The sequence below is a fragment of the Artibeus jamaicensis genome, unplaced genomic scaffold (genome assembly GCF_021234435.1).
Source record: "Artibeus jamaicensis isolate MK-2021 breed Jamaican fruit bat unplaced genomic scaffold, CSHL_Jam_final scaffold_1019, whole genome shotgun sequence".
Classification (NCBI taxonomy): Eukaryota; Metazoa; Chordata; class Mammalia; order Chiroptera; family Phyllostomidae; genus Artibeus; species Artibeus jamaicensis.
Genome location: NW_026522025.1, coordinates 24,308,171 through 24,560,561, shown reverse-complemented (window position 1 = coordinate 24,560,561; position 252,391 = coordinate 24,308,171). Strand labels below are relative to the sequence as shown.

The 252,391-nt window shown below is 36.9% G+C and overlaps 4 protein-coding genes, 1 long non-coding RNA gene and 3 pseudogenes across 35 annotated transcripts; 3 read left to right on the top strand and 5 right to left on the bottom strand.

Moving 5' to 3' along the window:
* Window positions 1-24,300: 24,300 nt before the first annotated feature.
* Window positions 24,301-48,720, bottom strand: DNAJB4 (DnaJ heat shock protein family (Hsp40) member B4). 2 transcript variants are annotated; one of them, XM_053655588.1, is made up of 3 exons: window positions 48,685-48,720; window positions 27,194-27,762; window positions 24,301-25,603 (listed from the first exon to the last, which is right to left on the bottom strand). In XM_053655588.1, the coding sequence occupies exons 2-3, from the start codon at window positions 27,626-27,628 to the stop codon at window positions 25,370-25,372; spliced, it is 669 nt and encodes a 222-aa protein (XP_053511563.1). In that variant the 5' UTR covers window positions 27,629-27,762; window positions 48,685-48,720; the 3' UTR covers window positions 24,301-25,369. The 2 variants fall into 2 exon arrangements, with proteins under 2 accessions (XP_053511563.1, XP_037004031.1); XM_037148136.2 differs by lacking the exon at window positions 48,685-48,720 and adding an exon at window positions 35,075-35,542.
* LOC128625876 (uncharacterized) lies at window positions 35,561-63,729 on the top strand. Its single transcript, XR_008389738.1, has 6 exons — window positions 35,561-35,618; window positions 52,119-52,188; window positions 55,960-56,059; window positions 62,688-62,784; window positions 63,362-63,526; window positions 63,658-63,729. It is a non-coding gene; the product is annotated as an uncharacterized LOC128625876 (long non-coding RNA).
* Window positions 63,730-77,704: 13,975 nt separating this feature from the next.
* FUBP1 (far upstream element binding protein 1) lies at window positions 77,705-114,429 on the top strand. 20 transcript variants are annotated; one of them, XR_005082913.2, is made up of 24 exons: window positions 77,705-77,906; window positions 85,009-85,099; window positions 85,961-86,023; window positions 86,792-86,830; window positions 87,384-87,423; window positions 88,157-88,209; window positions 88,293-88,364; window positions 88,494-88,551; window positions 90,632-90,794; window positions 90,892-90,990; window positions 91,129-91,230; window positions 91,488-91,590; window positions 91,682-91,782; window positions 92,145-92,286; window positions 93,198-93,358; window positions 95,801-95,952; window positions 96,040-96,119; window positions 99,557-99,694; window positions 101,651-101,725; window positions 109,014-109,073; window positions 109,153-109,298; window positions 109,679-111,020; window positions 111,892-111,938; window positions 112,865-114,429. XR_005082913.2 is itself a non-coding variant. In XM_053655584.1 (22 exons), the coding sequence occupies exons 1-22, from the start codon at window positions 77,793-77,795 to the stop codon at window positions 112,893-112,895; spliced, it is 2,058 nt and encodes a 685-aa protein (XP_053511559.1). In that variant the 5' UTR covers window positions 77,705-77,792; the 3' UTR covers window positions 112,896-114,429. The 20 variants fall into 20 exon arrangements, 15 of the variants coding, with proteins under 15 accessions (XP_053511559.1, XP_037004000.2, XP_037004002.2 ...); XR_005082910.2 differs by having other exon boundaries at window positions 111,892-114,429; XR_005082914.2 differs by having other exon boundaries at window positions 109,679-111,938; window positions 114,210-114,429.
* Window positions 114,430-114,488: 59 nt separating this feature from the next.
* On the bottom strand, window positions 114,489-157,307 carry NEXN (nexilin F-actin binding protein). 9 transcript variants are annotated; one of them, XM_037148157.2, is made up of 14 exons: window positions 157,084-157,307; window positions 137,389-137,467; window positions 135,778-135,969; window positions 135,504-135,582; window positions 135,271-135,419; window positions 131,137-131,178; window positions 129,791-129,985; window positions 129,519-129,695; window positions 125,589-125,777; window positions 121,711-121,923; window positions 119,886-120,107; window positions 116,507-116,692; window positions 115,481-115,838; window positions 114,489-115,395 (listed from the first exon to the last, which is right to left on the bottom strand). In XM_037148157.2, the coding sequence occupies exons 2-14, from the start codon at window positions 137,413-137,415 to the stop codon at window positions 115,382-115,384; spliced, it is 2,043 nt and encodes a 680-aa protein (XP_037004052.2). In that variant the 5' UTR covers window positions 137,416-137,467; window positions 157,084-157,307; the 3' UTR covers window positions 114,489-115,381. The 9 variants fall into 9 exon arrangements, with proteins under 9 accessions (XP_037004052.2, XP_037004053.2, XP_053511560.1 ...); XM_037148158.2 differs by having other exon boundaries at window positions 121,711-121,908; window positions 157,084-157,306; XM_053655585.1 differs by lacking the exon at window positions 157,084-157,307 and adding an exon at window positions 156,686-156,974.
* Window positions 157,308-161,924: 4,617 nt separating this feature from the next.
* On the top strand, window positions 161,925-162,429 carry LOC128625872 (60S ribosomal protein L12-like; annotated as a pseudogene).
* Window positions 162,430-163,109: 680 nt separating this feature from the next.
* MIGA1 (mitoguardin 1) lies at window positions 163,110-238,947 on the bottom strand. 3 transcript variants are annotated; one of them, XM_037148125.2, is made up of 17 exons: window positions 238,853-238,947; window positions 234,774-234,887; window positions 230,798-230,818; window positions 226,068-226,245; window positions 223,540-223,676; window positions 220,158-220,284; window positions 216,959-217,092; window positions 216,107-216,230; window positions 197,341-197,441; window positions 178,743-178,861; window positions 178,409-178,481; window positions 177,630-177,716; window positions 174,410-174,508; window positions 172,351-172,485; window positions 171,004-171,057; window positions 169,230-169,346; window positions 163,110-167,136 (listed from the first exon to the last, which is right to left on the bottom strand). In XM_037148125.2, exons 2-17 carry the CDS (start codon window positions 234,870-234,872, stop codon window positions 166,918-166,920), a joined length of 1,824 nt encoding a protein of 607 aa, XP_037004020.1. In that variant the 5' UTR covers window positions 234,873-234,887; window positions 238,853-238,947; the 3' UTR covers window positions 163,110-166,917. The 3 variants fall into 3 exon arrangements, with proteins under 3 accessions (XP_037004020.1, XP_053511492.1, XP_037004021.2); XM_053655517.1 differs by lacking the exon at window positions 238,853-238,947 and adding an exon at window positions 235,793-237,458; XM_037148126.2 differs by lacking the exons at window positions 230,798-230,818; window positions 238,853-238,947 and adding an exon at window positions 235,793-237,457.
* Window positions 189,398-191,260, bottom strand: LOC119051407 (40S ribosomal protein S11-like; annotated as a pseudogene).
* A 5,348-nt stretch (window positions 238,948-244,295) lies between the features above and the next one.
* Window positions 244,296-247,077, bottom strand: LOC119051408 (nascent polypeptide-associated complex subunit alpha-like; annotated as a pseudogene).
* Window positions 247,078-252,391: the final 5,314 nt, after the last annotated feature.

The window sequence follows — 252,391 nt, the reverse complement described above, 5'->3', positions numbered from 1 at the left end:
ATTTCAGTAAATAGAGTCCCATAACTAGTGGCCCAGACCAAAAAATCTTTGAGTCATCATAATTTTCCCTTTTCACTCACCTCTCACATCAATTCAGTTCCGAAAATTCATGTTTCTCAAATTCAGGTTAGCAGATGTGCTGAGAGAAGGGAGGGGAGCCTATTTTATTTAGAGTAACTTGAAAATGCTTGTGTTTTATGTTTCTGTGACTTAAAAAAATAATATAAATATATTCTGGTTCATACTCACTGAAAACAGAATATTGCTACAGAATCTCAGGGCCTGAATTTGCCTTCGTGTTTAGGATTGCTACAGCACTAAATAGTCTTATCATAATTATCTCAAGCTAATGAGAAGCCTGGAGAAAACCTTAGTAAGTGATGCATTTCCATCAAGTGAGAGCCAAGTAACTTCACAATGTAGTATATGGATAAAAAGTTTACTGAAGCTTCATTAAAGAAAAGTAGGAAAAGAAGTGCGTTACCATAGGGTATGTGGCAGGTCCATTGTCAACACTTAAACAATATGACAGAACACAAGGGGGTGTGCAATTAGGAATAACGTCAGAAAGAAGAATGCCTATAAGCTGTGTCAAATAAAACATCAAATAAATATTTGAAATATGTGAAATGCTAAATCCTATAGCATTTCAATCCCCTTTAATTTCTTTTTTTATTTTCCCTTTAACTTCTAAATCCTATTTTTCTTTGCCTAGAAAGTTAAACTTTCCCTCAAGGCTTACATCAAGTTCACAATTACTGTAAATCTCATATAAGGAAATGAGAGCTTGTATATCATCTGTAATTACACAAGGAAATTGATGGTACACTCGAGAATATTTGGTGACTATTTAATTAAGGGATTGGCAGGTGGTGGTCAAGGCATATTCATAACATAAGCTGACCCAACATTAGATACGAGCATCAGGCAGGCCTGCTTCAGCTCTACAAGGCATACGAAACCCTACAAGGTACAGAGTCCACAGGCTCAAGGGGCATGGCCACCCAGAACTCATGCCCTTCCTTCTAGACTATGTTCTGGATACCTAGGATCCTGGATTTCCCCATCCAAATGGCCCCAAGTCTGCTTCCAGAAACTGCATGGGCTTTCCCAGGGTCCAGGCAACCAGCACCACTGGTGTGCCCCCCTGTGCCTAGGGGGCAGCCAAGGAGCTGCTCTTTGCCAGAGTGAAAAGGGAGAGTTGTAACTGCCAAACCAGGGCCCATCCATGTATCACCTTGATACATGCCCCGACAATTAGTGTGGAAGGAAACAGGTTTTTCTTTACAGAATTCCAGCCTTGGGGATGCTGAGAGCACTCTTGCTCAGAGCCCTGTTCTCCCATAAGACCCAGCACTTCCATTACTCCCCACCAGGCTATAATCCAAGAATATGACCAAAAGTTCCCCATATTCTTACCCGTTCTTAAGCCAGCTGCACAGACAGTTCTCCATCCCCTCTGGAAGGTACATTTGTGGGTTTCAGAATCTTCACCCTCTTGCAGCAACTCTCTTCTTCAGGACCTGGGGAACATTGTCCTCAGCCTCCATGTAGTAGTTCAGGAAACATGTGCTGTGCACACTGGGTCGTGGTAGAGTCCAGGGAGGCACACATCCCAAGGGAGTAACTTCTCTGTATGTGCTTAGAGAAACAGAAGTCTACATTTCTGGTCACAGTTCAGTTCCAAAGCATCCTTCGCAAATCCGTGCTTGGTTAGGCAGGTTCCCGCACAGCTCCGTTGGTTTTGCCACATCCCTGCACGGTTCCATTAGCTGGCTCCTTCACCAGTTCCTCAGCCCCCATGGCTGCCTTCCTCACTACCCCAGACCAGAGGACGCATGGAGGAATCCTGCCTCCCAGCCACCATGGCTTCTCCTTTACACACCAGTCCTCATGGCAGTCCGCTTCACTACAAACTGCGAGCTGCTTGCTGCTTCCTCTCTCAGACCTCATGGCCAAATCCCCCTTCTTCATGGCTTCTTCCTCAAAGCTGCCTCCCTACTCTTTCAGCTCTCATGGTGGAATTCCCTTCTTTTTCAGTCCAACCTTATTTGAAATGCTTGGCCTGGGACTTCCTACATGTCCTCATATCCAGCCCCTCCTGCTGTGGACTAGTTTTGCCAGTTCCCCTGTATTTTTTACCTTCTTTTGGCTGCCATCTTTAGTCAGGGCAAGAGTTCTCAGTGATACATGGAAATCCACCTCCCTGCCTCTTGCACAGGTGCTGTATAAGCTTTCCTGGTTATGTCATGAGTCACAATACATTTTGAAAGTCAGCACACCTTTTGCTCTGAGCAGCAGCACATTTATTAACTTGCCTTTTGTTATGTAAAGTTTCTTAAGCAGTATCAACTGCTCCCCTTTCCCCAACTGAGGGCTGTCGGGAATTTCTCCTATATTTTGGGGACCCCCATTTTGTACCCCATTACAGAGTGGCAGAACAGAACTGCGTAAGAAAAGAATGGGGTAAGCTGTAGGCAGAAACCATTTATCCCCATGTCTGCATTCCAGTAGGGAAATCTGGTGAACTGTAAATTTGAACTTGGCCTTTCAGATCATTATGAAAATAAATTGGGCAAAATAGGAGAATAGAGTTTATTCTTTGACAGTTTGTTTTTAAGCAGTTAGTTTTCAATAGTTAGGATATGGTATCTTGGCCTCCATTTGTACTCTTGACCCAGGTCCCATAAATGACAATGACCTCATTCTCCTCCCTTCCTCACCTACCCAAACTCAGTGTCAAGCTTAATCAGATGTTGGGGTCAGGGGGAGTCTCTGTGGGTATGGTCCAGGCTGCAGATGCCTCCTGAAAACACCAAATTCCTCCAGCCTACCAAATTCCTCATTTTCCTAAGTTCTTAATACACATATATTATACTAGAAACAGTTCTTTGCAACAGAGTTTTGTATTTGCAAGTATGCTAACTTTTTCACATATAGTAGATCGTCTACCTAACAACACAGTTCTTTCATAGTATGGGAAGCAGAAAGTTTCCTCTGCCCTCAGGTTTCTTCTTACTGGTCTAATAATCAAATAGACTTGAGACAGATTAACAAGAGAAAATAAGCAAATTTAATACATAGGTACACATGGGAACCCCCCACACATCACAGGTTCAAAGACAAAGGGAAAATGAGGTATATGTGACATTCTGAGCTAAGAATCACCTTGGAGCTTCATAGGGGAGGAAGGAAGAGGATAAGAGCAGATGTTCAGCAATTGAGAGATTTGCTATATACACTATAGATGGGTCAAAAATAGCTATCTCTGATAATCTCTTATTATGGGCAAGGTCCCTAATTCAAATTCTTCTAGGTAGTTAAGGGGGCTGGAGGGAGCTGCTTTTGAGCCTGCAGGGTCTTGGTTTCTTTAGCTCAAAAGCACATCTTGAGAGTGACTCATTCTGAATCCCCACAGTAGAAATCATGTTTCATATTTCTCTTGACTATCCTCTCCAGATTCCCATATAGTATTATTCATGTACTAGGTATCAGTAAATAAATATGATTGGATAAAATAAAGTGACCTTTGTTACTACCTAAGATAAATAAATTAACTATGATTAATCAAAAAATACTTTCTTCGCTTTATATCAGCTGTACAGTTCAACCCAGATTATTGATCCACAGTTGCATTTGGTGTTTCTAACAGCCTAAAAAAGCAACTACAAAATCATATATGCATGAGTGTAAAAAATACTAGGATTAAATTAATATTACCTTATATGTCTGCCAAAAGCAATAATACTACCTTGTTTATAAGAAAACATGTAGCCATCAAATGAATCATACGATAAATTACTGACTGGTTTTTCTCAGCAAACGTAGCTTCTAATTATGAGATGTAACATTAGTGCTAAAGAAACGCACACTGCCCATAGCCCTCAGCACCCTTCCCGTCCTCCACCCCAGCATGCATGTATCCAGTAAGCAAATAGTGGGGGCGGGGCGGGACAGGATTTGTTCAATTGTCTGTAGTTTTTTTTGGAACTCGAGACAACATGTTTTATAGTTGCATGGCAACAATAAACAACTGAAGATGACAAGCAGACAAGGAAGTAACCCTTAAATAGCTGAAATTTAAAGACTTTTTAAGGAATAATTTGAACTAGAGAGCTGGAAAATGGGAAGAAGAGTTGGAGGTGAAGTGATATAGTGGTAAGTATAAAGTTAATAATCAGTAAATAAGTAGGTGTTTATTGAGAACCTACTGTGTGTCTGGCTTAATGTTCAATATTTCACATGCCTTATTATCCATGGATACTTGGAGGAAACTGTTTGGCAAGGAATCCAAATTATTCTGCATCTCCAATGTTATGGTAAGTAAAACAGTAAAGAAGCAAGAAAAGAAAGCTAATTTAATGTGAGTGCTTCTATAGTAACATAAATATGGAAGGGCTGCATGGGTTTAGAAAGCAGCCTCATTCAACAGTCACATATTTTAATCATTCAAGAACTGTATATAAAACTGAAAATAGAAATTAGTTGGCATAAGCCTTTGATAGTTCTTTCAGGCTTGGGCAAATAATTTACTCTATACGGTGCCCAAATGGTACATAGAGTAAAACAAATATTTTCATGAAAACAATAACCTAGATACCTCTTTGAAGATAATCATAGTGCTTTTTAAGGTCAAGATATACAAAGACAAAAAGAAATCTAGTATCTCTAAAAAAATATTCACACCAGAGTAGAAATGCTAAAGTACTTATATTATATATCAAAAATATGAAATCTTGGGTCATTCAATTATCCATCTGCTAGAGGAAAGAACAAAGATTGTCAGGACCTGAGAATCATTAACTGGTGATGAGATTATTGCCTCCAACTATTCCATTTTAAACTTGAAATACTTGCAAAAGATGGGCTCTCAAACATGCCAAATATTTTTCATTTTATTCCTTCGTGTTATTGGAAATATTATACTAATAAATGTCATCTTAAATATTTTGCCACATTTGGTAACTAAAATTAGAACATTGAATTTACCCAGAAAGTTTTTAAAATTAAGATTTTAATCTGAAAACTGATCCTTATAATATAATCTTAGTAATTTAAGATAAAGTAATTCATGTTTTGCTGTAATTTTAGCAGAGAAAAGTCTGAAGTTTGTATCTTTAAAACAGAATACAGAAAATGCTGATTTGCATAACATAGATATAACCTGAAGATCCAAATGGAATTTTTAAGTGGGCATCTGCTTTTCACTTTCCTTTCAAGTCAAGAAAGCAACTAGGAATGGTGAATACATACATATATATAGGTATGATTTTATATATATAAAATCAGCCTTAAGGGAATCATATACAGAGATTATATCATTTCCTATACTTTCCATAACTGTTATAAATCAGGGAAGCTGTTATTTCAGTAAGTAGTTCAATATTGATTAAAAGTCTGCATTTTGTATTAAGAGTCCTGATTCTTGATCTTATATAATAGTAGCTGACTACAATTTTAGGTAAATCTTTTAATCCTTCTTGGCTAATTTTTCATACTTAAAGATAGTAACTTAAGGTTAAAATGAAGGTTACATGAAATAACATTTGTAGATCAAGTGGTGTAGTACCTAGTACATAGTAAATAATTAAGAATATTAGTTACTGTACAATAGATGTTCATGATGAGAATTAATGACATACTGTAAAATCATATAGTAGTTTCCGAATCAAATGTGTTCTTTGATAATAGTTTTCCTGTGTCATATTTCATTATATTCTTAAACTTTGAAAATAGGCTATCTACATATGGTATATATTTAATTATTCCAAATAATGACCCAGAACATTTTATTCCAAACATTTTGAATCAAAAATAAGTTGGTTTAAACAATGAATATCTTATCAGAGGAATATTAGAAACACTTGCAATCCAATTATTTTAAAGTATAATAGAAATTTTCAACACCTAATTATGCTAATTACCCCATTTTTATCTGCTCATTAAATCAAATCTTGAAGTACATTTACTTAGCAAATAAGTATTCAAAGTTTTAAACTAAACTGAAGAGGATTCGGAAGATGGCAGCTGAGTAGGTGGAAGCTGAGCCCACTCGCTTGTGCACCCAGCACAGATTTTTGGCTGATCTTCCAACAAATGATCTGAACAATCAACGGAATCTCAGCTGATAGGAATTTTTAAAGCTAAGGAATACAGAGGATGCTTTGCACCATCTGGTGAGAGATTTTATAAGCTGAGAGGGAATTGCCCTATGTGAGATGTCTGCAGCAGAGGAGAGATCAGACAAAAAAAAATGCAGCCCCCTCTGGGAGCGAGGCCCTGGTCCCACAAAGGGAAACCACCAACCCTAATCAGGAGAGATTTGGAAGGATATACAAAGTCTCAGAGACTTAGCCTACACACACACAGTGAGCAGCGCCGCCGTAGCTGTAGCGCCATCTAAGAGAGTTCCAGACAGAAACTATGTCCTAAAATTGTCAGAGGCACTTGGCAGCCCCAACCAAGAGAGACTTTGTATTTTTCAGGGAGGTGGAGCATGCAGAGAACTAGTCCAAGAGTTGGTGCTGCAGTAAAAGGGCCACATAGAGACTTTTAAAAGGGGAGCTGAAGTCAGACTGGACAGGGACCTTGTGCTTGCGCACACTCACACAGCGGTTCCGCCAATGAAGAAACTCGAGTGAAAGCGCAGTTGTGTCCCAATGAGTCCAGCTGCACAGGAAGAACAGAAAGTGGCGCAGTGAAGGGATTGTGGGACTTGACCCATCATGGCTGACGAGCAGTGGGCTGTAAAGAGTGGAGAGTTCAGGCCTTGAGACTCCAGCAAGAGTGGCAGGCTGGGCACTAGAAAGAATCTTTGAGGCCAGGCAGGTCCTCTCACAGGCAGGCATGCCCAACCCCCACCTGTGGGAACGCAGGTGCTGCAAATCAGTGAGGCCACGCTCAGGAGCCCCCTCCTGGGCACATACCTGCAGGAGAAAGAAGGAGAAGCTATCTCTAAAATGGCCCTTTCTGAAGTTCTATCAGACACTATGAGCTATGCTGGCTCCCCAACCCCCACCCCCTGCACCCGGCCCTGATGCACTGAAAGCAGCAAAGCAGAAAGATTCGAAACTGTTACATCAAGAGGTATTCAGGGCCTCGCCCAGCCTCAGCTCCTATACAAAGCTGCCATCAGCACCAAGCAGGAAAAAGCTGCCCTTTTTACATGAATTGGTCCCTCCCAGGAAACAGACAGCTAAGTCATCAGAAACTACATATTACTGGAAATAATCGGACAGACCAAGACATGTGGTGGGAGGTGGGGAAACACCCCCACCCTCCTGCCTGAAGACTGAACAGGGGTGTCTTGCCTTCCAAGGATGACCCAGGGATTCCATCTTGCAGATTGCACCAGAGCCCTCCTCTAGAGGCCAGTGGAGGTGGTACTGGCAGTGCTATTGGACATTAGATGAACCACTCCTGGGCCTTGTGCTGATGGAAAGCCAGCAGGGCAAAATAGTGGAGACCAGCCAAGTCTGAAGGAGACAGGCATAAACTGAATTGCTTGTAGCCTTGAACAGGCTGCCTAAAGCTAGACTGGGACACTATCTGATGTTACCAGAGGCAGATCCAGAAAGAGAAAACAGTGGCAAACACTAGACTTTGCTGAGACAAATTCTATCATGGTCTTCTTCATTATTTCAGTTATTTTTTTCTCCTGCATAGCTTTTTAACATTTTTTTCTTTTTCTTAAAGTTTGTTCCTATTATTTCCCTATTTTTTAAATTTTAGTCTACTTCATATCTTATGTTTTACTCCCTTCTCTTACTCTACTTTACCTTCTCCTTCATCTTTTTGTTGTTTTAAATTTAATTTCTTCCCTTTCTGTGCCTTGTTTCCATTCCACACTCTTATTATTTCCCCTCCCTCCAGCGTCTCAAAACCGTTTTCCTTGCCATTTGTCACCCCACATTCTTTTTCCCTTTCTTATAATATCCTTATTCCCTCTCCAACTTTATTCTTTACTTGTTGCATTGTTGATATGGTGATTGGTGTTGCATTTCTTCTATTTTATTTCTGTAGGTTCACTATTTTATATTTCAAATCTCAGATTTTACTGTTCCCCTCTCATACTCAATTTTGCCTTCCTCCTATTCTTTCTTTTTTGGTTTTAAATGTTATTTTTCCCCTCTCTTAGCCAGGTTTTCATTCCTCACTGTTTTATTTCTTATTATTTCTCTTGCCTCTACCCTCTCAAAATCATTTTCTTTTCCATTAGTCATCTCATATATGTTTTTCTTTTCTTATAATAGTTTTAATCTCTTTCCACCTTTATTTGCTCATTTTTTTGTTAATAGTGTGGTTGTTCTTGGGGGTTATTTTTGCAGGTGTGGGTTTTGTTTCCAGGCTTATTTTGTTTTGTTCAGGCAGCAACTGTAACAGCATACAAAACATGGTTGATAGTGTGACTTTCAGTCAGCCAACCAGAGCGAAGAATCCACCAAAAAATGACCCAACAACAACCAAAACCCAATTACAAGAGAGCCCACATAATAGCATAAAGTTTATACCAAGAGCATCCAGCTCAGGACATCAAGGAGATGGCACCACTGAGTCCCACAAGTCTCCTATCACAGAAGGCCACCTATAAAGACAAGGAGTCAAAGAAGATCAATCTAATATGCAGAAACAAACAAAAAGAGTCACCTAAAATGGGGAGACAAAGAAACTACCCCCACTGAAAGGAAAAGAGGAATACCCAGACAAAGTACTAAATGAAATTGAGGCGAGCAACTTATTAGACATACAGTTCAAAATAATGGTTATAAGGATGCTCAAGGAGCTCAGTGAGAACTACAAGGAACTCTATGAGAGCCACAAGAAACTTACTGGGAACTATATCAGCATGGAAAAGGACACAGAAACTATCAGTCAGAGCCAGGAGGAAATGAAGAATACAATATCAGGAACGAAGAATACACTAGAAGAAATTAAAAGCAGGCTACATGAAGCAGAGGATTGAATCAGCAAGTTGAAGGACAAAGTAGAAGAAAATACCCAAACATAGCAGGAAAACAAAAGAAGACTCAAAAAGAATGAAGATAGTTTAAGGGAGGTACAGGACAACAAGAAACATAATAATACTTACATCATAGGGATACCAGAAGGAGAAGAAAAGGAGCAAAGGATGGAAAATCTGCTTGAAAAAGTAATGACAGAAAATGATAGCGAGATATATATCTATTGGTTCTATTTCTGTGGAGAATCCTGGCACTATATACAGTAATTTACCTAATAAGGCTAATATCTTCCAAATACATTTAGTCAACTAGCACTCTGATTTTTTTTCCTGGAAAAAAAGGAGAAACTTTAGATTTTCTGAAAATATTTTACATGATTTTGGAAATTATACACACACGCACCATTTAATGCCAATTAATTTTCTAATAATTTCTAATTTTTATAAGAATGGTTATTAGACAATTTCCTTGCTGGTGCCTTAGAGACATGTGTATGTGGCCCATTTAACTATATCTCAGAAGCTCATCTTGGACTGATATAACAGTAATAAAGAGGATACTTTTTTAAACTTTTAAATTTTTTGAGATAACCCCATACTGCTTTCCACAGTGGCTATACCAGTCTGCATTCCCACCAACAGTGCAGAAGTGTTCCCCTTTATCCACATTCTCACCAGCATTTATTTGTTGATTTATTGATTGTAGCCATTCTGACAGGTGTGCGGAGGATCCCATTGTGGTTTTCACTTGCAATTCTCTGATGGCTAGAGAGGTTGAACATCTTTGCACATATCTATGGGTCATCTCTATGTCCTCCTTAGAGAAGTGTCTATTCAGATCTTTTGCCCATTTTTAATTGGATTGTTGGGGCAGGGTTTGGTGTTGTGTTTTATAAATTCTTTATAAATTTTGGCTATTAACCCCTTTTCATATGTACTGGTGAATGTGTTCTCCCATTCAGTGTGTCATCTTTTTATTTTGTTCATGGTTTCCTTTGCTGTGTGAAAACTTTTTAGTGGAACTACGAGGATTTCCAGCCAAGATGGAGGTGTAGGCACATTGTGCCTCCTCATACAACCAAAATAAGGACAACAAAAGTTTAGAAACAACAACAAAAAAAACAACCAGTACTGATGAAAAATTGAACTGTGCAGAAGTCCAACAACCAAGGAATGAAAATAGATGTATTCATCCAGACTGGTAGGAGGAGTGGAGTCCAGTGCGGGATGGAGAGGGGACTCAGCAAAAAAAAAGTGGTGGCTGGCAGACCCCAGGCATGCAAGGCAACAGCTGACGGACCCTGGGTGTGCAGACAGTGGCTGGCAGACCCAGCAAGGCAGCGATTGTGAAGTGGGGCACAGAGCGCAAGATGTCTGGCAGACTGGATGGCCCCACATTCACACACAGATAAACCAGGTGAAAATGGGGAGACAGACCTTGCAACCTAGGGTTCCAGTGAGGGGAAATAAAGCCTCAAAACCCCCTGTGGGGGTTGAGGTGCCATGAGAGACTCCCAACCTCACAAGAGAATTTGTTGGAGAGACCCACAGGGTCCTAGAATGTACACAAGCCCACCCACATGGAAACCAGCACCAGAAGGGCCCAGTTTGCTTGGGGGAAGCAATGGAAGGGACTGAAACCCAATGGATAGCACAGCAAGTGCCATTGTTCCCTCTCTGACTCCTGCCCCACATACAGTGTCACAACCCGACCACTGGGTTGACCTGCCCTGGTGAACACCTAAGGCTCTGCCCCTCATACATAGCAGGTACATTAAGACCAAAAAAAAAAAGCCCAAATGACAGAACACATCAAAGGTCCAGAACAAATACAACTAAGCGACAAAGAGATAGCCAACCTATCAGATGCACAGTTCAAAGCATTAGTGATCAGGATGGTCACAGAATTGGTTGAATTTGGTCACAACTTAGATGAAAAAATGAAGGCTATGCTAAGTGAAATAAAGAAAAATGTACAGGGAACCAATAGTGATTGAAGGAAACTGGGACTCAAATCAACAGTTTAGACCACAAGGAAGAAATAAACACCCAACCAGAACAGGATTAAGAAACAAGAATTCAAAAATATGAGGAGAGGCTTAGGAACCTCCAAAACATCTATAAATATTCCAATATCTGAATCATAGGGGTGCCAGAAGGATAAGAGAAAGAACAAGAAATTGAAAACTTATCTAAAAAATTAATGAAGGAGAACTTCCCTAATCTAGCAAAGGAAATAGACTTCCAAGGAGTCCAGGAAGCTCAGAGAGTCCCAAAGAAGTTGGGCCCAAGGAGGAACACACCAAGGCACATTATAATCACATTACCCAAGATTAAAATGAAGGAGAGAATCCTAGAAGCAGCAAGAGAAAAGTAGAGAGTTACCTACAAAGGAGTTCCCATCAGACTATCAGCTGATTTCTCAAAAGAAATCTTACAGGCAGTAAGGAGCTGAAAAGAAGTCTTCAAAGTCATGAAAGGCAAGGACCTCCATCCAAGATTGCTCTATCCAGCAAAGCTTTAATTTAGAATGAAAGGACAGAAAAACTGCTTCCCAGATAAGCTCAAGCTAAAGGAGTTCATCATCACCCACTATTATATGAAATATTAAAGGAATTTATCTAAGGAAAAGAAGTTGATCAAAAACTATGAACAGTAAAATGACAACAAACTTACAACTATGTTGGGAACCGCTCTGCCTGGTTTCAGGAATTGTAACTACACCCCATGGCTAAGGATGAGTGAACGACCTCTGGAATGCAAGCCACAGGAGACAAAAGCTTGTCTCTGGTAGCAAATGCTGCCTCAGCTTCCTCCGCCTGACCCCAAAGCATGGTCGATGTTGATGATGGGTACGACTCCTCACAGCACAGGGCAACCTAAGCCAGACATGATCACTTGGGAGCCCATTATGGAAGGACTTGTGGGGCTGCAACAAAGAGAGAGCAATAGACCCTTGCCCCCCTGCTATGTGACATAGCTCGAGTCCCCATGTCCTCTGGGAGAAGCACTTCCTGGCTCTAATCCAGTTAAGCCTGAAAACCTGATGGGGATGGGGTGCAGCTCCTTGCCTTGCTAGAGTGGTATTCGGGGAGAAATCTGGCATAAGAAAGAATTCCTAAAAATCTTGTGAAACCTGATTTGCTAGGAGTGTTTTCAATCATATGTTAAGGGTCCAAGCAGGAAATGAGTATGTCTCCCAAAGTTTGTGCAAACCCCCTTTCCTGACAGACACTGATTCAGACTAAGCCCTCAGATTTCTTTGAAATGTTATCCACTGTTTGATCCTTGCTGCCTGTGTTCCTGTGTATTACAACCCAGTAAAAGCCCCTGGAGGAAGGGGCTCCAGGCCTTTTTCCTCTGAGAAACTGGCTACCTCTCCTCCCCAAGCAGATCATGTCTTGGCAGTGTTTACTTTCATCCGTGGTGGACGGGGGGACTTGAGGGCAAAGCCGCCCCCACACAACTATCAACAATCAAACCTAAAAAACAAAAAACTAAGAAAACAACTAGAACAAGTATCCATCTTGTTCTTGTTGGTAAAATGGACATAGTATACAATGGAATAGTATGCAGTGAAAATGAACTCTGGGTCCAGGCCAAATATGGATAAATCTCATAGACATGTTAAGTGATAGTAAGACACATAAGAAAATATAAATGTAATCACATAATACTAAAAAACAAGCATACAAATATATTGTTTAGGAATGCAAAAGGCAGTATGTAAAAAGTCAGAAAAGGATTATTGCAAAATCAAATCAGTGATTACCTTTAAGGGAGAAAGGGAAGAGGTTAATATTGGGAAGGACACACAGGTGCTTCTAGACTCTAGTAGTGTGCTAATTTCTGTCTTGGGAATAAAAAGAAGCCTGAATTTTAAGTGCCTTAGTAGGTAATACACTGCTCACATTCCCTAGGTGAAACTTACCCATGCGTACAGCCCTAACTGCAAAGGAAGCTGAGAAGTGTACGCCAGCTGTCTGTGTCCACTGTGCAGTACAGCACCTGGCATCTGAGTAGGTACCAGGCAAGTCTGTTGAATGAATACTTGCTGTGTGACTTTGGATGAGCAAATTAACTTCTGAAGACATTGGTCCCCTCTCTTACTCAATGCAATGTGACTTTAAAGAGGGGTCATTATAAAAATAAATTTATGGCTATAAATGCAGCATATACTTTTTGGAGAAAAAATTTTAAATAATGGGAAATAAGTATAAAAGTGAAAGCAACAGTCATCCTTAATCCCACCACCTCAAGATCATCACAGTTAAATATTTTTATTTGTTCTCCTTCAGTCTTTTTTTATTAGATAGCACTTCATCCTAATTTAAAATTTTTTGCTTCCTTTAAAGTAAAAAAATAAGAAAATCTAAAATTCATCATTATATAATACTCCTTGTTAGGAATACAACATTTAAAACTACCTAGTACACACAGGTCATCTTACTAAACTTTTTATTTTACCAGTGAGGTTAAAAAAACATGCCCAAGGTTATAGATGTTGTTATTTTTAAAACTTAATGCCTAATAGTATACTTTCCACCATCATTTTGCCTTGCTTCTTAATGATTCATATTTTAAATAGACCATCCTTTAGTATTATATTATTATATGCTTTAATTATTTTATTTTATAGTATTTCAGAAGTGAGCAAAACTATTGTTCATTAAAAAGAATAAAGATATATTAATCATCTTTCTCCAAAGATACATGTTAAAACACTTTATTACTAGGATAAGCATTTTAATAATTGCATAAATATGACAACTAAAAATATTGCACATGACTTATCCTTTCAAGAAGCAATTTTTATATCTGTTAACATGTAAACTTTATGAAGCTCAGGTATAAGACAGCAGAAGAAGCTCTGCACATTCACTCTCCAGTGAAACTGGTGAAAATAGTTTTTCAAAACAACTATTTAAGGTCTCTGAGAATGGCTCCAAGGGAATATACCAAAGGAAGAAATATTTATTTGGGAAAAACAATTAAAATTTGGTAAGAATAGTGAGAGTCCGTGGTATTTGCAACCAAGACCCACTCTATCCCTCTCACTTTTGGCTCAGTGGAAAATCCCTTCTAGACTATCCCAGCCAAGAACATACTTGTTCCTCCAATTGGAGGAACTATAATTTAGTCAGAGGTTTATCTTTCTGGGAAGGACAGAACTTTGCCATTTTTCATCCTGGCCCAGCTAGTTGTTACTGAGCTAAGTTCTGGGTAAGAATGAGAGAGACTTTGGGGATCCCTTCTTCCAGCCCTCTCTCTTGGAATAGAGGACCTATGTTCCTTTGGTGCATCTCTGTTGAAAATATTAGAGCCTTCAGTGACCTTATACTGGTTTTGGGGGCAGGAATTCCACGCTGGGAGAGACAAGCTGAGATGACCTGGGGCTATTCTCGAATTGCTTTCCACAACAAGCAGTCAGCTCCTAAAGAAGGAATATCCCTCAGAAAGAGTAACAAGATTGCTCCTACTGTCAAGCACTGGTTTGACAGAGGGAGATGTGAGGAGGAGCCCTCTTGGAGTCAGAACAAATTTCAGAAAAAAATTCAGAACTATCCTGTCCAATCTGATTTGATCAGTTTTTGGAGAATTTTCTGGCCCAAGGACATTGTTAAAAACAAGTAGAATATCAGTCAAAAAATAGTGTGGCTTAACATCTGAACATGACTAGAGAAAGAGACATTCAAAGAGAAGCTTGACGAAACTACTGTCATCCCAGGTGACTGCAAGTATACCCAAGGCTGCATCCTCTAATGACCGGCTTCACATTATAAGGGAACAAAGACTTCACCAAAATGATTCAGCTAGTTGCTAAAGAGGTAAATATCAACAAGTCCTAAAAGAGGATGCGACCACTACCCAGAATTCTTATATTACCTAAATGCCTAATATTAGCACCCCCCCAAAAAAATTTCAAAGCATGCAAAGAAACAAAAAGTATGATCTATAAAAACGAAGGCAAAAGAAACTGCCTGTGAAGCAAGTAGATGTTGAATTTGACATAAAAACTTCAAAGTGGCCATTATAAATTTGTTTTAAAAAGCAAAAGACTTAGATGATAATCTAAGTCAGGGAAGATAATATATAATGTTTCATCCAATAAAAAATTACTTTTTAAATACCAAATGCATATTCTAAACCTGAAAGGACAATAACAACAATGGTAAATTTACTTAAAGGGGCTCAACAATAGGTTTGAACTGGCAGAAAAAAAGAATTAGCAAACTTAAGATACATTTGTAATGATTATGCAATTCAAAGAATAGATGGAAAAAAATGAAGAAAAATGAACAGAGCTCCAGAGAAATATGGGTCACTAATAGGCACACCACATGCAAAAATGGAGTACAAGAAGGACAGAAGAGTCTCAGAAAGACAGGAAAGAAGTAGAAAAAATATTTGAAGATATAAACGCTGGAAACTTACCAAATATATTCAAAAACATTAATCTATATATTCACAAAGCTCAACAAGCTTTGCATAAGATGGGCACAGAGATCCAGACATCATAGTAAAAATGCTGAAAACCAAACACAGGGATAAAGTCTTGAAGCAGAAAGCGAGTAATTTTTCATCACTTCCAAAGGAACCCAAATAATATCAGCTGACTTATAACCAGAAATAATGGAGGCCAAAGACAGTGGAACAATGTATTCAAATAGCTCAAAGAAAAAAAATCTGGCAACCAAGATTCTTATATCCAGCCAAGCTATCTTTAAAAAATGAAGGCAAAATACATTCTCAGATAAAGCAGAAACTGAAATTTGTTGATAGCAGAACCACCTTATAAGTTGTTCTTTGGGCTGAAAACAAGTGGCCCTAGACATTAATTCAAATTCACATAAACGAAGAACACTGGTAAAGGTAATTATGTAATTACAAAAGATGGTGTAAATGCATAGTCTCCTTTTTTCTCTTAACTAATTAAAAAACCAATTGTATAAAACTATGTATATTTGTTGTGACTATAACATATAGGAATGTAGTATATTTGCCAATAATAGCACAAAGGAGGTGAGAGTAATGCCGTAGTGGAGAAATTAGAATTATTAAGCCAGCTTTGTACACCTAGTATAAATCCCACTTGGTCATCAGTGTTACACTTTTCAAACTTATGAAAGTAAACCTATAGAATCCATTAATTTTAAATACAATTAAGGCTCCATCATCAGCTCAGTGTTCCAATTTTAACTTCTGAGTCATTTCCTCCAAACATTATGCATCAAATATTCTGGGGAAAAAAGGTATAAAATGTGTAACTATTCCTGTTGTGTAATTAGTACTCTGAAGTTGGATGTGTAATTATCAATGTTGCTTTTACAAGAGTGTGATTTACAAAAGCCAGAGTAAAATTTAACTTTTCTATCTGAGAAGTTGGTTTTTGAAAGCATTGTGTAGAAAAATGATTGCCTGAGTAATTTAAGTTGTTGTGGAGAAAAAAGTTTTAGACAGAATACTAAAAAGTCAGTTTTTAAGGTTCATTTAAAATGAAGATTAGTCAAATAAAGAGACTGATTGTCCATATATTTAATAAGTAATAAATACTATATGATTTACCATTCCTCTACCATATGAGCACTAGAAACTTTTCAGGAACTCTAATTCACAGCTAATTTTTAACTCTAAAATACGAAAATTTATTTTTGCTTTGTTAGACTCACAATATGTATATTGAGGCAATTAAGAAAAATTTTAGTCTAACTTCATTCCAAATATCCCATACTTTTCAGATCTTATGATTCACAATTAACCCCATTTCTTCAACCCCTCCATTCCCAATTCTAGAGATGCAAAATGTATACTTGCCATTAAAAATATTGTGCAACTAATACAACCATAATGAGATGTCACCTCACACCTGTCAGAATGGCTATCATTAATAAATTAACAAATAGCAACTGCTGGTGAGGATGTGGAGAAAAGGGACCCTAATGCACTGTTGGTAGGAATGCAGATTGGACCACTGTAGAAAGCAGTATGGAGTTTACCCCCCAAATTAAAATGGAACTGCCTTTTGACCCAGCAATCCCACTTCTGGAAATACATCCCTAGAAAGCTGAAACATTAACTTGAAAAAGTATATGCATCCTGATGTTCACTGCAGCATTTTTTTGCAATAGCCAAGACCTGGAAACAGACCAATTCCCATCAGTAGATGAGAGGATTAAAAAGCTGTGGTACATTCACACAATGGAGTACTACTGGCCAACAAAAAAAGGAAGGAAGAAAAGAAAAAAGAAAAAGAAAGGAAAGAAAAAAGGAAAGGAAAGAGAGAGAAATCTCACCTTTTGCAACAGCATGAATGCATCTGGAGATTATTATGCTAAGAGAAGTAAGCCAGTCAAAGAAAGACAAATACCCTACAATCTCACTTACATGCAGAATCTAATAACAAAAATAAACTGATTACAAAATAGAAACAGAGGCATGGACACAGGGAACAGACTGACAACTGTCAAAGGGGAGGGGAATGTGGAATTGGATGAAAGAATGCGAAGGGATTAAGAAAAAAAAAACATTTATATAAAACGCAAAGTCGAAAAGTGGTGATAGCCAGAAGGGAAATGGGTAGGGGCAGGTGGAAGTGGGCAAAAGCAGGGATATGGGGATGGAAAGAGACTTTGCTTGGGGAGATGGGCACATGATGCAGTGTGCACACGGCATTTTATTGAGTTGTCCACTAAAACCTATATGGTTTTGTGAAACAATGTGACCCCAATAAATTTAATTTTAAACATATTGTGCAACTTTTAACCTATTAAACATACCTAATTATTTCTCAAGCTCTTGTTTATTTTCTTTAAGATTCTATGTATGTATTTATTTATTTTTAATTTTTATAAGATTTTATTTATTTATTTATAGACAGAGGGGAAAGGAGGGAGGAAGAGAGGGAGAGAAACATCAGTGTGTGGTTGCCTCTCATGTGGCCCCACTGGGGATCTGGCCTGCAACCCAGGCATGTGTCCTGACTGGGAATCAGACCGTGCTCCATCCACTGAGCTATACCGGCCAGGGCTATTTATTTATTTTTAGAGAGAGCAGAAGGGAGGGAGAAAGAGAAGGAGAGAAACATCAATGTGCAAGAAACACATCAATCTGTTGCTTCTCACAATCCCCCAACTGGGGACCTGGCCCAAAACCCAGGCATGCGCCCTGACTGGGAATAGAACTGGTGACCTTCTGGTTTGCAAGCTGGCACTCAAGCCACACCAGCCAGGGCTTAAGCTCTTCTTTAATACAGACTTCCTATTATAACTTAATGTCACAATAGTACTTTCTGTCCAGATTTCTAAATATTAATCTCAGTGCCACCCCTTTAACAGAAACAGGAGTGAAATTCTTTGCCTCTGGTTTTATTCCTCATGTTTATGGCTACATCCAAAATTCATTCTCCTCTGCCCTTCACTCCTTTTTATATTTCAAACTCCAGTCTTCTTTTTTTAAAAAATATTTTATTTATTTATTTTTAGTGAGAAGGGAAGGGAGGCAGAAAGCAGAGAAACATCAATATGTGGTTGCCTCTCATCTGGCCCACATTAGGGACCTGGCCCACAACCCAGGCATGTGCCCGGACTGGGAATCAAACCTGTGACCCTTTGCTTCGCAGGTCCATGCACAGTCCACACCAGCCAGGGCCAGTTTTCTCTTTTTAAAATTATCTCTATAAGAATGGCTCAAGAGCTACATTCCCATACCGAAATTCTAAAAGCTACAAAGATGTACCAATCAATATTTAGTTTACTATATTTCTAAATTATTGTAGCACTCCTCTGTTATTCCACGTGACAAATTTTTCTTCAATAAAATCTGCAGGATTTTCTTCCTGTCTTTCTTCTCTCCCTTCCTTCATATCACTCTCTCTTCTTTTCTTTGTACTGTATATCATTTCACATATTTTGGATAGTAACATTTTTACTTGAAAAAATACTAATTTGTAGTTTACCTAAAAGCTCAGATGTGTCAATATTTGAAAATAACACTGGAGGACTTTTTTTTTAAGTCAGTGATGATACATTTTAATGTTAGGCCATACCTCATTTTAAAAAAATAACCAGTTTTTCCCTTTATTTTTATACTGAAACTATTACAGATGTCCCCACCACTCCCTTGCCTGCCTTCCACCCATTCCCTGTCCATTCTGGTTGTCATAACACTATTGTCTAATGAGTTTATGCATACATGTTCTTTAACTAATCCCTTCACGTTCTCTCATCCAGTTCTCCTGTCCCCACCTCCTCTGACAGCTGTCAGTCTGTTCCATGTGTCTATGCCTGCTCTGTTTTGTTCATCAGTTTTCTTTGTCATTAGATTCCACATATAAATGAGATCATATGGTATGTCTTTCTTTGACTAGCTTATCACACTTACCATAGTAATCTCAAGGTCCATCCATGCTGTCACAAAAGGTAAGAATTCCTTCCTTTTATGGCCATGTAGTATTCCACTGTGTAAATGTACCACAGCTTTTTTACCCACTTATCTACTGATGGGCATTTGGGCTGTTTCCAGCCAGTTTTTATTCAAATATTTCAAAAGTTTTCCAGTTAACACTATTAAATATAAGTTTATATTCCACGTGTTAATAAATGACTCAAAATATTTTAAATATGTTAAATTACACAGACTACACAAAGTAATAGGCAAATACACTTTGACAGAATTTGACCTTGCCTTGGAAATTTAGCAACAGGGTACATCATGGCACACAGGTGCAAAATGGTACTGCAAATGAGAGATAAGAAGTCTAAAAAGTCTCAGAATTCCCTTATAAGCTTGCTCTTTAACCACAGGCAAATAAGTCACTTAGGCTCTCTGGGTTTACTTCCTTATCTAGAAAATGTGATCTCTAAAATTATTTCCAGCTCCACATATATATGAATTTTACTAACTAAAACTATCATGGAAAAAAATTTTAAGGTTAAAATATTTAATATATAAAACACCTATTCAGATAAATATGGATTAAGCTATTATTTAAAAAGTGACAAGTCACATTTACTCTGTATAATTTTTCAGAGTGATATATATATGTACCTGTGTATATATATACCTGTATATGTATATATACCTGTGTGTGTGTGTGTGTATATATATATAAATCCAGATACATAGGCAGTACACTACTGGATAAACATTGTGTTATTAGATTAAGGATAATGTTTAACCTTAATTCTGTGAGGTTAACTGAATAGTCCATAGATGAATTTTGAGAATATCATGCAAAGCTAGACAGAAAAAGTCAAGAATCATGATTTCACCTATATGTGGCATGTAAAACTGAACACAACAAATGAACAAACAAGGAAAATAAACAAACAAAAGACATAAACAACAGTATGTTGGTGTTCCCTACCAGAGGGAAGGGGGTTAGGCAGTAAAAGGGTGAAGAGTCAAATATATAGTAACGACAGAAGATTTGACTTTGGGTGGTGAGCACATAATGCAATATACAGATGATGTATCAGAGAACTGTACACTTGAAACCTATATAATTTTATTAACTAGTGTCAACTCAATAAATTTTTAAAAACTATCCTCTATATATAAGGATAGAGTATCACTTCTATGCCATTTACTGAGTTCAATCACAGACATTTATTTTATGCATCATAACTAGTTAAATAATAGTTTCTTAAAAATAAAAAAGCAGTTTTGGCTGGTGTGGCTCAGTGGATTGAGCACCACCCTGCAAACCAAAGGGTCACTGGTTTGATTCCTAGTCAGGGCACATGCCGGGGTTGCAGGCCAGGTCCCCAGGAGGGGGTGCGCAAGAAGCAACCACACACTGATGTTTCTCTCCCTCTCTCTCTCTAAAAATTAATAAATAAAATCTTTTTAAAAGGTAAAGCAAAAACATTTTCAACTCCACGCCCCCCCCAAGAAAAGCTAATAATAATAGGCAGAAATAATAACATAAAAAGCAAAATAGGGGTCATAAACTCAGATGCTTTCAGAGGCAGTGAGAAAATGAACTAAATGTGTGAAGTAGCTTTATATAACACAAGAGTGATAGGTTGGTGACAAAAGAGTAGGGTACGCCTTGCCTAAAAACATCCTAATTAAATAACACAAGCAACTTGTGGTTTTTCTTATAGGATAGATAGATAACCCTGACCGATGTGGCTCACTGGGTTGAGTGCCACCCTGGCCAAGTGAAAGGTCACAGGTGATTCCCAGGCAGGGCACATGCCTGGGTTGTGGGCAAGTCCCCAGATAGGGTGTGTGAAAGGCAACCAAAGTTTCTCTCTTACACTAATATTTTTCTTTCTCCCTCCCTTCTCCTCTCTCTAAAAAAAAAATAACAAAAAAGAAAGATAAACATTTTTATCAATTAGCTTACTGTGAACTACAGTTCTTCAAAACTATTCCAAGTAACCAAGAACCTGGCTGAATTTAAAGAAAACATTTTAAAGGCAAAAGTACTTTCTTAATTTAAATAAATAAGAAAAATCTAGAGAGATTTCCGCCAAGTTGAAGGCATAGGTGGAAGCACTATACCTTCTCCCACAACTAAGTTTAAAAAAAAAAAGTTTTAGCAACAAAAACGCAGCCAAACCACAGAAAATTGAACTACACGAAACTCCGACAACAACGAACCCTTCAGCCAAACTGGTAAGAGGGGCAGAGCCAGCAGCAGAGCAGGTTGGGCAGGAAAGATCCACCGGACTGACCGGGGTGCACTACCCAGGTGTGCCAGCAGCCGTGGTCAGATCCCAGGTGTGGAGAAGCGGGCGGACCCACTGAGGGCGCAAGGCATTGGACCCACTGAAGGCGCAAGGCGGTGGACCAACTGAGGGCTGATCGAGGTCACACATTCACACACAGATAAACTGGTGAAGGAGCAGAGTGAGATGATAGGCCAGTAGAAGAAGGGAGAGGGAATGCATTGTCCCTCTCTGTCCAAGCCCCCACTAAGCTGAGTGCCCGTCATCTAAGGCTCTGCTCCTCATACATAACAGGCATGAACAGATCAAAACATGGCTCAAGAACTCAGAGCCCCAGAGCCAATGAATCTAAGTGATGAAGAAATAGCCAAATTTTCAGATGCACAGTTCAAAACACTGGTGATCAGGATGCTCACAGAACTGGTTGATTTTAGCCACAAATTAGAGGAATATATGAAGGCTAAACTAATTGAAATGAATGGAAATGCACAGGAAACCAATAGTAATGGAAAGGAAACTGGGACTCAAATCAAAGGAGTGGACCAAAAGGAGAAAAAAAATGACCAAATAGAAAAGGATGAAGAAACAAGAATTCAAAAAAATGACAAGAGGCTTAGGAACCTCCAGGACATCTTTAAACGTTCCAACATCCAAATTATAGGGGCACCAGAAGGGGAAGAGGAACACCCATGAGTGGAACACTTATTTGAACAAATAATAAAGGAGAATTTCCCCAATCTGGCAAAGGAAATAGACTTCCAGGAAATCCAGGAAGCTCAGAGTCCCAAAGAAGTTGGATCCAAGAAGGAACATACCAAGGCATATCATCATTACAATTAGCCAAGATTAAAATGAAGGAGAGAATTCTAGAAGCAGCAATAGATAAGGGGACAGTCACCTACAAAGGAGTTCCCATCAGACTGTCAGCTGATTTCTCAAAAGAGACCTTACAGGCAAGAAGGGGCTAGAAAGAGGTATTTCAAGTCATGAAATCCAAAGACCTACATCCAAGATTGATCTATCCAGCAAAGCTTTCATTTAGAATGGAAGGGCAGATAAACTGCTTCTCAGATAAGACCAAGTTCAAGAAGTTCATCATCGCCAAGCCCTTATTATATGAAATGTTAAAGGGACTTACTAAGAAAAAGAAGATAAAAAAGATGAACAGTGAAAGGACAGCAAACTCACAGTTATTAACAACCACACCTAAAACAAAAGCAAACTAAGAGGACAGCTAGATCAGGAGCAGAACCATAGAAATGAAAATCACATGGAGGGTTAGCAACAGGGGAGTGGGAGGAGGAGAAGGGGGGAGAAGGTACAGAAAATAAGTAGCATAGATGGTAGGTAGAAAATAGGGAGGAAGGCAAGAACAGTATGGGAGATATAGAATCTAAAGAACTTGAGACACGTGGTCATAAACTAAAGAGGGGGATGGTGGGGGAGGGGGTATGCAGGGTGGAGGGAAATGAAGGGGGGAAATAGAACAAATGTAATGGCATAATTAATAAAATATATTTAAAAAATAAAAAAAGAAAAATCTAAATCTTTTATATTAATTCAACATTCATGGGCACCTCATGCAAAGGCATTATCAATACCCTTAAATATGTTGCTACACTATTTTTATATACCAATGCAAATTAATTTTTACTACTACAATAATCCTATACTTTAAAAAATACTTTTTAATCCAAAAATTACTTATTTATATAATCTGTAAATCCTTTAATTTATGAGAAAATGCTTAATTAACAATTTTTTATGCCAGTGGATTTAAAATAGAAACCACACCCAGCACACTGACTTGCTTTTCAGCTCTCTCTTCAGACCTGTGAGATTATTTCCATGATGTTCATACTTCCCTAAAAAGTTTTTCAGAGAAAGTTATAAAAAAATCACTTATAAATACGATGGAATACTAAATATGATTACCTGAATTCTCTGGCATTTTTTAGCATTTTCCATTCAATTAAAATATATGGTTATCCCCAGCAATTCTATTTTAGATATATACCCAACACACTGAAAAGTTATGTACACAAAAACTTGCACAAGAACACTCATAGCAGCATTATTAATAATAGCCAAAAAAGCAGAAATAACCCCATGCTTAGAAACTAATGAATGGTTAAACAAATTATGATACCCATATAATGGAATATTATATGCCATAAAAAAGAAATGAAATACTGATATATAATGCGACATGGATGTATCTTGACATTATGCTAAGTGACAAAAGCCAAACAGAAAAAGCCACATATCATTTGCTCCCATTTATATGAAATATCCAGAATAGACAAATTCAGAGAGACAGAGATAGACTAGTATTTGTCAGGGGCTGGAGGAACAGGGAGTGCTAATGGAGACAGGATTCCTTCCTTGGGGTGATTAAAATGTCCTGGTATTAGAGAATGGTTGCATAACTCTGTGAATTTCCTAAAACCACTGAATTGTACACTTAAAAGAGTAAATATAAAACATAAAATCAAAGGGTAAGCATTATGGCATGTGAATTATATCTCAATCAAGCTTAAAAATGGATGGTGACTGAAACCTATTTATTGAATTTTTAAAAGATTTCATATTCTGCTAAAGAGTGATAGGATCCAGTATATCTTGTGTGTACGCGTACATACTGAAAATTATTTGAGGCAAACATTGTTTCAAAACATCATTTTTACTATCATTATAAAACAGAAAACAATTTTTAGATGTAAATATATTTAAAAATTAAAACACCTAAGAAATGCAATCTATGCATATGAAAAAGTAAAATATTTATATGCATAACAAGTAGTAGTGACATCATTCATAAGCAGCAGTTAGTGTTTATTTTCCCCATATTTTGGTTTAATACCATAGTGGTAGTTTATTCTTTTTAGGGAAATTGCATAAGGTACACATAGCATATTATGAGTAAGTTACAGAAGACTGTGTAATTGGAAAATTAATTCCAAATAACAACATTTCCTCTAAAAACATGTTTATTATTAAACTAGTTTAAAGTAGTGGACAATAAAATGTGCCTATAATTTATTAAGTCCAAGATATATAGTCAACTTGCATAAAATTACATATGGTATTTTAAAAACAGCCTATTTCTAAAATATCAGTAACTCAGGCAATTGGGATTTCCACAGGAGATAAATTGCCATTAATTTCCTTTTTATGGAGAAAAGGCCCACCTCAAGAACATTACAACTGTGTGATTAACAAATACTACAGCACAGTTTAACAAACAAAATGGTAAAACATGTGCATGAGGATATTCTTTTAAGGGTACCAGCCCTATAGCAGCACTTTAGATAGTGACTGAAATCTAATCATATTTCCAAATGACTTGGGTTTTAAGAATTTAAATTTCCATATAAATGAGAACCTACCAAACTGATAATGTAAAGATGTAAGAAATAAAATACTTGGATAGTCTACTATTTTATTAGAAATATATCTACTAACTCCACAAAAACAAATTTTACACGTAAGCGAAATACTTAAATTTCTGACTTTGGAGAGTGAAATAAAATAGAATGAATGGTTTCTCCTCATCTTTATCTGTAAAAATCCCTTTTGCCTATTTATTTGACCCGTCTCTATTCATGCAATTTAATGAACCCTCAAAATAATTTACATGTTTTTATACAGAATTCACATCTGCATCAGTAAACTGCCAGTCCTTTTATATTTTCAGTGCCTTATCAAAATATGGGTAACAAAGTTTTTCATTCTATGAGGCAGGAAGATGTTTCCTAAGTACTTCTTTGGATGATGAGGATATAGAATCGGGGAAGGACACCTCAAATTCTATTAGAAGGTCACCACGTTGGTCAGGATTTTTTGGAAATGGCAGCCCATATCCAATAATTCTTCTCCTCATTCCAGGTTTCACAATATCATTTATTGACATAGGTATGGTTCTTCCATCCATTGTTGGCACATTAATTGAGCAGCCACACAATGCCTGAAATGCGCAAAATAAAATTAACAAACTTCAAAACTTAAAAGTCTAAATAAAAATATTACCAGATGTAAAGAATGGTACCACTACAGCATAATTTCAACATCCAAAAGAATATCAATAATTATAAGACTTTCCCCACTAGAAAATTCCTTTAGGACATGCAGAGTCAGACATGTTACAAAGAAAGAAAAGGAGAAGAAAAAGAAAAAGGAAAAAAGATGTAAAAAATGTCTTTCACATTGCTCTGGATTGAAATGGATAATTTGAGGCTGTTATTACAACATTCAGGATGCAGGGATGGAATGGCAGGAGGGAGAAATTCAGGTCTGGAAAGAACAGGTGAGGAGCAACAACCTACTTCTCTGAAGGGAAAATGTTAAGACAAGAAATATGTTTATCGTTTTAATCAACAAATGTTTACTGAATACCTACTATATGCCACACATTCCTGCCGGATGCTGAGCATATATAGGGCCCATGAACACAGATCCCACCTCAAGGAATACACAAAGAACAAAGAAGCAAACTAGTCATAATGCAGTATAATGCTGGCACAGGGGTATGTGCAGAACTCTTTGTGAAAGGGGGCACATAGCTTACCCCTTAGCTTCTGGGAGTACAGGATGCTTAACCTAAACATTAGACTAGTGATTGGTATTAGGGCAGAGTGAGAAACTATAGTGCTCCACAGAGTAGAACTCAGATAATGACAGAGATATATACAAGATAATAATGGAACAAACTACGGGAAATGCATATACATCTATTGGTAGAAATAAGATTTAAAACGACCTTTTATACCCTGGTTGGTGTGGCTCAGTGGATTGAGTGCCAGCCTGGGAACCAAAGGGTCATTGGTTCGATTCCCAGTCAGGGCACATGCCTGGGTTGTGTGCCAGATCCCCAATGGCAGGGGCGCACACCAGAGGCAACCACACACTGATGTTTCTCTCCCTCTCTTTCTCTGTCCCTTCCCTGCTCTCTAAAAATAAATAAATAAAATCTTTTAAAAAACAATACTAAAATAAAATAAGATGACCTTTTATGTTAATCTAAAGAGTTGGACTTGATGATAGCTGCTATATGGAGTCATTTAAAAATTTTAAGCAGAGAAATGACATGGCCATGTTTGCAGAATTATAATCTAATTTGAGAAATAGTACCTAAAAATAGAATAAGAACTCATGTATTAAAGCAGTACCTTTATAAATTATTTTCTCTTTTAATACACTTTTGTTATATAACTCCAAATTAACAATTTTGGAAAAAATCTTATGCATGGAGAAAGGTGAGGAGGTATGGCAGATCTCAAAAACCATACTTGTAAAAACAGAGTAGAGTTAGCCCATTATTAGGCCTCACAGTACATAATCCAGTTAGCACTTAAAATGTGCATTTAAATTGTTAGGATAGATAACTAATCTTAGAATATATAATTTTATCCATAAAATTTAGTTCTACCTCAGTGGGTTCTATGAGAATTTTTCTTAAAATGTCTAGTAAGCATTACATATGTTAGCTGTTACTTAAATTTCCTAGAATCAGATATATAATTGTTTGGTTTCAGAAACTTAAATTTTACTAACTTACCTCTCGTAAACTAATTTTAGCAGTATAAATTATATTTGATCCATCCCTTTTAAATTTGGGGTGATCTTTATCTTTAATAATAAAAACAATGTCTGCTGGAATACTAGTTGGTGTTTCATCTCCTTCCCTTGGAAAAGTAATTTTGGTGCCTTCTTTCCACCCTTTTTTAATCTCAATAGTGAGAATTTTGTCCTCAGATCTATAACTTCTTCCATCAGGATTTAACCTTTTTCGAGAAATCTTCATCCGTTTAGTACAACCATTATATATTTCTTCAAGTGATACTCTAAGTTCATGAATAACTGGAGGATCTTGTTTGAGACGGGATGGCCCCACAGAATTCCTGTCTCTTGGGTATCCATTCATGCTGAATCCAAAGGAACTAAAAGGATCTCCATCTACTTCCATTTCTTCAGAATCTCTACCACCACCCATCCGTCTTCCAAAGAAAATTTCAAAGGGGTTGGAACCTCCGAAAAATGCTGCAAATGTGGCATGAGGATCTCCATGAAATGTGTACCGGAAGGTCCCTCCTTGTCCATCAGTACCTCCTGCTCCTCCTTTCAACCCTAAATGAAGAGATAAGCATGAAATAATGTATAATTCTTGAATGTTAAGCTTTCAAAAACTGTATTGATCTTTCAAAAATTGTATTACTAGTAAACTTTGGCCAACTTAGGTTGTAATTTATTCATACTGCCCAGAAATACCATTATTAACTAAATACATAACAGCTACATAACTCCTGATTGTTCCATCCAAAGTTAAAATTTTAGCTTCAAAGTCTTCCTCCAAATACCCATCTTTAATAGTAACTTATTCCTGAATCTCTATTCCACAGATAAATAAGAAAATAAAAAATCAGAACCCCTTATCTCATAAGCTACTGGTTTGACAATCTGAAGTGTATAAACTTAAGTTTTTGAAAGATGTCAATTAAAAGGTCATCAGTAATCAATACAAAATGTATACCCTAAATCTTTAAGCACCATTATCATCAATGAGCACAACAATCAACAATACAATATAACATACTCATACTAACAAGTTTGACTTTGGATCATCTTTTACTGTTTAAAAATTAAAACAAAACTCTTTCTGTGGCTGAAAAGTTCTAATAAATATGAAAAATTGTTTTAGACACTAATATTGTTGTCACTATCCCAGATAACAAAGTTGTTCATCAAGGTATACCATGCAATAGTGTTAATTTCAACAGCATTTTAAAAATCAAGAATTTTAAACACTCGACATATATAAGGCCTTTGGACTGGTTACTTCTATCTATTGTAGACAACCCACTTCAGACAACAAGTTAGTGACCCTCTGACTGTTTTCTAAGGCTCAACTAAGTAATATGTAGCTTACAAGAGATTACACATTTGAATCATCATGTCCACTACATACTGAAGAAAGAGTCTACTAAAACCCACAAAACAATAATATACTGATCTTTCCAGGGACCAATATGGACAGGATTTATATCATTACAGTATGGACAAGCTTTCTGAATGAGCCATATGGGTATTCCTGACCAAAGAAACAAGCAGGAACAGAATCCAAAAATTATAACTAAAAAATTTAGAGATTAAACTAACAGATCCCAATATACTCAAATAGTAATTAGGCAGGAAATATTTTATTCATTTCTGCCTTGCTCTTGCATACAGGGCTGAAAATGACAGGTACACATGTTTATTGAATAAAGGGAATGATCTATTCTTAAAGTCTCCTAAATAGAACCTTTAAAAGGTATCTTGAGTGTCAGAATAGAGAAGAGAGAGAAGCAAAGCAATATAAAGTATATTCATATATACACATGTATGAGATTTAATAATAAAAATTCTATGGGACTCAGAAATTAGTTTTGCATGTTTTATTCTATTTGAGTTTTTCCATTAAAAGGTATACATGTACTCTACTTCATCCAACAGTCTTAGTTGGTCTTTAAATTTTTAATTTTGTCCATGAATAGAAATCTAGAGAATATAAGAAAAATCTAATAACCTGAAAATTGTCAAAATATATATTGAATGATATATCCAAATAGCAGTCAGGAATATTCCTTATAGGAACAGAATGGTTAAGTATAAACAAGACAAGAACTTTTAACATGCAACTAGTCAAAAACTTTTTAGTTAAATTTTAGTGGTGAAGTTATAACTCCAAATGTTAAAAAAGAAAAAGAAAAGCCAGTGACAGATTTTTGTAAATTATATAGGTATATAATTCAAAGTCATAACTAATGTGACTAATGCATTAAATTATTTCAATCATTTCATCTTTCATTCACAAATATAACATGGTATAACAATTTAATAATTAATAAAGTAAATTTAGCCCTGGTTGGTGTGGCTCAGTGGATTGAGTGCGGGCTGCGAAAAGAAGTGTCACAGGTTCGATTCCCAGTCAGGGCACATGCCTGGGTTGTGGGCCAGGTCCCTAGTGGCGGCCACGTGAGAGGCAACCACACATTGATGTTTCTCCCTCCCTTCCCTCTCTCTAAAAATAAAAATGAATAAAAATATTTTTTAAAAAGTAAATTAGCTGGTAATCTAACCCTCTACAAGACAAAATCTAAGTGTTTGAACCCATAATGAACTTATAAAAATAACATTTTAAGTTCTTATATCATGAATTTGGCTTTTCCCTAAAATTCCTCCTCTTCTTCCAAAAACAGTAACTCAGTCAGGATTACAGAATCCCTGAGAAGATTCACATACTGTGTAAAATGACATGTATCAAAGCTGATGAAAGCCTCCAATGAAGCTTTGAAGTTTTCCTTCACTAGTCAACTACACTGCTCAGAGAAACGATAAGGCCACTATACTGACTGAAAAAACCAACCAAAATTCACATTGCTGCAATATAACATGAATTATTATGCAAGTATCACTTACACTGCTGAGCACTTGAATTGTACCAGGTATGTCATCAAATATATAGTTGACTCTTTTATTTTGTACATTTCAACAGCTCGGGGAAAATTTTAAAATTCCTCCGGATTCCCTCTGCTATCCAAAATGTCTCAAACACAAGCATCATTGTATGATTAAGGAATGCACTCGACAATCAAAATTTGCCTATGCTTTACAAAGACTGCTATTATTTAAAAAACAACCAACCAACCAATGTACAATCCAGAAATAAATACATGTTTGGGATACTATACATAACAAAGAATTCCAACAGTTAGTTGACTAAAAGTTTATCAAAAGAAGATGCATTGGAGAAGAATTGGGACTTCAAAAAAATTGTAAGACTTTAATAACTCTTACATTGAGGAAACTTAATATGTAAAAATCCAGTTTCTAGTAAGAATTAGAGTTACTAATATGAGATCCTTTTAACAGTTTTAATTTATAAAAATCCAATGTACTTACTTTCAGAAATACATACCAAATAAAAAGATCCAGTTGATAAAAACAAATAAATAACTGGAAAAGCAAGCTAGTATAGAGATTAATGTACCAAATTAAAGTCTGATCATATAAATACTACCTTTAAGTATTTAAAGTTACTGTTGAAACCATAAACAATAAATGAAAAGAGGCATACAGAAATGTTAAAAAACTGGGGTACTATAAGTATGTGTCATTAAAAATTTTTTTTAGTCTTTTAATACAAACTTGTGTTGACATCCACCAAACAATCCAAAACTATACCTAAAACTTTTGGGGAGAGGCTGGTTCAAAATCCAATTTCAAATTTCTGTAGTTCTGTGTTTTTTGTTTTGAATGGTTTTACTATGTAGAAAATTTATTTTTTAAATAATGTTTATTATATAGCATAAAATTAACCCATTGAAAATACACAATTTGATGATTTTGGGAAAGTTGTAGAGCTGTGCGACCATCACCACTATACAGTCACAGAACATTTCCATCAACCCAAAGAAGTTCTCTAGTTTCCATTTGTAGCTAATCTCTGTTCCTACCTCTAGCCCTTAGGAAACCACTGATCTGCTTTCTTTCTTTATAAATTTGCCTTTTCCATGTATTTCATATACATGGAATCACAGACTATATAGTCTTTTATACCTGACTTCTTTTATGTAGCATAGTTTTTGAATTTCATCCATGATATATGTAGCAGGCTTCATTAAATCAGTCCTTTTAATTGCTAAATAGTATTCCATTGTGTGTGTGTGTGTGTGTGTGTGTGTGTGTGTGTGTGTGTTAGGGAACACATACACAGTATATACCACATTTTGTTTACCCATTCACCAAATGACAGTACTTTGATATGCCTCCAGTTGGGGATTATTACAAATAATGCTGTTATGAATATTCACATACATGTCTTTATGGGGACCTATATCTTCATTTCTCTTTTATAGATTCCTAGGAAAGGAACTGCTGGGCCACATAGTATATTTAAAACATCTCTATTTTTATCCAACTTTTAAAAAATCTAGCATTTAAAATTGTGGATATTAGTTTTTCAAACCATGAATACACTGGATCCCTACTTCTCTTAGTTCCTTAATATGTAATTTAGTAAGTTCAATTAATATAATTCTCAGTTCATAGTTCCTTCCCACTGTATCAGGCCTTGACACAGTGTACTAACTGAAAAAAAGTACATGAGATAAATTAGTAGCAGCTGCAATCATAAAATTCAATGTATTGCTACTGCTAGAGAAACCCATTGGCCATGGAACCAGGCCTGCAGGAATGAATGGACTCATTCTGACAAAAAGAAAATGTTTTCCCACATGTTCACAGAATACCTAAAGGAAATTTTTTTAAAAGAATTTATGAGGCATTCTGAATAAAGGGTTAATATAATGCTTTTCTGTAAAAGAAAAAAATTTTTTTAAAGAATCAAATACAGTAACTTTGATTTTAACTGTATTTTCCAAGTAACATAATGAGAGAATATTTCTGAATAATACTTTAATATTATTTTAAAACTTATAAAACTTATTCTCCCCTCACTATTACCCCTATTGTTTATATAAATAATCTGAGTCAAGAACAAAAAACATTCAAGGTACAGAGATGATCTTGCTTTAGTTTTCTTTGTTTTTTGCTTTTCTTTTTTTAATTTATTCACTGATGATGATCAGTAAAAAATCAAACCAGAGAAATATCACTCAAGAAAAATACCATTAGAAGGAAATGTTAAATGAAGAAAATATATGGTGACTTGTTGAAAGAACCGCTCTGCCTGGTTTCAGGAGTTGTAACTGCCCCCCATGGATAAGATAAGTCTGAGTAAGGGACCTCCAGAATGGGAGTCACAAGGAGACAAAGCTTGTCTCTGCTTCCTCACCTGCCCCCAACTCTTGGTCGGCTTAGTCAGAGATGGGTAAGACCCCTGGGGGGGGGGCAACCTAAGCCAGACATGATCACTTGGGAGGCCATCATGGAAGGACTCAGGGGGCTGCAGCAAAGAGGGAGTGATGGACCCTTACCCTCCAGCTATTCTGACATAGCCTGAGTCCCAATGTCCTCTGGGAGAAGTGCTTCCTGGCTCTAATCCACTTACACCTGAAAACTTATGATGGGAAAGGTGGTGCAACCCCTTGCCAGCTACAGCGGGATCCAGGGTGATCAGGGATAAGAGTTCCTAAAAGTCCTGTCAAGCCTGCTTTGCTAAGAGTGCTTTCATTCATATGATAAGGGTCCGAGCAGGAAATGAGTATGTCTCCCTAAATTTCTGCAATCCCCTTACCTGACAGATACTGACTCAGACTAAGCCATCAGATTTCTTTGAAATGTTATCTACTGTTTGATCCTTGCCACCTGTATTCCTGTGTATTACAACCCAATAAAAGCCATTGAGGAAGGGGCTCTTGGCCTTTCTCCTCTGAGAGATTGGCCACCTCTCCTCCCCAAGCAGATCAAGTCTTAGTAGTATTACTTTTATCCATGGCGGATGGGGGAACTTGCTGGCAAAGTCGCCCCCACCATGACTTGAAAATTTTGAAGACAAATATCCTCAGTGAACACTAAATCCTATGAGTTAGTTATAGACAAAATTGAGCTATCAGTGAGATGTGAATTAAAGCAGTATGTATCTGCTTTTTCATGGGAATTTATATTTTGTGGATTTCTTTTTTTATTAAATTTATTGGGGTAAAATTAATTAATAAAATTATATAGGTTTCATGTACACAATTTTATAATACACCAAATATATATATATATATATATATTAAAGATTTTATTTATTTATCTTTAAAGGGGAAGGGAAGAAGAGAGGGAGAGAAATACCAGTGCATGGTTGCCTCTCCTGCATCCCCTGCTGGGAACTGGCCTGCAACCCACAATCCTTTGGTTCACAGGCCCACACTCAATCCACTGAGCTACACCAGCCAGGGCTACATCAACTATATATTATATTGCACATTTACCACCCCAAGTCAGTCTCCTTCCATCACCATTTATTCCCCCTATTTGTAGATTGCTTTACGAAGTTCCAAAATAAGTTATTTGTAAATAGTACACTATTAGTGGTATCTGATAATCCTGCTTAGCTTTTGAGATGAACCAAATCATAGTATTTTTAGTAGTATGGGCATAGAAGCAAGCAGGATTAAATTGCCAACTACTTGCTTTTTTCAATATTTACTTATAAGAACCTGACACTGCAGGTTCTCATCATGCCAACACTAACAGCAAAAAGTGCAACTTTTGGCAACTTAGATAAGAAAGAAAAATAAGAAAAAATCACTTCAACACATAAGCACCCTGCTTATTTAAATTTAATTTTTAACTCAAAATGAACAGTCTCTGTCTCACTGTATTTTAGGATATAATTCTAATTAGAAAAATTACATATTAAATGCAATAAAGGAAGCAAACAGGTAACAAAAATAGTTTTTATAACTACAATAATTTCAAGAGAACATTTGGGAAAAAATAATAAAATAACTTAGTCCCGACTGAAAAAAATGGAAAACCCCAGAAGCTGTAGGTATTAAAGTACTTTTGTTGTTTTTAATTGGCAATTTAAAATAGACTTACATTATAGCTGCATTTACATGGAGATGAAGGACAAGTTTAAATTAAAATCCAGAGTTATAAAAGAATCTTAAAATGCCCCATTTAACTGTATTCAACTAGTTTCTGATCTCACAATGCAAGAAACAAAAGTACAGCAGGGAAAAGGAAGTTGTCATGCTCTCCTCTACACTGAGATAGTAAAATTTCAAAAGAAATAATGTTACCTAAAAGTAAATCAATACTTGTGCTAAGTGGCCATTTTAGGTCAAAAATTGTATTTCTGAATTCTCATTTTCTTGGCACACAATTACTGTTTACAATTAAGCTAAAAACTTGTTCTGGTATTTTATGACATCAGGAAAATTCTTTCCTCTCCAGGCAGAATGCCAAAACAACTAGAGCTGAATGCCCAGGCCCTCTGTTTCTCAGAGAGACGGCTCTCTTGTTCAGGCTAAACTAGCTTTGCTATGGGAAAGGCAAAAAAATTTTATTTTTGTGAATAAAATATAAACTACTCAGAATTTGAACCGGCAATCTTAAGATTTTAAATGATTGAAGTATCTTCACTGGTTCTGGCAGAAATTCATTAAAAAATAAAACAGGTTGCATAAGACTTTTGACACAATTCATTAATGTGTAAGAGAATTTAAGGCTTCTTTTCAAATATACAATGTTAACATTATAAATCTAATGATAGTATGTGGATATTGCAAAATGCCAAAATCTAAAAAAGACAAACAAGTATATTTTATTCACAGCCATGTAATATTCATATGATCAGAGGTAAAATTTCGTTTTCATCCCTTATTTATCTTTCTACTTTTCATATGTCTAAGAATTCAATTTAATGATAACCAGAAGTCTGAAAGAGGAAGGAAAAGAAAGACACAGAGCTGGAGAGAAAGAAAAATATACACAGAATTCTTACCTTCCTCCCCAAACTGATCATATATTTCTCTCTTTTTAGGATCACTCAATACTTCATAAGCTTCTGCGACCTCTTTAAATTTTTCCTCTGCCTGGGGAGATTTGTTCTTGTCCGGATGAAATTTGAGGGCTTGTTTTCGGTAAGCTTTTTTAATATCTTCATCTGAAGCTCCTTTTTCAATTCCCAAAATGGAATAATAGTCTTTCCCCATTTCGAATGCCTTGAAATGAACTTAGATTTCCCTTTGTGAAAGAAAACGGCGTCCCCAGTCTTAGCAATACGATTCTAAGGAAAATAAGCCAAGCTGGGTATTTTCAAAGTTAAAGCAAATCAGCAATTCAGCTTCGCTGTTTTAAGGCAGCAAGCAGACAGCCTCTCCGTATTTAATTCCTTCCCCAACAGCTCACTTACAGATAAATATACACTACACAGGAGACAGCCTCCTTCTAGATCCTCCCATTTTCACTACGTGTCTCTGTACTTTCTAGAACAGCAAATGCTACAGGACGTCATTTCCCCAGCTGCCGCTAGTCGAAGTACTGAGGTAGGTTTTCTCCTCCTCCACGATTAACTATTCATTTTCCTTCTGGCTCTACCATTTTAATTTCCTTTTTAAGAGGCCAAGTAGATTAAGAGAACAATATTTCAGCATTGAATGTCATAAGTACACAACTTTTTTATTCCATTCTAGGTGAAAAGCTCCAAAAATAATTATAGCTCTTAAGCATCCTATGTTAAGTTAAAGTTATACAAATAAAAGTACCCATGAACTTATTTAGGTATTTTCATTTCAATTTCAAGTTATTCAAATGTAAGATATAGAATACTAAAATATGGTTTGTTTAAATTAAAATTTTCAAAAAATTTGTGATATTTTCAAAAATTGTGGGTTTATCAATCAAAAATCCCTGGAAGTCAGTATACCAATTTCACATTGTAAAAATGCTTTATCATAAACTTCAAAAGCAATACTTTAAAAGAGGTTAAAGGACTTTAATATAATTTTTAAATAAGATTTTAGCTACTAACTTTTAAATATTTTGTAGTATACAGAAGTTAATAGTTCCAGCAAAGTAATATTTATGAAATTTTCAAATCTGACTTTAGTTACTTCAGCTAAAACAGAATGAGACAGAACTTCTGTGCAGTAGATACGATAGGAGAAAAGTATCAGGTTACAGACAGTAAAAACTCACGTTTCTTACAAGACCTTGACTGGATCAGCTTAAAATCTGGAATGTTACTTACAGGGTAGTCATATGAGAAAAAATTTTTCTTTTTACAAACACATTACCCCTAATTATAAGTATCAATTATTGTTAAAGATTTTGGAAAACAGAAAAAAAAAAGATTAGAATTAAAATCTCCCTATCATACCACTTTAGATAATCCTTGCTAAATGTCAGTGTATTTCCTTCTAATCCTTTTTTTCCTATGAATATTTATGGTTATTGGTTGTAGTTTTGTACTTTTTACCAACAAATTTTATAGCATATCATTTATATACCATTTTGATGCCTGCTTTTTTATACATATATTTTGGATATTTAAGAGAAATATTTTCAATGTATGTAACTAATCTTTTCTCTATGGTTTCTTCATTTTTTCAAAAGTGTTCCCATTTCTTATATAATATTGGAAAATGCATTAATAAGAAAATGTCAAAGAATTGCATAGAAAAAAATTGCATAGAACCTTATACTTAAGTATCTTTAGTCTGGGAACTTAAAATAAAAAAGCACATTTATGAGGAAAGTAAATATACGGATATGTTTAGAGTATAATGAAAAGGTGATGATCACATATTAACCTCTAACTATATAGGAACACCTATTCTATATGCCAAACAGCTTTACAATTATGATTCAGCAATTCTTTCATTTGTTCATCTTTGTGCATTTTAATAGCTAGGATCTCCTATTTCTCAAAACTCTCTATTTTAAAAACACCTTGGTATTAAAAATTTATTAACATATATCTAGACTACTTACAGCCTATTCAGCAAATTTTTAGTCCCACCAAGGAATCCTCAACATCAAAAGATAAATTGTTCACATCAAAAACACACACACACAAAGAAAGAACACTAATATACAAAGTAATTTTAACTTTAAAAAAAAGCATATTCCATACTGGAGTCCCAGAGCAGGGAGCAACAACTCGAGTTTGATATAATATAATAAAAACCACCTATTCTAGGGTTAATTTCCAAGGGAGTTCCTTTACATATTCATTACCAAAGGAACATTGACATTACTATCTATGAAAAGCATAAATTATTCCGGTGAGTAATTCTGAGACAAAAACAAGTAGATTTTTTATCTGGTAAAATAATTTTCAGACAGCTAGAAATATTATAAGGACTTGCCATATTAAATGATTTTAGAAACCAAAGACTAGGTTGTTCATATTTCTGAGAAATGCATTATTTATTAACAAATGAAAGAAATCTGGTTCTCCATAAGTAGAGAAGGATGATAAAAGGGTTTTCAGAGTTCTTCAAATATCTTACACACATAAAAGAATAACAGTGGTAAAAGTGAGAAGCCAGAATGCACCTCAACTTGGAAATTTCAATTAATAAGGAAGCAATTATAATTTTAAGACTTTAAATAAGACAACTGACTAGCTTTTGATAAATTGAACAGATACTTGTACACCAACAGCTCTGTAAGTAATTCTTTCAAACATTTGTGAAGTTATTAAAAATTGTTTTAGAAGCCCAGTAAATAACATACTTAGAAATTTGTCCTTAGAAAATTATTCAAAGAATTATTAAATATACAAATATATTTAATATATGCTTCAGTCAGGATTAAGTAAAAATTCTAATGATACTATATTTTCTTTTCTATAACTTTAAAAAGCTTCCATATTTGGAGTATTATGCTTTAATAATAAATATAAACTAATTATTTTAATGAAAGTTGAGATTTTTTTGTTTTATAATCGTAGCTCAAATACTAAATATAAAAATAAAAAAGCAAATATTAAATATATCTAGATAATAAGAATGAAAGATAAAGATCATTTTAACTACAAAAAACTAAAAATACATAACTAGTCATTCAAATGATGCTATCTTAACTTTCTACTTTGGTTTTATTCATAAACAATTAAAAAATAAGTTTTCTTTCTCCAATTCACAAATCACTTCTCAGTTTAGTATAGAGAAAAGCGTCATGCCTTCAAAAGTCTCAGAGAAAAGTTACTATGAAAATTCAGATCATCATACTTAAATACTCAAAGACAAATGAATTCTAATATTTTACCTATACTCCTGTTAAAAACTCTTCTGTCCATATTTAATTCTTAAATGAGTATATTTAGTTCTGAAATTTCTCATTTAAATCATGACTGCCATTCCCTGCTACTTCTTAACCAAGACTAAGAAACTGAAGCTCTTTTATACCTTCCTTGTTAATAGTACTTTAGATAATTGAATATATAATCTCAAATACAAGTATTTAGCAGTGTTTGTAAAATTTGCTAAGGTGGCACCAAGGAATATTGACAATGCAGTTATTAAAAGCACAGATTGTGGGGCCAGACAATCTGGTTAGAATCCTGGCAACACCACTTGCTAGCCTTGGATTTAACCTCTCTGTGCCTCAGGTTTCTCATTTATCAAATGTGATTAACATTAATACAAGCCTGATAAGGTTGTTATGAGAATTAAATGAGAGAAAGGTGTGTTGTACTTAAATGTGATAAGCACAAGGTAAGGGCTATTGAAGTACTATTGTGATGACAATTATCTTGTCATATGAAGTAAAATAATTTTTTTAAAAAGTTATACCATATCTGTAACAAAATGTCCTCTCTGTAGGCATACACATCCATACACAAACACAAAAACAGTCCACCTAAGAATTAACGGGTTTCCAAATATCCCAGTTAATATTTGCTACTTACCCATCCAGGCTATTAAAATTTCAACATTAAAACTTCACATAGGTAGTTCACATTGGTACTGCATATTTCAAATTCATATGTTGTACTTCAAGTGCATTGAATTTCAAGTGCATTGTGTTTCAAATAGATTAATGAATACAGTGTGGTATCAGTGAAAGATTAGGCAAAAAGATCAGTGGATGAGAATAGGGAGCCTAGAAATAGACCCATAAATATGACAACTAATCTTTGACAAAGGAGCAAAGACTAAATAGTGCTGGAACAACTGGACATCCACTTGCAAAGAAATAAATCTAGACACAGAAAGACATGTCAATAGAATGAAAAGACAAGCCACAGACTAGGAGAAAATAATTCAGAAGACATCTGATAAAGGACTGTTATCCAAAACATAAGAATTCTTAAAACTCAAAAATAAGAAAACAACCCAACTAAAAAATGGGCCAAACACCTTCACAAACACCTCAGCAAAGAAGATATACAGATGGCAAAGAAGCATATAAAAAGATTTGTCATATCGCATGTCACCAGGAAAATGTATATTAAAATATACACCTATTAAAATGGCTAAAATCCAAATCAAATTCTGGCAAGAATGTGGAGCAATAGGAATTCTCGTTCATTGTTGGTGGGAATGCAAAATGGTATAGCCACTGTGGAAGACTGTTTGGTGCTTTCCTACAAAAACAAACATAGACTTATGACACCAACCAGCAATGGCAATCCTTGGTACTTATTCACCAAGGAGCTGAAAACATATGTCCACACAAAAACCTGCATATGAATGTTAAGAACAGCTTTATTCATAATTGCCAAAACTTAGAAGCAATCAAGATGGCTCTCAGTAGGTGAACAAACTGAAGTATATCCAGATAATGGAATATTGTTCAGCACTAAAAAAAAAAAATCAGCTTTCAAGCCATGAAAAGACACAAAGAAAACCTAGTTGCATATTGCTAAATAAGTCAAAGAAGCAGTCTGAAAAATATACATTTTAGAGATAATAAAATAGATCAGGGATTTTCAGTGGTTAGTGTGAAGGGAAGAATAAATAGGTGGAGACAGAGGATTTTTATGGCAATGAAACTACTTTATGTGATACTGAAATGGTAGGCATATGCCATCTTACATTTGTCCAAACCCAAGTGTGATCCCTAATGGAAATTATGAACTCTGAATGATGATGTATCAATATAGGTTCATCAATTGTAAACAATGTTTCATCTAGTGGGAGTTGTTTGTGGGGGATGGGACTAAGCATATGTGGGACTAAGCATAAGCATAGGTGGTATATGCTAAATCTCTATGCCTTCCACTCAATTTGCTATGAACCTGAAATTGCTCTAAAAAAATAAAGTCTACTTAAACATCTTAAATATTAAAAATTAATGAAAAATGACTTCTGGTCATGATGGTAAGTAGGTAAAAACTATACTCACCTCCTCCCAGACTACATCAAAATTTCCACTAAATAACAATAACCACCATTGAGAACCATTTAAAGTCTAGCCTGAAGTTTCTATAACAAAGGGTATACGGAAGAACGCACATTAAGACTGGTAGGAGGGGCAAAGACTAGGAATAGGCAGGGCGTGGCAATTAAAAGTCATGAAGGATATCTGTGCTACAGAGGTACCTCCTGAGGAATGAGGGGTTCCAGTCCCACAGCAGGCTCCCCAGCCCAGGGTTCCAGTGGCAGGAAGACAAGTCTCCATAACTTCTGGCTGTGAAAACCAGTGGAGATTGTGGCTGGTCATGGAGGCCTTGTGGAATACCAAGTGTTCCTCTTAAGGAGTCTATGACTTACTTACTGATTGACTCACTTGCTCTGAGCTCCAGAGCTCAGTCAGCAGCTCCAAAGGTGCCAGAAACATACAGGGAGAAAATAAATTGTCTGGCCTTAGGGCAAAGGCTAGAGGAACAACTTTCTCCCAAACAGAAGTGGTGGCAGAGGCCATCACTCCTTTGATGAGCTCACTCCCTGCAAGCACAGGCAGGCACCATATCTCAGTCCATATCAACCTGGCTAACACTGTCCACCCTGCCCTGATTTTCCATCAGATCCCACCACACCCGATTTTCAGGCCCACCCAAGTTGCTTTCAGTAGCTTTTCCATACAAATGACCTTTCTTGGCTTATGCTTCAGACTTTCCTAAGATATCTCAAAGGATCTCAAACCCCAAACAAGTAGCTTCTGGCCTTGGTGTGCCCCATACCTCTTGCTAGGCAGTCCCTAGCCCAGCACTAATGACAGTGGGCCTCAGTTCACAACTTAGCCTCTTCCAAGCCCAACCATCTGCTGATCATTTTTTAGCTCATAATCAGGGCAGGGCACAGGATGCAGCTGACCTTGGCTTGTACCTCCCAAAGAGCCCAAGAACCAAAACTGGTGGCAGCTTCAAGCCTCACCAGAGCACCATCCAGCTACCTCTGTAAACAACATACTCAAAGGGCAGACTCAGCAGGCATCAGAGCCCTGCTAAGTGAATCCTGCTCAATAGGGTCAATCCCTGCCAACAGTTCCTCCACTGTAGTCACAACCAGTCTTCAGAACCAATCAGCTTGAAGATCAATCCCTCACATTAATGTGTCAACAGCAATCAAGAATCAACTACAACAGGAGGGCACACAACCCACACAAGGGACCCACATGTATCACCTAGCTCAAGTGACAGGGAGACAGCTCCACTGGGTCCCTCTATAAGGCCATTCTACCAAGACTGGGAGACATAGCAGCTCTTCCTATTACACAGAAACAAACACAGGGAGGCTGCCAAATGAGGAAACAAAGAAACATGTCCCAAATTTGAAAAAAAAAAAGAACAAAAGTCCAGAAAAAGAGCTAAACAAAATGGAAACACACAACCTACCAGATGCAGAGTTCAAAACACTGATTATAAGAATACTCAACCAAAGGATACTAAGGATATCAAGAGTAGATAATTAGGGCTTCAACAAAGAGGTAGGAAACATAATAATGGAGGTAGAAAACATAAAAAACAACCAGTTAGAAATGAAGACTATAATAATTGAAATGAAGGACACAGGTAACTAACAGTAGAATAGATGAAGCAAAGAATCAAATCAGTGATTTGGACAATAAGAAGTCAGACAACACCCAATCACATCAGCAGAAAGAAAAAAGAATTGAAAAAAATGAGGATAATTTAAGGGACCTCTAGGACAACATGAAGTGTACCAACATTCACATCATGTGGATGCCAGAAAGAGAAGAGAGAGCATGGAATTGAAAACCTTTGGGGGAAAAAAATGACAGAAAACTTCTTTAACCTGGTAAAGGAAATAATACAAGTTCAGGAAATGCAGAGAATCCCATATAAGATGAACCCAAATAAGCCTACATTGAGACATATCACAATTAAAATGCCAAAGGTTGAAGACAAAGAGACTCTTAAAAGCAGCAAGAGAAAAGTTGTTAGCTACCTACAAGGGGGCTCCCATAAGACTGGCAGCTGATTTTTCAACAGAGACTTTGCAGGCCAGACAGTATAGGCACAAAAATATTCAAAGTAATGAAAATCGAGGACCTATAACTAAGATTATTCTACCCAGCGTTCAGAATCAAAGGACAGATAAAGAGATTTCCAGCCAAGAAAAAGCCAAAGGAGTTCATCAGCACCAAACCAGTGTGTTAAAGGGTCTTCAAGAATAAGATAAAAAACTGAGTAATAAAATGGCAATAAATACATATCTATCAACAATCACTTTAAATGCAAAAGGATTAAATGCTCCAATCAAAAGACATATGGTAGCTGAATGAATAACAAAACTAGATCTTTACATATGCTGTCTATAAGAGACTTGCTTCAGATCAAAAGGAACACACACTGAAAGTAAAAGGATGTTTAAAGATATGTTATGAAAATGGAAACAAATTTTTTTAAAAAGGCTGTAGTAGCAATACTTATACCAAGCAAAACAGACTTTTAAACAAAGGCAATCATAAGAGACAAGAAGGACCCAGCAATTCTACTTATGGAGAAATCAAAAACATTAACTCAAGAACACATATGAATCCATCCATTTGTTCATTGCAGCATTATTTACAATAGCCAAGTTATGGAAGCAACCTAGGTGTCCATCAATAGATGAATGGATAAAGAAGAAGCAGTACATATATAAAATGGAATATGACTCAGCCATCAAAAAAAGAATTAAATCTTGCTATCTGCAATTACATGGATGGACCTGGAAGGAACTGTGCCGAATGAAATAGACAAAGAAAAACAAACACCAGATTATTTCAGTTATATGTGGACTCTAAAAACAAAATAAAGAAACAAGCAGATCAGTAACAAACTCAGATACAGAGAATGTTTTGATGGTTGGCAAATGGGAGGGGTTTAGGAGAAATGGGTGAAAAAGGAAAAGTGATTAAGTACAAACTGGTAGTTGCAAAATAGTCACAGGGAGATACAGTACAGGTAGGGAACATAGTTGGTAATATTGTAGTAACTATGTATGGTGTCGGATACTAGATTTATCAGGGTGGTCACTTCATAAGTTATGTAAATGTCTGTTCACTATGCTGTATACCTGAAATTAATATAATATTATAAATGAAGAGTAATTATAAAAAATTACTTAAAAAACAAAAAAATGAAGAAGTATAATGTTTATATTTTAAAATATATACAAGTATGTCTTTGATTTTAGGGTAACAGATCTTTCTAGCATTAATTTCCATTGCTGCCTCATATACTTCAATCGTACTGAAGTATTAAAAGTTGCCTAGGGAAAACTACTGACTATCATTGAATATAAAATCCTGTTAGTGGACTAGCATAAAGGGGCTATGAATGTCGAAAAAATAAATAAAAACTTACAAATTAGAATGCTGGATTTCTCATCTCACCTCTGCTATTTAGTAGGTGAGTAACTTAGGCAAATCATTTAATTTTTCTAAAATCCTAACCTATAAAGGCTATAATGAGAATCAGATGAGATAATATACATGAAAGCAATAATATTCATGTAATAGGACTTCTGGCCAAAATGGAGGTGTAGGAAGACACACTGTGTCTCTTTGCACAACCAAAAGAAGGATAAGAAATTTAAAAACAAAAAACAACAAGAACTGCCAGAAAATTGAACTGTATGGAAGTCTGACAGCCAAGGAGTTAAAGAAGAAACATTCATCCAGACTAGAAGGAGGAGCGGAGATAGGCAGCAGGGCAGAGAGGACTTGCAGCAAGCTGGTGGACCTGGCAGGCAGCAGCTGGCAGACAGGGCAGTCCTACCTTTGTGTGTGGATAAACCAGGAGGAACAACTGGGGAGTGAGACAGACTGTGCAACCCAGGGGTTCCAGCACAGGGAAATAAAGCCTCAAAGCCTCTGACTGCAAATACCTGTGGGGGTTGATACAGCAGTGGGAGAAACTCGCAGGCTCACAGGAGAGTTCATTGGAGAGACCCACAGGTTCCTAGAATGTACACAAGTCCACCCATCTGGGAATCAGCACCAGAAGGGCCCAGTTTGATTGTGAGTAGCGGGGGAAGTGACTGAAATCCAGCAGAGAGCAGAGGAAGTGGCATTGTTCCCTCTTGGATCCCTCCCCCACATACTGCACCATAACACAGCGATGTGAGTTGCCCTGCCCTGGTAAACACCTAAGGCTCCACCCCTTACTATGTAACAGGGGTGCAAAGACAAAAAAATGGCCCAAATGAAAGAACAGATCAAAGCTCCAGAAAAAAATACAACTAAGCGATGACGAGATAGCCAACCTATCAGATGCACAGTTCAAAACACTGGTAATCAGGATGCTCGCAGAATTGGTTGAATATGGTTGCAAATTTAAGGAAAAAATGAAGGCTATGCTAAGTGAATTAAAGGAAAATGTACGAGGAAACAACAGTGACAGGAAGGAAACCGGGACTCAAATCAATGGTGTAGACCTGAAGGAAGAAATAAACATTCTATTAGAACAGAACAAAGAAACAAGAATTCAAAAAAAATGAGGAGTGGCTTAGGAACCTCCAGGACATCTGTAAATGCTCCAACATCTGAGTCATAGGGGTGCCAGAAAGAGAAGAGGAAGAGCCAGAGGTTGGAAACTTATTTGAAAACACAGTAAAGGAGAATTTCCCCAATCTGGCAAAGGAAATAGATTTCCAAGAAGTCCAAGAAGCTCAGAGAGTCCCAAAGAAGTTGGACCAAAGAAGGAACACACCAAGGCACATCATAATTACATTACCCAAGATTAAAATGAAGGAGAGAATCTTAAAAGCAGCAAGACAAAAGGGGAGAGTTCCCACAAAGGAGTTCCCACAAAACTGTCAGCTGATTTCTCAAAAAAAAAACCTTGCAGGCAAGAAAGGGCTGGAAAGAAGTATTCCAATTCATGAAAAGCAAGGACCTCCATCCAAGATTGCTCTATCCAGCAAAGCTATCATTTAGAATGGAAGGGCAGATAAAGTGCTTCCCAGATAAAGTCAAGTTAAAGGAGTTCATCATCATCAAGCCCTTATTATATGAAATGTTAAAGGGACTTATCTAAGAAAAAGAAGAACAAAACTATGAACACTAAAATGACAACAAACTTACACTTGTTAACAACTAAACCCAAAACAAAAACAAAATAAACTAAGCAAACAACTAGAACAGGAACAGAATTACAGAAATGGAGAGCACATGGAGGATTATCAGCAGGGGGAGAGAGGGGGGAAAAAGTACAAAGAATAAGTAGCATAAATGGTAGGTAGAAAATAAACAAAGGGAAGAATAGTATGGGAAATGTAGAAGCCAAAGAACTTATATGTAAGACCGATGGACATGAACTAAAAGGGGCTGGGGGGGAATGAGGGTGGGAGGGGGGTGCAGGGTGGAGGGGAATATAGGGGGTAAAATTGGACAACTGTAATAGCATAAGCAATAAAATATATTAAAAAATCGCCCTGGCTGGTGTAGCTCAGTGGACTGAGCGTGGGCCTGTGAACCAATGGGGATCTGTGAACCAATGGATCGCAGTTTGATTCCCAGTCAGGGTACATGCCTGGGTTGCAGGCCAGTTCCCAGCAGGGGACTCACGAGAGGCAACCATACATTGATATTTCTCTCCTCTCTCCTTCCCTTACCCTCTACAGATAAATAAATAAAATCTTTAAAAATATATATATTAAAAAATAAAATAAAATGAAAAGTATTCATGTAATAATAGACACATACAAGTTTTTATTATTTTAAACTATATAAGCATTTTTGCTACCACTTGGAGGTCTATTAAGAAATCATCTCCCTTTATTCAGGAAGTTTTACTTGGTATAAAACATTTTTTTAATTTTAATGATCTATTTTATTTAATCCAGTAGATCCAAAATATCATCTTTTCAATTTGTAATCAATAAAAACTGATTAATATTTACATTCTTTTTCTTAATTATATTTTATTATTTATGCTATTACAGTTGTCCCAGTATATACAACATTAACATAAATATAAGAATCAGGAGACTTCCACCAAGATGGAGGCATAGGTGGGAACATTTTTCATTCTCACACAACCAAATCTAAAAACAACAAAGTTTTAACAATAATAAACACAACCAAACCACACAGAAAATCAAATATGGAGTCCAGAAACAATGGACCACTCAGCTAAACTGGTGAGAGGGGCGAAACGAGCAGCGGAGCCAGTCGGGCAAAAAAGATCCGGGCAGTGTACAGGCAGCCGGAGGTGTGGATCTGATGTGCGGGCTAGCTACAGGCAGAACCCAGGGAAGAGGCGCTGCTGGCTGTCTGCAGTCGGTCACACATTTGCACGCAGATAAACCAGTGAAGAGGCGAGCATTGAGACAGATCTCGCAGGCCCCAGCGACTGGCGCAGGGTGGCAGACTTGCATATTTGCGCTCGGATAAGCAGGCAGAGGTGAGCAGTGAGGAGGACTGGGCAAGCGGAGAGGACCACCATTGCTCCCTCTCTGACCCCGCCCCCACATACAGTGTCACAAACCTGCGACCTGGGTGGCCCCGCCCCAGTAAACACCAAGGCGCCTCTCCTCGTACGTAACAGGCACGAACAAATCAAAACATGGCTTAAGAACAACTCAGAGCCCCAGAGCCGATAAATCTAAGCGATGAAGAAATAGCCAAACTTTCAGATGCACAGTTCAAAAACACTGGTGATCAGGATGCTTACAGAACTGGTTGATTATAGTAACAAATTAGAGGAATATATGAAGGCTAAACTAATTGAAATGAATGGAAATGCACAGGAAACCAATAGTAATGGAAAGGAAACTGGGACTCAAATCAAAGGAGTGGACCAGAAAGAGGAAAAAAATTACCAAACAGAAAAGGATGAAGAAACAAGAATTCAAAAAAATGAGGAGAGGCTTAGGAACGTTCAGGACATCTTTAAACGTTCCAACATCCGAATTATAGGGGTACCAGAAGGGGAAGAGGAACACCCACAAGTAGAACACTTATTTGAACAAATAATAAAGGAGAATTTCCCCAATCTGGCAAAGGAAATAGACTTCCAGAAAATCCAGGAAGCTCAGAGATTCCCAAAGAAGTTGGACCCAAGAAGGAACACACCAAGGCACATCATCATTACATTAGCCAAGATTAAAATGAAGGAGAGAATTCTAGAAGCAGCAATAGATAAGGGGACAGTCACCTACAAAGGAGTACCCATCAGACTGTCAGCAGATTTCTCAAAAGAGACATTACAGGCAAGAAGGGGCTGCAAAGAGGTATTCCAAGTCATGAAAACCAAAGACCTACAACCAAGATTGCTCTATCCAGCAAAGTTTTCATTTAGAATAGAAGGACAGATAAAGTGCTTCTCAGATAAGATCAAATTCAAGGAGTTCATCATCACCAAGCCCTTACTATATGAAATGTTAAAGGGACTTACCTAAGAAAAAGAAGATAAAAAAGATGAACAGTGAAAGGACAGCAAACTCAGTTATCAACAACCACACCTAAAACAAAAGCAAACTAAGAGGACAGCTAGATCAGGAGTGGAAACATAGAAATGAAGATCACATGGAGGGTTAGCAACAGGGGAGTGGGAGAAGGAGAAGAGGGGAGAAGGTACAGAAAATAAGTAGCATAGATGGTAGATAGAAAATAGAGGGGAGGGTAAGAATACTCAGGGAAATATAGAATCTAAAGAACTTGAGACACGTGGTCATGAACTAAAGGGGGGAGAATGGTGGGGAAGGGGTGTGCAGGGTGGAGGGGAACGAAGGAGGGGAAATAGAACAATGTAATGGCATAATCAATAAAAAAAGATTTTAAAAAAAGGAAAAAAAAAAGAATCAGCTCCCCAAAACTCAGGCATCCTCTAAGATCATGCCCCCTACATGTTCCCTTTAAGATCTTTATCTCTGAATTTTAGACTCTTAGATAGTGTTAAACTATTACTATTCTATGTCTTCCCCATAATAATATTTGTATAATATAGTTTATCAAATACTTCCATATGTTTTCTCACATGTAATTTATAAATATGCACACACATCTGATATTGAATTCAGTAAAAATACTTCAAAGAGCTTACCTATAATTAGCAATCTACTAGTGAACGATGATATTCTTACAATATTAACATACACTTAAGGAGTACTAGGCTGTATCTGTTCTAATATTTGGCCTACTTTTTAGATAATTAAGTAATTAAATATAATCAAACTATTGGCCATTTAATAATAAACTATATTTTACCTCTACATGTTCTAGTCAGTCATCCAGATCCATGGGTTCCACATGTGTAATTCAACTGTAGATCAAAAATATTTAGAAAAAAAATTATGTTGTTGCTGATGTGTACTATGTAATTAGGTTTACAATGGTGTAAACATGTACATACTTTTTTCTTGTCATCATTCCCCAAATAATACATGCAGTATAACAATTTACATAATGTTTACATTGTATTAGGTATTATGAGTAATCTAGATATGATTTAAAGTATACCAGAGGATGTGCATAGTTTAAATGGAAATACTTCGCCATTTTATGTTAGAGACTTGAGCATCCATGGATTTTAGTTTCCAGGGGTGTCATGGAACCAATCCCCCAGGGGATGACTGTACTTTCTTAAAATGCCTTCAAGCACTAAAAGGCATCATTAGCATAGGAAATTTCTTGATTGTAAGTTTGGAACTCAAACTTACATTCCTGTGAAAAGGTTTCAGACTTCGAGTATAAGTTATAATACCCAAAAATTTTGTCATGGTTATAAATGCAACTTTAGGGAAAATACATTAAAAAATTTTTGAAGAAATTCATTTCTTACACTGTCTAGGTTATAAGATAGAAGAGTAAACTTAAGGGAAGTGTATTTATAAGCTTAAATCCACATCATTAAAATTAAATTTTTCTAAAAATCATTTTTTTCTTAACTATAGATGTCCTTCTTTAAGTAATTATAGTAATTTGGACTTGTATTTGGAATTAGGTGGCTAACGGCATTTTACACATGCCCATTTTATAGTATTTGATGGGTATGACAAAAACTTGTTTTAAAAGATAAATGTCGCAGTGAACACTTTTCATAAATATAGTATTTTAATCATTCAGCAAATATTTACTGAGTGTTTGCTTTGTGCTATAAACTAGATAGACAACATCCTTGCTCTCAATCATTTCATATGCTAGTGGGAGAAGACAGAAAATAAACAATAAAGAAATGATATTTCAAATAGCTTAAAGTCCTTTAAAGAAAAATTTTAAGTGTTGCTAAGACAGAGACTGATGGAGAGGAGCTACTTTAGCCAACATGGTCAGGGAAGTCTTCTCTATTTAGATCTCTCTCTCTTTTTTTTTTTTAATCCTCACCTGAGGGCATTTTTAATTGTTTTGTTTTATTTAAAGAGAGACTGAAGGGAAGTGATAAAGGAAACGAGAGACGCATAGACTGGTTGCTTCCTCTATGTGTCCGGACCAGGGATCATAAGCATCAGGTTTCAGGGCCCCAGGTGCCCATGCTGAGACCAGAGATGAACCTGCAGCCTAGGTATTTGACCTGACTAGGAATCAAACCCACAACCTTTCTATTACCATATGATACTCCAACCAACTGAGCCACACCAGACAGGACTGTTCAGCTGTGCGTTAAAAATTTAACTAAACATTTGGCACTAAGATAGGTAATTATTTTGGCAGAGGAAAAGGATTGAGTGTCGCTATCATACTTTTTAAAAGGTGAATGTTTTCAGAAAAGTGAGCTGTTAAGATCTGATTGTTAATGACCTCTTTATCAAGAAATGTATTCAGCTCCCCCATTATTTCCTTTCCCTATGTACTGTACGTAGTCCTTCAAGTCTACAGCTAATAAGTTTAATATTAAGACAGTAAACATTTAATTAATAGCCAATTGGGTGTTATATAACTATAATGGGAGTTAAGGGGTCATCAAGGAGGAAAGAGTGTGAAAGTTGGAAGAGGAATTGGTTCCAATATTCTTAGCTTTGCTATTTAGTATCTACCTAGTTCTGGAAAAAATCAAATATTTCTCTCAGCTTCAATGCCCTCCTTCTACAAAATGGATATCATCTACCTTGTTAGAATGACATAAAGAAAGAAAATATGTGAAATGGCATTACAAAAATTAAAATATTATGTAAATGTTAATTAAATGCTAATATTGGGCTGGAGTGATGGGGGTAGGAAAGGTTTCAGAAAAGAGAAATATGAGCAGGGTCTTAAAAGACAGATAGAATTTAGAAAGAGAGAAAGCAACCTTGGTCTGCAATTTGGACGAAGAACACAAAGTCCACCAGCAAAAGAACCTAAAGGGTATTTGATACAGCAAAAGACTGGTCAGATTAAAGCACAGGATTTAGAAGACTCTCCTTAGGAAGCTAACAAGAAAAAGTTATGGTTCGATTTTTGAATGTCTTTTTTTTTTTTAACTTAATGGCTGCTTTTTCATGTTCTTCAAAAAGTGCTAGTACATTAGGTCTTTGAAACAAATTTTAAAAGCTAGCTCCATTCCTTACTTACATGTCAATTTGTCTTGAAGCTGGTGAAATTGCTTTTTTGTTTTCTCAGTAAGGTAAAAGATTCTTAACAAAGTTTTATTAACATTTGTAAGCTTCCAAAAGCACCAGTAAAAGATGTCAAACTAACTTAAAAAAGTTGATAGGAAGAAGGGCTTTATCAGGCATAATTGTCCTTGTACTAATTGTATTTATCTAGATTTTCCAGTACTTGATCACTACAGTTAAATTAGTAATTCCCAGTACTCAAGTTTTGATACTGTCATTGTTTGATTTTATAATACTATAGCACATAATAATTTATAGCGCTATAAAATTTATGTTTAATTTTATTTAATAATCTTAACAAAAATATTTAAAATAAAATTCAAAAAAAATTTTACTCCTGGTTGGTGTGGCTTGGTTGGTTCAACCATCATCCCTTAATTGAAAGATCATAAGTTCAATTACCTAGGAATAAGGCAGGGCATATTCCTAGGTTGTGTGTCTGATCCCCAGTCCCAGTGCATGTGGGAGGTCAATGTCTCTCTGTCTCTCCCTTTCTCTCTCCCTTCCTCTCTCTCTAAATGCAATGAAAAAAATCTTCTCAGGTGAGGATAAAAATAATTTTTAAGTACAAGCCTTTAAAAACTGATAAAATAGCACTCTCCCTCCCCGGAGCATGCCTATGCCTTTCTTTCCTCTCAGGCATGCATTTCCTGAAGTCTAAGGTTCCCCACAAGACCTGCAGCCAGGGGAGCAACTGGCATTGGCAGCTCATCCCACGCTAACCCCTGAACCTGTCTCGAAGGCCCCTTTTCTCTGATTTTCTAGAGAGCCAAAGTAGCCTCACATAGATTTACTTCTTTCCTATAACATTTCTAGAGAGCGAAAGGCTCTGAAGGGACCCTGCCTAGGCTCTCTCCTGTTGCTTCTTCTACCCTAAGTCCTTTCTTGTTTCATTGTCCCAGTTTTAATAAATATACTCTCAAAATAAAAAAAGATAAAATAAAATTGTTTTAACAAGTTTTATAAAAATTATTAGAGTTACCTGGAGATATCCAGGTATCAGTAATATTTTAGTCTTCAAAAAAATCATTTCCTTTTTGGGAGTATAGAATTGCTTTATTTTGTGATACGAAAATGTATTCTGCCCTCATTTGTGCCATCCTACAGACTGAAAGCTTGCTGGTTCAATTCCCTGTCAGGGCACATGCCTGAGATGTGGGCCAGATCTCTGCTTGGGGTAAGTGCAAGTGGCGGTCTATCAGTGTTTCTCTCCTTGTTTTTCTCCCCCTCTTCCTCTCTCTCTAAATATAAATAAATAAAATCTTTACAAATAAATAAATAAAATATATCCTAATAAAATATCACCAAACAACTTGCCCTTCTTTCTTACCCTATTTTACAAGTCACTGAAAAGCTTACTAGCAGACTAGTGAACGTGCAGTAAGCTAATCTCATACTTTCTTAGCATTTGGGGATCAACTAAAATAAAGTGGTATCTATAGTACTTTTCCATATTGAATAAGAAAGCCAAAAGAATCTAAAAAATTGCTAGGTCATTTAAAATGGTTCTTATATGTTAATATTTGATTATACACTTTGAGTATGTTGAAAGATCACATAATGTAGAGCAGCACTGTCCAACAAAAACACAAGCAAGCTACAAATGAAAGCCACATATATAAACATTTCCAGAATCCACATTTTAATAAAAAGCACAAAAAAATGTGAAATTACCCTGGCCAGTATATTTTATTGATTATGCTACAAAAGTTGTCCCATTTTTTTCCTTCTCTTTGTGCGCATCTGCCCAGTACCCCCATTCCCTCCAGCAATTCCCCCGTTTTGTTCATGTCCATGGGTCAGACATATGTTCTTTGGCTTCTCCATTTTCTATACTATTCTTAACCTCCCCCTGTCTATTTTGTACCTGTTAATTATGCTTCTTATTCCCTGAACCTTTTCCCCCATTTCCCCCCTTCCCCACTCCCTGCTGATAACCCTCCATGTTATCTCCATTTCTGTGATTCTGTTTCTGTTCTAGTTGTTTGCTTAGTTTTTTTTTAGGTTCAGTTGTTGATAGTTGTGAATTTGTTGTCATTTTACCATTCATAGTTTTGATCTTCTTTTTCTCACATGAGTCCCTTTAACATTTTATATAATAAGGGCTTGGTAATGAAGAACTCCTTTAACTTGACCTTGTCTGGGAAGCAATTTACATGGCCTTCCATCCTAAATGATAGCTTTGCTGGAAAGAGTAGTCTTGAATGTAGGTCTTTGCATTTCATGACTTGGAATACTTCTTTCCCGTTCCTTCTTGCCTGCAATCAGCTGATAGTTTTATGAGAACTCCTTTGTAGGTAACTGTCTCCTTTTCTCTTGATGCTTTCAAGATTCTCACCTTATCTTTAATCTTGGATAATATTAATTATGATGTGCCTTGATGTGTGCTTCCTTGGGCCCAACTTCTTTGGGACTCAGCTCCCTGGACTCCTTGGAAGTCTATTCCTTTTGCCAAATTAGGGAAGTTCTCCTTCACTATATTTTCAAGTAAGTTTTCAATTTCTTGTTCTTCCTCTTCTCCTTCTGGCACCCCCCTATGATTCAGATGTTGGAAAGTTTAAAGTTGTCCCAGAGGTTTCTACGCTTTTTTTTTTTTTTTGAATTCTTGTTTCTTCATTCTGTTCTAGTCAAATGTTTATTTCTTCGTTTTGTTCCAAATTATTGATTTGAGTCCCAGTTTCCTTCCCTTCAGTGTTGGTTCCCTATATATTTTTATTTCACTTTGTATAGCCTTCACTTCTTTTATTTTGTGACTGTATTCAACCATTTCTGTGAGCATCCTAATTATTAGTATTTTGAACTGTGCATCTAATACACAAGTGGCAAACACAAGGCCTGTGTGCCAAATTTGGCCCTCCACCTTGTTTTATCTGGCCCAGCACCTTGTTTATACCTGGTGGCAGTGCCAAGCTCTTGCTTAACTGTTAAGGAGCAGTTACATTTATACAGTCCTAAAATTACAGCCCTTTGAAGGCAACTGCAAGGCTGATGCGGCCTCTGGTGAAAATGACTTTGACACCCTTGATCTAATAGGTTGGCTATCCATCGCTTGGTTGTATTTTTTCTGGAGCTTTGATCTGTGGTATTTTTTTGTCTTGGCTCACCTGTTATGTAGTAAGAGGTAGAACTTTATGTACTCGCCAGGGTGGGGCAACAGTGATGTGGTGCTGTATGGGGGGAGGGGTCTGAGAGGGAACATTACTGATTGCTCAGCTCTCAGCCGGCTTTCAGTCACTTCCTATGCTACCCACAAGCAAATTGGGCCCTTCTGGTACTGATTCCTGGGTGGGTGGTTTTGTGTACATTCTAGGACACTGTGGGTCTCTCCAACAAACTCTCCCATGACTCTGGGGATTCCTCCTGTCACCACAACCCCCAAAGGATTTTTCAGTCAGAGGTTTTGAGGCTTTATTTCCCTGAGCTGGAACCCTGAGTTGCATGGTCTGTCTCACTCCCCAGTTGTTCCTCCCAGTTTATCCACGCACAAATGTAGGACCCAGTCCACCAGCCACCACCTTGCCTGCCTTGGTCCTCCTGGCCATGAATCCTCTCTGCCCCAGCTGCTCATCTCCGAACCTCCTACTGGTCTGGATGAATGTTTCTTCTTTAGCTCCTTGGTTGTCCAACTTCTATACAGTTCGATTTTCTGTTAGTTCTGGTTGTTTTTTATTTTTTAATTTATTGTTCTTCTTTTGGTTGTGTGAGGAGGTAAAGTATATCTACCTACACCTCCATCTTGGCCAGAAGTCTGTTAAATTAGCTTTTAAATAGTGAATAATTCAATGACATGAGTAATTACAAGGACCTAAAGTAAGATTACTATGATATAAAAAGATAAATGGCTAAATTTAAGTAATAAATTGGTAGCATATGTACAATTTGCCAACCAACTGTATATGGAGATTTTAAACATTTTAGATTGCTTTGATTTCTATATTGAAAAAGGTGTGCACAGTTGCGCTACTAATGATAGAGAATATAGGAAGAGTGCATTTGAAGAGAAAGGCAAGTTCCATTTAGAACACACCTAAAAAACCTATTAACCACCCATTCATCTATACTACTTCTATATTTGGAAAAAATAATTGCTTGAACTATATTCCTAATTACTACCTATGTTGTAATCACTTGTTTCTCTAATTCCCCTACTGTAATGTAAGACCATACAGGCAATGTTTATTTAATGTATGACTCCCAAAAACCTAGTACAACATTATTCAATTGAATTGAATGGATGACATTGTTTAGAAAAGAGTTGGATATTCTGAACTGAGACTTAGGGGAAAAATCTTAGCTGAGAAAAGTCAGTAACACAAGTGGCATTTGAAAGTGTAAAAAAAGGATAATTTTTGAAAGAATCAAAGATGAACTTTGAGACTATAAGCATTTAAGGGGCACATAAACCAATAAAAGACAATAAAAAAGAATGAGAAGGAACAATTAAAGATCTACCAGGTAAGAACAGAATGATAGACACTACTGATCATGATGAACCAAACAGTCTTTCCTTCATTCTTTTTGGCCCATGGATATCTAGTCATTTCTTTTAGAATAATGAACTAAAGGAAAGTATAAGTTTCCCTCAGTTCCTGGGGAATGACTCATGGTTAATTTCAGTCAATCATAATAATTACATGCCTTTTGCCAGTGATTGGTGTAGGGGCGTCCAATGAAAAGGGAAATTCTCTGGGGAACTCTGGGAAGGTTGTCCTTCCTATAAAGAGATACCTATCCAGGAGAAAGCCCAGCACTGCTTTTCTGCTTTTGGATAATGAAAATAGGATGCTTGCTATCTCACAACCCTGAAGATAAACATCTGTGAAAGAGCAAGAATGTTAGCATACAAACACAAGAGCCTAGGTCCTTAATAGTGTTGCTGCATCTCTGAATCAATCTTGGGGCCACCTATCACTGGATTTATTGTTAAAAATATTCTCTTAACTTGAAGCTGGAAGCATCTTGATACCACTGGTATCCCCAAACCCAAAGGACAGCGTTTCATGAAAGACACAGGGAAGTCAAGAAGAATGATAGAAAAGTACTCACAGGTAAGAATAATTTTGGTTTCAGTAGTTACAGTATATATGGTAATCACTCAAAAAACTATGTGCAAGCATTATTCTAAATTCTTAACACATACAACCTTATATAATCTCTCACAACAATCCTAGGAGGTAGAGGAGATTGTTGGCAATGAAAGCAACAGCCAGAAGCCAGTGAATTGAATGATAAGGGAAATGACAATGGAATAAATTTAAACATCTCAAAATAGTCACCTGAAGCAGAGTTGTGGCATACTTGTTCTCTCTCCAGAGAAAGCCTATACCTTTTCCCACCCCATTCTTTCCCCAGTGCACTATCTCTGGAACACACTCACACCTTTCCCTCTCTCCTACTCCCAAGTGTGTTCTCTTTGCTTTTCTTTTTCTTAAGTTCTAAGCGTCCTTCTTTTGCCTCTGTAACTTGTTCCCTGAGCTCATGCAGCCCAGGAGGCTCACTTCTTCCACAGCTCACTTCTGGTAACTGTGACTTTCTAAATAAACATATGCTTGTATTTGAGTCTTCACTAGTGAATTCTTTCTTGAAAAAAAAAAAAGAGAGTTGTAATAAGGGAAGGATTAAGGGGGGTTAAGGCGGTCAAGAGAGGAAGAAAACAATACAGAGAAAAATGAGATATATAAAAATACATAGAATATATAAGGGAAGAAATAACTACTTAAGGTCTCAGAAGACAGGAAGGTTTGGTACCAAGAGTACCAGTAGATGAAATTAGAACAAAATTAGAAGTGAGATAAGTAAAAAAAGAATAAACTTCTAAATCTGAAGGAAAGAGAACTATGAAGACTAAAAAGTTCAGAAGTGCTATCAAAAGTCTTTTTAAAAGGGCATCAACTACTAAAGAGATAAGCATAAAAGTAGGGATTTGGTAAGAGTGGTGATAGTTTGGCACAGCAATTATGAAAAATAGGAAGAAAAATAATCAGAAACAGGAATTTCTAAGTTTCACTGAGGACCCAGCTAGAAATTAGAAACCGTGCTGAATTGACATTCACTTTATTCATTTCTTCATATTTTATTAAAGACCTTCCATATGCCAAGACACCTTTTTAGGTACTGAGGATACAGTATGAACAAAAATCCATGCCTCATGTACTTTACATTCTAATTGGGGACATAAATTTTTAATTTTTTGAAATAATTAAAAACACTTTTAAATATTAATACTATATAGAATATTAGATGGTGATGGAAGAAAAATAAAGTGGGAAAGGGAATTAAGGAATTAATGGGGTAACCAGGAATGAAAAGTTGAGAAATGACATTTGTACTATCTGAAAGAGAAAAGAGGGAAAGCTATATATATGTGTGTGTATTGGGGTAGAAGGTACCAGGTAAAGGGAAATTTTTTAAATGCTAGGCATCTTTGAGTTGCTGCTGTGTCATAATGATGTAGTAGGGGAGGCAAAGGGGTTAGGAGGTAGTCTGAGAAATAATAGGCAGCTAAATAGTGTAGAACCTTGTAACTAATAAAGATTGACATATATGACAGAAGAGAAGCCACTGGAATTTTATGCAATGTCAAATAGCTTTGGCTTCTGAATTAACAGTAGAGTGGGGCCCTGGCTGGTGTAGCTCAGTGGACTGAGTGTGGGCCTGTGAACCAAAGGATCATGGTTCGATTCCCAGTCAGGGCACATGCCTGGGTTGCAGGCCAGTTCCCAGCAGGGGACGCATGAGAGGCAACCATACATTGATATTTCTCTCCCTCTCTCCTTCCCTTCCCCTCTAAAGATAAATAAAATCTTTAAAAAAAAAAAACAGAATAGAGTGGGGAAGAATGATAAAGACTACTAAGAATGTACTGGTTTACATGATGATGTAGCAGTGAAGGTGCTCTTTTATTTATTTTAAAGGTAAAGTCAATAGGATTTCCTGATGAATCATATGTGGAATATGAGAAAAATCAATGACTCTAAGGTTGTTTTTCAGCTTCAGTAAAGTGAAAGAACAAAATTGCTATTTACTACAATAGGACGGTAGAAGAGTTAGAGGGGGAAATTGAGTTTAACATTGGACATATTGCCGTGACTAGTGTAGCTCAGTTGGTTGAGAATAGTTCTGCAAAATGAAAGATCACCAGTTTAATTCCTGGTCAGGGGCACATTCCTGGGTTGTGCGTCATACGGGCCCTAGTCGGGGCATGTATGAGAGGCAACCAATTGATGTCTCTCTTACATCAATGTTTGTCTCCCTCCCGATCTCCCTAAAAATAAATCAAATCTTTAAAAAAATATATTAATCTATCAACTTTAAAATGCCTATTAAACCTAGAAATGGTAATGTCTAGTAGGCAACTGGACATATGAGTATGGTATTCAGAGAAGCAGAGGAAAGATTGAAAAAATTGGAAGCAGAGATGATCCTTAAAACCGTAAGTCTAAAGGTTATACTAGAGTGAATGTAGATTTATATTTTTTTAAAAAGGCCCTGACTGGTGTGACTCAGTGGATTGAGTTCCAGCCTATGAACCAAAGGCTCACCAGTTCAATTCTCAGTCAGGCAACATGCCCGAGTTACAGGCCAGGTCCCCAGTGCAGGGCACACAAGAAGCATCCACACATTGGTGTTTCTCTCCCTTTCTCCTTCCCTTCCCCTCTCTCAAAAGATAAATAAAATCTTTATTTTTTAAAAAAGGTCTAAAGACAGAATTTTAAGGGTCACAAATGTAAGGTGGGGCCTCTCCTTTTAGCCCCAGATGAATCTTAATTATTCAAAACCAAGTATGATACTTGCTAGAGTAAGCCTGTGTGATTCAGCTCTGAGTCCAAGTGGTATCCAGGGGAAGAGGTAGAAGAAAGAGAAGAAACTTTCTTTTGCCACTTACAATCATGATTGCATAATACTGGGAACTGTGGCAACCATTATGCAATCATTAGGGACACTAAACCATAGACTGAGGATAAAAAACACTATACGTCATATATTGTTGAGCTGCTAAATCAAGCATTCCTAGAGGCATGCTGTATCTGGATTTTCTGGTTGTTATTTAATAAGGATTTTCATTATGTACAGGCAGTTGTATCTGGTTACAATAACACTGTTTAATTTTCATTACAATGCTTAGGGTACCAAAGAACAAACATACTAAAAAAGTTAAACTTGGTGAAGCTAAATAACTTGCACTTACATAGCCAATGGTGAATTGAAGCTCATCTAACACCAGAGTATTTTAATTGATTAATAGTAGTGGATTTAAAGAGTGACCACAACTAAAAGACAAAGGAGAATGAGAGCTCAGAATTTTCTTTTTATTTTTTAAAATTATTTGTTTTTAGAGAGGGGGGAAGGGAGAGAACATCAATGTGAGAAATATCAATCAGTTGGCTGCTGTGTGCACCCCAACTAGGGATGAAATCCACAACTTAGTCATGTGTCCTGACCAGGAATTGAACCAGTGACCTTTTGCTCTGTGAGATGATGCTGAACTGAGCCACCACCAGTCAGGGCAGGAGCTGAGAATTACTTTTGAATTATATTTTATTGTTACTAAACTTGTCCTCATTTTTCCCCCTTTGCCCCCTTACATCCAGCATCCTCCATTCCCTCAGGCAATCCCCCAACCATTGTTCATGTCCATGGGTCATGTGTATAAGTTCTTTGGCTAATTCATTTCCTATACTGTACATCATCATGGCTATTCTGTAACTACCTATTTGTACTTATTAATCCCCTCACTTCTTCATTCATTTCCCCACAATCCCCTCCCATCTGACAACATTCAGAATACTCTCTGTATTCATGATTCTGTCTCCATTCTTCTATAGTTGCCTAGTTTGTTTTCTGATTCAACTGATAGGTATGTATTCTGCCACTTTATTGTCCATAGTTTTGATCATCTTCTTTTTCTTAAATAAGTCCCTTTAATATTTCATGTGATAATGGTTTGGTGATGAACACCTTTGGATTTCTCTTGTCTGGAAAGCTTTTTATCTGTTCTTTGATTCTAAATGATAGCTTCACTAGGTAAAGCAATCTTGGATGTAGTTCCCTGCTTTTCATGACTTTAAATATTTGTTGCCAATCCCTTCTAGCCTGCAAAGTTTCTTTTGAGAAATCAGCTAACAGTCTTAGGGGAACTCCCCTGTCTGAAACTAACTGCTTCTCTCTTGCTTTTAAGATTCTATCTTTATCCATAATGTTTTGCATTCTAATTATAATGAGTTGGAGTGGGCCTCTTTGCATCCATCTTGTTTGGGACTCTCTCTACTCCCTGGACACCTCCGTGTCTATTTCCTTCAGCAAATTAAGGACGTTCTTTCATTATCTTTCCAATTTCTTGCTCTTTCTCTTCTTCTTCCAGCAGTACTATGATGTGAATGTTGGACCTCTTGAAGTTGTCCTTGTCCCAGAGGCTATACTATGGTCATTTGGGGGGGGGGGGCGGATTCTTCTTTCTTCTTGTATGATTGGGTGTTTTTTGCTTCTGCATGCTCCAAATCATTGATTTGGTTCTCAGCTTCACCCATCCTGTTATTCCCATGTAAATTTTAAAATTTTAATTAGCATATCCTTTGTCTTTGACTGGATCTTCATTATGTTGTTGAGTTCCTCACTAAGTTCCTTAAGCACCCTTGTAACCAGTGTTTTGAACTCTGCATCTATTGGATCACTTATCTCCATTTCATTTAGCTTTTTCTGGAGTTTTGATCTGTTCTTTCATTTGGGCCATGTTTCTTTGTCACCTCATTTTGGCAGCCTCCCTTTGTTTCTATGTATTAGGTAGAGCTGCTTTGACTCTGTGTCCTGGTAGTGTGCTATACTGTAGCAGGTGTCCTGTAGAGTCCAGTGGCACAGCCTCCTCTATCACCCAACCTGGGTACTCAAGATGCACCCTTTGCATGGACTGAGTACACTCTCCTCTTGTAGTTGAACCTTGGTTACTGTTGGCAGATGAATGGCAGAGATTTTTTCCCAGGCCACTGAGGTGCAAGGATTGGCTGTGACCACTTACCACCAACCTTCACCATTCATGAAGGACCAGCTGTGCAGAGGCAGGGTGGTGGTATTCTGACGTGTTCTGTAGCTCTGCACTGGGTGTGCTTCTCCTGGCGTTTCCTGGGTGGTACAAGCTGAGGTCAAACCTCATCTGTGTTTTGCCCAGGGCTACCCTGCCTGAGCAATCAGATGACTGCTACTTGTGCCGGGCTTAGAGATTCCCAGGTGAAGTCAAGCTATGACTCTAGGCAGGCTCCTGTTAGTGCAAAACCAGGGAATTACTGAGGCCCACTACTGCTTGTTTAAGAAGAATCTAGGGAGTTGTACACCATAAGACAAGACCATCCATTCATATGGAAAACCAGCTTGGGTGGGACCATAAGTTGGGTGGGGCAGAGTATCTGGGGAACTCCTTGGAGGGTCAATGTTAGCCAGGTTGATGGAGTCTCAGATATGGCACCAGCTTGCTGTTTCTGCAGGAGGAAGGTTCAGAAAAAGGACAATGGCTTCTGCTCGTCTTGATGCCAGATGCTTCAATCCCTCCCTTTATGCCACTGGTGCCTTTTAAGCTGATACCCTGCTGCTGGAGCTCATAGGGTGTGAATCTGTGTGGGTTCTTTAAGAGGAACTGCTTGGGGTGCCAGCACTTTCTTCCACTTATTCAATGCCTACTGGTTTTGGAGGCAGAATTTGTGGGGACCTTCTTCCTGGCACTGGAACCCTGGGCTGTGGAGCCTTGTATGGGGCTGGGACTCCTCACTCCCAAGATATTGCTTCCAATTTTTTTTCCACAAGTAGGTAAGGATGTCAGCTCCTTCTGTGTCTCTGCCTTTCCTACCAGTCTTGATCAATGTGGTTTCTTTAGTTCTGTAGTTGTCAGACTTCTGTTCAACTCAATTTCTGATGATTCTATATGTTCGTTGTCCTGTATTTTAGTTGTAATTTTGATGTGGTTGTGGGAAGAGGTCAGCCATGTCTGCATATGCCATCATGTTGACCGGAAGTCCAAGAATTCTTGAAGTGACCAGCAAAGTAAGGCCAGGAAGTAACAGAAATAGAAAGAAAAGGGAGATGTCAAAAGACTAAAAGAACAGATGGAGTATATTAGTAAACAAGCTAAAGTGATAATACATCTTCTTGAGAGAATACTGGAGTTGAAGATTTTTATAATTTGAGTAGTATGAGTGAAGACTAGATGTAGGCTGTAGCCATTGGTAGGGAGGACATTGCATTTTGATTGGTCAAGGGCTGATTAATATTTACTAATATCTACCATGTGGCACGTTATTTTATATACTTGGTATACAGTGGTGACTAAAAGAGACAGGTGCCCTGTGAGCCCACACTCTGGTGTGAAGAACAGACAATAAACAAGTTACAATTAGATCTTTGATGGGTATGAAGTTTAGAGCCAGCACAGTCAAGAGACATTCAGAGATATCTGATTTCAGATACAGATCTCTGTTGGTGGCCTGGCTAGCAATTGAGGCCTTTACTCAAGGTTACAAACAGAAGAAAGAATTGAATGAAAATTGGGAACACAATATTTATGTAATTTCAAATAATTTTACATACTTACACTAGGAAATAAATGATTAATAAGTGAATGATCTAATTACTAAGCTTCTCCTATTACAACTCTTCATATTGCTTAATAAACTACAAATTATTCTTTTTTAGGCTAATGCAAGTAACTATGTGAAAACAATTACGGAGTTTTTGCAAAGTGATTCATGGTTTTATTCAACATTCACTCACTAGAATAAGCTCCATGAGGGTAAGGATAACATCTGTTTTGTTCACTGCTGTAGATCCAGCACCTAGAACAATGCCCAACATTATTACTGAATTGAATAGATTAATAAGCATCTACTGGATGCCAGATATTAAGTTAATCTCAAAGGTAAATAGTCCCTGACCTTAAGGATTTTAGCATTTAAAAACTCTTAACTAAAATCTGTCTATCTTCACTTATATCAAAGTACAGGGTGGGGCAAAAGTAGGTTTACAGTTGTGAGTAGGTTAAACAGTTTATCTTCATCATTATTTATAAATTATTGTATTATTTTCCACATAAACAACTATAAACCTACTTTTTCCCCCACCCTGTATGTAGTTAAGGAGCAAGGTTGTTAATGTAAAAGTAGTAACTGTCCTGGATAAAAAAAATTTATCTTAGATTTCATATTTTTAATTTAGAAAATAAACCACCATTCTATCTTGATAAATTAGTATTGGTATCATTAAGTACCACAACTGGATAACCAGTTATAAACAATCATTATAATAATTCATAGGAAAATAATAATTTCAAGTGCTATTTCTAAAACTTTTCACTCCTTTTCCTTCTCAAGTTCTTTCAGACACATTTAAAAAAATGAAATGAGAATATCCACTAATATGAAGCAACATGAATAAACAGAATCAGAAGGCAAATTCCAAACAGATCACTGCTATAAATAGAGACATGGAAATGTCAGAACAGAGAAGTTCCAAGAAAAAACAAAACTGTATGCCAAGTAAGTTTTACATCTCATAACCATCCATCATTTAAGATTTCATTTGCAAATAATCTAATTTATTTCAAAAAGTAAATATGAGAAAAGACAGATGCCTTGATTATAAAAATCAACCATTTTTGTTTCTGCAGACTTTTCTTCCCCTGGTACCTAAGCAGCAGAAAACCTCCATCTGAAATTTAACCCAATCACTGCTGCCTCACAGAGAAATTATTTCATGAAATAAAAAACATTGGATTAGGAATCTAGTCTTGGCTCTGCAATTAATCTTTTCACCCTTACATGAAACTCAAGCAATCTGGGTCACAATTTCTTCCACCACAAAATGAAGTGAACTACAAGATCTTCAAGGCCTTTCCAGTCTGATATTCTTCTAAATATTTTTAATTGCAGTTGACATTGTATTAGTTTCAGGTGTACAACGCAGCAATTAGACATTTATATACCTATGCAGTGGTCGCCCCAATTAAATGCATCTGAAACCATACATAGTTATCACAGTACTACTGACTATATTCCCTGACACCATAGTTATCTCAGTATTGATTATATTCCCCATGCTGTACTTTAAACCCCCATGACTATTTTGTAACTACCAATTTGTACTTCTTAATCCTTTCCCCTTTTTCACCCATCCCCCCCAAACTCCCTCCCATCTGGCAACCATCAAAATATTCTCTGTATCTATGTGTGCTTCTGATCAGCTTATGTAGTTTTTAGATTCCACATATAAGTAAAATCATATGGCATTTGTCTTTCTCTGACCTAATTTCACTCAGAACAATACTCTCTAAGTCCATACACATTGTTTTAGGGAGTAAGATGTCATTTTGCTTTTTTAATGGCTGAGTCATATTCCACTACATACATGAGGTCTGTCCAGAAAAAGCCTAGCCATTGTTAATATAACAAGAATAGTTTTTGTGACATCAATGTAACCTGACAGCCAAAGAGAGGGGACTGGAATGCATATGCCTGAACAATGACAAATTCACTGTACTAGTCAGATGCCATTGAGTGAGCAGGTATACTGTGTGGCCATCTTATTCAAAATGACTGAGCAGGCAGAGCAACAAATCCACATAAAATTTTGCATTAAGCTTGAACATTCCTCCATGGACACTATCCAGCTGATTCAGAAGGCCGCAGTTACGGGCAACTGGCATTGGCAGCTTCATCACAACACGCCCACTCATACATCACATTTTGTGCAGTTTTTTGGTGAAACATCCAAACACATAGGTGACTCAGCTCCACTACAGCCCTGATTTGGCACCTTGTGACTTGTCTTTTCCCAAAACTAAAATCACCTTTGAAGGGGAAGAGATTTCAGACCACTGATGAGGTTGGCAGCTGACAATTGGGAGAACTGTGTGATGTCCCGAGGTGCCTACTTTAAGGGGATGAAAGCATGTATCACATAGTTGCAATGTTTCTTGTATCTTGTTCAATAAATGTCTCTTTCACATTATATGGCTAGATATCTTCTGGACAGACTTCATATGCATCTCTTCTTACCACCATCTATTGATGGACACTTAGGTTGGTTTCATACTGTGCCTATTGTAAATAATGATACAATGAACATATGGATGCATATTCTTTTTTTTTTAAACAATGTGTGGTTGCCCCTCGTGTCCCCTACTGGGGACCTGGCCCGCAACCCAGGCATGTGCCCTGACTGGGAACTGAACCGGTGACCCTTTGCTTCACAGGCCCATACTCAATCCACTGAGCTACACCAGCCAGGGCGATGCATATTCTTTTTGATATACAGTGGAACCTCGATTTTCAAACTTAATTCATTCTGGAAGGCTGTTTGAGAAGTGATTTATTCAAAAACCAAATTGTGTCTAATAGGTGTGTGATTAATAATACAGGTATCATCAGCATGCAAGTGCTGTCAGGTCAAAAACCAGTTTTGTTTTACAATTTAGGCATTTTTTGCAAGAACTTGGTCAAGAACCAAACTGTTTGAGTTGGGAAACATTCAAGAACTGAGGTCTGACTATAGTGTAGGGCTAGAAATAGAATTGCTGGGTCCTTTATTGCCTTATTATAGCCTTAATTTAAAGTCTATTTTGTCTGATATAACTACTGTTACTCCAGCCTTTTTAAAAAATACATTTCCATTTTCATGACTTTTTTTTTTACACCCCTTTACTTTTAGTCTGTGTCTTTGAATCTGAAGCAAGCCTCTTGTACACTGCATATGTAAGGTCCTTGTTTTGTTTTTCATTCAGCCACATGTCTTTGATTGGGGCATTTAATCCTTTTGCATTTAAAGTGATTGTTGATAGATACGTATTTATCGCCATTTTATTACTGTTGTTGACCTTGAAGACCCTTTAACACACTGGTTTGGTGGTGATGAACTCCTTTGGCTTTTTCTTGGTGGGAATCTCTTTATCTGTCCTTCAATTCTGAATGCTGGGTAATCTCAGTTGTAGACCCTTGGTTTTCATCACTTTGAATATTTTTGTGCCAATGCTGTTTGGCCTGTAAAATCTCTGTTAAGAAATCAGCTGCGAGTCTTATGGGAGCTCCCTTGTACGTAACTAATAGCTTTTCTGTAGCTGTTTTTAAAAGTCTCTGTTTTTAACCTTTGGCATTTTAATTATGTTGTTTCAGTGAGGGCCTCTTTGGATTCATCTTTTCTTTGCATTTCCTGGATTGTACACCAGGTTAAAGTTCTCTTGTCATTACTTTCATGAATAGGATTTCAATTCCTTGCTCTTTCTTGTACCCTCTTGGTGCAAAAGTTGGTACATTTGATGTTGTCCCAGAGGTCCCTTAAATTATCCTTTTCTTCTTTCTGCTGATCTGATTGGGTGTCTCTGCTTCCTTATCTTCCAAATCACTGACCTGATTCTGTTATCTTCTAAATCACTGATTTGACTCTTCATCTACTCTATTGTTAATTACCTGTATCCTTCATTACAGTTATCATAGTCTTCACTTCTGACTTTTTTTTTCTATCTCATTATGTTTCCTACCTCTGTTGAAGTTCTCACTAAAACATCTACTCTTCCCCTAAGTTCTAAGCATCTTTATAATGAATGTTTTTCTTTTTTGAAAGTTTATTTAAAACATTATAGAGGTAGTAGAAGTGAGGTAGCCAGGCTCTACAGGCTCAGGAAACAAATTATAAAAGCAAAAGAAGGGCCCATGAAGCTTAGGAGAGGGAGAAGCAGAGACAAAGCACCTGGAGGGAAGAGAGGGATGTAAAAAGTGTGGACAAGCTCCCAAAAGGGAGAGCACTTATAGCCAGTGTTTTGAACTCTACATCTAATAGATTGTCTCCATTTTGTTTATTTCTTTTTCTAGAGTTGTGTTCTGTTGTTCCTCTTGAAACATATTTGTCTTCCCTTTTTGGCTGCCTGCCTGTGTGTTTCTATGTATTAGGTAGAGCTACTATGTCCCCCTGTCTTGGTAGAGTGGCCTTACATGGTAGATGTCCTGTACGGCCCATGGATGCAGCCTTAGTCACCCAAGCTGAGCTCCATGTAGGCTGTGTGCACTCTCCTGTTGCAGCTGAACCTTGATATGCTGTTGACACAAGAGAAATTTACCTACATGCCATCAATTTCAAAGACTGGCCAAAAACACAGCAGAGCCTCTTCTGTACAGGCACAGACCCCATGGAGCAGGAATCATATAAGGTTACTGGTGCCCCACAAGCCTGTCCCTTGAGTGTGCCACCCATGAAAGTGGTTTGGTGGTACTCTGGCTTACTCTGAAGCTATCTATCTGGTTTTTGGCTTTGGAGCCTCCAAGGAGGTACAGGCCAAGGTCAGCCATCACCTATGCACCTATGCAGTACCCTGGGTCACCAAGCATGAATTACAAAGCTATTTCAGATGGCTGCTACCTGTGCTGGACTTGGAGGTACCCAGGAGAGGCCAAGGCTGGCTACTTCAAGTGCCAAACCTCGTGCCACTTACCAAGATATAAGAGACACACCAAGGCCAGATGCTGCTTGTTTGGTGTTTGAGAACCTTTGAGAAATTTTTAGAAAGTCCACAGCATAAGCCAAGACAGGACACTTGTATTTAAAACCCACTGGAAGGGGATTGGGCAATCCCTCGATTTGGGTAGGGTGAGGATCAGGGTAGGACATAGTGTTAGCCAGGTTGACGGAGACAGATATACTACCCACCTTTGGGATTTGTGGGAGAAAAGCTCAGCACAGGTACAATGGCTTCTTACCTCACTTCTGTCTGGGAGAAAGCTACTCCTTCAGCGCTTGGTGGACTATAGTTTCTCCTCTTATGTTCCTGGTGCCTTTCAAGGTGGAGTTCAGAGTGAGTGAGTCCAAGTCAGTCAGTGAGCAGGCTCTCTGAGAGTCTCCAGAAGCCTTCCTTCTTACTCGGCCACAATCCACAATGGTTTTCACAACCAGAATTTATGGGGACTTCTCTTCCCAGCACTGGTACCTTAGGCTGGGGTACCTGATGTGGTTCTGAGACCCCTAGCTTCACAGATGGGTCCTCTGCAGCTAAGACATCTCTCCCCATGTGTAACTACCACAGGAGTGCGGGACCAGCCCATTCAGCATCTCCACCCCTCACACCAGTCTCACAGGTGGGTCCTCTGCAGCTAAGACATCTCTCCCCATGTGTAACTACCACAGGAGTGCGGGACCAGCCCATTCAGCATCTCCACCCCTCACACCAGTCTCACAGGTGGGTCTTCTGCAGCTAAGACATCTCTCCCCATGTGTAACTACCACAAGAGTGCGGGACCAGCCCATTCAGCATCTCCACCCCTCACACCAGTCTCCATATGGCTTCTTCTTTATATCCTTAGTTATAAGACCTGTTCAGCCAGATCTCAGGTGTTTCTGAATGATGGTGGTTCTGCAGCTTAAATGCAATTTTGATGTGGTTTGTGGAAGGATATGAATACATTGATTTATTCCACCATCTTGACCAGAAGCCTCCGAGTCTGATATTCTAAGGAAAGTTTAAGTGAGCTACTCTACAGTGCTATCCAGCCTCAAAGGCCCCCAGTGTTCATAATAACATACTCAATAATTTGTTGAGCTCTAGCTTTCAGGAAAGTTTAAGTATAATAACAAAGGATTGAATTTTATACTAGGCTTTTACCAATATAAAAGCATTAAGCCGTTCTCAGCATACCAAATAAGATCTAGTCCTTGACCAGCCCTCCCTTATATAGAAGGAAAAATGGAAAGGAAAGATCTCTATATCCAGAATACTTACTACAATGTAGCTTGTGAAGTAGCATGGCTACTGGCATAAAAAGACATATATATCAATGCAACAGAACAGAAATAAACCCATGCCTTTACAGTCAATTAATATTTGACAAAGGAGGCAAAAACATACGATGGGTAAACATAGTCTTTTCAATAAATGGTATTGGGAATATTGGACAGATATGTGCAAAAATAAATAAAACCAGCCCTGACTGGTGTGTCTCAGTAGTTTGGGCATTGTCCCGCAAAGCAAAAGGTTGCCAGTTAGATTGTTGGGGTACATATTTAGGTTTTGGTCCCCAGTTGGGTATGTACAAAAGGCAACTGATCAATATTTCTCTCCCTTTCTCCTGCCCTTCCCCTCTATAAATAAGCAAATAAAATATTAAAAGAAATACTGCCCTAGCCTAGATTAACAAAAAAATTGTGTTTAAAAATAGAAAATATTTCTAGAGTAAGGTCTTAAGACTATACGCCCCAAACAATTAGAGAATAAACTTCATGGCTTTATTAAAAGTAAGCAAAAGTCTGACAAAGCATACAGACTTTAGTTATATTTCAGTACTCAGCTGTGGAACAACCTAGGAAATTTTTACAGATACAGATGTTTATCAATTAAATTACTCTCTGGGAGTAGGGGTTGGGGCTCAACCTTTACATGTTCTAAAAAATGTGACCCTGAGGCCAATGCAGTTAACCACAGAATTAAGAGTTACAGGAGTCAGGCTCTTTAATGAAAAAAGATGATTTTTGATCTGGATCTTTAGTTGGCTAAAAATTTCATGAAAAAGTTAAAAGTAACAGAAATGAAAGACTGATGTATAAATACATGACCAAAGGAAAGAAAAAAAATAAACATTTTCTAACCATGAAGTGAAAGAATAAGAACAGTAAATATATTAATTTATTTTAGTCATTTTAGTTTTAAGGCAAAATGAAAAATGAGTTTTGGAGGTAGCTGCAGATAGATACTGGTTTGGAAACACATTTGGGGAAGAAGTACAGAGCCAATTTAAAGTCAACTATGAAACTATGTATGTATTATGCAGCTTCATTTTATATTATATTCTACTTTATTGTTATTTGAATGCATGCTATAGGATTAACTACAATCACTCAAAGTTGTGTAGTAGAAGCCAGTATTTCTTTTTCTTTCTTTTTTTTGAGACAAGTGCTTTCGGGAGTACCAAATTTTTAATGCAGCATTATCCCTAAAGTAATGGGAAGCTGGGTGTATTATGATTACCAGCAAGAGCAGGCAGCTCTAAACTTTTCTCACTAAATACTGACTTTCAATTTCTTATATATTCCATGAAGCTGCATTTCATCTCCATTGTACCTAGTCAAAGGACAGATCCTGTTTATAGACAAGACACCAACACACATGCGCAACTAGCTAAACAAGCATTCTCTATCCATTCAAAAAGGTTCTTTGTATGATACGGTGATGGGAATTATTTATTTTTTCATTAGATTTAAAAAACCCTGTAAAGTCAGGAATGGTATTTTGGCAAAACACTCCCTCCCACCTTCACTGAAGAGGTCCTCCTAAAGGGCAGACAAAACCTATCTTTTAACAAGGAAGTTTTGTCTCAAGAGTTAATTGTTCTAAAAAATTACATTATAAAGAATTTTACTCAGAATTCTCAGAAGAGTCCAATCTAAAAACTTTTAATATGTTTCTTTTGGCAGATGGGCTACTTTGTTAAGAAACCCAATATACAGAAAAACAGCACAAACGCTACATAGGAGCTGTGTGATAGTATACAAAAAAAAAGAAAATTAGTTAATCCTATCCTTGCCTTGAAGATGCTTACAATCTAGTCAGTGATGTGGGCTACAAACACATAAACCCCCTGAATAATGTATGTGAAAAATAACACTAATCATCATCAAATACATAAGTATACTTGTGTATATGTACACATACTATAGATGTATATACACACATCATAAAGTACTATATACTGTAGATTACTAATCCACCCAATGCAATTAATACAGAAAAACAGCTTCCATCATGTTGTACAACACATGGGTTCTTTAAATTTTGTAAGTAATGTATGTTTATTACCTTACATTAAAAGATGTCCTTTCATGAAGAATTTTGGCCTAAGTCTTGATAAAAAACTAATGCAAGAGTTTTTAAAAATCCAAGTAAGAAATAGTAGGTTGTGACCCACATCTTAGAAATTATAGAGAGCAACATTAATTATTTGACTTTTTACAGATTCTTCCATTCTTACAAGGCAGACTGCCTAGGTTCAATTCACAGTTCCAACACTTATTAACAGGTAACTTTGGGCAACTTAGTTAACTTATTTGTACACCAGCAAAATGGAAATTTTAATAGCACCTACCTCATAAAACCATTGTGAGAATAAGTTAAATACATGTAAAGCATTTAGAACAGTTCCAATATATAGTACTATTATTAACTATTGCTGTGTTTTAGAGTGTGCTATATAGTAAAGGCATAGAAAAAGATGTAGCCCTTACTGTAAAGGACCTTACAATCCAGTGGGAATTTCAAATAAACAATAAATGATCTTATGATATTATCTAATACTGTACATAAGAACAAATAGGAATATCTAAATTTGAGTTCTGAACAGGCTTTCTGGGGAAAGTAAGAGAAAAAAGTTAGCAGGCAACAGTAAAATGGAACAGGTAAGAAATGTTCCTGACAAAGAAAAAAATATGTACAAAGGCTCAAGGACTCTATAGTTATGAATAAGTAGATATGACAAAGATGATGAAAGGCTGGATTAAGGACAAATCAATGGTCATGAGCAATATCCTAGTATTCAACAGTCCTCTAACAGCCCTTTAATCAGTACACACCATCAAATCTACCACCCAAATCACAGAAGAAATTTCTAATTTAGCCTGAGTTGATCCTCTGAAAGGGAAAACAGAAATCACTGTAAATCATAACACATTTTTAAATAACCCTTTACTGTTGGCTACTTTTCAGAAAAGATTAAATTACCTCCTTTTTTGATATGCTGGTAAAAGTTAGTTGTGTGACTTATCAAAGGGCACATGGGTCAAGCTTAAATCTAGATCCTCTAGAAACAAGTCTAGAGTCCTCTATAGTATATGGAACTGCCTCCAGTTTCAGACACTAGTCAAATCATTATTTTCCACAATGTTCCAAAGTTATGTTTGTGTTAGGAACTTTGTCCTTTAAAATGCAAATATTTCCTGCTTCCATTCATATCTTACTCTGAAATATAATCCTAGAAGTCAGTCAGAAGGGATATAAAAGTCATTAAGTCCAATGACCAACCTAATGTTCAAATATCCTAACAATATCCTGGACCATGGATTTTAATTTGAAGTGGCCACTTTCCTCCTACTTTCCTCCTACCTATCCCACATTTGTGACTGTGCACTGAGAAAAAACAGGCCTGGTTTAAATGACACACTGAGTACAGCATGAATTTATCAGATCCTTTCTGCCTAAGTGTTAGGAGGTAGGTGATGAATGAGTATAAAGGTGAGGCAGTAAGCCTGTACAGTTTTGCTACTCTTAAAATGCCTGTTTAAAAAGCAATGTTGGATGCTTGTTCTCCAATAGCTACAATTAAGAATCTGTTAATACTACACACAGATATAACAAATCCAATAAAGAGAAGTTGTGCCAAGAAAGAAGATAAAATGAAAAACTTTGCCAATATATTTAATAGCCCAACTTTTATTATCTTTCCTAATATTTTCTTTGTTTTTGGCAATCTAAATGCTCCCTGCTACACTTCTGTAAGCTCCAAAACACTTGACTTTTGCTTCATCCTGAGGATGAAATATGGAATACCAAAATCTGTTATAAGGGTCTGACTATAATATATAATTCAGCTGACTATTTAGCCAACTCTTAAAGCACAATAAACTAATTTTAGGTCAGCTATGATACACCCACTATTAAGAGAATGTACATTGCAAAGGGGAATAAACTGAGTCAAGAAAGTCTGATTTCATCAGTTATCATGAAAGTACCTAGAAAAATAAGTTTTCTAGGCTTTGAGATTGAGCAAGCTCAGAACAAACTCACATGTAGCCTAACTGAAAGTCACTGGTTATAGTTTTTCCAAAACTAAGGCCTGAAGATAGCTATTTAATCCCAAAAATTTACAGAAGCAGAGTATCATGGATTATCCTTTCCTGATTATGACATACCAGGAGTCAAATTGTATATTTAATAATACCAATTTCCATCTGCATAACATTTTAGTTTCTGAATTGCTCAGAGATCTCTTTCCAGGACAGCAAGACAGGTCATGATTATTATGTAGATGAGATCTCAGACATAGTGACTAAGTCACTTGCCCAATGTCACAAAACCAACTAAAATGTAGAGGCAGATTTTTTCAATATTTATTCCTTCAACAATATCTAGAATGCTAAAGCTTTGTTTTAGAGCCTGGTCAATAGTAGAGATAGGCAAGGTCCTTGCCCTCCAGGAGTTTACATTCTAGTGGAAGAGAGACAATAAATAAATAGAACCTAAGATTTTAGATAAATTTTAAATAATGCTATAAAGAGAACATGGTAATGGGATACAGTGGTTGCAGATGGCAGAACCAGAGGTCAGAGATGATCTAAGGAGGTGACATCTGAACTGAGGCCTGACAAATCACCCATGAGGTCTATAAAGGCATTCTAGGCAGAGGAAAAAGCAAGCATAAAGTCACAGAGGCAGGAATGATCACGGACAACAAGGTAGCCAGACAGCTGAAGTGCAGTAAGAAGGAAGAGGGCAAAAGAGGGAAGAAGGTACAGAGAAAGTGGGCTGACTATATCAGACCCTTAAGCCACACACTCCAGGAGGTAGGATTTAAGATGAAACTGAAGATGTAAGTGGGATAATTTCATTTCCATTTTAAAGAAATCATTCAAGCTGCCATAAGAAACAACTGTCACACAACTAGCAGCATCCTTGAACTTCAAAAGTACTAGAAACAGTCTATTCCTAGAATATTCCTTGAGTGGATATATAGGTGCTTGCTACCTTTGAGACATTACATGTGTATTATATACTTTTCTATACAAAATTCCATAATTTTAAAAAGTAAATTGTACAGATGTTAAGGCTGGATGCAGACAAATCACCAGAACAATCCAGGAACAGGGTGATGGTAACTTGGGAGTAGTGGAGATGAAAAATTCATTAATTTGGAACATAGTTCAGAAGTATGGCAAACAGGTCTTCCTGATGGATGGAGGCTGGGGCAGGAATCAAGGCTAACCAGTGGTTCTCAATGTGGGATGATTCTGTCTCCCAAGGGACATTTGTAATGTTTGAAGACATTTTTGGTTGTCACAATTGATGGGGGGGTATGCTACTGGCCTTTAACGTTAGAGAGAAAGGATGCTAAACACACAATGCACAGTAGTACTTTAAAACAAAAAAATTATCTGGCTAAAAAGTGTTAATAGTGCTAAGGATGAGAAATCCTGATCTAGACTGATTCTAATTGGATCTCATCCTACAATATTTATACTTCCAAGAGAATCTAGAACACAAAAACAAAACAACAAAAAACCCCTAGAAATAGCGTCCATATTTTCAATATTTAAAAGCAACTAGAACGGAGGACTTCCACCAAGATAGAGGCGTAGGTGGAACCACCTTGCTTCCGTGCACAACCAAATCTAAGAACAACTATTTTTAACAACAATAAACACCACCAAACCACACAGAAAATCGACAATACAGAGTCAACGAAATGCTCAGCTAAACCGGTAAGAGGAGCGAAGCCAGCCGCAGAGGTTAGCAAAAAAAGATCCCCAAATGGGTGGTGCGCAAGCAGCTGAAGGCGGATCGCGGGCTAGCTACGGGAGCACACAGGGAAGAGGCACGGCTGGCTGTCTGCGGTAGGTCACGCATCTGCTTGCAGATAAACCAGTGAAGAGGCAAGCATTGAGACCCCATGGTGCAGGGCAGCAGGCTCGCACAATTCCCATCGGAAAAATAGGCCGGGCAAGTGGTAGGACGGGACGGACTGGGCTAGTGCGGAGAGGACCGCCATTGCTCCCTCTCTGACCCCGCCCCCACACACAGCGTCACAAACCAGCGACCTGGGTGGCCCGGCCCTGGTAAACAACTAAGGCTTCGCTCCACTTACTTAATGGCACAAACAGACCAAAAATGGCTCAAGAACAACTCAGAGCCCCAGAGCCAATAAATCTAAGCGATGAAGAAATAGCCCAACTTTCAGATGTACCGTTCAAAACACTGGTTATCAGGATCCTCACAGAACTGGTTGATTTTAGTCACAAATTAGAGAAACATATGGAAGCTAAACTAATTGAAATGAATGGTAATGCAAAGGAAACCAATAGTAATGGAAAGGAGATTGGGACTCAAATCAATGGAGTGGACCAGAAGGAAGAAAAAAATTATCAAATAGAAAAGAATGAAGAAACAAGAATTCAAAAAAATGAGAAGCTTAGGAACCTCCAGGACATCTTTAAACGTTCCAACATTCGAATTATAGGGGTACCAGAAGGGGAAGAGTCACGAGTGGAAACCTTATTTGAACAAATAATAAAAGGGAACTTCCCCATTCTGGCAGAGGAAATAGACTTCCAGGAAATCCAGGAAGCTCAGAGAGTCCCAAAGAAGTTGGACCCAAGAAGGAACACACCAAGGCACATCATCATTACACTAGCCAAGATTCAAATGAAGAAGAGAATCCTAGAAAGCAGCAAGAGATAAGGGGATAGTCACCTATCCCATCAGACTGTCAGCTGATTTCTCAAAAGAGACCTTACAGGCAAGAAGGGGCTGGAAAGAGGTATTCCAAGTCATGAAAACCAAAGACCTACAACCAAGATTGCTGTATCCGGCAAAGCTTTCATTTAGAATAGAAGGACAGATAAAGTGCTTCTCAGATAAGACCAAATTCAAGGAGTTCATCATCACCAAGCCCTTATTATATGAAATGTTAAAGGGACTTACCTAAGAAAAAGAAGATAAAAAAGATGAACAGTGAAAGGACAGCAAACTCAGTTATCAACAACCACACCTAAAACAAAAGCAAACTAAGAGGACAGCTAGATCAGGAGCAGAACCATAGAAATGAAGATCACATGGAGGGTTAGCAACAGGGGAGTGGGAGAAGGAGAAGGGGGGAGAAGGTACAGAAAATAAGTAGCATAGACAGTAGATAGAAAATAGGGGGAGGGTAAGAATAGTAGGGGAATACAGAATCTAAAGAATTTGAGACACGTCTTCATGAACTAAAGGGGGAAATGGTGGGGGAGGGGTATGCAGGATGGAGGGGAACGGAGGGGGGAATAGAACAAATGTAATGGCATAATCAATAAAAAAGTTTAAAATAAATAAATAAATAAAATAAAAGCAACTAAAATTGTATACATGAAATAAAGTTTATTTGTTTAGAGATAAATTATATCACTCTGTGTTTAGCTCTATGCTAATTAGGTCTTTATTCATAAGACAAAGTATGAAAAATCAATTACTGATTAGTAAAAGTCATTTGAACTCTTTCTCAAAATGCAACTAGAAAACTTCTATTTAGGAATACCACCCAACGCTGCTTTTTTCTTTTTACCAGCTTGTTTAATCTGTTGTCCAATACATTCACTACTTTTCAAAATAAAAATTCCTCCAAAATCTAAAGGGATGGCTATGAACACTGAAAAAATAAAATAATCAAAATTATATAAATGAATATGATGGTAGGAAAAGCTTGAAGAAAATGATAACCAACTTGTATGTATGTGCATGTAGCTGTTTAGTTATTTGTCTTATTTTAGGCCTTGAAGTGGCCTAAAACAAGGGGCCACCTTAGTTTTAGGTATCAGAAGACTGTAGCATGCATGTCCCTCAATTACTCCAACGCCAGCAATGAGTACTCTTTTACAGCTAAAAAACACAAAACGCCAAAGTTGGGAATGTTCATTTTACCTCATTCTTTGTTACCTAAAATGAAAGAATTTGGTAAAAGTCACTTTCGTCATCTCCTACAGCACCATCAAAGTCTGAAATTATTAAATGCAGTAAAGTACGTGGCACAATATACTCGGTAAGGTCTGAAGACCTGAAATTACTTGGTAACTTAAGTAGATAACAGAAAATACAGAAGTAATTATCTAATCCTAAGATGACAGTTCATGTCGTTACCTTCCATTTGAATTCTCACAAGGTGGTGCTGCGGTAAACTATTTCTAAGAAACTAGAGTCAATTTTGGTTAAGAAACGGACGCTCTTCTTAATTATAAGGACCTCAATAAAACTGGTCATGGACGTATGCAATACTAGGTTATTAAATCTGCTTAAAATTAAATTTTATAAACAATTACGTTTTTAAAAGGTAAACGGAGGAACGGTCATGTTCACAGCCTCGTTGACCTTATTTATCCAAAAATTTCAAAATCATCTCGAACTCTGACAAAGTATAAGTAAAAGATGGGGGGCACCTTACTACCCTGAAAGTCACGCCGAGTTCCCTCTAGACTTGGCGGACGTTTTTGGGAGCATCACCTCGAAGAGAGCGCGTTCCTCCCAGGCTCTCTCCCCGACGCAGCGCCCACAGGATAAGGAAGCGTCGTCGTTACGCTCCTGACGTCACCCTCCACCCCAGGGACACAAGGAATTACCCCCCTAGTAAAATTCACCTTAGGCAGTGACCGTTAGTAAACACTACTGCTTTTCTTCAGGCTTTCAGAAACTCAAGCCTACCGCGGTCTCCGCACCAACCTTACCCTCCCAAGGACAGCCACACAACCTCAACATTAAGAACGCGCGAATAGGAGGCGCCAAAATAAGCCACAGTCTCGCGAAATCGAAAACAACTCGCGACTTCTTCCTGGCTTTCCTTTTTAGCCCCGCCTTCTACAGAGCACCTCCCTTAAAAACATCGCGAGATTTCCTTCTTTCAATCTCCGCCCCTTTACGGCACGATGGTCGCACAAGAATGTGTTACAGTCTCCGCTGCCGCCATTTTCTTTCTTTCTTAGCAGTTGGCTGGAAGAAGGTCTCTGCGAAGAAACGGTAACAGGCAGAGTAGGTTAGACATGGCAGACTATTCAACAGTGCCTCCACCTTCCTCTGCCTCAGCCGGTGGTGGAGGCGGCGGCGGCGGTGGAGTTAACGATGCTTTCAAAGATGCGCTGCAGAGAGCCCGGCAGGTAAGTCTGGACCGCGCAAGGGGATCCCGACAGCTCACCGTAATTGGCCGCTGGCTGAGTAGGCCGCTACTTCTTCGCGCGTGAGGAAGAGGAAAAACGTGCTCTTCCGGGCTCTGAAATGTGCGGACACTCCTGTTTCCCCGCGTTACCAACGTTAGAGGTTAGAGGCTGGAGCTCGGTATTGTGTTCGTGCTGTCTGAGCCAGTAGGAATCCCAACGCGTGCTACGCGTAGATAGCTAGCTTGAGGTTTTACCCCGCTCCTGCGGCACTCGTGCTTCTTTCTCCAAAGAGTTAGCATTTCCTTTACCTCCCTTTGAACCTGCTCGCCGTGTGATAAAGCGTGCGTAGTTTTACTAATGATTTTAGGACAGAACTAGAATATGCCCCTATGAGCCTCTTTGTAAGGGAAGGTACAGGTCATTAGAGCAGTCTTCAGAGCTTGTGTAGTTCATTCGATTGCAATTATCGTTCTGTATCCTTTACTTTCACACTTAAGACCTTTAAATCCTGGGTTGGAATCCTTCCTCAGGGCGGGATTTACGTGTCAGTGTGTTACACCAGTCCTTCCCCCTTAATGTCTCAAAATGGCTTCAGGCCCATTTTACTCCAAGTTTCATTTTGAATCTGCCTCTCCGTTCAGAGTCGTAAACTGACCAGACCTCTTTGTATTACGTAGGTGCATACATTTGCCCTGAAGGCACCTTTTTCACAAACGAAAGCTGAAAAACACGTGTACTTAAGGAAATTTAAAGATGTCTTAATTCGAACTTCATGTTTATTAAGTAGTTTCTTATTATAATTACAACTTTAAAATGTATGTTGTCGGTCTGGACTTGTATATAAGCAAAAGTGAGACTCTTACCGTGTGACACTATGTATAATGGGAGCTAGACCTTTTGTAGACACCAGTGTTAATCGAATGGTAATCAGAAACTAATTTTGTGCTATGCTTTGATTGCATTAGGAGTTCACTTAGTAACTTCTTTTTTTACCCTCCAGTTAAAGGATTGAGTCAAAATCTGTAAAATCGGAAGTGATATAACGAATTGCTCGTTTTTTTAAGTTAGCACATAATAGATAATGTACCTGTGCTTGTTTATTATAAGAATATTCGGGGCGTCAATGAAAAGTCATCATTAATACAAGTTCTGCAGTTTTTTCACTTCATTTTTATCACTTCTGAACAAGTTTAGTGTAGGAACTGAAACATTTATATAATGACCGTTAGTGGAGTTTTATTAGATTGGGTTGGAAGACACCTGAATTTTTATTCAACCATCATATTGAACTAATATGTTCCGCACACTATACTTAGATACTGTAGAATTTTTTAATGTGTGAATTGGATTTCTGCCTTCTAGGAATCAGTGATACAGTTGAAGGAACCAAATGGATATGAATTGTGTCTGAATAATGTTTTCAGAGAGGAGTGGACAAAATATGTACGCTGTTAATCTCCTTGTCAGTAAAACATTTATAGAGTTGAGCACTGTGCACATCACCAGGGATCGAGGTGCTTAACTGCCCAAGTAAAGGACTGATTTTTTAAGCAAGGCGTTAAAGAATGAGTGAGAGTTTGCCCAATGGGGAAAAGAAGCAGCATGTGCAAAGGTATAGGGGTTTTGCAGTGACAAGAGCCCAAGAATAAAGTCATTGAAGGATAGCGTTGGACAGGGGAAGGAGGATGGAAAATGAAGTGAAAAAAGGTACAGATGAATACAACTTCCAGAAGACTGTGTTGTAATGCTTTAATAAAAAACTGCACTTGATAATTTGGTTGGGCTATAATTTCCTAATTAAGTTAGACTGCTATTTTAATATGGAAATTTTCCTCAAACTTTGGAATTTTTTGTACTCTCTATATGCCAATTAATAGGTCAGCTGCCCGAATGCTGTTGCCATAATGATTCTTTATAGTTGTATTTGCTATAATAATTTGTTTAACTGTGAGATTTCCACATTTATCTTTTGAGTGGAATTAGCCCTTATGATTGCCTTTGAGGATGCCTATTTGTCTAAGTGGAATGTAGGGAAGAGTACTTGGGCTGAAGGAACAAGTTAAGTTACTATTTGAACCATTTTTTCCTAAAAGATACCGAATTATATTTCCAAAATTTCTATCTAACCTTAAGTTTTATTTCTTTGACCAAAGTATTATGCCCTGTCCTTTGCAAGAAAGAGGTATAAGAACAGCATCTTGCTCTCAAAGAGCTGTATACCAGTGAGGATACTATTGGCGTTTTAACTGGACAGTTAATAGTTATGCAGGAAAACAGGATTACTGATTAGGATCCCTAGTTCCTACCTAGTAAATGGTAGCATTTACTCCAGCTGATTATTACCATCTGGTAATTTAGGCCAAGTTGCCAAATCTTTTTTTCTTGAAAATCCTAATTATTTTTTATGTGAAATTTAGAGATTCTTACAATACTCTGCAAGCTAAATCCAACACAAAGGCACTGTATTGTTTCTCTAGTTTATGATTTCCAACCTGTACACTTTAGAAATGAATATTTTTGTATTTGAGGTTGGTATTCTTATATCTTTGGTGATCACACTAGATAACAAATTCTGTCTCTGAAAATTGGAAAAATAAAATGTATCTATCTACTTTTTTTTTTTCACAAGGTTATATGAAGATAGAAGTGAATCAGACAAAGGGTGAGACTAGATGAGTAGCATAGTAGATCACAAGTTAGCCAGAATATCAAACTTCATCCATTCTCATCAGCTAGTATAGGAGTTATTAAGTACTCACTTATTTTTGAAATCTCTCCTTTGATGATTATAAAAGTGATTCAGACTATTATGTTGTTTGAATGCAGTAAAAATTTTATAAAATACAATTGTTGATTTTAATTATCATTAATCCCCTCTGTGAAAGTTAGCATTTGAGTATATATTTTTTAACACTTTGTGATAGAATAGCAAAGTTTGATTACGATAATAAGCTTAGGTTCCTGTGCTGTAGAGAGGGATAATGTTAATAAAATGGTGGTTTAGTAATATTTCTAATATGCTTCACACATCTTCACATTTCTTGTGCATGAGAACCATCGAGACCTGTCCCATAGTAGGTGCTCAATATTTATTGCATTGAATCAAAAAACATCTTTAATGAGTTAAAGTAGTAACGAAATTTTGTTCTGAAAATAATTGTTTTTGCAGAAATTCATTTCTCGAATGCCTGCAGTGTGGCTGTGTTAGATCTTAGTGAGGGCTGCAAAAAGAAATTGTATGCCTTACTCTCCTCCTGCAGGCGCAGTTTTCAATGAACAGAATATAACTGCATATATCCTCAGCAGGACACATTGTTAAAAGCAGGATCTACACGACTTCAAATATTTTAAAGTCAAGTATTTGAAGTCGTGTAGATCCTGCTTTATAATTGAGTTATTTTATGCTGAGTTGTTCATAACAACTAGCGGTTTATATACTATTTAGGCTTTGTGGCAAACTTATATTCATTTACAACCATCCTATAAAGTAAGTGTAGAAACTATTTCCTCCTTCATATAGATAAGGTGAACAAGGCACAGAATGAATAGGAAAATTTGGCGGGGACCCAAAGCAGTTGAACCAAAATCACAACCCACCCCAAGTCATAGTAGTGCTTTGAAGCCTAAGGAAGCACGCAGTAGACTGGAAATTAGGAGCTTGTCATCTTAGACATTTAAGTAGTTTACTTCTGAGAATCAGTGTTTAATTAAAAGAAAAAAATCTCAAGGGCAGTATGACTAAACTCTTCAATTTCCTTTCAACTCCAGAAGGTGGAAAATGCTAAAACAATAAAAAATGAAAAAATATTTACTAATTTCAGAAGTAGAACAAGATATAAATGGGAAGGCTAGAATTATTGTAAAATAAAACCAAAGAAATTTATTGCACTTAATTTTACTAATAAGAATTTTATATAATTGTAAATTGGATTTTAGTAACTACTGTTTCTCTTAAAGCCTCCTTGTAATGACTTTGGACAGCAATTTTTGACTGGAGTGCCATAAGAATTTTTAAAACATGCAATAACTGACTAGTTGGTCAAGAGACACTGACCTCTTCACCCTTAGATCATCAATTTTGAAAAAAATGACAACAGTCAACATGATTGCCATCTGGTGGGAATGAATAAAAATTATGCTTTTTCTCTTTGTCAGATTGGCAAAAAATATTTTTTTGTTGTGTCATGAAATTTTAGTAATTTATTTGTGCTGTGATATGAAAAAGTTTGAAAATTGCTGACTTTGGAAATGTATATTTTCTGTTATCTTGGAGAATTAATCAGATCTATGTTGATAGTGTTTTTACTAAAAGCTCTTCTGATGTCTTTCTATTCTGAATTTTTGAGATGGTGTTACTGGTTCTTTTGACTGAACAAAATACCAACTTTTATTTTTATTTGGATAGTTTTAGAATTATTCCATGAATAGGGAGGCATAAATAAGTGTTCTTTCTCTGTGCAGAAGTTCCTGTTCTGCAAATTCATGGAGCATTTATAAAAGCTAACTACAGAAGATACTCATAGCCTAAATAGGTATTACTATTTTCCCTGGCCTGGAATACTTTCCTTAACATTGGTGCTCACCTATATCTGGCAGTGTATTTAAGTTCATAGAGAACAGTGTTAAGTGGTTTAAAACTTAAGGGTGGACAAAACTGTCTGGCACAATTTGAGCTTGCTGTAGTGACAGTCTAACCTATTAAGGTGCTCTCTCCTTTTAACACAAGCTGTACAGACTCAGTGGAGGGGGAAAAAACTTACGGGTAGAAGAAGCCTTTGTTTTCAAGTGTGGAAATCTTTCAGAAAAGAAGTAGGATTTTAATGAGATACTCCAAGATGCAGACAGACTTTTGAGAAGTGAAAGATGATTAAAGAAGGTTAGATTGTTTTATCAAGCATTTTTATGCTTAATTCTAATTTACTTTGCTATAGGTGTCTGCATGTACAGATGAGGAAAGGGAAATCTAGGAACCTTAGGAACTATGGTTGACATTGGAACTGATATATGTATACATGAAACTTGATTGATACATACTGGATTTATGACTCAAGTCACCGAGTATACTCTTTCTGTAGTTTCTCAGTTATAATAAAGCTTGAGGTGTAGTTAATTTAGTTCAACATCAGGATATTTGGGGGGCATTTCAGTCACCAAGTTTGATTTTTCATTTAATTTTTGTCAGAAAATTTCAAACATACTCAAAATTGAAAGAAAATTGTATAATATTCACCAGGCTTTAGTGATAATCCGCATATAGTAATTAGCATGAAACTGGAAATTGAAACTGGAAATTTAACCATTGACTTAACTGTGTAACCTTAGTTAAACTAATGTATTCAGGTTTTTTTAACTGTAAAATGGATCTCTGTCTCATTCAAGGTAGAGAATATTCACTGCCTCATAGGGTTGTTATGATTATTCAGTGATGAAATGAATGTGAACATCTTATTGTGTGGAGTTTGGCCTGTTGCTGGCATTCAGCAATATTCCATTTCCTCTTTCATAGAGAAATGCAATAAATATCCACTGATTGTGCCCTACTTGTGACTTGAGGCTGGTATTTCTTACATGATGTTTGTTTAGTCAACTGCAGGCAATTTGTTTTTCTTACTCTAAAGTTAAATTTTTAAGCATAAAATGACTTGAGGCTCTATTTCTGAGACATCATGCCAGGCTCCCCCACCTGAATGTTTGGAGTAAGATTGTCCTATAGGAATATAATACAACTCATATTTTATGTAATCTGACATACCTAAAATACTACCATTTTCGATATGTGTTCAAAACTTAAAATTTTTGAGATCTTTTTTTTCTTCTTTGTGTATTTTTAAAGACTTTATTTTCAACCCAGGTGATCAACGGGGTGACAGATGTCACAGTCAGATTGCCCTCACATCCTGTTTGTTTATTTTCAGGGAGAGAAGGGAGAGAGAAAGTGAGAGAAACATCAATGTGCGGGAGAAACATCAATTGGTTGCTCTTGCTCTCCCCCAACTGGGGACCTGGCCCACAACCAAATGTGCCCTGACAGAAAACTGAACTGGTGACCTTTTGTTTTGCAAGACTGTGCTCAACCACTGAGCCACACCAGCCAGGGCTGCCATCTTTATATTAATTTCAAGTTTTCAATATCTGTATATTTTACACTTCAAAGTACATCTCCAATTTGGGTTATTTTAATTACTCAGTAACCACAGATGGTTAGTCTCTGCACTATTGGACAGCACAGCCTTAGAGCCTCACAAAGTGTTCACGTCCCTTAAGACCACAGACATCTTTTGAAGAGTGATGGGAGAGAGCTGTGGCAAAGGTAGAATTGGGACCCATATTTCCTTCAAAACTATGTTGGTCAGTGTCTTAAAAGTTCCTAATTGATTTCTAAAAGATGTATCATGAGATTAATTTCAGAAGATTATTTGTTAACTTTCTGGAGTTAGTGGTAGTAATAAACTGTAGTTTTAATTTGTCTTACCAAATTTTTAAAGGATTTTTCTAAATAGAATTCTATACTTACAGTTTTTGAGCGATTTCTGAGCCCTACATATCCAGTTAAGCCGAAAATCCAATTATTTTATATATATTTTAAAAGGTTTTATTTATTTATTTTTAGAGAGGGGAAGGGAGGGAGAAAGAGAGAGAGAGAAACATCAATGTGTGGTTGCCAGGTCTCCCACTGGGGTGGGGACCTGGCCCGCAACCCAGGCATATGCCCTGACTGGGAATTGAACCTGCAACCCTTTGGTTCACAGCCTGCACTCAGTCCACTGAGCTACACCAGCCAGGGCTTAAGGAGTTTGTTTGTTTAGAGAGAGGGGGAAAGAGAGGGAAAGAAACATCAGTGTATGGCTGCTCCTCACATGGCCCCCACTGGGCACCTGACCTGCAGCCTAGGCATGTGCCTTGACTGGGAATCAACTGGCAACCCTTTGGTTCACAGCCCACACTCAATCCACTGAGCTACACCAGCCAGGGCTCAAATTAGTTTTTATGTGATAGATATTTGGCATATATGTATTACGAAGTATATGAAAAATGGAGTACTGAATAGTATGTACTAGTTATGATGCCATTCTTAATGATAGTGTGTTTTTTGTTTTTTAAGATTGCAGCAAAAATTGGAGGTGATGCTGGTACAACACTGAATTCAAATGACTATGGTTATGGGGGACAAAAAAGGCCTTTGGAAGACGGAGGTAAGTTGTGGCCATAAGTATTTTAATTGTTTTACACAGTTTAGTTGAAGTGACTTTTTAATGGTTTTCTAACATTCTTTTACTGAAACATTAGTTTTATCATAAGGTTACTAAAATTGTAAGGTGTATAATGACCTCAAAAGGAAAGGGGGAAAAAGAGACCTAGACAAGGTAGGTAAAATGTGAGTCAACCAGCCAGTTTTGACTTATTAGAAAAAGATCGTTTTTCTTTTTTTAAGATTGTGCCAGACTGACAGTTTGCACAGACAACTCATTAATATACTGTAGGGGGTGGGGAGAATGAAAATATAAATAAAATACTTAGGAGGCATTTCACAAGTTTTTCTCATCATTCATGAATTAATCTTTATATGCTGTATATTCATTGTTTTACTACTTTAGATTTCACTTTAAAGGTTGACGTTGCTCTAGTTTGCTACTCTAGTGTGTTGCAAGTTATACCATCTTTTGTTACTTTTTTGTTTGTTTTAGTACCTTGTTTTGTGTTTCAGGTTTAACTCAATGTGACTTAAAGCAGTAGATTTACAGTGCCTTATATTAAAAAATGACAACCAAAAAACATAATTGTTGAAGCTCCTGAACTTAGCAGTCAGCACATATTTTTGTTTTAGATTTGATGTATGAAATTTGATACAATTTCTTTTGCCCTTTCATTTTTATTTTTTTTTAAGGAGGATTCTGAATGAGCCTATTGAATGTATTTGTAGCTTTTGACCAGGAGCGTTAGGTTTTATTAAGTGACTTTCACATATAGTGAGGTTTTAATATACAAAAAAAAAAAAATGAGCTAATGATGCTTCAGATGTTGTATGTAATGTATTCTTTTTATTTTATGTGTAGATGGCTCTTGGACAAGTCCGAGCAGTACAACACACTGGGAGGGAATGCCCTCTCCTTTTAAAGGCAGGAATTTTTATTTATTACCTGTGTTTAGTATGTAAACGTGAAATAAACCAGTGGATTCTTATATGGACACAATATTTCTTGGATTATGTGTCTTGAGTTTTTGCTGCACAACATTCTGATGTTTAATCATTTAAGTTTGAAGGGGGGAGGAAAATGTAGTACTTTGAGCTATCAGTTGTCTATTCTAAGGTATGCATTGTATTCATTTGTGTAAAGGAGTAGATGAAGGTAATCGTGTAGTTGCTTTGAGTTTCTGCTGAAGTTTATGCCTTGAAATGTTTGGTGAAGAACAATAGAACAGTTTAGATTGAGATTGCCTTGTAATGTCATTTTAAAATTTATTTTGCATAGCTTTGTGGTCACTGTCAAATAGACTCAACTTTGATATGTCAAATTTTCGCGTTTTGATAGGTTTTTTTTTTCTTCCAGTCTTCAATTTCTACAGTGAGAAGCATCATTAGCCTTTAGCATGTGATATTTTGCTAGTAACGGACCTAAATACTTTGTCTTGTAACATTCTAAAGTGCTTAACATACATTAAGGTCAGTGATTTGATACAATCCAAAAGAATGTTTTTAAAAATGTCTGTGCATTTTAAATGTGAAGAGCTTGGGCTGAGTTTTGGCACTTTTGGTTCAGATGACACCGTACCCTCAGCTATTTCAATAAATATTTATATTGATATTTATTCTTGCTTGGGCAGGGGGAACTGCGTCTTATATTTGTAATTACTGGCAAAAAATTAAAAGACTCTTAATTTTGCAGATCAACCTGATGCTAAGAAAGTTGCTCCTCAAAATGACTGTAAGTATTTATTATTTGAAGTTGGGTTAAAGAATAAAATAATTGGATGTTAGGGTTTTGTTACTATCTTTTTGGGGGTATCTTTGAAGTTGGTTTAATATTATTCATGATTATTTTAGAATGAATTTCTTTGTAAATAGGTACTTCCTGTCTTTGTGATATCCCACTTCAATTACGACATGTATATTAACAAGATGTGTCCACAAAATTATTTTACATATTTAATTTATAAATAATTCCATTATTAAAATAGTTTCATTATTTTATTACTCCATTTCTTAACCTGCGCTTGGACCACTTGAAAAAGGACAGTATTCTTCCACCCACCTATGCACCCTGGCCCCTACATCATTGCTAGTAATGTCTGCCCTATCACTAACTTTTTTGGCCATTGGCAGTGTTGATTTAAGTATTCCACATAAAATTCTACTTTCTTCAAGGTGTTGTCTGTGTGCATCAGGGAAAGAGTTCAGAATTGGTTGGTAAGGCTGTATTATTAAATATCTGTGAACTTAAATTTAAAATATTTATTTCTTATTTAATTTTTTGATAGCTTTTGCGACGCAGTTACCACCGATGCATCAGCAGCAAAGGTATAGTCAAATGATCTGCAAAGAGTACTTTGCAAGTGTTAGTTTGACTAAATATGTATGTAAAAATACAACCAAGTTAGTTTATGGTGAATGTGTCTGCCTTTTTTTTTTTTTCTTGTGTATGTAATTGATTTCCTTTGACTTAAGAAAGTAATACAGAATGAAGATTTTTCTTTTTGAGTGAGGTACATTTGCAGTTTGGAAGGATGGGTGTAATTAGCCACCTTTTTTGAAGAACTAAGGTGAATTAAAATACCAGTTAAGATGACATCCCCTGAACTCCACTCTACCCCTCTCCCTTTTTTTTTATAAGAGAGAAGGGAAAAGAGGAAGAGAAATATCAGTGCTGCGTGGTTGCCTCTTGGGTGCCTCCTGCTTAGGTACCTGGCCCATGACCCAGGCATGTACCCTGACTGGGAATCAAATTGGTAACCCTTTGGTTCGCAGGCCAGCACTCAAACCACTGATCCACGCCAGCCAGGGCTTTATTCCAGCTTCTTTGCAAGCCATCAGACTGTTTGATCCACCACACCCTCCTCACTTGTGTGTCACCTTAACTAAGATTCTGATTTTAACTACTCGAGACATATTTTGATTACAAACATGTTCCTGGAATCCTGGTTTGAGCCATTAGGAACCATCAGACTTCTGTTTTTTATCAGTAGAACACTTTTTGTATGTAAATAGATTATTTTCCTTTGAAGGAAAATACTAGTTTCTGTTCTTTTCTTAGCAGGTCTGTAATGACAGAAGAATACAAAGTTCCAGATGGAATGGTTGGATTTAGTAAGTAACCTAAATTTTAAAGCCTTGACAACATAATCAAAATGTACCTTACAATCTTGCAAAAAATATTTTTTTCTTACTAGTAATTGGCAGAGGAGGTGAACAGATATCACGCATACAGCAGGAATCTGGATGCAAAATACAGATTGCTCCTGGTAACATTATTCTCTTGCTATTTTCATACTGATTAGAAAACTGGCATATTTTTTAAGTGGCTACTGAAATTATGATACCTATTAATCTTTTCTTAACCTTAAACTTTTTGTTGTTGTTTTAAATTGTAGACAGTGGTGGCCTTCCAGAAAGGTCTTGTATGTTAACTGGAACACCTGAGTCTGTTCAGTAAGTATGAAAATCGTGTCTGAGGCCAGCCCCTTCTTCCTGCTGAAGGACATTGCTTTAGCAATAGAACCCACTTCTCCAGCACTATTAATTCCTCTCCTACCTTCTAAATAATTTCTAATGGCATACAGATATGCTTGAAAATCTCTTCGTCTTAATTAAAATGATCTCTGGACCCCACATTTCTATTTCTCTGCTCTCTTGTACAGCAGAACTCTAATGTATTTGCCATATCATCTGCCTGTTTTCATTTTCTCTTGAACTCATTATCAGTCAGGCTTTCATTCCCACTGTTCTGTTGAGTGATGATGGCTTCCTCATCATGCAGGCTGTCGGCACTGCTTGATACAGTGGACCACACTTGCCTCGAGATACCCATTTTTCTGTATCTCTTTCTCAGTCTGTCTTGGTTGTCCAGCCTTACGTTCCTGGGCTGTCAACATGAAAGTGCCACAAAAGTCAGTCCTTCTGTAGTATATATCTACACATACTCTTAAAATGAGTTAATTTACTCTATTAAACTTCATTTAATATATAGCTTTATATACCATAGACTTTATATTTCTCTAAATTTTTATCTTCAGTCTTGATCTCTTTTCCTGAATTCCAGACTCGTATCCAGCTGCTCAGTACCTCCAGTTGAGTATCTGTTAGGCATCTCAAACTTTACATTGCTAAAAAATGCAGTCTTCATTTTACACCCCATTCCCAGCCTGCTTTTTAAAAGAAACTTATTTATCTTTGATGTATATGGCAACTGTTTTAATACTTCATCTTTCTGTTATTCCTCACTTATCCATATGCAAATCTTGGTGAATTTTTCTTTGTAATTTTTTTGAAATCCAGCTTGGTATTTTTGTTTGTTTCTTTGTTTCTTTGCCACTTCCTATAATGTCACCTTATTTGTGATGCCATTTGCCTATTTAATTGCAGTATGTCTCCATTCTTTAGAGGCTTGTTCAACAATAGTCTATTCTTAAAATAGTATAGTGATAGTGATTCTTATAGAACGTGAGTCAGTTCATAGTACTACTTTGTTCCAAATCCTCTAATGCTTCCTCAATTAGAGTGAAAGTCAGTGTCCGTCATGGCCACCTTATCTGCTGTTTTTTACCATTCTTCTCCCAGTGCACTTTCTTCTGCCTCATGTAGTTTCTTTTCTATTCTTTCAGTACATCAAGCATGCTTCTCTCATTTCAGTCCTTTGCACTTCCTATCTCTTCTCTCTGGAACATTTTCCTCAGATAATTTCATATCTCTCCCTCTTCCTTCAGGTCTTGGCTCAAATGTCTCCTTATCAGTAAGGTCTCCCATATCTGTTTTTCCTGAAGTAGCATTCCTTCACGCATGTACACATTTTGTCAATTTCATTCTGCTCCGACTTTCTTTACAGCACTTGACAAATAACATGTAACTTATTTAACGTGTTATTTTTACTTATTCATTGCCAGCAGAAACTCTGTTTTGTTCATTGCTGTAACCCCATTATCTATAATAGTACCTGGCATTAGCTGACATTTCTTAAATATTTATTGAATGAACATCGGAATGACCCAAATGATTTAAAAGCATAAATATACGAACAAAATTAAAATAGAGGCATAAGTACATGGGACAGACTGACAGCTGTTGGAGGGGAGGTGGTAGTGGGGACTGGATGAAAGAGGTGAAGGGGGATTAGCTAAAGAACATATATGTAGGACCTATGGACAAAGACAGCAAGCTGTATAGGAGGAGTTGTGGGGGCTGCTAGGTGGAGGTGGGAAAAGTGGGGACACTGTAATCCATGAACAATAAAATATAATTAAGAATAAAGTGATATATTTAGTTTTTGGAGGAATCATCAGCTTAATGATAACTTTATAAGTTGAGTGCTACTTAGAAATTTTGGATTTTCAGAAATACTGAAAATGGTATACCTAGAAAATTAAATAGTTTTGATCTTTGACCTTGTAATTGTGAAAATTTAGATTTAAACTACAAACTGAATTAGAAGGAATAACTGATTATATTTTGTGTTTTGATCTTTGGATAAGCTTTTGGGTATGCTCAGCTCACTTGACTATTTGTTTGTTAACAGGTCAGCAAAACGGTTACTGGACCAAATTGTTGAAAAAGGAAGACCAGCCCCTGGCTTCCATCATGGTGATGGACCAGGAAATGCAGTTCAAGAAATAATGATTCCAGCTAGCAAGGCAGGATTAGTTATTGGAAAGGGTGGAGAGACTATTAAACAACTTCAGGTATTATTGTTTATAAAATGATTACTGTTGATCTGTTTTGAAGCCAGTTTCCTTCCATTCCTCTTTTGTTAATACATGTGATTTTTATTATCAACAGGAACGGGCTGGAGTTAAAATGGTTATGATTCAAGATGGACCTCAGAACACTGGTGCTGACAAACCTCTTAGAATTACAGGAGATCCATACAAAGTTCAAGTAAACTTAAGTTTATATTTTACAAAGAAGGGGTTTGGGGGTACAGAATGAGCAAAACATGTATGAATAAATTGTAGTGTTTTGAGATATTGAGATATGCTTTCTAAATTAGGTGATTTTTTTTTTTTTCAACTTCAGCAAGCAAAGGAAATGGTGTTAGAGTTAATTCGTGATCAAGGTGGTTTCAGAGAAGTTCGAAATGAGTATGGGTCAAGGATAGGAGGAAATGAAGGGATAGATGTAAGTAAAAATACTCATTCCTAAATGTTTATATGCTAACCCATGAGTATAATACTGTTTTTCCTGTTTTGTATGACATAGTCTTCTCTAACATTGCATGTTCTCTTTTTCTCCCATTTTTCACTTTAGAATACAATAGTATACTTTGTGTCTTGTCACCTTATTTATTTGATATAAATAGTTCTGTACATATATGATTTGGGGTAGCTTGATTTTTCTGGAAATTGCTCTTATAATACTTACTCTCTTTGCATAAGGTCCCCATTCCAAGATTTGCTGTTGGCATTGTAATAGGAAGAAATGGAGAGATGATTAAAAAAATACAAAATGATGCTGGTGTTCGAATTCAGTTTAAACCAGGTGAGTACATACATTTAATTTTCCGAGTATTGGTAACAACTACTTTAACACGTTTAAGCTAAATTAATCCATCTTGGGTTTCATTTTGAAGATGATGGAACAACACCTGACAGAATAGCACAAATAACAGGACCTCCAGATCGATGTCAGCATGCTGCAGAGATTATTACAGACCTCCTCCGAAGTGTTCAGGTGTGATAGAGCATTAGTACTTTCTTCATTTCGTTTTCATTAAATCTGAAAGTGCCCACCTTTATTTTATATCAGAATCTGTTTGATGATAGTTTATTAAACACTAGAAAGCTTAAATTGCTCTGTGGTAGACATACTTGGACCAGGAAAGCAGCTGCATAAGTGCACTACTTTATTCATTCCACTATGTAAAGAATAAATGGTGCTTACTGTTGACTGATTGTTTGGGCCAAGTTATCTCACAGCTTTTCTAAATTTATGATTTAGGAACATAAAAGTTGGGCAGAGTAGACATGTAACAGTTTAATTGTTGAAAGAAGAGCATATTTTTATGTTGACTGTATTGTTTCTCTCCTCTTTAGGCTGGTAATCCTGGTGGACCTGGACCTGGTGGTCGAGGAAGAGGTAGAGGTCAAGGCAACTGGAACATGGGACCACCTGGTGGACTACAGGAATTTAATTTCATTGTACCAACTGGGAAAACTGGATTAATAATAGGAAAAGGCAATGTATTTTAACTCTTAATTGTTTTAATGTATGGTTAAAAGTTTAACATTACTTAATTTTTTGGGTGCTATTTCTTGCAGTTCTAAACAAGTAGCAGTGATTTTTTTCCCTGCGCTCTATTGTAGTAGGAAAGTGTTATGTTGATGTGTAACAACTAAAACATAAATGAAGGACTATATATACTCAAATAAAAAGAATGGGATTTGACTCACATTAACCTCTAGGTGAGACCAACAGTTAAATTATTACTGTAAGAAACTTTTCTTTTGATCCCAAAAGTGGTTTGGATGTTTTTGTTTACTTTGCTATTTTCTGATTCACAGGTTTTAAGTTTTTGAATTTTTTATTAAGTGTGTTAGTTTATATTTACATTGCTTGTAAAAGCAATTTAATTGAAGCAAATATTTTTATATAATCCCTAACCAACTTGGGGAATAACCATTTTAAGGTTAGGTACAGATATACTAAGTTATCTCATTTAAAATGTGAACATAATTCTAGGAGAAGCATGAAATGCTTTATAACTTGACTTAAAGTGTAGAATAAATGGAGAATCATGGTATAATATCAGCAGATGGACTACTGGTCAAAACTTACTGGCCCGTTTAATTGCAACTTTTTTAAAGTTTATTGAGGTAACATTTGTTAATGACATAATGTAAATTTTAAGTCTGTAACATTATAATACGATACCTGTGTACTCTCTTGCATGCTTTATACCTGAAAGCTAGTTTCTTTCCACCATCATTTGACCCCTTATGCCCAATTTGCCTTTCCACTTGCCTGTCTGGTAATTATTCTGTTTGTATCTGTGAGTTTGTTTTTGATTGTTTATTAATTTTATTTCTTTTAAGTAGCTCTTCTTGTATTTTTTGACTCTTTAGAGAAATTACTGTATTTTATTTTAGGGGGTGAAACCATAAAAAGCATAAGCCAACAATCTGGTGCAAGAATAGAACTTCAACGAAATCCTCCACCTAATGCAGATCCTAATATGAAGTTATTTACAATTCGTGGCACTCCACAGCAAATAGACTATGCTCGTCAACTCATAGAAGAAAAGATTGGTGTGAGTATGCTTTAAACTTCAGTGTATAGCATAGATCCTATTCATTAAATAAGACAGTATTAATTCAAGTGCTCCTAAAAGTGCTATACAGGAAAATGTCAATTATTAGTTTTAAATTATAGGTCCCATCACATAATAAATAACATAAACATAGAAAAGATTTTCCAGTAATTAAAGTAATGTCACTAAATTCAGTTACAAGTGGTCAGGACCTTGTATTTGGGTGCGTATAGATAAGCGGTATAGCGTTACTTGCAGATACATTAGGGTTGTGGAACCTATTTGAAGGATATAGATAATGGGAATTCCGTATTTATTAATTGTTTATTATATGCAACCCTGGTGAGGTAAAGATAAATTAGATGCATCCCACTTTAAAGTAGAAATTTATAAATCCTAACTAATATACAATCATTTGGGGAGTTTTAAATACAGACTTCTTGGGTCCTTTCCACCTCTACACTTAACACATACAGTTGTCATTCACAATGTCTGAAATAGAGCCCAACATCTAATTTCAAAAGATGTTTCGGGTGATTTTGATGCAAGGACTTCCCAAACTTGAAAAGTGTTCCACTAGAAAAATTTGCTGGTGGTAATATAAAAATGGATGAAGAGCCTTGACTGGTTTTTTTTTTAAATTTGTATGTTTGTTTGGTAAATGAGGTAAATAATTCTTTTACTTTGTTCTTTTACTACAGAAGACTAGCATAATGGTGTGAATAAGCATTTTAAATTATTATTAATAATTAGAATTTCTTAGGAAAATTCTCCTTGATGTTTGTCATGTTGTGAATGGGGTGCAAAGGAAGTTTGATACTTTTCTCTGCGAAGCCAAAAATAGATGTACAAAAATACAAGAATATCATAAAAATAAATGGTTAATAAGTAATTGTACAGACATGAAGGAAATAATTAAGGGACCTAGTAATGGCATACATGCTAGAAAAATGAGTAGCACATCTTGATTTTGAAATGTACTATTCTTAGCGTGTATGGATCAGGATTTCCTCTGGATTGGTGGACAAATAAGATTGATTGTCCTAGAGAAGCAATTTAATGTAGTGGTTAAGAACATGGACCCAAGTTAGGCTATTTGGGTTCAAAATATTCTAAATCATTTAGTAACTGACCTTGTGGGACATTATATTCATCTTTGCCTCAGTTTTTCCTCTGAAAATGAGGATAACAGTACCTACTTTATAAGATTGCAGAGATTAAAATGATTAAGTCTGTGTGTACACTGTGCCTGGCACACATCCCTGTAAAAATGCTTTTCCAGTAATCCGATTTTAGGATTTGGGAAGGATAAGTTGTGAATGATGAAAGTGGAGGATAATGACAGAATTAGAGACTTAAGAGACAAGCTAATAAAAGGGATTTTGGGTGGGGAATTATAATCCTCCCAAGGCTTATCGATCTTAGAGAGAGGAGAGGTGGGCAGAGAGAGAAACATCAGCCAGTTACCTCTTGTACACACCATGGTTGAGGAACAAACCCAAACCTGCACCGTAGTCATGTGCTCTGACCAAGAGTCAAACCTGCACCCTTGTGATTTACAGGATAGTGCCCCAACCAAAATGAGCCACACAGGCCAGGACAGTAAAAGGGACTTTAAAAATCATGAAGTTTAACCCTGGTTGATGTGGCCCAGCCAAGAAGGTTGAGCACTGGTCTGCAAGTTGAAAGGTTCCCAGTCAGGGCACATGAACATTTTTGTCCAAAATGTCCCATGGTCAGTGCTAACTGAAATGAAAGGAGTGTACAGGATATTTAAATCTGATGGTCTTTACAAGTTGGGTTAACCAAAAAAGGCAACAGGTAAGAATTATTGATTACGATGTGGAATAATATGGGTATGAAATATCCTGATTTGTTAAATCAATTTTAAAGGCAATTTTCATGTATTTAAAAAGTTATGATAGAGGGTGAGGGACAAAATGAGTTTCAATTATTGATCTAAATAGGATTCAGTGGCAAAGTTTGTGAGGGGCACTTTAGTTTGTTGAGCAAGAACTAGTTGTTACATTATTGGTAAAATATTCAGTAAATAGTTCACAATATAAGACCTAAGCAACTTGGGGAATATATTGTCAAGATGGCTATAATTATTGTCAGGAGAGTATATGTAGATGCAAGAGAGAGAAGAGTAGAAATAGGATCTGATAGTTCATAAGCTTCCATGATTAAGATGGTAAAGATAAAGAAATACTAACAAAAGTAAGAATTGTGAAAGAGAATGGTGTGAAAAAGAGAAATAAAGAAACTTTCAATTTTTGCTAGTGCTGTTGATTTTAATGAATTTTACATGCCTCAGTAAGGTAGAATTGAGATAGTTTTTCTATTTCTGTGGCTATATTAGAGGGTAGAATTGGAAGATTATTTGAGTTGTTCAGTCATTACTGTTTTTCTGGTTTTTGTATGTCCTTTTGTTTTTTGCAGGGCCCAGTAAATCCTTTAGGGCCACCTGTACCCCATGGGCCTCATGGTGTCCCAGGCCCCCATGGGCCTCCTGGTCCTCCTGGGCCTGGAACTCCAATGGGACCTTACAACCCTGCACCTTATAATCCAGGACCACCTGGCCCTGCTCCTCAGTAAGTATTGGATTTGGTTCTCTGCCTCTCCCCAAAGATTCTAGCTTCTGATAAATTGTATTTTTATATTGATTTCCATTTTTTCAGTGGTCCTCCAGCTCCTTATGCTCCTCAGGGGTGGGGAAATGCATATCCACACTGGCAGCAACAGGCCCCTCCTGATCCAGGTAACAGATGCTTCATTATCCATCTGTAATTTGTATTGTGTGCCATTCCTGCTATATTAAATTTCCCAGTGCTGTTTTTGCATTGTGCGTTACTTTCTGCACTTTTAATTTCACTTTTTCAGCAGGAGTATTAGGTTCTGGTTCTCCTACAGTGTATAAGACTGGTGTGAATATGGTCTTTACCTGGATCCTCTTTCATTCTGCATTTGGCTTTCTTTACTTGCGAAGTTATACAGCAGAGTATTAAAAGCCAAAAGCTATAGGAAGAAGTACAATGTCCTAGGTTTTAGGTACCAGTACCGTTAGTATATTAAGAGTCTAAATGGAGTATTTAACCCTTGGGCATTAAATTCCTAAGTTCTCAAATAGGTCGTCTGTTTTAGTATCCCTGGTATGGTAATTTTACCTATTAGTAAAGATCAGGCCTGTATTAATAATATCTGTATGTTAGAACTTTAAAATATATTTTGTTACGCATTTTCTCTGCTCATATCTGGATTTTATATAATATATTATATCATATTATATTTATTATATTATGTTGTGTTATATTATATTATATTATATTATATTATATTATATTATATTATATTATATTATATTATATTATATTATATTATATTATATTATATTATATTATTCCATCTGCCACTATGTAGTTTTCTTTCCATCATGATCAAAGGGGCATTTAATCCTTTTTTCTTACCTACTACTTACCTTTTAGGCCTCTTTTACTGGAGTAGTTTTAATGAAGGTACTAAAGCAAGGATTTCTAACATATTAACACTAGTTAGTATTTGTATTTTTTTTAAGATTTATTTAATTTTAGAGAAGGGGAGGGAGAGAACCATCAGTGTGCAGTTGCCTCTCATGAGCCCCCTACTGGGGATCTGGCCTGCAACCTAGGCATGTGCCCTGGCTGGGAATTGAACCAGCGACCCTTTGGTTCAAAGGCCACACTCAGTCCCCTGAGCCACACCATCCAGGGCAGTATTGTATTTTTTTAAAACTAAAATCATTTAAATGAAACGTGGATGAAACATTGTGGTACTTAAGCGTGGGCCCCATATTTTGTAACATACTTTAATTTCATGGGAACTGGGTTCTTGGGAATGTGATGGCACCCAATAACCACAACATTCACTCACTTAAACAACTTGAGTATGCCAAAGCTATGTATGCAAAGAGTAGTCTACATTCTATACAGAAGAGTGGATTCCAAGTGCTAGCAATACTATGATAGAAAGACTTAATAGTCAAATATTTTTTACTGTGTAGTAGTCTAAAGTTAGTCTTTTGATAATGAAAGAACTTTCTTTTCCCTCTTGTAAGCTAATTGGGGTGGTGTGATAAGCAGAAGGATCACCATTTAATAGATTCAATAGGTTGGTCAAGTTAAGGGGTGGATTTGTATTTGGTAACTTGGATCTGCAGGATTGCATCTATGAGCAACACTGTTTGGGTAGGTAGCATGATTGAGGAAAATGGTGGGAATAGAGAAGTGGTTTCTCACAATCTCATTTTCCCACTTGGAGTAGTAGCGAAGTCAGCACTGTAAGAATTGGTTAATATGGTTTTCAGCATTGCCTTTAGGAAATAACTCATTTAGCTAAAAGATAGCCATAATTAAGTATTGCTTATATTAGACTTAATATTATGTAAAAAACAAATAATTTAAATGAAATTGTTACAGTGAATTTGATTAAGTATTCTGGTTTAATATTAACAGTAAAAGTCAGTGTTCTGAACTAAAATCTGTATAAAAATTCAGTGGGCTGTTAAGGATTTATGTAGTGGTCAAGAACTTTAAATTAAACATACCTAGATAAACCCTAATCTTAAACTTACTAATTGTGGTATATAACAAATTCTTGAACTCCTTTAAAATCTGTTTTCTTATATAAAAAATGGTGATACATGAATGAATGTTGTTACAATGAAGGAATATTGGCAGGTTCTCACTGTATCTTAGTTATATGTAAACACGAGGCTTGTTTTCTTATATAGCATTTTTTCTTTATTATTGCTTTAATGGACTTTAAGACTTTTTCTTATATATAACATTCACTCAGGAGTACAGTATCACTTCCTAAAGTTTTTTATCCCACTTTCTCTGTCCAGACTTGCTGTCAAGTGAAAATATTTTTATTAATTAGTATACAGGTAATGTAATTATTGAGACATAAATATCCAATATAGAAAAGCAATATATTTCTTACCTGAATGGTTAGGAGAGTGGTGTAATGTCTTAAGAATTGTATCACCTTAGATTTATATCACTCTAAAAATCCTTGCTCCTTTTTTTTTTCCCCCCTCAAACTTTATTCACTTTTATTAAGTAGTCGAGAATTGCAGCCCATTTGGGACAAAGGCTATAAACAGATTACATTATAGATGTTAACTCTGGCTAAGGAAATATATTCTTCTTGAGGATGTAAATTAATATAGACCTGTAATACAGTATGAAATTCCTAGTATGAAGGACAGAATCAATAAGAGGATTTCTGTCTCTGACTGAGAGGTCTCAAACGGTTAATGCCTTAGTTGATTTTTGTGAAGGTGAGTCAAGTACAGAGGAAGTATAACATGCTCAAAGGCCCAGATAGGAGCATGGTAACTTCTGAAAAGTACAAGCAGTTTATTGTGGCCAGAACATGTGTTAGAAAAATGACAAAGAGGGAAGATGAGGCTGGAATGGAAAGGATAATCCAGGTGGTCCAGTTCATTAAAGATATTGAATGATATGCTATGCTTAAGAGCTTTGACAATCCTGACAACTCCAGGGAATAAATGAAGAATTTCCAGTAGGGTAATGACATAAGGTTTATGTTTAGGATAATCATTATGAAATATGAGGTGAAATATGGCTAATCTCTTTTTTTTTCGAGGATTTTTAAGTTGTCTTTATTGAAGACAAGATAGGACAGAGTTCATAGTTCTATAATAACTGTTTCTTCCTTGTACAGGTTAAACCCTAGAAATCTTCTTCCTTTAGTCATTTGCCACATAGAACTATTGCTGTCCTTGAGGCAAAGCAGGTTAAGAAAAAACACACAAGATGTTTTGAGACAAAGCACTGGATTTGAGCCAAAAGATCTTTATTCTTATCCCATTTCTGCCACCAACTAGTTTTCTAGGACCTAGGAATGTCAGTTAATTCCGAACCTCAGTTTTCTATAAAAGCTAAGGTTAACAATGAAAATAGAATTTGAAAGTTTCTATTTATAATTTTTTATGTCTGGTTAATTTTGGGGTCTATATATTTACCAGAGAATGTGAGTGGGAGGAGGGGGATAGGATGGTTGGAAGGGTAATGGGTGGGTGGGTGGGTGGGTGGGTGGGTGGATGGATGGATAGATAGATAGATAGATAGATAGATAGATAGATAGATAGATAGAGGACCTCAGGTGCAAACTTTGAACTTTTGTTTATTCTAGCTAAGGCAGGAACTGATCCAAATTCAGCAGCTTGGGCTGCATATTATGCTCACTATTACCAACAGCAAGCACAGCCACCACCTGCAGCTCCTGCTGGTGCACCAACTACAACCCAAACCAATGGACAAGGTAACTATGGTAACTAAACAATTTATTTTTTATATATAAACATGAAATCCTGTGTTTGGAATGATATATAAACTGCATGTACAATACTTTAAAATTCCTAATACTCAGTTACAGCTTCAGTAAGAAGACTTTCTTTTAACAAAATAAGTTACTTTGAAATAATCTCAAACTTGCATAAAAGTTGTAAGATACATTAGAGAACAAGAGTAACCCAGATAATCTAGTTACTACTGTTTTATCTATGACTGACACCCCCATTTTCTGTATAACCCTCTCGATCATGTGAGCATGTCAGTTATCATTAGACTTCGTCAGAACCATATACCTTTCTGTATCACTTAAATACACCTTTCTATATTACTCTAAAAACCCATAATCATCATCAGCTCTCCACATCGGTTAATTAACACTGATAAGTTATTACCGTCTCAGTGCACAGTCCTTAATTTAGATTTCACCATTTGTCCCAACAGTTTTTATTCTGATCCAGGATCCTATCTGGTAACATTTTTATTAGTTGTCAGGTATATTTAGGCTTACCAATCAGGAATAATCTTTTCCCTGTTAGAAAGAGTGTAGACATTTTGTTTGGTGGGATGATAGTCAATCTAGGTCCCTTGAACCTTCTGTCGTGAAGATGAGGTCATCCTCACGAGATCCTATTTATGGTATGGCAAGAATACCTCAAAAATCATGGTGTGTGCTGCTTAGTGTGTTACATCGAGAATCATAGAATGTTGGCTTGTTTCATCCCTCGAGATGGTAACTGATAACTTGGTCATACTGGTATCTGCTAGGTTTCTATACCATGAAATCACCCTATTTCTTTTTGAAATTATTTTGTTCTTATTTGTTTATTGGAGAGTTATAGTGAGAGTAGACTACTATTCTGTATCTCATTGCACTTCTACCCATTGGGCTGACCTTCACTGAATAACACCTGCTTCATTCAGCTAGTTATGGTAATTTGTTTTCCTCATTTATTTTACATTACTACTTGATATTTTACTATGAGGAAGAGTTGTTTTTCTCTTCTTACTCCTATCAATATGAATTCTTACTCAGTGGATTGTATTTTATTTTATTTTTTACTTTATTTTTATTGTTTACACTATTACAGGTTTTTCCATCCTCCCTCCTTTCCTCTGGCCATCACCACACACTGTTGTCTGTGTATATGGTTTGTGCATATATGTTCTTTGGCTAATCCTTTCACCTTCAATAGATTGTATTTTAGACTATTGTTATTTTAATTATTAAATTGTCCTCGATTTGGCCAGTCAGGGCTACATTCAAGATGGCTCCTGTATCCTCTCGACATCCCTGTCATTCTTAAAGCACTTTCTTGCTTTCTTGCACAATAAGGTGCTCATTTTGTGCTCTCTGATCTCCAGCCCTAGAATCAGCCACTTTTCCAAAGGAGCCATGATTCTTTTTAGTAGATGATGATTGTATTTAGAAACCAATATCAGCATGTTCATTGTTAGGGAGGTGTCATTGCATCTAGCTCCTTTCAGCATACATAGCTATATAATTTACATACATGCATACCTACATAAACAACACAAATACCCATGTATGATACGTATTTTACACTGTACATTCATATCACCTGCAATTACATTCTTGCTCTTCAAGTTTATTTCTAGTTTTTCCCCTTTTCATGTTTATAAATGGCGAAGGACCTGGTGTCCTTGGTATGTTTTCTTATTTGACAAGTGAATCTACTTACATGCTCAGTGTAACGACTCTTCCAAGTACACAGGTCATATTCTCTGTCAACCAACTCTATACTTGGGTGTACACCAGCAGGGATACCTCGCAGCCCTTCCCCTTCCCCCCTCCCTCTCTATGGCAGGCCATTTCCAACTCTTTTACTCAAGGAACAAAAGGAAAAGGACACACTTGTCTTTTAAAATGTTGATCATCTTTCTCTCCTCCCTCCCCCCCCTTTCCTTGAACAAGGAGATCAACAGAACCCAGCTCCAGCTGGACCAGTTGATTATACCAAGGCTTGGGAAGAGTACTACAAAAAAATGGGTATGTTCTACATTTCTTTTTTTATACATTTAATTATACTGAAGCATTTAGTAAATACTATTCTGGAAGGCTAAATTTTTCTATAAAAGCATGTTTGTGTCATGTTTTTATTACTTTTTCTTTCATTGATTAATTTTTAAATCTTAAGAGAATAGTCCTGCCCTGGCTGGTGTGGCTCAGTGGATTGACTGCCAGCCTGGGAACCAAAAGGTCACTGGTGTGATTCCCAGTCAGAGTACATGTGTGGGTTTTAGGCCAGGTCCCCAGTTGGGGGCGTGTGAGAGGCAACCAGTCGATGTATCTCTCACACATTGATATTTCCCTCCCTCTTTTTCTCTTTTCCTTCCCCTCTCTCTAAAAATAAATAAATAAAAATCTTTTTAAAAAATATCTTAAAAAAATAGTTGAGCAAGAATTCATTCCAGAATCACTGAACTTTCAGACATTTCAAGGTCATTATGAATGGTAATTGTTAAATTTGTGTTTCATAACAAGGAAACATTTTTATTTCTAAATCCATTTGTTAATCCACTTAACTAACTGAAAGTCAGAATTTTCGTACTGGCACATACAATATTGAGTATTACCAATGTTTTTGTCAAAGATAATTATATATATGATAATAGCCAAATGGCATAGATTAAATTCTAGAGTTGTAGAGAAAATTGGTTGTGGTATTATAGTAGTATCCCCTTATCCACAGGGGATAACACTATATTCCAAGACCCTAAGTGGATGCCTGAAATCAGAGATAGTACTGAACCAAATATATACTGTTTATTCCTATACATACATACCTGTGATAAAATTAACTTATAAATTAGGCATCATAAGAGATTAGCAACAATAATCACAAAATAGAAAAATTATGACAATATAAGTAATATAGGGGTTACTTCAATACAGTCACTTACAATACTGTGACAATGATGTAGTAACCAAAACAACTATAAGTGACTTAAGGTGCAGGAAGCATAGACTGTGGATATGCTGGATAAAAGGGTATGATTCACATTCTGGGGAAGGGTGGGATGGCTCCAGATTTTATCATGCTACCTAGAACAGTGTGCAACTTAAAACATAAATTGTTTATTTCTGGAATTTTCCATTAAATTTTTTTGACCATGGTTGACTATAGAGGAACTACAGTCTTCATTGCTCCAAAATAAGCAGATTAGAAGTAACCTGCATGACAGGAAATTACTTAAATAACATTTTCAAATATGGAATAGGACAATCAGTCACCTAGAAAGGCCGTTTTCTTTCAGTAAATGTAGAGGACATAGTGATAGATGCTTAGAATGTGATTGCAGCAGCTAGGAACTCTGCTCTTCTGGTTATTATATTCTAATGGAGGGTATAGTTGTTCATAAAGTATATTGCAAATAGGTTAATGTAGACTGCTGTGAATAAAAAGAACTGTATCCTGACTGACACTTTACATGTACAGACTGAGAAACAGAGGTCACAACTAAGAGGTGGAACCAGACTTTGACCCCTAAGAGTATCTATGTCCCAAGTCTGTCTCCAAAATTTGCCTTTCTCGGGGATTATTTAGAACCTGATATTTTACTTCCAGACAAGTGGGGGTTTTTTGTTTTGTTTTTCAGATGCTTATGCTCTTAGTCATTTACAAATAACACAACTTACACCACAGCTAGTGCTCATAAATGAAAGCTAACAGACAAACTTGCCCATCCTTCATTGGCATAGAAAGAAAGTATACAGATAATAGAATTTTCTCTTAAGATACAGTCTATTTGTGATTCTCAATGTAAATTTTAATGTTTTCTTTATCAAAAAATATCATTTTCCACAGAAAAATATTTCCCAAAGGGTGATTAATCTTTGTATAAAAGTACATATACCTGGTGATAAGGATTTTTTACACAGCTCATTTTAAAGAAAGAAAAATAATTGTTAGAATGACTTTGGGAAAGTCATGCTGCGTATTATTCATTAATTTAATGTGTCTTTGAGCTAATTTCAGGCTGTTAATTTTATGAATAAAGTTGACTAATGGAGTTATTCTCTGTTATCTTAAAGGAGAAAATAATGTTAGGTTGCTGGGGTTTTAATGAGAGATACAAACTCCACTGATTTTTTTTCCTATTGAAGTTCTTTTTTTTGTAAGTGATTGGTTGCTTAATTACTCTAATAACAAGGTTCATTGCTTGTCCTTAAGATCTTTTTAGAGTAACCACAAATAAGAGTCCTTAAAGCATTAAATTAATAACAGTTTAGTCTTGGAGCTTTTTAAATGAGAAGAAAGAAAGGAGTAATAAAATATTAGGGAGACAAAGATATTTATCTTCAAATCTAATTCCTTTATTTGGAGAAGCTAAGTTTTACTCTTCCGGTGCCAGGGCTAGGATTTCCTAGGAAACCTGCGCCCTTTTCACCAAGTGAGGCAGGTGCTTCCAGCTATGAAGCCTAATTTCAGGTTTTCTTGTCAAGAATAGAAAATCCACACTAGCACTGTGAATTTGTCATTGTTTGCTTCTTAGTAAATAAACCTCTGTTGAAACATGCAGGTTAAGTTTTTAAATTAGTTTTGTTTTCTGAAACACTTTTTAAGAGTTAAGAGGATTAACTCTCAAGAGAATTCAGGGGAGAAATTCTTAATGAGGTTCTAGAGAGTTAAGGAAGAGAATTTTAAGTCCTCTTCCTTAAGCAGTGGCAGCATTTGAGGGATTGGGGTAGATATTTTTAAAGCTAGAATGAAGGAAACTATTTAAATAATAAATAACACTCTAAAGAGAACAAAGAAATTTTCAAAGTAGATAGTCAATTTCTATTTGGAAGATGGTAAGTGAAGGCATTTTGGGAAAAAGTTTGTCCTGAGAAAGGCCCTTATAATATTAATTATGGTGGACTTTAACCTTTAGTATGTGGTATTTTAAGCTTAAAAGTGGAGAGAAGGGTTGTGGGAATGTTGCTGGTCTATAGAGATAAGTGAGAATGAAAATCTATTCAAGCAAGGCTGGCTCTTGGGCCATAATAGAATGTTAGATGAGAACTATAGAGCAAGTCTTAGCTGTTAAAATGAAATTAAGTTAAAATAAAACTTTATATATTGTGGAGCTATATGTGAATGTTAAGTGATAAACTATAGTCCCTGGCATCAAAATATTTTTTGAACTGAGGAAAAGAAGGGGGAGGCAAGTTAAGGACATGTCCAAAAAAGGGCAGAGAGGTGCAAGAGGCTAGGGGACAGCCAAATCATAAGCAGATTAGAGGCCCTGGCTGGTGTAACTCAGTGGATTGAGTGCTGGCCTGCAAACCACAGGGTTGCCTGCTGATTCGGTTGCTTCTCAGGGCACAAGCCTGGGTTGCAGGTCAGGTCCCTAGTAGGGGGCATGTGAGAAGCAACCACACATAGATGTTTCTTTCACTCCCTCTTCTCTCCGTACCTTCCCCTCTGTCTAAAAATAAAACAAATCCTATCTTTAAACAAAAAATATGGTTAGATAGGAAGAGTTCTTTTCCTCCTTTCAGCAGGACAAAATGAATCACATGTACCCTTCAGATTGGAGGAATGCAAGGAGTTTTTCTTCAGATAACTTCGTTGGGATGTCAAATGTTTGATGACCTACCACGTGTTTATTTTTCACGTGGATGTTTGAGTTTGGAGGGATGGGGTTTTTTGTTTGTTTTAGAGAACATTCACATTTGATGTATTTTCTTGATATGCTTCCCAGTTTCTACCATCTTATATTGGTATTTTGCCTATAAAATGAGTATCTCTTAATAATGACATTTAGTTGCTTATATAAACCTGAAGTGGAAATTGTTGCTTCCTTAGCCAGGTTTGACTTCATCAGGTTTTCAAATGTGCATTTTGTAAGAGACCTTATGTGGTTTTATTAGTGTACGTACCAGCACATTGGGCAGTTGTGTAAATACTGAAAACCTGTTTCAAATTTGCCTGAATAGTGTTTTTTCTCATAAAAGCAAAATGTTAAAACTCAGATCCTTTCTGTAAAGAAATATGGAAAACAAAAATTGAGACTTTTGTTTATGTTTATATTATATGGGATTTCTGTGTGTTGTTGCCCATAGAAGGGGGTTTTTTTCACGCATTTTTAAAGATAATCATAAGTCTTTAATTTTTACACACTCAGTTGCTTTTATTTGACCAGTTTTAAGTTTTGTAATGGTAATAGACTTCTTAAAGCTACTGTCATGCATCACTTAAAAACGGGGATACTTGCTGAGAAATTTATCCTTAAGTGATTCCATTGTATGAACATCATAAGAGTGCGCTTACCCAGGTTGTACAGTATACTATCGTCACATGTGCTGTATGTTGTTGCCCCTGTGGTACATAACTGTTTAAGGTTGCTTCATTAGAAACATTCAGCAAACATAAAAGCAGCTTTCTTTATGTCTGTGCTTCAGTATTTTTTGTTTAGCTGCAACTTTATACAGCCATGTTTATTACAAACTAAATAAAATTCTCTTCAAATGCAAGAGCTAAATAGGAAAACATGTTTTCTTTCTCAACTTTTTCAAAATGTTTTATGCCTTTCAAAAATTGGAAAAATAGAATAGCAAATACTCATTTTCTACCAGATTCACCTTTTTTTTTTTTTTTTTTAAGTTTGCCATATGTATTTTGTGTGTATACATGTTTCTTGTTCCTAGTTCAAAGTAAGTTGCGGACTATTTGCTCTAAATAAATTACTTCAATAATAGCAACATACAGACCATATTTAAATTTTTCTTGTCAGAAAAATGTCTTTTGTAGCTATTAGTGTGTAGTTTTGTTTTAATCTGGAGCCTGTTTGAGGTTTGTGTATTACATTGGTTGTTACATCCTTCATTCTCTTAATTCAGAGAAGTTGCCCTGATTAGCAAAAAGACCTGCTCATGAAAACTCTTGAATTTTGTTTCTTTGATCTTGTTGCTTAGGACCTCTTTGGTAATTGTTCTTGATGTCCTTCATCAGGTTATTTTTGATAAAATTGTGTTGTAATTTGAACATACTGTAGTAAAAATTTAAAGACATTATTAAGGAGTATCTTTTTTCCTTTTTTAAAAAAATATATTTTATTGATTATGCCATTACAATTGTTCTTTTTCCCCCCGTTCATTCCCCTCCACCCTGCACAACCCCTCCCCCACCATTCCTCCCCCCTTTAGTTATGACCACGTGTCTCAAGTTCTTTGGATTCTATATTTCCCCTGCTATTCTTACCCTCCCCTCCATCTATTTTCTATCTACTGTCTATGCTACTTATTTTCTGTACCTTCTCCCCCCTTCTCCTCCTCCCACTCCCCTGTTGCTAACCCTCCATGTGATTTTCATTTCTATGGTTCTGCTCCTGATCTAGCTGTCCTCTTAGTTTGCTTTTGTTTTAGGTGTGGTTGTTAATAACTGTGAGTTTGCTGTCCTTTCACTGTTCATCATTTTTATCTTCTTTTTCTTAGGTAAGTCCCTTTAACATTTCATATAATAAGGGCTTAGTGATGATGAACTCCTTGAATTTGACCTTATCTGAGAAGCACTTTATCTGCCTTTCCATTCTAAATGAAAGCTTTGCTGGATAGAACAATCTTGGATGTAGGTCTTTGGATTTCATGACTTGGAATACTTCTTTCCAGCCTCTTCTTGCCTGTAAGGTCTCTTTTGAGAAATCTGCTGACAGTCTGATGGGAACTCCTTTGTAGGTGACTGTCCCCTTATCTCTTGCTGCTTCTAGGATTCTCTCCTTCATTTTAATCTTGGCTAATGTAATGATGATGTGCCTTGGTATGTTCCTTCTTGGGTCCAACTTCTTTGGGACTCTCTGAGCTTCCTGGATTTCCTGGAAGTCTATTTCCTTTGCCAGATTGGGGAAGTTCTCCTTTGCTCTTTCTCTTCTCCTTCTGGTACCCCTATAATTTGGATGTTGGAGCATTTAAAGATGTCCTGGAGGTTCCTAAGCCTTTCCTCATTTTTTTGAATTCTTGTTTCTTCATATTTTTCTGTTTGGTCATTTTTTTTCTTCCTTCTGGTCCACTCCCTTGATATGAGTCCCAGTTTCCTTTCCATTACTATTGGTTTCCTGTGCATTTCCCTTCATTTCAATTAGTTTAGCCTTCATATGTTCCTCTAATTTGTGACTAAAATCAACCAGTTCTGTGAGCATCCTGATCATCAGTGTTTTGAACTGTGCATCTGTTAGGTTGGCTATTTCATGGTTGCTTAGAGTTATTGGCTCTGGGGCTTTGAGTTCTTCTTGAGCCATATTTTGCTCTGTTTGGGCCTGTTAGCTATGAGGAGCGGAGCCCTAGGTGTTCACCAGGGCAGGGCCACCCAGGTCGCTGGTTTGTGATGCTGCATGTGGGGGCAGGATCAAAAAGGGGCAATGGTGGTTTCCTCCACTGCTTCCCGCTGCTGGGGCCTGCACAGTCTGTCTTACTGCTCCTTTGCTGGTTTATCTGTGTGTGAATGTGTGACCGTGGTCAGCCTGCTTCCTTGCACCCTCACTGGGTCCACCAGTTGCTACCCCACTTCCAGGATCTGCCCATGGCTGCCTGCAGGCCTGGGTTGGGGGATCTTTCCTGCCGACCCTGCTCTGCTACTGGCTCCGCCCCTCTTACCTGTCTGGCTGAAGAGTTCATTGTTGTCAGACTTCCTTATAGTTCATTTTTCTGTGTTTTGGCTGCATTTTTTGTTACTAAAACTTTGTTGTCTTTAAACTTGGTTGTGGGAGAAGGTATAGTGTTTTCACCTACGCCTCCATCTTGGCGGGAGTTATTATTAAGGAGTGTTTTAAAGGTTTGTTTTTATATATGTAGTTAATAGGTTACTAATCAGGATACAAGTCTTGGCCAGATGTCAAAATCATAGTCTTTAAATAATAACTTTTAAGTGGACTTTTTGGTGTCTCAAAAACTTGTTTTTTGCTATTGAGGATTTGCATTTTATATAAAACCTGTAATGTAGCATGTCCAAATGTATAAGAGACCCTCCCCCCCAAAAAAATAGTGTACCTCAGTCCACCAATCACTACCTGGGAACCATATATGTATGGACTGCTTACCTGAAGTGCTTTCAAACTCAAATTTAGAACATCGATAGAACTACATTTTTACCTTTTTTAGTGAAAACGATGTGGACAATTTTGTGTTTTTAATAGTGATAAGGCAAAAAGAATTCTAAATTTTTTTTTAATTACGTAATTTTCTGACATAGGTGAATACTTACAACAAAAGCCATTCTGCTCCTCTGCTTTTGTCTTTGTAAGCTGTACTTACAGTGGATATAATTTTGTATTAAAATTAAAGGGGTTTTTTTTAGGTCAACAAGGGCAGACACAGGATTATTCAAAGGCTTGGGAGGAATATTACAAGAAGCAAGGTATTGTCTTTATTAGAAATGAGATTCTTTGGGGCTTTTAATTATGGTTACAGCAACAAAGTATTATGTTTTCTCAAAGGTCAAGCAGTTCCTGCTCCTACTGGTGCTCCACCAGGCGGTCAGCCAGATTATAGTGCAGCCTGGGCTGAGTACTATAGACAGCAAGCAGCCTACTATGCCCAGACGAGTCCCCAGGGAATGCCACAGCATCCTCCAGCACCTCAGGTATAATAAATTTGCTGATATGTTAAAAACTCCAGTCATGTTTTCTGCATGTTTGTTTTGTCTGTTTGGGATTATGTTTGCCTTTTTAATTTTTATGTGGCAAAGTATAACTAAATGAAAGACTGTTGTGTACTGTTTGGGTTTTTGTTTTGTTTTTTTTTTTAATAATGCTATCTGGCATCTGAGTGCTGAATATTTCTATAATGTCTTTCATTTTAAAAATGAATTTTTTTCCCCCAGGGATTTGCAAATCATGCAAGAAGCCACCACCATTTATATTAACCAGTTTTTCTTTCTTAAAGGATTCACTCCTGAGTTAGCTCCATTTAAAGGATTTTCTTTAACTTTTTGTGTATTTCTTATGTATCTCTTCTGCACAGGGCCAATAATAAGAAGTGGACAATACAGTATTTGCTTCATTGTGTGGGGGAAAAATACCTTTGTTAAATATATGGATGCAGACGACTTGATGAAGATCTTAATTTTGTTTTTGGTTTAAAATAGTGGTTTTTTTTCTTTTTTTTTTTTTTTTTTTTGAAAATGTACAAAAATATCTATCACTACTGATAGGAGGTTAATATTTCTGTGTAGAAATGAAAATTGGTTTGTTTTTAGTATTTAGTGTAGATGTACACATTCCAGCAAATGTATTTGCAACTATTATGTGGTCAATGCTTTGTGATATAAATGTACTTTTTCAATGTATACTTTCACTTTTAAAATGCCTGTTTTGTGCTTTACAATAAATGATATGAAACCTCCTGTGTCGGTAAGTTGGATATGTGGGTATTTAAAGGATTCATAATTTCTTAGCAATGATAAGATACATATACACAAATATATAAGCTTTCCCCATGAACTATTAATTGAATTTTTAAACACTGGCATGTTTTTTTCCCCCTTGCAGTATAGAAATAGATTGGAGACTCTTTTCCATTTATTATATTTGGCTGTTTCAGCACAAGTAATCCTGATATCTTCATTTTTTTCCTTGTGTTTGATTAAAAGCTGCATGTGTGTACGATGATCTTTTGGCATACTTCCATTGCATTAACAGTGAAATTTCCTTTTATACATGACCACTGTTTCAGACCTGTACAGCTGCTATAACAGTTAACCTTTCTGTTCTTAATTTGATAATTACTTGACTTCCAAGACTGTTTCAGCATAACTAATTTTAAACAGTTTTCAGATAGTGAATATGAGTAGTTTAATAAGAATAGTTTTTTCATGTAAAGCAACTCTTTCAATGTATTACGATATTAGTGTGTTTCTTCCTAAATTTAGGGTAGAAAAGTGAACAGTATACAAAAATTATAATAGCTACAATGCATCTGCCATCAAAGTATTATTGGCGTACGGAAATGTTTGAGCTTTTTTCTTTTCTTTATTTTTCTTTTTGCAGTATAGATAAGCTTTGTTTTGTAAATGCACAAGTCCAGTCATTGAATCAACTTAATTTTTTTATGTATTTGAAATCATTTTATTACTCTAACACTCATGCTGAAGTTCTGATATTTTGTTGAAATCCATTGTTTTACTCTGCATATTTGTTGGCTCTTTGCATATTAATATATTAGACTACATGCAAATACAGTCTGTCTTGCCATTGTCTGTTGAAGTGCAGGTTTGATCCAGCCAGTATAGAACTAGCTCTGTAGGGGTGAGGAGGACTGTGCTGTGTATCATCCTTGATTGTGTTCCTTCAAGGAGCATTGCACTGTAAGTACATCAGAATGACAAATTGATGAACTGCAACAGTATCTTTTTGTCAATGTTCCACATAATGTAAATGCCATACTTTGTGTGAATATTATGTTGGAATACAGTGCTGATATCTTGGAAAACCATAATGCTTCTTAATTTAACAAAGAATAATACATAGGTCTGTATTTTTTTTTTAAAGTGAGCTTAATGGGTAAGTATTTTTATATGCTTTAGCTATAGCTAAAGAAAATTGATTTTAAAAAAGTTGAATAATATTACTCATTGGTGCTCCTTAAATATATTGTTTTTCAGTGTAAGATGCATATTTTATATATTAATAATGAAAGTTGAAATGTATCAGACAGAAGTGGTTTTCAGTTTGCAATTATATAAAGCAATGTAGCAGTTATAACACCATTTCATAAATATATATTAGTTCTTTCATTGGTGGGGAGCACCGTTTGTTGTTTTGAATATACTATAAAGGAAGATGTGCAAGATTAATGCTGAGATTACCTAGAGTAGAAAATTAGCAGTACAGTTCATTGTGGATATTTTGAAATGTTTTTGATTGTTTTATAGAACTTAGAGTGACTTCCCTTACCCTTATGTAGATATGGATATGTAGTTCTAGTTTGAAGCTTAATAGTTAAGGAGTTATCTGTTATTTGTAAGAGTAGGGTATTGACATGAATGATTTCAGTATTTTGCATGATACTGTTATAGATGACCTTTTAGGAAAGTGGTACGTTTATTAATTAAACTGAAGAAATAGTTCAGTTGGATTCAGTATCATAACTCACAAATTGGAGGCTGTTGATTTTGATTCATTTAAGGTTTAAAATCTTTATTAATTGCAAACAGTGCAATTATTTATGCTTCACAGTGCCTTCCCAGACCTTCCACCTTAGGTTCTGCTGCAAAAAGCAACAGGTAAGCACAACCTAAGGACATATATAAATAAATATTTCAGTACATTAATGTTGTCCCTGTGAGGTTTTTGTGGTTGTGTATTCAAAGGCAATCTGCTACTGCTTCCCCAAAATGTATTTTGTTATTCATGCTACTATTTCAGTGGAAAGTCTGTAAGTTGTTCAAACAACTGTTTACATTTCTGGGTAATGTTTTTTTTATTATTTTAATCTTTTTATTAAAATGAAAGGAATGATGAGTAGATTGCTGCTGTAATTGAATTACATCCAAACTTTTTGTAATCTTTTTTCAAATATAGTAGAATTGTTAAAATTGAGAAAGGACAATTACATAGATGTTAAGATTTAGGAAGTCACTTGGTCAGAAACTTCAACAGCCTTCACAGTCTAAGATTGACAAGACATTTTCTTCTCCCTCCAAAGCCAATGGAGTCTGTTTTTTTCTTACTCTTGAACTATAGCAGTTCATTCAGTAAGGACATTATGGGTGAGAGTTTTATTGTGACTCCTTTTTAGACAATTTGGGTTTTATAACTTTTATATACACTGAAAAGAAAAATTATAAAGAATACTGGCAGTATGTTTTGATAAAAGGCATGTGCATCAGTGAAATGTTAACTGTATAGCAAATAACCTTTCATAATCTGTATAGCAACCAATATTTTTCTGATTTATAATACTTTAATAACTGACGCTGAATTAATTTTTTTTATTTTTATTTTTTGCCAGTTTAAAATGTTTGTGTGTTCTTATAGATGATTTTAACTGGTACATATTTTGAGTTAAGATGAATGTTTTAATTTTAAAGCAGCATCATATCAGTTTTGTTTACTCAGTTTCTAAAATGTGCTGATCCTTTTAAAACTCCTGCTTATCTCTACAACAAAGAAAAATATTCAAAAATACTGCCTTCATTTTCACACACAGTGCTGAAGATGCTGCAAGCACCAAATCATAGCTCATAAAATCAGGTCCTGAGATAGTTACCCATAAAGAGGAGAATCCTTTGAGTGTATGCCATTGGTGAGCCGATGAGCATGGACCATAGAAGGGCTCAATGTAGAAGGTAAAATTGGCGAATCATAATTGAGAAATATGAAATGTATTCCCATACATAATATGATATAGGGTGTGATGTACCTGCTTTTGATCACTTCATTTTAAAGTGCTATTCACTTGCTCTTAAATGTTCCATGAACTGTTAAATTTCATAAGTTATGTAGTTATTGCACCACATTTGTGTGTGTGTTTTGATAGTCAATGATAGGTATGTTAAGATTGATAATATAGAGGAGCTCTTTGAACTTTTAAGAGCTTGTCAAGTTGGGGTTAGCTGTAGTTTGCATTTTTACAAAAGAATAGAATATATAGATGAATGCTAATAGATATTGGGGCATTGTTTCTGTCTTACAAGAATCTTTTATCATTACCATAAGCCTTCACTGATAATGCAAGCATTTTTTTTAATGGCGCTAATCTTAACCTTAAAATAAATGGAAAGCAGAAAAGGTGAGCTGGTTGGTTTGAATGCAGTGGATGTTAGGAGTGGTAGAAACAATGTTTAGAATGGAATTGAACTGATTTATTTTATTTAGCACTTAAAAACTTGACAATTTTTTATTTTTGTTTAAGATACCTTAGTGTGGTGGTGCTTAGAATTCTTATGTTTTGATGTTGCTTTTAGAAATGAGAAGTGTGCTTTTAGTTTTAATTAATGAAAATGTTTTTAATACTAAAACTAGTTATTTAATATTAGTTGTTTATAAACATTGTAAAATACATCCTTAGACAAATACCTTGGTAGTTAATTCATGTGGATGGGTTTGGATAGGAGTAGCAGAGTTCCTTAAGAGGGAAATAGGAATATAGGTATACGGATGACATTTCATTTGTGTGAATATTCTGCCAGAAGAATCAGTTCTATCTGCAAAATTAGCTATATCTAGAATAGGGGTATAGAAATTGCTAATCAGTGAGGATGTATTTTTAATTTCTGAAAATTCTGCCTCATTTCAAAATGTTTTTTAACAATACGTACTTAATTTTGACTCTGAAAATAATCTTATTTTTTGTTTAGACATTTGAGTTTTATTGCCACAGTATAAACTTCTGAGGATTTTTTAATTGGTGCTTCTAGGAAGCAAATAAATCCCAGGGTTTTATTTTCTTCATTGATGCCCCTATAGAAACTCTTAAATGTATTTGCGCATATATATTTTTTTTCTTATGCATGCTCAATGCATTTTCGTCCTGAGAAAAGTGTTCTCTACAGAAACTACCCGTGTGTAAAAAGAAGATTGGCTTAAAATGGCTACTGTGATGGGAACAGTGTCTTAGGGAGATGCAGCTTGGACTTGAGGTAAATTGAATACTTTACAAACTGTGGTTTAGAGTTTGCTTTAATGACATTGTATGTAAAAGGACACATGATTGCTGTAATTTTGTATTATGGTTTACTCAATAAAAAAATAAATGTACATTGGTTAATATTATAGGGAGTGTTTTGTCTTTTTTTTTCTAAAATACTGAGACTTTTTTAAATATAGAAGTTACTTTATTATGGGTTTACATTGTAAAATAAAATTGTCTTCCAGAAAATTAAAATACAAAACAACCCGATAATAGAACATGGTAGCTAATTATTTACAAACTCATGTAAAGGCCAGCATTAAAGATTGTGCCCCCCCCCCTTAATCTAATCCTCTTAGATCTTGAAACCTTCAGTTACATTGAAATTCTTTTCTCCTGTATGGCTAATAACAAAACTTTCTCATTGAAATACAACTGTTCAGGCATGATAAATTTGTGTTATAAGCTTGACTATATGTTATATACATTTGAAAAGTACTTTTAACATTTTCAACACTCAGAAAGAACTGTATTGGCAGTGGTTTTCATCCAATTTTCTCTGGCATTTGTTTCTTAAAAATCTTTTAATTTTCGTTTTTCTCTGTGAATGATGTACCCTATCCCCCTCATACATCTTCAAAAAGACTCTGAAACTACAACAACCAAAATAATGAGAAAACTCCTGTATTGATAGGTTCCATTTCATTGCCTCAGCTATTTCAGACTAATTTTAGGTGCAGATAGCTCATAAATGGCATTCTTTCATGCAAAATACTGTGTTAGGATATTTTTTAAGTATATTGCTGTGGACTTAACGGGAAATGCACAGCTTTTAAAATAGGTTCTGATACAATATTTGAGGACAATTCCCACTTTCCTGGTTAAATACACATTAACTTCTGCATAATATGATGAGTCTGGTGCTCATTTGGAAAGGAAAAAGTAATCTTTAGATGAGCTTGTGTTTTGAAGATGGTTATGAAAAGGAGTAAGTCAACTGGTTTCCTTTTTTGGCCCCGCCACGTGAAAAAGATGGATGTAGTAACAAAGTCGGAGACACAGACAGAGGTCCAGTCAGAGGAGAGGGAAAGGAAGCTAGTAGTCGTCAGCTAAAAAAGAAGAAAAGGAATTCTTTTTAAAGAAAAGATTTAAATAGAATATATGTATTAGATTTAAAAAGTGATTAATTCTTACTTTCAATTGTAAGAATACAGGTACTAGCTGCAGAGCCTTTATTGTTGACTGCTTTACACATATACTCTCCTTCATCTTCTGGGAAAGTTTCTGGTAAATAGAGGCAGTACGTTTCTCCTCTTTCAATATATTGATAGTCTTCTCCATCCTGCAGCATTTCTCCTTCAAACCACCATGTAATTTCTGGTTTGGGTTCTCCTGTTACTTTAACCGTAAATCTAACAGGCTCACTATCTACAACCGATGTGTTTTTTAATGGCTTCTTGAACCACGGAGCTCCTGATCTGGTTTGCTCTTCATCTTCATTAGTGGAGCCATTCATGATACTGCCCTCATCTTCCTCTTCCTCTTCTCTTTTCTGTATTAAAATAAATGCATTCAAGTTACCATATATAACGTAGCAGCTCAGGACAGTGGTTTAGTGACAATCTTGAAGGTAAATGTGTTCCTTTTCCCCCCAGAGTAAAGAACATGTAAGTATGAGTGTGACCCACTTCACATCAGGGTATGTTCTGAGAAATGCATGATTAAGTGATTTGGTCATTGTGTAAATATCTTAGAGTTCACTTACACACACCTAGATGGTACAGCCGTTGCTTCTAAGCTACCAACTTGTATAGCATGTTACTATAAATACTGTAGGCGGTTGTAACTGGTATTTGACTATCTAAACATAGGAACGGTACGGTAAAAATACAGTATGAAATGTTTATACAAAAAGTTTCAGTGACTTATTAAAATGGGGTTTTTTTGTTGTTTTTAGAGAGGCGGGGAAGGGAAGGAGAAAGGGAAAGAAACATCAATTACTGCATGGTTGCCTCTTGCACGCCCCCCCACTGGGGACCTGATGACCTGCAACCCAGACATGTGCTCCAACCTGGAATTGAACTAGGGGGCCCATAGTTGCAGGCCTGCCTCAATCCATTGAGCTACACCAACCAGGGTGAAAAATGGGTTGTTTTTACCCTTCACATGAGAGTATGGTTTTTAAGAGCATTTTTGAAAAAGTATATGTTTGCCTTGTACCTTCTGTAGTGCTGCATCAATTTCCTTTTGTTCAAACTGCATACGTAGTAACTTTTGTTCTTCAATTCTTCTTTGTTCTTCTTCCTCTCTTGCCTTAGCCATTTGTTCAAATCTAGCTTTCATATTCACTTTATGAGTAAATGGAGCCTCACTCCTTTTTGCAGGCCTGACGTCAACATCTTCTTCCTTTGCAAAAGTGGGCCAAGAAAAAGAAACACTTGTTTTCCCCGAGCCACCAAGAACTGAAGTGTTAAGAGTTGTGAAGTTGTCTTTTATAGGCACAAAATAATTTATGTTGTATGCACATTTGTGCCACACTACAGACAGATTTTTACTATCCCTAAGTTTCGGAAAGATGAATGTTTTATTTGTGAAACATTCTCTTTAACTATTAGAATCCTTTTCTCCCAATGTAAAGATCATACAGTATTAGTGGAGTCCCATTGTCTTCATTTGCCCAGGCATCAGTACTTAACAGAAAAGGTTGGGGATACTATATACTGTTAACAGTACTCCCTTGTGATTTTCTTTTCCTGTTTTTAAGGTTTTGTTTATTCTTAGGGCAAGGGAGAAAAACATCAATGTGCAGTTGCCTCTGTGCCTGCCGGGCGACCTGGCCCACAACCTAGGCATGTGCCCTGGACTGGAAATTAAATTAGCAACCCTTTGGTTTGCACACCAATGCTCAATCCACTGAACCAACCAACCAGGACCCACTTACGATTTTCTTCATCGCCTTATTTAGTTAATAATTGTGCCTTTCAGATGAATTCCATCTAATTTATTGACGATTAAAAGGCATAGAAGAGTGCAGATAGAACAAATGTGAGGGTAATTTGAGAGGCAATGATGAACTTCAGGAAATCACAGATGAGTGGTTTTGAGTCATCTATTTAGGGGTAAGAGTTGGGAACTGGAAGTAAAATTGAGAGTAAGGAAAGAGCAGGGTTCAACTATCAAATAGTGTTAGTCTAAAAATTTAGTGAGATTACTGATGGCTTTAGTGTTTTTGTAGAGTAGGCTACTGTAGATAATTCATGGTTTCTAAAGTACATTAGTCATACTTGACAGTTTCAAAACTACAGGCTTTTCTGTGGGTCTATCTGGAGATACCATTCTATACTACAAAATGAGGGATTGCTTCAGGGCACCACCTCCAACTAAATTTTGAAACAAGCTGTAAAGCAGTTGTCTACAATAAAAATATTCATGTTTTACATCAGTTTGGGGTACTGCACCTCCATTCCAACGCATGTAGAAGGAATTAGAAGTTGGATAGTTCTATAATCCAACACAACCAGGTTCCCAGTGGGTAAACCTTATGTGTGCCATAAATAGCCTTAAAAAATACATGTTAATGATAAGAATTCCTCTTATGCTAATTGGGGGGGTGGTTATGAACAGTTTCCGTCTAAATGTAATTGCTGCCAGTCCCTGAAAAGCCAGGTTAAGATTTTTCACAGGAAATGAATCTCCTTAAGATCATAGTAAAAATAACTTGTTCCCTAGGTGCGTTCTTAATAGGGCATTGATAACCCCAGCACATGAATATTAAAGACAGTAAGTACCAAGTGAGTGGTACAGGTTAAGGGCTACGAGGAGCTGAAGGGATTCTTTGATTAGGGAAGGTAACATGAATGAGTCCTTGAAAGATGTCTGGAATATAAACAAGGCACATTTTCTAACATGGTTAGATGGGATGAGTGAGGTTCCTGTTCTAGAAGTTGATTGCACTGCAGGTCAAAACTGCCAACACAAGTTTTTAAAGCATATCTCAATGACCCTTAATCTAGAGGAATATGATCAGAGGAATGCCAACATCCATCACAAGAAACACTGTTCAGGACATCCTGAACAGTTTATATAAATCAACCATGTCCTATTCTCATATCCTTTTACACAAGCGGCGGCCAAATAATAGCAATAAAACAAGTCACTACCTCATTTCTTTTATTCCTATCTTCCATATATTATAGGGCTAAGTATTACTGCTCTGAGATTTCACTACCTTTAACCAAAAAGCGGGGGAGGCGATGGAATCAAGTGCATGCTTGTGGAACTTCGCTTTACCTACTATAACACATCTTTCTAAGGAATCACCAGATCTTGTGGCCAAATATCCATTAAAATGTCCATATTCTCCAGAGTTTTATTCATCTTCAAACTATTAACTCTGAAGATGGCTTTATCTACTTCTATACTTTTCAAACACCATCCATAGAAGTTAAAATCCACAGGTCCTGCCTCTCACCTGACCTCAATACCTTGTTTTTAATGCATGAATCTAAAACCATCTTCAGATTTAGCATGGTCTATCTATAAAGATGTCAACTTGATAGTACTCCATGTTTTTTAAATCCCTTCCATGCACCCCAATAAAACAGTTCCTTAACATGGCATCTACAATGTGGTCAACTCACCTGTACTTGCATATTCATTTGCTGTTTTTGCCCTCTGCTTGTCTCAATTATAAAGAAGAGCTAAGAGTTGAGAATCTGAACATAATTTCTTTTATTCACAATTTCCTCTGAAGGCTCTCCCAACTTCCCAAACCTGTTTTACTAGTTAAATAGTTGATGGAAATGCATTTTTAGAATATTGGTTAAATGCTGTTAAATATTCAAACATGGCAATTCTGGCAGAAAAATGTTTCCAGACCTTATTTAAAACAATATTCATAACCATGGAATTAGTCCTCAAACTGGAAGGGACATTATAGGTCATTCAGTGATTGCCTCATTTTACGTTTGGAGGTACTTTAAATTTGTGTTAACTGAATTTTGGTTTAGGCTCTGCCACTGAATTATAGGGTTTATTGGCCTCAAAGTGTGAATAATATCTGGAGGGTTAACACAAATATACACTGGTTCTACTGATTCAAACGAAAACTTGTAACTTTTTTCAAATAAGCTTTTATTTACTTTTATTTTTAAGATCTTATTATTTTTTAGAGAGAAGGGAGGGGAGACAGAGGGAGAGAAACATCAATGTGTGGTTGCCTCTCATGTGCTCCTCCACCGGGGACCTGGCCCACAACCCAGGCATGTGTCCTGACAGGGTATTGAACTAGCGACCCTTTGGTTCTCAGACCAGCACTTAATCCACTGAGCCACACCAGCCAAGGTCCAGTAAATACTTTTGAACTATTTTTTTTTTCAGGAGTGAAACATTTGGCATTCACTGTTGTCTGTAATTCTAATAAAAGTCTGAAATGATGCTAGAATGGGGAAATATTTCAGTCTCAAGATCTTAATGTGCCTTTGCTACTTAGTTCCCAAATTATTACGTATAACTTTAAGTACCAAAACTTATTTCAAAGTCTGTTATTTCTGTTGAGTCATTAGTGTACCATGACTATGTTAAATGTAAAATAGAGTACCTCATGAAAGTTTTCTGCTTCTCGCTGTTTAATTTCAAGGTCAATGGCTCTTCTTCTTGCTCGTTCTTCTTCTATTTTTTTCTGTATTTCTTTTTCAGACAATTGTCCAATTTTTTCAAACTTGCTTTTTAGATTTTTAGCTTGAATAGAGCCACTCCTTTTCAATTTGATTAATTCTTCATATTCCTTGCTCAATTCAAAGGTTTCATTTTCTTCCTCTTCCTTCAAAAAATTGTTATTTTTATATATTAAATACTAGAAAATTAGTTTGTACAATAAACCATCCCAAAAGTGTTCACCATTTCCTATTTGAAACAAAAACTAAAGCTTAAATAACCTCCCTAAACACAATACCTAAATTTACTTATTAAAAGTACCACAAGTTTAAGACTTGAGATAAGATCTTTATTTCATTTAAAATATTTTTCATTAGGGAGTGTGGCTTAAAATCACATTTTACATTTCATTGTAACCTGCTAAAATTAAAATACGCGTATCAAAATTCGCCCTTAGTAGGAATTTTAGGGGTAGGTGAAGAAATGCAGTTGAAAGAACACTGGGCTAGGAGACAAAAGTTGTAGTTCTTTTGCTCATACTGTGCAGCCTCTTCTTTAGTCATTTTACTCACTGTACTGGATTTTTTAATCTTTATAGGATCAGAGTATCTCTAAAGTTCTTTCTTGTCTTAGGTTTGATGATAGCCTAATAAAGTTATGTAGTACTGTTAATACTCAAGTTAATTGAATTAAGCACTTCGACAGATATAGTCTGGTAAAAATCCCTCCAAGTTCACTACATATCACTTGTATTCTCAATTTTATGTTTTGCCAAAATAGAAAAGGAGTCAACCAAAATTGGGGTCTAGTTTTTTATACCATTATATCTTGAATACGTCTTATTCAGGTTCCTCTCCCTTGGCTTATCACAATTTATTATTACTACTTTTTTTTTTATGCTTCTTAACACTAAACCCTAATCTCACTAAGTGGAGTGAGATTATTCCTGGTATACTTTTATTATTCCTGGTATACTTTTCCTGGAGAAGACCTAGAGTGCTAGGTTGAAGGGAGAAAAGCAGAGGCAGGTAGTCACAGTGGATGAAGTGACATCAGTTATTTTCTTGGTTCAACCAAGGTGGGGAAGAACATTTTTTTATACTACCTTGACTTCATCTAGGTGTAAAAATAAGCAACTCTTAAAATCCCAGAAATAAGTTTATAATATACAACATATCACAATGGTTCCCCAAATCATTCTGATCAAAATGATTGAACTAATCAGCTACAGTCCAGGTGATCTTGGAATTGGTGTGCTACTTGCTGGAAAACTCCCAGATGTGGGTAAGTCAATAGCATCAGAATGTGACAGTTAAATTCTGCCAGAGTTTATTCTTGTATTATTATTTATTATTTTCCATACAATTGGGAAAGCAAAAATATGTATTTTTAGTGTGCTACATAATTTTAGTTTATGTGTGCCATGAGATGTAGAATGTTAAAAGTCACTGCTCTAGAACACTGCTCAATCATGCCGTAACCACAGATAATGGTTAGGTATGTAGGAATATGTATTTATTTAAGGTACTGTAGTAATGTCTCAGTCACTTGCAATGTTCTATATTTTTTAAATTAGCAAGAAAGTACAGTTATGGCAGGCTAGAAAGTGCACATAACTATGTTGAAACTTGTATCAAGTGCCTCATTTGAGTATGTTGCATGTCCTTTATGTGAATAATACTAACAAAACTGTTGTAAGGCAATACATGTAAAACACTTAGATTAATGAACATTTGTGGAATATAAATGGATATTTTTTAAAATCTTACCTCTCCCATTTCTTGTCTCAGTTGTTCAAATTCCTGTTTTTCCATTTCTAGTTTATGCTTCCGTTCCTCCTCTGTTCGTCGTTTTTCTTCTTCCATTTTTTGTTTTAATAATTCTTCAAAATTAATTTCCAGTTTTCCCGGTGTAAGAGATTCTTGAGAGATTGTTTTATACATCTCTGGGGAGTCATCATCTACTACCTGTTTGAAGTAATTCTTTTATCACTCTTACCAGAATTATACATATTAACAAGGGAATCTTTTTTTGTAGGAACTATGATTACTGGAGTACAAAGGTTTCTCATTGAACTAAAAACCAGGAGACCTAAATTCTCTTCAAAAGTGTAACACAATAAACAAGGGAGGAATTATTAGAAAATTTAAGACTAGTGTATTTTGTGATTCCAGAGGAAATGATGGCTATCTATTCCCCATTCCAATGAATACAAAGAAGTAGCCAGTACTTTGATTTTATATTATGGATAACTTGAATTAAACATTAAGATTTTATAATAGTGAACAGTTTTTCATTGGATTAAAATGAACCTCTGGTAATTAAAATAGAGCATTTCAGTTTAATCACATTTTGTCTGAATGAAGTAGATAACCCATGATCCTTTCATAATCAGGCAAAAACCACTCAATGAAAAAGCCACTCAAAAACCACTCAGCTAGGACTTTATCATACCTGATATATTTACATTCAGGCTAATTTAAAAATAAATAGTAATAGTTAATACATCTTCCAGGTACAATTCTAAGCACTTTACATGTGTTGACTTATTTTATCCTGTAACCCTACTAAATAGGAATTATTAACATCCACATTTTACAGAAACCAAGGCACTAAAAAGTAACTTGTTCTAAGTTAACACAAATAAATAACTAAGGGGCAAAGGTGAGACTCAAAACTCAAGAGTATTTTTATAATAAAATTATAAATAATGATTTAAACTTTTTTTTAAAGATTTTATTTTTAGACAGAGGGGAAAGGTGAAAGAAAGAGGGAGATATCGGTATGTGGTTGCGTCTCATGTGCCCTCCACTGGGGACCTGGCCTGCAACCCAGGCATGTGCCCAGACTGAGAATTAAACAGGCGACCTTTTGGTTCATGGGCCAGTGCTCAATCCACTGAGCCACACCAGCCAGGGCTAACCTTCTTAAATAATTTAATGAATTTCTTCTCTGCCTTTTGTTTTTTCCAGGAAAAAAAAAACTTTCAAATTGAATTTATTGGGGTAACATTGATTAATGAAATCATAGTTTTAGGGGTACAATTCTATAATATACCATCTGTATATTTTATGTTCATTATCCCCAATTTTCCTTCCATCACCATTTATCCCTCCTTTGTCCTCTCTTACCTGCCCCCACCCCCTTTTCTCTCTGGTAATCACCATACTGTTGCCATTTAGAGGTGATCTTGAGCAAGTTATCTAGCCAAAGGCTGAATTTACTAATCTGGAACAACTTCCACAGAGTCGACATGCAAACTAAATAAAGTTTGGAAACACTTAGCAGTGTGCCTGACACCATGGTAATAATAAAATGGCAGTTTTATTGTTACATTATCATTCCCTGTATATAGGCAATCTTTTTTTTTAAATTTATTTAAGGCAATCTTTAAATTGCAATTGCAAATTTTGCTTTTAAATCGTTGACTTGAAATACATTTTACCATGAGAGAGGCAAAGGGTATTATTTATTCTCAGATTTACGTGTGTATATGACAGTGTTCACCAAAGAACCAGTTCAACTCAGAAACAAAGTTTATATAGTATTACAATCCAAAGATTGCCAAAAATGTTTATTGATATATGAACTAACTGATCCATAATATAAAATGATTCTTGGCCCTGGATAAGAAAACAATATAAATAAAGGGAAATGTTTATCTTCCCTGATGTAGACCTGTCTCTAGGAGACAACTTCGTTTAGTACAGTTTTTCTTCCCTGCACTTTTCCACTAGTGAATCATGGTACAAAGTCCGTTTTGGCCTAAAACTCTACCCCCAAGATGAGATCTCCTGATCCTTACAGCTCCTCCTCACTTGCCTGCTCATTTCTCCTGAGCCTGCTCATTCTACAAAAATTAAGTGTTTTCACAGTGTTTGCAGGGTTTTTGTGTAGAAACCATTTGTGAAGCAAGGATTACCTACTGTACACATAAGACAGCTTTAATATAATTTATTCCACAAAAATTTATAGGAAGTTTTTTCTGCTGGAATGCATTGTTCTCCATGCTTGATGAACTGTCTCAGCCTCACTGAGGGATGACCCTGAGCAACAACAATACAGCATCTGCGTTACACCAGGGGAATCCTCAGCGTTTTAAGAACACGTAAAAGGAACACCTCTCTGGAACTTGTGTTAGCAGGAAAGGCTTCCCAGAGAAGATGGAATGCATGAATAACAGATAGCAGAGCATAAGGAAGGTCAGAGGGACATACTTCACACAGCACTTACCAGAGCATAGCATTTGGGAAAACTGGAAAGAAGTTTAGTATGTCTGGCAGATTAAAGAATAATCGAGAAGTGAAACAAGAAATATACTAGGGCAAGATGAAAAAGAAATTTGCTTTAAAAGGTTGTATTTTCGCTCAAGGAAAGTGGAAAGACTTTAACATAATTAAATTTACTTTTTTTTAAAAAAACAAAAGGTTACTCCTGCGCTCCCTCAGTGGCTCAGTTAGTTGGAGTGTCATCCATACACCAAAAGGTTGCGGGTTTGATTCCCAGTCAGGCACATGCCTAAATTACAGGTTCAATCCCCGGTCGGGATACATACCTGAGGAAACAGATCAGTGTTTTTCTCTCACATTCATGTTTCTCACAACCATGTTTCTCTCTCTCCCTTCCTCAATTTCTCAAATGAATAAACATATCCTCAGGTGAAGATTTAAAAAGGGCAGTGGGCGGAGGTGGAAGAAAGATCACTCCTAGCTTTACAGGGAAGGATGTATAATAGGCAACAAAGCAAGTTAATTAGGATTTAGCCCAAGTCAAGGGATGACAGTAACCTGGATTGTGGTGGTGGAAGGGGGAAATGAGGAAAAACTGACAATTCTTAGAGTGATTTAGGGGGAAGAATAAATGAGACTTTAGTGAATGATTGGAGGTAAGGCATGAATAAGAAGGTGGAAGTGTTTAAGGCTCCAAAGTTCCTGATTTGCATATCTAGATGGGTAATGAAGCCAAATAAAACACTTTGATATATGTGTGAGAGGCTCACCCAGACATAGGAAGGAAGCCAGGTTACTGAAGCCAATTAAAATGTTTTAAGAAGGAGATGCAATGTTCACATGTCAACTTTCTTGAAAATAGTTTGTCAGGTAACTGTACATTTTACAAACATGAAGATGGTGTAAGAACCATAACTTTGTGAGAGTTAATTTTGGTAGCAACATAAAGTGGTGATGGGTGAGCATTTTGGAGTTAAAGAATTATGATGAAATGGCTTTGGTCATTTACTGTATACTGGATGGGATGGAAATTGGAAAGAGAAAGAAGGAGAGGAAGGAAGGGAGGAAGGAAGAAATGTGGGAAGGGAGAGGAGAATGGAGAGGAAGGAAGGAAAGGTAGAAGTAGGAAACTTCATCTTAAATACTTAGATCTGGAAAACATGCCTTTGCAGAGAAGGAAGACAATATTCAACCCTCTAATGCCAGGCATAACTATTTAATCAGAACCTTCTCAACACTACATTCAAGCAAACCCATTTAACTGACAGGTGTTGTGCCCAGATTTTTAAACTTATTTGTCATCCCTCCTCTTGGCACAGATTTCAGAAGTAATAGGATCAACCCAAAGTTTCATGGTTTCTCTTAACATACTCTAAAAACCTGAGCTAATGGAATTCGCTAGTTACATGCCATCTCACCATGCTTCTCCTTGCTTCAGCAAATGCCTTCTTTTCTTCCTCTATTCTCCTTCTGGCCTCTTCCTCTGCTTTCCTTTTTTCATCTTCTCTCCTTTGTCTTTCCATTTCTTCAAAACTGAGTTTGAGTTTACCAGGGCGGTACCCTTTAAAAATTTTTCCTGAGTCTTGGTTTTCTTCCTCTTCATTTACCTGGCCAAGAAACAACTCACTACTGAAAACTGAGATTCATCAAAGACAGGAATGGATTATCAATCAAAAGGCACAGAATCAGCCACCTCATACAGGAATGTTTCTTTTCCCTTAACATACTTGATCAAATACCCTTCTTTTATAAGACCTTATATGATAATATATTCAAAGTGGGAGAAATTCCAAATAAATATAAACTCAAGTTAAATAAAAATTTTCAAGCAAGTCAAATTTTTTAATAAATCAGATGAAATGTTTAAACTTTTTAAGGGATCATTTAAGAGTTATTAAGCATTAACTTTTCCAGAAAAAATATAACATATGTGTTTGTATACTTAAATTGAGGTTCAAATTTACCTATACAGAGTCTCTTTGGTAGTAAAATAAAGTTCTTATTTTGTAATTTTCATGAATTTTTTATTATGAACTATGGTACTTTTCATTATACTAACTGCATTGAAGATTACCTGGAATGATTTTATATAAAATTCAAATTCTACAATTTCATAATGAAAAGTCTAATTTAATATTAAATTAATAAAATATTCATTAAAATTTGTAATTTGACTTCTGGTCACGATGGAGGCATAGGTAAATATGCCTTGACTCCATAAACAATTAAAGCAAAAAAATACGAGTAGAAAGCAAAACAAATACCACCCAGAACTGTCAAAAAATTGAGTTGTGTGGAAGTCTGATAGCCAAGGATTTAAAGAAGCCACATTCATCCACACAGGTAGGAGGGGCAGAGATGTGGAGAGGTACAGAAAGGCGTGGAGATGCATATGGTGCAGAGAGGTACAGAAATGGGGATAGGTAGTCCCACATCCACACAGGTGGACAAAATATGGGAAGGATACCTCGGGAGCAAAGAATCCCAGCCCCACACCAGACCACCCAGCCCAGGGTTCCAGTGCCAGTAAGACAGGTCCCCATAACTTCTGGCTGTAAAAACCAGTGGGGATTGAGGCAGTGGTAGACATTGGGATTCTCAAGAGACTCCTGTTAAAGGACCCACAATGGACTTAGGACTCACATAGACCCACCTCCTCTGGATTCAGTGCAACAGCTAGAAGAGCACCAGTGGCACATGGGGAGGTAAAGTATGAGTGCCGGGAGACAGCTTCCTCCTGGCAAAACTCCAGAGGCCAGGCAGCAGCATTGTCTTCTCACTGAGCCCTCCCCAACACAGAGCAACAGAGCAGTGACACAGGTTGCCCCATCCTGGTGATAACCTAAGGTTCCACTCAGTACAATTCAACAGGTGTGCTTTTCTGCAATAGGCCACACTACTAAGACAGGGAGTCAAGCAGCTCTACCAAATACACAGAAACAAATACAGGGAGGCTGCCAAAATGAGAAGACAAAGAAATATGGCACAAATGAAAGAACAGAACAAAACTCCAGAAAGAGAACTAAATGAAATGGAGATAAACAATCTATCAGAAGCACAGTTCAAAGCACTGGTTATGAGGATGTTCAAGGAACTTACTAGGGACTTAAAGAGTGTAAAAAAGAGCCCAGCAAAAATGAAGATTAAATTAAGTGAAATAAAGAAAAATCTACAGGGAACCAACAGTGGAGGGGATGAAGCCAGGAATCAAATTGAACTGGAACACAAGGAAGGAAAAAGCATTCAACCAGAACAGGAAAAAATAATAATTCAAAAACAATGAGGACAGGCTTAGGCACCTGTGGGATATCTTTAAATCTACCAATATCTAAATCATAGGGGTGCCAGAAGGAGAAGAGGAAGAGCAAGAAATTGAAAACTTACATGAAAAAAATAATAAAAGAAAACTTCCCTAATTTGGTAAAGGAAATAGACATACAAGTCCAGGAAGCACAGAGAGTCCTAAACAAGATAGACCCAAACAGGACCACACCAAGACACATCATAATTAAAATTTCAAAAATTAAACAAAAAGAGAGAATTTTAAAAAGAGCAAGAGAAGAGCACAAGTTACCTACCAAAGAGTTCCTAAAAGACTTTTCAGCTGATTTCTCAAAAGAAACTTTGCAAGCTAGAAGGGACTGGTAACAAGTATTCAAAGTGATGAAAAGCAAAGACCTACAACCTAGATTACTCTATCCAGCATAACTATCATTTAGAATGAAAGGGCAGATAAAGTGCTTCCCAGACAAGGTAAAACTAAAGGAGTTCATCATCACCAAGCCATTAGTATATGAATGCTAAAGAGAAGTATATAAAAAGATCAAAATAATGAACAATAAAATGGCAATAAATTCATAACTATCAATAATTGTATCCAAAGAACAAAGTAAGCAAACAAGCAGAACAGGAACAGAATCCTAGATATGGAGATCATTTGGAGGGTTATCAGTTGGGAGGAGGCAGGGGAGAATGGGGAGAAAGGTGCAGGGATTAAGAAGCACAAATCAGTGGGTTCAACATAGAAAGGGGGAGGTTAAGAACAGTATAGGAAATAGAGTAACCAAAAAATTTATATGCACGACTCATGGACATGAACTAAGAGAGGGGATTGCTGGAGGGAATGGAGGCACTGGGTGGCGAAGGGCAAAGGGGGGAAAAGTGGGACAGCTGTAATAGCATAATCAATAAAATATATTTTTAAAATTTATAATTTGATTACTTGCTGATATTTCTATTTCAGCTCATTAAACTGACTACCAATGGTATCTAAAATTTGTAGATGTTACCTTGACTGGTGTGGCTCAGTGGGGTGAGTGTCATCCCACAAAGGGAAAGGTCGCTGGTTCTAGTCCTAGTCAGGGCACAAGCCTGGGTTGCAGGTCAGGTCCCCGGTTGGGGGCGACAGGCCACTGTTCACTGTGTCTTTCCCATATCAATTGTTTCTCTCCCTTTCTTTCTCCCTCTCTTCCCTAACATTTTTAAACAACAGTCAAGAAAGTTAAAATGTCAGAGGTATAGTCCTAGAACATCATAAATAAAAGTTGTTCAAGAAATTCTGAAAGCTTGAAAAAATTATGGACGTTTCATTTTTAATTAATTAATTTATTTATGAGAGTGGGGAAGGGGAGAAGAGATGGACAGAAACACTGATGTGAGGGAGAGACTTTGATCAGTGGCCTCTCACACACACCTCCCGGGGACCAAGCCCACAACCCAGGCATGTGCCCTGACCAGGAATCTAACTGGCCACCCTTTGCTTTGTGAGATGATACCCAACCAACTGAGCCACACTGGTTAGGGCCATTTTAAAATTCTTATACTAAATCTTGAGTCAGTGTTTTCTTATTTTGATTTACTTTTCATTGGTAATTCTATTAATATAATAATAGTTAACATTTTAAAGCACTTCCTATATACCAGACGCTACTTTAACTGCTTTCTGTATGAACTCCTAACAATTAAGAAGTAGGCACAATTATGTTCACAATTTTGTAAATGAAGAAACTAAGACATAGAAAAGGTAAATACCTTGTTCACAGTTATCTACTTTAATGGTAGATATCTGAATCCAAGCAGTCTGGCTCAGAGCCTTTTATATAGAAAAATCTTTTTTAATTCATAGGAATGAACCTTATCTAAAGCCAGCTACCTTCCCTAATATTAAGTGTTTTATATATAACATATATAATTTCTATTTTGTATTTATATGTATAAATTACAATTAAAGATAACATTAAGTTATATGTAACTAAAAATAGAAATGTACAAATATAATTACATATATCATTATATATAACTTTATATGGATTTGTATGTATATATACATATATATCTACTTGTTTTACCATTTGCCTCCTTGCTTCTTCAAAAGCACGCTTTTCTTCTTCTAAACGTTGTCTTGCTTCTTCTTCAGCTTGCTTCCTTCGGTTTTCTTGTCTTTGCCTTTCTAATTCTTCAAAAGTTAGTGTCAGTTTACCAGGAGAAATTGATTGTTTTTTTGCCTCATTATCCAGTTCATCATCCTAAGAAAACATCATGAAACCCATTTTTTAATCACAGAGGGAAACACTGCTAAACAACTCAACTGCTTTGACTTGTTCCTTAAAAACAATATTACCATAACCAGTGAAAGACACTGTGCTTCCTTGAGAGACCGTCGTTGTTCCTCATAGCTTATTCTTTTATCTTCTTCACACTCGACCCTTTCTCTTTCTTCTCTTTCTTTTTCTAGATCCTCAAAATTCTTTATTTTTCCAGATGTTTTATGTGATTTGACAGGTACCACTGTTATAAGTAGTGAATCATCTCCTTCCTAGTTTATAAAACAGATAATTAGCATAGTTCTTCCAAATCAAAATTTAGGTTTCATGGGACTCTACCTCCTTCATTGGTGAATTTCATTGTATTGCCATCAGTGTTATGAGGAACAAACATTTATATAATTTTTACAGATTTCTATTAGACAGCATTTTTCCAAAGTCATGATGTATGCGTTAGTTTCATGCAAATCCATTGCTGATAAGGCTCAAGGCACATCCCACAGCATGGCATTATCTGAACTTAGCTCAGCACACCGTTCCCACAGAAGGCACCGTGCGTGTGCGTGCACTCCGAATCGATCTGATGGTGGGTGGATTCACTTTAAACACATGCCCAAAGTTTCTCCACATGATTTTTCTCCCCATGCAAGTTTTAAAATACTTAATAAAACTAATACTTGGTGAGAAAAAAAAAACGGCATGTTCAAGTTATTTAGAAAACATTTTTATATTATAAACAAGCCCTTTGGCATTTGATCTTATTAAAACATTCTTAAATGTGTTTTTTAATCTATTTTAATTACTTCTATTACATGATCTGTTGTTGCCTCTGAACTTTTTTCCAAAATAAAGTGAAAAGTTATCATGTGTAACACATGCCCCTAAAATAAAATTGCTTCCAATTTTATGTGGCTGTAGTTTTAGGCACACCATCAAATTGATTGGTTTTCAACTTTCTGTTAGATAAAAAAGGATAACTAAAATTTTTGTGACTGCTAAACATTTCTGCATGGTAACAGATATTACTGCACTCTCTACTAATAAGTAATAACCAAAACAATCAGGAACTCTGAGGAAAGAAGACAAATAATGAAAAGAAAATTGCCTTTTTAATCTGTTAGCTTTCAACAATCTCAAATATTAGTAACAGTTCAAGAAATATGTAGTCTTGGCAGAGCATCGCAAACTGCGATTTATGTTTTTTCTAACCCTGAAAGCAAAAACACACTTTTCCTAAAAAATCTAAGCTATAGTGTTTGAAAGTGCAAAAATGGGATCCTGCTTTGCAAAATATTTTTTGTACTTTTTATTGTTGCTGCTTTATTTATAATAAAAAGGAATATAAACTTAATTTTAATTAAAAGATTATTTGTGAATCAGATAATTTTAGGTGAATGTTTCATTAAAGTAAATGTCTATTTACCTCTGATGCTGATTCAGTTCCCGTATTGTTTATGTCCTCAATCTATTGAATGAGAATTTCATGTCATTATTACATTATATCAGATTTCTGTTTTTTGCTTTTAAACATACAGTGAAAGAATAATTTAGTTGTGACTTATGATAAATTTTCAATTTATAATTGTTTATATATTTCTATGTTGTTTCAAATTAGTCAATTATACCCCTTTAAATGGAGATTAAACCTTATATTGGTTTTTGCATTTTGATATCAATATCAATATCTAGGGGACAACATATGAAGAAAAAAATAAAACAAAGCCTACATTTGTAATTCTGGAATTTGGATAATTGACCAAACACTTATGACCCGGCAATGAGTTTGTATAAGTAGCAATTATTAATGAAATTATCCACTTAAACTGAAATACAGAAGCGTTTCTCCATTCTTCGTTTTTCTGCCCCAGCAAAAGGAAAACCTATCACTAGCAATCAAGTAACCATAATGACTTTATTTTACAAGAGAAATATATGGCAAAAATATAATTGATGACAATTAAATGCAATGAAAACTGTAAGTTTTCACACGATTAGTTTACAAAGGGAAAAAAACTGAAAATCATAATTGTTTATATTTTGAGCAAATCTAGGTAGGAAAGGTCCTCATTCAAAGGGAGGGAGCTGAATTTGGCCATCACTCATCAGAAACATCATTGTTAGCTTGAAAGGCAGGCTGATGTACAAAACAGAGAAATGAAAGAAGATAGGTGATTTAAATAATGCAATGTTTGAGACCTCAGGAAAATGAAACAGAAGCAATGGGAAAAGTTATAAAATAAAAACTCAGATTTTTAAAATTGTTCTAATTTGATTTTTAACACCAGTGAAAGAACCTGGAAGTAGTCTGTTTTTCACACAGCCGAAGGGGAATCTATTACACCTTCAAGCACACTAGGAACTGGGCTGGATGAGTCCCTCTTCTGACATCATCCACTTTTCTATGTTCTCTGTCGAGGAAGAAATGATGCGCTTTATTAAGATACCAAATTTCTTGAAAAATAAATTACCCTGAACAAATTATCAAAAATAAGTCTGTTTTATATTTTAATAGTTTATTTTTAACAGTTTTGTTCACAGTCATTTGCTTTGTTACAGATTTATCACTGATTTGCTGTGTAAATGGTGGCAGTTTTATTAAAGGATGTATTGTACTAAGAAAAAACTTAACATTTATATTAGAATAACTACAAAATCATTTCCTTTCTAAAGGATGTAAACAATTCCTCTACAAATCACATTAGTCTCGATAAAAACTTCTAGGAGATAGAGTGAGAAGGCAGACTTTGAGAGTCGATGGAAGAATTTCACTCAGACCCCTCCTGACTCAGGAATCCCTTTGGTAGAACCCTGGAATATGGGCTTGTGCAAGTGGACTCTTCAAAGGCACAGGAAGACTCTTCTTGACTACCTATGTATTACTTTACTTCTTATATTCATAGATAGATTAATTTTATTAGATTTGAGCAGAGAATGTACTTAATTCGGATTTAAAATTAGGCTCTCTATAGATGCAAGATGAAATTGCTATTGATAGTTTATTTTGATCTACCTAAAAAAATATTCTCAAATAATTTAACAGACCACAAATTTCATTAACCAAGAATCTATGGCCCCCTGCCATGTGGTATCCAGGGTAACCAAAGTGGTTCTTTGCAATGATTATGTAATATTTTATCTCCATCTCCCTCTGAACATACTAGGTATTTATCCTGTGCAAACTCACCTCTCCAATATACACTAGTTTTTGTCTTCTTCTTTTTTTTTTTTTTTTGAGCAACCACTATCTACATATTCAGTGCTTGGGGTTGTGATGAGTTTTAAAGTCTAGTGAGTAATCAGTGCTTTTGGAAAAAGGACAGAAGACTAACAAGTAGACTAAGCCCGCGTGCAATCTACTATATGCTGCCAAGCACTATGTATTTTAATTATATTTTTACTACCTTATTTTATCATTTAGGTTCTAAATAAAATTATATGTAGTTATATATTTTACTTTTATAATTTATAATACTAATTTATTTATTTTTAAGATTTTATGTATTTATCTTTAGAGGGGAAGGGGAGGAGAGAGGGAGAGAAACATCAATGTATGGTTGCCTCTCGTGGGTCCCCTGCTGGGAACCGGCCTGCAACCCTGGCATGTGCCCTGACTGGGAATCGAACCGTGATCCTCTGGTTCACAGGCCCGCACTCAATCCACCGAGCTACTACACCAACTAGGTATAATACTAATTTATTATAATTTTATTCCCTTGTGATATTTCTTTACAAAATGTATACTAATTTTTGATGACCGGAGGTGGCGGAGGTAAGGTGTATAGCACCCTCTCCTCAGATAAAGTGGAACATAGTCATAAAATAAAGGAATTTTCAATTACTGCCTATAATTGATTTGGCATATGTCACTAGTTGCCACCATGCAAGTGGTTATTGATGCCACAGAAGTAGTTATTTGCAACGTCTGGGTAAATAAATGTCTTTGACATGCAACTATGGCAAATGCTTTGCTTTCTTTGTCACTTTTCTTTTTAGAAAGGTAGCGGAAGCTGAAAGAAGCACAGCAAATAGGTTTAAGGCACCGAAAGAGTAGGCAACAAAACCCGGCAAATGCAATCTCACAATTAAAACTTTTTTTAAAGAGACCATATACTGTGAAGACTATGTTACAATATTTGTTAAAATATTGACGAGAGAAGGAGAGGAAACTAAAATGGCTCCATAACGTTTTATCTACATATATTACCATCTAGGTGAAACACTGAATATTTATAGCCCCCATACTTTGTACTAGGCACTGCCCTAAGTGCTTTGCACTTATTAACTCCCATAATCTTATTGATGACTCTAGGAGTTACCGTATTTTGCCATGTACAATGTGCACCCATGTTTTTGGCCCAAACTTTCAGGAAAAAGCTTCTGTTTTAATTCAATTTTATTTATTTATACTTAGAAACAAAACCAATTATTGTATTCCAGGGTATTATTTTGCATACAGATATCATTGCTTTCTAGAGTTACACTGTTAATGCATAAGCATAAATAAAAGAATTTAAAACATTTATATAGATATGGAATTAGTGCTACCCATGTATAATGTGCATCCTTATTTTTCCCTCAAAAATTTGGGCATAAAAGTATACACTATACATGGCAAAACACGGTAAATACTACTATTATCTTATAAAACTCAAGACATCAATCCATCTCTTTTGATTTCCCAGTGAAGTACATAAACAGTGTAACTGTCTTCTGTCATTTTTTCAACTCTATGAGTACAGGTTACTTATAATGTAAGACAAATATCAATATATTAAGCAAATTTTTGTGAATCAATCAGTTCTTAATTGAAAATACAATTTATGACTATTAGAACTGCATGTACTTATTTGAGAGATTAGCTCTTTCTGGCTATCGGACTCTTGAGTATTTCAAAAATACTTACCAGCCTCTTAGTTCTCATGCTCTGAGCTAAAATATATGGGGATTCAAAGTTCAGTAAGAGACTCTAAAATCACAATAATAACACGTCATTCTAATTTGTCACCTGTGGTTACGGGCATCAGTTACATAAAGGAAATGGCTGTCACACATCTGCTCCCCTCTCCTATTACCACCCCCAACTTAAAAAAATTAAAACTAGTTAATAATACCATTATTAAATAAAATGTGATTTAACTGGTCTCAAAGTCTTGAGTAGAAAGATAGGCTAATTATGCCTTAGGGGTTGATAGTAACTAAGCACTTATTTATTGCTATTAAAAGACCAGCATTTTATTAAGTGTTTGTGGAGAGTTTATATGTGAAATTGCCTTACATCTTTATAAAATCCTTTAACATATCAAGAAAAATAAACAATGTGGACAGTGCTAGGACTGTGGATAGGATGATAAGATGGTATATAACAAAAGCCACCTCAGTATTCAACCTTCCAGTGGGTACATTCTGACTTTCTGGGCATTTGATATTAAATATTTGTGCTTAAGACCTTGTTTTCAACTTATCTATTTAATAGGTTCACATTACATGAAAATGTTTCAGTTAGTCAAAGTAATGATTAGTTTCTAAAGCAAATACCAATTTGATATTTAGTGTGTACCTGCTCAGCCCTTTTGGCTAATTCGCGTTGTATCTTCCTCTTTTCCAACATATCCTGCTCAATTCTGCGTTTTCGTTCCTCTTCTGTTCTCTTCCGTTGTTCCTCTTGTCTGTGCTTCTCCATTTCAGCAAATTTACCTTTAACAGTTCCTGAGAATATAGGAGACGTGCTTGATATTTTGCTGTTTTCCTTTTTTGCAATTTCATTGACAAATTACCTTTCAGGTTTCTTACCTGTTAGCTTTGGAACATAAGCTTTTTCTACTTTAGAAGACACCTCTTCCTCATCATCAGAAGCAAGCATTTCTTTAATCTAGATGGTTAAATAAATTATATGAATATGTCACAAACTTAGACTAAACCACATTATAGGCAGAGTTTGAAATTAGTTTTTAAATATATAAAATAATTTTTATTGTAGTTAATATGAAATGTGGTTAATGTGAATCATAAAATGTACATTTAAAAGATGAATGTGATTATTTGCACAAGAATAAAATATAATAACCTCCTGCTTTCTCCTGTTCCATTCTCTCTCTCTAATATATTGTTCTTTTCTTCTTTGCTTTTCGTCTCTAGATCTCCTTTGATTCCTTTCTTCCCTGGCCCTCTGCATGGCTTCAAACTTATCCTTTACATCACCTTTGCCAAGTTTTGGCACATAGGTTTTTGGGACAGGTTTAGATGAAGAAAGCAGAATCTTCATTAGAGGAAAATAAAGAGAAGAAAGTTAAAAAAAATAAGATAGAAAGAAATTAGATAAAGATAGGTCAGAATAAGCAATATAAGAAATACTTATTGAACAGAAAATAGAAATGAGTTTGAAACTTTTATTTGAATCATTAAAATCTGATTAGATACTTTCTGAGTCTAAGTATAAAAAAGAAATTATAGAAAATATGAGAGTAAAAATTTTATTAATATATAGTACAGAAGTTCCATTTTGTAAGTGTATTCATTCCACTAAAGCTGAATGCTAGTAAAATACAAGAATGGAATACTGAATTTTAATTTAAAACAAGCTGTATTTTATCATCCTACTCCCATCACTTAATAGATAGCGAGACTAATTTCAATAAATTAGATGAAGTTGAAAATAAACCAAAGTGTGGGTTTTAAAGTTTAAAGCCTAATTCACATATTACTATTCTTATTTGTCTCCATGTCTAATATGGGCAAACTGAAGGCCAGTCCTTTATTCCTCATTGTGGGTGAGGTGTGTCAGGCAATGACTTACAAGCAAATGACTTACATTGTTACCGCTGCAGTGCCCACCCAGAACTTCTACAAACCAACATTAAACGTGTAAGAAGGCTGTATAGTCTAAGTTGGATGAGCTCTACGAGGAAAACTCCCAAATGGCAAAGAAGCGCCCCAAAGAAAGAGGCATCTGGTAAAAGACTGGAGACAATATTTTCCTCTACTATGAAACCGGGGAAGCAAATTATTTTCATCATTTCTGAAAATTAAGCTGATCTCTAAAAGAGGTTTCAGTAAATAAAACTTCAGTGTCTCAAGACCAAACCCTTTCTCCTCGTAATAATGGCAAATTGCTTAATTAATTTGTGGCTTACCCAGGCTCTATTTTATCCACTTATGGTGTCCTTGGCCATTTAAGGTTTTTTAAGCTTATAATTTGGGGGTGTCACCAAATTTGGGGATGAGCTCTTCTTACTACAGCTCTCTTTAACTTCAGCCAAGAATCAGAAAATGGCTATAAGAAGTTTTATTGCAGCTGCTGGGGGAAATGTTCAGAAGGACCCACACCTGACAGTGATTACTGCTTTCTTCTAAGAGTGTATGTTAAACCCATTTTCTTAATACTGGAAAAACAATACTTCTAAGACTTACCAAGATATTAAAACTCTACTCAAAATGCTGCCCATCATATCCACTTCATGTTCACATTCATGAATTTAATAATCACCATTCCTAGAGTAGAACCCAAAGGAAAACGCTGGGCCCAAGACCAGCCTATGAGTGTTTCCTCTTCGTATGTTTTGTATCTTGGCAGTGTTACTATGACTTCTCAGTATGAGCTCTCCACTCACAGCTGCCCCCTCAGCAGTCCTACAGTCAGCCTTGCTCCCCCCATTCTGCTTTAACTTTTGAGTCTTACCTCAGCCTTCTGGGAAATGTCATTCATGTTCGCTCTATGTGGTTTTGAGGTGATTATAACACTTTGTATATTTCTGTACCTGAAAAAAATATTGTTATTGAATAAGAATTTGTAATGACTTAATTTTTAAAAATATGCCATGCATTTTTGTAAACAGTAATACTATGTTAATTGCCCCTTAAGAAATACTGACATGATCCAGGCAAGTACTAAATTGTGATAACCCTCAAGCCTTAGTATTTGAGGGTTACTAGTATACTAGTATAGTAAATACTAGTATAACCCTAGTATTTAGGGTACAGAAGGTACAATATGCGTGGTATTAAAAAATCTTTGTAAGTTTATTATAGGGAACCAGTCTGCATGGCAGTGGCGAATGTAGCCCAGCCCCTGATTCAGAAAACTGGAGGGAGCAAGCTAGCACATAGGACCTGATCCCATGGATCAGTTTTCCCGTGGGGAATCAGGCCTTTGTTGTACCTAGGCTGCTTTGAGGCTTGCTTTTTGCTAAAACTCCCTCACCCTGAATTGAGGCAGAAAATGTTTACTGCATATCTTTAAAGTAACTTCCTAAAGTCTGTGCTAAACCTTCCAAGTATGGAGTGTAACCAGTTCAACCACTTTTCCCCTTGATCTGTAACATCCTTCTCTTTGAAGTAATTAGTAACATTCTTCCCTTTGTTATCTGTAAAAAGTATTCACCTAAAGCGAACCTGTGCAAAGTAAATGAGAACCATCCTCCATGTAATGTGCCCAGAAAAACAATAAAAGCCTGTCCAGGCAGGGGTCAAGGTCCTCAAGAGCAGCCATGTCATCCCTTTTTTTCCACAGGACTTCTGTAGTCCCCGTGAATTTGTTCATCGCAGCCACAACACACAAACCCTGCTGGCCCAAGTCCACATCAGTTTATGGCCCAAAATAACTTCTTGAATGTATCTAGTGCAATTGCAAAGAATTTATGTTCTGTAGTTATTAGGTGTATTCTATAAATATCAACCAGGTCAAGGTAGTTGATTGTGTTATTTAAATCTCTATGTCTTTTTTTTTTTTTTTGCCTAGCTTTATCAATCTTCGACCAGGTGGAATTGTCTACTTGTTTTAATTCTGTTGTCTGTGTCTCATGTAATTTTATACTCTTTTAAGGGCATTATATATATTATGATTATAACATCTTCTGTTTAAATTGACCCTTTCATCAGTATGAAATTTCCCTCTTCTTACTTCATTGCCTTGAACTTATCTGATATGTTAAAACAGCCACATCAACTTTTTGAAGTTTAGTTTGCACGGTATATAATTTTCTAGATATTTCTTTTCAACCCACCTCTGTCTTTCCATGTAGAGTACATCTCTTGGATACAGCATGTAATTGGACTTTGCTTTTTAAAATTCTAATAATATCAGAATTGATTTTAATCACAGTGTTCAGTCTAATAACATTTAGTGTAAGTATTTATATGAATAGACTACCATTTACTATTTGTTTCCAATTTGCCCCCTCTGTTTTTGTTCCTCTATTACTCTTTTTCTGGATTAGTTGAATCCAGATGGTGTCTGGATTAGTTTTAAGAGTTTTATCATAATTTATTTGGCTTAAATTTTTTTAAAAAACAGCTTTACTAAGATATAGTGGACATACAATAAACTACACTTTTTAAAGATGCACAATTTGATAAGTTTTGACATATGTATGTATCCATGACACCATCAGCACAATTAAAATAATGAATCCATATCTCACTGCCCAACATTTTCTCACACTCCAGACCTCCCTCCTCTTTTTGCCTCTCCCACCCCCATCACCAGGCAGATTTGCTTTCTGTCACTGTGGATGAGTTTACATTTTCTATGAATGGAATTATATAGTATATATTCTATTGCCTGCCTTTTTACAGCCAGCATAATTATTTTGAGGTTCATCCATGTTGTTGCATAAACCAGTAGTTCATTCCCTATTACTCCCTATTGTCATACACCACAATTTATTCATCATTCATCTGTTGATGGACAGTAAGGTTGTTTCCAGGTACTATTACAAATAGAGCTGTTATTAATATCCATGTACAAGTCTTTCTGTGGATATGTGCTTTTTTATTTCTCTCGGATAAAGTGTGTTGGCTAGGACTTATAGTAGGTATAGGTTTAACTTTTTAAGGAACTGCTAAGTTATTTTCAAAGTGCTTGTAGCATTTTGTCTGCCCACCAGCAATGTATGAGAGTTCCACTTTCTCTGCATCCTCACCAGCACTTGGTATGGTCTTCGTAATATTAGACATTCTAAAGGTGTGTACTGACAACACATTATGGGTTTAATTTACATTTCCCTTATAATTAATGGTACTGAACATCTTTTCACTGGTTCCTTTTCTATCTGTAAAAATTCTCTGGCAGAGCATCTAGTCAAATCTTTTGCCCATTTTATCACTGGATTATATATTTTTCCATTTTAAGTTTTTTAAATATTTTATATATCCTGGATACAAGACCTGTATCAGATACATGACTTGCAAATTTTCTTAACATGGTCTTTGAAGAGAAGTTCTTCATTTTGATAAGTCCATTGTATTAATATTTACTTAGATGGTTTGTGCTTTTAGTGTTGCACTGGCCTGACCTGCAAGCACAAAGAACTGATCCTACATTTTTTTTCTAGAAGTTTTATAGTTTTAGGTTTATGCATTTTGAGTTAATTTGTGTATATGGTGCAAGGTCATATGGATAACAATTTTTCCAGGATGATTAACTGGAAAAAAACGTATCATTTCTCCACTACCATGCTTTTGCATCTTTGTTGAAAATCAATTAATCATAATGTGTGGGTCTGTTTCCGGACGCTCCATTCTGTTCCATTAATCTATCTGTCTCTCTTGATGCCAATACCACACTGTTTTCTTTCTTTCTTTTTTTGAGTTTTCATCACTATGCCTTGATTAGTGTAACTGATTAGTGTACCTTATAGTCTTGATTAGTAAGCTTTATAATGACCCTTGAAAAAGGTAGTATAACTCTGACTTTATTCTTCTTCAAAGTTGTTTTGGCTATTCTAGGTCCTTTGCATTTACATATAAATTTTAAAATCATATTTGCAATTTTCTGTAAAAATACCTGCTGAGATGTTTATTGGGATTGAATCTGTAGATAAATTTGGGAAGAACTGACATCTTGATAACACTGAGTCTTCTGATCCATGAATACAGTATATCTCTCCATTTATTTACATATTCTACATTTTTTTCAGAAATGTTTTGTAGTGTTCATCTTGCAAGTCTTTCACATCTTCTGTGAGATCTATCCCTAAATAATTCCATATTTGTTGATGATGTTGTAAATGGTAGTATTATTTTTAGGTTTCAACTGATAATTGTTTATTGCTAGTATATAATAAAATGTAATTTATTTTTTATTCTGATCTTATATCCTGCTACTTTGCTACAGTAAATTATTAATTCTATTGGAGAATTTTTTTAGATTTCATCAGATTTTCTACATAGACAATTATATCATCTTTGAACATGTTTTTCCTTTCCAATCTGGATATCTTTTATTTCCTTTTCTGAGCCGATTGTACTAGTTAGAACTTCCAGTACAGTATCAAACAGAAGAATGACAGCAGACTTTTTACTTTATTTCCAATTTTAGGGGGAAAATGTTCTTTCACCATTAAGTATAGATTTCTCCTTAAGCTATAGATTTCTCCTTATATTCCCTATATCAGATTAAATTCCTTTCTATTCCTATTGTGCTGGTAAAATTTCAGGAACTGACATTAAATTTAATCTAATGTTTTTCTGTTTATTAAAATAATCATATTGTTTTATCTTTATTATGGTGAATTAATATATTTATTTTCAAATTTTAAATCAACTTTCCATTTCTAGGATACACTTCATTTGGTCATGATGCATGATTTTTGTGATATACTAATAGATTTGGTTTGACAAAATTTTGTTAAGTTTTGCTTCTTGGAGGACTTCCGGCCAAGATGGAGGCGTAGGTGGAAACAATGTGCCTCCTCGCACAACCAAGTTTAAAGATAACAAAGTTTTAGTAACAAAAACGCAACAAACCACAGAAAATTGAACTGTACGGAAGTCCAACAACAACAAACCATTCAGCCAGACTTGTAGGAGGGGTGGAGTCTGCGGCTGGTGGAGCGGGGCCTGCAGGAAAAAGCAGCAGGACCAACCCAGGTGCACTGGCGGCAGTTGGCAGATCCAAGGCATGGGGTGGCAACAGGCAGACCCAGTGAGGGCACAGGGCAGCTGGCTGACCGTGGTCACACATTTGCACACAAATAAATCGGGCGAAGGAGCGAGCATTGAGACAGACCATGCCGGTCCCAGCTGCTTGCAGGAAGCAACAGAGGGGACCGCTAGTACCCCTCTCTTATCCCGCCCCACATACAGCATCACAACCCAGTGACCTGGGTTGCCCTGCCCTGGTGAACACCTAAGGCTCTGCCCCTCATACATAACAGGTGCAAACAGACCAAAACATTATGGCTGAAGAACAGCTCAAAGCCCCAGAGCCAATAATTCTAAGCAACCAAGAAATAGCCAACTGAACAGATGCACAGTTCAAAACACTGATGATCAGGATGCTCACAGAACTGGTTGATTTTAGTCACAAATTAGAGGAACATATGAAGGCTAAACTGAAATGAAGGGAATGAAACATTGAAATGAAGGGAAATGCACAGGAAACCAATAGTGATGGGAAGGAAACTGGGACTCAAATCAAGGGAGTGGACCAGAAGGAGGAAGAAAATGACCAAACAGAAAAGAATGAAGAAACAAGATTTCAAAAAAATGAGGGGAGGCTAAGGAACCTCCAGGACATCTTTAAATGCTCCAACATCCGAATTATAGGGGTACCAGAGGGGAGGAGGAAGAGTGACAAGTGGAAAGCTTATTTGAACAAATAATAAAGGAGAACTTCCCCAATTTGGCAAAGGAAATAGACTTCCAGGAAATCCAGGAAGCTCAGAGATTCCCAAAGAAGTTGGACCCAAGAAGAAACACACCAAGGCACATCATCATTACATTAGCCAAGATTAAAATGAAGGAGAAAATCCTAGAAGCAGCAAGAGATAAGGGGACAGTCACCTACAAAGGAGTTCCCATCAGACTGTCAGCTGATTTCTCAAAAGAAACCTTACAGGCAAGAAGGGGCTGGCAAGAAGTATTCCAAGTCACAAAAGGCAAGGACCTACAACCAAGATTGCTCTATCCAGCAAAGCTTTCATTTAGGATGGAAGGACAGATAAAGTGCTTCTCAGATAAGACCAAATTCAAGGAGTTCATCATCACCAAGCCCTTATTATATGAAATGTTAAAGGGACTTACCTAAGAAAAAGAAGATAAAAAAGATGAACAGTGAAAGGACAGCAAACTCACAGTTATTAACAACCACACCTAAAACAAAAGCAATCTAAGAGGACAGCTAAATCAGGAGCGGAGCCACAGAAATGGAGATGACCTGGAGGGTTAGCAACCCTGGAGAGTGGGAGGAAGAGAAGGGGGGAGAATGTACAGAGAATAAGTAGCATAGATGGTAGGTAGAAAATAGATAGGGGGGAGGGCAAGAATAGTATGGGAAATATAGAATCTAAAGAACTTGTGATTTATGGACATAAACGAAAAGGGGGGGACGTTAGGGGAAGGGTGTGCAGGGTGGAGGGGAATGAAGGAGGGAAATAGGACAACTGTAATGGCAGAATCAATACAATATATTTTTTAAAAAAAGATGTTTTGCTTCTGCCCTGACTGTTATGGCTCAGCGGGTTGGGCATTATCCTGCAGATGGAAAGGTCACTGGTTCGATTCCTATCAGGGCAGACACCCAATTTGCATTCCAGGTCCTTGATTTGGGGCATGCAAGAGGCAACTGATCAGTTTCTCTCCCTCTCTTTCTAAAAATAAATGAATGAAGTCTTTAAAGAGTAAACAACTAGCCCTGGCTGGTGTGGCTCAATGGATTGAGCACCGGCCTGCAAACTAAAGGGTCGCAGATTCAATTCTCAGTCAGGGCACATGCCCCGGGTACAGGCCAGGTCCCCAGTACAGGGCACATGAGCGGCAACCACACACTGATGTTTCTCTCCCTTTCTTTCTCCCTCCCTTCCCCTCTGTCTACAAATAAATAAATAAAATCTTTTGAAAAATTTATTTGTGGGAGGAGACAAGATGATGGGAGTAAGTGGTTCTTGGTCCCCTGTAACTGTTAACAAGACCCTAACTACTGTTGTTTAATGGGTCTGTGGGTGGTTATACATTATTAACAGCAATTAACTAATAAAAGCAGGCCATACATGGATGAGTGTTTTTCACTAACCAGCATTTATAAGCAATCTAATTTTATGTGCCTGAAATAAAAATAACAAATAGCTCTAGTCCTATTTGCTTAGCTGAGCCACTCCCTCCTATCTAGAGTTACCTATTAGATATTTCTTCTTGTATAACCAAGAGAACCTAGTCTTAATTCTCATCATTTCTCAAACCTCAGAGTTATTTCTGGTTTCTTTTCTGTATCTTCTAAATTTTAATAGATTGTCAAGACTTGTGAATGTTTCTTTAAAATCTGTTTTTATTTATTACTTCGCTACTTCCATTGCCCCCATACTAATGCCAGCCTCCACCTCACATTTTGGTTACCACATTGGATAATCAGACCTAAATCCAAGTTCCAGCTCCGTTGCTTCCTAGTTAGGATTTGATGAGATAACATATGTAAAGTCTCTAGAAACACACCTAACATCAGTAAGTACCGATGATTTTGATTCATTTCATTACTCATGGTCTCCCTCACTACAGTGTCTCCTCTTCATTAAAAACCTCCATTTCCCTGCAAGTGAGCGTACATGGGCGTATTGTTTGTGCAGTTTGAGAAAGTAATATCAAAGGTATGAGGAAAATTTAAGTCATCTCACATGGGATTATAAAGTGGTAATTTTTGCGGAATTAATTGGCCAAAGTGAACTTCAAGAAGACTTTTTTCCCAGTGAAATGAAAGAAAACCCTGTGCCTTGGTGACAGTGAAGAATCAGCCTGTCAAGAATAGCTGGGAAAATAAATGAATCAACCAGTTCTCTTCACATAATTTTTTTAAAACAAGACCTTCAAATTATATCTTGAGTTATTTATAGAATTAGAATAAAATGAGATTACCTTTTAAAGTTTACTGAGTAAAACCACTTAGAATAGTTCTTTAAATGTCATTTTAGTATTCTGAGCTCTTGTTTTGAAAGTCAGTGAAAATTGGAACAGTAATAACCCTTAACTTTTTTGGTTAAAATACCAGCAAGTGATCCTTTGACAACAGTTTGCTCTGTTCTACCTTTTGAGGATAAAAAAGTTGTAGCAAAATAAGTTTATTTGCTTTTTGTATTATGGAGTTGTTTTTTAAGGTATAAATTGCAAACTAATAGGATTCATATCTCTTACATAGTTTAATGTTGAAGAAAACAATTTCAAAATAAGGCAGATAAATACTTATAGGATTTCTTTAGAGACAATTTTTAAAAGGTGTGGCTCCGCCCAGTGGAAACAACAGTGTATTTCCATTGTTAACTCAGTGTTCCTCCTGTGCAGGCCAAGGTTGACAGTACAGGTTGCATCGTCAGACCTAAACCCACCATCTCCCTAACACACCTCTTGATCACAACATGAAAAACATGAATGATGAAAATAATCCTAGCTAACATTTATTGAGCCTGTATTGTATGCCAGGTAATGTGCCAAAGCGTTGACAAGCATTATTTCATTTACTCTACACAATAACCCTTTAAGAAAATTCTATTATCAAACCCTGTCTCAAAAAAAAAAAATCCAAGTCTGGTAACTTAAAATTTATTAAAATATTAGTACAAGAGTAATATTTTGGAGTTTATCTAATAGGATCTGAAGCCTTCTATAAATTATTACAGCTGGGAAAACAGACACTTAGAAAAACCAAGTGGCTTGCCTAAGATCACACCATTAATGAGTGGGGGACATGGGAGAACAATAGGCAGTCTGTCTACAGCATCTGCATTCTTACCCACTGCATTTTGTTGATGCCAAGAAAGTACAACTGGAGTGGCTGGTGGGGAAGGGACTGTGGTGGGACCACCAACTAGTTTATCAGGTTTTACCTACTGGTGTACATAATGGAAACTTTAATACGATTACTTGAGAATCACAATTATGAGCAGTAAAAATATGTTGGAAGCTCCAAAAAGCGTGCCTGATAGTACTGTCTGTATTAAGTCAATCTGTCATCTTTAGTTGGCAACAAGCAGGAGAACATGGTGATGGATACCTGAGAAAGAGAGAGTTGCCCCATGTGAGTGGCACAGTTTTTATTTAAACTACTTTATTTCTTTTTAGATTGATACACGCTGGCAGTTAATCTCTTGGAATTACTTGGAGTTAAGCAGAACACAGGTTTTCAAATGATTCTCAGGTACTAAATGTAATGCAGCTATCTCAGATGGTTGTGGTTTAGAATTCATTTAGTGAACTCATGCTCGATCAAGTCAGGGGCTTGTTTCGTCTCTGAGTATTAAAGTACCCACATCAGTGACATGCAAGTAGCACTCTTATTATTGTAAATAGTGACAGTGAAGAATCAAGTAACAGTATTCACACATCTGGTATTCTTTTGATTAAGAAAAATATTGATATAGCTCATTATGCTAATGATATAAGAAGTACTTTCTGTGAAAAGTACAGAAAGCTTCTGAATTTCTTATCTAACAGAACATTATTTCACAGAACAGAACATGATTTAACATTATTTAACATTCGGTACTCCTACAGCAACCGAATTCACTTTTAGTTGTATAATGACAGGGAGAGCTTTAGTTTTATGAAGGCTTTTAATGCATTAACTGATTCCAACAAAGTCACGACATGGACTCTGAAATGTTCAAACACTAGCTGAATGTCACACATTTTAGTGAATCTCAACACTAAATCATAAATCCATGATGGAAGTTCTTTAATCAAGGAATGAAGCCATAATGCTCTCTAAACTGCAGCTGAAAATTTTCAGTTCCCTAAAACCCTCTGCTTTCTGTCTCCTCCAACCCTCTCTCCAGCCTCACTCTGCAATGCCCTAAATACTAATGTCTTTCCTCCCAGAAGGGCACACTCAACTTCTACATTGCCAAAGATATCTCCCTCTCTCTTTTTCAAAAGATTTTATTTATTTACTTTTAGAGAGAGAGGAAGGGGTGGAGAGACAGAGGGAGAGAAACATCGACTGGCTGCCTCTTGAACAACCAGGTTACCTGGCCTGCAACCCAGGCATGTGCCCTGACCAGGAACCAAACTGGCAACCTTTTGGTTCACAGGCCAGCGCTCAATCCACTGAACCACACTGGCCAGGGCAGAATCTCCCTTTCTTACACCAACCAACTAGGGACCATGCCTTGGACTAAATAATAGCTGCTTAACATATAAATGATCATAGTTATTAGTGGTAGAATGTATATTTTGAAGTAAAAATTCAGAATAAATGACAGAATATATGTATATAGGTTCAATCTTATCATAACTTTTCATAAACCCTCATACAAAAGCTTACAATCTTTTACATTTTTCAATTTAATAAAAAATTAATTCAAAATAATTTGAAGTTGTCCAGCTTTTGTTGCTTTTAGGACCTTTGTGGCAAGCTGTTGCTATTTATAGACTTATAAATATAGCCTAATAATAATTTTCCACTAATTGCTGATTTTTCAAACACATTAAGAATCAATGATAGAAACAGTGGAGTTATAGCCTGAAAATTTGAATTAGAGTTTGCTGTTTAGGTCATTTATTAGTTGTATTGTCCTGGACAAGCCAGGTGACTTCTGTGAACTTCAGTTTTATATGCAAAATAGGCATATTAATGATTTTCTCATTACATTGCCAAATAAAATGGACAGTTCCCTCCTTCTGAGCTTCACTGCTACGTCTGCCTCTCTCAGTTACTCCTGCATTCCCGAAATCCCCCTTGCTTGTGGCTCCGTCCCTCCCTCTGCTCTCATGTCTCTGCCCATTCCTTCCCAGTCTGCTTGGGGGGCTTCTTTGCCTCTCTCCTCTTCTTACATGTGTATACCCCCGGTTTTAGTCTTGGCTCTTTTCTCCTCACTCCCTACTTTTTCTTCAGCGATTCAATACACCTCAGCAACTTACATTACTTCTTTATCCTCACCTCTCTCCGTACGTCCCTCGCATTTGACCACCCATACTGAAATGCTGGCACACCTGAAACTTAGCACAGCTGGCGCCCCAGCTTAATGTTCTGCCCAGTCCCTTAATCCCTTAGCTAGTAGCTCTGACTCATCCTTTAGACCTTAGATGAGTGCTCACTCTCTCCAGGAAGCCTTCTCTGACTTTCCAAGACTAGGTTAGGTGCTTCCCCTGTGTGTTTCTTATAGCACCCCATGCTTATCCCAATTGTAGCGTGTACCACAGTGTATGGTAATGACTTCTCCTTTACCAGAATGTGAGTTCTTTGAGACCAGAGACCATATTTTGTACACCTCTGTATCCACCACAGCACTTAGCATGTGTCTGGCATGTAGAAGACTCATATATAATAACTGTTTACTGAATAAGTAAATCCCGCAGTTTCAAGGTGAAGCACTTTATAAACAGTTGAGTGTCTAGATATAATGTATGACTATTATAATTATCATTATGCAGGAATATGACATAGAATATACCATGCATTACACAAATATTTATTAAGCATCAACTATATGCCAGGCACTCTGCTAAGCATTAAGAGATACAGCACTGAATAGACAGACACTATCCCTATTCTTTTTTTTTTTTTAATTTTATTTAGTTACTTTTCAAGTACATTTTTTTTCTCTTCCCCCCCCCCACCCGGTCTCCCCCCTCCCTCCCATTCCTCCCCCCCCCCCAGTCCTCATCTCTGTGTCTTTCATACTTGTTCCTCAACCTATTCTTATGTTAATAGCCTCTTGGCAAAAACTTACAGCAAAAGCCTTGGAATAGGACTTGTATTGGCCCAGCTTGCTTTGTTATCTGCAAACACAGGAGGATTCTAATATCGACCACACCTGCTACAGACATGAAGGCAGCATGCACCATACCCCAACCTTCCAGTTAGAAGCCTAACATAACGACATTTGATAAACATAACGTTCTCAGTCCACATTTTGCACTTCTCTTACTTTCACCCAGACTTTCATCTGTACATCTGGTAGACTCTATGTTCCCTTCCCAGACTGCAGGGGATTGGTTCCTTTCCAGTGCTAGCTCAATGCCTCTTAAATTACAAACCCAAAAGCCATCATGGAAACATTTTCAACATCCACATAGTTATAATCAGAACTGAGAATGATTATTACTAAAAGATCATTCCTAAAAGATCCCATTCCTTTGACTCAACTTTTATTCCCTTAATAAACTGTCTGTACTCTACTTTTAAATCTTTTATTGGACATTTACAGAAATTTTTTAAGTTAATCTTTTGGAAACTCTCAATTTCCAAGTATTCAACCTTTTACTCCTTATATCATGTCCTTTCACCTTCATACTTTTACAAACATTAGTCAACACTTAACTTACGAGTCCATAAACTCATGTAGAATTTGCTGCTTTGCTGAGCACACAGGCTCTCCTCCATTTTCACAATTAAGGTTATGAGAAATACTCATATGTGTATTCAATTGTATCACTATCATTTTAATAAACTTACAAAATGAGAAGTTATAAAATTCAAAGTGTTAACTTGAATAGTTTTCTTCAGATCCTGATAAACATTTTTGAATTATACAACCTTTTCACTAGGTACCAAAATCCAAGTGTGGTGAGGACAAAGTTACTTCAGCAGCTGTAGGGAAGCTGTTTTAATGCAGTTGCTTTGAAGTTCTTAACTGATAAATATTAACAGAATAATGATTTTAAGTATATATTATTAGTAAAATGAGGTTTTAAAAGTTCCAGAGTAACTTCCAGCCATTATTCTTTTACTATCTTCTTACAGAGTAAACGGTTCACCATTCTTTCTGCCTTCACCAGGCCCACTAGGCTCTCTAGTCAACCACTGCCCTCTCTGCCCCTCTGTGCTCCTTAACTCTAGTCTGCACGCCAGGTCTGAGGATATGAACTGCACACCGTATCATGGATCAGAACTAAAATTCTCCAATTTCCTCCGTCTCCTCCCATCCCTTCAGTCTCTCATGTAGGAAAAAATATGCATGTATATCTAAGTATACATGCAGCTAGAATTGCTAGGATATAAGTATACATGCAGCTAGATTGAAGGAATGGGAGGAGACAGAGGAAACTGGAGAATTTGCAGGAACATGCAGAAAGCCTAACAAGCCCAGATGAGAATTTTAGTTCTGACCCAGTGAGAGGCAGGGGCAGCCAGAATCGCTGTACCCTGGGATATTTGCTGAGTGGCCTCAGACCCAGCAGAGGCACTGAGTTTGAACCTGTATCAGTCTGATGAATACCACTCGCGCCTGCCTGGTGACACAGTGAGAACCTACCTCCTGCAACTAAACTGCTGCCCCAGGTGCTTTCAGTGACTGAGCCTAATAGGCCGCTGACAGGTGGACACAGGTGAAGGTGATCTCAGGGTGCCCTGGGGCTTTTGCTCCCAACAGAGCTACTTGATTTCACAGTCTATCTCGTACATTTTGTATCCTATCCTCAAACTATTCCAAAAAATTCAAGAGGAAAAAAGACTCCCAAGCTCATTTTACAAGGCCAGCATTATCTTAATTCCAAAACCAGATAAACACTACAAAGAAAGAAAACATTATCCCTGAAAACATACATGCTAAAATCAAACAAAATATTAGCAAACAGTACCCAGGACTACATTAAAAAGATTGTACAACTTGATCAAATGGGATTTATTCCAGGGATGCAAGGTTGGTACAATATCTGCAAATCAATAAATGTGATTCACCATGTAAATAAAATGAAGGATAAAAACCACATGATCACATCAATAGATGCAGAAAAAAAGCATTTGATAAAATCCAGCACCCATTTATGACAAAAACTCTCAGCACAGTGGGATTAGAGGGAATATATTTAAACATAATAAAGACCATATATGACAAACTCACTGCCAGCATCATACTTAATGGGCAAAAACTACAAATCGGGAACAAGACAGAAAGGACCACTTTCATTTCTCTTAGTCAACGTAGTACTGACAGTCCCGGCCATGGCAATCAGACAAGAAAAAATAAAAGGTTCTAAATTGGAAATGAAAAAGTAAAACTATCATTTGCAGATAACATGATACTATATACAGAGAACCCTAATAATTTCACCCAAAAGTACTAGAACTAATAAGTGAATTCAGTAAAGTAGCAGGATACCAGGCTGTGGGGAGATGAAAGTGAACAAAAAGACATGTCCCTGCATCCATGGCACTTACACTGTAGTGGGGGCATTATTAAAGAACACTGGCTGAGTCGATTTGGACAGGGATAGGGGAGGGCAGAAGTGCTATAAGGAATTAATTCAAGGTTTTTAGTTTAAGCAAATGGGTGGACAGGACTACTGTTAATTGAGATTAAATTTAAAAGTATATATGAGGGATCAGAAAATGAGTTCAGTTTTGAACATGTTTTACTACCTGTTGGAATTATATTTGGGGTCTGGTTATACCTGGATTAAGAAACATGTATTTTTAGAGCTCATTATCTAAGACCTTAAAGATCACTTAGTCCAATCATTTCATTTTTCAAATGAAAGAATGGGAAGCCACAGAGAGACTCACGAACTTATCCAAGGCTGTAGGCTGCACAGCAGGACAGGGGACTAGACTCTGGGTTTCCTGACTTAGTCAACTACTCATTTTTCCCCTGTTATTCTCCATTTTTACCTAATTTAAGTACATGAAACAATAAATGTATGTGTGTATATATGTATATATATAAAATCTCCAACAGTAATACTAATTACTATAAACCAGCACAGCAATTAGTGAGACAGGCTAAAAAGTTTTTGAAAATGACCTAGTGGTCTGATAAAATGTTTCAACAATACAGTATACTTTTAGGCTGTAATAAAATAATTTCCAGGTTGAGTATTAAAGTATGAAGTTCAAGCTGTGAGACAACATGTAAATTCCATAACAGACTATAATATTAGGTACAAGAGATCTATGTAAAGATATGTATGCTGAAACCAAAGTGGGGCAGGATCAAGGGTAGGAGGTGGGAATGGCTCGGGTAGGGAGAGTGGTTGGGGGGAAATGGAGACAAATGTACTTGAGCAAGAGTAAAAAAGAGTTGAAAAAGTAAAAAAAAAAAAAGAAAAAGGAAAAAATTAAAAAACATTAAAATTATGTATGTATGCTGGTGTTCTTGTTATAGAATTTCAAGGAACCTATGTTAGACCTCTAAATGATCAGAATTCATTTTCTTTGATTCTTAATATGCAATTCAAACATTTCAAGAGCAAATAAAGCAGGAAGAATTTTAAATCACAGCTCTGTAATTTACAATAACAGTTTCACTGTGTTCACAATGTATTATTTGCTTTCTCAAAGGGAATAGAATTGTCAAGACAGTGACAGCTTTAAATCTACATCACATCCATGACTTGTTTCGACTTTAAGGTTTCAGACAGAACACCTAACTATGAGTAACTACTAAAACCTACCTCTTTATAGTCTTAGGAACAAATAACAACATTGTTTTGAGCTTCACAAAATGAAAGCCTGACTTTTTATCATTTTCACTTGAATAAGAAATACAAACTTAAATATAATGTAACTATTAAATTTAAGTAATAAAGGTATAAACTTATACTTTTTTTAAAAAGATTTTATTTATTTATCTTTAGAGAGGAAGGGAAGGAGAGAGGGAGAGAAACATCAATGTATGGTTGCCTTTCATGCGTCCCCTGCTGGGAATTGGCCTGCAGGGAACTGGCCTGCAACCCAGGCATGTGCCCTGACTGGGAATCGAACCGCGATTGTCTGGTTTGCAAGCCCGTGCTTAATCCACTGAGCTACACCAGCCAGGGCTAAAACTTATACTTTTAAAATTATATTATGCCCTGGCTGGTGTAGCTCAGTGGATTGAGCGCGGGCCTGGGAACCAAGCAACCACGGTTCGATTCCCAGTCAGGGCACATGCCTGGGTTGCAGGCCAGTTCTCTCCCTCTCTCCTTCCTTTCCCCTCTAAAGATAAATAAATAAAAATCTTAAAAAAATAAATAAATAAATAAATAAATAAAATTATATTATAAAACCTACCATAAACCTCATCACAATTCAAAATATGAAATTAAATCCTAGTTTTACCTACTTGACATAGTGACAGTTTTTTCCTTACCGATACGTAATTCATTATTGATAACCAAGAATCTTGCTTTCAACCTGCCTTGACAGTGTTCTGTATTAATAATATATAATACTTTCCATTCATATGAGTGAGTGTATGTGATATTTTTCAAAGGGCATTCACCATGCTATGAGCCCCTGAAAGATCAAAACTGTGCTCTACTCCGTTCTTTGTCCTCAGTGTCCCACACAGCAACTAGGACACAGTAAGTACAAACTCAGTTCATACTTGAGTGAGTGGATGGCTGACAAAAAATAACAGGACAACTGTCCGATCCAAAATCAACCCAAATAAAACTTATGATTGATATCTCCAATAGGAGGGCCTATGACAAGTTTACATTAATGAATGAATGAATGAATGAATGAAATAATAGAAAAGAAAAAATGGAATTTACATCAAACTAGACATCATAAAAAACCAGAAGTTGGGGCTTCAGAAGTTGGCTTCCCAAGCAAACGGCTATGGTAGCCTGTGAAGGGGCCTGCACCTCCTCACTCTCTCTGCAAGTGGAGGATGGCTGTCCAGTGAAGGACAAGGGTGGGGATGGGTGCGGTGGGGAGGCAGATGGGTAGCTAACACCCTTATGGCCAGTTTTGAAACTCTCCTAAACACTTCCAGGCATAAGAGAGGACTAAATGGTAATGGGCCCTGGCTGGTGCAGCTCAGTGGACTGATCATGGGCTGGGAACCAAGGGCTTGCCAGTCGATTCCCAGTCAGGGCACATGCCTGGGTTCCAGGCCAGATCCCCCATGGGGGTTACGTGAGAGGCAACCACACATTGATGTTTCTCTCCCTCTTTCTCCTTCCCTTCCCTTCTCTCTACAAATAAATAAATAATTTTTTAAAAAAATAAATAAATGGTAATGGAAAAAAGTACAATAAAGATAAAAAAAAACACTTCTAGGATGGGAAGGAGTAGGGTTATTTAAGAGTTTCTACGAAAGATTTCTTTCCCAAAAATATCTCCTCCAAGCCTTCTGAAATCCCACCAGTTAAAATATTTTGTTTTAGTTAACGATACATGGTCTTTTCCAACTCAAATTGACCCTAGCAATTAGTGTCAATAAATGCCAACTTCTTCCCACCCCTATGATCACATCGTTTTAAGAGAAGGGTTGCTAACCTAAATATATCTACAACATTTAAAGTCCAGATTCCTAATGCCAACTCCAGCAGACTTTCCATCCTATCATAACTTCAGACTTGCCCTAACACTTAGACCAGGGACCTCATACTCAAGTGTCTAGGATCAGGTAATGCAAGTTAATATCATGTGGTGGAACTGACAGGTAATGTAACGAGTGATGGCTACAGGTGTACTGGTAAAGCAGGGAATGCTGGGGGCTATGTGAAAAGGAGAGTGTGTGCTCGAGCACCCAAGCACTGCTTAGTTCCAGGGAATTGTTTCTATGCGGAAATGTGGACCTCGTTTTGCCAAGCTCTTCCAATTTTTCAAGAGGGGCTGGGAGTCCATATTTTAATATAAAATGTACCAATTTTTAAGCACATCTATGGCTGAAAGTGGCTTTTGGACTGCCAATTTGTGGCCCCGATCTAAATAAACAGGCAGCACTAAGAAAATGAAGACAAAGGAGAGGCCAATTTTGGCCAGAAAGAGGGAGGCACAGTCAAAGAGGAGAAAAGGATGGAAAAGAGGCACACACGGGAAAGAAGGTGGAAATCAAATTCCACCAACCTCAGAACATGACCTGGGAGCCCCAGTCTGCCTTGTAGTCTGACAGCAAAAAGGAAGAGATAACGAGGAAAAAAATGGGGAGTGGGAGGGAAAGCAAAAGAACCAGCTATTGAACAGTTACTAGATGAAAGATATTGCATCAGATGCTTTCACATATGGGGATGCAAGAAAAAAAATCATAGTCGTAGGGAAAAGAGGGCAATATATCAAAATAGTAACAGTAGGTGTGTCAGATTTTGAGACACTCCCCTTCCATTGTTCATGAGCATGCAGACAGTATGGTTGTAGTTATAATGAAAAACGAATTTGACTAAAACTTAAATATTTTAGTTAAATTTCTGGGTACAGATCCACCCATTCCGGAGCATAGAAAGTATAGTACTTCAAGTCAAACCAAACTATGCCCTGAATATTTAAATAGAAAAAGAAAATACAGCAATTCCAAGTATATATAGTATATAATTTTGCAATTATAAAAGCAGAAGAGAGTATGAAAGAAACTACACAGGTGATGTAGATCACAGATTGATTAAATAACAACAGAAATATCTGAAATTGTTAAGAATATTGTAGATCCTTTTCCCTTGAAATGACAGGCTACCAAGATTTGTGTGTGTGTGTGTGTGTGTGTGTGTGTGTACAGCCTACATACTATTAAATGTACTGAGTCCTCTCCTTTGTGAAATCTTTTCTATGTCACCCATCTGTTACATACTTTTCTACATTTACTGCATTGTTTTCTATCTCAAAGATAACAGCACATTTGACATTTTTTCTACATGAAGTATGTCATTCCCATCCACTTGGTTTCTAAGGAACGAATTCCCCAATTAATCATATATATGTACATACACACACATATTCAGTTGTCATTTTGTTCATAAATGAAACCCTAACCTAAATACTTTAAGTGTAATTTCAGGGGAAAAATACTGTTCAAAAACCTAGATATTGCATTCCTTTGCCGATACTAAATATAGTCACCTCAAGGTGACATACATTTTGACAATGATCAGTCTTACATATCAGATTTTTTAAAATGGCACAGATTCCATTGTAAGGTGAGCAGGAAAAATTACTATTCACCACATTTTGATTTTAAATGGATCTGAATGTGTGAATCTTCTATTAAAACTGAATTATATCAATGCTGTATGAATGGAAATTGGATTTAAACAATTCTTTTGTGGCTTCTGCTCAGACCTCTTTAAGGGGGTTGTTGCAGATAAATTACAGAATTGTACATACTTTTCTTCAAATTGTTCCAGTCAAATATAAAATGTCTCGAAAAATGAGGGACCCAATTAATATCTGTGAGGAAAAATCTGAAATAACTACATAAAATAATCAAAGTTCATTTATACTAAATATGCTTCCTCCAAAAAAAACCCTGTCCCTAAATTTGATTGATTATGCCTTTTTCCATCTTACCATCCTTCAAAACTCAAAAATATTTCAGAGACTTATATGTATTCTGAGTGTTTTTTTAAGGCAGCAATTTAACCTGTGAAGGGATTAGGGGGGAAAATAAGTGTGGTTCAGTCAATGTTGGGTGACTAAGATGATATAAATACTTAACCTTATTTAAACACACTACCCAACACATAGTTATGCTGTGACTCTCAGGCCAATGGGCCTGTTACATGAATTCATTAACAAAATTTAGCTGATGAATGATGCTTCCATTGCTTTGCTCATGGATCTAATTTCTTTCTTATAAATGAATTACTGCTTTTCTCTACCTGCCTCTTTCCCAAGGACAGACATTTTGTCAGGACATAGCCTTATGCTATTTTTACCTTGTTCTCTCTCTCCCCCAACCCCCTCCCCGTTCTAGTTACGGACATTTAACAAATATAAAATAAAGATATCGAAGCCACTGCAATAATCAACTCACCTCTCAACTTATTTTCTTTACAACAGTATTTAAATGACAACAATAATACATCTTTAGCATTTGTAGAGCATTTTACAGTTTACACAGTTGGAATGGCTTGGCGTTTTCAAAAAGAGAGACAACGGAGGTTTCAAGAAGTAACTACACGATCCACTCCAACTTCCAGTTCCACCAGCACACCCTCAACATCCCACCTCGGAGAGAATCGCGAAAGAATCGTTCGGAAAGAGGGGGTGGGTGATAGGCTATCAAATCACATTTCACTGCCCAGCCTCAACAGCGATGGATATGAAATAATTTCTATTAAAAATTACAGGCACAGCTGGCCGAGACCCGGACCGTGCCCGGGGCACGTGGTGAGGACGACACTGAATTTACCTGCCTGGACCCCCAGTGTAGAACTCAAGTACTAGCACCCACTCCGCTCACGGAGGACTCTTCCCCTGCAGGAGTGGAAAAAGCACCCCAAACTCAATGGACAGGGCTCAAGCGGAGCTGAAACAGGGCAGCGGGGCAAGGAAATCGCCACCAGAGCCCGAGGCCAGTTGACGCGGAGACTGCGAGGCCAACCCAGCTCTGCCATCCGCCGAGGCCGCGGTCCTGCGCGTAGCCACAGCCGGAGAGAGGTCGGTGTGCGAGGTCGCACCGCTCGCGTGCAACGGGGAGGCGGGCCGCGAGCCGTGGTGGGGAATATCTCCCTGCAGCCCCCACCAGCGCTGGGAGACCCGACACCTCCGCCACCCCCCTCCCCATGCTCCCCCCGCGACTCTTCTCACCCTCTTGGAGCCCTCGACAAGCGAATGCCCTCGTGGCGCGTGGAGAGGCTGTGCGCGTCCTACGCCTGGCTGTGGGCAGGGGTCTGGGCGCCTCCGCCTCTGCTGCTCCAGCCGCTGGGAGCCCTCTGGCTGTCGCCGCCGCTGTCTCCAGCAGCAAGTTTCCATAAAAGTCCTGGTGCGCAGCCTGTTCCCGCATTCCAGGCGGGCCCAGCGCCGGCTGCAGCTGTTCCAAACACAAGGCCAGTCCCCGCCAACCCCCCCACCCCCACCTCCGCCGTATCGCTGGGAGAGGGGTGGAGAGTTGAGAAGGCAGGCAGGCGAGCGGGGCGGTGGCTGCTAACTTTCTGCTAGACCCTGCCAGTCTCAGGGCTCTAGGTTTTCCTCTGTGGGAAAGGGGAGATTCTGGAAAGGAATTGATAAATAGGCTGAACTGGCTCCCAGCTACCCACAGCCGGTTTGCCCTGGGGCCCCCTTCTCTCGGCTACTCCACCAGCCGAGGTTTCTAAGCGTCGACTGACCTCTCCAACTTTTCTCTTCCTGCTGAGAATGTAGGGCAGTGGTCTGGGATCAGCTTATCTGCCCATTGCTCACATTTTCTTGGTAAGGGTCTTTAATCCAAAGAGAGTGGTCCATAGAGAAACGTGGAAGAAGAGGAGGAGGGAGACGGGGAGGAGGAATAAAAGGAAATAATTTTATAATTTTCCACCTTTCTTTAACTGAACACAAAAGGCATCTGGAAATCTTAGCACCCACAGAACATTTCAACCTGGACCACAAGCCTGTCAATTATACCCTGACAATAGGTTGTCAGTATGAAAACCTGAAACGCTCATCCAGAGAGGGCATTATTCTGGTGGGACATATCAATTGTTCACTCCATGCAGAAAATGAATATAAACAAACTAAGTAGTTTAAAAATTGAACTAGCATCCACGCAGATAAACCAGGGACAACCATGTCCAATTTCCAGTGCCAAGCAGACAATAGTGCTCAGGTTATATTGCAGGGATGCTGAAAAAAAAAACTGTTCTTAACTATAACTTTCCTTCTCCACCCCATTCCCATTCACTAGAAAATTCTTTTGTGTAAGCCATTCCTTCTTCAACGAAAGTCCTCGAATTGTAATTAAAACAGCGATTTAAGCTTAGTCTAATATAGTGATGGGTGGCCTGAATGGTCTCCCTCACCCCCTTGCGCCCTTCAACACCCCCTTGACCTTCAGTTCATGGAACTTTACATGGTCATTCTGGCTCAAGACCGTGGCACAGGCTGTTCCCTCTGCATGAAATCCTCTTTCCTCCACTCTTCACCTACCAAACTTCAACACAAGCTTTGGCTGTCTCTGTAAGTGTTGCGTTCTCAGAGAGGCCTTTCACCTCAGTCTGTATCTGTGCTCTGTTATAAAGTCATTCCACCCTTTCTCCTTTACACTTATCGATTTACAATTACATATTTATTTTTATGATTTAAATGATTAGAAGCCCTCTTAACTGATTTCCTCTCACCAGATTCACCAAATTAAACAAAGCTCTCACCTCTAACTATAAAACTGGCAGCTACCCACAACACGCAAAGCCTACTTCTTCTCCCATCAATTCATCATTCATTCAACAAATACTCAATTCTAGGTACGGAGGACTCAGTGCTGACATAACAAATAAAGAGCCCTGCCATCATGGAACATACATTCTGGTGGAAGAGGACAGGCGATAATAAGCAAATAAACAAAATTATGCAGCACTTAGTGATATGAGATATGGATAAGACCAAAACAGGGACTGCTGGGAATGGGGTGGGTGGATTTTGTACTTTCAAGTAGAATAGTAAGGGAAGTCTCATATGAATAAAAGTCTTGAGGACAGTGGGGCAGTGAACTACGTAAATATCAGGAGATATCTGGGGGAGGCACAGTCCAGAGAGAGGTACGAAGGCCCCAAGGAGGAGCCTATCTGACTTGTTCTAGGAAGAGCAAGGTGGCTTGTGTGCATGGAGCTGAGTAGGCAGAGGGTGATGTAATAGGAAGTGGAGCGAGGAGGGAGGGGCCTGTGGAGGACCCTTTCTGCTCTGAGTAAGATGGGTGGCCATTGGTGGATTTTGAACAAGGTAGTGGCGTGATCTGACATTCTTATCATGCTCACTCTGGCTGATGTGTTACAAGTACACTAAATGAAGCAGGGAGGCCAATTAAGAGGCTTTCAAAATAATCAAGATGACAGGTAATGAGAGATTGGATTAAGGTGGTAGCTGTTAAGATAGTTAAGAAATGCTAGGCACTTTTTTTTTCTCGGTACATCTTTTCAAAAGTAGAACTAGTAGGAAGTTGGTACCACTGAACATGAGGTGTGCAGAAAAGTTTTTGGTCTGAGGATCTGGAAGGATGACGTCATTTATTGGGCTGAGGAAGATTGGAAAGAGGAGGTTGAGGTGGGTGTGGTCAGGAGTGCAGTTCTAAACACACTAAGTTTCAGACCACTATTAGAAATCCAAGATCTACCAATTTGTATCAACATTCCTTACATATTTATCATGAATCAGTTGGGTTTGTTCTCAAACTTGATTATATAAGGTGCAGCTCATTGAAATTGCATCAAGTAAATGTTACAAAAAATATGAAAGCTAAGAGAGTTGGTTTTTTCTAAAAGGTAAGTTGAATGCTCTGAAAATGGATGATAAAAGCAAATAGTTTACAAAACCTGCCATCAAACTAGGTGTGGGGAACACAAATTTAAAAGACAGGGTACAAAATTATAAAAATCAAGGGGAATTGGCATTTATTCCTTTCAAGTAAATTTTTTTCTCCTTTGAAAGGGAAATTGGAAATCATAGATGATGATTTACACATGTAATTTCTGCAACAAAGATGTTTCAGAATATCAAATGGATCCATATTCCAAGTAAAGACCTTGACCTTACATCAAAAGATCAGCCAAAGAATGTACATTTATTCATTTAAAATTAAAATGTCTACACTACCTATGTATACAATTCATTATGATTCCCTGCTGTGGTATCCAGCCACCAAGATGACCCAAAGGATTTTGCCTCCTCGTATTCAACCCTTGTGTAATCTCCTCTCACAATGTGTCAGGGTTGGTCTGTGTGACTAATAGAATCAGGCACAAGAGATGGTATGTCACTGCCAAAGCTAGGTTATAAAAGATACTGTGTCTTTTGCCTTGATCTCTCTTGGGTTATTCACTCTGGGGAAAACCAGCTGCCATCTTTTGTTTATTATTTATTTATCCTCACCCCAGGATATTTATTGATTTATGAAAGAAACATCAATGTGGGGGAGAAACATGAATCGGTTGCCTCCTATATGTGCCCAACTGGGGATCAAACACAGCAAACTTTTGGTGTACAGGACGGTACTCCAATCAACTGAGACACCTGGCCAGGGCAGCCACCACATTTTAAAGATACTCAGGCATTATGTTAAGAGGCTCATTTGGCAACAACTTAAAGTTACCTGACAACAGTCACGTGAGTAAGCAAAGCTGGGAAGTCAATTCTCCAGCCCTAGTCAAACCTTCGGACGACTCAATCTCAGGAGAAACCCTAAGCTAGACCCACCCAAACCAGCCATTCCTGGATCTCCAACCCTCAGAAACTGCATAAGAAGTGTTTTAATAAAAAGGTGTATTTGTTGCTTCAGCTGCTAAATTTGGGGATAATTTGTTATGCATCAATAGATAACAAATACACCTGCTTTAACCTATTTTTTTATTTATCTTCTATCATATGAAGCTCTCAGTCCTGTTTAAAGTCCCTGGGCCTTTTCTCTCACAGACTGATACTAAATAAAAGAATTAGCAAAGTCTTGGAATTCATATATTTCAAGTGCTTTCAAATGTCAACATGCTCCTCTATATTCAAGTATTATTTCAAACACAGCAAATTATAGAAGTCCATATATATATTTCCTATATATAAATGTTCAGTGTGAAAGGTTTTTGCGGCACACATAAGAGACAGTTAAAAGCAAAACACTGAGTGGTGTTTGATGTATCAGCTGCTTTGCTGTGCCTTTTAAGTAAAAAATAAAAAGTGTCATAGAAGAAAAGTTTGCTTTTTTTTTTCCTGTGCTGAAATCAGTCCTTTCCTACCCAAAAGATGAAGGATAACTAAGGGTTCTGACTGGGTAGGTGTAGGAAAAAAACAAACAAAAAAGAACCTCAGCAAAGGAACTGTGCAGCCTGATCAAAGATGTCAGTAGCACAGGAGAGAAAGAGATTAAAGGTGAAGTGGCAGGGGAAGTATCACAGAATACAGGGCATAGAAATAAACACTATGTCAGAAATAGGAGTAAAAAAAGTGACATATAAGAACAGTAAGAATGACGGTGGATAAACTGAGTGAGTTTATAAAGATTTCCTGCAAAGTCCTACAAATATTGTAATAGGACACTGAGATGCTTGTATTGAAGTATTTTGAGCATACAGAGAGGTTTATTTTTTAACAAAGGTTTTATTTATTTTCTTTGAATAAAGAAAGAAAAGGAAAGGGAGGGAGAAAGAGCAGAAGAGAAACATCTATTGGTTGCCTCTCACACACCCTCAACCAAGGATCTGGCCCTCAACCCAGGCATGTGCCCTGACTGGGAATCAAACCAGTGACCTTTCGGTTTGCAGGCCAAGCCAGCATTCAACCTGCTAAGCCATACCAGCCAGGAGCAGAGAGAGATGTTTAAAGTGCAAAACATGAAGTTCATGTGGTGGAATCAAAGAGGGGGGCATGAGAGAACAGTGTGGCAGGTGACAAAGAAAACAGGGATGACTTTTGGCTCGGAGGAGGCGAAGGTGCAACTTTCTTGGTTGTCCCAAATCCGGGTTCATCCAACACCAGCTGCCTCCACCATGCCCCCGAAGTTCGACCCCAACGAGATCAAAGTCATTTACCTGAGGTGTACGGGCAGGGAAGTCGGTGCCACATCCACCCTGACCCCCAAGATCGGCCCCCTGGGCTTGTCTCCAAAAAAGGCTGCTAACGACATCATCAAAGCAACTGGTGAATGGAAAGGTCTGAGGACCACAGTGAAACTGACCTCAGAACAGACAGGCCCAGATTGAATTAGTGGCTTCTGCCTCTGCACTGATCATCAAAGCCCTCAAAGAACCACCACAAGACAGAAAGGAGCAAAAAAACATCAAGCACAGTGGAAATATCACTTTTGATGAGATCGTCGGCATCGCCTAACCATCTCTGGCTAGGCGTTAAAGAACTCTCTGGAGCCATTAAAGAGATCCTGGGGACGCCCCGTCTGTGGGCTGCAACGTCGATGGCTGCCACCCTCACGACGTCATAGATGACATCAACAGCAGTGCCGTGGAGTGCTCAGCTAGTTAGGAACTACAAAGGAAAATATTTCAATTAAGGGTCACTTAACAATTAAAAAAATAAAGAAAACAGGAATGAGATTGAGATTCAGATCTGGTTTCTCAGTCTATCTCCAACCCTACAGACTAGCAAGGAAGAGATTCCACTCATATTTGTATGGTTTGCTTATTAAATTATACATTTAATAGCTTAAAATATAATTATATACATTTTCTATACTGTACATATTTAATTATCCTAAAATACACCTTTTTATTAAAAGCCCCAAATCAAGAGTACTTTTTGATGTCAAGATAAACCCTTCTCATCATCAGGCATCCACAGTGCTATCCGGGAAGCATCGCTCTCGTTGACTAAATGTGTCTGAATACTAACCAAGCAGCAGTGGGAAAGGGCGATGTCTGAACAGGGATGGATGCATGTACACCAATAGGATAAATTCATGTTGTGTTTCATGGCATTATTAATCAAAACATTTTAAATTATTAAAATGCAAGTATTTTGACTTCATTCATTATAAAACTGTCTCTTCTCCCAGTTGGTACACAAAGAAAACATTTACACTTGATTTCAATTCTTCTGCAGTTGTCTGCGTTTTCTATGCTCGTACGTGAGTCTTTCATGGAGACTGCCAGTACAAGTATGCCCTTGCATAAGCATTGTATGAAATACAAAATACACCAGCAAGATACACCATCACTTTTTTATTTGGCAGTAGTAGAACTACATCCATGTTATAGTGCTTATTTTGGATAAAGAGCCAGTGCTGTTTGTTTTTTTTTTGCTACTGTAGTGTTTCACTTTTACATAAACTAGTTGGTACAGTCCTTACATTTAGGAAATAGATACATTTACTGATGATATCAGCCAAGTAAAGCTAATACATGGTTGTTCTTGAACTAAGCAAAACATAACACAATATAATCATTAGGAACAAAGCCCAGGATGCCCTTATTTCCATTAATCATAGATTATACAAATTCCTAAGTCTCACATACAGAGATATTTCTAAATTAGATTAATACAAGCAAATAACCAAAATTTTGAATTCAGCCTAATTTGTAAAATACGTTGAAGTGTATATTCCAAATAATTCCATAATGTGTTCACATTAAAATACAAGCAAATTATGTTACAAACATAATTTAAAACTTCTGATTATGAAAGGTCACAGAGAAGTATATTAAATGTTACTTTGGCATTCCTATTTCATATGTTTAAAGGAGATAAAGCATTCTTTTGTAATGCAAATAATCATTCCTTAGCTAATCATTTAAGTACAAAATGTTACATCTTTAAGGCAAGAAAAAGTTTGTAAATATTTTTGTAAAGTCAATTAATTCAACAAATAATATAATCATAGTAAATGGATGCAAACACAGAATATAGGAGAGAAAGTTCTTTGGAGCTGACTATAACAGAATAAAAAACCTGACTTCTTTTTAAAAAGATAATCTCATTTTGATATTTAATAAACATCGTAAGTCTTAGAGAAGAAATAACTAGACTTTTAGTTAAAAATTTAGAGAAACCAAAATAGAAAAAAAAAAGCCAAATATAAATCACCTGAACACTCATCTTTTTTCTCCCAGAAAACAGAAATGGAAAAAAAGTCCATTTTCTCAGAACTAATTCAGGGCCCTCTTAAAATTTACATATAGAAGTGGATAGTAGGACTCATGTGGCAATGGCAATTTTCTGATAATACTACCATGAATAAATGTTAAACAGGGTTTTAACCTAAAAGATTTTAAACTAGTTTAAGTCATTTTCTTTTATTTTTAAAACATTAACTGTTTAACCCCATTTCAAGGAAAATTGCAATTGGTATATATGTCTTAAGTGGTCTTCTGTGGTCAAAAATATTTTAAAGAGATATTTCTTTTAAAAAAGTCATTTCTTCTCTTACAATAGAGAAGTTTTTTCCCCTATACTTATTACCCTGAAATTCTATTTGGTCACTCTTGACTCTTTCGTTAAAGGCCACAAAGAAAGGACTTCCCCAAGTAGTAGCTACTGAACTGACCAGAAACTAATCAAACTCAAGCTCTTAATTAGACAAACCAACCTCTTGAATATGGCCAACTTTTTTTTAAGGTGAAATAAAAAAGAAAAAAGAGAAACACCTTCTGGAAAGCCATTCATCTTACCTGATGAAATAAATTCTTCAGTTATTTTACATAGTAGCAGCATTATTAAATAGTGCAATTCTTCAAAACAGATTTCAAACAGTATCTTCCTCAAATAAAAGAGTCATTAAGTTTACTTATAGCTTTGTTTATAACACCACAGTTTAAAATATTTAGCCCCTACCAAACAGGAAAATTAATATAAACAATAACTGTCTTGCCTTCAGGATAACGGGAATGTGTGTGTGTACGTAAGTGTGTATGTGTGTGACTCATTCAAGGCCAGTGGTACTTCAATAAGAAGCTAAAAATACAAGGTATAAGTTAAAAACTAGAACATTACATAATGGAATTTTTAGCTTTGATACTTTTAATGATATTCCTCCATCAATAAAAAGCATTATAAATAGCCAATTCTTAAATTAAGAATGTATATAAGAAAAGTCAAAGAACTATATGCTCAAAAATTATGAGACCAATATGTCTTATTACTTAGTGCTATAACCTGTACGGTATGGAACACAGTACATGCAAACAGCATGAAGGTGTTGAATCTCATATTTTGTAACTACTGTTACCTAAATGTGGCATATATATATTTAAAACCTTAAAAAAAAATTACACCCCCTCACTACTTTTCATTAATTAGAAACTAGACACTTAAATCTAAAAATGCATTTTAAAAATATATTTAAATCCTTCTAGGTAACTTACTCCTAAAATGAATAAAGCCCACTTTAAAAACAAAATCAACAAATCCAATACATTGACATACTGCATCAGCCACTCCTAGTAAGTAGTATATGATTTAGACAGAAAATTAATACAATTCTGAAAGTATCTAATATACTCTAAAGAGCCTTACTTATATGAACAACCCATCTGTTCATATATTTATCATAAAGGACATGAAATATACTTCCATACCATTAAAAATAATTCATCTCAGTGTTCTTTGATGAAAGACTGGATAAAGAAGATATGGCACATATATTCTAAGGAATATTACTCGGTCATAAGAAAAGAGGAAATGTGGCCATTTGCAACAACAGGGATGGACCTTGAGAATGTTTTGCTAAGTGAAATAAGTCACTGAGAAAAAGCTGAGGACCATATGATTTCACTCACGCATGGGGTATAAAACTGACACAGACAGACAGCAGCATGCTGGTTACCAGAGCAAAGGGGGTGGGGGCTTAGGAGATGATGAGAGGGGGCCAAATGTGCGGTGACAGAAATGGTCTGACTGGGGGTGGGGACACAGTGCAGCACACAGAGCATGGACCACGGAAATCTGCACTTGACACTTTGGTGACCCCACGGACCAGTGTCACCCCCATAAAGTCAATGAAAGTACTTTGTTCTTCATTCATGGGGGAAAACCCCTTCTTTAAAACCTCGCTTAGATTGAAAGTATGAATATTTTAAAAATATGGACATAATATGACAAAATGTACTAAGTTTTCTGTGAGAATAACTAAAAACCAGTTTTGCAGGAATAGGGAGAAATCATCTTACTAAGATTAATAACTTCAGATGTTGGGAGATTGTCTAAAAACTACACAGAAAATATTTTAATTGTCTGTCATAGTTAATAACTTATCTTTTAATCAATATTCATTTAACAGGAAAATGCTCTAATCTATAAAAAGATAAAAGAAATTTCTTTCGTGTCTCTATTCTAACTTATAGGACCAACAGTAATATATTTTGGAAATAGTAAATCTAATATGATCTTACAACCTGTAAACATCTCAGTGTCAATTCATTTAAATGTTTTATAACAATACTCAACCATTACAATTTATCTGATTCAAATTCATAAGCAAATATACAAGTAATAATGTAAGCAGTACATATTAAACACCACTACTGTCTAAACGTGATTAAACAAATGAATAACTTGACGATTAAAAATACATTTTCAGGCAAAGTTAAGCTTGTCAGCACTAGGAGTAATGCATTCTTGTATGTGTGTGCCACATAGGTCTTAGCTAAAGTGTTTCATTTCAAGGTGCAAAGCATCGAAACAGAGCTTTTGAGAATGATAGTGGATACTCCAGATAGCTTCAAGACGACAAATCAATTAACTCCCAAGTACTGACTTCAATTCAAGCAATATTTCTGTAAAATATGCAACATTTCACAACTTCAATTATTACCTAAAGACTACAAAAAGCTGCTTTGGATACACTACACAGGGATTCGATGACAGAACTTCTGTGTAAGTACAGTGCGGTCACTCACTCTTTACTAGACTGTTTTCCCTCCCTGAGTCCATAGCCACCGGTTCTGTGTAATGTTACAGAATCAATAGTTACCTTCAAACAGTTCACGACATATTCAAATTGTCTGATTTTCATGACACTTATTGCACTTTGGCTTCCACTAGGCCACTGGACAAGACATGACCGTGACTACTTGTACAGCCACTTGCGTGCCTCAGGGCATCAGCTCCAAGATAGGCCATTAAAAGTTCAGTGCGGCGAATAAGTAACTGCATGAGGTCTTCGGCCAAAGTCTCTATACTGGAATAGCGTACTTTCTCGAAGTCAAATATGTCTTTGAGAAAGAAAAGAACCTGATTCTGGAAAATAAACACAAAACAACTGGCACTTACTATATCAAAATTATATTAAGTCTAAATAGTTACTAATGTTGTAACATGCATTAAATTAGGAGTCAGAAGGCCCAAGTTCCAGTCCTATTTCTTTTTAAAAATTATTTTAAATGTATTTATTGATTTTAAAGAGAAGAAAGGGAGAAAGGGGGAGAAGGAGAAGGGAAAGGAGAGAGATGGAGAGATGGATTTGTTGTTCCACTTAATTATGCCTACATTGGTTGATCTCGATTCTTGTATGTGCCCCGACCGGGGATGGAACCTGCAACCTTGGCATATGGGGACTCATTGTAACCAGCTGAGGTACCCCTGGCCAGGGTGGCAGTGCTAGCTTCCCATCTCACTGGAAAGGGGGCATTGAAGAAGTGATTAAATCTCTTTGGAGTCTCATTTTCTTCTTCTGTAAAATAAGGGGCAACATTTCTTGTCCCGTTTTACTTCTCGTCCTTTTTTACTTCTCAGGGATGATGTTGTAATAAAAAAATATCTATAGAAAATGCCTGAAAACCTTAAAACGCTATATAAAGATAAGGGGCTGGTATTATTCCTTTCCCAATAACTGAAGTTTTCAATGTTACCTATGAGCAGCGGTACTACTTTAGGACAGAACAGTAAACCATTTCCAATAACTATGACTTACAAGTTTTAAGTGTATGGTTTTTTGTATATAAAAAACTTAAGATACATGAAAAATAATTTCAGGTCCCAAATCAGTGAAAAAACGAAGACTATTCATTTTAGTACATTAATACTTATGCCCCCAATTCATTTTAAGCAGGTTGTATCGAGTCTCAGGCTGTTATGCCACCATGAAAATAAAAGTAACTTAGAGGAAAAAACAGGGATATTTAATTTCTGTCCTAGAGAAATCAAGTGTTAAAAAGTACTAAGAAGACATGCCTCTTAGACCCACTGGACTTTGTACCTGGAAGGTCATTAACAATCAACCCACCAAGCTCCCTCGTTTTACAGATGCAGGAGGACAGAACAGGATTTGCCAGTCAGATTGTGTGTTAATGACAGACTTAATCCCCAGTCCAAATTTTCCCCACTAAATGCATACTTTAACTTATATTTGGGAGGTTAAGTAAACTAGTCAAAAAATAATGAGTTTTGAATGATAGTAAAATAAATATTTTCTAAATTATGTACATAAGTGCTGCATTAACAGCACATAAAATTTATTTTTTAATGAAAGGTATAATGAAACATCCAAACTTTCAAACGTAACAACTTTCAAATTCATACTTGCTTCTATTTACTTTTTTATTTACTCCTTGAAACTCTGCCTGAACTCAAGGCTATTAAAAGAGTGAGGCTTTTCCTGGCACTATGCCGAGCAGAAAACTCTGCAATGACCTATATAACATGTGTTTTGGCAAACTTGAACTGCTGACATTGGGCTACAATGTCAGGCTCTCATGTTATTTCTCACAACTGGGATTCTATCATTCATACTGCCTTGAACCAGAACTTATTTCTAAATTGCCACATGAGCAATACAGACAAATATTTATTTCATACATTTCAAAAGCATCTAGGCATGAAGAACAAACTATCTACAACAATTTCACTGGAACATCACAACCCCGTCCAAGAACATGCATCCGTCACAGGGGGAATTGAAAGGTGATGGACTTGTATCTATTCCAGGGTAAAGCACCATGTCTACATAATACGGATCAAGATGCATTTAAACACTGAGTTTAGGTCACTTTTATAACTTTACCTTTAAAGACCATTCTTTCTTCTACAAACACACAAAACAAAACAGAATAACACCTTACTGGCTTTTTGATTTAGAAAAAAGAGGTGATTCATGCCCTGGCTGGTGTAGCTCAGTGGACTGAATGCAGGCTGTGAACGAAAGGGTCACCAGTTCGATTCCCAGTCAGGGCACATGCCTGGGTTGCAGGCCAGGTCCCCAGTGGGAGCCACATGGGGGGCAACCACACACTGATGTTTCTTTCCTGTCTCCCTTGCCCTCTCTCTAAAAATAAATAAATACAATCTTTAAAAAAAAAAGAAAAGAAAAAAGATGATTCAATTATTGGACATACCTTAAAGAAGCAACATAAATCATAGAGCGAATTCCTAGGACCCAAAAAGCCCCAGGCCAGGACAGGGCTGATATGCTCACAGATGGCATAAAAATGGGCAAAAAATCCATCTGGAATCTGTTGGGAGGTAAAGGAAAATCGAGTTATTTTTACCTTTTTGAATGTGTTTTCTCTTTAGGAACTTAAATTGCTGCCCATCATGTGACCAGATCCTTACGAGGGAAGACCAGGGTCAATGATGTACCAGTCTAGTAAGAAAGTTAATAAACTTACAAGTAGCTTTAGTTACAGAATGTTTTCTGTAATTTCGTAACCTAGCCAATAGTGTCCAATATGCTGAGAAACATTATTTCTTAAAGGCATTTTCACTTTATAAATATACTTCATAAAAAAGCAATCATATCAGTGTCATAACTGAGCAAAAATGAGAATGGCACAGTGTTCCTTAGCAGCAAAATTTTTAGGATTAGTGAGACCACCATGGTTTCAGCTATGATTAAGTATAAAACTGTGCTCATTAGAATCCTTTTAGTTAAGAAATGAGATATTATTGAAACATTTGTGTTATTGCCTCTTCTTGTGAAATAGTAATACATACAGTTGTGATTTAGGAAACTCTCTAGTTTATCAATAACTTTCTGAATGTCCCTGGTTAAATAAGATCCTGTGGGACTTGTCATACAGTATCAACTGGGGATAACTATGCCTTAAGATTTTTTTTTCTTGGAGGGAAAAAAATTTATATTTTACAGGTGCTAAGATATCTCCTAAACCTCAATTTAAGAAATTATTACAGCAGCAATCGCCATTTAAGGAGTACTCATTATACTCCAGATAATGTGCTAGAGTTTATTTAATTTAATAAAACGTTCCTGAAAAAGTAGGTCATATCAACATTTTAATATGTAAGAAGTGATACTTCAGAGGGATTAAATAACTGGTCCTAAATCACCCATAGCTAGTCAGTGAAAGCCAAAAAGTTATCAGGGATGCACTGACGTTATTATTCTAGTACAGGAGATATTCTGCAAATTAAAATTCTAAACCTTATACAGACTCTAACTGTATTAGGAGTTCAAACAGGTAAGGAGTTAGCACAGGCTGAAGTAGAAGAGACATGCTTCACCAAGGAATAATTCTGGTGAGGAGGTTAGGCAACTTACTAGAGGTCATGGCTAGTAAGTGGCATTTGAAACCAGGCAGTCTCACTACAGAATCCATGCCACTGACCATGGGAATGAAAGGTAAGAGACGTAGTGGGTGAGACGAGCTAAAGGATATACAACATGGAGGCAGGATATAAATTTTGAGTCTTCCTTTTGTACAGCCTCTCATTTGAATAAAAGAGCTATTAGAATCAAACCAGCCTTGGCTGGTGTAGCTCAGTGGACTGAGCTTGGGCCTGTGAACCAAAGAATCAAATCATTATTTCTTACTTGGATTACACAAAGTACAAACCACTATATTAAACAACTGTCTAAAATCAAAACGAAAATCAAAACCCTCTTAGGGCTGTTTCCAACTCTAAACCCTCTCCCACTTAGTAGAAAACCCACACATGCCTCAAGACTTGCTATGCTAAACTCTACAGAATGTTAAGGAAAAGAGAGAGAGAATTCAAAAAAGGAGAAGCCAACCATGTACCAATAAGTCACTCCTCTAGCTTCAGGGACAGTCTTTATGACCTGCCGTTCCTGCTTGAGAACTGACGCAGGTGTTTCTTTCACAGGAGCCTCACTCAAATTACTTAACGAAGAAGTCCACAGTATTTTACCTTCATCTGCTGCCTTTTCTGCTTCAGCACCGACCAACAACTTGAAGCCACAGCCTAAATATATGCAGAGGAGAAAAAGCAAGACTTAAATTTATAACTGTATAAACTTTCCATTTAGAAAAGACTCATTTTTATTAGAAATTCAAAGTTGATGGGTCTAATGTTCAAAATATTAACTACTAAGAAGAACAAGGCCAGGTTCCTTCTATTGTTTGTAAATATTAATGAGAAGGCATTTTGTTTTTATAAATTTTAAAATTAAGTATTAAGTCTGTTAAAGAAAAAGCTGAACTCTGACACCAAAGAACTTGCAATTAGAATTCAACTCTCAGAGTTCTTAAATTCTGCTGCTAGGGGAAAGGAGTAAAAATCTGTATACATAGATGCACATACACAATAAAGGTTTTATGCGTAACAGTGAACACTAAGCACTTCCCCCACCCAGGAACAGTACCGCTGGAAATAATTGTGGGTAAAGCAAAGTATCACCCAAACAAAGAAGTAATAAAATATAACCATGACGATAGGGACAATGTACTACCCAAGTGGATCCTGAAGAAATCTGACCCTGCTCTGGCATGACCCAACTTTAATCAAGGTCAATTTACCAAATTAGTAATGGAAATGGAGATAACATGTACCTTTTAGGGTGAAAACATACTTTGAAGGAAATGTGGATTTATTAAAACTGTTGTTAAATTTTAATACGAGAAATTTGCAAAATAATTGTGAAACAACCCACTGGAACATTTTTAATTTAAGCAATCAAACTTTATGATGAATATCTATCCCATCTACTTCTAGGTACACACTTAAAGTGCCCCCCCAAATGTCAAATAGAGATTTGAGTACAAAAACCAACAGAAACAAAAAATACTGCAAGTGCAGAATACAGTTTAAACCTGTTTTTGGAGGGGGAGAGGCATATGCGCATCTTTTTCTCCTCTAATTTTTTATAGTATTTGGGAACATGAATCCTCACATTTTTCTCTAAAAATATACATTGTCTTTTAACTGCCACTGCTATATTTCAGTTTAAACATAGAGTCCTTTCAGTTACGGACAATTTTTTGTGAGGCCTGAACTAGTGTGAAGCCTAAGGTGTTTTGTTAGTTGTTTTTGTTTTTAGATCTAAAGAAGTATTGAAAATTTCAGGTCAAGACAAGGACTGATAGAAGAGCCAAAAAGGAAATTTCATTAGAAGACGTTCTACATTATACACATCCGATCCTCGGTGTCCACATTAGTCAGAGTACAGGCAATGTACATGTAAATCTTACTACTATTCCCATTTCTGACCATTTTTCATTACATTTACATGGTTGAAAAAGATAAACCACCACTTACAGTTTCTTTGAAGGAGGAGTTTAGCCAACGATTATTTACTACATTCTGTATGGATGTGGGTGGGTTTTCTAAATCTTCAAAGGAATCCATTAATATAAAATCCAGAACAACATCATAAAAATTTAGATTATTCACCTGCATTAAATTATAAGTTAAAGCAGAAATTGTAATTACGTAGAGCTAAAATAAAGTCTGAGCCAGGGCTTCATACTTTTAACAGCTGGGTGTTTTTAGTTTAATCAGATTATATCCCTGACAAAAAGAAGAAGAAGAAGAGAGACAAATATGAAAACAACTCAACCCCAGAAATTACAATTTCCATGAGAGCGGTTCCTTCCTCAGTCCCATCAGGTGAAATGAAGCTCTCCCTTCACTCTGTTCCAGGAGTCCTTTGTTCGTGTTTTTATTATGGTATCCACAAAGCTCATTCTGCTTTGTCACTGAGTTATTGGTGTAGCTGTCTGTCTTCCCCACCACATCATGAACCTCTAGCTCTTCTGTTCATTCATGAATACTTTATTGTACTATTTGCTGTACCAGGTGCTCAGTCTTCTACAGTAAGCAAACTAGATGCTTCAAGTTTCATGGGAAAAACAGACAGCAATAAATAATCCCACACGTACACAATTACAAACTGCGATAAGCACAGTAAAGGAAAAAGTACATGGTAATCTGAGAGCTTGTGGTGGGCTTCTAAACTAGATGTCAGTCTAGTGACATCTAGACTTTCTTCAGGGAATGAGGCATCCAGGTACTGGAAATAGCCTGTTAGGACTTTAAGGTAAGAAGGGCAAGTGGTGCATTGAAGAAAGTTGCAGCAAGCATGCTGTAGCTCATGACAGCAGAGACCAGAGGCGAGGCTAGGAGGAAGGCACAGCTCCTGCAGAGTTTATGGGCCGTGTTAATGATTCTGGATTTTATCTTCACGGTATTTTAGGGGTGTAGTGGTGGAAAGGAGACGGATGATCAGATTTGTACTTTTAAAGACAATTTGGGCAGCAATGTGGAGAGTGGAATGCAGAGAAAAGAGTGAATGCAGGGAGGGGAGGAGTAGGCAGGGAATCAGAGAACGCAAAGGTGCCTGAGGTAGTCCATGGAAGACAACAGTTATTCTGACAACAGCAGGGCTGGCAGAAATAGAGAAAAGTTGGAGAAACGGGAAGATATTTAGAAGTTAAAATGACAAAACTTAAGAGAAGAATACAATAAAGTAGGTGAGGGCCAGGGAGGTATAAAAGAAAAGACCCAGGTTTCTGGCCAGCACAATTGAATGGGAGCTGATTCTTTCACCACAGCGGGTACACTGGAAAAGATGATGCCTCTGTGTCTCTGTACCTGCCTAGAAAGCTTGTGGTCCCTTGTAATCTCAGTCTTCAAGCTTCCATGACAACAAATCTTCCAGGCTCACCATGTACTTTCCCTATCCCAGGGCTGAAATCAGCCATTTTTCCAAGGAGTCCTAGTTCCTTTTAGTGTGGATTGGTACTTAGAAGCCAACATGTGTGTGCCCTCAAGGAGTAGTTTCTCTGAGGTGCTGCTGCTCCCAGACGCTCTCTGTGAACAGAACTGGTAAGTACATGTATGTGTATGTATATGCAAGACTTTATATTTATTTTCATATCTATCATAAACTCTGAATTTATACTGACATCTCCAAATCCAAGCCTAGCTTTTTATACCTCTGCTCTCCAGCAGTAAGATGCCTGGTTCCAATTATTCTCCACAGATTTGTTTGTTTAATCCTGTGCATGTAATCAATGCCCTGGTCCCAATGAGCTGCCCATCTGAAAGCACGTATGCAGAGGCCACCATTTCTACCCTGCTCGGGCCTGCTCTTGACTTTCAGAAGGGAAAGGAGGAAGGTAAAGACTTTTTAATAAACAATAATTTTCAACTGTTGCCCCAATGCACAAAGCCTGTGGTTGCTATTGTTTATGACTCTGTCATAAACACCACCACACATTGGGATTTACTGTAAAGAAACAGTGGCCTCAAATTATGTAAATATTATACATAAATAACAAAGAGGAATAATTATTATAAAAATATTTGATCTTACTCCTCTAGCAGCAAGTTCCATTTCAGTACTATCCCAGTGGTCAGTCTGCTCTAAAAAATAGATCATTTCATCAAAAACATCTTCAAACTTCTTTGGATTCTGCAGAAGAAAAGACACTTTAATCCTAAACTCAACTTTTTATAAAAATGAAATATTTTACTGTTGTTCTATTACAGCTGTCCAAATTTTCCTCTGTTGCTCTCCCCTGCCCCGCCAACTCCACTCCGCTCCCACAGTCAACTTCCAGCCTGTGGTCCATGTCCATGGGTCATTTATGCTTGTTCTTTAACCAAGCCCTTCCCCTTCTTTCCTCCCTTATCCCCCTCACCCCTCTCCTGTGGTCACTGTCAGTCTGTTCCTTGTTTCCATGCCTCTGGTTCTATTTTGCTCATTAGTTAATTAATTAATTTATTTAAATATTTTATTTATTTTTTTTAAAGAGAGGGGAAGGGAAGGAGCAAGAGAGGGAAACATCAGTGTGTGGTTGCCTCTCACGTGGCCCCCAATGGGGAACTGGCCTGCAACCCAGGCATGTGCCCTGCCTGGAAGTCAAACTGGAACCCTTTGGTTCACAGCCCGTACTCAATCCACTGAGCTACACCAGCCTGGGCTCGTTAGTTTATTTTTTCATTAGGTTCCTCTTATGAGTGAGATAACATGGTATTTGTCTTTCATTGACTGGCTTATTTCACTTGGCATAAGATTCCCCAGTTCCATTCATGCTGTCACAAAAGGTAGGAGTTCCTTCTTTCTTTTTGCTGCATAGTACTCCATTGTGTAAATGGTCCACAGTTTTTTGATCTACTTACTTACTGATGGGCACTTAATCTGTTTCCAGTACTTGGCTATTGTAAATAGCGCTGCTATAGGGATGCGTAAGTGCTTCTGAATTGGTGTTTCAGGATTCTTAGGGTATAGTCCCAGCAGTATAAATACTGGGTCAAAAAGCAGTTCCATTTTTAGTTTTTTGAGGAAGTTCCATACTGTTTTCCACAATGGCTGCACCAGTCTGCATTCCCACCAACAGTGCAATAGGGTTCCCCTTTCTCCACATCCTCACCACCACTTATTTGTTGGTTTATTAATGACGACCATTCTGACAGGTGTGAGGTGATATCTCATTGTAATTTCAATTTGCATCTCTCTGATGTCTGGTGACACTGAGCATCCTCTCACCCATCTATGGGTGATCTGTACATCCTTGGAGAAGTGTTTAGGTTCTTTGCCCGCTTTTTAATTGGATTGTTTAACTTTTTGGTGTGGAATCATATGAGTTCTTTACATATTTTGGATATCAAACATTTATCCAAAGTGTCATTGGCAAATATTTCCTCCCAGACAAATCGGTTACCTTTTCATTTTGATGATGGTTTCTTTAGCTGTGTAGGAGCTTTTTAATTTGATGTAGTCCCATTTGTTTATTTTTTCCTTTATTTCCCTTGCCCTAAGAGATATATTGGCAAAAATATTGCTACATGGGATATCTGAAATTTTGCTGCCTATGTTTTCCTCTAAGACTTTTATGGTGTCACACCTTGTAATTAAGTCTTTTATTCATTTGAGTTTATTCTGGTGTATGATATAAGTGTGTGGTCTAGCTTCATTTTTTTGCATGTACCAGTCCACTTTTCCCAGCACCATTTATCGAAGAGACTATTTTTACTCCTTTCTCAAATATTAACTGACCATAGAGATATGGGTTTATTTATGGATTCTCTATTCTGTTCCATTGATCTTATGCCAATACCAGACCATACTGATTACAGTGGCCTTGTACTATAGTTTGATATCAGGTATTGTGATCTCTCCTACTTTGTTCTTCTTTCTCAAAACTGCTGAGGCTATTGGGGGTTGTTTTGGGGTCCATATAGTTAAAATATTTGTTCTAGTCTGTAAAATATGCCATTGGTATTTTCAAAGGGATTGTGTTGAATCTATAGGTTGCTTTCTGTAGTATGGACAGTTTAATGATGTTAATTCTTCCAGTCCATGAACACGATATATGCTTCCATTTATTTGTGTCTTAATTTCTTTCTCCAGTGTTCCATAGTTTTTGGAGTGTATATCTTTTACCTGCTTGGTCAATTTTATTCCTAGGTACTTTATTTTTCTTGTTGCTATAGTTAGACTAACCTTTATAACAAGGCTTAAACCTACAAAGTAAATAAGCTACTCTTCAATCAAATTTGTTAGGTCTTCATTCTCTTAGGGTACTGAATCAAAATACATTTTCTAGGTATGCCATATTCACTCAGTTTAAGAGTTTGTTGTTCCAACATTTTGAAGAAGCCAAGACTAAGAATATTTGTAAAATGTCATAAGCAAAGTGCCTACTACCTGGATATATATGATTATTTAAGTCCGTCTTTAACATGAAAACTTGGTCACAGAAGATACCATCTGATGCTTTTGATACAGTTCTATTTCTTTAGGAGGAACTCTAGTTCAAATCACTGGGTTTATCTGCCATGGGAAGGCTGGGAAAGCAACATAATATTAACACTGGGAATAGCAAGTAGTTAATATCACCTTTCATTTACTTTGTACTTTTTAAACAAATTTGGTTTCCCATTTATTATTTATTTAATCATCATTAGAACCCTCTAAATAGCATGCCATAAATATAACTCTATTATATAAATAACAGGATTGAGGTTAAACTAGATTGGGCCTGAAAACCAGGTGTTGAAATGATTCAAGGAAATCTGTTCTATTTTGGTTTTCCTCATCATCCAAACACACCTTGCATACAGAAAAGTGGTTCCTCATAGTCTTAATGAAGTTCTTTTCACTGCTTCTGCCTCATTCAGTCCCATGAAGATGAATAAGAGTAAGAGGCAGCTTAATTTGTATTTCCAGATTTCTGAGATCTATACTATTTCCTGGAACTTTGTCACTGAACAGAATTAAAGGAGGTAAGAGAAGAGGTGTTAAAAATAATAACAGTGGTGACTATCAGCAGATGTAATGATGATGCTTACCATGACACTCACAGACTTTATGGCAAACTGGGAATAATTTATGAGAAACAACAGGATCAAAACAGAGTGGGTTTTATACACAGAAGTAATTCAGCCCAAGCAGAAATCAATGCTCTTTAGAGACTATTGATTTTCAATATGTGAACTTTTGCAGCTATCTACAAAAACCATTTCTTATATTAAAAATTCTTCAGTTTAATGGAACAACAATAAAAAAACTTGCCAATAAAACAAGTTACCTTTCTTGCTTTCACAATTAATGCTGATAAAATTTTCCTTCCACTCTCAGCAAGGAATATCCTGTTAGCTCTTTCTGAAAGAATGACCTGAAAAAAATATCCACCCCCAAGCAAAGAAAAAAGAGACCTGAAGTTAATTTGAATAGACATTTAACTTTATAGCACATCTACACACAAATAACCCTAATGCAGTCAATGCACTGTACGTGGTACTATTTCAGCAGGCAGACCACAGAGAAAGTTCTAATTTATTAAAATGAAATGTGCTCTTGAAACCTATAATCAAAAAAGATTAAATGGAGATAAATCTGAATTTAAATTCTGTTCAATTTAATATTAGAAAGACCAAATTAAATGGTACACAGCCCCAAAACATAAAAAAATAAAGATAATTTTGTTGCCTAATGACCTTGTTGCATTTTAGGAAATCAATGATTTTACAATTGATGCAAATAAAAAAAATCTAGAACACATACTAACTGATAATAAAAAAGGAAAATTTTTATTTTAAGCAGCTATTTGTACACATCTCCAGCATCAAAAGACCCTGTTTTGATGAAGTTTGGTGAACCTGGAAGCTATGGGGGAGGACAATGACAAATGAAGCCAATGAAGGGAAACAGCAGGCAGGAAAAATAAACTTGGTAAACTGTATTTTTGCCATTGGGAATAAGAATAACAAAGAGCAAAGAGCTGTTCTGTTTATATGCAGCTGGACTCTACAGCATGAGGGTGGGGATGAGTGGCTCAGTAAAGTTGCTTAATGTTAAAAAAAGTACCTGAAAAGCCTGTCGAACACAGTGAAGTTTGGCAAGAAAATCACTGTCTCCTAGGCACTCCAGCATTTCAGTTCTGTGCAATAAACAGGGGAGAGAACTGTTACACTGCATTCAAGAGCAAGCCTTGTACAAATTTGGACTTAAACAAGGCTTAACCTCAGGACATTAGTAAAAACACATGTTTTTTCAATACTGACAAAACATATAAATAATCTTTTTTGAGCCTAAAAATATACTTTCCCCTGTCCTCATGAACACCTTCAATAAGTATTATACAAACATGGCAACAACACCTGAACATTTTTCATAAACATAAGCAAAACTGAAATGGTACCTAAGCACTCTTGAGTAAATTTTTCCTTCCTCAACCAAATGCATGGCTTCTTCGTAGAAAGGGCAGTGGCAAAGGGACTCCAGACTGTAAGTATGCCGTGCATCTCTGTGTTCTGCAAGCTAAACGTTACAGGGGGTAAGATAAAACGGACTACAAAGATATAAGAGAAAACTACAGAACATACAAAGTAGGGTTTCATCAAAATATATTCAATTTGATTAAACCACAAAAATCACACAGTAACATTTTATAACTAGTAAGAGCTGAATTCATTTTATTTCAAAATTTAGTAGTAAGAAAGAGTAAAACTTCATAACAAACTTAATTCATTTTAAATCCAATTACTTAAATCCACAGGGTGTACAGAAAAAGTTTAATTTTATAGTTCACCAACAAAAACAATCAAAGATGAAGCATTAAAAAAAAGAGATTTTATCATCTATCCAATGAATGCTTAAGAGTATTTTAACTCACAACTGTAAATGAAGTAAAACTTTCTACAAAAACACTGAAATAATCTCAATTTGGCTAATTTGAATGAATTTTCATTGTATGTATTATAATAAAACCATAATTTTGTTATAATTTATTAATCATAAACATAATTTATTGACTTATATATACAATATTTATTATTATAATTTGTATTATATATTATTTGACTCACCTTTGTATAACTGAAAAATAGTCATGTATCTCTCTCTGGCTAGTATAACAACTCTACAAATGCAGTTCCAGTCTTCCCACAGTTCATTAAAAAACAACTGCAAACACTACAGAGTAGTCAGCTAAGCAAGAATTCTTGGAATAATTTGTTTTTCTTTTTAAAAATATTTTATTTATTTATCTTCAGTGGGGAAGGAAAGGAGAGAGAAAGAGAAACATCAATGTATGGTTGCTTCTCATGCATCCTCTGCTGGGAACTGGCCTGCAACCCAGGCATGTGCCCTGACAGGGAATTGAACCATGATCCTTTGGCTCACAGGCCTGCGCTCAATCTACTGAGCTACACCAGCCATGGCAGAATAATTTATTTCTCAATACCATATGATACATTTAAATGGCATGCAGTAGGGTTTTTAACTTTTTAATAACAATTTTACTGAGATATAATTAACATATCATAAAATTCACCCTTTTATGTGTACAACCCAGAGTTTTTAGTACAGGAATCTCTTCTTATCCACAGTTTCACTTTCCATGGTTTGTTACCTGCAGTGAACTGTGGTTCAAAGACATTAAATGGGAAATTCCAGATATAAACAATTCATAAGTTTTATTTAATTTTTTAATCTTCTCCCAGGGACATATTTTCACTGATTTTAGAGAGAGAGAGGAAGAAGGAGAGGAAAAAGGGTAAGAGAGAGAGAGAGAGAGAGAAAGAGAGGGGAGGGAGGGAGGGAGAGAAGGAGAGAGAGAAAGAAACACTGATGTGAGAAACACTGACTGGTTGCCTCCCATATTCACCCACAACTGAGGACTGAACCTTCAACCTAGGCATGTGCCCTGACAGGGGTTTGAACCAGCAACCTTTTGGTTTATAGAACGATACTCCAACCAACTGAGCTATAAGCCAAGGCCATAAATTTTTAATTGCTCGCTGTTTTTAGAATCATGGTGAAATCTCACACTGTTCCACTCTTTCCCGTTCTGAACATGAATCATCCCTTACATTTGTCAAATTCCAATTAATCATTTTTCCTTTTGTCTGCTTTAACTCCTTAACTTTACTTCCTGCTTGTGCAGAACATCAAGATATCAAGGTCAGAAGGCCTCTGGTCAAGATGGTGGGTATGTAAATGCAGTACTCACATCCTCCCACAACCACATCAACATTAAAACTAAACTGCAGGACAACCATCATATAGAACCACCTCAAATCTGACTGCACAGAAGTCCTACACTTAGGGAATTAAAGAAGCCACACTGAGACTGGCAGGAGGAACAGAGACACAGAATGGGCTGGACGCACGTCCATGTGAGGCGATAAAAATCGGGAGGGATAACTCGGCTGTAGAGGTCCCCCCTCGAGGTGTGAAGGGTCCCAACCACATACCAGGCCCTCCAGCCCAGGGTTTCAGGGACAGGAAGTGAGTCCCTATAAATTCTGGCTATAAAAACCAGCGGGGACTGAGGCAGAGGGAGATGGAGGGTTTCTAAAGTCCCAAACAGTTCCTCTTAAGGGGCCCGTGCTCAGAGTTCCTCAGACTCACTCCTTCTCAGGTCCAGCTGGGGCAGGAGTTTGAAAGACACGAGAGACATACAGGGAGAAAGTGAACTGTCCGGCATCACAACAAGAGATGGAGGGTACAGCTTTCTCCCAAACAGAGCTGCTGGTAGAAGCCATCATTTCTTTGATGAGCCTTCCTCCCACAGAGCCAGCGGGTGGGCTTCATATCTGAGACTCCATTTACCTGACTCACACTCTTTTTGCCCTACTCTGCTGATTCCCTGAGACCCTGTCCCACTCAACTTGGGGGCTCATTCAAATTGTTGCTAATGGCTTTTCCAAACAAATAGCCTCTTGACTCATGCTTCAGGGAATAAAATCTCTCAAACAAGCAGCAGCTGGCCTCAGTGTGCCCTGAACCTCTCACTAAGTGGCCCCAGGCCTGGCTGTATCATAATTTGGCCTTGGTTTACAGCTTGGCCACACCTGGGCACCTCTAAGCCCAGAACAAGTAGCAGACATCTGCATTGCTTTGTAGCCCATGCCAGGTGGACCCAGGTAGAACACAGGATACGGCCGAACTTGGCCTGCACCTCCCAGAAGTCCCCAAGTCCAGCACACCCAGTGGACAGATTCAGACCACATTGAAGCATCACCACCAATTACTTCCACAAAGAACATACTCAAAGGGCAGACTCAGAGGGTACCAGAGCCCTGCTGATGTAAGTCTTGCTCTATGGGGTGGGGCCCTGGCACAGCTGATCCTCCACAGTGGTCAGAGGTCAATCAGTGATCAATGGTTACAATCAGTCATTACAGCTAATTGGCCTGGGCGTAAATCCCTCCCACTGATGTGCCAAAAGCAATCAAGGCTCAACTACAACAGGAGGGTTACACAGTCCACACAAGGGACACACCTGAAGTGCCAGCCTGGGTGATCAGGAAGCTGTGCCACTGGAGCCTACAGGGCACCTTCTACAAAAGATCACTCTACCAAGACTGAGAGCCATAGCAACTCTACTTCATACAAGAAACAAACACAGGGAGGCTGCCAAATGAGAATGCAAAGAAACATGGCCCAAATGAAAGGAAAGAACTCAAGGGAAAAAATAAAACAAAGTGAAAACAACCAATCTACAAGATTCAGAGTTCAAAACACTGGTTATAGGGTAGTCAGTACTTACTGAGAACTTCAACGACTCTCACTAAAATTAATATATTTTATTTAAAATATTTCATAAAAAAGGACCAGTCAAAAATGAAGGACACATTAACTGAAATGTAAAATAATTTATAGCAAACAAATAGTTGTGTAGATGAAGCTGAGAATCATCAGTGATTTGGAATATAAGGAAGCAGAAAATACCCAATCAGAACAGCAAAAAGAAAAAAGAATCCAAGAAAATGAGGGTAGTGTAAGGAGCCCTGGGACAACTTAAAGTGTACCAACACGTGCATCATGAGAGAGATAAAAGGAGAAGAGAGAGAGGAAGAAATTGTAAATCTATCTGAAAAATCTTACAGCCAAGATGGAGGTATGATAGATACACATTGCCTCCATGTACAACTAAAAGAACAACAACAAATTTAAAAATAAAAAATAACCAGAACTGCCAGAAAAATTGAACTTTACGGAAGTCTGATAACCAAGGAGTTAAAGAAGAAACATTCATTCAGTCCAGTAGGAAGGATGGAGATGGGCAGCCTTGCCAGAGAGGATTTGAGCCAAGCCAGCAACTGGAGGACTGGCAGGTGAGGCAGCAGCTGGTGGACTGAGTAGACCCTCATATGTGTGCAGATAACTGGGAGGAACAACTGGGGACCCAGACAGACTGCACAACCCAGAGCTCCAATGCAGGGAAATAGAGCCTCAAAACTGCTGGCTATAAAGACCTATGGGGGTTGTGGCGGCAGGAGAAACTCCTAGCCACACAGGAGAGTTGACTGGAGAAACCCACAAGGTCCTAGAATGTACACAAGCTCACCACCCAGCAACTGGCACCAGAAGGGCCCAATTTGCTTGTGGGTAGTAGAGGAAGTGACTGAAAGCCAGCCAAGAGTTGAGCAAATGGCATTATTCCCTCTCTGACCCCTCCCCTACATACAGCACCACAATGCAGGAATGTGGGTTGCCCCACCCTGGCAAACACCTAAGTCTCCACCCTTTACTACATAAGAACTGTGCTGAGACAAAAAAAAATATTGCCCAAATGAAAGAACAGATCAAAGCTCCAAAAACATAACTAAGCAATGAAGAGAGAGCTAACCTATCAGATGCACAGTTCTCAACACTGGTCATCGGGATGCTCACAGAAATGGTTGAGTATGGCCACAAAATAGAGGAAGAAGGGAAGACTTTACAAGGTAAAATAAAGAAAAGTATACAGGGAACCAACAGGAAGGGAAGGAAATCCAGACTCAAATCAATGATTTGGACCAGAAGGAAATAAACATTCAACCAGAACAGAATGAAGAAACAAGAATTCAAAAAAAGTGAGGAGAGGCTTAGGAACCTATGGGACAGCTTTAAACATTCCAACATCCACATCATTGGGGTTCCAGGAGGAGAAGAGGAAGAGCAAGAAATTGAAAACTTATTTGAAAAAATAATAAAGAGCTTCCCCAACCTGACAAAGGGAATAGATGTCCAGGAAGCCCAGAGAGTCCTGAAGAAGTTGGACTCAAGGAAGCACACACCAGGCACAACACAATTACATTACCCAAGACTAAAGATAAGGAAAGAATCTTAAAAGCAGATAGAGAAAAAGAGACAGTTACCTACAAAAGTTCCCATAAGACTATCTATCAGCTGACTTCTGAAAAGAAACCTTGCAGGCAAGAAGGGGCTGGAAAGTATTCAAAGCCATGAAAGGCAAGAACCCACCTCCAAGATTACTCTATCCAGCAAAGCTATCATTTAGAATGGAAGGGCAGATAAAGTGCTTCCCAGATAAGGTCAAGTTAAAGGAGTTCATTATCATCAAGCCCTTATTATATAAAATGTTAAAGGGACTTTTTTAAGAAAAAGATAAAAAATATGAACAGTAAAATGAAAACAAACTGACAACTGTCAACAAATGAACCTAAAAAACAAAAACAAATACAAACTAAGCAAACAATAGAATAAGAACAGAATAACAGAAATGGAGATCACATGGAGGGTTATCAGTGGGGAGGCGGACAGAGGATAATGGGGAAAAAGGTATAGGGAATAAAAAGCATAAATGGTAGGCAAAAATAGACAGGGGGAGGTTAAGAGGAGTATGGGAAATGGAGAAGTCAAAGAACTTATATGTATGACCCACGGACATGAACTAAGGCAGGGGGGATTGCGGGTGGGAGGCTGAGTGCAGGGCAGAGAGAAATAAAGGGGGGAAATGGGACTATAACAGCATAATCAATAAAATATTTTTTTAAATCTTTTTGAAAAAATAATGATGAAAAACTTTCCTAACCTGGTAAGGGAAATAGACATACAAGTTCAGGAAACACAATCCCAAACTAGATGAACCCAAAGGGGCTCACACCAAGACACATCATAAGTAAAATGCAAAAGGATAAAGACAAAGAGAGAATCTCTTTTACCTACAAAGGAGTTCCCACAAGACTTTCAGCTGATTTCTTAACAGAAACTTTGCAGCCAGAAGGAAGTGACAAGAAATATTCAAAGTGATGAAATATAAGGACCTACGACCAAGATTATTCTAACCAGGAAAGCATTCATTTAGAATTGAAAGACAGACAGAGCTTTCCAGATAAGAAATAGCTAAAGGAGTCCATCACCACCAAACCTGTATTATAGAAAATGTTAAAGGGTCTTCTTTAAGAATATGAACAATAAAATGCCAATAAATGCATATCTGTCAACAATTGAAGCTAAAAAACAAAATACCGTATTTTTAGGACTATAAGATGCATCTAGGTTTTAGAGGAGGAAAATAGGGGAAAAAATTTGAAGGAAAAAATGTGGTAAAATATTTAATAACCTACGATCCCACTCCACTGCCGCCCCCCACAACAGTGAGTCAGGTAAGTTACATTTGGCCTATAAGATGCATCCCCTTTTCCTCCTAAATTTGTGGGGGCGGAGGGAGTGTGTCTTACGGTACAAAAAATACGGTAAATGATCAAGCACAACAGAAACAGACCCATAGATACAGAGAACATTTCAATGGTTGCCAGACAGGGGTGGGGGTTAGGGAGATGGGTGAAAAGAGTAAAGGGTTTTACAAGTACAAGTTGGTAGGTAGACAATAGTCATAGGAATGTAAACTACCACACAGGGAATACAGTTAATGTGATAACTATCTATGGTGTCAGATGGGTACTAGATTTATTGAGGTGATCACTTCATAAGTTATTTAAATGTCTAATCACTATGTTGTACTCCTACAACTAATATAAATATTGTACATCAACTGTAGTTGAAAACAAATTCTTCAAAAAAACCCAAAAAACTATCAAGGTCAACCAGAGTTGAAAGGTTAGGGACTTACACATTTTTCCTGGACACATGCATAGCCCTGCCGTGTTTGTGGCTTTCTAGATTTCCAGGAATATGTTGGTGCTTTTCAAAGACCTCTATAAACATCGCATTGCCCCATTTTTCCTATTAAGTTTCTTGGACAACTGCTTGTTAGCTCCAGCTGGTATTACCACCTCAGGCAGCTGCAATGTTAAACAATTACCACTGATTGTTTTCAACAAAGGCGCTAGGGATAGAACTTTTTGTACACAGCAAGCTATAAGTCAGGTCAAATAAAGACAAGCCCTGAGAACGGAGCTTTGCAGGTCAAATAGTGACAATTCTCTAGGGATGGGGCTTTTGAGAAGCTCCAAATCCGCTAAGTTTCTTCCAGTGGATGCCAGCCCTCTGGTTTTCAGTTACCATAGTTAGATGTTGGTTTTAAGACTACTGTGTGAAGGGGATGGAAATAGAGCAAGTTAAATATCTATAAAGTTCACTATTCCTAAGGAGATTCAGCCATTTCTCTTGAATAAATGCTCTTTGAATTCTTACAAGTCTTTCATTAGTGATGAGTTCTTTTTTTTTATTTGAGAGACCGAGAGAGATCAAGTTGTTGCTCCACTTATCTATGTATTCGTCAGCTGATTCCTGTATGTGCCCCGCCAGGGATGAAACCTGTAACGCTGGTGTATTGGGACAATGCTGTACCCAACTGACCAACCCAGCCAGAGGTAAAACATTTTGCTTTGACAAATTTTCCTAGTGTTTTTGTACTTTTGTGGAGATTTTTGGATGTTTTTACTCTACTATTCTGGAAGTGTTTTTCCATGCTCTAGTTCTGGCACTTCATATGACCCATTACTGTGCTAAATGTTTTAATTTAAATACCTCATTTACTCTATCCAACAACTCCTAAAGTAGGTATTACTATTATCTGCATTTTACAAATAGAAGCAAGGATTTAGGTTAGCTGACACTTGCCCCAAGTCCCACAACTAAACAGTAGAAGTTAATCCCAGGCAGTTGTTCCAGAGTTTATACCCTTAAATATCAAACTAAACTCTCCTATCAGCCTTACCCAGCAAGCCAAGGGGGAAGAAGTTTAAGCATCAACAATATTTAAGATAGCATAAACATGTCCATCTGACCAGTAGCAAAAGAAAAAAAGGTAAACAGAAATAAAAATACCCATCATCATATATTTTCTGCTTTAAGTAGTATTTTCCTTCACAGTTTAAGGAAAATATACGAATGGAAAGTATTTTCAGTTTTATTTTAAAAAGATCTAAAAATAACATAATAGAAATTTTTTAGATATTAAATAGTTTAAAATTTGTACTACCGTCAAAACAAATAAGATCTATGTATATCTATCTACCAGTAGGAAAAAATCCTAAGGAAGAAACTGAAGCACCAATTAAACTCTCTACATAAAATAATTTATACTAATAAGAAGTGAAAAATTCCAACAGTGGTAGATTCCACAGTCAAGTCTTCATTAACTGGTCTACCTTGCTTATTTGTTGGTTTGGCTGTCGTGATCATTTAAATATATTTTTTAAAATAGGCTCACAGCTGTGAAAAATACATCATACTGAAGATTTGAGGCTAGTTAACACCATAAACTCTTCTTAAGAGACAATGACAACACAGAAACATTTATTTAAAAAATGAATTAAGTTTTTCACAGCAAAAAGCAAATCACTAAAAAAGTGACTTAATTCTAATTTTAGAATATAGTGTTTGTAGGAAGGATTTTTTGACAATATTTTCAAAAACTTTTTTTAAAGGTTTCAGAAAAAGATTAACATTTTATGTGAGCTGAGATGTGATTTAAGAAGCAGAGTTCAGTAACAGTTTAATCCTAGTATATGAAAATGGGCAATTTACCATGAAAAAGGACCATCCCCTTCTTCCCTCCCCTGCCCTTCTCTGTCTTGTCTTTTCTTTTTTTTCTTTCTCCCTCCCCCCTTCCTTCCTTCCTCTTTCTTTTCCTTCCTCCCTCCCTTCCTTCCTCCCCTCCTTCCTTCCTTCCTTCCTTCCTTCCTTCCTTCCTTCCTTCCTTCCTTCCTTCCTTCCTCTCTTCCTCCCTCCCTTTCCTTCCTCTTTTTTTTTTTGCTGGCAGAAACTTTTGAAACCTCCTTTATTTCTAAGTCATTCTTGCCCCAACAGGGTACCTTTTAAAAACTCATTACTGTTGTTTTTTTTTTTTTTTTAATTTATTTATTTATTTGAATTGATTATGCTGTTACAGTTGTTCTATTCCCCCCTCCATTCCCCTCCACCCTGCCCCCCCAACCCCACCATTACCCCCCTTTAGTTTATGTCCATGTGTCTCAAGTCCTTTAGGTTCTATATTTCCCAACCTATTCTCGCCCCCCCCATCTACTTTCTATCTACTGTCTATGCTACCTGTTTTCTGTACCTTCTCCCCCCATCTCCTCCTCCCATTCCCCTGTTGCTAACCCTCCTTGAGATCTTCATTTCTATGTTTCCACTCCTGCTCTAGCTGTCCTTTTAGTTTGCTTTCGTTTTAGGTGTGGTTGTTAATAACTGTGAGTTTGTTGTCCTTTCACTGTTCATGTTTCTTTATCTTCTTTTTCTCAGATAAGTCCCTTTAACATTTCATATAATAAGGGCTTGGTGATGATGAACTCCTTGAATTTGGTCTTATCTGAGAAGCACCTTATCTGTCCTTCCGTTCTAAATGAGAGTTTTGCTGGGTAGAGCAATCTTGGTTGTAGGTCTTTAGATTTCATGACTTGGAATATTTCTTTCCAGCCCCTTCTTGCCTGTAAGGTCTCTTTTGAGAAATCTGCTGACAGCCTGATGGGGACTCCTTTGTAGGTGATTGTCCCCTTAGCTCTTGCTGCTTCCAGGATTCTTTCCTTCATTTTAATTTTGGCTAATGTAATTATAATATGCCTTGGTGTGTTTCTTCTTGAGTCCAACTTTTTTGGTACTCTCTGGGCTTCTTGGATTTCTTGGAAGTCTATTTCCTTTGCCAGATTGGGGAAATTTTCTTTTATTATTTGTTCAAATAGTTTTTCCACTGGTGGTTGTGTCTTTCCCCCTTCTGGTACCCCTATAATTCGGATATTGGAGCGTTTAAAGATGTCCTGGAGGTTCCTAAGACTCTCCTCATTTCTTTGAATTCTTGCTCCTTGACTCTTTTCTGTTTGTCCATTATTTGCTTTCTTCTGGTCCACTGCATTGATTTGAGTCCCAGTTTCCTTTTCATCTCTATGGAATTCGTGTGGAATTCCATTCATTTCCCTTAATTTAGCCTCCATATGTTTCTCTAATTTGTGGCTGTAATCCACCAAATCTGTGAGGAAGGTGATGACCAGTGTTTTAAACTGTGCGTCTGAGAGTTTTGCTATTTCTTCGTCATTTAGATTTATCTCTGGGGCTTTGAGTTCTGCCTGCGACATTTTTGGTCTGTTCTGGCCCTTTAAGTGGGACAAGCGGCGCCTTGGAGTCCCAGGTCGCTGGGTTGTGACGCTGTATGTGGGGGCGTGGTCAGAGCGGGAAATGGCGCGCCGCCACAGCCGCCGCCGCAGCCGCTGCCGCCACTGGGCCGGTCCAACCGCGGGGCCGGTCCAACCGCTCACTCCCTCACTCGCACGTAACCAGGCAACCACAGTCAACTCGTTGCCACCGCCTCCCCACTGTGTCGCTCCCCCGGTGGGCTGCTCCGCAGGTCCAATCCTGGGTTTGGAACCCGCGCGACTGGATTCGCGCGCCCAGTCCGACCGAGCCCTCCTTTGTAAGTCCTCACCCGACGCCGGTTTCGCCCCTTACCGGTCAGGCTGAAGAATTTGTTGTTAGCGGACTTCCGAAAAGTTCAGTTTTCCGTGTTCTGGTTGTGTTTTGTGATGCTAATATTTAGTTGTCCCTAAACTTGGTTGTGAGAGGAGGCAGGCACATCCAGCTAAACCTCCATCTTGGCGGAAGTCATTACTGTTGTTTTTGAATGGGAAAAGAATTTAGTTTGTTTGAGGAAGTGGGCAGGTCTCAGAACTCCTGAAACAGCTTTTTGGTGCTGGTGGCCTTGGTGACCTTGAACACAGCAAAGCAAACGGTCTTGCTCAGGGACAGCACTCACCAACCATGATATCACCCATCTGGACATCCCTGAAATAGGGGGACTGGCACATGGATATGATTTTATAGCACTTCTCAAAGTGTCTATACTTTTAGCAGTAGTGGAGGTAGTCTCTGTGGATGACAGTGGTCCTCTGCAGCTGCATCTTGGTCAACACACCAGGCAGGACCCACCCTCAAATGGAGACCTAACTGGTATAGGGGCAATTCTTGTCAGTGTAGATGCCCTCAAAGGCCTCCTTGGGCATCTGAAGATCAGACCAATGATCTTATAGCACTGCAGGAGCTTCATCTCACTAGTTTCTCCAAGCAGGACCTTCTTCTTATTTTAAAAGATGGTGGGCTGACTATTGTAGCATGCTCAGTCTAGGGGTCACTTCTTATTTAATATTCGTGGCTTCAGAATTAAATACCAAAGCAACAGGCTCCCTGGATTAGCCCCTAGGAACCAGTTCTCAGAGGACTAAGTATAAGGCCTAAGACCTCCAGAAAAACAGCCCACAAACCTTCAAGTTTACTAAGGCAACTCCTGTAATGCTTGAGCCTCAGTCAAATTCCAAGTGTGGATCCCTCAAGATTCATAAACTTTTTAATGTTTTATTGTTTATGCTATTACAGTTGTCCCATGTCCCCCACTTCACCCCCTCCCTCAGGATTTCTATCAACACAAAGGCATGTATCCTCTGCCTGAGAATCTCCAAAAGCGGGGTGCAAGGTCTCACTTTCAAGGACACATCTATGAGGCCCAGGGCAGGAACCTCAGCCTTAGCACCAGCCCCAAACCTGCACCTAAACTTTATTATTATTTTTTAAGATTTCATTATTTTTAGAGAGAGGGAAAGGGAGGGAGAAAGAGAGGAAGAGAAACATCAATGTGTGGTTGCCTCTCATGCACCCCCAGCTGGGGGTCTGGGCCTCTACCCAAGCATTGCCCTGACTGGTAATCAAACCAGTGACCCTTTGGTTCACAGGCCAGCACTCAATCCACTGAGCCACACCGGCCAGGGCTATTATTAAGACTGTAGATTTGGGGTAATTTATTATACAACAGATAACTAATATAATAGTACAAACCACACTAACAGCAACAAAAAGACACACAAATTTCCCAAAACTAGAAAGTAAATAGAAATGTGTGGAATGTGGACAGATGAAACAGATGAGGAAGCCACAACCTAGAATATATTCAGGAAGAGAGATATTTGTCAAGAGTAAGACATTTGCTAAGCAGAAGCTTAAAAGCACCAGGCCTGGAGTTAGCAGGTATGAGAACAGAATTGAAAAAGAGGGATTGAAATGGGAGGTTAAATGAAAGTCTGTGTCCAAACACCTACAGCAGTCCCACATCTCATTCTACTCCTTGCCCCTTTCTCTCCACTCCTGAACAGGAAGGCAGCTTGTAAAAAAATTTTAAAAATCAACCAGAGGATAGTTCTTTTTAAAAAGTACTTAAACTGCCTGGAGAGAATAAGTCAGCTAGGGTGAGTGATGGGCCTCCTAGAATAAGGCCCTCTTCATTCTGTATCTAGGTACGCCCTGCCTACTAGGCCCTTTCCAGAACATTAATCCTAAAGAAAAGCCTGCCAGTCAACATACCGCAGAGAAGTAAATGGGCTCACTCTGCTCTCTTGTCCACCTTTACATGGGAAAAACAAACAAGACACTGCAAACTCACACAATCTACCTAAGAAACTCATTCCAGCCCTGACTGGTATAGCTCAGTTGGTTGGGTGTCGACCCACAGAGTGCAGGGTCACCAGTTTTATTCTCCATCAGGGCACATGCCCGGGTGATGGGTTTAGTCTCTGAATGGGGTGCATACGAGAAGCAACTGGTCCATGTTTCTCTTTTGCATAAATGTTTCTCACCCTCTTTCTCCCTTCTTTCCCCTCTCTCTAATACAGATAAGTTAATAAATAAAATCTTTTTTTAAAGGGGAAAAAAATAAATCCAGTCACTAATCACACTTTCAAATTTGAGGAAAAAACCATCAGCACAAGAATGAAAGCCCAAGACAAACAGACAAAATTGATCCAGAGGAAGATAATTCAAGAGAAAGAAATTTTAAATGGCCGATATAGCCCTCCCTTTTCCAATTATGATTATTCTACATGTTTATCCTTGTCTCTTTGTATGTTATTGCTAGTGTATTATTTTGGATTGCTAAAAGTACATGCTAGCAAGTCAGAGGTGGGTGCAGCAAAACCTTTCCAAGCTTGAGTTTGAGTAAATGTATCTGAATTATAAGAAATAAAATTTTTACTTTAAAGAGCACCCATATATATATATATATATGGCACCCATGTATATATAAAGAGTACCCATGTATATATACAATTTACATATTAAACACACATGTATCTTAAAGAGGGGCAATTCTAAGAAAAATAAACTCTAAGGCTAAAAATTACTCTTTGCAACATTCAATGGCAATCTCTTTAAAACAGGAGAGTTAGGAAAGTGCTTAATGCAGTGGCATCCTAACATTAAGACTTTTCAGAATTTGCAAACATAGTAAGCAAAAGAATGTCAAGCATAAAAAACCCACAAATTGTATAATTCTATTTATATGAACTGTCCTGAACAGGCAAATTCATAGACACAGAAGGTAGGTTAGTAGTTGCCAAGGGATGGCAGGGGCAGGGGTAGGTGAGAAAAGGAAGTGATGACCAATAGTTAGGGTTTCTTTTTCTTTTCTTTTTTTAAAAAAATTATTTATTTTATTTTTAGAGAGAGGATAAGGGAGGGAGAAAGAGAGGGAGCAAAACATCATTTGTGGTTGCCTCCCACATGCCCCCTACTGGGGACCTGGCCTGCAACCCAGGCATGTGCCCTGACTGGGAATCAAACCGGTGACCCTTTGCTTCACAGTCCCGCACTCAATCCACTGAGCTGCACCAGCCAGGGCTCTTTTTCCTTTAACAGTTATAAAAATATTCTGGATTTAGAAAGTGGTAGTAGTTGTACAATTCTGTGAATATGCAAAAAGCACTGAAGTATACACATTAAAGAGTGAATTTTATAGTATGTGAATTAAATCTAAATAAAGTCATTATTAAAAAAACCAGACTTTTCCAAGAAAAAAAAAGGCTGTGATTCCAAACCAATGTTTGGCAAAGCTTATGTAGGAAAATCCTGTTAATCACTTTCACAAATAACTGACCTAGCTTAGAGAAAATCCTACGCCAGAACTTGTTTTAATCTAAAGAGGCAAAGAATCTTTCTGGTAATTCTGAATAAAGCTTTCAAATAATCACAAACTTTAAGTTACCACATAGTTCTCATCTTATTTTCTTAATAACTTTCTTCATTAAAATAGTTTTCCCTAATTTAAGGGCTTGGCATATAGTAAGTATAATTAAACATAATTTAACAAGCATTTCTTAGAAAAGAATTTATCTTGGAACATTCACATTCTGAGATCATATATTTATACCCTAGAAGCATTCCCAGGATGTTTCTCAGATATTGAGTCCTTCTTGCGGTATTCATGCATTTTGTTTTCCATAACGATTCTTTAAAAATTTATAAAAATTTTGTGACATATATCAAATTCAAAGTGAGTACAATGAACACTTGGCAAAATATTTTTTAAGTTGTACATTACAAAGGAACTTTAGAGTATTTCTGTACATTGTTCTTCATAGTGAAAAAATGCAACATGACTAGCAATTATTCTTGCCATAAACCATCTAGGACATAAGCATCTACAGAACACAAAGATAAAAAGCATTTGACAAAATACAACATCATTTTACGATAAAAACTCCCAACAAATTGGGTATAGAAGGAATGGACCCCAACACAGTAAAAACCATAGATGACCAGCCCACAGCTAGTCAAAGGTGAAAGGTTGAAAGCTTTTCCTCTAAGAACAGGATCAAGACAAAGGGTGCCCACTTTCACCACTGTTATTCAACAGAGTAATGAAAGTTTTAGCCAGAGGAGTTAGGTAAGGAAAAAACAAACAAACAAAAAACAATAATAAAAGGCACTCAAATTAAAGAGAAAGATGTAAAACTCTCTATGTGTACATGATATGATCTTATATATAGAAAACCCTTATGACTCCACCAAAAGAACCCAGTTAGAACTAATAAGTAAATTCAGTAAAGTTACAGGATACAAAATCAATATACAAGAATCAGTCAAATCTCTATACACTAACAACAACCAGAAAGAGAAATTAAGAAAACAATCTCATTTATTAACAGCATAAAAAAGAGTAAAATATTTAGGAATAAATTTAACTAAGGAGGTGAAAAATCTGTACACTGAAAATTGTGTAATATGATGAACAGAAAAAAGACACAAATGGAAGGATATCCCATGTTCATGAATTAGAATAATTAATATTGTCAAAATGTCTGTATTACCTAAAGTCATTTATAAATTCACTGTAATCCCTACGGCACCCTGGCTGGTGTGGCTCAGTGGACTGAGTGACAACAGCCCAAGAACCAAAGGGTCGCCGGTCTGACTCCCAGTCAGGGCACATGCCCGGGTTGTGGGCCAGGTCCCCAGTGTGAGGCACATGAGAGGCAACCACACATTGATGTTTCTCTCCTTCTCTTTCTCCCTCCCTTCCCCTCTGTCTAAAAATATATAAATAAAATCTTAAGGAAAAAAAAACCCACCTCCAATGGCGTTTTTCACGAAAACAGAAAAAACAATCCCAAAATTTATGTGGAGCTACAAAAGACCCCAAAGAGGCAAAGCAGTCCAGAGACAGAAGCACACCTGAGGCAGCACACACACCTCCTGATTTCAAACTGTATTACAAAGCCATAATTATCACACAGTTGTCTACTGGCATAAAAATAGACACACAAACAGAACAGAATTGAGAACCCAGAAGTAAACCCTTGCAATATAGTCAGTCAATATTTTAAAATAAATTTTTAAATCCTCACCCAAGGGTATGTTTACTGATTTTAGAGGGAGAGGAAGGGAGACAGAGAGAAACATCAATCAGTTGCCTCCCACAGCACCCCAACTGGGGACTGAACCCAAAATGAACATATATGCCCTGACCTGGAATTGAACCCACAGTCCTTTGGTGTACAGAATGATGTTCCAACCAACTCACTCAACCAGGGCAAGTCAATCAATATACAACAAGGGAGGCAAGAATACTCAGTGGGAAAGGAATAGCTTCTTTAATGTGGTGGGAAATTTGGAGAACCACATGCAAAAGAATGAAACTGGATCCCTATCTTACATCATTCAACAAATATTAACTCAAAATGGATTAAAAACTAAACATAAGGCATGAAACTATAAAACTCTTGAAAGAAAATAAAGGAAAAAAGCTCCTTGACATTGGCAAGAAAAGCTCCTTGACAACGACCTTGTGGATGCATTCAATTCACAAAAGCACAAGCAACAAAAGCAAAAATAAACAAGTAAGATTACATCAAACTAAAATGCTTCTGCATAGCAAAAGAAACAACAAAATGAGAAGGCAACTTACAGAATGAGGAAAAATATTCATAGACCATCTATCTGATAAGGGGTTAAATACATAAGGAATCCATACAACTGAACAGCAAAACAACAAACAAACCCAAACAATCCAACTGAAAGATGGACAGAGGACCTGAATACATTTTCCCAGAGAAGACACAAATGGCAAACTGGTACATGAAAAGTTGCTCAGCATCACTAACAGGGAAATGTAAATCAAAACCACAATGAGATATTACCTCAGACCTGTTACAATGCCTATTATTTTAAAAAACAAGAGATAACAGGTGTTGGTGAAGATATGAAGAAAAGGGAACAGTTGTGCACTGTTGGTGGGAATGTAAATTAGTGCAGCTACTATGGAAACAATATGGAGGTTCCTCGAAAAAGTAATATTTAACAGATTTACCACATGATCCCTCAATCCCACTTCTGGGTGTATACCCAAAGGAAATAAAAATCACTGTTGTGGGACATCTGCACTCCTGCATTCGCTGCAGCATTTTTCACAGCAACCATGGTATGGAAACAACTTAAGTGTCCATCAACAGAGGACTGGATAAAGAAGATGTGGTGTGTATGTGTGTATGTGTATATATATATAGATATATATATACTTACAGATATACTTATATATACAATGAAATATTATTCATCCATTAGAAAGAAGAAAATCCTGCCATTTGAGACAATATGGATGGAATGCAAAGACGCTATATGCTAAATGAAATAAATCAGACAGGAAAGACAAATAATATACAGCATCCCTTACATGTGAAATCTAAAAAGGCCAAACCCATAGAGACAGAGTGGAATGGTGGTTGCAAAGGGCTAAGTGGAGGGGGAAATGGGGAGATGCTGGTCAATGGGTGTAAACCTCTGGTGAGAAAATAAATAAGTTCTGGGGATCTCAATGTATAGTATGGCAAGTATAGTTAATAATATTGTATTATATACTTAAAAGTTGTTCAGAGAGTAGATCTTAATTGTTCTGCCAACAACAAAAAAGGTAATTATGTGAGGTAATAGAATTGTTAACCAATCTTGTTGTAGTAATTATTTCACAACATATGTGTATCAAATCATTATACTGTACACCTTAAACTCACATAATGTTATATGTCAATTATATCTTAATAAGGCTAGAAAAGAACATACACAAAAGAGAAAAAAATGTCTACATCAAATAGTTAAAGGAAGAGTAAATAGCTTTCCCATGAAACAAGATCATATGTTCTGTCTGTTGAAAACATACAAGTATAAAAATATAAGAAAATTAACACACAATTCAGGAGATGATACTGTAAGCAACAGCTAAAATATACATATAAGAAAAATCTTGACAGGATGAAAGATTACGGTCACCAAAGTGTTTAAAAAAGAAGAATTAAGGCTTAGATCCAGGGTATTAGAATACCTAAAGCTTCCCACACTATAGCATAAATTCATACATCGATTACACATGTGTGATACTATTTATATTTTAAAATATAACAGTTTTAAACAGTATTAATTTCCTAAATCTACCCAGAAAGGAAATTATTCTAAGGTAAAAGTGGCCATATATGATTTTTACAACTGTTTTAAGTAGAAAAAATATAAAAAGATCACCATTTTGTAAGCATTCTCTTCTGATACAAAATTTAATTCTCAGGAGAAAACACATTACCAAAAAATGTATAATTCAGTGATCACCACTATTTATACATTAGTGTATTTATATCTAGCCTTTTTTCTCTGCCTAAATAATTACACATTTAGGTAGAGAAAAATTATATATTTAGGCACTCACATTTTTCTTTCTTTTCCTAATACAAAATCACAATCATACTCTCTATCTACTGCTTTATGTACTACTCCTTTCACTTAACACATTTCCACGTTATTAAAAATGATTACAAACATGTTTATGACATTACACTGTTTCAAATTATGGATGTACCATACATAATGTGGCATTAGACTGTTTCTAGTTCTTCATTATTAAAATGCCAAAGTGAATATTTTTATATATAAATCTTTTAATCTGATCACTTCCTTGGAAAAAAATAACATCTAGAAGTAAGATTTCTGAGTTGAAAAACCTGAACAAGTTTTAAGACTTTTGATATAAGGTCGACTGCTCTCCATTAAGGTAATGACATGACTCACCCATAATCTACAATGTATAAAAGTGACCATTTACAGTATGTGCTTACATGTCCACCTCTCTCAAGAAACAATGAGGTCTGGTGAGAACTTACATTCATGTATATTCATCTTTGTCTCCTGATATATACCACATGCTAAATAAATGGCTACTGAACTAAATTACAGCACAATGGCAAAACTGTACTCTCCAGCTGAAAAAGAATGAGGAATCCTCATTAGGAACATACATGTCCTACCTCTGCTGCTGAAGCAAAAGAATCGGTTGACGCAATACTCAAGGTGTCTCGTAGGCCAAAGTCATCCACATTCTCCTTCATAGTGATATCCGTATCTTTATCTTAAAAGCAAATACGGAAAAATTAGAAACTGATATTCTTTGTCACTGCCATATTTCATACTCTATAGTTGGTTTTCCTTCTTTCTTTTTTACTCCAGTCTTTCTTAATATAGACTACTGCAGCCTAAAAGGAAAACAAAACAAACTAATGGGACATAATCTGAGAAGACTCTCAAAGTGTATTCTTTGTTTATCTGATTGTAAAAAAACTGCCAGAAAAGAAAGTGCTATAAAGTAGACATTTTTGCTTTAAAGGGGGATTAAATTTAATTTTGGATTAAAAACATTTCTGAGTATATAATAACTTAATTGGTATATAATAACTGGAGTTAGATAATCTACTCTACATGGTAAAATCAGCATATTACCAAAGACAGTATGAAACAGTAATTTAGTTCCAAGTGGCCTTGCTCATATTGAACAAGCTGGTAGGTTCAGTCAAATTAAACAAATTATTAACATAAAATGTTATCCAGCCTCTCAGTTGTGATAAACTGATCAATTATAACAATTGAAGAAGGTATCTCAGTTCTTCTGGTCTTTAAGGCCGCTTTAAAACACTGAAAAGGCCCTGGCTGGTATAGCTCAGTGGAATGAGCATGGGCCTGTGAGGCAAAGGGTCGCCGGTTCCATTCCCAGTCAGGACACATGCCTGGGGACACATGAGAGGCAACCACACATTGATGTTTCTCTCCCACTCTTTCTCCTTTCCTTCCCCTCTCTCTAAAAATAAATAAATAAAACACTTTAAACACTAAAAAGTCCAAAAGTGAAGAGATCTAGGTCTTTCACACTTATTCTCCTTGCCTGAGGGTCAAATATAACTGCTCCAATGATTTTAAAGGCCTGGAAAAGTTTAATATATTTTCAAATAGTTAACCTATATCAATACACAACATTCTGAATGTGGGTGCCAATATCTTCACATACAATCATCAGGAATCTGTTAACATTCAACTTTCAAATACTGTACTTGCTTACCGAATGACCACACTGTAGCAAACAATTGGTATGCTCCAAATTTTATCACAAGTGTGAAAAAGAAAACAATAAACTATATTCAAATTTTTCTTATTTTGATTCTCAATCTGCTAACTTTGTCGGATACTTTATCTTCTTTAAAAAGAAACCAGAACTCCCTTTGGCTTTCATTCATTCAAATTTCTATTGCATCGTTTTTCCTAAAATAAAATTCATTGCCTTTACCAGAAATTTCCCAGGCCCTTTTAAAGTTCCAAGTACCAGAAAAAATAGACATTTTGTAATTTTATACTGGAAGTGTAAGATTTTTAAAAATCCAAACCATTAATGTATTTTAAAGTCAAAAGTTTTTAAACCAATTTATATTCTAAGCTCTAGTCAAGCAGAAATGCAAATAAGCCATAATTGGTACAAGGTTGATTCCTATTAAGTATCAAAAATAACCATATACATAGCATATTTTTTACTACTTTATATCTGGTAAAACCATGGTTTACACTTTAACCATTTATATTCTAAGTTTAAATTAAAATTGTTCTCAACTGAAGTTTACAGTAATCCTTTAAAAATATCTAACTTGTCAACTCAAAATCCTTGTAACTACTAAATGAATAATGGAATCTGAGGTTGAATGATTCTATTTTCAAAAATACATGTTCTTTCAGAAATTTTAATTTTTCATCAAATTTGGGAACAAAACAACACAATTGTTTTACATTTATAAATAGCTATAAGATTGGTATTTCTGGAAACTCAATTATCCAGAAAAACTACAATTATTCTCCTTTCAGGGCATATATGATCTTTTGAAATGCGTGCACAAACTAAAACATTATTTATATAACTGAATTGGCATTTACAACTTTCAAACCTTTAACTTCTAATAATTTTCCATTGTTACTATTAACTGTACAAAAAGAAATCACAGTACAATATTCATTTTGCCAAAGTACTTTTAAAGCAGGATGAAATTACTAGCCAATGAAGTTAAATCTTGGTTCCATATGCCTTTTGCTATTTTCAGAATGGAACACAGACATTTATCTCATGTCACTTTACCTTTCAGACATTACCCATGAGCTGTTAAAAGTCTGTTTTACTTCACTCAACAGAAACCAGCCACTCAACATCATCCAGATCAGTTACCATGACTATACTTTATTTAAAAAAAAATCTAACAAAAAAAAATGGTTCAGAAGAACTGGAAAGGCTTATTCACTGAATCCAGATTTGTAAACCATAGATTATACTTCTCACTTTAGTAATAGTTATGCTTCCTGGTGTGGCAGCTTAATAATTATGAAGAGAAATAATACATCTGTTTTTCAGATAAGCCAATAAAAAGTATAAAGAAAGAATACTGGGTAATATCTCAAACTTACCGCTTTCATGCATCCAATTAAAATTTAAAGTACTTTTTATTACTAAGCCCTTATCATATAAAATATTAAAAGGACTTATCTAAGAAAAAGAGTATCAAAAATATGAACACTAAAATGACAACAAACTCACAACTTTTGACAACTGAACCTAAAGCTACAAAAACAAAAACAAACTAAGCAAACAACTAGAACAGGAACAGAGTCACAGAAATAGAGACCACATGGAGGGTTATCGGAAGACTGGGGGAAAAGGCACAGGGAATAAGAAGCATAAATGGTAAGTACAAACCAGACAGGGAGAAGTTAAGAAGAGTACAGGAAATGGAGAAGTCAAAGAACTTGTATGTATGGCCCATGGATATGAACTAAGGTGGGGGAAGAGATGCTGGAAGGCAGATACAGGGAGGAGGGGAATAAAGGAAAGAAGAAAAAAAGAAAAAATTTAAATTTAAAATGCTTCTTGAACCTAATACAAAATAATATTGAATGTAAACTGTAATTGAAATATATAATTGAAAAAAATTAAATACACTTTCTAAAAAATATCACCAACTCTTGATTGTGGTATTAAAAGGCAAGGACAGCATGGAAAATTGGAAACCAAAGCCTTCATCTTAATCAATACTAGCAGGAATATTTTCCCATCAAATTTTTCTTAGAAAAAAATGATAAAGTCACAATGAGATATCATTACACGCCTACTAGAATTACTGAACTGGGAAAAATGGCCATTTTTGTTGTTAAGAATGTACAGCCATGGAAATTCTCACATGCCACTGGTAGCAATGTTAATTGGTAGAACCACGGTGGAAATTCTGACGTTACCTATTAAACTTCAAGACTGCCTTCTATATCTATATGACCTAGCAATTCTATCGTTGGGTGTTTTTACAGAAATGCATGCTTATGTGCATAAGAATATTCATAACAGCACTTATAATAGCTCCAAAATGGAGAAAAACCAATGTCCATCACCATGGAATACATAAACTGTGGCACGTTCATACAGGGAAATACCACACAACAATAAAAGTTAATGAATTGCTAGTACATGCAAGAATGTGGATGAATTTCACAATAGGTTGAATGAAGAATTATATGTATGATTTCATTATATTAAAATTCAAAAACTGGCAAAATTATACTAAATTGATTATTAAGTTGGTAAAACTATAAAGAAAAACCAGGAAGTAAACAACATTAGCAATAGAACAGTGGTTAATTTGGTGGGTAAGTGGAAAAGCTATTGATTGCCAGGCGGTACAAGGGGATCTTTTAGAAATTTGGCAATGTTTAATTTTTTGAATTACATAATAGCTACACAATAAGGTGTGATAGATTACTGTACCTTTTTGTTTTGTGCACTTTCCTCTCAGGGTTTAGAAGGAAAGAAAAGAGTACGTCTATATATTTTGGCCACAAATTGATGAAAGCAGCAAATGCCATGAAATACTTTCTGTATTTAAATGTTGGCAATAAAACTTTATTAGACATGAATTTCACACCCTAGAAGATGAAGCATCTATAACGATGCTAGGTTAAAAGTGAAAAGATCTGATCAGTCTGTTAAATATAACAGCAAAGTGAAAATAATTTATCTATACCCTATAAAGGAATACCAGTAGTAATAGCAAAGTCTAATGCCACATGTATACCACTCACGACCTTTTTTCTTCTAACTCACAATCTTTCTTTGCTATTTAGTGATTGATTTAGAACTTTAAATGGGAATGTATGGGTGAGGAGTATCAATTATGTGCAGTAAAAAGACTGCAAAAAGATGAAAAATAAGAGATGCTGGCTATTTAACAACAATAAGAGTGTGATGAAATTAAAAATCATTTATTTTACACTTACTACTTGCCAGAAACAAAGTAATATGCTTCGTATTTATTATTTCATAACTCCCACAGCAATCCTTTGCAGTAGGTAATATTCTTTTTCATTTTATATATCAAGAGGCTAAGGTAGAGAAAGGTGAAGTAACTGGTCTGTACTCACACAGTTAAGGAATAGAATGGCAGCATTCAAACCCAGGTCAGCTGACGCCAGGTTCCATGCTATGAAATTATGGAGTTGTGGTGTCCAGTATGGGAGCTGCTAGCCCATGTGTCTACCAAGCACATGAAATGTGGCTAGTCAGAACTGAGAGGTGCTGTAAGTGTAAAATACACAATGGGTTTTGAAAACTTAGTATCAAAATATATAAAATATTAATACTGGGCTTAAGAAGATATATTACTAAAATTAATTTCACTACTTTCATTTTAGCTTTTCATGTGACTACTAGAAAATTTAAGGTTACACTGGTGGTTCATATTCACTCATACTTCTATTAGACAGCACTATTAGAGCACTCCTTCCTTGCTCATATCTTATCTTCAGGGCAAAGAGCTTACAAGTTCTTTAGAGAATTCAGATTCAATTCATATTTTCCGAGTGACTACTATGTGCTCAAGGCATTCTGCTAAGTGCTTTCATGGACTATCCATTTCATTTAATATATGTAACTGTTAAACTAGCCTAATTGTGTACAAGAATGCTTTATTGTACCTAGAACAAAAAGGCCATTTCTTAATCAAAATCTTCAAGGGCTCCTTGTCTAGTTTTCAAAGCTTTCCATTATCTCTGTCCACCCTACCTATCTAACCTTGTTTTCCATTAATTACTAAAGGAGCCCTCAGCTTTAGCTGAGTACATTTACTATACTCCCATTTGCTACAAAGCACTGTAATTAAAAGCTTGGACTCTGGTGTCAAACCAGCAAGCATCTAGATTCCAATCCTAGCTTTGCTGTTTACTATCTGAGTAAACTGGGGATAACAATATTGACTTCACAGAGTTGTCATGAGGATTAAATCAGAGATTTATGGAGGCACAGTCCTTGCTAACGTGGTAAGTGCTAAGTAATTTTTTGCTAGTATAATTATTGCCATATTAATTCTTCACTCAAGCTGTTGGTTCCTCCTGCATCTTCTCCAATGTACAAATTTATTCCCTTCTGATCCTTTGCCCCATGTACCCAGAAAGACATACTGCTTTATAATTTGCAGCTCAAGTACTATCCCCTGCAAGTTTCCTCCAAAATTTAGCTTATGTTTTTCTTCCATGTGAGGCAGTACAGCAAGTGTTAAAATCATAGGTCTTGAGCCATACAGCTTAGATTCAAATTCTGACTCTGCTACTTATCAGCTGTGTAACCTTGGGTGCATTTTTTATCTTCTTAGTTCCTCAGTGTTCTTGTTTATAAAATGGGGGGTAGAAAAATCTACCTCATAGAGTTGTGTGAGGATTAAACAAGTTATATGTAAAGTAAGCATTCAATACATGTTAGCTATTCATATTATTATGTGAACGATAAATGTGTACCACTGAATATATTATCTGAATTTTTATTTAACTGTTGCCTGATTACACAGCCCATCTGTCCAGCTGGACTGACACAACTTAAATGGATGAACTTTCTCGAATTTTCTATTTATTTTTCTTTCTTTCTTTTTTTTTTACATTTTTTAAATTGATTATGCCATTACATTTGTTCTATTTCCCCCCTTCATTCCCCTCCACCCTGTACACCCCTCCCCCACCATTCCCCCCTTTAGTTTATGACCACGTGTCTCAAGTTCTTTAGATTCTGTATCTCCTACTATTCTTACCCTCCCCCCTATTTTCTATCTATCGTCCATGCTACTTATTTTCTGTACCTTCTCCCCCCTTCTCCTCCTCCCACTCCCCTGTAGCTAATCCTCCATGTGATCTTCATTTCTATGGTTCACTCCTGATCTAGCTGTCCTCTTAATTTGCTTTTGTTTTAGGTGTGCTTCTTAATAACTGTGAGTTTGCTGTCCTTTCACTGTTCATCTTTTTTATCTTCTTTTTCTTAGGTAAGTCCCTTTAACATTTCATATAGTAAGGGCTTAGTGATGATGAACTCCTTGACTTTCATTTTTTTTTCTGATGGTTTTTACAGTTGTCAATAGAGTACATAAACACTTAAATATCTGTTTATATAAACTAAATAAAACCTGTTATTATAAACTGACCATCCCCAAAACATGGAAATCCCTAACTTCTCATATATATTTCCTCTAGGTCATTTTGCCTGTTATATGGCTTTGTTTTCAGAGCCCTGTTAAAATTCTTATGTTTCTAATACTCAGACCTGAATTAATTAAACTTATGATACGATTTTCTAAACCTAAAATATGCAGCTTAAGCCCCTTAAAGACCCATCATTAGTATTCAACTGCCAAAAAAAGCTTTCCTCATAATTGGGTGATTAAATATAAAAAATGTGCCATAAGTTACCACACTGGCACTTGGTGGGGTTGCTCTTTCTTAACTCTAACCTTTTAAAAAAGTGAGCCTAAAATTCTTAAAAAACATTTAACCTGTGTCAACCACCCAAAACGTTTAAAACATTCATGAATAGACATAAACTATGTTTTTCCTTAGAACACTGAGAGTAGGTGTACTTTTAACTAAATAGTTACACATTCTAGGCCACAAATCTGACTGGATTCAAGCCACCCTCCTTTTCACAATCTCCTAAGTCACATATTACTTAGGCTTTTTCCAAAGCTGAGTTTTCTTGAAAGCTAAAAAAGGAAAAAGAAAAAAAAAAGCAAACCAGGAGACACTTCGGCCCTGGAACTGAAACTTCAGGCCTAGATCTATTACTTTAAATCAATGCAAGCAGATTTTTTGCACACCTCATTTTGCCATCACTAGGCACATTCTATTTTCTGTCACTCAGAAGACATCAGGTCTATTTTAACCTCAGCGGATTCTAGTGGAGATTCCAAAGATGCCACTCCTCTTTTAAAGTCTAGGCTGCCCACTGTGGGTTTTGTAACACCAGCAAGAGGAAGCCTGCCAAATGTCTCAGTGTCATCTGACTTCTATGTCAGCAGCTATTCTCCAGATGATTTTTAGCAACTTAAATATGACTTGGAACCTTGTCTTTTGTATGATTTTATTAAAAATGGAAAAGTTCCTGCTGCCCACAAGATAAGCTATTTTCCAGAGTCTGGTATAATCACTTAAAATAATTAAGAAATTTAGAAAACTATTGCTACACTTTGTGTATCTTATATCACTATCTGCCATACCCATACTGTGGATATTTTTTATCCTGATTTGTTTTAAAATGCTACAGTATAGTTTGAGAGACCAAAAACGTTGAATATAAAAATAAAAAACAACACAATTTCAGAAAGTGAAAGACCTATGATATATTTTCTTGATTTTCCTTTCAATGTACCTTACTATTGAAAATAGCAATGAAGTCCACTGAAACAAAAGAAAGAAAATCAATCCATTCTTGATGTGTCATTATTTACACAATTTTGCCCATGTAAAATAATATATATGCAATAATGGCCTGCTACTATGGCCCTACCCAAAAAGCTCTTTCCACAGTTTGTCACAACTGGCTTTCCCTATTTATCACAACTTCATATATGCCGCAATTGGCCAACATAACAACTATGATTCTTAACTGGGAAATACAGCTGCCAATGCAAAAGGAGCAATAGAAGGAAAGAGAAAGGACTAAAGGCATTTACTACCTTTTTTTCAGATGATAAAGAAGTGACTGGATAACCCGAATTATAGCAAAAAGTAATCAAGGTTAGGTCTGCAGTTGTAGAGACTTTGACAAGGCTACTCAGAACAGCTGGTCACTCTGAACACTACACAAAGGCCCCTGGCCAATGTGACAAGTGGCTGCAGATATCCAGCCCATATCCTGGAACTGCATCTTCTTGGGAAGTGAGTTTTTTCTTATTATGAACACGCCCTTCCCAAGGGGCTACATGGGTCTTTTTCCTAATCAAACAAAGGCCTTGTATGGGTGAGTGAAGGTCTTGGACTTAGAAATCCAAGCTGGTAAGATGTAACTTAAATACAAAAAAGGCAAAGGCAAGCAGCAGGCTTTTCCCTTGTTTCTGACACCCCAGCAATTTTCTTACCGCTTTCATCTCTGAACCTATTTTGACTTGTAATTGGTATGTAATACCAATTGGACCTCACTTTGTAGTATTATTAAATACTTTGAAATTATGATTATAAGCCTTATTGCATGGGAGAAAATTACTAGGCCAAATATCTCACATGTTCTACAATTGCACTCTGTATATTTAGAGGTCTGAGTACACAAGTTAAGCCTGTAATTCATGTCACTCCCTAAAAATAAACCCTCAGAGAGTTTATCCTCCAGCCACAGTGATTGTGCACAAAAGGCAAAGGACAAGGTCTTAGAGCATCAACTCTGGGCTGCCTGACATCTGACTCAAGATGATAGGTTGAGGTATTTGCTCTTGCTGCCAAGCTCTTTCAATACTGCTACATGTTCTATCTGGATGCTTACCAAAAAAGAAGAATAATGTCTCTCTCGTGGCCAGGAGGTCTCACTTTACAGCTTTTCCTATTCTCTGCCAGAGAATTTGTGGAATCAGTACAAGGCTAGAAAAGTATCTAATTTTCCCTTAGAAGGTTTCTCACTACCTCAATGAAATCCTCTTTATAAAAGAGCAGAAAAGGATGGATAAAATATTTAAAATGTACTGGGCAACCCTTCCACAATCTCCTGCTAACACATAAATTTTTTAAAAATGTATTTTATTGATTTTGCTATTACAGTTGTCCAATCCCCCTCTTCATTCCCCTCCACCTTGCATACTCCCTCCCACCCACATTCCCCCTCTTTAGTTCATGTCTGTGTGCCACAAGTTCTTTAGCTTCTACATTTCCAATACTATTCTTGCCCTCTCCCTGTCTATTTTCTACCTACCGTCTATGCTACTTATTCTCTGTATCCTCTCCCCCCTTCTCCTCCTCCCACTCCCCAGCTGCTAACCTTCCATGTGATCTCCATTTCTATAGTTCTGTTCCTGTTCTAGTTGTTTGTTTAGTGTGTTTTTGTTTTAGGTGTGGTTGTTAATAACGGTGAGTTTGCTGTCTTTTTAATGTTCATATTTTTTATCTTCTTTTTCTTAGGTAAGTCCCTTTAACATTTCATATAATAAGGGCTTGGTGATGTGAACTCCTTGAACTTGACCTTATCTGAGAAGCACTTTATCTGTCCTTCTATTCTGAATGAAAGCTTTGCTGGATAGAGCAATCTTGGATGGAGGTCCTTGCCTTTCATGACTTGGAATACTTCTTTCCAGCCCCTTCTTGCCTATAAGGTGTCTTTTGAGAAATCAGCTGACAGTCTGATGGGAAGTCCTTTGTAGGTGACTGTCCCCTTATCTCTTGCTGCTTCTAGAATTCTCTCCTTCATTTTAATCATGGGTAATGTAATGATGATGTGCCTTGGTGTGTTCCTTCTTGGGTCCAACTTCACTGGGACTCTCTGAGCTTCCTGGACTTCCTGGAAGTCTATTTCCTTTGGCAGATTGGGGAAGTTCTCCTTTATTATTTGTTCAAATAAGTTTTCCACTTGTTGCTGTTCCTTTCCCCCTTCTGGTACTCCTATAATTCTGACGTTGGAACATTTAAAGATATCCTGGAGGTTCCTAAACCTCTCCTCATTTTTAAAAATTGTTTCTTCATTCTTTTGTTTGGTTGTTTCCTTCTTCCTTCTGATCCACTCCATTGATTTGAGTCAGTTTTCTTCCCGTCGCTATTGGTTCCCTGTGAATTTTCTTTCACTTCACTTATTGTAACCTTCACTTTTTCATCTAATGTGCAGCCAAAGTCAACCAATTCTGTGAGCATCCTGATCACCAGTGCTTTGAACTGTGCATCTGATAGGTTGGCTATATCTGGGTTGCTTAAAAGTATTGGCTTTGGGGCTTTGATCTGTTCTTCCATTTGGGCCATTTTTTTTTTTTTGGTCTGGTCGCACCTGTTATGTAGTGAGGAGCGGAGCCTTAGGTATTCACCAGGGTAGGGCAGCCCAGTTGCTGGGTTGTGACACTGTATGTGGGGGCGGGGTCAGAGAGGGAACAATGACACTTGCTCTGCTCTCTCTCAGGTTTCGGTCCCTTCTGTTGCTTCCCACAAGCAAATTGGGCCCTTCTGGTGCTGATTCCTAGGTGGATGGGCTTGTGTACATTCCAGGACCCTGTGGGTCTCTCCAATAAACTCTCCTGTGAGGCTGGGGTTCTCTCCCAGCACGCCAGCCCCCACAAGTGTTTTCAATCAGTGCTTTTAGGCTTTATTTCCTGGCACTGGGGCCCTGGGTTGTGAGGTCTGTCTCACTGCCCATTTTCATCTGGTTTATCTGCGTACAAACATGTGACGGCAGTCAGTCAACTGCCTTGTGCCCTCTGCTCATTTCCTCTCCGTGCCCAGGGTCTGCTAGCCCTGTACCGCCTGGGCTCTCGGGTCTGGCAACCACTGCCTTTTCCCTCCACGGCCCCTCTCTGCTGGCTGCCAACTCCATCCCTCTTACCAGTCTGGATGAATGGTTGTCAGACTTCCATACCATTCAATTTTCTGTCGGTTCTGGTTGTTTTTTTTTGTTTCTAAATTTTTATTGTCCTTAATTTTTGTCATGCGAGGAGGTACAGTGTGTCTACCTATGCCTCCATCTTAGCTGAAAGTCCCAAATGCCTAACACATAAATTTGATAGACTTCTTATACTTCTCAGTGGCTCCCTTTTGCATAAAGGTACAAAACAAGGACCTTCATGATTTATTTCCTGTCCACCTTTCTCAATTTCTTTCCCACTACTCTCCTGTATACATTGTGTTCCCAAGATATAACAAATGACTTACAGTTCCCTAAACAGTCTCTGTTATATACCTTCATGTGGTTCCCTTGGCTTGGAATGGCCTTTTATCAATGGTCTTCCTGGTGGACCTTCATTCTTCAAACATCACACTTGTGAAGCCTTCCCTGAGCCCCCCATGAATAGTCATTGCTTTTGTTTGGTGTTTCCATAGCACTTTCTAAACACATTATTACAGCACTTATTCCACTGAGCTACATATGCCTATCTCCAAAACTGCTGTGTCCCCTACAAGCAAGGGTGACATCTTCTTCATCTTGTCTCCAGTGTCTTATGCCATGTCGGACACACAGTTAGCAATCAAATGTTTGCTAAATAATTCAGAAGTAACAGTGTATGAGTTCATTCTGTTAAAAAAAATTATAAAGAGGACTAAATACATATCTTAAATATGCAAAGCAATGCCACTGAGCTACAAAAATTCCTGGTTTGTTTTTAAGGGCTAAATTTGTGTCTACACATCAGTATGAAAGAATCTCAAAGCCCTTTGCCACAGCCAAAAAAACAACATTTATAAAGTTATGCCTTAAGACCTTTCCTGGTAATACAGTTGTTGCAGATACATACTCTACAGAAAATATAAGCATACAAACTATGAAACCCAATTAGTTTTAGAAGAGATCTAATGAAAGTGTAGATTAGTAATACTGAACTTTATTCATATAAACCATAACAATTAAATGATATACCCAAGAAACTGAGCAAGTTTTGTCATTAATCGGGTCTATTTTTACACTCGTATTAAATTAAGCAATTTGGTCCTGCCCTAATAGCCTAACCAAAGTGAATAAAGAATAATGTTAACTTCTGAATGTACTAATATTGAAGTAAAATACCAAACCATGTCATTTTTACATATTCTGTATGATATAATGATAATGGAAATCTACTGGAGTACAAATCATTCCTTGATGTTAGGTTTTAATCTATTTTCTACCAATCTCTCACTTACTAAAGCTTAATTTTTACCAAAATAATTCACAAATTTCTATTTAATATGAAAGATAAATATACTTTTATTGTGTAATACTTGGTATGTACAAAAATTACATATTTACCATGGATGTGTATTTTTAATCAAAATACTAAAACAAACATTTGTGAATCTACCACCCATTATAGCCACTTTTCCAAAGTCTACGAAATTATTTACTTAAAATGAAAAAGAATATAATCATACAGAAAACAGTACTGTACCTAACTTCCTTTTTACCTGATACCCATGGTATATGAATCTCCATATGAATTATAAGAGGTCACAGATATTAAGATGTATCAGTAAAAAACTGTAGCAGATAATCAGATTAACCACAGTCACAAACTAGGTCTGTTACTTTTAAGTTCTTAGGCTCTTAAACGGGCTGAGGGTGCTTCAGTGAGGAAGTATGGGAAAGAATGGAAGTGGAAAGGAAAAATTGAAAGAAGGATCTTCTATTTTGTGGAGGGAGCTTAGGCTCTGAGTCTTATGAATTATATACTAACATATTGCTTTCTGACTGCGTTAAAAAAGTAAGTTTTGATTGTCCAATCTGACCAGAAGTAACCTTCAGAAAGGGTTTCAGCCCTTACTTCATCACATGGAAGGCACGCAGCATGATGGCAGGGGGCAGCGGGGAAAGGCATAAGGATTGGAAAAGAAACAAAAAATAAACATGTTAACATCCACAATATGTGGTCTAGATAAAAATTCCAAAATAGCCTATGACAAACTCCTGGTGGCAGAACTAATAAGCATTCAGAAGGGTTATTGATAATATATAAAATGTAAATATTAACATTTTAGATACTGGCAATAAAAACTTAAAAAATGTAAATTTAAAAAAGATAGATACCATGACAACAAAACTATAAGGGACCTTGGAATAAAGATATGTAAGGCCTCCATGGAGAAGATTTTAAAACATTATGAAAGATAAAAAAGATTTAAGTAAATGAAGAACCATACTATGTTCACAGATTAAAATATTAATGTTATAAAAATCTAAATGCTCCCACAGACTGACAAAACTGTGTATTTCTCATGTCTTCTCCAAAGAATTTTTTTAAAGATTTTATTTTTTTGTTTTCAGAGAGAGAGAAAGTGAGGGAGAAAGAGAGGGAGAGAAACATCGATGTGCAAGAAATACATGTATCAGTTGCTTCTCACATACCTCCAACCGGGGACCTGGCCCACAACCCAGGCTCATGCTCTGACTGGGAAGTGAACCAGCAACCTTTTGGTTCACAGGCCAGCACTCAATCCACTGAGCCACACCAGCTGGGGCTCCAAAGAATTTTTTTGATGGTAAGTGAGGAAGCATAGAAAGCCTTCACACATTGTCCAATACAGCCATTAGCAAAAAAAAGGTTCAAAATGAAGTTAATTCTATTTTACAATCAACATCTGGCTCTTTTTGTGTTCTCAATTTATTCACAACCCAGAGAGTCTGATGAATCTTAAATGGTACCCATAAGACCAAAAAATGCCATTATTATGGAACAGAGAAAGATATGAGAGTTTCCCTCTGGCTTGAAAAGCAAAGAAGAATGCAGACAGGAAGTAACTTTGAAGAGAGTTGTGTTCTATAAACAGAAAAATGGTGCAAAGCATGTCGAATTACGCAATGAGACAGCACTGGCAGAAGAATGAAAAAAGAAAAGTAAGAAAAATTTATTTAAAATCTGAAGCTAATAATACAACTAAAATCTCAGAGAGGAATTTCATTTTGGAAAAAACCTTATTTTAGACTGGCTGGCTTATATGGGACAGAGTAAAACAAAGAGGTTAGGAGAGTGGTCTGAGAACCTGGCAACGTAAAATGAGAGCTCTGTACCAAGAAAGTAACTCACCAGTGGAGAGTGAGAATGGAGGCAGGCGCCCAATTAGGAGATCATGAAACCCAAGCAAAACATAATGAGGTTGCACAGGAAAGAGAATGAACGAGAACTATATTATGGAGGTGAAATCAACAGAATTTGCTAAATAATTGGATGTGCTGGCAAGAAGGAGTATACTCATTAACATTTCTGTTTTCCTCCTGTCTGTATGGCAAGGTCAGGGATTAAGGAAAGCCAATAACCTTAGCTGCATCTAGAAAAAACAGTATGTCTGCAAAGTATCTGTCCTTCAGATGAGTTTTCTTTTCTAACACAGAAAAAGTGGATTTATAAAAGTATCCTATTTTACTCTCTTGAATAAATAATGTTACACATGGCTTAAATACCTTGTTTCAGAAAATGCAAATTTACATTACTACTGTGAGAAAAAAATTTAAAAATTCACAGAAGAAATTAATGTTGTCTAGAGAATGACAATAATATCACTGTAAAACAAGTTATGAACATGTGATACCCATTTACCTCAACCATGCAATTTAAAAATAAATTATAACAGGCCTCATACAAATTCTAGAATACAACTACAATATAAATAGAGAACAAGTGTTTACCAAGTGCCTATTCGAAAATATGATACACAGGTTATCTCATTTAATCTTTACAATTCTATATAGTTGACCCTAATACAGTCAGTCCTGCATTGTATTGCTAAAGGCAAGTCTAAGAAAGATCAAGGCTTGCTTAGGTTTCATAGCTGGTAAGAGTGTAGAGCCAGGACCTGAATCCATGTTTTTTTTTTTCATTCTAAAGCCCACAATCTCAACTACTAAACATACTGTCTATAACTGAAATCATATCGCAGCTTTTTGGTTGAGACTTCAAAAATTACAATGACAAAAATTATAAATTAATGATGGCAATTTAACACTTCCTTGAAAAACAGAAACTACAAATAAGCATAACACTTCTAGATGCTGTTGGCCTGAAGAGCTTGCACACTAATGGAAATTTGCACCAGTGACATGTCAAGTGTCTGTGTATAACCGCCACTCTGTCTTACTCTGAGTTACAGTAGCAGGTGTATACAAAACATGCCAGAAAAAGAGTGGTGACCTAAAGTTACTGTATTTGCCATGTATAATGTGCTCCTGTGTATAATGCATACCCACATTTTTATGCACATCACACACAGGATTATTATACCCATTATTATACCCATGGTATATAATCATTATACCCATGTATAATGAGCATCCTCTTTTTCCCTCAAAAGTTTGGGCAAAAATGTGTGCATTGTACATGGCAAGATACAGTAACTTCCAGTGCTTGGAGCATCACTGAATGGCATTTATGAGTCATAGGCATCTAACATGTATTATAGATAAAATGTGCTGCCCTCTACTGATTTCAGCACCTCCCATTTAACACTGAACAGTCGCATAAGAAAAAAATTATTATTAGAGAACTAATTCAAATCTTCATTTCACTTTATGATAAGATAAATACAATAAATAATTATTATTTAAGCCAGGAGCAAACTTTTGGTGTATAAGACCAAATACAGAAATATATCCAATAATGATTATTCACTAATTAGAATGGTTAAGGAACTACCAGTACAGAAAATGACAAAAGACGAATTAGCAAATACAGGGTGGTTACATCTTATGCAAGGGATTTATGTCTTAAAACACAATTCAAACCCTACCTTTTCCAAACCTTTTTTCCTATAGGAATAAATGTAAAGGGAGGTTGAAGAACATCACAAGTATCATACTATATTTCTTTTTTAAGGATAGTCTAGCACAATAAATGACTAATGAAATATGATTTTAGGAATGCTTTAAAAGCACAATATATTTGAAGTAAGGTGTTTGTATCATTATCACTTACTTCCCAAATATCAAAAATATTTCCTATTTTAACAAAATGATAGCTTGGCTTACAAGTGCATTAGAGTGGTTGTGATTTTAGAGCCAGGAGCCAGAGGATCCTAAATTTAACAGTAAAAGTAAAAATAACAGCAAAATAATCACCAAAACCACTTGCAGACGTTCCCATGCATGTAAACAATAGTAGAGGTCACAGGATATTGACAACAATGCTCAGTACTTCTGGTTACCAGCTAAAGTGGTACCACCTACGACAAACATGGTTAATAACTCCTAGGCCTGTGAACTCTGAAACTAAGTCATTCTTGATGAGATTGTTTTAATTTGAGGGATTTACATTATTAAAAAATTTTAGCATAAAGTGCTCATTTGCCCTGTTTAAAACCCACAAAACTTCACTTACTTAAAATTAGCTGAACTGAAACATACTCTATTTTTAACAGCCTTTTTTTCTGGTAGAAAACATTACCTTTTTATTTTTTGTTTCAACAGCTTTATTAAATTATAATATACATACCACAATAGTCCCCTTTTATAAGTGTAAAAGCAATAAATTTTAGTAAAAGTACAGAGCTGTGCAACCATCACCTTAATTCAGTGTTAGAATCATATGATGTGATTTTCAAACTGTTACTAACTTCACCTACCAAAGTAACTAAGAAACTCATTACAACTAATAACTCAGAAGCTTTTTGGCTCCACTATTTTTTAAAAAGAAAATAGATATGATTGACTTTAATGAACATATGATGTAAAAAACTGCTAAGACTACTTAAACATATTAAAAGAATCATGCTGAGGAAGATTTAAACTGTCCTATAATCTTGTTCACACGTTAACTCGGCAAACTAATATAGACAGTACCAGTGTACCATTAAGTAGAGTTTATATTTGGAATTCCAATAAGTGAAATAAGTTTGGTTGCAGCTCTACCACTGTCAATAGAACCTGACACATGTGTCTTCCAAAACTAAGATGCTTTGAAAGGAAGCGTAAAAGCAGCTGTGAATACTTAGGGCAAATACCCACCTGCAAAAAAGCTCAGCATTGGCAATATTTCCAAGTAAAATGTGAATTGATATCAACCCCTCAAAAAAACTTTTACATTTTCTTAAGTTATTACTTAGTTTGATAAATACACATACATTTTAGTATAATATATAGTAAAATATCTCATGATACCTTTATAATCAAGATAAAAAATGTGAAAGTAAAATCAGTCTAATTTATAGATGGTTGAACAACAAAGTGTTTTAATAATTCATGGTGAAACTAGCGTAATATTGTTGTCAACTATAATGGAAAATTAAAATTAAAAAAATAATAATCATCCTTACTGACCTAAGGTCGCTCAAAAGTGTCATGATGCAGATCTCTGATTCTGGTGCCATCCACTTCAAGATGTGATGTTATAATATAATAAGAAATATATATTTATCAGCTTTCCGACACAGAGCTCCTAAAACCCTTGGAATTTCCTGAGTGATGAGGGTGGCAGGAGCATCTTTCATTATTTATAATAAGCCCCTTTTAAACATGCCTGAGTTTATGCTAATTAGGTGACTCCTGGAGGAAGGGAAGTGGCTGCCAAGGGAGCCTACCATATGATTAGAGGATTGGAACTTCAGCTCCATCCCTGACTCCAGAGGGGCGAGTGGGGCTGCAGATTAATCATAAATGGCTGTGATTTAATCAATCATGCCTACGTAGTGAAGCCTCCCTAAGAATAATAAACTACAGGGGCAGAAAGCTTCCAGGCTGGTGAACACAGCCAGGTGCTGGGAAGGTGGTGTGTCTGGAGAGGGCATAAAAGCGCTTTGTCCACTCCCCAACCTTGCCTATCCCGTACAAACAAAATTTGTTACCTACACTCAAAATACACAGACATGTAAACAACTCAAAATACAGCTACTGTCAATATTTTATGTTTAGAAAAAATGTGGGAAAACTTAACACTCCTTAAGTATTTGGCTTTTTTTCCCTAGAAAACAATAATTCTCAATAAAAAGACTCAAATTATTTTTAACAAAAATGATGTAATATAATTTTGTCTTATTTCATTCTTTGGAGCATTTACAGAAGTTGAGGAAGCAATTTTAATCATTTTTCCTTGGAAGACTTCACTTAAGTCTCCTCAAAGTTCTTTGCTCATTAAAAATAAGAAACAAAGACAATGGTATATAATAACATATGTACTGACTACTTACATCAAAATCTAGCCTGTGCCCTGGCCTGTGTGGCTCAGTTGGTTGGAGTGTCGTCGCATAAACCAAAAAAGGTTGCAGGTTCAACTCTCAGTCAGGGACATGCCTGGGTTCCATGTTGGGTGCCCAGTAGGGGCATGTGCAAGAGGCAACTGATAGATGTTGCTCTCTCACATCGATGTTTCTCTCCCTCTCTCCCTCCCTCCCTTCCTCTTTCTCTTAAAAAATAAAATAAAATAAAATAATCTAGCCTGCAACTAAAATGAGGTCCAAGAAATATAATTACTTAAAATACTTTAAATGTGTGCCATGAATTACACGCATGTTTCTGAGGTGGTGTGTCTATGTCCTATTTTTATATTATTTTACATTTTTCCCTCCATCTGGCACTTCAACTGAAATTTTCTCATTTAGAATATAATTTTAAAATAATGTCACAACCCTACCTACTATAAATACTGGAATTTATATCTTAAAGCATTAAGTTCATGTGAAAAATAAAACTGAAAAAAAAACAGTGATAGAACTTTTTACTCTTTGCCATTTCATAAAAAAATATGTAGCCATACTAATACACTGAAACAACGGATTAAAAGAATATTTTTAAAGCATGTATTTAATAAAAACCATGTAAAATATTCATCTTACCAATATCATTAGCAAGAGAACTAGGATCGGATGCCCCCAGGGTAGCTTCAAACTCCTCTTGGAGACGGTATGCTCTTTGCAGCAGAGCTTCAAGTTTATGGATAAATTCAGTACTAATAATATCCTACAAAGAGACAGAAAGTGCACACAGAAAATATTATATTCTAGTGTTAAACTTCAAACATTTTCCACTTTTACATAAGTGAGAGATATAAAAACACTCCTGCTGGGTGCAGAGAGTACTGTGATAGATAGAAGTCAGGAGGCCTGGGTTCTGGCAGTGACTTTGGCTGAATTACCTCATTTCTCAAGGAGTCAGTTTCTGTATCTGTGAAACTGAGCTGGACTAGATCGGGGATTCTTAAAGTAAGGTCCCTGCAGCAGAAGCATCAACATTATCTGGGAACTTCTTAGAAATGCAAATTCTCAGGACCTACCTCAGTCCCAATGAATGAAAAACCCGAGGGTGGGGTCCTTGAATCTGTATTTTCGCAAGCCTTTCAGATGATTCTGATGCATGCCCAAATTTGAGTCACTAGTTAGATGATCAGTAAGTACCAATGAAGTTCTAACTCTGCGTGATTTTTGTGACTATAATGAAACTTAATTAAACCCAAAGTGCAAAACAGACCTTAAAAATTCCTTCAAAAATCATATCTGCTTAATTCTATACATACCTACAAAATCAGAAAATTCAACAGAAAGAGCCCAATAAGAAACAGTTCCAAATAATCCCAGGGGAGAAAATAAACAGTTCTTTTAAATCCCGTAGAAAGCAAGTACACTGAATCAACATTAAAATAGTTTGATTTCTCCAACAAGGAATACCACTCTCAAGAAAATCACCCTTACATCCACACTTTCTTCAGCAATGGCATCTCCTGCGCCCAGTTTAATGGAACTACAGGCTTCATCTTCAGCCTGTCTATTTCGAAAGGTTAGAGCTTGTTCCCATCGACGCAATGCCTCTTCAAACAATTCCATACCTAAAAATTAAGAACGGAACAATTGTAAATAAGCAAAACAAATGCCAAAATAAAATCATTTGGCATCTGAAATGTTTTCCATACAGTTATCATCAACAGCAAACACAGTCTGACTATAGTTTTGGTACTAAAGAATAATTTTATGTTCATGTCATTTCACAGTAGAATCCCTAATTCCCCAATGTATTCCAGGCCTATAGTTCTAGTTAACCAAAAATCAGAGAGAAATTATTAATGTTTTTATTTTGCTTTAAATGTAACTCAAATATATATAATGTGTGGAATTTTTCTAAAACAGTATCATGAACTCATCAAAAATGCAACAATAATAGCTATTTTTATAGTCACACTACTACCTTTCAAAATAACATCCTAAGTTAAAAAGAAAAGTAATGAGTAAATAAAACAAACTAGTTAATATGAAGCTATGAGGTTTATAAAGGTTCCCAGAGGAAAGAGTAAAGCTAAGAGGGAGTAAAGTAGCGTAAGAAGTCTACAATAGAGTCTCTTCTACCTTTTCCCCACGAACAGGTATCTAAAACAAGTAAGATACCAACTTGCTGATCTGGATGAACAAACCGCTGGGCCAGAGTTAAAAGCTACAAGATTATAAGGAAGAACTCACAAAGGCAGAGCTCGAGTAGGAATTTCATGTTCCTGACAATATGGGAAAATGGGTGAGTATGTGCCTCTTTTTCTCCAAATTAAAAAAAAACAGCTTACTAAAAGTATTTCAAAACTTTAATTTTTTTAAGACATATAAAAGAAAAAGATCTTTAAAAGTTGTTTAAGAATCCAGGAAAGTCACTGTCAAGATGTTTTTAAGATATGATGGTTAAAAGAATACATCGCCTCTAAAAATCATTTCAATTACCTGGAGGAGAACCTAAAACTCTAAAAATATAAAATGTTCTTTAAATGCAATTTGGGCTTTTGCTTCTTTGTAGCAAAGAATCACCACCTAGATCTTCCTTCTAAGAAATTTAAGCACTTAAAAGACAATTATTGTACACCACTCTCTCCTCTCACTTCTCCGAATTGTACAATTCTAATTCCTTCAGCCTTTCTTCACTCCATGCACTCTCTATCCATCTGATTATTTTGGATAAATGTAAGGAAAAATTATCTAACAGCAGAGTTGTCTCTCGGGTAGCACTAGCTCTTACCCCACAGAGGAACAGGGCCCAAACAATCATATTATCATTAGTTTTCTAACAGAATTCAAGCATATTGGGTTGGCCAAAAAGTTCATTTGGTTTTTTTCTGTAAGATGGCTCTAGTAGCACCTAGTTGTCTTTAACTTCATTTGAAATAATTTTGTTCGATTACATTGTGACATCTGTCATCTCAGCGTTCATTTGAAAAAACTTAGCAAAATTTATAAATCTTTGTGTAGCCATTTAATATTGAAAATGTAAGAAAATACACAACAGTTTTGGCATATTATTCTTTACTATTTCGAGAAAAGTAAAAATGCAACTGAAACGCAAAAAACAAAAGAATTTGTGCAGTGTATGGAGAAGGTGCTGTAACTGACTGAACATGTCAAGAGGGATTTGTGAAGTTTCTGGCTGGAGATTTCTCCCTGCACAATGCTCCACAGTTGGGTAGATAAGTTGAAGTTGATAATAATTAAATTGAGACATTAATTGAGAACATTCAATGTTACCACATGGGAGATAGCAGACAAACTAAAAATATCCAAAATCAACAAAGTTATTGGTGAAAATGAAAAAAATGTGTCTTTTATTTTATGGAGAAAACTAAACGAACTTTTTGGCCATCCTAGTATGTCACCAATCTTTTATGTCATTAGTCTTGTAAGAAGAATCAAAACAATGGTGGGTGCCCAGTGATCCATAAGCTCTTACCAACCCTGATTCTATCATACTCTAACTCCTAGCAGCTTCTCTAGTTTTGCTCCATTTCTCGTTAATGTTCCAACAAGCTGTGAGGCAGGTTTCCTAGACATAGTTAAGAGTTATCTAGAAGCATATGAGCTTAACTCTCTGAAGACCTTTGGAAAAGTTTGCAAAGGAACTACTCTTATACCTTTCCCCACAGGCAGGAGTACCTGCTGTGATACTACTGGAGATGAAAAGTATTCAGCTATTCTAGATTTTGGGAATGCATCCAAAGGCACACAGTCCTTCTGTGAAGTCATCATCCCCTTTACTGCTCATTGGCCAAGGCTGCATCAAGGTTTTTTGGTGTAGTTTTTTAATTAGTATGCATTTCCAATAAATGAAATACAGCCTGAAACAGAATAGAGAAGAACAGTGATACCCATTTGAAAAAGTACTTGATCTGACTCGGTGTTATTCTCTGGTTTTCTTTCTGAACTTGAGATTTTCTAGACATGCTCATGGTCACCGCAAGAGAAATACCAACATGTAAAACAAAGGCCTTCTTTCCATTTAAAATTTTCTCTGGAAATAAGAATACGAATCATAGCTAGTGGGTTCTGGCAGATTCATTAGATAAGAGTTAACAGACCAGGTTGAGTGTAATGGTCACCCAAAGGTATCAGGTCTTAGTGTCCGAAACTTGTACATACTATCTTATAAGGAAAAGGGGTCTTGCAGATGTGATGAAATTAAGATTCTTAACATGGGGAGATTCTCCTAGATCACCTTGTGGGCCCTAAATTCAACCACTTATAAGAGAGAGGCAGAGGGAGATTTGATATACAGAGGTGGTAAAATGAAGACAAAGGCAGAAACTGAAATCAGGAGGCCACCAGAAGCTGGAAGGTGCAAGAAACAGATTGTGTCCTACCCTCCATAGGAAACATGGCCTTGATGACACCTTGATGTCACCCAGTGATAAAGGTTTCAGACTTCTCTCCTCCGGAACTCTGAGAGAATAAATTTCTGCTTTAACATACCAAGTGTAAATTTCATACAGCACCCTCAGGAAACTAAGAAAATAGGTTGGGTTATGTACACAAGACTCAACAGAACATTTTAAAACTATAGTTGTTTCCCTTAGAACAATTCATAGTTCTTGAGTTTTACATTAAATGTTGAGTATAATATCTTAAAACTTGATTATGTTATTCCTACCCATCAAGTATAAGTTCTCAGGAGTAGTCACAGGAATATTAACGAGTTTAATATCATCTTCATCTGCTTTGTCCCAGGAATTAGAATTGCCATAAGCACAGCTATGACAAGAATTGACACTCTGGACCTAAAATTAAGATGGGAAAAGTTACTTCAAAATCTCTTTTTTAATAGTATTTTGTGACCTTTTATATTTATAAAGTATTTATATATGCCCTATCCCTGGTAAAAGAACCCATGTAATTTCTACCTGAAGACCCTAAAAATTTCAAGCCTTTATTTGCTCAAAAATACACAAGTAGAACAATATTTTGAACATAAATCAGTTACTTCCATCAGAAATCAAGCAATTTTTTAGTTTACTATTTTATTATTTACTTATACATTTTATTCACATCTACTTTGATTTGAGGTAACTAGTGTGAACCTAAAAATTAAAGGCTGAAGTGACAGACAACAAGCATTTATTTGAGGTCCATAAGAACAGCTATTTAGGCAGCACTGACTCAGGCAGAAATACCAATAGTGTTCTGAGTAGGAAAGGAAGGCAAGGGACCAATTACTCAATGAGGAAGGCATTTCTGTAAGTGCAGATAAGCTAACCTAGTGATGCTAATTCAGTCTGGCATTCATCAGGCTGCTACTCATATCTGATTTCTTGTTATCTCTGCAACCAGTTATTTGGGGTGCAATGCTGCTTTAGGCATAGTACAAAGGTTATTTCGACCCAGTTTAACATGCCAAAGGTTTGAGGTATAATATGACTTACAAGGCAGTTCTGGGATGGCAGCTCTGACTCCATTTAAAGTGGCTCCATTTGTATTATTTTTTACTCTAGCTTATTTTCTTTTCAGGATTTATTGCAATGTTCATTCTCTACTATGTGAAACATTAAAAATCCTCTGTCATCTTCCCTTCTCTAGCAATCATTTTAGTTGCTTCTGCGCAGAAACTCCCAATCTCTACTGCCAGTTCTGTCCTCTTTTCAGAAATCTAAACCCACATCTCCATCTGCCATTTGGTGACTCCACTTGGCTCTTCTGCTGGCATCTCAAACAAATTATATTAAAAAAGTACAACAAGCCCTGGCTGGTGTGGCTCAGTGGATTGCGCACCAGCCTGCGAACCATAGGGTTGCTGGTTCAGTTTCCAGCCAGGGTACATGCCTGAGTTACAGGCCAGGTCCCTGGTGTGGGGTGCGCAAGAGGCAGCCACACACTGATGCTTGTCTTCTACTCTCTCTCCCTCCCTTCCCCTCTGCCTAAAAATAAATTTTAAAAAATCTTTTAAAAAACATACAATAGGGGGGCTGGGATGGGAGAAATTGACAAAAAAAAAACAAACACTGTACTTAAAAAATAACTAAATAAATTCTAAAAAAAAGAAAAAAAACGTACAACAAAAACTCTTCTTCCTCCCATTCACTAGTAGTACATACTTCAATCCCCGTAATTTCTCAAAATAGAAAACAAGAAGTGACCTTTAATTTCTCTTCCCACACCTCTCAGATCCAATTACCAAATTCTGTAGACCCTCTCTCTCCACTCCTGTTGTCATGACCCTCCTTTAAGCATCATCAAAAGGCACAAATCTGCCCTGGCTGGTGTGACTCAGTGGATGAAGCACTGGCCTGTGAACTAAAGGTTGCTGGTTCGATTCCTGATCAGGGCATGTGCCTGGGTTGCAGACCAGGTCCCCACTTGCCTTAAAAAAAAAACCCTACAGATCAATGTCTACCTTGTGCATTGATGTTTCTCTCCCTCTCTTTCACCCTGCCCCCTTCTAAAAATAAATAAAGGTTTTTGGGTGTTTTTTTTTAAAGGCACAAATCAGTTCACAGACCTGGCAATGGACCTACGAGGCCAGCTGAGGCAAGTATAGCAAAGTGATTCTAAAGACTTGTTACTCACAATGTTATCATGAAACTCACTTTCTCTAGCTCCTTCTCAAGAACAGCTGCAACTTTCAGTTGAGAAAATTTAAAACAGAAGCACTTCTCTAACATAAAAGAAGTCCAAATTATAGAATGGCCATATACTTCATTATCCTGCTCAATTTCACAGAGGAACTGAAAGTCTGCAAGCCTTTGATAGCTGTTCCTGACACAGAAGAGCCTTTAAAAATTACTGTATTTTTCGGCACTTAAGAATGGGGCAACTATATATTTCAACAAAGTATAGAAGGTACATAACAAAATATGATGTTCTATAAATTTTTTTAATGTTTTAATCCTTACCTGAGGACATTTTTTCATTGCTGTTTTTTAAAGGGAGAGAGGAAGGAACAGACAGAAACATCGATGTGAGGGAGAAGCATCAATTGGTTGCCTTTCGCACGTGCCTGGACTGGGGATTGTATGCGCCCAGATCTAAGGATATGACCTGCAACCTAGGTATGTGCCCTGACCAGGAATCGAACCCACAGCCCTTCAATTGGATGCCACTCCAACCAACTGAGCCACACAGGCCAGGGCTCTGTAAACTACTGTTTTTTCCACTAACTTTTATTAGATACATTTATAATATAAAATAATAGATGACCTAGGTAGAAAGCATTAAACTAAATAATGAGTCTCAGAGAAAAAGTAAACTACCGCTGCTCTTACACCTTCCTGGGCCCAGTCCCATTCAGTCCAGGAAACCTCTGTTCACAGCTTCTGGAATATATGCACCCCCTCTCACTTCCCTTTGCCATACCTACTGCTTTCAAGATGAAGTTTTATTTCTACACTAAATATATCTTAGACATGTATCAACTACTTTTTAAAATGAACATACATGTTGGTAAAGGCATGCACTCCCTGGATAGGAAACTGTCAGTGTTTGTCTCAAGGAGGGGAATTAAATGCCCCATGAACACATCTTTCGCTGTACATTTCTTGCTTCTTTATTTAGTAGCAAGTGTATGTACTACCTATTTTTAAAAATAATTTTTTAATTATATTAGATTTAAATAGTAACTTCATTCCTCACTTATCAATCAATACTCCAATTAATGCTCCAAAGACAGAAGTGAGGAACTCCATACTTGGCTTCAGCAAGCCAAACATTTTTTCCTAAGCAGGCTCATCGAGTGAATTTTGTGAACTAGTACGAAGTCTGGATGCATCTTCCAGCTTTTTGCAGAACATTTAGCTCCAAAGCAACGTTTCCATATCACCACCATTGTCAGAGGGCCCCATGGAACCACATCACTTATTCAAAAACCCTGGAAGCAAACTGACTGAATATTTAGCTAAATGATCATTTTACTTCCTCAACCAGATTTCTTAAGGTTTTTTACCTTATTAAGAGCCATCTATAATTTATAACATTTAAACCAATAGATAACAGTAGGTATATAAATGGATTTAAAAGTATAATAAAATTTTTTCTTTACTTACAGAGGCCAAACTCTGTGCAGAACCTGAGTATTTACTGAAAAGTTCTCCATTAACATAGTTACAAGACTGAGATCCTTTGTCTTTGACAGAACTTAAAGATAAAGTCAAATTCTGTCTACTACTGGAACAACTTGAACCTATCAAACAAACATATAAATATCACAAGCATCAACAGATCCAATGACAAATTTCAAAATTATGTTATATTCCTTCAGAAACCTAATTTTAAAACATTTCATTCAATTGTGTAAATTATTAAACATATATCATTAAAATCTACTTCTCTATACAATGTTTTTAATACTGCTAAAATGTGCTTCTGAAATGAAGAATAAAATATTCATCTAATTAATCGGTGTGGTATCAATGGTCTATTGTAATCAGTATAAAAATACTGATAACTATGAATATTTAAACTATAAATTTAACTATATAGGCACTTCCTTTCCTGAATTATATATAAACCTTACCCATATTGCATTATATTTTAATTATTTTTTTATACTTCTGTCCCTCTTAACTATCTTTCATTCATCTAGGGCAGACATTATGTCTCAGTTTATCTTAATGCAGCAGCTAAGACATTCTTCAATTCAAATGCTGGCATTTATTAGTTATATGAACTTGAACAAGTTACTTACCTTTTCCATATCTCAATTTTCTTTATGTATAAGATGGGAATAATAACATAAATTATAGTCATAGGACTATAGGATTGTTATAAAGGTCAAATAACATAGTGACTATATAGCATTTAGCACTGCACCTAAGATCTAATAAAATTTTAGTAGGGGTTGTCATTATTGTAATGTTCACTGTATTTGGTACAAAATAGTCACTCATTAATTACTTCCTGTGCAAAGGAATCACAAAAACATAAGATACACTAAATCATAAAATGAGAAATCCAGCATTCTCAAGAAATAAATTTTGCCCTGGCTAGCGTAGCTCAGTGGATTGAGTGTGGGCCTACGAACCAAAGGACTGAGGTTCGATTCCCAGTGAAGGCGCATGCCTGGATTGCAGGCCAATTCCCAGCAGGGGGCGCATGAGAGGCAACCATACATTGATATTTCTCTCCCTCTGTCCTTCCCTTCCCCTCTAAAGATAAATAAATAAAATCTTTAAAAAAAATAAATTTTATTTATTTTTTTAGATTTTATGTATTTATTTCTAGAGAGAGGGGAAAGGAGGGGGAGACATATTAATCAGTGGCCTCCCATATGCCCCCAACCAGGAACCTGGGCTACAACCCAGGCATGTGGCCTGATGGAGAATCAAACTGCCGACCTTTTGGTTCACAGGCTGGTGCTCAATTCAGTGAGCCATACCAGCCAGGGCAAGAAATTAATTTTATTAAAACAATTTAGCAATATGTATTATATTGCTAACAAAAACTACATATCCTTTAAATGTATAGTATTTCTAGAACTTTAAATACTAAGAAAATAGGCAAGTATATGCAAAGCGAGAAGAACACCCTAAAAGGAACAATAGGGAACTGGTTAAGTAAATTAGATTTAGACAAATTTAACACTAAGTACATATTAAAAGTGATAGTACGTATGTCAATTACTTTTGATAAAACTAAAAATTAATAAATAAAAATGAAAATTATAACACAGAGATATATTGACTTGGAAAGACATTCTTAATTGTTACAAGAGGTATGATCAGAACTTTACCTAAAATATATAAACCATTTTCTTGCATATAATACAATAGTCCTCCTACCCCCCACCACCTTATCTGTCAGGAATGCATTCCAAGATACCAAGTAGATTCCTAAAACCACAAATAGTACTGAACCCTACATACCTTGTTTTTTCACATATATATATACACACACACATATACACACACACATTGAATACTTCATAGTTTCTCTTTGGCATACCCAAATCGTCAGCATCATTACTCTTGTACTTTGGGGGCCATTATTAAGTAAATTAAAGGCTACTTCAACACAAGATCTGTGATACCATGACAGTCAATGTGATAACTGAGATGGCTACCAAGTGATTAATGGGTGGGCAGTGTATACAGTGTGCATATGCTGGACCATGGGATGATTCACATCCCAGGCCAGACGAATTAGGACAGCATGAGATTTTATCACGATATTCAGACTGATGCATAATGTTAACCTTATGTCTATTTCTAGAACCTTCCATTTAATGTTTTCTAAGGCTGACCGCAGGTAACTAAAATTGCAGAAAGCAAAACCATGGTTACAGGAGACTACTGCATAAAATGTTGCATCTCAAATGATGTTTAAATGGAAACATAAATGGCTAAAGAAACACCAAAGTATTATCAGTAGTTATTTCTAGAGCAGCAAAGTCTCCAGTGATTTTAATTTTTTCTGTATGCTTATCTGCATTTTCTAATTTTTCTAAAATTTATCTGCATCACTTGTGAATTAAATATTAAGAAAGGAAAATTTGGACTATTGAAATCACTGCATTCCAATTATGATTTACCTATAAAATTTCCTTTCTAGACCTCATTCAGCTATTTCTACATACCTTTATCTGATGCTGCTCTTTTAGTGTATTCAAGTACGAGGTGCTCTGGTTCCCATGGTAATATTTTTCCCTTCTTTTTTCCACGTCTTCTTTTAAAGTGATGGGCCAGAAAAATTACAGATACGGTAGTCACTGCAGTTACCACAAACAACTTTTTAGCTACCGGCGAAAATCTGATCTGGAAAAGATACAGTTAGAGTGAAAAAAATCTTTTATTTGTTCACTTAAAGACATAAGAACAAAAATTATTCTTAAGTTTTCTAAACACTACCCAGGTAATATTATTTTATTCATTCAGTGCAACTGCTCAATCTGAATTTTAGAATCAACCCTCTGCCCCCAAAATGGGCAATGCAATAATTTATTACCCACTGCTCTGAAGTTCTTAGGTAAATAATATTACCCAAGAAGTTAAAGAAGAGTATAAAATGATTCAATCCCATTAATATTTGTTGAACTAATGATTAATTCATGCAACTAAATCACCTGTTTGAATCAGAGGAAGATTATTAATTAATGGAATGATTAAATAAGACCTCAATGAATCATTTTTTTAACTATCTGGAAATTTGGACAAATATACCTTAACTCAATTTCTACAATAAATACCACTTGAAGAAGCCGTTCTACTTGTGAATTAATCAACAAATACTCAGCATCTTACAATGTACCAGAACTATACTATGAATATTAAAATAAACTCTAATTGGACTAATTATATTCCATACGCATGCAGGGAATGCCTTCCACTGATCAGGAAGCACTGGGAATACAGAAGATACAGATCTTGTTTGTCTCAAGCAATATGCTAACTGATCGCAGAGGACAGATATATTCATGAGTAACCACAGTACAGGGTGAAAGTACAGTAATGTAAGTATATACTAAGCACTAACACCAGAACAACAGGTAATTAACTCTGTCTTAGGGGACTGACACTATTAATCACCTAATATGCAGAATTCTAAAATAAAGTTGTAGGCTTATGGATGTGGAAAGCTGTAAAGAGTGTTTTTTCCAACTTTACACCAACAAAGAAGCCAGACAAATGGCAAGTTCTCAATTCTTCTAGAATCCATCAGAATGCTGCTGTCAGAGGGTAATCAACGGACCCCCAAACTAAGGACACATGGGTACTTGGAGAGAGAGGGATAAGACGTGCACACTCGTACCCAACAACAAGACACAGCAGAAGACCAGTAAGAATTGTTCAGCTAGCATGGTGGGAAAACTGGTGGAGACGGAGGTGCACTGGTAAGAGAGGGCGGAGCACGCCTCTGTTGGGGGTGGGAAGGAGGTGTGCTGCAAATGTAGGGTGATCCTTACTGTTTGCAGCCTTATCTTCAGGAATCCCACCAGGCGCTCACAGAAAAGAAGACAAGAGTCCTAAAAAAGTCTCCCTAATGGTGCAGAACTGGGGAAGGGAAATAGCAGCGTCTGTGGAGGGGCACGTACATTGCATCAGGACCCTTCTCCTCTATCACCACAAAGGTTGTTCCTTTTGTTAAGACCCAAACTGTGAGATTCAGTGTTACCTTTAGAAGTAAATTTATACCATTAAATGCTTATACTAAGAAAAAAAGAAAGGTATCAAATCTGTAATCTGAGTTTTCACCTTAAGAAACTAAGAAAAGAGCAAGTCCAACATAAACCAAGAAGACGTTAGGTAATAAAAACTAAACAAAAATCAATTAAGTGGAAAACCAAATCAATAAAATCATGAGCTATTTTCTTTTAATCAACAAAACTTCTAGCCAGTCACCTCAATAAATTCAAATTTTTTAAAAAGCTCTGGCTGGGTAGTTCAGTTGGTTAGTGTTGTCCCGATGCACCAAAGCTGAGGGTTCGATCCCTGGCCAGGACACATACAAGAATTGACCAATGAGTGCATAAATGAGACAGCAAATTGATGTCCCCCCCTCCTCCCCCTTCCTTTCCCTCTAAGATCAATAAATAAAATTTTAAAAAAGGAAAAAAGAGAAAGCAAGAAAAGACATTAACAAAAGCAGAAATGAAAGAAAGAGGGGTCATCACTGCAGACCTCACAGATATAAAGAGGACAAAAAAGGATTATTATGAACAACTCTATTCCCATAAATTTAACAATACAGATGAAATAGTTCAGATCCTTTGATAGGGAAAGATCCCTATCAAAATTTACTCAGAAAGAGATAACAATTATTACATATTAAAGAAGTTGACTATGTAGTTAAAACCTTCTAACAAAGAAAACCATAGGTCAAATTCTACCAAATATTTAAGGAAGAAATATCAATTCCATTGAAGGAGGGAATACTTCCCAATCATTTTACAAGGCCAGCATGACATTACAAAAAAAATATAGACTACATGATGATAACTGTTGAGGCTGAATGTCAGGTACACAGGGGTTCATTACACTATTTTGTTTTGTACGTACTTAAAATTTTAGAATATAAAATTTTTTAATGAAAAATAATTAATAGAAACTTTCAAACTCTAATGTAACAGTAGAATAAAAACATTTATTTGTTAACATTTAAAATATATGATAATCTATGTAGAAAGATCCTATGGAACTCACGGAAAGGTACTAGAGTAGTGAGCTTAATAAAGCTGTAGGATACAGGATCAGTATGTAAAATTGTATTTTCGTAAACTAGTGACAAATAACCAGAAATTAAAATTTTATTTTTTTAAGATTTTATTTACTTTTAGAGAGAGGAGAAGAGAGGGAGCTAGAGAGGGAGACATCAACGTGTGAGAGATACATCAATTGGTTGCCTCTCCCACACCCCCAACTGGGGACCTTGCCTGTAACCCAGGCATGAGTCCTGACTGGGAGTCGAACTGGCGTCCTTTCAGTTGGCAAGCTGGCACTCAATCCACTGAGCCACACCAGCCAGGGCCAGAAATTAAAATTTAAAAAATTTATAATAGTATTACAAATTATGAAACAGTTAAGGATAAATCTGACAAAATGTGAAGGACATGTACCCTGAAAACTAACAAATAATATTGAGGGAAAAGAAATAAAGCGTAAACAAATGGAAAGCTGTAACATTTACAGGTAGAAAGATTCAATAAAGATGTCAATTGTCCTCAAACTGAACTATAGCTTCAATGTAATACTAATAGCAAAGCTAGCAAGTTTTGTTTTGATTTTAGTAGAAACTAATAGCAGATTCTAAAAGTCCTACAGATATAAAAAGGATCTAGAATAGTCAAAACACTTTTTTTTTTTTTAAGATTTTATTTATTTATCTTTAGAGGGGAAGGGACAGAGAGAGGGATAGTCTTTTCCGAGTAAAAGAAAAACAAAGTTGGAAGACTAACATTACCTTATTTCAACACTTACTATAAAACTACAATAACCTCTGGCTGGTGTGGCTCAGTAGATTTAGCATCGGCCTGTAAACCAAGGGGTTGTTCTTCAGTTTGATTTCCTCATCAGGGCACATGTTTGAGTTGTGGGCATTCAGGTCCCCAGTAGGGGAACGCTCGAGAGACAAGCACACATTGACGTTTCTCTCCCTCTTTCTCCTTCTCATCCCCTCTCTAAAAACAAATAAATAAAATCTTTTTTAAAACCTGCAATAAATAAGACAGTGTAGTATTGGCATGAATAGAGACAAGCAGATCAACGGTACAGAAGAGAGAGTTCAGACACAGGCCCACACATATGGAGATGACTCATTTTTGGCCAAGGTACAAAGGCAATTTGGTGGAGGAAGGAGAGAGAGCCTTTGCAACAGCTGGTGTGGGAAAAAACCTGGTGATCCATATGCTGTAAAATGGAACTTCAGTCTATGCTTCGCACCATATACACTAATTCGCTTATGGATCACAGACCTAAACATAAAACCTAAAATTATAAAAGTTCTAGAAGAAACAATAGGAGAAAATCTTTGTGATCTTTTGTTAGGCAAATATTTTTTTGATATGACACCAAAGGCCCGATCCACTAAAAAAAGTTGACAAATCAGACTTCAGAAATAAAAGCTTTTACTATTTAAAAGGAAATGTTAAGAGAATGAAGACAATCCACAAACAAGAAAACAGTAGTTGCACATAATATATATATATGGTAAAGTAATTGTATCCAGGTCATATAAATAACTCTCAAAACTTAGTAAGAAAACAAAAATTTTAATTTTAATTAAAAGTTTTAATTTCAAAAATTTTAATTTTATTCTTCAAGAAAGAATATATAAGGATGACAGATAAGCATGTGAAAGCATGCTCAACATCACCGATTAGGGAAATGCAAATGAAAACCACAGTGAGATTCTACTACACACCTATTTTAGAATGACTAAAGTTTAAAAGACTGGCTATGGTCCATCTTATATCAATGATACAACTGCTTTGGAAAAGGTCTGGCATTTTTTAAAAAAAATTAAATATACTTAACTGATGATTTAGCCATTCCATTCCTAAGTATTTACCCCTAAGAAGTGAAAGCATACATCTCTATGAAGACTTGTACAGGAGTGTTCTTTTATAAAAGCTTAATTTATAAATTTAAAAAAAGGAAACAATCCTCACGTCCATCAAAGGTGAATAGGTGAATAAACTGTGGTACAATAGAATACGCTTCTGTAATAAAAATAATTAACTATTGATACACACATACATATAGATCTCAAAATAACTGGGGTGAGCGTAAAAAAAAACAGACAAAACAAAGTACATACTGTATGATTCTATTTACATAAAATTATAGAATATGCAAGCGAATCTGTACTTACAAAAAACATATCAGTGGTTGCCTAGGGAAACATGCAAAGGGAGGGAATACGAAGGAAAATGAGAACCATATGGAGGTGATGAATATGTTTGTATACATATATGTCAAAGCTTAAACTGCATACTTTAAATACGTACAGTTTAATGTGTGTCAATTTTACCTCAATAAAGCTCTTTTAAATATATAAGGATTGTTTCCACACATAAATCCAAAGAATTGCTCGTTTTCTGATATACCAGAAATGATTTACTTACACTTGCCACTAGCATTTAACCTTAGTAACTGTGATCTAACAAAAACTTAAAACTATCTTTACTCTACTTGTCTTCCAACTCTATTTAAATTCCTCTAACACTATCATGAAAAATTTAAATATTCCGATACTGCCTCAGATTTCTTTCTTTTCACAAATTATAGGAATTATTCTCTTCAATAATGTCTTTATTACAGCATTACCAAATTTTTATTTCTTTCCATTTTTATGTCTTTCCCTCTAGAATCATACCTCCGGTGTTCACAGCAACCAAATGAGATTTGGGGAGGAAAAAAATCAGTTCCTTGAATTCGAATGCTAAAGATCCAATAATAAAATATATTCTAAAAACAGCACTATTTGGTACAGCTTACTTTTCATATCTTTATATTTTATAAACTGCCACAACTTCATTACAAAAAATATTCTTCTTAGTTCAAATGTAAAGATTAGTATTTATTGCATGAGTAAATGTAAGATAAAATTAAGACTTCCATAAAGAAAATAATCTATTAACACAGGCCCAGTTACAGCTAAGTGATATGTGCTTTTAAATTCAGTGTCCTGGGGCACTGAAGTTAGAGAACTATTAGAAAGCATAAGTACAAAATTAAAACTACTCTGCCAGACACATAATGTGCCTTACCAATATGAATTCAAATACGATAAAATCAATTAATTTTTGTTAAGATCTAAATTCTGTTTATGTTATGTATTATTTTTACATAAAATACCCATTAAAGTTTATAGTCCTAATCTCATGAAAAAAGAAACCTTTTCCATGACAAAAATAAAGCCCATTTCCCAGGGAAAGATGTTTATCATAAGTAATCTAGACAACACAAGGTTGGAAAGCCTCTACTATCACTCCTGCCTATCGCTTTTCATTTGTTACTTTTTATCCCCACAGGAAAGTCAATTTCTTCTATATCATTGCCTCGAACACTGGAAATACTAATACAGCACCTCAGAATCCCAAAACTCAGAGGGGCTTTTTGAAGTGATATAGTCCATTTCCTTACCTCCAGACAAAATGAAAATTAGTCACGCATCCTATGCATTCAACATGCATTGAGCATCAACTTATGGGCCACACAATGAGAATACAAAGAAAGGAATAAGACACTGTTCCTTGTGCTCATATTTCACAGTCCTCCCCACTCCATAACCTGACACCACTGTTTAATGTTCTTGTCAAGTTTTCCTCCCTCATCTAACGTTTTCTGGAAACAGAGAATAATTATTTAGTTAATAGTTATCTTTCTACTCCTTTACATCAATATAGTAGTTAGCGCACATTTTTTTTTTTTTTGGTGAGGGTTTTAAGCTCAGTAAGGGAAGGGACTATGTCTCTATCTGGCTCAACACTTTTAACATGACTGAAACACAGTGATGTTTAATAAATATATTTTGAATAGATCTCTCTGATAACTGGAACTTGCCACATGTCACATGCTAACTATAACCTCTGGACAAATGGTGATACTAGTATCTTTCTCATAGGGTTGCTGTGAAAGGAGATAACATACACAAAGTAATACCTGACACACAGCAGGCACTCAAAAAAGGTGAGCTCTTAATGTTTTATTTTAACAAACATCTTATTTTGGAATAATTTTAGATTTATAGAAAAGCTGCAAATATAGTAGAGAAAGTCCCCATATTACTCAGGTTTTCTGATATTAACATCTTACATAACCAAAGTACTCTTGTCAAAAACTAAGAAATAAACCTTAGCACAGTATTATTAATATAGACTTCATTCTGATTTCGCCAGTTTTTCCACCAATTCAGTATACCACGTAGGAGATCGTTCTGTGTGGTGTGGGCCCAGCTCCCACTGGGAGATGCACAGGACCCACGCCCACAGATAGGTTCTCCTATGGGGAATCAGGCCTGCAATGTGCCTAGGCCACCTTGAGTATTGCTTTTTGCTAAAAACTCTCTCACCCAGATTTGTGGCAAATATTTACTGCAAAGTAACTTCCTAAAAACCAGCCTAAACCTTCCAATGATAAGTGTAACCAGTTCACCACTTTTGCCCTTTTCATTTGATAATATTCTTCTTCTGTGATGTGATTAGCAGCATTGGCTCCTTTGTTTTCTGTAAAAGGTAACCATCTAAAGCAAACCTGTGCACAGTAAATGAGGACCATCATGTAATGTGCAGAGAAACCTGATAAATGCTGGTCACAGCCACAGCTGCGGCTTTTGCTCCCCTTGAGAGAAAAAGCCATGCTGTCCCTTTTCCTACACAGGACTCAGTAGTCCATGTGAATGTCTCAGTTCATCCATAATGACGCAGACACTGCGGGCCAATGTCAGGATCATACCACACTGCAATGAAACCGATTTTTAAGTGCTCAGTTAATTCTTAGTCTCTCTCACCCAACACTCTGAATTTGGACAATCAACTAAACTTCTTACCCCTTCATGTGGTGGTTTCCAATGGAAAAATAGTTTGTTTTTCATGATACATGTAATATACCAAAATAATCCTTAACAAAACCACAGAAGCTGAAGAGACTTAAGTATTTTGTTTAGAGTATATATTAGGTAAAAGAAAAAACACTTGGAAAATGCACTATTCTTTAAATAAATGACACAGCGAAATAAAATAGGAGTATTTATTGGGATGTTCATTCATCTTTACCGTGTGCTGGACACTAGGTTTTTCATTCCTTTTGTAGATAATAAAAATTGGCTTTGAAGAGGTTAATTTGCCAGTTATTCAATCACATAATTCCAGCACTGGAATATGAATCAAAATGCATCAGAAAAGATGTGTTTAAATCCATGCATATTATATATCATGTGTTGAAATTACTTCAGTCACGATGACATATTTCACTATGCAATTAATTATGTAACTGAATCACATCCAACATGGATTGTCAATTTTTTGGAGGCTGAAATAATCAACAAAAAAATCTCATGTCTAGCCCTGGCTGGTGTAGCTCAGTGGATTGAGCATGGGCCTGCAAACCAAAGGATCGAGGTTCGATTCCTAGTTGGGGCACATGTCTGGGTTGCAGGCCAGTTCCCAGCAGGAGACACATGAGAGGCAACCATACATTGACATTTCTCTCCCTCTCTCCTTCCCTTCCCCTCTAAAGATAAATAAATAAATAAAATTTTTTTAAAGACAAATACTGCAGAATTCCACTTACAAGGCACCCAGAGTAGTCAAATTCTTAGAAACAGAAAGTATAGTGGTGGTTTGAGGGGCTGGTGGGAAAATGAATGGAGAGCTGCTGTTTAATGACTGTAGTTTCAGTTTTAGACAATGAACGAGTTCTAGAGATTGGTTGCACAACAATGTGAATATACCTAATGCTACTGAACTGCACATTTTAAAATGGTTAAAATGATAAATTTTGCATTATGCATATTTTACCACAATGAAATAAAATTAAAATGAAAGATTTTAAGAATGAGAACAGGTCAATCTGAATAACAACTCACTGAAAAGAACTGTAATGGATGGTATAAATTCACTTTAAAATAGGAAGATGTTTTTAAAGTAATACAATCTTCTTCAAGAGTTAGGAATATTATTACAAAAAAAAGAAAAGCCAAAATAAAGAGCATGTTTTAATCTACTTTAATAAACATTTTGACTAAACCATTTAAAACTTCAATTAAAATTTAAACACTGTAAACTAAATATGCTCTGAGCAATAAACTCACTATTCCATTTTGTGTTCCTGTCATTATTTTTTACCTGGGAGAGAGAATAGTACCAAGACAGAGGCCGTTCAAATGCTCTTAGTGCTGCTGTCTTCAAGGAAAACTGTGATTCGCTGACTGTTTCTTCTGACATGACTCCTCTTCTAATCTTCATTAAATGAAACACAAAATGTATTAACCACAAAGATTTCTGGTTACTCTTCCAAATTAAAATTTTAACTTTATCAGCTTTTTTTTGCAGTTAATTATTCATGATATTACACTCAGCTGAAGAAAATAATGTTCTGAGACAAATTTACTTGAGCTAAATGTTTACTTATTAATCACCAAAGCAGCCAAAAAGAAAATGAGTTAGATTTCAATTTTTGAGTTTGAGTAGTGAATTTTCCTTTACTACTTGGGAACTGCAGGTTCTCGCCCTGACTGGTGTGGCTCAGTTGGTCAGGCATTGTCCCACAAGGCAAAAGGTGTCTGATTCGATCCCAATCAGGGCACATGCCTGGACTGCAGGTTCAGTTACTAGCCAGGGCATGTCGCAGCATGACAGGGCATGACGGGGCACATAAAAGAAGCAACCCATCCATGTTTCTCTCTCTCATCAATGTTTCTCTCCCCCTTTTTCCCCTCCCTCCCCCTCTCTCTAAAAATAAATAGGAGTTTTGGTCAAGACAGTGTCATATGTAAACAGGGCCCACCTCCTCACACAACCACATCAAAATTATAACTAAAATACAGAACCATCAGAAATCGAGGTGAATGGAAGACTCGCAACTATGGAATTAAAAAAAAAAATACATCTATCCAGAGTGGTAGGGGGGTGGAGACAAGAAATAGGCTGGTACCACATCCCTATGTGATGGATTATAATCTGAAAGGGATATTTTAGCAGCAAAGAGTCCCAGCCCATACCAGGCCTCCCCAGCCCAGAGTTCCAGTGCTATGAAGATAAGCCTCCATAACTTTTGGCTGCAAAAACCAGTGGGGATTAAGTTGGTGGAAGAAACTTCTGGAGTCCCAAGCAGTTTCACTTAAAGAACCCATACACAGACTTACTGAGATATACTCCCTCTGAGCTCCAGCCCTGGGGTAGCAGCTTGAAGGCACCGGTGACACACAGGGAGGAACTGAAGTGTCTGGCATGAAGGTGAAAGCTGAGGGACAGCTTTCACCCTGACAGAAAGTTGGGCAGAGGCCATGGCCTCTTTTCTGCATCCTTTGCCCACAGAGCCACAGAACCAGCAGGCAGGTGCCATATCTGAGACTCCATGGACCTGCTAACAGTTTGCCCTGCTCTGTAATCCAGTGAGACTCCCTTCCTCAATTTACAGGCCCACCCGAACTCTTAACTGTGACTTTTCCATATGAATGACTAGTCTTGGCTTATGTTTCACAACCTCCTAAATCCTATCAAACAAGCAACAGTCAGCCTCAGTAAGCCCCCAGCCCTCCCGCCTCTTATTAAGTGGCCCCAGACCCCACACTAGCCACAGCCAGCCTAAATTCACAGCTTGGCTTCACATGGGAATCTCTAATCCCAGCACAAGTAGCAGCCATCTCAGATTGCTTTGTAGCTCATGAAGGGTGGCCCAGGGCAAACGCAGGTGGGGGCTGACCTTGCCTTGCACCATCCAGGATACCTGAGAGACTGTACACCCTGTCAGAGCGCTACCGCCCTGCCCCTGCACAGTGGACCCTCCACGAAGGGAGGAGGTAGGTGGTCAGTGGTCACAGCCAGTCCTTGCAGCTGACTGGCTTGGGCAAATCCCTCCCATTGACCTGACATCAGCAATCAAAGCTCAACTACAAGAGGAGGGTGTACTCAGCTCACACAGAGGACATACCTCAAGTACCCAGCTTGGGTGATAGGGGAGGCTGTGCCACTAGCCCCTACAGGACACCTACAACATTAGGACATGCTACCAAGACAGGGAGTCATAGAAGATAGCAGCTCTACCTAACACACAGACAAACTCAGGGAAGCTGACTCCTCTTTTGTCTCCCAAAAGAGGAGACAAAGAAACATGGCCAACATGAAAGAACAGATCAAAGTTCCAGAAAGAGAGCTAAACAAAAGGGAAATAAGCAATCTATCAGATGCAGAGCTCAAAACACTAGTTATAAGGATGCTCAAGGAACTTAGGGAGGACCTCAATGGTATAAAGAAGATTTGGTCAAAAACAAAGGATTCACTAATTGATATAAAAAGCAATTACAGGGAAAGAGTAGGGTGAATGAAGCTGAGAATCAAATCAATGACTTGGAACATAAGGAAGCAAGAAACATCTAATCAGAACAACAAGAAGAATTCCCCTAAATGAGGATAGTATAAGCAGCCTCTGGAACAACTTCAAGCATTCCAACGTTCACATCATAGGGATGCTGGAAGGAGAAAAGAAAGAGCAAGAAATTGGAAATCTATTTGAAAAAATTATGAAAGAAACTTCCCTTATTTGATGAAGTAAAAGACATGAATGTCCAAGAAGCACAGAGAGTCGCAAGCAACATGTATGCAAGAGGCCCATTCCAGGACACGTCATAACAAAAATGCCAAATGTTAAAGATAGAAAGGATCTTAAAAGCAGCAAGAGAATAGCAGTTAGTTACCTACAGGGGAGTTTCCATAAGACTGTCAGCTGATTTTTCAAAACAAGCTTTGCTGTCTAGAAGGAATTGGCAAGAAATATTCGGTCATGAAAAGTGGGGACCTAGAGCCAAGACAGCTACTCAGCAAAGCTATCATTTAGAATTGAAGGGAAGATAAAGAGCTTCCCAGACAAGAAAAAACTAAAGGGATCCATCATTACCAAACCATTATTATATGAAATGCTAAAGGGGCTTATTTGAGAAAAAGAAGATCAAAACTATGAACAATAAAATGACAATAAATATGTATCTATCAACAATTGAATCTAAAAAACAAACTAAGCAAAAAAGAAGAATAGAGACAGAATCATGAATACCAATAGCATTCTGATGGTTGCCAGATGGGAGGATGGTGTGGTGGAATGGATTAAGAGGTGAGGGTAGAAATAGGTAGGTACAGAACAGTCATGGGATGTAAACTACAGTATAAGAAATGGAGTAGCCAAACATGAACAATGGTGGGGGATTACCTGATCAAGTCAGTGGGTGCTGGGTGGTGGGGGACAAGGGAGAAAAATCAGGGCAACTGTAATAGCATAATCAATAAAATATAATAATAAAAAATAAAGTGAGGAAGTAATTCCAAACTCAATCACTAACAACTGAATAACTTTTGAAAACCAGTCATTTCAGGTGCTTTCATAAGTATTAATTAAAAGAAACATGAAGGTAGTCTCATGATTATTCACATTTGTGAGGGGTGTTTTAAAACATCACCCAAAACTGAACTATGTAGTACAAATTAGTGCTTGCTTCTCTCCATTTTAACCACTGGAGAGTTAAAAATAAGTGTAAGAGTTTGCGTGTTAAACATCCTAAAGTTCTATTTTACAACTTGGATGTGTAATTCAAGCAAGAATAAAAGTCTAAAATATCCCCCAAAATTTGACGTGAAGCATAAATCTGTACAACCGAACTATAAGAGACACAGCAAAAATGCTTAGTTGCCACAATGATAAAAATAAAAATAATAATAAAAGTCTGTGCAAGCGCAAAACCTTTAGAGTCATCCCTCAGTGAAATAAATGTTAAATGACTTCATTTACAGAAGGGCTCAGGCTGACAATCCCCCTGATGCTGAAGCATCTTCAAAGGAAGAGTAATCTTCCCCACTCAAAATCCCCTTCCTGCTCCAATCACTGGCATTCAAGCAGAAACTTGGACCGCACTGGCTGCCCCACCTCCTACGGGACTCCCCACCTCCCACTGCGCTCTCCCAGGCAATCTTCCTTTTTCCTTTATCAAAAGGAGCTTCCTCTCGGCTTTACTGACCTGAAACCTTCCTCGGGGTCGGAGTAGAGCTCACCCCAATGCAGCGTCTCCCTTGTGCGCCTCCCCCTTCTCCCCCTCCACGGGAGAAGACCCCCGGCTTTCCGCTCCTCCACCCGGCTCTCCACCCAGCACAGGAGGCTAAGGCTGACACCCGGACCGTACACCAGCAGCCCCACCCTTCACCTTAGTACAACGTACCTAGCACAGTAGGCAGGTGCCAACGGCTCACGCCTTCTTCCAAGCTGCAGCCAGGCACTGAGCAGCAGCAGCAGCCCGGCCACCAAGGCGGAGTCCTTCCGGGGTCAGGAGTGGGAAGGTGGAGAGAAAGTGGCGAGGTAGTACAGCCTTTCTGCGTGAGGGGCTACGTGTGAAGCAGCTTCCGCCATTTTTGTTTGGGGCAGAGCCCTGCCGTTCTGTTCCAGATGAATGCAGAAGGTAGGTTAGAAGAATGCAGGTCTTTTACAATGCTGTCAAAAGCTAGTATCCTAGTTTGTAACCTTTTGTGGTATCTAGTACCATTCTGCCTATCTGGTGAAAACTATGGGGCCATTCACTCAGAAAAATGCACATAGACCCGTGCTTATACATTATTAAAAGATACGTGTGTGTACGCGTGAAAACACTCAGATGAACACTGAGTGGTGTGGCAGGTGAACTTGTAAATTACCCATCATGAAATGTGGGCAAAGGTGTTGAAAAATTCTTCAAAAAAAAATTCACCAAAGCCCAAGACAACCTCTCACAACAGGCCAGTTTGCTGTTGTTTGTTTTTTTGGAGCCAGCTTCATACACACTCATATACTCAAAACCGATTCATAGATCCCAGACTGAGAAATTCTACTAGAGACCCTCTGCCCCCAAACGAATGAATATTAACAAATATTCCAACCCTGTATTGATGATGAAGTTATTGATTTAAATTCCTCTTTGGCTTTTCTCCACATTTCCTACTAAATTAGGCTACCAAGTAATGTGTGAATATGGCCAACTACCAGGGGTTAGGCAGAGCTCTGAGGTTCTGCTTAACACATAGTAAACTACTGGAGGGAGGAAAACAAAACAAGATGCTGTTTCTATGTGCAGTCCTAAGCCAAAAGATTCCATCAGGACTGTAGATTTAAGAATTATTATGCTGAAAAGCCAAAATAATTTTGTAAGGATAGTTAAAACATGAGGTCAAGTGTTACTGTTCCAATCTAAGGAACTAGAATCAACAATTCTTCTGATGGTTTTCAAAATTCTTATTTAGTCAAAATGCAAAACAGGGAGAATGACAATACCAATATGTGATGTTACTAGATGAAAAATAAGTAAAAATGCACAGATTGAGTTCTATGTGGAAATATTTTACATTTATAGACTAATTAGTTCTCTTGACAGTTGAAGAACCTGGATTTGTAAGGCTATTTTTGTTTATTCCTCCATCTCCTTTTCTGCCTCCTCCCAACTTCCCACATATTGCAAATATTCAGTCTAATGGGAAGAACAGTAATAATGATGACTACCACTTAAAGCAACTTGTCTAAGAATATTATCCTCTTTAATTCCACAATAATCACGAGAGTGATATTATACACTGAGTATAAATTTACCCTTTAACAGGAGAATAAGAAATGCCATATTCTATTTACTTTTTTTAAAGATTTTATTTATCTTTAGAGAGGAAGGGAAGGAGAGAAGGAGAGAAATACCAATGTATGGTTGCCTGTCATGAGTTCCCTTCTGGGAACTGGCCTGAAACCCAGGCATTTGCCCTGACTGGGAACCAAACTGCGATTGTGTGGTTCGCAGGCCCGCGCTCAATCCACTGAGCTACACCAGCCAGGGCTTCTATTTACTTTTTAAATCAATGTAATTTACTCCAAGCATCCCCTTTTCTGGGTTGCCAGAATATTCAATTTTACCATTATTGGGTGTATTGGGATGCTGTTAGCCACAAGGAAAAAAATAGTGGCTCAAATAATAGGATAGGCAGCAGCTGGACACTGTCTCATATTTGGACTTAACGTCTTCTGGTATTCTGGCCCAGAGGAAAAAAATGGGACTTGGAATAATTATAAAGGTTTGCCCCTTCCACAGACAACCAAAGCCATCATGTAATATTTACCAAACTAGGGGGTGGAGTTCATACAGTAGTATTAGTTGTTTCTACAGTTCTCATACTGAGGTTCTTGCTACATTAACCACTAATGAGTTTGGAGGATCCTATATGCATATTTTCAAAACAGTGCTGTGGGGTCAGACTGCCAAAGTTTGAGTCCTTTCTCTCTCACTTACTAAGTATGCGGCCTTAGGCAAGGCACTTAACCTCATTATGCTTCAGTTTCCTCACTAGGTGTTGGGAAGACAAATGTAATAGTCATTGTAAATCACTAAGATTCTTAGGTAAGTTTTTAACTTGAATTGCTTTTATCTCCATAGACTCTTTTTTCCTTTGTAATCCTATATGTTTTGTTTTATGCCCATAGAAACATTACTTTGAGAGAGAGGTCCATAGGCTTCACCAGAATGTCAAAGGGCCCCTTGATACCAAAAAATGGTTAAGAACTTAGAACAATGCTAGCAAATACTTTTAAGATACGTAGAATTTTAAGTAGGCTTTTTCATGTCTTTTGGCAGAAGCTCCATGGTTAAGAAAAATAGATTCCAAGTGCCTTGAATATTCTAAAATATGATGCTAGACCTTCCGCACAGGATATGCTAGGAGAATGCAAAGCCCATTTAGGAATCCTCAGTCCTCATGTACTTTCAGGGAATGAAGTAGCAAAATTGATTTAAAATAAGACTGGAGCATGAAAATTCCTTGGAGGTCATTTCCAGAAGTGCTGTGCATTTCCCTTCCCCTTACCCAAGAGTGAGGAGAAGAGAGTGCTTATCCCATCCTATCCCCACCTCAAGTAAAGCAAAGAAGCCTTAAGAAACTCAGACAACTTGACCTTTGTACACATTAGTTTATGTCACCTGGAAAAAGTCTAAAGTCAATAGACCATCCAAAGAGGCCTCTGATGGCAAAGCAGAGAGAGAGAGAGAGTTGCAGCAGGAGTGGCCTGTACTTGTAATGTTTGCAAGAAAAGTTTTCCTGTGGGCCATATAAATGCTACATAAGGTAGCCAAACTTTGAGCCAAATCTTTTAAAAAATATTTTATTTATTTATTTTAGAGAGAGGGGAAGGGAAGGAGAAAGAGTGGGAGAGAAACATCAGTGTGTGGTTGCCTTTCATGTGTCCCCTACTGGGGACCTGGCCTGCAACCCAGGCATGCGCCCTGACTGGGAATCAAACAGGCGACGCTTTGCTTCACAGGCCCGTGCTCGATTCACTGAGCTACACTAGCCAGGGCGAGCCAAATCTTAAAAGGTCGTATTTTCAAACCCAAAGATAAGTGGATCATTTAAGTGGTTAGCCACAGATTTCCCCCAACCCCCACCATTAGGAAATGAAACAGAGAGAGATCATCAGCAAGGTGAGCAGTCACTGAGGAGCCCACAAAAGGGCCCTGTAAGGAAAGAGCCAGCATTCAGGAGTGGGCCACAAGAAGAAGGCACCAAAGTCAGATTTAACTGCACTGATTGGGTTTAGTTGATATTTTATTTGGGATATTTAGGATCACTGCTTGCTGCAGCTGAGACAACATATGGTCAATGTATTTCATGAATTATTGGTGGAAACAGAACTTATTAAGTAACAACATTAAGCCTGACCAAAGTCTAGTACTTTGGGGAGTTAAAAAAATTACAGCATATAAGCTGATGAGTTCTTTTAGGTAATTCATGTATCCAATTACAGTACCTTTTCCATTATCTACTAAAACCTGGCAGAGTCCCCAGAAATAACCCAGAGCCTCCTTTCAAATCCATATAATGCCCTAGGGCTTCTACTGGCTACCGTTACATAATTCTCACCACCCAGGCAAAAGTGTTTGACAGAACTCCCCTACGAGTCAGTACTAAGCCAATCAAAGCATCTAGAACTCAGAGTATGGTTCTAGAGGCTAATTTAAAGCATCTATTCTATTCACATCCAAAAATTATGGTACATATACACAATGTAATTTTATGCAGCAGAAAGAAAAAGGGAGTTCCTACCCTTTGCAACAGCATGGATGGAACTGGAAAGCGTTACACTGAATGAAATAAGCCAAGCGGTGAAAGACAAATACCATATGATCTCATCTTTAACAGGAACCTAACAACAAAACAAACAAGCAAGCAAAATATAACCAAAGACACTGAAATACAGAACAGGCTGACAGGGACCAAAGGGGAGAGGGGAGGGAATTTCAGGGGAAAAAGGGGAAGGATTTACAGGAACTAGTATAAAGGACACATGGACAACAACTAAGAGGGTGGAAATGAGAGGGAGGTGGGGAGCATTGGGTGGGGGCTGGGATGGGAGTAAAAGACAGAAAACTGTACTTGAACAACAATTAAATTTTAAAAACAAATATTACAGATTCGGTTATTCAAAATATTAAACATATGAACCAATTCCACTCCTATATAATACCCAAGAGAAATGAGAACATACAGCTACATAAAAACGTGTAAGAATGAGCTTAGCAGTATTATTCATAAAGTATAAACAACTCAAATGTTTGTCAGCTGGTGAATTGATAGATAAAATGTGTATAAGCATTATGGAAAGTTATTTGGCCATAAAAAGGAATGAAGTACTGATACATGCTACAACATGGGTGAATCTTGGAAACACGTTACTTCAAACAGCCAACCATAACAGATTACGTATTGTATGTTTGTATTGATATGAAATATCCAGGATAGGTAAATCTGTAGAGATAGAAAGTAGGTTAGTGGTTGGTTGCCTCAGGCTGAAAAGGTTGGGAGGAAATGGAGGTGACCAATAAAGAGTATGGGACTACTTTTGGGGGTGGTGAAATGTTCCAAACTTAGATTGTGGTGTTGGTTGTGCAAATCTGTGAGTATATTAAAATATTGAATTGTATACTTTGAGTGTCTGAATTGTAAAGTATGTGAATTAAATCTCAAGCTGTTACCCTCACAATTATTATTGCCATTTCTTAGATCAAAAAAAATCAAGGCTTAAGGAGACTATGAAAATGGTAAAAGCAAGAGGTCCGAGGCCAGCGAATGACCTGGAGCATGCCCCCTCCCTACACCGCTTCAGCAGTTGTCAAAGCATTGAGCTGCTCCCCTGGTGGGCGTTCTGTGGGGAAGCATTTACATCAAAATAGAAAATGAAAAAGAAAAGAAAATGAATGTTAAACAATACAAATGTTGTTCTATTAAGAGCTTAGATAAATAAGTTTATTCTGAAGGTCCTTTAACATAAAGAACAACAAAATTAAAATTAAACCACATAGACAAGATTTCCTATTGTGCACATTTAGAAATGGCATTTCAAAAGTATAAAAAAACAGGTGCTATTTCTAAACTGAAAAAAAAAATGAAAAGAGCTGCCTGCATCTGCCATCTATATATTTAAATAATGGATATTTCAAAAAGTATAAGAAAATTGCCCTCTCCCCATGTTAGAAAATATATTTTATATTTTTCATATTTTCACATTCATTCATCTTTTTCAATAGCACGTTTATTGACTGGTCCATTTCCTACATTGTGCCATTTGCTAAATATTGGAAATACTAGGATGAGTAAGAAAAATCACCGCCTTCGTTCAGGAGATGGAAAAGTGAACAAATCATTGCAATGTATAATGTAGTTGACTCCTGAACCACAGGAGTTGGAACTGCAAAGTTGCACTTCAACGTGGATTTCTTCAATGTAGCTGGCTCTCCTCACCTTCAGGTTCTGCACCTCCAGATTTAACCAACAGTATTTTCAATCCACAGGTGAGAATCCATGTACATGGAGAGACACCTGCATGCCTTGTCGTGTGCCATTTTATGTCAGGGACTCGAGCACCTGCAGACTCCCTATTCCTGTAGATTCCCTACTACCCCAAATGTTTAGGGTTGGGGAAGGTCCTGGAACCAGTTCCTTTCAGATATTAGGGAATGACTATAGTCAAGTTTTGGAGGAATCAAAAGTTATACACGGCCGTGACTGGTGTAGCTCAGTGGATTGAGCGTGGGACTGTGAAGCAAAGGATCGTAGTTTGATTCCCGGTCAAGACACATGCCTGGGTTGCAGGCCAGTTTCCAGCAGGGGACACACAAGAGGCAACCGTACATTGATGTTTCTCTCCCTCTGTCCTTCCCTTTCCCTCTAAAGATAAATGAATAAAATCCTTTTAAAAAAGTTATACATGGATTTTTCAACTGCATGGGGGTGCAAAACCGTAATCCCTACATTTTTCAAAGGTCAACTATAATGACATTACAATGCACATTTATTATTTTTTCATCCCACAAGAAGCCATAACTTTATTAATGATAGAAGTGTTACACATTTCAATCCAAGCTGAAATTACTCTTTTGAAATACCAAAAAAGTTTCTCATTTTTAGATGGTTACATTTTTTTCCTTTTCCCAGCAGAATTTTTTTATATTGTTGTTCAAGTACAGTTGTCTCCATTTTCCTGCCACCACTTTCCCCCGCCCCACCCAGCCCCACCTCCCGCCTTCCATCCTTCCCCCCTATGGCTTTGTCCACAGGTCCTCTATATATGTTCCTTGATGAGCCTTTCCCTTCTTCCCCTTATTATCCTCCTCTCCCCTCCCCTCTGGTTAGTCAGTTTGTTCTTTATTTCAGTGTCTCTGGTTCTATTTTGCTTGCTTATTTGTTTTGTTCATGAGGTTCCTTTTATAAGTAAGATCATATGGTATTCGTCTTTCACTGGCTGGCTTATTTCATTTGGCATAATGCTTTCCAGATCCATCCATGCTGTTACAAAAAGTAGGAGTTCCTTCTTTCTTTCTTTCTTTCTTTCTGCTCCATAGTACTCCATTGTATAAATGTACCACAGTTTTTTGATCCACTTATTTACTGATGGGCACCTAGGTATCTTTCAGCCCTTGTGCTACTATGAACATTGGGGTGCATAGGTTCTTTTGAATTGGTGTTTCGGGATCCTTAGGGTATAATTCCAGCTGTGGAATTGCTGGGTCAACAGGCAGTTTCATTTTTAGTTTTTTGAGGAAATTCTGTACTGTTTTCCACAGTGGCTACACCAGTCTGTATCCCCACCAACAGTGCATTAGGGTTCTCTTTTCTCCACCACCTCACCAGCACTTACTGTTTCTTGACTTGTTTATGATGGCTATTCTGACTGGTGTGAAGTTGTATCTCACTGTGGTTTTAATTTGCATCTCTCTGATGACTAGTGATGCTGAGCATCATTTCATATGTCTCTGGGCCCTTTGTGTGTCCTCCTTAAAGAAGTGTCTGTTTAGGCTTTTTGTCCATTTTTTAATTAGATTGTTTGTCTTCCTGGACTAGAGTCATGTATTCAGAAATCAAAGGCACTTTTGTACAGCAACAACAAAATATGAGAAACAAAAAACAAGAAAAAAGTCCTAGTTGCTATAGCAACAAGAAGAAAAAAGTATCTAGGAATAAACCTAACCAAGGAAGTAACAGCATTATTACTACTGTTCTTCAGGACTTGGACTGCCTTCACTCTGGACACATTTGCTTGTGACAGGACCAATTCTATGTCCTTAACTTATGCACCTGTTGCTTCAAACTCTTCTCTTTCACTCCCCTCTATTACAGTTGGAGACTGTTTTCTTGAATGTTTGAGACAGCTTGACCTTGAACTTTGAATTTCTTGGCAGCTGCTAGTTGTGCTTGCTAGGGTAAATTTTTTATCTTGACTTGTCCCTCAGACTATGTAGATATCTGAAGCTGGGCTCTTGTAGACATCTGGTTTTGTGACGACAAAGAGGATATTCTCGGATTTCTGCATAGGGAACCTAGTAACCCCTGTAACCTGTTGAAGACCTGTGAACATAGCCTTCCATGCCTTCTTTTTTTTTTAAGATTTTATTTATTTATCTTTAGAGGGGAAGGGAAGGAGAGAGAGAGAGAAGCATCAATGTACTGTTGCCTTTCGTGCGTCCCCTGCTGGGAACTGGCCTGCAGGGAACCAGCCTGCAACCCCAGTATATGCCCTGACTGGGAATCGAACCGCAATTGTCTGGTTCGCAGGCCTGCACTCAATCCACTGAGCTACACCAGCCCATGCCTTCTTTTCACTCCAGCTACGTTTTGCTTTACCAAATCGTTCTTCATTGATTTCAGCTGCTGCTGCCAGCTGGGTTTGTTGTGTGGTTGCCTGTGTGGAATCTTGTTTCTCCAGTTCTAGCACTAATCCATCACTGTCGGATTCTCTTCCAGACCTTGTCGCAGCCTGGGACTGTGGCAACTCTTGCTCTGAAGCAGGGATGGTTTCTGTGGCTTCATGGGGCACTTTGTGGAGTGGGTGAGGGGAATGTGGAACCAAGGAAGAGAGCATGCAAACAAAAGCCTGCCCCACACCCATTGTAGAAAGTACAATTTATAATTTATAATCCACAGTATGATATCACTAGAAAATATGCCATAAGATGGAAGGAAAGGCCCTCAGGTCCTAGAAGAGTTGAAGAAGGCTTCTCCAAAGTTGTGGCTCTTGAGGGATGAGTGGAGCTCACCTTTAAGAGGAAGCACAAAGGGCAAAAGGGTGTTCTAACCTTAGGGTTAGGGTTAAGGGTAGAGTTAGGGAAAGCAGCACTAAATAGAAGAGGCACAAGCAAATGTTTTGCCTTTCAGGAAAATGTAATATAGATTAGAATAGATTCTATAGATTAGAATAGTTGAAGGACAGGGTATTTGATTGGATGTAATAAGATGATTGGGTGGGAGGAGTAAATTTGGGTCAAACTAAGGCTACGAGGAACTAGGATGAAGCAAACAGGTTGCCTGGGGCACACCATTTGAAGAGGTGCTCTCTGGTTCAGTCAATGAGAGATCCTTAGATATTGCAGCTAGGCAACATGCTTGTCTCATCCTAGGCCCCTGGTGAGAAAAATAAAAATCAACTCTGAGGCAACAAGGGGTCATTGAGAGTAAAGAGATTGGATTTGTGCTTTAGAAAGAGTTGTGTTCAGAAGTATGGCCTTGGACTAAAATAAACTGAGACTAGAGTCAGAAAGACATGCTAGGGAACTACACACACACACACACACACACACACACACACACACTACAGGTAACAATAAAGGGGATCTGTACACAGGAAACTTCCAAGTTTGTATCCCCCATGTAGTCATTTGAAAGTCTACTGATTATATAAAAAGTGCTGAATAAAATAAAATAAAATAACTCTACTGATTTTATCTCCTGCCCAGCTCTCATAGCATCTCCACTGCTAGATCCATCCCTTCCCTTGTCTGGAATCTGCAACAGTCTGCCTGTAATCTATGTCAGTCTTTGCTCTCCATGTAACATAGCAATCTTACCGTGTTGCTTCTTTTCTCAAAAGTTCTTCTTGGAGCTCTAGAGGAAAAGTTTACTTAGTAGACAAGGTCACTCTGACCTGCCCTCGCTGTCTACTCTGTCTCTGATCCCCTGCCATCAGACTCTGCTCTTGCAATACTGAAAACCCTTATAGGTTCCCAAATTTGGCACACTGTCTCTTGCGGATGTGCCTTTGCCTATGTTCTTTCATCTGCCTAAAAATCATTCTTTTTCTGGCCTATTAAAAATCTTTTTACTCAGCCTTTAAGCCAGTATCAGTTTTTTTTAAAGATTTTATTCATCTATCTTTAGAGGGGAAGAAAAGAAGAGAGGGAGAGAAATATCAATGTGTGGTTGCCTCTTGTGTGTCCCCTGCAGGAAACTGGCCTGCAACCCAGGCATATGCCCTGACTGGGAATCGAACTGTGATCCTCTGGTTTGCGGGCCTGAGCCCAATCCACTGAGTTACACCAGCCAGGGCTGAACAACAATTAAAATTTAAAAAAAAAAGATTTTGTCTTAGGAAGACAGAGAGATCCTCAGAGATTTTCAGAGACAATAAGGAAAAAGAATAAAACTATTTTCTTGCCCCCTACAAAATCCATGTACATGAAATTAGGAACAATGGTTCAATTTCCATCACTCACAACCAAAAATATATTACACAGACTCAGTTTATATCAGGGTTTCTCAACAGTGGTACTAAAGACATTTTGGACTCTCCTGTCACATTAATGCAATGGAAGGTGACTAAATCATTCTTCCTCCAGTCCTCATCAGGGATATTGCCAAATATCCACCATGGGACAAATATTTACTACCCCTAGTTGAGAAACAACAAATACTTGAGTTCTTCAATGCTGGGCTTGAGAATATTGTGAATAATACAGAGTTAGTCACTGTTCTTATTAAGCTTATAGGTTAGAGGTAATATTAAGTACATAAAATATTAAAATAATTAAATTTTATAATACATTTTCTGAAGGAAACAAAATGAGAACTAATGTGGTGAAGAGTGCCACCTAAACAGGGAATAGCTAGATAGGAGCTAGCCAGGTGAATGAAGGATAGGAGTTTGGGGTATCTGGTAGAAGCGTATCTGACTAGGACTTTCAGTCAAGATGGAGGCATAGGTAAACATGGCTTGCCTCCTGAAACAACCACAGTACAATTTGCAACTAAACTACAAAACAACTGTCACCCAGAATTGTCAGAAAATTGAGCTGTATGAAAGTCAGACAACCGAGAAATTAACAAAGTCACATTCATCCAGATGGGTTGGGGGGCAGAGATGCAGAGATGAAAGATGCAGAACAGGGGTTCCATACCCACACGTGGTGAATAAAAACTGGGAGAGAAACCTCAGGAGAAGGTATCCCAGCGCCAACAAGATGACCCAGCTCAGGGGTCCTGTGCCAGGAAGATAAGTCCTTCTAAGTCCTGGCTGTAAAAACCAGTGGGGGTTGGGGTGGTGTAAGAAACTAGGATTCTCAGGAGTCCCAGTTTCTTAAAGGACCCACTATAGACTTAGGACTTATGCAGACTCACTCCCTCTGGGCTCCACCACTGGGGCAGCCGCTGGAAGAGCACCAGTGGTATATGAGGAAAACTGAAATGTCTAGCACCAAGGCAAGTGCCAGTTGACAGCTTCCCATTGGACAGAACTCCAGAGGCCAGGCAGTGGCCATTGTCCCTTTTCTGAACCGTCCTCCACACAGAGCCACAGAGTGGCAGCACCACATCTATGACTCCATCAACATGGAGTTGACCTATCCTGGCAATTACTTAAGGCTCCACCCCATCCAACTTTCAGGTGCAATTTTCTACAATAGACATACTACTAAGGGAGTCAAAGCAGCTCTACCTGATGCATAGAAACAAACACAGGGAGGCTGCCAAAATGAGGAGACAAAGAAATAGGACCCAAGTGAAAGAACAGAACAAAACTCTCTTTAAACGCTCCAACATCCGAATTATAGGGGTACCAGAAGGGGAAGAGGAACAACCACGAGTGGAAACCTTATTTGAACAAATAATAAAGGAGAATTTCCCCCAATCTGGCAAAGGAAATAGACTTCCAGGAAATCCAGGAAGCTCAGAGAGTCCCAAAAAAGTTGGACCCAAGAAGGAACACACCAAGGCACATCATCATTACATTAGCCAAGATTAAAATGAAGAAGAGAATCCTAGAAGCAGCAAGAGATAAGGGGACAGTCACCTACAGAGGACTTCCCATCAGATTGTCAGCGGATTTCTCAAAAGAGACCTTACAGGCAAGAAGGGGCTGGAAAGAAGTATTCCAAGTCATGAAATCCAAAGACCTACATCCAAGATTGCTCTACCCAGCAAAACTTTCATTTAGAATGGAAGGACAGATAAAGTGCTTCTCAGATAAGACCAAATTCAAGGAGTTCATCATCACCAAGCCCTTATTATATGAAATGTTAAAGGGACTTACCTAAGAAAAAGAAGATAAAAAAGATGAACAGTGAAAGGACAGCAAACTCAGTTATCAACAACCACACCTAAAACAAAAGCAAACTAAAAGGACAGCTAGATCAGGAGTGGAAACATAGAAATGAAGATCACATGGAGGGTTAGCAACAGGGGAGTGGGAGGAGGAGAAGGGGGAGAAGGTACAGAAAATAAGTAGCATAGACAGTAGATAGAAAATAGATAGGGGGAGGGTAAGAATAGCATGGGAAATATAGAATCTAAAGGACTTGAGACACGTGTTCATGAGCTAAAGGGGGGAATGGTGGGGGAGGGGTGTGCAGAGTGGAGGGGAATGGAGGGGGGAATAGAACAAATGTAATGGCATAATCAATAAAATAAAAAAAGAAGTTAAAACAAACAAAGAACAAAACTCTAGAGAAAGAACTGAACGAAATGGAGATAAACAACCTATCAGATGAGGAGTTCAAAACATTGGTTATCAGGATGCTCAAGGAACTGACTGGGTACTTCAACTGCATAAAAAAGACTGAGGCAGAAATGAAGGTTACATAAAATTTTAAAAAATTATAGGGAATCAACAGTGGAGTGGTAAGACCAAGAATCAAATCAATGATTTGAAATATAAGGAAGAAAAAAAATCTAATCAGAACAGTAAGGAAAAAAAAGAATCCAAACAAACTGATGACAGGGTAAGGAGCCTCTGGGACAACTTCAAACATACCAGTATTCAAATCATAGGGATGCCAGAAGGAGGAGAAAAAGAACAAGAACCTGAAAACTTGCTTGGAAAAATAATGAAAGAAAACTTCCCTAATTTGGTGAAGGAAGTAGACATGCAGGTCCAGGGAGCAAAGAGAGTCCCAAACAAGATGGACACAAAGAAGACTACACCAGGCATAGCATAATGAAAAATGCCAAAGGTTAAAGATAAATAGAAAATCTTGCCCTAGCTGGTGTGGCTCAGTGGATTGAGTGCTGGCCTGTGAACCAAAGGGTTACCAGTTCAATTCCCCATCAGTGCACATGCCTGGGTTGCAGGCCAGGTCCCCAGTGGTAGGCCCATGAAAGGCAACCATACATCGATGTATCTCTCTCTCTTTCTCCATCCCCTCCCCTCTCCTTAAAAATAAATAAATAAGATCTTATTTATTTTAAAAAAGATAAATAGAGAATCTTAAAAGCAGCAAGAAAAAAGAAGACAGTTACCTACAGTTACCTACAAAGGAGTTCCCATAAGACTGTGAGCTGATTTCTCAAAAGAAACTTTGCAGGCTAGAAGGGACTGGCAATAACTATTCAAAGTGCTGAAAAACAAGGACCTACAACCTAGATTACTTTATCCTATAAAGCTCTCATTTAGAATTGAAGGGCAGATAAAGTGCTTCCCAGATAAGGTAAAACTAAAGGAGTTCATCATCATCAAGCCATTATTACATGATATTTTAAAGAAACTAATTTAAAAGAAAGAAGATCAAAATCATGAACATTGAAAAAGCAACAAGTTCACAACTGTCAACAACTGAATCTAGAAAACAAACTAAGCAAACAAGCAGAGCAAACAGAATCATAGATATGGAGAGCATTTGGAGAGTTATCTTGGGAGGGAGAATGGGGGGGGATGGGAAAAAAGTGCAGGGATTAAGAAGTACAAATTTGTAGGTATAGAATGGACAGGGGGATGTTAAGAACAGCATAGAAAATGAAGTAACAACAGACCTTATAAGTACGACTCACGAACATGAACTAAGGAAGGTGGTAATTGTCAGAGTGAATGGGGGGTACTGAATGGAGAGTAGCAAAGGGGGAAAATTGGGACAACTGTAATAGCATAATCAATAAAATATAATTTTTAAAAAGTGTATGTGACTGAGGACACAGCATTTGCAAAGGCTCATTCAGTTTCA

Coding starts and splice junctions, on each gene's coding strand:
- DNAJB4 (XM_037148136.2), bottom strand. CDS start 35,285: ATGGGGAAAGACTATTATTCCATTTTGGGAATTGAAAAAGGAGCTTCA. Junction 27,763..35,074: donor TGATCAGTTTGGGGAGGAAG/GTAAGAATTCTG, acceptor CTCTTCATTTAG/GGTTGAAAGGAGGAGCAGGA. Junction 25,604..27,193: donor CTAAAATTAGTTTACGAGAG/GTAAGTTAGTAA, acceptor TGCGCATTTCAG/GCATTGTGTGGCTGCTCAAT.
- NEXN (XM_037148157.2), bottom strand. CDS start 137,415: ATGAATGACATTTCCCAGAAGGCTGAG. Junction 131,179..135,270: donor TAGCCAAAAGGGCTGAGCAG/GTACACACTAAA, acceptor CTCATTCAATAG/ATTGAGGACATAAACAATAC. Junction 115,839..116,506: donor TTGATGCAGCACTACAGAAG/GTACAAGGCAAA, acceptor ATTTTAATACAG/AAAAGAGAAGAGGAAGAGGA.
- MIGA1 (XM_053655517.1), bottom strand. CDS start 235,951: ATGCAGAAAAGAGGCCATGGCCTCTGCCCAACTTTCTGTCAGGGTGAA. Junction 171,058..172,350: donor ACTCCTCCTTCAAAGAAACT/GTAAGTGGTGGT, acceptor GCATATATTTAG/GCTGTGGCTTCAAGTTGTTG. Junction 167,137..169,229: donor ATTTATGTTGCTTCTTTAAG/GTATGTCCAATA, acceptor TTTATTTTCCAG/AATCAGGTTCTTTTCTTTCT.
- FUBP1 (XM_037148104.2), top strand. CDS start 77,793: ATGGCAGACTATTCAACAGTGCCTCCACCTTCCTCTGCCTCAGCCGGT. Junction 87,424..88,156: donor CCGATGCATCAGCAGCAAAG/GTATAGTCAAAT, acceptor TTCTTTTCTTAG/CAGGTCTGTAATGACAGAAG. Junction 88,552..90,631: donor GGAACACCTGAGTCTGTTCA/GTAAGTATGAAA, acceptor GTTTGTTAACAG/GTCAGCAAAACGGTTACTGG.